The sequence below is a fragment of the Cherax quadricarinatus genome, chromosome 4 (genome assembly GCF_038502225.1).
Source record: "Cherax quadricarinatus isolate ZL_2023a chromosome 4, ASM3850222v1, whole genome shotgun sequence".
NCBI classification, from domain to species: domain Eukaryota; kingdom Metazoa; phylum Arthropoda; class Malacostraca; order Decapoda; family Parastacidae; genus Cherax; species Cherax quadricarinatus.
Genome location: NC_091295.1, coordinates 1383480 through 1603910, shown reverse-complemented (window position 1 = coordinate 1603910; position 220431 = coordinate 1383480). Strand labels below are relative to the sequence as shown.

Below are 220431 nucleotides of genomic sequence, written 5' to 3'. Positions count from 1 at the left end.
CATGTTACTGAGATCCATTATAGATTATATTGTTTTTGACTGCTGATGAACATGATACACAACCGTAGTTGAGTACTTGATACAGTGTTTAACTTATTAACCAACCCATGACAGACTTAACCAATACTGCTCTGTGAATGGCTCATTGTGTTGTGCAACATCGAGGTGACTCCGTACATTAAAAATAACACATCAACTTGCAGTCGACCCTGTCCAGGGCACCTCTAACAGTTATATTGATTTCTCTCCAGAACTGGGAAAAGCTTAGAAATGAGTCAGAAGAAGTGAGATGTTTCTTTTGTTAATACATTGTAAACCCCTATGGGTTCTGTGCTTTCCCCTAAATATACAAAATACGTTTATATTATATAAAAGGCTGTGAATATCCTTGTGGTCAAACAGGACTACCAACCTTTTCTCCCCACTGCCTTCTATCAACATCTGAACACCCATCATAAAAGTTTCATGCAGCTGTACAGTACAGTGGACCCCCGGTTAACGATTTTAATCCGTGCAAGAGGGGTAATCGTTATGCGAAATAATCGTTATGTGAATGAATTTTCCCCATAAGAAATAATGGAAATAAAATTAATCCGTGCAAGACACCCAAAAGTATGAAAAAAAAATTTTTTTACCACATGAAATGTTAATTTTAATACACACAAACTGAAAAAGGCATGCACACTTACATGACACTTACTTTTATTGAAGATCTGGTGATGATTGATGGGATGGGAGGAGGGGAGAGCATTATCTTCTTACTGTTTAGAAGGGGAATCCCCTTCCATTAGGACTTGAGGTAGCAAGTCCTTTTCCGGGGTTACTTCCCTTCTTCTTTTAATGCCACTAGGACCAGCTTGAGAGTCACTGGACCTCTGTCGCACAACAAATCTGTCCATAGAGCTCTGTACCTCCCGTTCCTTTACGATTTGTCTAAAATGGGCCACAACATTGTCATTGAAATAGTCACCAGCACGGCTTGCAACAGCTGTGTCAGGGTGATTTTCATCCATAAAGGTTTGCAGTTCAACCCACTGTGCACACATTTCCTTAATTTTTGAAGTAGGCACAATGGATTCCACAACTGGCATAGGCTTCTCAGGGTTAGCCCCAAACCCTTCAAAATCTTTCTTAATTTCCATACTAATTCTCACCCTTTTTACCACAGGGTTGGCACTAGAAGCTTTCTTGGGGCCCATGGTCACTTATTTTCCAGAAACAGCACCAAAAACACTGTAATAATACGAAATATTCCGATTGTATGCTTGGATGTTACCGTGGAGGCTGGCTGGTGAACAATGCCACCGGCGGAACATGTGAGCGTGGCTCAGGCCGCACATTGGAAGCGTCTCGGACGAAAATCGTTAAGCGGGTTTTTAAGCGGTATGCGAGGCAAAATTTTTGCAATTAAAGTAAGCGGTATGCGAAATAATCGCTATGTGATGCCATCGTTATGCGGGGGTCCACTGTATATTCAGATGTGTTGTATATATCAAATAAATGAAACTTACATGGACTTGCATAATTGATCAGTAGATTGCAATGAAATTTTTACCGATTATGTTATTCTTTCTCCAAATTGGCAACTTTTAATTTTTTTTATTTTGCCCAAATCTACGGCAGTTTGTTAGATATCTGCCTTCAGATGTCTCTCATGTGACCTAGGTGCTCATGGCTTTGTTGGTAGCATCTTCACCTCACACAGTGTCCAGTGAAATGTTGATCATGACTCAAGAAATCGTAATGACACAATTGCAAATAAACCATACCCCCGGCCGGGATTGAACCCGCGGTCATAGAGTCTCAAAACTCCAGCCCGTCGCGTTAGCCACTAGACCAGTGAAGGGACTTGAGCTAGAGTTCGTCACGGCCACGCTAGCTGGAGATTCGTCTGTAAAAACTTGCATTTGTGGTCACAGAGGTGCCTGTGCTAACTTTCCTATGGTGTAGAAATATACCTAGTTGGATGAATCTTATTGTGGCTAGCTGGTCTAGTGGCTAACGCGACGGGCTGGAGTTTTGAGACTCTATGACCGCGGGTTCAATCCCGGCCGGGGGTATGGTTTAAATGTTGATCATGTTTCCTTACACCTGCTGCTGCCTCTGTTCACCTAGCAGTAAGTAGGTACCTGGTGTCAGTCACCTTACACCTGATGCTGCCCCTCTAAGTAGGTACCTGGGTGTTAGTTGACTGTTATGGGTGGCATCCTGGAGAACAAGATTAATCTAATTTGCCTGAAATACTCTGCATAACCAGGGACTTTTTATATAGTATGCCAATGATATCATCCAGGTCTGTAATACTTGCATCAGGTACCTGTAGAAATTAAGATTTATTTTTAATTATTATAGCAATAATATACAGCACTTGTGAAGTTTCACCTTCTGCCTCACACTTGGTTTTATAGTAAGATAGTGTTTCTTACCTTATTATCAGAGCACTAAGTGTTGTCTCCCTTGTTTAGTTTTTCCTCATATTGCTCATTGAGTAGCTTCCTCATCTTACATAGCAGTAGTGACCTCTGGGCTTTTTTGAGAGGTTACTGCTTTAACACACAAGCTCTTTTATCAACACTTGCTCCACCTCTAAGCCTATCAAACACTTCATTTTTTTCGACAGTCATATAATACCAGTGATGCACTCTAGCATCACTGGTATTCCACTTGAGTGTTTTAATTAATATTCAGAGATTAGATGCAGTGATGAAAACATTCAAAGTAGCTTAAATAATCACAGAGTAAGGCATAAGTTGCTTGAGAATGTAGCAGTAAGTGGCATGGTTTGTCAGTGGGAGGGAAGTTGTATCAGTGTGTTGTGCACAAATTTTTCACATTACATAATTATGCAAAATATAGTGAAAAAAAATCCTTCCTCTGTAAGCCATGTGTGTTGTAAGAAACAGTTAACCCTTTGACTGTTGCAACCCCAAATCCTAAAGTGTCTCCTGGTATCGAAAAATTTTTGGGAAAAAAAATGATTTTTTCTTATGAAATGATTGAGAATCTTTTCCCGATGGTAATGACACCAAAAGTACGAAATTTTATCGAAAACTTATGGAATTACGCTCCCGCGAAGTTAGTGATCTCGGCGATATATACGCATCAGCGATTTTGTTGAATTTTGCCAATTTCATTGTTCCAGTTGACCAAACTCATAGCTATTTCTGTAGAACTCAATTTTTTTCTATCAATTGAGTACAAGAAACCGTCCATTTACCAATTTCAACTACCCAATAAAGTGGTCTGAAATGGGCAATTTGGCCAATTTCATGCAAATTAAAAAAGATGCCAATTTCAAAATAGGGTCCAAAATAAACAATGCAGACATTCTTGGCACTAAAATAACATATCCTCTCTTCATTAGTCATGTCTCCAGGCCCCTCTTATATTACTCTTGCTTTCTATTTGGATTTTTTATTCACACAAAAAAAATAGGAGATTTACTGTTATGCAGACTATTGAATTATTGTAAAAATGGTATAAATAATATCAGTGCACTAGTGAAAGAATATTAGACTCCCCACTTAATGTGTATTGGATGTGTGGTGTGATTTACTTACTCTTGAACATTGGTAAAAATTGAACATTTCTGCTACTTTGAGCTAAATTTCAAGGTCGTTTTCATCGTGAAACTAATCAAAATCATCTCTATTTCTGTAACATGTTTTCCATTCTATCAAATGAGACCAAAAAAACGAGACTACACCCATAAATACCATAGGAAAATACACCTCAAAGTCGGGATTTTAATCCAAAAACATGGTCAGTTTTTTTTTCTCTTATGCACTGCGTGCTGCAGGATTTTTTTTTATACAGTGCACACTGACCACACAGACCCATTCTCTCATATATGGGCCTACCAGCTTTCTCCTGCTTGATTTGAAGATGCTAGAATTATTGAGTGTATATACGTCCGAAGCACTGGCTCATAAGATGTATATACTGTATATGGCCAAAACAGTCAGAGGGTTAAAATGCTGGGAGCAATGGCATAGTAACCCTTTCTCCTGTCTACATTACTAAATGTTGAAGAAAACTTAAGTTTTTCCCTTTGGGGCCACCTTGCCTCGGCGGGAGATGGCCAGTGTTAAAAAAATTACATATACAGTGGACCCCCGCTTAACGATCACCTCCAAATGCGACCAATTATGTAAGTGTATTTATGTAAGTGCGTTTGTACGTGTATGTTTGGGGGTCTGAAATGGACTAATCTACTTCACAATATTCCTTATGGGAACAAATTCGGTCAGTACTGGCACCTGAACATACTACTGGAATGAAAAAAGTTCGTTAACCGGGGGTCCACTGTATACTAATATTTTGCAAGTCAGCTGATTCTTTAACTTTCACTGTCCCGACCCCCTGAAATTAAAAACCCTATCAGTGCCACAATTTAGAAACAAAATCTAAAATGGCAGAGGATTTTTTTTTTTTTCTAAAGGTAACGTCACCAAATATGCAAAAAAATTTTATGTAAAGTTTACAGAATTACTGTACACAGATAATAAGTAAGTAAGTAAGTAAGTAAGTTTATTCAGGTATACACAAATACAGTTACATAGAATTATCATACATAGCAGCATATGTGTAGAGAACCTAGGATAACCCAAAAAAGTCAGACAGAGTGACTTATTTCCATTGGGGGTCCTTTTACCTTATTATTATAATATAAAGGTTATAATATTTTCTTATTATTCTATAATGAAGATAACATCTTATTATCATACTAAAAAGACTATCTACTACACGAGGGTCATTAAGACTATCTACAATACGAGGGTCATTACTAGGAATAAGGTAAAATTTACACGTATGTTAGATAAAAAATAGAAAATCATTCCCCTCCCTTTCTGTAGCTACATTCATCAGACACCTTTTGGCACTCTTCTTGAACTGGTTCATGCTATGACTGGCTTTGACATGTGTGGGTAGTCTGTTCCATTCCTTTATTGCTGTACAATAAAAGGTGTTTGAAGCCTGGCCAATGACTGTGGGTACTACAAAGTTGTGCTCTCTCCCCCTAGTACTATGATTGCTTTGGTTCCCAACCTTGACAAAATTGACAGCAAGATATTCTGGACACTGTTTGTGAGCAATTTTATAAACATGATTTAGCTTCAGTTGTTTTACTCTGTCTTCAACATTCAGCATATCCAACTGCTGTAATTCATCCTGGCCTACATGTTCTCTTGGTCCCAGCCCCAGGATGAATCTTACGATTTTGTTCTGGGTGATTTGCAGTCTATCAGTTTTTTTGTCAAGGCAGAGTACCAAGAAGAGCAAGCGTAATCCATATGGCATTGTGTAAGGGCTAGACATAGGGTCCTGCGAGCCTCAGTAGGTAGACACTGTGCTTGTCTATACAGGAACTTCAGTCTGGCATTCGCTTTCTATACTACACTGTTCCCTATCAATTCTCCTGACATGCATGGGTCAAAGGGGATTCCCAAATATTTTACTGATGAAACCAAAGTGATCGGCTCCCCATTACATTGAACATTAAAGTTATTTACCCTTCTCAGTTTATGTTTCATGTCAAAGAGAATGGCTTCAGTTTTCCCTAGGTGTAATGATAGTTTGTTGTCTACTAACCATTTGCTGCAGGACTCCAGTTCCAGTGTTAAAACATTAGCAATATCTTGTGGGTCTTTACCTGACACTAACAGAGCACTGTCATCTGCATACAGTAGGAGTTTGCACTTGACACTGATAGGCATATCATTGACATAACATAAGAATAATAAGGGACCCAGAATACTACCTTGGGGAACTCCACATGTTATCGGCAGGGGTTCTGATTCTGTTTTGTTGATTTTGACTATTTGTCTCCTGTTGCTAAGGTAGGACTTAAACCAGTCTACAGAACCTATACCGATAGCTTGAAGTTTATTACATAATATATTGTGGTTGACAGTATCGAAGGCCTTTTGCAGGTCTAAGGTTACCATACCTATGAGGTTCCCCTTTGACATTTCAGTTCTCAGGTAATCCATCAGATTAATAAGGGAGGTGTCGGTTGAGTAGGATCTTCTAAAGCCCGATTGATAGCTATGGAGAATGTTGTTGTTATTAAGGTACTTAACTACTTGAGAATACACTGTCCTCTCTAGAATTTTAGATATTATACTGAGTATACTAACAGGCCTATAGTTGCTTACATCAGACCTACTATTTTTCTTGAAGATAGGAGTAACTCTGGCCTCCTTGAACCCCTCCGGTACGGTATTAGTGGTGATTGATAGATTTATTATGTGAGCAATAGGGATTGACAGTTCAGAAGCACCATCTTTTAGGAACTTAGACGGGATGTTATCAGGGCCTGTGCTCTTAGTTGGGTTTAACCTGCTTAGTTCTTTTTGAATAAAGTCATGAGATACACTTACTAGTTGACAACTGTTTGGGGTTACCCCTTTATTGGTATAGTATGTTTGAAACTTATCAAGAGTCTGTGTTAAAGGTATTTGATGCAGCTGATAGTTTACTTACTAGTGTTGATGCAACAGATGTGTAGTATGAATTAAAGCAATTTGCCACCTTAGATGTTTCATGGCATACCTCATTATCGATAGTGAGTACTATGTTAGACCTATCTACTGGCTTATGGCTATACCCCAAATGTTTTAGTTGTTGCCAGAGCTTTCTGGGGTTATGCTTATACTCTTCAATTTTTGAGCAGTAGTGCTTTGCCTTTGCTCCTTTTATAAGTCTCTGTACTCTGTTCCTCACCCTTTGGAATTCATTTAGTGCTGCAATATCCTGTCTGTTTGCTTTAAATCTTTTTAGCAGCTGGTCTCTGAATTTCATATTATCTAATATCTCAGTATTCATCCAGGGTTCAGTTCTTCGTTTAATCCTAACCTCTTTAACTGGTGCAATATTATCAAGGATGGTAGTGAACATTGTTTTGAATTTTTCCCAGGCATCGTTTACGTCCGTGCAACTTGTGATGTGAAGTTGGAGGTCGGGGAGCATTTCATGCAACTGTGATTTCATCTACTTTGAGGCCTGCCCATTCAGCTATCAGAACTATCCTATAAAAGACCCAGAAATTAAAAATTTGGCTAATTTTATACAAAATTCAACAAATTCCAAGTTAAAAACAGTCCAAAATAAACACTGTTGATATTCAGATGCAAATTGTTTACTTCTTTATGTGGTACAAAAAACAATGTAGTTTACATGTAATAAAATATTAGTAGGCACAAAATAAAGTCACTAGTAGGTTAAGTATTTTTGGCAAACTAATTCAAGTGCATAAAGACATAGACTATTAAGTAGAATTTCTTATTCAGTTAACTGCAGTCATATGCCCAGTGAGAAAGGTAGTTAATGAACAAATGGTACAATTTTCAAAATATGACTTATTATTTAGAATTAATTCAATGATCTTCTGTTTTGTGGAGTGACTGAATACAGATGGTGAAGATACAGCAAGTTACTTGACTCACGAAATCGTAATGACACGATTGCAAACAAACCATACCCCGGCCAGGATTGAACCCGCGGTCAGAGAGTCTCAAAACTCCAGACCGTCGCGTTAGCCACTAGACCAGCTGGAGATTCGTCTGTAAAAACTTGCATTTGTGGTCACAGTGGTGCCTATGCTAACCTTCCTATGGTGTAGAAATATACCTAGTTGGATGAATCTTATTGTGGCTAGCTGGTCTAGTGGCTAACGCGACGGTCTGGAGTTTTGAGACTCTCTGACCGCGGGTTCAATCCCGGCCGGGGTATGGTTAGCAAGTTACTTACAATAGAACTGTAATGAGACAAGATGTGTAAACAATTGTCTATGGCAGTTGAAGGAAGACTGGAAGAAGAACAGGGACAAAGTTGGATGAGCTGGATTGCTTGCCATAGTGTATTGCTGCTTCAGTTATGTGAGGGAGATGAGGTGTTTTTTAACAATAGCTCTGAATTGGTTGGCAGATACCCAGAGTATACTTGGAGAGGGTTTCAGGGGTTAATGCCCCCCACAGCCCAATCTGTGACTTGGCCTCGTGGTGGATAAGGGCCTGATCAACCAGGCTGTTACTGCTGACCACACATAAACCGACATATGGACCACAGCCCAACTTGTCAGGTGCTGACTTTAGGTGCCTATCCAGTGCCCTCTTAAAGACAGCCAGGGGTCTATTGGTAATTCCCCTTATGTATGCTGGCATCCTTGCTTTTCATTGGGGGGATGTTGCACCACCTGCTGAGTCTTTTGTTTTCATAGGGAATGATTTTCATGTGCAGATTTGGGACTAGTCTGTTTAGGATTTTCCAAGTGTATATTATCATGTATTTTCTTGCCTGCATTCCAGGGAGTACAAATCAAGGGACTTCAACTGCTCCTAGAAATTTAGGTGCTTTATTGCACTTATACTTCCCATGAAGTTCTCTGTATATTCTCCATGTCTGCAATTTTGCTTGCCTTGAAAGGGACAATTAGTGTTCCTTTATCATTAGGTTCTCATTATCTATCTTATCATTTGCCTAGCAGATGAGGTAGATACATTGTTGTGTTGTGGTCTTTAAAGGCGAAATCCTCTGACATTATCACTCCCAGGTCCTTCACATTACTTTTTCACTCTATTGTATGGTTAGAATTTGTTGTATACCCTGATACAGTTTTAATTTCCTCAAGTTTTCCATATCTGAGTAGTTGAAATTGCTCTTCATTGGACTTCATATTGTTTTGAGTGGTCCATTTGAAGATTTGGTTGATGTCCACCTGGAGTTTTGCGATGTTTTCAATGGAGAACACTGTCATGACAATTCAGGTGTCATCCGCAAAGGAAGACATGGAGCTATGGCTTACATCTCTGTCTTGTCAGATGTGAGGATGAGGAATAGGATGGGAGCAAGTACTATGACTTGTGGAAGAGAGCTTTTCACCATAGCTGCCTCAGACTTTACTCTAACAATATCTTTTTTTCTACAAGTACATGTACAAGGTATACAGACCATAGCTGACATCAGTGACATATATACTACTATATAGAAAGCCACTTGTTATGCAGAGCATTTCGGGCAAATTAGGCCAGTTTTGTCCCAAGCTGTGACCCACACCAGTCGACTAACATCCAGGTACCCATTTTACTGATGGGTGAACATAGACAACCAGTGTGAAGAAAACACGTCAAATGTTTCCACCCCTCCGCTGAGAATCGAACCAGGACCCTCACCATGTGAAGTGAGAGCTTTTGCCACCAGGCCACAGGGAATGTTAGGCAGTTATAGATCCATCTACCAACTTTTCCTGTTATTCCTTTATCATGCATTTTGTGTGCTATTACACCATGGTCACACTTGTCGAAGGCTGTTGCAAAGTCTGTGTATATGTACTACATCTGCATTTTGCTTATCCTCTATAGCATCCAGAACCTTGACATAGTGGTCCAGTAGCTGGGACAGGCAGGAACGACCAGCTCTAAACCCGTGTTGCCCTGGGTTGTGTAATTGATGGGTATCTAGGTGGTTTGCAATCTTGCTTTTTAGAAGCCTTTCAAAGATTTTTATGAGATAGAATGTTAGTGCTATCAGTCTGTGCTTCTTTGCAATTGCTTTACTGTCACCTTTGTAGAGTGGAGCTATGTCTGTTTTTTATAGTGAGTGTGGGATGACCCCTGTATCCATGCTCCCTCTCCATAGAATGCTGAAGGCACATGACAAGGGCTTCTTGCAGTTCTTGATGTATGTGGAGTTCCATGAGTCTGGGCTGGGGATGCAGACTCATGCCCTAGATTTGGCATAGGATAAGGGACCTCGAAAGGATTCACTCAATGAATTCCAATTCCTAGGGTATTTTATGCACACTGAGTTTTTACACAGGGGATGTCAAAGAGGGTTTTGTGTACGTATTGTGTTGTGTTGCAGCTATCAAAGTAGAGTTTCAGAGGAAGGTTTATATTGGAACTGAGTGTTCTAGGTGCAGTAGTATGAGTTAGTTTATTGTTTATTAAGTAATTTTAAGCTTCATATCTAGAAGTATAAATAATAGAAGTCCTCAGGTTGTTCTTCAACTCTGTATATCCTTGGTTAGGGCTCATTTAGACTATGCTGCTCACCGTATTACAGAATGGATATATGTAAATGCTCTGGGAAACGTACAGAGGAGGATGAGAAAGATGATCCCATGTATCAGAAATCTTCCCTATGAGGATAGACTGAGGGCCCTGAATCTGCACTCTCTTGAAAGGCGTAGAATTAGGGGGATATGATTGAGGTGTATAAATGGAAAACAGGAATAAATAAAGGAGATGTAAATAGCGTACTGAAAATTTCCAGCCGAGACAGGACTCGCAGCAGTGATTTCAAATTGGAAAAATTCAGATTCAGGAAGGATATAGGAAAGCACTGGTTTGGTAATAGAATTGTGGATGAGTGTAACAAGCTCCCGAGTACAGTTACTGAGGCTAAAACGTTGTGTAATTTTAAAAATAGGTTAGATAAATACATGAGTGAGTGTGGGTGGGTGTGAGTTGAACCTGACTAGCTTGTGCTGCTGGGTCTAGTGCCGTGCTCCTTCCTTGAGTGGAGGTGACCAGACTGGGTGGGTCATTGGGCTAATCCGGGGGGGGGGATGGACCTGCTCCGCATGGGTCAGTAGGCCTTTTGCAGTGTTCCTTCTTTCTTATGTTCTTATTACACTTGCCCTCCATTTTGAATCCATCATCACATAAAATATCTAAGTTGTATCCTATTCCAAAGTAATAAAATATAACAAAGAATAATTAGTTATGGTTTAAGCAGACCCAGCAAAAAATCGTAAAAATAAACAGGGTAGCTGGGGGGGAGGGGTGATCTACCCTTCCAGGAAAATCACTGAAAGTCAAATATTCCTGCTCTTTAAAGGCTTATTTCAAACCATTTCCAGTCTGAAACTTACCAGAATCATCTCCAATTTAGTAATGTCTTCTAGTCTGTCAAGAAACGACATAAAAATATGAAGACTATTTTAGAAATTGCTTTAGTCACTCTTGTAAACACAAGAGGTTGATTGTTCCATCATACACTGCATGTGGCAGTTATTTCTTTGATATTCTGCACACCCACTGTAAAGACCCATTCTCTCATGTCTAGGCCAAAATTTATGACTAACAGCATATTTGAGGGCACTGTGAATAAGACAAAGTTATACATAAACACCATTAACCTCTAAAATATAAATATATATGGGAGACAGTGGAAGAGGTAATGTATTGCAGAATCAAAATTTTCTTCCACTTCAGCGCTTTTGGAAATGTGTTGCATGAAAATTGTGCAGCATAAAGTTGGATTGTAAGAATAATAATAATATTTATAATTAATTTTTTTAGCATTTCAGTAGTCATCTACCAAGGTAGAGTGACCTGAAAAACAAGAAACATTTTCACTGTCATGCTAGAAGCATGTTGATGTGACAGCTCAGTTGATGCTCTGAAATGCAACATCCCCACCATTCCTTCAGTGTGTAGGCACCATACTTCCCACCTCCAGGACTCCCGGCTAACCGGTTTCCGTGAATCCCTTTGTGTTACGTTGCTCACACTCCAAGAGCACATCAAACCATAAAATCCACTTATTTCCACTCTTATCTAACAAGTTCATACAAGCCTGTTCGTGTCCAATCCCCTAGTTGTCAAAGCATCCCCTACCCCCTCCCTCCAACCCTCCTTCTCCCCTCCCCGAATTTATATGTCCTAGTCATCCTCTTTTACCCCATCCTCGTTAAATTTCCAAATCACCTCAACAGCTGCCCCCCTTCCTCTCTGTCCTCTTAATAATGCTTTGGCAACCCCACACATTCTAATTTTCATGCTCCGAATTCTTCCAATAATATTCACACCCCTTGCCCCTTGGACATGATATCTTCACTGCCTCCAACCTCCTCCTAGCTCTGACATTTAAAACTCATGCTTCACAGCCATGTAACAGTGTTGGTACTACTATACTCTTGTACATTTGTCCTTTTGTCTCCATAAGCAAAACAAAGCTGAAGGGGGTAGGAGAGTTTCAGTGGGGGGAAATAAATGGGATTAAATCTGGAGTATCTGAGAGAGTTAGAGCAAAGGAAGGGGTAGCAGTAATGTTAAATGATCAGTTATGGAAGGAGAAAAGAGAATATGAATGTGTAAATTCAAGAATTATGTGGATTAAAGTAAAGGTTGGATGCGAGAAGTGGGTCATAATAAGCGTGTATGCACCTGGAGAAGAGAGGAATGCAGAGGAGAGAGAGAGATTTTGGGAGATGTTAAGTGAATGTATAGGAGCCTTTGAACCAAGTGAGAGAGTAATTGTGGTAGGGGACCTGAATGCTAAAGTAGGAGAAACTTTTAGAGAGGGTGTGGTAGGTAAGTTTGGGGTGCCAGGTGTAAATGATAATGGGAGCCCTTTGATTGAACTTTGTATAGAAAGGGGTTTAGTTATAGGTAATACATATTTTAAGAAAAAGAGGATAAATAAGTATACACGATATGATGTAGGGCGAAATGACAGTAGTTTGTTGGATTATGTATTGGTAGATAAAAGACTGTTGAGTAGACTTCAGGATGTACATGTTTATAGAGGGGCCACAGATATATCAGATCACTTTCTAGTTGTAGCTACACTGAGAGTAAAAGGTAGATGGGATACAAGGAGAATAGAAGCATCAGGGAAGAGAGAGGTGAAGGTTTATAAACTAAAAGAGGAGGCAGTTAGGGTAAGATATAAACAGCTATTGGAGGATAGATGGGCTAATGAGAGCATAGGCAATGGGGTCGAAGAGGTATGGGGTAGGTTTAAAAATGTAGTGTTAGAGTGTTCAGCAGAAGTTTGTGGTTACAGGAAAGTGGGTGCAGGAGGGAAGAGGAGCGATTGGTGGAATGATGATGTAAAGAGAGTAGTAAGGGAGAAAAAGTTAGCATATGAGAAGTTTTTACAAAGTAGAAGTGATGCAAGGAGGGAAGAGTATATGGAGAAAAAGAGAGAGGTTAAGAGAGTGGTGAAGCAATGTAAAAAGAGAGCAAATGAGAGAGTGGGTGAGATGTTATCAACAAATTTTGTTGAAAATAAGAAAAAGTTTTGGAGTGAGATTAACAAGTTAAGAAAGCCTAGAGAACAAATGGATTTGTCAGTTAAAAATAGGAGTGGAGAGTTATTAAATGGAGAGTTAGAGGTACAGTGGACCCCCGCATAGCGAACGCCTTGCATAGCGAACAATCCACATAGCGAACGCTTTGTTCGCTAAAATTTTGCCCCGCATAGTGGACAAAAACCCGCTCAGCGACCTTCGTCCGAGACGCGTCCAATGTGCGCCCTCAGCCAGCCTCACATGTGCCGCCCGTCCCATTGTTTACCAGCCAGCCTCCGCGGTAACATTCAAGCATACACTTGGAATATTTCGTATTATTACAGTGTTTTCGGTGCTGTTTGTGGAAAATAAGTGACCATGGGCCCCAAGAAAGCTTCTAGTGCCAACCCTACACCTCAAAGGGTAAGAATACCCATTGAAATGAAGAAAGAGATCATTGATAAGTATGAAAGTGGAGTACGTATCACCGACCTGGTCAGGTTGTACAAGAAACCAAAATCAACCATCGCTTCTATTGTGGGCAAGAAAACGGCAATCAAGGAAGCTGTTGTTGCCAAAGGTTTAACTGTGTTTTCGAAACAAAGATCGCAAGTGATGGAAGATGTTGAGAGACTCTTATTGGTGTGGATAAATGAAAAACAGCTAGCAGGAGATAGCGTCTCTCAAGCGATCATATGTGAAAAGGCTAGGAAGTTGCATGACGATTTAATTAAAAAAATGCCTGCAACTAGTGATGATGTGAGTGAATTTAAGGCCAGCAAAGGTTGGTTTGAGAGATTTAAGAAGCGTAGTGGCATCCATAGTGTGATACGGCATGGTGAGGCTGCCAGTTCGGACCACAAAGCGGCTGAAAAATATGTGCATGAATTCAAGGAGTACATAGAAACTGAAGGACTGGAACCTGAACAAGTGTTTAATTGTGATGAAACAGGCCTGTTCTGGAAGAAAATGCCAAGCAGGACCTACATTACTCAGGAGGAAAAGGCACTCCCAGGACATAAGCCTATGAAAGACAGGCTTACTTTGTTGATGTGTGCCAATGCTAGTGGTGATTGCAAAGTTAAGCCTTTATTAGTGTATCACTCTGAAACTCCCAGAGCGTTCAGGCAAAAGAATGTCCTCAAGGATAATTTGTGTGTGCTGTGGAGGGCAAACAGTAAGGCATGGGTCACTAGGGAATTTTTCTATAACTGGTTACACCATGCATTTGCCCCCAATGTGAAAGATTACCTAACTGAAAAGAAATTAGACCTTAAGTGCCTCCTGGTGTTAGACAATGCCCCTGGTCATCCTACAGACGTGGCAGAGCGACTTTATGGGGACATGAGCTTCATTAAGGTGAAGTTTTTGCCTCCTAATACCACTCCTCTCCTGCAGCCCATGGACCAGCAGGTCATTTCCAACTTCAAGAAACTGTACACAAAAGCTCTGTTTCAAAAGTGCTTTGAAGTGACCACAGACACTGGATTGACTCTAAAAGAGTTTTGGAAGGATCACTTTAATATCCTCAGTTGTGTAAACCTTATAGGTAAGGCTTGGGAGGGAGTGACTAAGAGAACCTTGAACTCTGCTTGGAAGAAACTGTGGCCAGAATGTGTAGACAAAAGGGATTTTGAAGGGTTTGAGGATAACCCTGAGAGGAGTAGTATACCAGTTGAGGAATCAATTGTGGAATTGGGGAAGTCCTTGGGGTTGGAGGTTAGTGGGGAGGATGTGGAAGAGTTGGTGGAGGAGGACAATGAAGAACTAACCACTGATGAGCTGATAGATCAACTTCAAGAGCAAGAGGCCAGACCTGGGGAAACTGGTTCAAAGGAGGGGAGAGAGAAATTGAAGGAATTGCCTACTTCAAAGATTAAGGAAATGTGTGCAAAATGGCTTGAAGTGCAAACCTTTTTTGATGAAAATCACCCTCACACAGCTATTGCAAGCCGTGCTGGTGACTGTTACAATGACACTGTTGTGAACCACTTTAGACAAATCATAAAGGAACGAGAGGTACAGGCCACTATGGACAGATATGTTGTGCGAAAGAAGTCCAGTGACTCTGAAGCTGGTCCTAGTGGCATTAAAAGAAGAAGGGAAGTAACCCCAGAAAAGGACTTGCTACCTCAAGTCCTAATGGAAGGGGATTCCCCTTCTAAACACTAACACTCTCTCTCCCCTCCTCCCATCCCATCAATCATCACCAGATCTTCAATAAAAGTAAGTGTCATGTAATTGTGCATGCCTTTTTCAGTTTGTGTGTACTAAAATTAACATTTTTTTGTGGTAAAAAAAATTTTTTTTCATACTTTTGGGTGTCTTGCACGGATTAATTTTATTTCCATTATTTCTTATGGGGAAAATTAATTCGCATAGCGAACATTTCGCATAACAACCAGCCCTCTTGCACGGATTAAGTTCGCTATGCGGGGGTCCACTGTATTGGGAAGATGGAGGGAATATTTTGAGGAATTGTTAAATGTTGATGAAGATAGGGAAGCTGTGATTTCGTGTATAGGGCAAGGAGGAATAACATCTTGTAGGAGTGAGGAAGAGCCAGTTGTGAGTGTGGGGGAAGTTCGTGAGGCAGTAGGTAAAATGAAAGGGGGTAAGGCAGCCGGGATTGATGGGATAAAGATAGAAATGTTAAAAGCAGGTGGGGATATAGTTTTGGAGTGGTTGGTGCAATTATTTAATAAATGTATGGAAGAGGGTAAGGTACCTAGGGATTGGCAGAGAGCATGCATAGTTCCTTTGTATAAAGGCAAAGGGGATAAAAGAGAGTGCAAAAATTATAGGGGGATAAGTCTGTTGAGTGTACCTGGTAAAGTGTATGGTAGAGTTATAATTGAAAGAATTAAGAGTAAGACGGAGAATAGGATAGCAGATGAACAAGGAGGCTTTAGGAAAGGTAGGGGGTGTGTGGACCAGGTGTTTACAGTGAAACATATAAGTGAACAGTATTTAGATAAGGCTAAAGAGGTCTTTGTGGCATTTATGGATTTGGAAAAGGTGTATGACAGGGTGGATAGGGGGGCAATGTGGCAGATGTTGCAAGTGTATGGTGTAGGAGGTAGGTTACTGAAAGTAGTGAAGAGTTTTTACGAGGATAGTGAGGCTCAAGTTAGAGTATGTAGGAAAGAGGGAAATTTTTTCCCAGTAAAAGTAGGCCTTAGACAAGGATGTGTGATGTCACCATGGTTGTTTAATATATTTATAGATGGGGTTGTAAGAGAAGTAAATGCGAGGGTCTTGGCAAGAGGCGTGGAGTTAAAAGATAAAGAATCACACACAAAGTGGGAGTTGTCACAGCTGCTCTTTGCTGATGACACTGTGCTCTTGGGAGATTCTGAAGAGAAGCTGCAGAGATTGGTGGATGAATTTGGTAGGGTGTGCAAAAGAAGAAAATTAAAGGTGAATACAGGAAAGAGTAAGGGTATGAGGATAACAAAAAGATTAGGTGATGAAAGATTGAATATCAGATTGGAGGGAGAGAGTATGGAGGAGGTGAACGTATTCAGATATTTGGGAGTGGACGTGTCAGCGGATGGGTCTATGAAAGATGAGGTGAATCATAGAATTGATGAGGGAAAAAGAGTGAGTGGTGCACTTAGGAGTCTGTGGAGACAAAGAACTTTGTCCTTGGAGGCAAAGAGGGGAATGTATGAGAGTATAGTTTTACCAACGCTCTTATATGGGTGTGAAGCGTGGGTGATGAATGTTGCAGCGAGGAGAAGGCTGGAGGCAGTGGAGATGTCATGTCTGAGGGCAATGTGTGGTGTGAATATAATGCAGAGAATTCGTAGTTTGGAAGTTAGGAGGAGGTGCGGGATTACCAAAACTGTTGTCCAGAGGGCTGAGGAAGGGTTGTTGAGGTGGTTCGGACATGTAGAGAGAATGGAGCGAAACAGAATGACTTCAAGAGTGTATCAGTCTGTAGTGGAAGGAAGGCGGGGTAGGGGTCGGCCTAGGAAGGGTTGGAGGGAGGGGGTAAAAGAGGTTTTGTGTGCGAGGGGCTTGGACTTCCAGCAGGCATGCGTGAGCGTGTTTGATAGGAGTGAATGGAGACAAATGGTTTTTAATACTTGACGTGCTGTTGGAGTGTGAGCAAAGTAACATTTATGAAGGGATTCAGGGAAACCGGCAGGCCGGACTTGAGTCCTGGAGATGGGAAGTACAGTGCCTGCACTCTGAAGGAGGGGGTGTTAATGTTGCAGTTTAAAAACTGTAGTGTAAAGCACCCTTCTGGCAAGACAGTGATGGAGTGAATGATGGTGAAAGTTTTTCTTTTTCGGGCCACCCTGCCTTGGTGGGAATCGGCCAGTGTGATAATAAAAAAAAAAAAAAAATAAACAAGGATTTTAATCTCCATGGATGTCTTAATGCACCATCCACTTTTTTTTTTTCCCCTCATCAGTTCTATGGTTAGCGTCATCTTTGACAGACCCATCAGCCAGTAAGTGCACTCCCAGATGTCTCAACAATTTTACCAATTTTAACAATTTTATTTGTGTATAATTTTACCACTTCCATACTCCCTCCCTCCAATGTGATAACCAATCTTTCATTGTCTAGATTTTTTGTTACCTGTACCTCCTTGCTCTTTCATATGTTCACTTTTAATTTCCTTTTATATACCCTCCCAAATTTGTCTGCTATTGTTTGCAGTCTCTTCATTCAGGTCGGCCATCATTAATCTGGCAATCAGTAATCCGGTTCCATCAGTAATCCAGAACTAATTTTGGCTAGCATAATTTCAAATTTCCAGGGTCGCCACACGAACCTATCACTACTGTTTGGTGGCGCTACTTGCTGCATATGTCATTCCAATTTCTTTTTCTCCATTTATTGTTATAACCTGCTCACTTTTAGCCCTAGACATGGTTCCAACAAATAAAAGAAATGCTTCTCATTGTGTAAAGCACATACACCATACATTGTCCATAAAAGATAAGGTGGCCTTGAAGCCATTGTCAGTCGCCACGAGTTCAGCTCACTCAGATAAGTGGTGACCAGTAAATTTGCGTTTACGTATGAGAGAATAGGTCTGTATGGTAAGTGTGCACTATATAAAAAAAATCCTGCAGCACTCAGTGCATAATGAGAAAAAAATGCAACTGTGGAGTAAAACAGTGACTTTGCTGCATATTTTCGTATGGTTTTTATGGTTGTATTCTCATGCTTTTTTTTGGTCTCATTTGATAGAATGGAAGATATATTACAAAAATATATATGATTTTAATTGGTTTCACAACGGAAAATACATTGAAATTGAGCTCAAAGTAGCGGAAATGTTTGATTTTTGCAGATGTTCAAGAATAAACAATTGACGGCATCATCCAATACGTGTCCAACTGGCCAGTCTAATACGCAGTCATGAATGGGCTGACATTATTTGTACAATTATTACAATAATGCATAACAGTAAATCTTTTATTTTTTGTGTGAAAAATTCAAAATGGAAAGCGAAAGTGATATAACAGGGGCCTGGAGACATGACTGATGAACAAAGAAAATGTCATTTTAATGGCAGGAATGTCTGTATTGTTTATTCTGAACCCTACTTTGAAATTAGCATCTTTTAAAATTTGTGTGAAATTGGCCAAATTACCGATTTCTGACCACCTTTCTCAACATTAGTATGCCTGATTTCTTTTCTCTTCGCCAGGATAGAAGCAATTGTTGACTTGTTTTTTCCATACATCCTGGCAAGCTCCACAAGTCGCACACCACTCTCGTATTTTTCTACTATTTCCTTCTTCACGTCTATGGTGTTTCTCTTTCTTTACCCCAGGGGCACCACTACCAAGTTTCTTTGGGCCCATGGTAGCTTATTTCACAGTTGCACAAGCACCAAACACAATGAATTAATAATGTAATGTTTGAATGAGCACGCAGGTTAGTGTTCACTCAAGCACCAACAAAGCCAGACTGGCTCACAATGCCTGCACGGGGACGCGGATGGAGCAGGCAGGCAGACAGGTCCAGTACCTGGCGGTTCGAAACACGGGGCGTGTTCAATACTTGGGACAAAATTGGTCCGAAAAAGCGATTGAAACCTGAAGCATTCGATAGTCAATGTGTTCGAAACTCACTGTATTTTCGTATGGTTTTAATAGTTGTATTCTCTTTGTTTGGTGTCATTTGCTAGAATGGAAAGTATATTACAGAAATAGATATGATTTTGATTGGTTTCACAACAAAAAGTACCTTGAAATTGAGCTCAAAGTAGCAGAAATGTTCAATTTTTGCTGATGTTCAATTAACTTTCTTGTGTAAGTCAAGTTGGTTAATTTTATTAAGTGTATTCTAACCTAATCACTCTGTAATCTGGCAAACTCAGTAATCCGGCACACTACAGGTTCCAGTGATGTCGGATTTGTGATTGCGGACCTGTATCTCCCAAAAGAACCATGTCATCAGTTAAAATGCCATTATGACAACTCCTACTTTATTAAAATGATACACACTAATGACAAGTAGATAAACCTGGCCCATGGGCCAGATGAGCCTGGCCCATGAGCCAGATGAGCCTGGCCCATGGGCCAGATGAGCCTGGCCTATGGCCAGACGAGCCTGGCCTATGAGCCAGATGAACCTGGCCCATGGGCCAGATGAGCCTGGCCCATGTGCCAGATGAGCCTGGCCCATGGGCCAGATGAGCCTGGCCCATGGCCAAGCTCTGGGAATAGAAAAACTCTCAGAATTCATCAAAGGTAAAGGTACAGGAGATATTCCACACCTCACCTCTGGCGGTTTATGAAGCTCCAGTCTCATGCTTTGGCTTCACAATGTTCTGGACTATAGAGTTAATTTTTTCAAGGCTGAGGGACTGACCACCTCAAAAACCACAACTATTACTATAAGGTTGATGCACTGATCACTTCATCATTACCTTGCCATTGCTATTGCTCTCTCCATATTTAGTCACCTTTGCATTTGATATGCGTCTTACTCATCAACTCTCACTTTGTATAAGATTCATTATCTTTTAATCCCACACCTCACTTCAGTGCCCCAGTGTTCACTTGTTTTACAATCCCATCTATGAATATGTTAAACCATATGACATCACCTACTTTTACTGAAAAATAATCTTCCCCCTCTCCCACTTAACCTGACCTGAGCCTCACTATCCACATAAAAACTTTATTGCTTTTTATAACTTACCACATATTCCATGCATTGCAAGATCTACTACATTGTTCCTGTATCTAACCTATTATATAAACGATGCCCAAGTATCTTTCACTTGTATGCTTCATCGTAAACACTTAGTCTACACATCCCCTACCCTTCCTAAAGCTGCCTTGTTCATCTGTAATCTTAACCATAATTCTTTTAATAATTACTATAAACTTTATCTGGTATATTCAACAGGCTTATTCCTCTGATAGTCTTACACTCTCTTATATTCCATTTTCCTTTATACAAAGGAACTAACTATGCATGCTCTCTGCCAATCTCTAGATACTTTTTTTTCCCTTTCATGCATATATTGAACAAATCTGTCAGTCACTCAAAAACTATATCCCCACCTGCTTTTAACATTCTGTCTTGATCCCATATATCCTCAGCTGTGTTGCCCTCTTTCATTCTACCCACTACCTCACACACCTTTCCCCTCACTGACATCTGATTCTTAATCACTCTTACAAGATGGTATACTTTCCTGCCCTGTACAAGATGTCACCACCTCCCTTTCTTCTTCATCATTCAACAACTCAATATATTCCCTCCATCTTCCCATCACCTCCACCTCCTTATTTTGTTTTTAGCAGTTAAATTCATTTGTTCCCTAGGCCTCAGCTTAATGATGTCACAATTTTTTTTTTATTCTCAACAAAATTTGTTGATAAAACCTCTCCCACTCTCTCACTGGCTGTCCTTTTCCTCTCCCTCACCACACATTTACTCTCCAACCACAGTGTGTTTCTCCTACATTGTAAAAGCCCCTCATATGATAACTTTTTCTATCTTACCGCCCTCTTTACCTCATGATCCCACCGAGAATAATACATAACAGTGATAATTCCCAGCAGGATAATTGGTTGGAGAGGATTAGGATTTGTGAGTGGCAGGTATCAGAGAGTGAGCGATGACGACAAGGGCCTTCTCCCACGAGCCCGGCACTGCTATGGAGTGCCTCAGCATACCTATCACACTGGAGAAGGAGGCCGGCCTGGACGAACATGGCAGACAGGTTGGTGTATCATATCTCTACTCTCTTCACTACTGCATACACTGTACCACTCCAGCATACACTGTACCACTGCTACATATACTCTTCACTACTACATACGTACACTGTGGTAGTACAGCAGAGCATTTCAAGCAGACTTAAATAAAAAAATTGTAGGTAGTAGGTTGGTAGACAGCAACCACCCAGGGAAGTACTACCGTCCTGCCAGATGACTGTGAAACAGAAACCTGTAACTGTTTTACATGATGGTAGGATTGCTGGTGTCTTTTTCTGTCTCATAAACACGCTAGATAACAGGGATATCTTGCTTCTCCTACTTACAGTTTGGTCGCACTTCACAGACACGCACATGCATATATATATATACATACATCTAGGTTTTTTCTCCTTTTTCTAAATAGCTCTTGTTCTTCTTTATTTCTTCTATCGTCCATGGGGAAGTGGAAAAGAATCTTTCCTCCGTAAGCCATGTGTGTCGTATGAAGCGACTAAAATGCCTGGAGCAATGGGCTAGTAACCCCTTCTGTAGACATTTACTAAAAAAGAGAAGAAGAAAAACTTCATAAAACTAGGATGCTTGAATGTGCGTGGATGTAGTGCGGATGACAAGAAACAGATGATTGCTGATGTTATGAATGAAAAGAAGTTGGATGTCCTGGCCCTAAGCGAAACAAAGCTGAAGGGGGTAGGGGAGTTTTGGTGGGGAGAAATAAATGGGATTAAATCTGGAGTATCTGAGAGAGTTAGAGCTAAGGAAGGGGTAGCAGTAATGTTAAATGATCAGTTATGGAAGGAGAAAAGAGAATATGAATGTGTAAATTCAAGGATTATGTGGATTAAAGTAAAGGTTGGATGTGAAAAGTGGGTCATAATAAGAGTGTATGCACCTGGAGAAGAGAGGAATGTAGAGGAGAGAGAGAGAGATTTTGGGAGATGTTAAGTGAATGTATAGGAACCTTTGAACCAAGTGAGAGAGTAATTGTGGCAGGGGACCTGAATGCTAAAGTAGGAGAAACTTTTAGAGAGGGTGTGGTAGGTAAGTTTGGGGTGCCAGGTGTAAATGATAATGGGAGCCCTTTGATTGAACTTTGTATAGAAAGGGGTTTAGTTATAGGTAATACATATTTTAAGAAAAAGAGGATAAATAAGTATACAAGATATGATGTAGGGCGAAATGACAGTAGTTTGTTGGATTATGTATTGGTAGATAAAAGTCTGTTGAGTAGACTTCAGGATGTACATGTTTATAGAGGGGCCACATATATATCAGATCACTTTTTAGTTGTAGCTACACTGAGAGTAAAAGGTAGATGGGATACAAGGAGAATAGAAGCATCAGGTAAGAGAGAGGTGAAGGTTTATAAACTAAAAGAGGAGGCAGTTAGGGTAAGATATAAACAATTATTGGAGGATAGATGGGCTAATGAGAGCATAGGCAATGGGGTCGAAGAGGTATGGGGTAGGTTTAAAAATGTAGTGTTAGAGTGTTCAGCAGAAGTTTGTGGTTACAGGAAAGTGGGTGCAGGAGGGAAGATGAGTGATTGGTGGAATGATGATGTAAAGAGAGTAGTAAGGGAGAAAAAGTTTGCATATGAGAAGTTTTTACAAAGTAGAAGTGATGCAAGGAGGGAAGAGTATATGGAGAAAAAAGAGAGATGTTAAGAGAGTGGTGAAGCAATGTGTTCAGTGGTCAGTCGTCACGTGAGGTCACAGACCCTGAGCTGCTTGGGGATTAGCGTGGACGGTTACAAAGCATGGCTTGCTTCTACAGTGTTTTAAAAGCTGAGGTTGGAGAGTTGAAGGAGGAGGTCTTGCTTCTCCAGGAGGAGATTAGGAGGCTGAAGGTCCACCTCAATGGGCCTGGGAGAGAGTGTGAGGTGGTTGGAGATGTGGGGAATGAGGCTTCTAGCAGTGAGGTGCAGTCTGTCTCTCACTGTGAGGAGGCTGTTGGTGGGGTGGTAGCAACGGCTACCAGCAGTGAGGTGCAGCCCAGCACCTGCTACAAGTGGCGAGTTGTTCACAGTAATGGGAGGCGCATCAGAGTAAGGAAAGTTAAGAGTGCAGATCTGAAGGTAGGAAATCGCTTCTCTGTTCTCCAGGATGAATGTACTTCAGTGGCCAGTGAAGGTAAGGGTACTACTGCCCCTGCTAATGAAGGTAAGCGCATTCTTGTGGTTGGTGACTCTCAGGTAAGATATGTTGATCGTGCTTTTTGTAATAGGAAAAAGAGAGCAAATGAGAGAGTGGAGTGAGCTTCCCTGGAGCTGGTGTTGGGGACATTGTCAACAGACTGGATAATATCATGTCAGGTAATGGGAACAAGCCCATTATCTGTCTCAGTGCTGGTGGAAATGATATTGGGAAGGGTAGGAGAGAAGAGCTGCTAGATAAGTACAGGTCAGCTATAGATTTCATTAAGTCTAAGGGAGGGATCCCAATCATATGTAGCATCTTGCCTAGAAGGGGAGTAGGAAATGAATGGTTGTCTAGGGCAATTGGTGTAAATTGCTGGCTAGACAGATACTGCAAGGAACTTGCAATCCCATTCATTGACAACTGGAACAACTTTTATGGCAAACATGATATGTATGCAAGGGATGGGGTTCATCTCTCTGGGGCAGGGGTGGTAGCACTTGCAGACTCGATTGAGAAGGCCATTGGTGAAATGCCTATGATTTTAAACTGATGGAAGATAGAGGTATGGGTGTGTGTGGGAAACAAGCAGGTTGCAACACTAGGGTTGGAAACAGTAAATGTATAAAAGGCATTCAGCATGAAGTTATAAATAAAGACAATAGAACAGGTCAGCAAACAAAGGGGGACAGCAGAGGGCAGCAAGGGACTAGCTCCCTTAAGGTTTACTATACTAATAGCAGGAGTGTTAGAAATAAGATAGATGAGCTAAGATTAATTGCAAGTGCAGGAAACATAGATATTATTGCTATAACAGAGACCTGGCTCAATCTGAAAGATAGAGAGATGCCCTCTGAATGTCACATACAAGGCTATAAATTATTCCACACTGACAGGGTCAACAGGAAAGGTGGTGGAGTAGCGATGTATGTCAGAGACAATTTAAATTGTTGTGTTAGACAAGATATTAAATTAGAAGCGTCAGCCACTGAATCTGTTTGGTTACAGCTTCTCGAGGGCCGAGAAAAACTAATTTTGGGTGTGATTTACAGGGCCCCAAATCTTGATAGGGAGTGCAGTAAACTTCTATGGGACGAAATTCGTAAGGCATCTACATACGAAAATGTTGTGCTAATGGGAGATTTCAACTATAGACAGATTGACTGGAGCAATTTGACAGGAAATTTAGAGTCGGGTGACTTTCTTGATACGATCCAGGATTGTTTTTTAAAACAGTTTGTGACAGAGCCAACTAGGGGAAATAACCTCCTTGACTTGGTTCTTGCCAGTAGGGAAACACTAATTAATAATCTTGAGGTTAATGATGAGCTTGGGGAGAGTGATCACAAATCACTCAGTTTTAACATATCATGGAATTCCCCTAATAATGGCAATCAAGTCTCCGTCCCTGACTTTCGCTTGGCTGATTTCATAGGACTGAAAAATTACTTAGGTGGGCTGAACTGGAATGACCTGACTAGGGGTCAGGTAGGTGGTGATGGTTGCCGATATGATGCTTTCCAGGGCATAGTTCTAGCTGCTCAGTCAAATTATGTTCCAAATAGGGAAATCAGATCAAACAAAAATGATCCTAAATGGATGAACAATAGATTAAAATATCTGATTGGTCAAAAGAGAGGCATATATAGGCAAATCAAAAGAGGAGAGGGGCAATTAAGAAATCGATATATTCAGTTAAAGAGAGAAATAAAAAAGGGAATTAGAAAAGCAAATAGAGATTATGAGGTTAAAGTTGCAAGAGAATCGAAGACTAACCCAAAAGGATTCTTTCAGGTATACAGAAGTAAGATCAGGGACAAGATAGGCCCACTCAAAAGTTCCTCGGGTCAGCTCACTGACAGTGATAAGGAAATGTGTAGAATTTTTAACACATACTTCCTCTCAGTTTTTACACAGGAGGATACCAGCGATATTCCAGTAATGATAAATTATGTAGAACAGGACGATAATAAACTGTGCACTATTAGGGTCACAAGTGACATGGTCCTTAGGCAAATAGATAAATTAAAACCTAACAAATCCCCAGGCCCTGATGAACTGTATGCAAGGGTTCTAAAGGAATGTAAAGAGGAGCTTAGCACACCTTTGGCTAATCTTTTCAACATATCACTACAAACTGGCATGGTGCCAGATAAGTGGAAAATGGCAAATGTGATACCTATTTTCAAAACAGGTGACAGGTCCTTAGCTTCGAACTATAGACCAATAAGCCTAACCTCCATAGTGGGAAAATTTATGGAATCAATAATTGCCGAGGCAGTTCGTAGCCACCTTGAAAAGCATAAATTAATCAACGAATCTCAGCATGGTTTTACAAAGGGGCGTTCCTGCCTTACGAATTTATTAACTTTTTTCACTAAGGTATTTGAGGAGGTAGATCATGGTAATGAATATGATATTGTGTATATGGACTTCAGTAAGGCTTTTGACAGGGTCCCACATCAGAGACTATTGAGGAAAATTAAAGCACATGGAATAGGAGGAGAAATTTTTTCCTGGATAGAGGCATGGTTGACAAATAGGCAGCAGAGAGTTTGCATAAATGGGGAGAAATCAGAGTGGGGAAGCGTCACGAGCGGTGTTCCACAGGGGTCAGTGTTGGGCCCCCTGCTGTTCACAATCTACATAAACGACATAGATGAGGGCATAAAGAGCGACATCGGCAAGTTTGCCGATGACACCAAAATAGGCCGTCGAATTCATTCTGACGAGGACATTCGAGCACTCCAGGAAGATTTGAATAGACTGATGCAGTGGTCGGAGAAGTGGCAGATGCAGTTTAATATAGACAAATGCAAAGTTCTAAATGTTGGACAGGACAATAACCATGCCACATATAAACTAAATAATGTAGATCTTAATATTACGGATTGCGAAAAAGATTTAGGAGTTCTGGTTAGCAGTAATCTGAAACCAAGACAACAGTGCATAAGTGTTCGCAATAAAGCTAATAGAATCCTTGGCTTCATATCAAGAAGCATAAATAATAGGAGTCCTCAGGTTGTTCTTCAACTCTATACATCCTTGGTTAGGCCTCATTTAGATTATGCTGCACAGTTTTGGTCACCGTATTACAGAATGGATATAAATTCTCTGGAAAATGTACAAAGGAGGATGACAAAGATGATCCCATGTATCAGAAACCTTCCCTATGAGGATAGACTAAGGGCCCTGAAACTGCACTCTCTAGAAAGACGTAGAATTAGGGGGGATATGATTGAGGTTTATAAGTGGAAGACAGGAATAAATAAAGGGGATGTAAATAGTGTGCTGAAAATATCTAGCCTAGACAGGACTCGCAGCAATGGTTTTAAGTTGGAAAAATTCAGATTCAGGAGGGATATAGGAAAGTACTGGTTTGGTAATAGAGTTGTGGATGAGTGGAACAAACTCCCAAGTACAGTTATAGAGGCCAGAACGTTGTGTAGCTTTAAAAATAGGTTGGATAAATACATGAGTAGATGTGGGTGGGTGTGAGTTGGACCTGATAGCTTGTGCTAACAGGTCGGTTGCCGTGTTCCTCCCTTAAGTCAATGTGACCTGACCTGACTAGGTTGGGTGCATATGTTATCAACAAATTTTGTTGAAAATAAGAAAAAGTTATGGAGTGAGATTAACAAGTTAAGGAAGCCTAGAGAACAAATGGATTCATCAGTTAAAAACAGGAGAGGAGAGTTATTAAATGGAGAGTTAGAGGTATTGGGAAGATGGAGGGAATATTTTGAAGAATTATTGAATGTTGATGAAGATAGGGAAGCTGTGATTTCGTGTATAGGGCAAGGAGGAATAACATCTTGTAGGAGTGAGGAAAAGCCAGTTGTGAGTGTGGGGGAAGTTCGTGAGGCAGTAGGTAGAATGAAAGGGGGTAAGGCAGCTGGGATTGATGGGATAAAGATAGAAATGTTAAAAGCAGGTGGGGATATAGTTTTGGAGTGATTGGTGCTATTATTTAATGAATGTATGGAAGAAGGTAAGGTACTTAGGGATTGGCAGAGAGCATGCATAGTTCCTTTGTATAAAGGCAAAGGGGACAAAAGAGAGTGCAAAAATTATAGGGGGATAAGTCTGTTGAGTATACAGTGGACCCCCGCATAATGATGACCTCCGAATGTGACCAATTATGTAAGTGTATTTATGTAAGTGCGTTTGTACATGTATGTTTGGGGGTCTGAAATGGGATAATCTACTTCACAATATTTCTTATGGGAACAAATTCGGTCAGTACTGGCACCTGAACATACTTCTAGAGTGAAAAAATATCGTTCACCTGGTAAAGTATATGGTAGAGTTATTATTGAAAGAATTAAGAGTAAGACGGAGAATAGGATAGCAGATGAACAAGGAGGCTTTAGGAAAGGTAGGGGGTGTATGGACCAGGTGTTTACAGTAAAACATAAGTGAACAGTATTTAGATAAGGCTAAAGAGGTTTTTGTGGCATTTATGGATTTGGAAAAGGCGTATGACAGGGTGGATACGGGGACAATGTGGGAGATGTTGCAGGTGTATGGTATAGGAGGTAGGTTACTGAAAGCAGTGAAGAGTTTTTACGAGGATAGTGAGGCTCAAGTTAGAGTATGTAGGAAAGAGGGAGATTATTACCCAGTAAAAGCAGGCCTTAGACAAGGATGTGTGATGTCACCGTGGTTGTTCAATATATTTATAGATGGGGTTGTAAGAGAAGTAAATGCGAGGGTCTTGGCAAGAGGTGTGGAGTTAAAAGATAAAGAATCACACATAAAGTGGGAGTTGTCACAGTTGCTCTTTGCTGATGATACTGTGCTCTTGGGTGATTCTGAAGAGAAGTTGCAGAGGTTGGTGGATGAATTTGGTAGGGTATATAAAAGAAGAAAATTGAAAGTGAATACAGGAAAGAGTAAGGTTATGAGGATAACAAAAAGATTAGGGGATGAAAGATTGGATATCAGATTGGAGGGAGAAAGTATGGAGGAGGTAAATGTATTCAGATATTTGGGAGTGGATGTGTCAGTGGATGGGTCTATGAAAGATGAGGTGAATCATGGAATTGATGAGGGGAAAAGGGTGAGTGGTGCACTTAGGAGTCTGTGGAGACAAAGAACTTTGTCCTTGGAAGAAAAGAGGGGAATGTATCAGAGTATAGTTTTACCAATGCTCCTGTATGGGTGTGAAGCATGGGTGATGAATGTTGCAGTGAGGAGAAGGCTGGAGGCAGTGGAGATGTCATATCTGAGGGCAATGTGTGGTGTGAATATAATGCAGAGAATTCGTAGTTTGGAAGTTAAGAGGAGGTGCGGGATTGCCAAAACTGTTGTCCAGAGGGCTGAGGAAGGGTTGTTGAGGTGGTTTGGACATGTAGAGAGAATGGAGTGAAACGGAATGACTTCAAGAGTGTATCAGTCTGTAGTGGAAGGAAGGCGGGGTAGGGGTCGGCCTAGGAAAGGTTGGAGGGAGGGGGTAAAGGAGGTTTTGTGTGCGAGGGGCTTGGACTTCCAGCAGGCATGCGTGAGCATGTTTGATAGGAGTGAATGGAGACAAATGGTTTTTAATACTTGATGTGCTGTTGGAGTGTGAGCAAAGTAACATTTATGAAGGGATTCAGGGAAACCGGCAGGCTGGACTTGAGTCCTGGAGATGGGAAGTACAGTGCCTGCACTCTGAAGGAGAGGTGTTAATGTTGCAGTTTAAAAACTGTAGTGTAAAGCACCCTTCTGGCAAAACAATGATGGAGTGAATGAGGGTGAAAGTTTTTCTTTTTCGGGCCACCCTGCCTTGGTGGGAATCGGCCAGTGTGTTAATAAAAAAAAATAAAAAAAATTAAATAAAAAATAATTGCTGGACAGGTTGAAGTTTTATTTTTATTTACTTTTGTAATTATTATTATTTGGACATGATACATAGGTAGTTGTACAAAAGAAATACAGTGGTTGAGTGTACATGCCAAAAGCCCCTTGTATGCAGAGCATTATGGGCAGGCTTAAAATTAACTTAAGATTAACTAAGCAATGATTTATTCAGTGGAAAAAATTACAGTAAACAAATTACAACATGAAGTACAAATGAGTATTTCAAATAAAAAGTTTTATAGTTGTACAAATTTGTAGCACAATTTATAGTATAATCCTGTCAAGATCGAATAAAATCAATGATTTGTAGTGCAGAAACAGGTCATATGGTCATTCGATGAGTTACTGTGCATTCAAGAGAATGGAGCATTCTGTTAGGTAATGTAATAACAAAAACACTGGAAAGTTTCCAGTACAGACTGAACAAATACACTGGAAAGTTTCCACCACAGACTGAACAAATACACTAGAAAGTTTGATAGGGTCACAGGTTATACATTTATGAGATACAGTTATTCAGTATTTAGTTGTGGGTGAGTAAGTGGTTTTTAAGAAGAGTCTTGAATTGACAAACAGACAGTATTTCTTTTATATTCGCATAACTGCACAACTGCATCTCATAAATTATAACCTGTGACCCTATCAAACTTTGTTTTTTTAATTACATTACCTAATAGAATACTCCATTCTCTTGAATGCACAGTAACTCATCAAATGACCATATGATCTGTCTTTGAAATACTCATTTGTGCTTAATTGTTATTTGTTTACTGTAATTTTTACCACTGAATACTGTATATCATTGCTTAGTTAATCTTTAGTTAATTTTAAGCCTGCTCATAATGCTCTGCATACAAGGGACTTTTGGCATGTACACTTAACCATTGTATTTCTTTGTACATCTATGTATCATGTCCAAATTAATAATAAATAAATAAATAAATAAATAAATGAATTCCAGAATTTTGGGCCTTTTCTGTGCATTGTGTTTTTACATAATGTGAGATGGACACGAGGAACATCAAAGAGTGATCTGTGTCTTGTGTTATGGTCATGTGTTCTGTTGAGGTTGGTAAGGAGAAGTTTGAGGGGAGGGTTTATATCCGAGTTAAGTGTTCTATGTATGTAGTAGGTACAATAATAAGTATGGATGTTTTGTACGGTGAGTAAGTTTAGAGTTTTGAATATTGGTGGAGTATGCTGCCTGTAGTGGGAATTTGTTATCATTCTGACTGCAGCCTTTTCTTGGGTAATTAATGGTCTGAGATGGTTTATTGTTGTTGAGCCCCATGCACAAATTCCATAGGTGAGGTAGGGGTAAATGAGTGAGTGATATAGGGCCAGGAGGGCTGGCTGTGGAACATAGTACCATATCTTCGATAGTATGCCTACGATCTTGGAGATTTTCTTGGAAATTTGTTGTACGTATATGTGTTTGAAATTTGAGTCTATTATCAAGGTGGATTCCTAAGAATTTTCCCTCTGTGAGCTTTGTGATAGATGATCCATTTATCATTATGTTAAGAGGGACATCTGTAGTTCTGTTTCCAAACTATATGAAGTAGGTTTTGTCAATATTGAGAGTAAGTTTATTAATCATCATCCAGGTAGATATTTTCTATAATTCGGTATTTACAGTATTGTCTAGCATGGTAGATGAATGGTTCAGAGAACCGACACGTTGATAAATTAGACACATGTGCAACTCTTGGGTAACTTTATTCAGGAAACGTTTTGCCACACAGTGGCTTCATCAGTCCATACATAGGAGAAACTTGTCTAGCATGACTGGGCTTGGGTGAGAGAAGATGTATGTAGTGTCATCTGCAAATAATGTGGGTTCGAGTAGTTGCGATGTATTTGGTAGGTTGTTTATGTAAATGAGAAAGAGAAGAGGGTCAAGGACACTTCCCTGTGGTACATCAACCGTAATTGGCTGTGTGGAAGAGTTTGCTTCATTTGTGTACACATATTGGCTTCTGTTGCTGAGGTATGACTTTAGGTAGTTGAGGGAGTGCCCTCTTATACCATAGTGAGGCAATTTTATGTGCAGCAAATCATGGTCATCTGTTTCAAAAGCTTTATGTAAATCAATGAAGATCCCCAATGGGACTTCTTTTTTCTCGAGTGCAGTGTATATTTTTTCTAGCATGTGTATAATAGCATCATTCGTATTTTTATTAGGCCTGAACCCAAACTGACAGGGGTTGAGTATGTTGTGGGAGATGAGGTAGGAATAGATTTGCATATGAATTAATTTTTCAAAGATTTTAGAGAGAGGGTGTAAGTTGGATATTGGCCTATAGTTATTCAAGTCTGTTTGATCTCCTCCTAAGTGTATTGGGGTGACCCTCACTACTTTGAGAACTGTGGGGAATGTAGAGGATTCAGTGGATTTGTTAAAGAGTGTTGCAGTGATTGGTGACAGCACTTGCGAAGCCTTTTTGTACATAAAGGGTGATAAGGTATTTAAATCTCCTCTCTTGTTTTTTAGTGTGTTGATAATAAGGGAGACTTCTTTTGGGTTAGTCGGAGCTAGGAACAGTGTGTTCGGGTAGTTGCCAGTGAGGTAGTCATTGGGTGGGGTATTTGAGCTTGGGATTTTATCGGCAAGGTTTTTTCCTATAGTGGAGAAGAAAACATTGAGTCTGCTGTTTCAGTTGGTGGGAGTTGGGGTTCATCTGGTTTTGTTAGTTTGATTGCTCTGTTTCCTGATATCTTTTTTGTTCCTAGAATTTCTGATAGGGTTTTCCAGGTCTTTTTTATATCACCTTTTAAGTTGGATAATCTGTTCTCATAATACAATTTTTTTGCCCTTCTTATCAGGCTGGTTAGGATTGATGAGTAGCGTTTAATTATATAATTCCACAGTTTGAAATAATGAATCCTACCTTCAAGATTGTATCAAGATTATTGTACATGTGATTGTACAGCATTTCGGGCAAATTAGATCAGTTTTGTCCCAGGATGTGACCCACACCAGTCGAATAAGACCAGGTACCCATTTTGAACTGATGGGTGAACAGGGACAGGGACAGCAGGTGTCTTATGGAAACACGTCCCTAATGTTTTCCAGCTGTACCAGAGGAGATTCGAACCCTGGACCTCAGTGTGTGAGCTGAGTGCTCTAGCGATCGAGCTATGGGAAACATTAACATCTGATGTCCCTGTTCACTTAGCAGTAAAATAATTACCTGGGTGTTAGTTACACCTGCTGTGGTTGCATCCAGGCATACCTGGAGTATGCCTGGAGAAGGTTTTGGAGATCAACACCCCTGCGGCCCATGGTGGATCAGGGTCTGATCACCCAGGCTGTTACTGCAGGCCGCGCATAAAACGTCGTATGCCCCACAGCCCAGCTGATCAGGTACTGAGTTTAGGTGCCTGTCCAGTGCCTTCTTGAAGACAGAGAGAGGTCTGTTGGTAATCCACCTTATGTATGCTGAGGACAAACACAGCCTAATTTGCCTGAAATGCTCTGCATAACAAAGAGCTTTCTATATAGTAGTATGTCATTAATGTCAACTAGGCCTGTATACCTTGTACATGTATTTGTAGACATAAAGATTACAGCCTCTCCTCGCTTAGCGACGTGTTCATTTACCGACTGCTCGAACTTACGACCAGCTCTTCAACCAGTATGCAAACCTAAGTAATGTATATTAGAGCTGATTTCCTCTGTTCTATTTATTACACTATACAGTACACTACTGTATAAACATTTAAAAATATACTAGAAATGTTATAAATGGTGAAAAGGTGACATTAATAAAATATCTAAAGATGGTTGACACAAACCCATTACCAGTATGTAGTATTCTCCTCACTCAGTGACCAGTTCGCTTACCGACCTACTCTTACAAAGGGAACCCCATTGTTAAGTGAGGAGAGGCTGTATAATTATTATTATATATAACATTCAGGTTGTCAGGTCATAATGTATAACATTTTCACACTTCAGGTGCTGAAGTGCGGCTTCAAAATTGGTGGTGGCATCGACCAGGACTTCATGAAGAGCCCCCAGGGTTATACAGACAATGGTATCTACTGTACCGAGGTTAGTACATTGTGCGTATACACTCTTAGTACATTTTGTACAATCTTAGTAAATTACCTGGAGGTATACTTGGAGAGGGTTTCAAGGGTCAACATCCCTGCAGCTGGGTCTGTGACCAGGCCTCACAATGGATCAGGACTGGATCAACCAGGCTATTACTACTGGTCACGTGCAAAATGACACACGAACCACAGCCCGGCTGCTCAGTTACTGACTTTCGGTGCCTGTCCAGTGCCTTCTTGAAGACAGCCAGGGGTCCATTGGTAATCTCCCTTATGTATGCTGGGAGGCAGTTGAACAGTTTTGGTCCCCTGACACTTATTGTGCTGTCTCTTAGCATACTTGTGGCACCCCTGCTTCTCATTGGGGAGATGTTGCACCACCTGCTGAGTCTTTTGCTTTCATTAGGAGTGATTTTTATGTGCAAATTTAGGACTAGTCCCTTTAAGATTTTCCTAAAGGGACTAGTCCTCAGCCCTCTGGACTGTTGTCCAGAGGGCTGAGGAAGGGTTGTTGAGGTGGTTCGGACATGTAGAGAGAATGAAGCGAAACAGAGTGACTTCAAGAGTGTATCAATCTGTAGTGGAAGGAAGGCGGGGTAGGGGTCGGCCTAGGAAAGGTTGGAGGGAGGGGGTAAAGGAGGTTTTGTGTGCGAGGGGCTTGGACTTCCAGCAGGCATGAGTGAGTGTGCTTGATAGGAGTGAATGGAGACAAATAGTTTTTAATACTTGATGTGCTGTTGGAGTGTGAGCAAAGTAACATTTATGAAGGGGTTCAGGGAAACCGGCAGGCCGGACTTGAGTCCTGGAGATGGGAAGTACAGTGCCTGCACTCTGAAGGAGGGGTGTTAATGTTGCAGTTTAAAAACTGTAGTGTAAAGCACCCTTCTGGCAAGACAGTGATGGAGTGAATGATGGTGAAAGTTTTTCTTTTTCGGGCCACCCTGCCTTGGTGGGAATCGGCCAGTGGGATAATAAAAAAAAATAAAATAAAAAATACACCTACCATCCGACTTAAGGCCTGCTCGACTTACGACCACTCGACTTACGACCATGTTTTTTATGCCAAATTTCTTGGAAATAAACAACTATTTATGTTGTACACAGTGTTTATCCTAAACCTTACAGTATAAAATATAGTACTAACAACATAAAAAGTAAAGTAAAACATGAAATACCGAAATAAAACAATAAAATAAAGTCATTACAAAAATGTTTTGTTGATATTCAGTAGTAAAGTTCGACTTACGACCATTTCTTCTTACGACCGGTTTCTCGGAACCTAACTCGGTCGTAAGTCGGATGGTAGGTGTATTATCATGTATCTTTCTTGCCTGCATTCCAGGGAGTATACATCGAGGGATTTCAGTTGTTCCTAATAATTTAGGTGCTTTATTGTACTTGTACATGATCTTAGTACATTGTGAACACTCATAGTACATTGTATAGTCTTAGTACATTGTACACAATCTTAGTACATTTTATAGTCTGACTGAGAACTAAAATTATACCCCTGGTTTTTAGGAGTTATACTTACTGGGCCACGGGGTATTGATATCCGAAACTCTCTGCAGGTATACTCCCTTCCTCAGATCAAACCTGCCATTACCTCAGGTGCTGAGTTACCCCTTACAGGTTTAGTGATTTTCCATGAGTATAAGAATTAGAGAAAAGTTAGCAAGATAAACAGTGGATGGTTAGTAGTTCAGTTACCTAGCTAACTTAATTAGTGGGCACTACCTCATTCAAAGCTATCTTGCTAGCTTCATTGGTGGATAGTAGCCACGTCAGAGTCACCGTCCTAACTTGACCACGACAGGTCCATGACGGCAGTGCGGCTGCCCGGGCGGGGCTGCGTGTCCACGACAAGATCTTGCAGTGCAATGGCTACGATTTCACCATGGTGACGCACAAAAAGGCCGTCGACTACATCAAGAAGCATCCCGTCCTGAACCTGCTGGTCGCCCGTAAGGGCGTCACTCACTCGTAAACGAGTGCTGCTGCTGCTACTTGTTGATTGTACTCACAGTTTATCATAATTTTATTCCATTGTAAAGTTAATTGTAATAATGAAGAAATAATAATTTTATAAATAAGAGTACAAAAAGTACCCAAGTTACTGGTGCAGAAAGTTACAGGTAATTTCTCTCTATATATTAAAGACTCAACATTAACACCATTTACTTTAAACATTCATTTACCATCATAAAAAAACATTAATTAGAGCCAGCTCTTAAAGCATAAAAATGTTTATTAAAAAATTTATTCAAGCATTTATGGTTAGACTGGATTAAAAACTTCATTCAAACATTTATCGTTAGACTAGATCAAGTTAGACTAGATCAAGTTAGACTAGATCAAGCTAGACTAGATCAAGTTAGACTAGATCAAGTTAGACTAGATCAAGTTAGGTTAGATTTGAACACTAGTTAAATCTTTAGTAACTTCTTAAATCAATGTACAGTATTTTTCTTATGTAAGAGAGTAAAATTATAGTGAGATAAATTATCAGGAATCAAATTGCTTAAAACCACTTACAAAGATCCACACTTACAAAGATCCACACTTACAAAGATCCACACTTACAAAGATCCACACTTACAAAGATCCACACTTACAAAGATCCACACTTACAAAGATCCACACTTACAAAGATCCACACTTACAAAGATCCACACTTACAAAGATCCACACTTACAAAGATCCACACTTACAAAGATCCACACTTACAAAGATCCACACTTACAAAGATCCACACTTACAAAGATCCACACTTGCAAAGATCCACACTTGCAAAGATCCACACTTACAAAGATCCACACTTACAAAGATCTACACTTACAAAGATCCACACTTACAAAGATCTACACTTACAAAGATCTACACTTACAAAGATCCACACTTACAAAGATCCACACTTGCAAAGATCCACACTTGCAAAGATCCACACTTACAAAGATCCACACTTACAAAGATCTACACTTACAAAGATCCACACTTACAAAGATCTACACTTACAAAGATCTACACTTGCAAAGATCCACACTTACAAAGATCCACACTTACAAAGATCCACACTTACAAAGATCCACACTTACAAAGGTCTACACTTGCAAAGATCCACACTTGCAAAGATCTACACTTGCAAAGATCCACACTTACAAAGATCCACACTTACAAAGATCCACACTTACAAAGATCCACACTTGCAAAGATCCACACTTACAAAGATCCACACTTACAAAGATCCACACTTACAAAGATCCACACTTACAAAGATCCACACTTACAAAGATCCACACTTACAAAGATCCACACTTACAAAGATCCACACTTACAAAGATCCACACTTACAAAGATCCACAATTACAAAGATCCACAATTACAAAGATCCACACTTACAAAGATCCACACTTACAAAGATCCACACTTACAAAGATCCACACTTACAAAGATCCACACTTACAAAGATCCACAATTACAAAGATCCACAATTACAAAGATCCACACTTACAAAGATCCACACTTACAAAGATCCACACTTACAAAGATCCACACTTACAAAGATCCACACTTACAAAGATCCACACTTACAAAGATCCACACTTGCAAAGATCCACACTTGCAAAGATCTACACTTGCAAAGATCCACACTTACATAGATCCACTTACAAAGATCCACACTTACAAAGATCCACACTTACAAAGATCCACACTTACAAAGATCCACACTTGCAAAGATCCACACTTGCAAAGATCTACACTTGCAAAGATCCACACTTACATAGATCCACTTACAGAGATCCACACTTACAAAGATCCACACTTACAAAGATCCACACTTACAAAGATCCACACTTACAAAGATCCTGAAAATCATATATTTATTTACAAGTGCTGAGTCATGTTTACAACTTTTATGAGACACTACCATCTGCAACACAATGTGTGTGTTAGTTAAAACACCAAAACACAATGTGTGTGTTAGTTAAAACACCAAAACACAATGTGTGTGTTAGTTAAAACACCAAAACACAATGTGTGTGTTAGTTAAAACACCAAAACACAATGTGTGTGTTAGTTAAAACACCAAAACACAATGTGTGTGTTAGTTAAAACACCAAAACACAATGTGTGTGTTAGTTAAAACACCAAAACACAATGTGTGTGTTAGTTAAAACACCAAAACACAATGTGTGTGTTAGTTAAAACACCAAAACACAATGTGTGTGTTAGTTAAAACACCAAAACACAATGTGTATGTTAGTTAAAACACCAAAACACAATGTGTGTGTTAGTTAAAACACCAAAACACAATGTGTGTGTTAGTTAAAACACCAAAACACAATGTGTGTGTTAGTTAAAACACCAAAACACAATGTGTGTGTTAGTTAAAACACCAAAACACAATGTGTGTGTTAGTTAAAACACCAAAACACAATGTGTGTGTTAGTTAAAACACCAAAACACAATGTGTGTGTTAGGTAAAACATCTGCAACACAACTGGTAAGTTAAAACACCCACAGCACAACCAGTAAATTAAAACACCTGCAACACAACTGGTGTAAAACTTGGGGACTTTCTGTACATTTAAAGAACTTTATGGGAAAATGACCACTGTAGGTTTACTGTCTTTAAAACAAGACAAGAATATATTTACAATGCAGAATAGTATTATTTATTAAGAATAATTTTAGTTTTTGCTTAATTTTCAAAATTGTGCAATGTTGTGAGTTGAAGTTACAGAAAGGTGGTGTGTACCTGCAACCAGTTTCCAGAGTTATTTTTCTCTCTAAGTTGAGTCTGGTCAAGCAGGTAGTTGGCAGCTTGCAAGCCTACATAGTCTGGCAGATTGTACACTTGTTGCACGCAATGCTTCATTTTGGAAAACCTCTACCTTTTTTTTTTTTTACCCATATTTGTATTGTCTGCTGGAATAAGCAGCATTATTTTTACACTTTCATTATTTATGTTTTGTTACAATGATCAGATGCTTTGTTCTTGAGCATATAAAACAGTTTCTTTGAATGTGTTGCTATTTAGCAGTAATTGGTGATCCCCTACATTAGGTGCATGTTCTGCACCACCTTGAAAATATTTGTGTGGGTACCTTTGTCTGCTACTATGTAAAGTTTGGGCACCGCTAAGGCTGTTTGTATAGAGCAGATGCGTTACTGTGTCCTCAACTCATTCCATCACAGAGACTTAGCTGTATCCTCTCTCCATTACACATACCTTGTTGTATCATCAACTCACTCTGTTAGACAGTTTAAGAAATTATGATGAGGTCATTCCATTGTGAGTGTTATTTCAGCTAAATATATTCATGTGTTCTCGGGGGTATTTTTTAAAATCTTTATTGTGTACCATGAGAAGAGTGCCATTGGTGGGGTGTGGCCCCAGGCCAGTCCTCCTGGCTGATGGCTAGATTAACCAACCTGTTGGTGGATGCAAGGGCAACATGCCGACAGGAGGTAGAACAAGTTTTCATTGTGTCATGGTTTTGCATTAAGACTTGACAAAGACAAACATTGTCACAATAAACTCTTGTTCTATATGTCTTTTACTCCAAGCTGTTGATGCTATAAGGACGCACTCCAGTGTAAACACCGCAGATCAGCTAATCAGGAACTGCATGGAAAATTGTGCATCCAGTAGCATTTCTGCATGCACTCAAGCACCTTGTACTAGCATTGTTTTGTACAAAGGTCACTGCTGCAGCTGGAGCAATTCACAACCACAAATTGGCAATAAATGTTTCAACAATAGTACAGTCCATCCTAAACCATTGTCAGGTTTAGTTGTGAATTGTTTTATGATGCTTCAAAATGTTTCATCATTAACCCTTTGACTGTTTTCGACGTATAAATACGTCTTACGAGCTAATGTTTCTGACGTATATATACTCAATAATTCTAGCGGCTTCAAATCAAGCGGGAGAAACCTGGTAGGCCCACATGTGAGAGAATGGGTCTGTGTGGTCAGTGTGCACCACATAAAAAAAATCCTGCAGCACACATTGCGTAATGAGAAAAAAAAAAACTCTGATCGTCTTTTTGGAATAAAACGCCGACTTTGAGGTGTATTTTCGTATAGTATTTATCATTGTATTCGCGTTTTCATGGTCTTAGGTGATAAAATGGAAAACATATTACAGAAATAGAGATGATTTTCATTACTTTGACGATGAAAACGACCTTGAAACTGAGCTCAAAATAGCGGAAATGTTCGATTTTTACCAATGTTCAGGAGTAAATAAATCACACCACACGTCCAATACACGTCAACTGGGGAGTCTTATATTCTTTCACTAGTGCACTGATATTATTTATACCATTTTTACAATAATGCAGTAGTCTGCATAACAGTAAATTTTGTATTTTTTTGTATGAATAAAAAATCAAAATAGAAAGCAATAATAATATAAGAGGGGCCTAGAGATGTGACTAATGAACAGAGCATATGTTATTTTAGTGCCACAAATGTCTACCTTGTTTATTCTGGACCCTATTTTGAAATTGGCATCTTTTTTAATTTGCGTGAAATTGGCCAAATTGCCAATTTCTGACCACCATATTGGGTAGTCCAAATTAGTAAATGGGAGTTTTTTTGTACTCAGCTGATAGATAAAATGGAGTTCTAAAGAAATAGCTATGAGTTTGGTCAACTGGAACAAGTGAATTGGCTGAAAATAGGGCTCAAAGTCGGCGAAATCGCCGATACGCATATGTCGCCGAGACCGCTAACTTCGCGGGAGCATAATCCCATGAGTTTTCGACCAAATTTCGAACTTTTGGTGTCATTACCATCGGGAAAAGATTCTCTATCATTTCATAAGAAAAAATAATTTTTTTTTTTTCAAAAATTGAGCGACATTGAATGACAGTTTCAGAGAGGGGCCTGAAACAGTCAAAGGGTTAAAGACTCTTCTTACCTACCTTTATGCAGCATCCCTCCTCAAGGGAAGGTAGGATGCTTTGATGCTGCAGAAGAACAGCGCTTGATCTAACAAATTTGGATCAAACCTGAGTACCTTTCACTCCCCAGGTGCTGTATTACCCCTGCAGGCTTACCCCTCCTCCATGGATATAATCATCAGTGTGCTTTATTCATGACATTAATGTTACACTCATCTTCCTGCTTGCCACGCTTGCAGCTTCAGAAAGTCAGACCTCTAAATTAGCAGTGATTACATTCCTTAAGGCTTTGTTAACCTTAGATTCACAAGTAATACAAAAATGAATTGTATATTTGTTCTTAAATTTGGGCTCATTATATATTGTGTTGATGTGGATATTGTTGACAGTCCTGAGAAAGAATAAACTTTATGAAGAGATTTGGGTGTGGGACATCACCAGACACGTTTTTAACTAAATCCTACAGTTAGTCTTCAGTTTCATGATTGTGTGGCAGTGCAAAATAAATAATTATTCCCGAAAACTTCTCTTGAATAATTGAACTCAAATATAAATTTTTATTTCCAAAAATACAAAAAAATACATTTTTAGGAATTTTATATCTTATATAATACAGTATAATGTTTTTATTGGAAAGCCAGTTGCTATGTAAACTAAAACTAGTACTTACAACTAGTCGCACACACACGAGCGCACGCACGCACACACACACAGGATGTTCCAGAGAGGGGACACAGAAACAAGGAGTCACACTTGGAAGTTGAAGACTCAGATGAGTCAAAGGGATGTTAGGAAGTATTTCTTCAGTCATAGAGTAGTCAGGAAGTGGAATAGTCCAGCAAGTGAGGTAGTGGAGGCAGGAACCATACATAGCTTTAAGATGAGGTACGATAAAGCTCATGGAGCACAGAGAGAGAGGACCTAGTACCATTTAGTGAAGAGGCAGGGCCAGGAGCTGAGTCTCAACCCCTCCAACCACAATTAGGTGAGTGTACACACACACACACACACACACACACACACACACACACACACACACACACACACACACACACACACACACACACACACACACACACACACTGCAAACCTCACTCAAGGAGAAAGATCTTGGGGTGAGTATAACACCGAGCATGTCTCCGGAAGCACACATCAATCAGATAACTGCTGCAGCATATGGGCGCCTGGCAAACCTGAGAACAGCATTCCGATACCTTAGTAAGGAATCATTCAAGACACTGTACACCGTGTATGTCAGGCCCATACTGGAGTATGCAGCACCTGTTTGGAACCCGCACTTGATAAAGCACGTCAAGAAACTAGAGAAAGTACAAAGGTTTGCAACAAGGTTAGTTCCAGAGCTAAGGGGAATGTCCTATGAAGAAAGATTAAGGGAAATCGGCCTGACGACACTGGAGGACAGGAGGGTCAGGGGAGACATGATAACGACATATAAAATACTGCGTGGAATAGACAAGGTGGACAAGGACAGGATGTTCCAGGGAGGGGACACAGAAACAAGAGGCCACAATTGGAAGTTGAAGACACAAATGAGTCAGAGAGATAGTAGGAAGTATTTCTTCAGTCATAGAGTTGTAAGGCAGTGGAATAGCCTAGAAAATGACGTAGTGGAGGCAGGAACCATACACAGTTTTAAGACGAGGTTTGATAAAGCTCATGGAGCGGGGAGAGAGAGGGCCTAGTAGCAACCGGTGAAGAAGCGGGGCCAGGAGCTAGGACTCGACCCCTGCAACCACAAATAGGTGAGTACAAATAGGTGAGTACACGCACGCAACTGTAGAAAATAAAAGAGCTAAGCTATATGTGGAGGTCCTAACAGACCACAACAGAGCCCAGGGAAAGTTGAGAAAGGAAAATGACAGACCACTGGGCCCAAGGACAATAGATAATGAAGAAACTGAAGAATGGAAAGCTGCAGTGGAGGAAACTAAATCAAATCAGTGGATATATAGGGATATGCAGTGGGAAAATGAAAGGGAGAGGTCAGTCTTTATTTATGGGCTCCAGGAAGTTGAAGGAGAAACTTACGAAGCAAGAAGAAAATGCGATCGAAAGCATCATAAAAGCAATAGAAGATGACATGATCCAGCTGGCAAATTTTTTGGAGATTAGGGGGGTTTGCAAGACGAAGAACCCGGCCAATGAAAGTGACTTTTAAGGCAGAATTGACTCAGAACAGGATCCTACAGGAGAAAGCAAGACTAAGGGACATGCCAGCATGCCAGAAGGTGCATCTCGACGACAACATAACACAAGAAAGGCAGAAACTGAGAGAGATGGTACAAAGATGAGAGGAGGAAAGAGGTGAAGATGGAGATGGCCAGGAGAACCTAGACTCAGGAGGAAGATCAAATACTGCCTCCCTCACAACCACCTACAGAAGCCCCCCAACCAGGACAACCCCAATGCAACCAAACATTTTAACCCAAAACAAACATGCCATATCCAATGCCTCCACCCACCTCATTACAAACTCCACCCCTACAGTAAACACCCATAGCTCCTTATCAGGTCTCCCGCCCAGTTCCCCAACCCCAACGTACCCCACAGACCACAGTTTTAGAAAAGAAGTTGAAGGTGTGGTATACAAATGCAGACAGAATAACAAAGAAGTGCGAGGAGTGGCATGAAAGAATCAAGGAGACATCCCCAGACATAACACTCACAGAAACAAAACTCACCAAGATAACAGATGCAATCTTTCCACCCAGACATCAAATCCTTAGGAAAGATAGAGGGATGGAAATAAATGGTATAAAATACCGACACAATGGAAATATAAACACACATGCAGTATAATGTGATCCTTTATTGACAACGTTTTGCCCACGGTGGGCTTTTTCATGTCACAAACATTACCAGTAATAGACAGGACAAGCTTCCATCTTCTGCAGGGGCATACATAATCCCTTGTAATGACTGCAGCAAATTATACATGGGCGAAACATCAAGAGACCTCCAAACACGTATTTCAGAACACCAATACGCAAGCAGGTCTGACGATACAAGGAATGCCTGTGTACAACACTGTAATTCACACAACCATTTAATAAACCACAGAAACTCAAGACTTATCGCCAGAGAAGACAACACTCAGTACCGAAGAATCCTGGAATCATTGCTCATCTCTAACCCAAAAACTTCAACCAGAACAATGGCTTCTATAACATAGCTGAACCACTTGCCAAGAAACTTCTTCATCGCTATCCCACATAAGAGCAGGAATGAGGGAACACTGCAGAAGGTCTGCTCACAAACTTATCTAATCTCCCTTCCAAGCAACCCAAGATTTTAGACTCTATAACCCCACTTGGTAGATCATCAGATGCAGCATTCTCCACCTGACCACAGCATTCTGAACTTGACTATAAATACTCGCGTACCCTCCACCCCAGGTAGATCTGTTTGTGACTTGAAAAAGCCCACTGTGTGGGCAAAACGTTGTCAATAAAGGATCACATTATACTGCATGTGTGTTTATATTTCCAAAGATAGAGGGAGGAGTGGGGGAGGAGGAGTTGCACTGCTCATTAAAAACCAGTGAGAATTTGAGAAACTGGAAGGAATGGATGGCATGGGCGAAAGGGACTACTTAGTAGGAACAATCCAGTCTGAGGGCCGTAAGGTGGTAATTGCAGTAATGTACAACCCGCCACAGAACTGCAGGTGGCCAAGAGCAACAGAGCAATGGTCGACACACTAGCAGCCAAGGTGGCCAGAAGAGCTCACATGGGGGGTGCAAAGTTACTAGTTATGGGTGATTTCAATCACAAGAAGATTGACTGGGAAAACCTGGAGCCCCATGGGGGTCCCAAAACATGGAGAGCCAAGATGATGGATATGGTACTGGAAAACCTCATGCATCAACATGTTAGAGACACTACCAGAGAGAGGAGAAGATGAACCAGCAAGACTGGACCTTGTATTCACCTTGAGTAGTTCGGACATCGAGGATATCATGTATGAAAGGCCCCTAGGAACTAGTGATCATGTGGTTCTGTGCTTTGACTACATAGTTGAAATACAAGTGGAGAGAGTAGCAGGAATAGGATGGGAAAAACCAAACTACAAAAGGGGGGACTACACAGGCATGCGGAACTTCCTGTAAGACATTCAGTGGGATAGAGAACTGGCAGGGAAACCAGTAAAAAAAATGATGGAGTATGTGACAACAAGATGCAAGGGAAACAGAAATAATGGGAAGACCAGAACGAGTCCTTGGTTCACCCAAAGGTGTAGGGAGGCAAAAACTAGGTGTACTAGAGAATGGAAAAGGTACAGAAGACAAAGGACCCAGGAAAACAGAGATATCAGCCGAAGAGCCAGAAACGAATATGCACAGATAAGAAGGGAGGCTCAGTGACAATATGAAAATGACATAGCATCATAAGTAAAGTCTGACCCGAAGCTGTTGTATAGCCACATCAGGAGGAAAACAACAGTCAAGGACCAGGTAATCAGACTCATGAAGGATGATGGCAAATTCACAAGAAACAACCAAGAGGTATGTGGAGCTCAACACGAGATTTAAAGAAGTATTTACAGTGGAAACCGGTAGGACTCCAGGAAATCAAAACAGGGAGGTACACCAACAAGTGCGGGATGAGGTACACAACCGATGAGGAGGTGAAAAAGCTATGTGAACTTAGTACCTCAAAGGTGGTGGGACCAGACATCTCTCTTTGGGTCCTCAGAGAGGGAGCAAAGATGCTGTGTGTGCCACTAACAAAGATCTTCAACAGATGCATTGAAACTGGGCAACTCCCTGAGGTATGGAAGATGGCAAATATAGTCCCAATTTTTAGAAAAGGAGACAGACACGAGGCATTAAACTACAGACCTGTGTCACTAACGTGCATAGTATGCAAAGTCATGGAGATCATCAGCAGAGTGGTGGAGCACCTGGAAAGAAACAAGTGTATAATCGGCAACCAGCACGGTTTCAGGGAACAAAAATCCGGTGTCACAAACCTACTGGGGTTTTATGACAAGGTGACAGAAGTAAGACAAGAGAGGGGTGGATAGACTGCATTTTCTTGGACTGTAAGAAGGCGTTCAACACAGTTTCTCACAAGAGGTTACTGTTAAAGCTAGAGGATCAGGCACACATAACAGGAAAGGCACTGCAATGGATCAAAGAATACCTGACAGGTAGGCAACAATGAGTCATGGTACGTGACGAGGTGTCAGAGTGGGCACCTGTGACAAGTGGGGTTCCACAGGGGTCAGTCCTAGGACCTGTGCTGTTTTTGGTGTATGTGAATGGCATAACAGAAGGGGCAGACTCAGAAGTGTCCTTGTTTGTAGATGATGTGAAGTTAATGAGGACAGTCAAATCGGTCGAGGATCAGGCAGGACTACAAAGAGACCTGGACAGGCTACAAACCTGGTCCAGCAACTGGCTCCTTGAATTTAACCCTGCCAAATGCAAAGTCATGAAGATTGAGGAAGGGCAAAGAAGACCGCAGACACAGTATAGTCTAGGTGGCCAAAGCCTGCAAACCTCACTCAAGAAAAAGATCTTGGGGTGAGTATAATACCAAGCACATCTCCTGAGGCACACATCAGTCAGATAACTGCTGCAGCGTACGGGTGTCTGGCAAACCTAAGGATAGCCTTCCGATACCTCAGTAAGGAATCGTTCAAGATTCTGTACATCATATATGTCAGGCCCATATTGGAGTATGCAGCACCAGTTTGGAATCCACACCTGGTCAAGCATGTCAAAAAATTAGAGAAAGTGCAAAGGTTTGCAACAAGACTAGTCCCAGAGCTAAGGGGATTGTCCTAAAATTCAGAGTTCAAAGTTCAAAGTTTATTCTCTATAAAGATTACAATGTTGAATTTACAGAATTTGGTTGTTGTGTGGTTTACATGTAGTTAAATAATGATTACAGAGTGTACCACTAGAACGCCTAGCATGGCTAGGCATTTCGGGCAGACTTAGTTTAATTCTTTATTTTAAAATATTACAAATTGTGAGGTAAGTTGGTATTACTGTATGGCTAAGTGACTAAATACTAGTTTGTGAGTTTAGCAATGTGAATGCTTTTGTTTTAGCACAGTACATAGTTTCAGTATTGGAGTATTATAGGATTCATTATTTTAAGATTGAGATTAACATTTCTGTTTATGGTCAAATGGGTGAGTGAGTGTAAGTGTGAACCACCAGGTGGTATTCGTGTAGTTAGTTGATGGGGTGTATCAGGGAGATAAGATGTTTTCTAATGGTAGTTTTGAAGGTGATGAATGTGTCTGCAGTTCTAGAGTTCTCAGGTAGGGTGTTCCAGATTTTAGGGCCTTTGACATACATTGAATTTTTGTAAAGGTTTAGCCGGACACGGGGAATGTCGTAGAGATGTTTGTGTCTGGTGTTATGCCTGTGGGTTCTGTCACAACTATCAAGAAAGCGTTTTAGGTCAAGGTTGATATTGGAGTTTAAGGTCCTGTAGATGTAGATTGCACAGTAGTAAGTGTGGATGTACTGAACAGGGAGTAAGTTTAGATCTATGAAGAGTGGGGGGGTGTGTTGCCAGGGATGGGATTCAGTGATTATTCTTACTGCAGCTTTTTGTTGGGTTATTATTGGCTTTAGGTGTGTTGCTGCAGTTGATCCCCAAGCACAAATAGCATAGGTGAGGTATGGATAAATAAGTGAGTGGTATAGTGTGAGAAGGGCATTTTGCGGCACGTAGTATCGTATCTTGGAGAGGATCCCAACCGTTTTGGATCCTTTTTTGGTTATGTGTTGGATATGGGTGCTGAGATTCAGGTTGTTGTCAAGGTATAGGCCTAGGAATTTGCCCTCATTATGTCTGGTAATTAGAGTGTTGTCGATCTTAATATTAATTTGTGCATCTCCTGCTCTGCTACCAAACATAATATAGTAGGTTTTGTCAGTGTTAGGCGTAAGTTTATTGGCTGTCATCCAAGTCGATATTTTGATCAGCTCCTCGTTAACAATGCTGTTGAGGGTGGCAAGATTAGGGTGAGAGATGACATAAGTCGTGTTGTCAGCAAAGAGAATGGGTTTCAGGTGTTGGGATAGGTTTGGAAGATCATTGATGTATATGAGGAAGAGCAGAGGACCAAGGACACTTCCCTGCGGAACTCCAGTATCAAGTGGCCGTGTTGTTGATGCTGTGTCTTTAATGGTGACATACTGATACCTATAAGTAAGGTAAGATTTGAAATAAGCAAGCGCATGGCCTCTTATACCGTAATGGTCAAGTTTGTGGAGTAGGATATCGTGGTCTACTGTGTCAAAAGCTTTTCTTAGGTCAATAAAAATTCCTAGTGGATATTCCTTATTTTCCAATGCTGTGTAAAGCAGATCTAGCATTTTTATGATTGCATCATTAGTGCTTTTATTTTTCGTGAATCCAAATTGGCAGGGGTTGAGTATGTTTTGTGCTGTTATAAATGAATATAGTCTCCTGTGCACGAGTTTATCAAAGATTTTGGATAGCAATGGTAAGTTTGATATTGGCCTATAGTTGTTTAAATCTGTAGGGTCACCACCTTTATGTATTGGTGTAACCCTTGCCGTCTTGAGTAGTTTTGGGAAGGTGCTAGTTTCTAGTGACTTGTTAAAAAGTAATGAAACAGCATGCGAAAGGATATGGGCCGCTCACTTGTACAGTAATGGTGGGACATTAGACAGATTCCCTGAGTTATTTTTAAGTGACTTTATAATCTCGGTGACTTCCGAGGGCTCAGTTGGTGCAAGATAGAAGGAATTTGGGAAATTCCCATCTAGGTAGTCCCTGGAATGGGCATTGGTAGGTGGCATTTTATTGGCGAGATTAGATCCTATGGTTGAGAAGAAGTCGTTTATCTTGTTAGCTGTGTCAGTGGGATGTAGTGGTGTTTCATTAGGTTTAGTTAGGACAATATTCTTTTTTTTTTTCAGTTTGTGGGTCCCTAGAATCTGAGAGAGTGTTTTCCAGGTCTTTTTTATATCTCCTCTAGTGTCTGTGAATCTACTGGAGTAGTATAGTTGTTTGGCTTTCTTTATTACTTTGGTGAGAACTGATGAATAGTGTTTAAGAATATCTTTGTGTATTAAGCCATGTCTATATTGCTTTTCATATTGGTGTTTCTTGTCAATGGATTTCAGAATGGTGCTGGTTAGCCATGGGCAACCAAGCCGTTTGTTTGTGATCTGTTTCGTTTTTATAGGACAATGTTTGTTGTATAGTCTAAGTAATTTGTTAAGAAAAATGTCTGTCCAGTCATCAATACCATTGGCCTTGGAGAATTCTGTAGGCCAGTCAACAATCTATAGGTCAGCTGTGAACTTCCTTATTGAGGCCTCGTCATGGAGTCTAAATGAGACTTTGTTGTATTCAAGTGGTGGTTTACTAATGTTTGTCAGGAGGAAGGTAGGGTAGTGGTCTGTAGTGCTATCTGTGATTATCCCTGAATTAAGGGGGGCTAGTATATTGGTCCATATGTGGTCTATTATGGTTGCACTTGTCTCAGTGAGCCTGGTTGGTTTAGTTATTGTTGGTATGAGAAGTGTGTTGTTCATATTGTTGATGAAATCAGTTACAGGCTGATCATCTAGTATGCCAAGGTTGATGTTGAAGTCTCCAGCTAAGAGAAGGTGGTGTTTATTCATTTGTCTGTTTGTTATTAGTAACTTTAATTTCTCACTGAAATTTGGGATGTTTGTGTGAGATATCCGGTAAATGGCACCAATTGTTATAGGTGTCTTAAGTTTTTTTACAGTAAAATTAGCAAAAATGTATTCCCCATATTCATCACTAAAGCAAGTGGTGCTAATACAAGATAATTGGTTAAAGTAATAGATTGCAATACCACCCCCAACTTGGTTTGGTCTGCAGTTGTGAATTGCTGTGTATCCTGGTAGAGGGTAGATATCTATTGTGTCCTGCTTAAGCCAGGTCTCAGTAAGAATAATGCAGGAGAAGGGTGTCTTTAGTGATTCAAGGAGTGCCAGGAGGTCATCATAGTGTTTGCTTAAGAACCTGATGTTGTAGTTAAGTACTGATAGACTTTTAGCATTGTTTAGGATAGTGCTGGCTTGTGATGCTGTGTAATAAAGGCAGTTACTTTCCAATAGGTTTTGATTGGGTGTCAGATTATGGAGGTTTAGATCAGGGTCAACGTGATCAATCATCTTCTAGGTTTAAATTATGGTTATTTATATCCTGAGTTGTGTGTTGAGTTCTAGTACTGATATCTGTAGTGGTGGGAAGTTTGGATAAGTATATAGCTAGAGTATTTTGGTCATATAGAGTATAGTCACTACTACACATAATGAAGTTGATGTTGTCTATGTGTTGTGCTGGAATGAACTAAAGTACAACTAGGTATAAACTAGTAATATAAAAATACAAATTTAAAATAGAACAATCTCTCACTTGTAATTGCACTAAGGTCTGATATAATGACTTTTGTGGAGTCTATGTTTTGAGCTAGAATGAGCTATAGTACAACTAGATTTAATCTAATAATATAAAAATACAAATTAAAAATAGCACCAGTCTCTCACTAGTAATTGCACTATGGTCTAATATAAAGAATTTGGTATTGACTATAGTACAACTGAGTTTAATCTAATAATATAAAAAAGGCACAAGACTCTCAATTGTAATTCCACTAAGGTCTTATATAAGTTGTTTACAAGAATTAGAGTATAACTAGATTTAAATTGACAAGATAAAATATACAAATTAAGGTACCAAAAGAATAATAATAAGGAAAAAAAATGATAAAAATAAAAATGGCAATGACTTGGTTATAATATGCTAGTAAGATGGTAGACAGGATAATATAAAAGTTGTAGTTGAAAATACTAGTTTAAAAAAGTATGGAATAAAAATGGTCAATAAAAGAAGTTTACAGTAAGTTTGATCAATATAGTTTAAAGCAAAATTGGGCAATAATAGGGATTTTAGAATAAAATTGGGCAATTGAATATTTCTTAAAGTGAGGTAGAATTATTGAGGACAAGTTATGGCTAGTTTATAATAAAATAAGATGGAACAGTGATGCGGTAAGTTGTAAAAAAAGGAGATAGACTAGTCCCAGAGCTAAGGGGATTGTCCTACGAAGAAAGGTTCAGGGAAATTGGCCTGACGACACTGGAGGGTCAGGGGAGACATGATAACGACATGTAAAATACTGCACAGAATAAACAAGGTGGACAAAGACAGGATGTTCCAGAGATGGGGCACAGAAACAAGAGGTCACAATTGGAAGTTGAAGACTCAAATGAGTCAGAGAGATGTTAGGAAGTATTTCTTCATTCATAGAGATGTCAGGCAGTGGAATAGCCTAGAAAGTGACGTAGTGGAGGCGGGAACCATACATAGTTTTAAGAAGAGGTTTGATAAAGCTCATGGAGCAGGGAGAGGACCCAGTAGCAGTCAGTGAAGAGGTGGAGCCAGGAGCTATGAATCAACCCCTGCAACCACAAATAGGTGAGTATACACACACACCACACACAGATGCCATCTTTCTAATGAGATATCAGATCCTGAGGTAAGAGAGGGAACAGAGGGGGTGGAGGAGTGGCACTGCTGGTCAAGAACTGATGGGATTTTGATGAGCTGGAGAGAGGAGACAGTGGAGAAGCAAGGGTTTACGTAGTAGGAACGCTTCAGTCTGGAGGTCCCAAGGTGGTAATTGCAGTGATGTATAACCCACCACAGAACAGCAGGAGGCCAAGGCAAGAATATGATGAGAGTAATAGAGCGATGGCTGACACACCGGCTGAAGTGGCAAGAAAAGCTCATGTGAGCAGGGCAAAGCTACTGATCATGGGTGGTTTCAACCACAAGGAAATCGATTGGGAGAACTTGGAGCCACACAGGGGCCAAGAAACGTGGTGGTGGTACTGGAAAACTTCATGTACCAACACGTAAGGGACACTACCAGAGAGAGGAGAGGATGAACCAGCGAGACTGGACCTAGTATTCACCTTGAGCAGTGTAGATATTGAGGACATCACATATGAAAGACCCCTTGGGGCCAGCAGTCACGTGGTTTTAAGATTCAAATGCTGTATAGTCCTTGTGGCTTAGCGCTTCTTTTTGATTATAATAATAATTAAGATTCAAATACACAGTAGAGTTACAAGTGGAGCAGGAAGAGCCAGACGAATGAAGCCAAACTACAAGAAGGGGGACTATGCAGGAATGAAGAACTTCCTGAACAGGGTTCGGTGGGACAGAACTGGCAGAGAAGTCGGTAAACGAGATGATGGCATATGTGACAACAATATGCAAGGAAGCTGAGGAGAGGTGTGTACCCTAGGGTAACAGGAATAATGAAAAAGCCAGGATGAGCCCGTGGTTTACCCAAAAGTGCAGGGAGGCCAAAACCAAGTGTGCTAGGGAATGGAAGAAATATAGAAGGCAAAGGACCCAGGAGAATAAGGAGAGCAGTTGTAGAGCCAGAAATGAATATGCACAGGTAAGAAGGGAGGCACAACGACAGTATGAAAATGACATAGCAGTGAAAGCCAAATCTCACATCAGGAGGAAAACAGCAGTCAAGGACCAGGTAATCAGGCTAAGGAAGGCGGAGAGATCACAAGAAACGACCAAGAAGTATGTGAGGAACTTGACATGAGATTCAAAATGTTCACAGAGGAGACAGAAGGGACTCCAGAAAGATGGAGACGTGGGGTACACCACCGAGTGTTGGACATAATACATACAACCAAGGAAGAAGTGAAGAGGCTGCTGAGCGAGCTAGACACCTCAGAGGTGAAGGGGTTGGATATCTCTCCATGGGTTCTGAGGGTGCAGAGGCACTTTGTGTACTCCTAACAACAATATTCAACACATATATCGAAACAGGGAGATTACCTGAAGTATGGAAGACAGCAAATGTCCCAATTTTTAAAAAAGGAAACAGACAAGAAGCATTAAACTATAGACCAGTGTCCCTGACGTATAGTATGCAGAGTCATGGAAAAGATTATCAGAAGAGTGGTGGAACACCTAGAAAGAAATGAGGTTAACAGCCAACACGGTTTCAGGGACGGGAAATCCGTTGTCACAAACCTACTGGACTTCTATGACAGGATGACAGAAGGAAGACAAAAGAGAGAGGGGTGGGTAGATTGCATTTTCTTGGACTGTAAGAAGGCATTTGACAAAGTTCCACTCAAGAGATTAGTGCAAAAACTGGACGACCAGGCAGGGATAACAAGGAAGGCACTATAATGGATCATGGAAATACCTGTCGGGAAGACAGCAGTGAGTCATAGTATGAGACGAGGTGTCAGAGTGGGCACCTGTGACGAGTGGGGTTCCACAGGAGTCAGTCCTAGGACCGGTGCTGTTTCTGGTATTTGTGAATGACATGACAGAAGGCACAGACTCCGAAGTGTCCCTGTTTGCAGTTGATGTGAAGTTCATGAGAAGAATTCAATCAGACAAGGACCAGGCAGAACTACAAACGGATCTGGACAGGCTGCAGGCCTAGTCCAGCAATTGGCTCCTGGAGTTCAACCCCACCAAGTGCAAAGTCATGAAGATTGGGGAAGGGCAAAGAAGACCACAGATGGAGTACAATCTAGGGGGCCAGAGACTACAAACCTCACTCAAGGAAAAAGATCTTGGGGTAAGTCTCCTGTGGCACACAGCCAAATAACTGCTGTGGCATATGGGTGCCTAGCAAACCTAAGAACAGCATTCCGCCATCTTAATCAGGAATCGTTCAGGACCCTGTACACGTTAGGCCTATATTGGAGTATGCGGCATCAGTTTGGAACCCACGTCTAGCCAAACATGTAAAGAAACTAGAGAAATTGCAAAGATTTGCAACAACACTAGTCCCAGAGCTAAGGGGTATGTCCTATGAGGAGAGGTAAAGGGAAATCAACCTGACAACACTGAAGGACAGGAGAGATAGGGAGGACATAACATATAAAATACTTAGAGGAATTGACAAGGTGGACAGAGACAGAATGTTCCAGAGATGGGACACAGCAACAAGGGGACACAGTTGGAAGTTGAAGACACAGATGAATCACAGGGATATGAGGAAGTATTTCTACAGCCACAGAGTAGTCAGGAAGTGGAATAGTTTGGTAAGCGATGTAGTGGAGGCAGGATCCATACATTGCTTTAAGCAGAGGTATGACAAAAGCTCACGGTTCAGGGAGAGTGACCTAGTAGCGAGCAGTGAAGAGGCGGGGCCAGGAGCTTGGACTTGACCCCTGCAACCTCAACTAGGTGAGTGTACACACACACACACACACACACACCTGAGAAATGGAAGACAGCTAATGTAGTCCCCATATTTAAGAAAGAAAACAGAAACGAGGCACTAAACTACAGACCTGTGTCTCTGACATGTATTGTGTGCAAAGTCATGGAGAAGATTATCAGGAGGAGAGTGGTCGAACACCTGGAAAGGAACAAGATTATAAATGAAAACCAGCATGGGTTCATGGAAGGCAAATCCTGTATCACAAACCTCCTGGAGTTTTATGACAAGGTAACAGAAGTAAGACACGAGTGAGAGGGGTGGGTAGATTGCGTTTTCCTAGACTGCAGGAAGGCCTTTGACACAGTTCCCCACAAGAGATTAGTGCAGAAGCTGGAGGATCAGGTGCATGTAAAAGGGAGGGCACTGCAATGGATAAGGGAATACCTGACAGGGAGGCAGGAACGAGTCATGGTACGTGAAGAGGTATCACAGTGGGCGCCTGTTACGAGCGGGGTCCCACAGGGGTCAGTTCTAGGACCAGTGCTATTTTTGATATATGTGAACGACATGATGGAAGGAATAGACTCTGAAGTGTCCCTGTTCGCAGATGATGTGAAGTTGATGAGAAGAATTAAATCGGATGAGGATGAGGCAGGACTGCAAAGAGACCTGGACAGGCTGGACATGTGGTCCAGTAACTGGCTTCTCGAATTCAATCCAGCCAAATGCAAAGTCATGAAGATTGGGGAGGGGCAAAGAAGACCGCAGACAGAGTATAGGCTAGGTGGACAAAGACTACAGACCTCACTCAGGGAGAAAGACCTTGGGGTGACCATAACACCGAGTACATCACCGGAGGCACACATGAACCAAATAACTGCTGCAGCATATGGGCGCCTGGCAAACCTGAGAATAGCGTTCCGATACCTTAATAAGGAATCGTTCAAGACACTGTACACTGTGTATGTTGGGCCCATACTGGAGTATGCAGCACCAGTCTGGAACCCACACCTGGTCAAGCACGTCAAGAAGTTAGAGAAAGTACAAAGGTTTGCAACAAGGCTAGTACCAGAGCTCAAGGGAATGTTGTACGAGGAAAGGTTAAGGGAAATCGGACTGACGACACTGGAGGACAGAAGGGGAGACATGATAACGACATACAAGATACTGCGGGGAATAGACAAGGTGGACAGAGATAGGATGTTCCAGAGAGGGGACACAGGGACAAGGGGTCACAACTGGAAGCTGAAGACTCAGACGAGTCACAGGGACCTTAGGAAGTATTTCTTCAGTCATAGAGTTGTCAGCAAGTGGAATAGCCTAGCAAGTGAAGTAGTGGAGGCAGGAACCATACATAGTTTTAAGAAGAGGTATGACAAAGCTCAGGAAGCAGAGAGAGAGAGGACCCAGTAGCGATCAGTGAAGAGGCGGGGCCAGGAGCTGAATCTCGACCCCTGCAACCACAATTAGGTGAGTACAATTAGGTAAGTACATACAAACACACACACACACACACACACACACACACACACACACACACACACACACACACACACACACACACACACACACACACACACACACACACACAATCTTCAACACATCCCTTGAAACTGGGCAACTACCTGAGAAATGGAAGACAGCTAATGTAGTCCCCATATTTAAGAAAGGAAACAGAAACGAGGCACTAAACTACAGACCTGTGTCTCTGACATGTATCGTGTGCAAGGTCATGGAGAAGATTATCAGGAGGAGAGTGGTCGAACACCTGGAAAGGAACAAGATTATAAATGAAAACCAGCATGGGTTCATGGAAGGCAAATCTTGTATCACAAACCTACTGGAGTTTTATGACAAGGTAACAGAAGTAAGACACGAGAGAGAGGGTTGGGTAGATTGCGTTTTCCTAGACTGCAGGAAGGCCTTTGACACAGTTCCCCACAAGAGATTAGTGCAGAAGCTGGAGGATCAGGCACACGTAAAAGGAAGGGCACTGCAATGGATAAGGGAATACCTGACAGGGAGGCAGCAACGAGTCATGGTACGTGAAGAGGTATCACAGTGGGCGCCTGTTACGAGCGGGGTCCCACAGGGGTCAGTTCTAGGACCAGTGCTATTTTTGATATATGTGAACGACATGATGGAAGGAATAGACTCTGAAGTGTCCCTGTTCGCAGATGACGTGAAGCTGATGAGAAGAATTAAATCGGACGAGGATGAGGCAGGACTGCAAAGAGACCTGGAGAGGCTGGACATGTGGTCCAGTAACTGGCTTCTCGAATTCAATCCAGCCAAATGCAAAGTCATGAAGATTGGGGAGGGGCAAAGAAGACCGCAGACAGAGTATAGGCTAGGTGGACAAAGACTACAGACCTCACTCAGGGAGAAAGACCTTGGGGTGACCATAACACCGAGCACATCACCGGAGGCACACATCAACCAAATAACCGCTGCAGCATACGGGCGCCTGGCAAACCTGAGAATAGCGTTCCGATACCTTAATAAGGAATCGTTCAAGACACTGTACACTGTGTATGTTAGGCCCATACTGGAGTATGCAGCACCAGTCTGGAACCCACACCTGGTCAAGCACGTCAAGAAGTTAGAGAAAGTACAAAGGTTTGCAACAAGGCTAGTCCCAGAGCTCAAGGGAATGTCGTACGAGGAAAGGTTAAGGGAAATCGGACTGACGACACTGGAGGACAGAAGGGTCAGGGGAGACATGATAACGACATACAAGATACTGCGGGGAATAGACAAGGTGGACAGAGATAGGATGTTCCAGAGAGGGGACACAGGGACAAGGGGTCACAACTGGAAGCTGAAGACTCAGACGAGTCACAGGGACCTTAGGAAGTATTTCTTCAGTCATAGAGTAGTCAGCAAGTGGAATAGCCTAGCAAGTGAAGTAGTGGAGGCAGGAACCATACATAGTTTTAAGAAGAGGTATGACAAAGCTCAGGAAGCAGAGAGAGAGAGGATCCAGTAGCGATCAGTGAAGAGGCGGGGCCAGGAGCTGAGTCTCGACCCCTGCAACCACAATTAGGTGAGTACAATTAGGTGAGTATACACACACACACACACACACACACACACACACACACACACACACACACACACACACACACACACACACACACACACACACACACACACACACACACATGCACACCCCCCATCACCTTAAAATTATCCAATATTTCTTCAGCACTGTCGAGTTGGTTAATTTTGGTAGATTCCTCTAATCCAGCAAGGTAAATTCCCTTTTTTCATGAGGTCTTTTCCACACAAGTTACCATGATTTGACTTCACTACATAAAACACTTGCGATACCTCTAAGTTATTATATTATTATTATAATCAAAAAGAAGTGCTAAGCTAAGTTATTATAGGTACCAGCAAAATAACTTTTCCCAATAGGCTTATTTTCCCATTATCATATGCAGTCATCTTCTTAGAACATGGTTCAATGTGCCCTTTTAATTCTTCGATCCAGTCTTTGGATAATGTCGAGATGGATGCCCCACTGTCTCAAAAGGAACCTGTTTCTGTTTAATTACAAATCCATATTGTTCAGTCTTCATGTAAAACACTATCTTGCACAGCATATAAACTCATCACTCCCTCATCTGCTGAACTATTTTCACCTTCAAACACCTTAACAGTCTTTGTTCTAGGATATCATGGGAACTGCTGTTTCTTTACTTTTCTCTTTTTGTCACTACACGATTTTGATACATCCTTATAATATACTTTAGATCTACTGTTACACACATTTTTAAAGGGACCCTTTTTATGATGAGTGAGACAAAACCTTTTTCCACTTACAGTTAACACTACTATGAAGGAAATCACAATGTTAACATATCTTAGCATCAATTACTTGCACTTCAAGAACAGTGCGCTTCACACTAACAAAAATCTGTTCCAAGTTTAAAAGTCTCAAAATTTTTCCAACTAACTTTTCTTTTTCTTCTTTCAACAAACCGGCTATATCCCACCAAGGCAGGGTGGCCTAAAAAGAAAAAAAAAAGTTTCCCTTTTTAAATTTAGTAATGTATACAGGAGAAGGGGTTACTAGCCCCTTGCTCCCGGCATTTTAGTCTCCTCTTACGACACGCACGGCTTACAGAGGAAGAATTCTGTTCCAAAATAAATACATATCAATATAATTTTTTTTTTTTTTCAACAAGTCGGCCGTTTCCCACCGAGGCTTATGGGGGTTTTTAGGCACCCTTATCAAAATAAGTTTATTCAGGTATATACAAATAGTTACATAGATTATCATAAATGGCATCATGTGTAGAGAACCTAGGATAACCCAAAAAAGTCAGACTTATTTCCTAAGGGGTCTTTTTAATCCTTATTCTGGGTTTAGCGCTTCCCCCTTGATTATAATAATAATAATTTAATCCTTATTATTATAGTGTTTTAAATATCTTATTCTTATAAGGGATATATACTAAAAATAAGGTAAAAAGAGTTATTTACATTTACATATGCGTTAGCTAAAAAAAAAATCATTCTCCCTTTCTGTCGCTATGGTTACTGCTAGCAGAGGTAAGATTGTTTCGTACACATACACGTACAAGTAAAAATAGATACACATACAAATAGACAGATTTACACTTTAAAGAAGTTATTAGTAGTATATAAAGTATAACAGCCCCAAAAAAATCACATCATGAAACTCTTGTAGTCTGCAACTGCAGTAACAAACGGGCTTCTGCATGTATTACATGAAACTTCTGTGAGAAATGGTCCCATGCATCTTGTGCAGACATTCAGGAATCATCCAGAAGAGATATTAAACCTGGGAAGTGTTTTTGGGTATGCCCAAATGAGAAACAACTGTGGAAAAAAAATTCCATTGGTATTACCTGGACCTGGAGTTTACCTGGAGAGAGTTCCGGGGGTCAACGCCCCCGCGGCCCGGTCTGTGACCAGGCCTCCTGGTGGATCAGAGCCTGATCAACCATGCTACTTATATTGTCAACAATGCTACTTATATTGTCAAGCACACCACCTAAAGAGGACAAGATACAGAACATCCAGACCATGGGAAAACCAGGGTAGCCATAACCACTCCAGAGAGAAGTGTTTTAGCACCAAGTGTCTTTTCCACGAGGTTCATGCGTCCAGTACACAAGTGTCATCTCCCAAACCAAAGATGGGATGATTATTATTATTATAATCAAGGGGGAAGCGCTAAACCCAGAGAATTATACAGCGCCTGAGGGGGGGATGTGGAAGGCATTCAGGCTTAATTCGGGGAACTGGAGCACAGATCCAATTCCCTAAATCAAGAGCCCCTCACCAACATCAAGGAACCTTCCTTGAGGGGACCAAAGATGGGAAGCTGCCCAGAATCCTAAATATTGAATGACAAACAATTTGTTGAGGTTCATCTCAGATCAACATTGTTGCAGAGTCAAGAGATCACTGAAAAGGAATACCCATGGGAAATTGAGTTATCACGAACAGCTGACCGAGTTCCCGAGTCTACTTATTTGTTGTCCCGAACATCAGTGCGTCCAAGGCCCACCCACCACTGGTGTTAGTAGCTGCAGCCAGTCAGTGGATTAAACTCTCCACTACCACCCACCACTGGTGTTAGCAGTTGCAGGCCAGGGTGTGGGAAGATGATACAGGGGCAGTAGAAAGGTCCGAAGAATGGTTTGGTAACAAGGCAGAGTCGTCAGAGGGTGCTGCTACAGGAAGGGGCCCAGGAGAGACATGGACTTGGGACTGCATGGTTAAGTCTCTCTTGTTTTGAAGAAAAAAAAAAAAGGGGGGAGGGTTGAGCATGAAGAGGCAGCTCCCAGGGAAATTATTATTATTATAATCAAAAAGAAGCACTAAGCCACAAGGGCTATACAGCGCTGCAGGGCAGGAAGGAAGCGAGGGCATCAGGTGGCAAAAAGGGAGGTGGATGAGTAATAGGTTACGGATAACAGCGGAGCAGTGGATGGTGAAAGGGTAAAGGGTAGCAAGAAACTGAGCTAGAAAGGGCTGAGGGGAGTGCGAAACGTATCATCATCAGAGTTTGTGGAGTAAATCAGTCGTTGTCAAGAAGTCAATGAGAGAGTCAGGATTAAAGGAGGGTCCATCAGCAAGAAGGGAAGGTAAAGAGAGAGTAGTAGAACAAAGACGGCGTTGGAGGTAAATTCTGCGTGCTCGTTGATAGAGAGGGCAGTCTAACAGAATGTGGCTAATTGATACAGGAACTTGACACTGCTCACAGAGAGGTACAGGGTGCCTCTCCATGAGATACCCGTGAGTAAGACGAGTGTGGCCAGTGCGAAGACGGGAGAGAGTGATCTCCCAACCACGGCACTGATGACAAGACGGCCAGTAACCTATGCTCGGTTTAATAGAATGAAGTTTGTTACCAAGCAGAGTTGACCAATGTTGTTGCCAACGGGCGTGAAGGTGGGTAGCTATTGCAGCAAAATAGTCCAGAAATGGAACACCTCTATAGAAAATGGTAGGTCATGTACTGCTGACCGCGCAGCAGTGTCTGCCTGTTCATTGCCCTGTACGTCGACATGACCAGGGACCCAACAAAAAATAATATCTTTATGCTTGGTAGAGATATGGCGTAGCCAAAGTTGGATACGGAGAACTAGGGGGTGAGATGTATTAAATTTTCGTATAGCCTGTAGAGCACTAAGGGAGTCTGAGACTACCACAAATGATGACACAGGCATAGATGCGATACGAATAAGTGCTGCAAGAATGGCATACAATTCAGCAGTAAAAATGCTAGCCGAAGATAGTAAATGCCCCCGCACGACGCTGTCCGGAAACACTGCTGCGAATCCGACGCCGTCTGAAGACTTAGAGCCATCTGTGTACACAGCGATGGCATGAGAATGGGAGTGGAAGTGATCAAGAAAAAGAGAGCGGGAAGCCACCGTAGGCAGTTGAGCTTTCGAGCAAGGGAGTGAGAAAGAACAGACCCGAACAGCTGGAACTTCCCAGGGGGGTAGGGAAAAGTGAGATGCTACATGAACATATAAAGGTGGTAACTGAAGGGAAGACAAGAGTGAATGTAGGCGAAGAGAAAAGGGACGGAGCAAACAGGGGCGGCGAACGAATAAAGAATGTCTACTAATATCGGTGACCATTCTATAAATGGAAGGATTGTGGAGATCGTGAGAGCGTACATAGTAGCGAAGGCAATGGGCATCACGGCGATCAGACAAGGATGGAACATTCGCTTCTGCATAGAGGCTCTCAACAGGGGAAGAGCAAAAAGCACCAAGGCACAAATGTAATCCTTGGTGATGGATGGGGTTAAGGCTAGAGAGAGTAGCAGGAGAGGCCGCTGAATAAATCTGGTCACCATAATCGAGTTTCGATAAAACGAGGGCTGAATGTAGGCGAAGCAGAGTTCGACGATCAGCTCCCCAGGAAAGATGAGCAAGGGTTTTAAGAAGGTTTAGCCGGCTGTGACAAGTTGCCTTCAGAGAGGTAATGTGAGGTTTCCAGGATAACCTACGGTCAAAGAGAAGGCCTAGAAACCTGACTGTATCACGTTCGGGGATACGGGAGCCATAGAGATACAAAGGATGATCGGAGATGACAGAGCGTCTAGTGAAAGTAATTTGGTGAGTTTTGGTACTGGAAAATTTAAACCCATGCGTGGTGGCCCAAGTGGAAACACGGTCGACCGCATGCTGGAGAGAAACTGCAATGAGATGACAGTCAGCGCCTGCACAAGCAATAGCGAAGTCATCAACATAGAGTGATGACCAAATATTGGGTGGAAGAACAGAGGCCAAATCATTTATAGCAAGGAGAAAAAGTGTTGTGCTTAGAACACATCCCTGAGGGACACCTTCAGCTTGGACGAAGTCCAGGGAAAGAACATTATTGACTCGAACACGGAAATGTCTGTCAGTTAAAAAGTTCTTAAGGAAGGATGGTAGATTGCCTCGGAGGCCTAAGGAGTGGGCCTGGGCCAAAATATTATACCTCCAAGTTGTGTCATATGCCTTCTCAAGGTCAAAAAATATGGCAATAACCGAGTGATTATTCACAAAGGCATTACGAACATACGTATCCAAGCGTAGTAAGGGGTCTATGGTAGAATGGCCCTTACAAAAGCCATATTGACTAGCGGAGAGACTGTTGTGTGTCTCTAAATACCACATTAAACGTCGATTTACGAGACGTTCCATTACTTTGCAAACTGCACTAGTAAGAGCGATGGGACGATAGTGGGAGGCATCATGTCCTGTAGTACCTGGTTTGCGGAAAGGGAGAACAATGGCAGATTTCCACAGCTGGGGAAGAACTCCTTGTGCCCAAATAAGATTGAAGAGGTGTAAGAGGACTACAAGGGCTGACCGATGTAAATGTTGTAACATACGAATATGAATGTCGTCAGGCCCAGCTGCCGATGATCGGCAAGCTGAGAGCGTTGCCTCCAGTTCTTGAAGTGTAAAAGGCACATTATACTGTTCTTCTCTGAGAGAAGAAAAGTCCAAGGGTACTAACTCTCTGGCAGACTTTGAGGAAAGAAACGAGGGGCATAGATGGAGCCCCCGGGAAATACGGACCAGATGTGTGCCAAGTTCAATGGCAACGTCGAGAGGGTTTGCTACATCAACACCAGCGACCCGTAGAACAGGAGCCAGGTCAGGAGAGTATTTACCACTCAATTTCCTCACTTTTTTCCAGACTGCACTCATAAAAGAAGCAGAGGTGATGGTGGAAACCTAGTCTCGTCAGCAAGTGCGTTTAGCTTCACGGATGACACAGCGAGCGATCGCACGCTTCTGCTTAAAATCAAGAAGTCTCTCAGCGGTTCTATTGTACCGGTACCTGCCCCATGCAGCGCGTTTCAAATGTACTGCACGAGCACAAGCAGGAGACCACCAAGGCACGCACTTCTGAGAATGCCTGCCTGAGGTTTGGGGTATAGAATGAGAAGCTGCGGTATAAACTGACGTCGAGAAGAGGTGTAGGAGCTCATCAATGGAGGATGAAGAAGGAACCTCACTAAAAGCAGTGAGTTGCGAGTAAAGATCCCAATTTGCCCGATCAAATTGCCAGCGAGGGCTACGGAAAGGTGGTGAATAGGAAGGAGAAGTAAGAATGATTGGAAAATGATCGCTGTCATGTAAGTCCGGTAGAATAGACCAGGTGAAGTCTAGTGCAGTGGAGGAAGAGCAGACGGATAGATCGATGCAAGAGAGAGTATGAGTACGAGGATCAAAATGGGTGGGAGTACCCGTATTTAAAACATGGAGGGGGTGAGAGGCGAGAAAAGCCTCCAACTGGATGCCACGTGAGTCACAATGAGACCCCCCCCAGATGAAATGGTGGGCGTTAAAATCACCAAGTAACAGAAGTGGTGGTAAGGATGAAACAAGAAAGGCAAAGTCTGGGATAGAAAATGCTCGAGAAGGAGAGAGATATAAAGAACATATTGTAAACCACTTATTCAAGTGGATACGGGCTGCAGTGTAATGCAGCGAGGTATGGACAAATAGTTGACAGTACGGAATATCATTGTGTAGAAGAAGGGCACTTTCATTAAAGGTCCCATCTGAGAAAGGATCCGAAGAATACAATAAATTATAGCCTGAGATAGGTTGGAAAACAGCCGAGTGTAATTTTGGTTCTTGTAAGCAAGCACCAACAGGGGAAAACCTGGAAAGCAACATCTGAAGCTCACCCCGATTACCCCTGAGGCCGCGGATATTCCACTGTAAATAGGCCATGATTGGCGATGAAGAAAATACCAGGAATCCGTAGGGAAAGGCACCTACGGACTAGAGGGGTTAGAAAAGTCAACGTGTGGTGGCATTGGAAGACGTTCAAGCAGCGAAGGAACGGAGCGTTGCAAAGAATGGGGGAGAGGGAAGAGAAGGAACAGGAAGTGAATCAGTGTCCATTGAAGGTTTAGTCTCTGCAATATATTCTGAAATGGCTTCAAGTGTTTCTGAATTCAAAGATGTATGGGAGACCATATTGGAGATAGAAGGGGGAGGGTGAGTAAAGATTGGGACAGTAATGGACTGTACCAAAGTAGAGGGGGAGGAAAGAGTGTAAGGGACTGGAAAGGAAGTGTGGGGGGGGGACAGAAGAGGCAGAAGAGGGAGAAACTTGGGAGGGGACGGGGGTGGAAGGCATAGTACGAGGAGGAGGGTGAATCTCCACACTTGTAATAGAGCCAGAGAGAGGGGAAGAACTAGGCACAGAGACTGGAAAGGTAAAGTGTGGAGGTGGAAGAAGGGAAGGAAGGGGCAAAGAAGATTTGAGCAATGTGGATTTTTTGGACTTCTGAGAAGTAGAGGGGCGATTGGTATTAGGTGTCGTACGAGGTCTTGTCGATACTGGGGCTTGTGAGGAAGGACGCGAAGATGTAAGAACAGACTGAGTTGTAGTCGGGACGTCAGAGCCAAGGACAGCAAAAGGATTAGATGCCGGAGTGGCTATGGGAGGGGTAACAACAGAGGAGGCTGCAGAAGATGGGACCCCAGAAGTGGGGGGATGTTTTGAAACACGAGAATAAGAAACACGGGGTAGTCTCCCTTGGAGGCGGAGATGAGTAACTGCCATAGCATAAGGGAGACCTTCTGCCTCTTTGAGGCAACGGATTTCACGTTCATTTAAGTAGACCTGGCAACGGCGGGAGTACGAAGGGTGAGCTTCATTACAATTAAGGCAAGATGGAGGTTGACTGCAAGATGTATTAGAATGGTCGTCGGCACCACAGACTGGGCATTCGGCCATAGATCTGCAATATTTCGCTGGGTGACCAAAACGCCAGCAATTTCTACACTGTTGCGGTGTAGGTATCACCTTTCGAACTTGTAACCGATGTCCCGCGACATATACAGAGGACAGGAGTTCTCGGCTGTCAAAAGTTAAACGAGCTGCATTGCAAGGGTAACGTCTCCGCCCACGGGCAGGAAGGACATAAGTGTCTACCTTGAGGATTGGGAGATCCTGGAGTTCCAGCTGTTCAAGAATGTCATTGCCACATGACTGGAAATTCTGTTGGACTATGGTATGGGGCAGAATGACAGTACCACTACAAGAATTGAGAGAAAGATGTTTTTCAATAGTGATAGTAGTAGTATCTATATGCGAAAGGAGAGAAAGATCATGAGCTTGGGTAGCATTCTAGACAGTGACGATTCGCGTACCGCTCGAGAGCATGAAATGAAATATCTCTACCAACATGACACAGGAGCGTTTTGCCAATACTATGGTCAGAAAGGTAGGCAGAAGAAGAAGTCGGTCTTAAAGTAAAGAATTTAGTCCATTGTGTGGTCTGAAACTGAGCGTGGAGAGGGAGTGCATGACGTGTCAGTCTTTTCCGAGTAGAATGGGAAGGTAACGAAGGAGCATCATCAGGAGAATTGACGTTGGCGTTTAGGAGTAGGACCGGAGTTGGTCCGGCGTGAAATGGGCGGGCGATTCGAAAATTGCCGTACCCGAGACCGGAAGCATAGTCAGGGAGAAGGGGAAGCGCTAAACGGAAGCATAGTCAAAGGAGAGCACAGATCCAATTCCCTAAATCAAGAGTTCAGACAAATTCAGAAGGAGTCAGTCGAAGCCCCGGTACCTGAAGCGGGCGAGGAAACAGCACCAGCAAGAGGTACAGGGGCATCAGGAGTGTCCGAAGAGTGGTCTAAAAACAAGGCAGGGTCAGAATGGGGTGCGGTATCAAGAAGGGGCCCGGGGGTAGTGGGTTCATGGATTGGGTTCTCCATGGTTAGGTTACTCCTTTGCTTTTTGTTTTTAAGAAAAAAAAGAAAAGAAAATAAAATAAAAATAAAAAAAAAAAGAATAAAAAAAAAGGGGGGAGCGGGGAGGAATAGTTCCCAGGAGGAATGAAAGGGCCGGAAATCTCCCTCCGCGCCCAAGAGGACCTCAGCACCGCTAGTAGCGCAGATGCAGCATGGAACCCGTGCCATACCCTACCCTTCATGCCAGTAAACCAGCAATCCGGGATAGCAACCTCACATCTGCCGAGCTACCTCGGTGGACAAAAGAGGGGGCGGCCGGATATCCGCCACAAAGCATACCTCCTTCGGCCACCACCCCCGGAATCTGAAAGGTGGCTTCCAGAGATACACCCGTCGCCTGAAAGATACCCAAAGCTACTCCGGGGTACCGGAGAGGGATCGGGACATCCCCAGGAGATCCAGATTCCACGGCAAACTACGCCACCGCCAAGAATCTCAACGGAATGGGATGGACCCCGGTATCCTTTCCCCTACCTAGGAACTAGCGCGCCTGTGGGAGAAATCCCAAAGGCCAAAAAGAGGAAGGGCAAAAGAGAGGGGTGGGGAGGAGGAGGAAAGGAAAAAGGGGAGGATGGGATAGGGGAGGGGAGATTGGGGGGTAATTAGGTTCGGTCTGAGGAAGAAGACCGAAAGGTCTAATTCCTCAGACCAAGAGCCTCTTCACCACGCCAAGGAGCCCCCCTTGAAGAGGAGCTCCCAGGGAAAAGGACAGCAAGTCTCCTCTTCCGTGCCCAACAGGATAACCTCAGCACAGCTGGTAGTGCAGATGCGGCATGGAACCCATGCCATACCCTACCTTTCAAGCCAGTAAACCAGCAATCCGGGATAGCAACCTCACGTCTACTGAGCCCCCACTGCAGACAAAAGGGAGAGCGGTCAGAAACCCGCCACAAAGCATACCTCCTTTGGCCACCAACTCCTGGAATCCAACAGGTAGCCTCCAGAGAGAGACCCGAATCTCCACCCCAGTAGAACCAGAGGAATCGGGATCTCTAGATAATCCAGATTCCACGGCAAACTACACTACCACCAAGAACATCAACGGAAGATGGACCCCAGAACCCCTTTTCAAATCTAGGAACTACAAAGCCTAAGGGAACAACCTCAAAGGCAGATACACAAATAACCTGTACATAGGAGAGAGGAGCTTGCAACAACGTTCCGGTCCAACGGATCGAAACGTCATCGTAAGCTCCTTTCTCCTATGTGCGGGTTGTGTATTGTTCGTTACTCAATGGCAGAAACAGGAAAGTGTAGGGTTGGGGAGAGGAGGAGGAAAGGAAAAGGGGTGACAGAGGATGGGATAGGGAAGGTGGGATGGGGGGTAATTAGGTTTGGTCTGAGAAAGATGACCAAAAGGTCTAATTCCTCAGATCATAACCTCTGTACACCCCTCCCCCCTCAAAGAGGATATTAACAAAAACACCACTATCCATCACTTATTAAGGATATTAACAAAAGCACCACTATGGAATATTTATTTGTACAGAAAAGTTATACAATACAATAACATAGGAGCTAATCACATGAATAATGTTGAAACAAAAATGATTCGCTATTTCCTCTTTCTCCGGATAAGTATTTATTTATACAGTATACTATAGAAAAAATCAATAAATTAAAAATTCAGATATATAAGGTGAATTACCAAACAATTTTCCAAGAGATATTTCTTTAAAAATATTTATGGTTCATTGGATTCAATGGGTTTTAATGACTGGGTAGGTCTCTCCACCAAAGAAATTCAAAATTATAAATGCTTAGTTCTGGGAATGAACGGAGCACTGAACTGCTGATTAATGTTGGGTCCTGGTTGTTTGCAAGTGTTCTGACCCACAATACCTAATTTAATGCTAGTGTTTTTCTTAATGGATGTTTTCAAGTGTTCTCGGTACCAGAATTCTACATTGTTATGGTCCTCTCCTTTAATACTACGACTTGCTACACTTCCATTCAAGTTATTGATAAAGCACATACAAGAGTCCTGCTTACTGTGTGCATGTTCCCACAGCATTAACTAACTGCTAAAAAAAATATTGAAAAACTGAACATAAAAAAATCTGATTGCTTTGAAATACAGCCAATATTCATTATATGTCATAATTAAAACATTCATCACTAATAAGGTTTTGATAAAATTAGGATTCGGTTGACTTTTTTGCACAGGGGAAAATGCTCTTGAAAGATGACACCAAAATTATGATGAGCTGTTGTGCCACAGTAAGATGAAATATACTGCAGCTGAAGTGAAGATAAAGCTAACTGCTTTCTCACAAAGCAGTAGAGAATAAAAAAAAAAAAACATGGGTTAAAGAGATGTAGCAAAGTGCACTTTTATTGGGCACTGCTTCACTCAAATGTGACCTCATGAAGTTCTCACACTTCAGCTTAACCTACAATTAAGTTCACCTTGCCACATGCCTTACCCCCTCCCCCCCCTAATTACCAGCTTGTCTTTCCAAGATTTACAAAGCATCAGGAAACAACTAGAAAGAATTTGTGGAAAGAATGAGTTTCTTATTTTACTGAGTCCGCTTGCAAGATCTTCCACGAGACGTCCACGTCAAGAATGGTCTTGCAGGGTCGCCACTCGTGCCCCTGCCACTGCATTGGACTGCCTATGATGATGCAAATAATGGAGTCATGGCTGTTGAAATAAGAAGTATATCAGTGCTCTATAATGTTCAAACTATTTTTTAGATCATGCTGTAATCATAAGAATTATCATCGATGAAATTTCTGCATCCCACTAATCAATTTAATAATAAAAATATAATAATAATAATAATAATAATAATAATATCAAATTAAGCACTAACCAAAAAAAGTTCATACAGCACTGCAAGTAGGAATCAATTAAAACTATCAAAAGATAAAAAGACAAAACAGACCTGACAAATTTTCAATCACACATTATAATAAAATAAATTAACTTAATGAATAAATATACTGTACAACTAAATAAGACAGAAATGTTACTGAATGCGAGGACTGATAAAAAAAAATAAAGGGACCCTACTTAATGTTAAGACAAAGCCTCATCTTACTATAAAACTGTGTGAGGAAGAGAGTCTTCACAACAGTGCATGGTCAGGACTGGATGCTTCGAAAGCTTTAAAAAGCACAATTAGCTTCATAGCATAAGAAGATTTAGTGGCAAACGTGCACCAGCTGATCACAATGAGGGAAGTTACCCTGCTTACTTGACACAAACTATTTCCTAGAACAGTTACACTTCCCACCCAGAGTTTAACACTAATGAGACAAGGCTATATTTGAAGTGTATGCCATCAAGAATATATGCTAGCAAGCAAGAAATGTGCAGCTGGTTTCAAGGCAGCTAAGGATTATTTGTATGAGCAAATGCAATAGATAATTTCAAGTGCAAACCTGTGGTACTTTATCACACAAAGAATCCCTGTGCTTTTCAAGTTCAAGATAAACCCTGTTTCCCTGGTATCTGGAAGTCTAACAAAGCAGCATGGATGACTGATGCACTATTTCTTGATTAAGGTTATCACCTTAGTCAAGACACTTGGCCAGAAAAAAAAATGCATTCTAAGTTCTCCTCTCATGATAATTCCTATAATCCTCCTAAAATCTTGCAGTGTGGACCCAGATGTGAAGGTTGCATTTCTGCCACTCCATACAACATATTGGATACACGAACTCGATCGAGCAATTATCAAGGCATTTAAGGGCCATTCCACATGCAAGGTAATAGAAAAGCTCATGGAAGCAATAGATGACAGGCTCCAACACTGGTCTTCTAGAGCTCTGGCTTAAAGTTAACACTGGCAATGCACTTAAGCATGTAAAAGTGTCATGGGATGAAGTGTCCTAAACAACCATAAATGCAAGCTGGAGTTCATTATGGCTTGCAGTGAATAATTTCCCTGCTATTTCTTCGATAAGGACTCGGGACCAAGGACAGAGCCGAGGGCTCTGAAGATAGGCAAGAACAAGACCTAACTCTTAGATGAAGAACATTACATTCCAACTGCATAAAAAATGCTAGTGGAACTCACTTCCCAGTTAGGTGAGAAGCAGATGTAAGAGGATGAGGTATAAGAAACTGTAGGTAGATTGAACAATATGCAATTCCATATTATTATTAAGTTTTATCACAAAATACAACCCTGACACCTAGAACCACTGCCTAGAAGTAGGGTCTGGGATGGCCATTGCTCTGAAGTGGGAGTCTGGAGCGGCCATTGCTCTGAATTGCGGTCTGGAGTGGCTGATGCCTTATTATCAACGGCATAAAATACAGAAGGGTAAAACAGATCTGAGATGTATTACAATACTTAAGTTCTCCAGTATAATCATTAATTACTAATAACAGTGTATCTCCATCAACATGAAGATAGTCGTCCATCTCATCAAATACACACACATCAACACTCACTACATACTTTCACCTCAACAAACTGTAACTAGTATGTAAGGCAAAATAAACTATTAATTCATAACTAGTAACTTCCACTAATTTCCATAAGGTGCAAACTTTAAGGAACAAATCTCCAGCATTATGAGAGGTTGACTATAGTTTGGTTACTGTACCCCTGCCACTGCTAAGTAACTATTATTTATGCTGAGTAATTCCTTATTGTACCCTTGCTAGTGTTGGCGAGCTGTCTATGCTGTACTCTAGCCATTCCTTGGGGTACTGCTCACAAATGATTACTCTGTACAGTAACTCCTCCAGCCTCTAGCACCCAATCAAAAACCACTCACTTTAAACCCATCAAAATTGGTCAGCCCACTTATCTTTTCTTGCCACCTAATAAAAATATCGACTTTTTCAAACATGGCAAAACAAATTTTATCCTAATACCCATCCAAAAAAAAAAAAAATCAATAAAAAGAGGAGGAACCAGCATGTAACAATTACATTTCCTCTTAACCCTGTGCATTTTCAATACAAAAAAATTATGAAAATATAACTTAATCCATTGTGCAGTATTCCTCTTGTCTACATTCCATGAAGCAGAGTTCAAGAGACATTCCCATTAGTTCAGATACGTAACTGAATTTATAAGAGCAAACTTCTCTGTACAATTTTGAGTTTGAGAATTTCTCTTGCAACATTCCAGCTTAAGAGGGAGTAAGTGACAAAGAGAATGATCAATGTATATAAAAAAAAAAATCTACAATAAAAGAAAACATGGTGCCTCCAAGACATTTATGTTGTTGAATCTCCAATATACTGATTGGCATCCAAATCAGCAAACAATTTTTAATTATATTAGAATGAGAAACCTTTAACATGATTGAAAAATTATTATAATTATGTGATGCACCAAACCCCTATGGGGCTTTCAGAACAAGGAGTGGTGGAAGCTATCCAAGTGTCCACTGACATCAGTCCAGTGCCTGATGAGTTGAGTAACAAACTAGCTGATACATTTCTCACATCTATTAATTTTATTTTATTATCACACTGGCCGATTCCCACCAAGGCAGGGTGGCCCGAAAAAGAAAAACTTTCACTATCATTCACTCCATCACTGTCTTGCCAGAAGGGTGCTTTACACTACAGTTTTTAAACTGCAACATTAACACCCCTCCTTCAGAGTGCAGGCACTGTACTTCCCATCTCCAGGACTCAAGTCCCGCCTGCCGGTTTCCCTGAACCCCTTCATAAATGTTACTTTGCTCACACTCCAACAGCACGTCGAGTATTAAAAACCATTTGTCTCCATTCACTCCTATCAAACACGCTCACACATGCCTGCTGGAAGTCCAAGCCCCTCGCACACAAAACCTCCTTTACCCCCTCCCTCCAACCTTTCCTAGGCCGACCTCTACCCTGCCTTCCTTCCACTACAGACTGATACACTCCTGAAGTCATTCTGTTTCGCTCCATTCTCCCTACATGTCCGAACCACCTCAACAACCCTTCCTCAGCCCTCTGGACAACAGTTTTGGTAATCCCGCACCTCCTCCTAACTTCCAAACTACGAATTCTCTGCATTATATTCACACCACACGTAGCCCTCAGACATGACATCTCCACTGCCTCCAGCCTTCTCCTCGCTGCAACATTCATCACCCATGCTTCACACCCATATAAAAGCGTTGGTAAAACTATACTCTCATACATTCCCCTCTTTGCCTCCAAGGACAAAGTTCTTTGTCTCCACAGACTCCTAAGTGCACCGCTCACCCTTTTCCCCTCATCAATTCTACGATTCACCTCATCTTTCATAGACCCATCCGCTGACACGTCCACTCCCAAATATCTGAATACATTCACCTCCTCCATACTCTCTCCCTCCAATCTGATATCCAATCTTTCATCACCTAATCTTTTTATCCTCATAACCTTACTCTTTCCTGTATTCACTTTTAATTTTCTTCTTTTGCACACCCTACCAAATTCATCCACCAATCTCTGCAACTTCTCTTCAGAATCTCCCAAGAGCACAGTGTCATCAGCAAAGAGCAACTGTGACAACTCCCACTTTATGTGTGATTCTTTATCTTTTAACTCCACGCCTCTTGCCAAAACCCTCGCATTTGCTTCTCTTACAACCCCATCTATAAATATATTAAACAACCATGGTGACATCACACATCCTTGTTTAAGGCCTACTTTTACTGGGAAATAATTTCCCTCTTTCCTACTTGAGCCTCACTATCCTCGTAAAAACTCTTCACTGCTTTCAGTAACCTACCTCCTACACCATACACCTGTAACATCTGCCACATTGCCCCCCAATCCACCCTGTCATACGCCTTTTCCAAATCCATAAATGCCACAAAGACCTCTTTAGCCTTATCTAAATACTGTTCACTTATATGTTTCACTGTAAACACCTGGTCCACACACCCCCTACCTTTCCTAAAGCCTCCTTGTTCATCTGCTAACCTATTCTCCGTCTTACTCTTAATTCTTTCAATAATAACTCTACCATACACTTTACCAGGTATACTCAACAGATTTATTCCCCTATAATTTTTGCACTCTCTTTTGTCCCCTTTGCCTTTATACAAAGGAACTATGCATGCTCTCTGCCAATCCCTAGGTACCTTACCCTCTTCCATGCATTTATTAAATAATTGCACCAACCACTCCAAAACTATATCCCCACGTGCTTTTAACATTTCTATCTTTATCGCATCAATCCCGGCTGCCTTACCCCCTTTCATTTTACCTACTGCCTCACGAACTTTCCCCACACTCACAACTGGCTCTTCCTCACTCCTACAAGATGTTATTCCTCCTTGCCCTATACACGAAATCACAGCTTCCCTATCTTCATCAACATTTAACAATTCCTCAAAATATTCCCTCCATATTCCCAATATTTATTAATGCAGTCATCAAATGTTACAATACTCTCTTAATATAATGAACTAATAAGGGGGTTTGTCCAAGGGTACATTAAAGGAGAACACTAAAAAAATAGCAGGATAAGCACTAAACTATTGGTTTTCATGTTTAATCAGTTTCAGAGCCATCGGCCAAAACCAAAACCATTTTCCCCATAAGAAATAATGTAAATATAATTAATCCGTTCCAGACACCCAGAAGTATCAACAAAATTTTTTTACCTTAAATATACATTTACGTGCACCAAAGAATGAGCATTAAACATGACACTTACCTTCTTTGAAGGTTGTTGTTGCTGGAAGGAAGACAGGGAAGGAAGGGAGAGGGAATCCCCCTCCATAAGGACTGTAGGTACCAAGTCCTTATCTGGGGTCACTTCCCTCCTTTGTTTTTTACTGTCACTACGATCAGCATGAGATGGGGTCACTTCCCTCCTTTGTTTTTTACTGTCACTAGGATCAGCATGAGAGTCACTGGACCCCTGTTGCACAAAATATCTGTCCAGATAGGTCTGTTTCTGGTGTCTCTAAGATTTGCCTAAAATGGGACACAGCATCTGTTGCACAGATTGCAACAGCTTTCTCAGGGTGATGTTGCTCCACAAATGAATGCACTTTAGTCTACATTGCACAAATCTCCTTAATCTTTGAAGAAGGCACCTTCTTCCATCTCTCTTCCTCCTCCTCTGGAGCAATTTCCTCATCTGTGGTCTGTTGCTGTTGCAGATGAAGTTCTTGCAGCTCATCAGCAATTAGCTCTTCATTGTGGTCCTCCACCAACTCTCCCACATCTTCCAAACTCGCATCCAACCTCATGGAATTCCCCAATGCCACAATTGATTACACAACAGGTGTAGGGTCGACAGGATCAGCCTCAAACCTTTCAAAATCCTTCTTTGGACACAATCTGGCCACAATCTTCTCCAAGCAGAGTTCATCGTCCTGGAAGTCACTCCCTGCCAAGCCTTATCTATAAGGCCTATGCAGTGGAAGATATTGAAGTGATTCTTCCAGAACTCTCTTAGGGTCAATTCAGAGTCCGAGGTTATGTCAAAGCACCTTTGAAACACTGCTTTGGTGTACAGTTTTTTGAAGTTTGCAATGATCTGCTGGTCCATGGGCTGGAGGAGAGGAGTGGTGTGAGGAGGCAAAACTTCACTGTTACAAAACTGAATTCCTTAGACAATTGGTCTTCCAACTGGCCTTCAATTCACTTTCATCACCACTTGTTTCAGGCAGTTTCTTTATGAGATCCTCATGCGACTGCCTTACCTTTTCACAAATAATGGACTGCACAACACTCATGTTAGCTCTTTCTCTCTGATCCACATCAACAACAATTTCTCCACTTCTTTAATTGTTTGAGATCACTGTTTGGTTATTGCATTCACCCCTTTCACAACATCAGCTTCCATGATTTCTTTTCTCTTTGCCACAACAGAGCTGATTGTTGATAGCGACTTCCTGTACATCCTGCCGAGTTCAACAATGCAAATGCCACTATCATATTTTCTTAGGATTTCTTTTTTTTCAGTTCTATGGTGTTCCTCACTTTCTTTACCAAAGCACTGGCACTAGGAGCTTTCTTTGGGGCTATGGTTGCTTATTTAGCAGCCACACACGATAAACAAGTGGCAAAAACAATGGATTATTATGAAATGTTTCGTATGACCTGGCAGGATATGTTCACTGACTGACAAAAAATGCTACACTGGCTGAGAATGCGTGTGGGAGGCAGCTCGCTGGGGACTGGACAGGTTCCGTATGATCAACGAAAACTAAGGTAATCGATGAAAACTAAAGCCAAAAATCGACGAAAAAAGTCGGCCAAAACCAAAATCGGTGATAACTAAGATCGACGAAAACCAAGGGTCCACTGTATATACCTATAATTTAGTTTGTTTTAATACACCAGTCATCTCCCAATGTAGTGTGACCCGAAAAAGAAGAAACACTTTCACAATCACTCGCTTTATCACTGTCTTGCCAGAGGTGTGCAGATACTAGTTCAGATGCCCCTCCAAACTGCAAAATATCCCCACCCCTCCTTTAGAGCACAGGCACTATACTTCCCACCTCCAGGATTTAAGTCCAACTAACCAGTTTCTCTGAATCCCTTCAAAAAATATTATCTTCATCACACTCCAACAGTTTGTCAAGTCACAAAAATCACTTGCCTCCACTCACTCCTGTCTAAAACATTCACACATGCTTGCTGGAGTAAAATTTACAATTCACCACCAAACTGTTATATTGAGGTTGGTTATATCAAGGGTCATAACATTCACAAAGCACTATAACTGTTTGGTTATTCAGTGCTTTTAACATATTCCATTTCTAACATAACCTTTACACTATTATCAACTACAACTATAGCAACCGATCTATTCACATAAAGTCATACCCCGCGCTACGTCATTAATTGGTACCAAGAGCCGTGACATAACCCAGTTTTTGATGTAAACTGGACATGTCTTGAAAATGCCTTAAAATGATGACAAACATAAAACTAGTGTAAATAACTCTCAAAAGAATATAACTATTGCTAAATCTTAAAGAATACAACAACACATTTGAGTTAATTTTTAAAGAATAACGAACACAATTAAAAAAAAAATTACATATATGACGTTGCTGAGTTAAATAATATCAGACATAATGACATTCGCTCAATTGAAATTTACTCTATAAAAGTGTAAAGGCGAATTTGATGTAGTCCAAACTGACGTAAAGAAGGGTCTTACTGTACATCATAAATCACACAACAGCTGGGGTTTAAGCCCATCATGAGTCCTCAAACATAAAAAGAAATAATCTTCACAATGCACAACTCTTATCCATAATCTGTGTCAGCAAATTTAGATTAGAAAGGAAAAAATCCCAACCTACGGAAAAATTCTCTCCACGGGGTGTCAACTCTAAAGGGGATGACCCTTCTCAAGGGGGCTAAAACCCCTCTCTCTACTTTCTCACACTGGCAGTGCAGGAATGAATTAAAGGGGTCATGACCTCTCCTCTTTTCCATTAGCAGAGTTGAAGAAAGATCTCATGTCTTGCAACACTGCTTCACTGAAGTATACCAGTAACACCCATATATCTTAGCATGTTTTCCTTACTCTGCAGAATCAGACACACTAATGAGATGTAGATCAAGAGCAGATAAAATGGTCACACAATATTCACGTGTTTGGCTGGCTCTCCACTCTTACAGGAGCATCTGCAACATGATATATTCATGCGTTCGTCTGAGGAAGCTTCTATTTTCTCAAACCATTAAAAATTCAAGATAATACACCTCTACCATGATAATATAGCTAGTGGCACTGTACTCATTAACCCGTGCCTTAGACCTAAGGAATCTGCACTCCTTGATTCAATAGAGTCGTCAGAGCTGGCACCCACACTCATAGACACTGTCAGCAGAAACCCAACTGCAAAAAAAGTTGCAGGAATCCGCAGCAGCCAGACTGCCATCAAGATGAGTGAATCAACAAATGACGATGTAAGCGAGTGAGTCAACGATGAGGCCACACCATGTTGAAAGAGTCATGCACCGACAATCTCCACAAAGACCGAAACTCTCCCTGTTGTGAATAATTACAAACATATGGACAAGTGAGCATGTAATGCAGTGGAACTATTCTCTGCACCTTCTCCTTGCTGTGGACATTATCCACAGATATAGTTCACAAGCTGAACTTGTAGACAAGTGATGGTCGTCAGGTGCTGTTCAACATACCAAGTGATGAAAGAAGCGAGGACATCCCATGTCATATCTTCTATAAAGTCATCAATACCACTTTTACTGATGTAGTAACATGAAAGGCTCCTGGTACAATGAGCCAGGTAAGTTGCATTCATTCTGACATCTGCATAGTAAATCACTGCAGTATTACTTAGGGTAAAGGTTAGGTAAATAGGGCTAACCATCGAAGTCATAACAAGCAGGCCAATGTCCAAACACAGTTAAGAGACTTGGTCTCACCTAGTATTACCTGCACATATGACAATGTCAGGAGGGCATAGTACTCGCTCTCTTACAGCCCAGTGGGAAGCAAGACTGAAGACTCCAGGGGGCAGCTGCTGGGGTCATGGTCTGTCAACTAAAAGATGAGTAAACCAGACCAACAGTGGTCTTTTTACTGTATTCCATCTTTTATCTGCTATAATTCCCCACACAACCATTTATTATAAAAGCAAATGTGGGTACTTAGGCAAGCACCATGTGAGAAGTGTAGCACCCCTTCCAGAGAGAGCCCCCCCCCCTCTCCCCAAGATATAAACTAAATTCTACTACCTCATTAAGGTGATCCAACATCATAGGGTCAAGGGGAGGGTAGCACCCCTACTCACATAACCCCCTCCCCCCCCCATCAAATTGACCCAGTGCTGGGGTTACCCTAGGGAATAATAAGGTATCAAGATTCATCCTAGTGGAGAGTAGATATAATTCTCGTATGTTTTATGGTAAATAATAATGACAAATAGATGACTAAGACAAAGGCAACGCTTGAGTATCTATTTTAACGTGCTTACCCCTAAGCCAAGATGGGTGTTCAGTTTCTTAGCCTTGAAACAATATTGTTCAGTTCCTCAGACTAAACCAGAGGCATGGAAAAGACTTTTATACTGGAGCAAGAAGTGAGGTGTAGCAGCTGTAAATAGCATCACAGGTGGGTAAAGCTCTGTCCTCAACCATCAGTAACCCTTTCACTTTTTTAAATAAAAATCTAAAACACTAGAGAACCTTCTCAGCTTAATAAAACACAATTAACAATGACCACTCACGGTTTAGGTTGCCCCAGTAACTGAAGCAGACTTTATAAAAACCCATAACCCTTCAATAAGGAAATTACCAAAAATTGAATATTTCAACCGATACCAAGAAATGCCAATAAAACCATGAAAACCACCCTAAAATACGCCTCAAAGTTGCTACCTTACACCAAACCATTTCAAAGGTTAGTTGTTCCCACCACACAGTTCCAGGATATTTTTTATATTGTGCCAACCGAACACACAGACCCACTCTCTCAAGTCCAGGACAAAATTAACCAATATTAGCATCACTGAAATCACTATCACTTACGTAAACATAAGAGAGGTCAGTGAAAGGGTTAAGTTTTCTTTCCAAATCATGGCTTATCTGCACTTTAATAAAGTTAGCTAGTCAATAAAAGCAAGAAATGTTTCAATAGCAACAAGAGAAAGGCAGTCAAAAAAGCTAACAGGAATAACTGTACTAGTTAACAGTGGATAACTGTACTAAATAAATAGAGGATAACTGCACTACACAATAGTGGATAACTGCACTACACAATAATGGATAATTGCAATACACAATAGTGGATAATTGCAATACACAATAGTGGATAACTGCACTACACAATAGTGGATAATTGCACTACACAAGTGGATAATTGCACTACACAATAATGGATAACTGCACAACACAATAGTGGATAATTATACAACACAGGAGACTGAAGCAGTAGCAAATTAAGAGTCAAGGACCAAGCAGTTAACCCAGATGGAAGGAGGGAGGGAGGGGAGGGAGGGGAGGGGGGAGGGGTTCAGCAGAGAACACATTAGCACTAAGTGCCATCGTCTGCTTACGATGATATTCATGAAGAAACAAGTTACTAATCAGCATAGCACTAACACAGCACCTGAGAATGGGAGGTCATCAGGTCTGATCTGGAGAAAGCAGATTTAATGTCATAGATCAAGAGCCCTTCACATCATGTAAGCATCGTGTAAAAGATAAGTGCATATACAGTATGTCAACAGGGGCTGGTCAACTCATCAATAGCAACATTCACTCAAAGCTGCTGCTGCTGCTGTTGCATTTACGACTGCTGTTGCATCTGTGATTTTACTTGCTGCGTCTGCCGTTACTGTGTTAGCCGTATCTGTGTCTGCTGCTGCTGCATCGGCAATGCTGCATCAGTGACTGCTGATGCTGCTGCAACATCTGCAGTGCACTGCATAAGTGACTGCTGATGCTGCTTGTGGCTGCTACTGCCATTTTGTACATTCTTAGAGGTCTTCACACCTCACTTGAGAGCCCCAGCAGTAGAGTACCTACAAGACACTTATAACGGCAATCCACTTTCTACCCCTCCATTAGCCATCTACCAAACATAAAGAGGCGGGATCTTCCTGGTCACTTGTGCACACACTATCATCATGTTGGAAGCGGTAAACCCGTAAGGGGCCATATACAAGTTGAGCGCAGAGCCAACCTCTTAAGAAAACTGAGTGAATGAGACTCCACTTCTGGTGAAGTACATTCTCATATTACTTACCAGAAGCAAACTACGTTGACACCTTTTCTTTTTCTCAGCCAAAGGCTAGAAAAAAATAAGGCCATTTATATTAGACCATTTTCTGAAAAGGCAAAGAGAGAAGTCTTGGATTATAATTTCTTAAGTTTGTTTCTACCATGCAAAAAACATCAACTACATACAACTACACAGATAAGTCGAGTATCCCTGCAATGTGCAGGTCCCCGCAGAGAGTGTCCAGATTTAGTGAAGTTTTCTCTGTGAGTGCTTTATCAATGGAGTCTCACTCAACAGTATCATCTACAAGCTCAGAACTTTCATATATGTCTTCAAAAGTAACTCCAACATGCTAAAACTTCGTAATGAACCAATGTAAACAATTCAGGTAGCAAGCGGGATTCAAACCCACGTCGTGCCAGTAAACCCACATCGCCATGGTACACCTGCGTCGTGCTGGTAAACCTGTGTCGTGCCAGTATATCCCCGTTGGGATATTAATCCCAGGAACGTGGGTTTGAACCTGCTTGCTACTCTGAACTGCAACTGCAACACATTGACAAACTTAAAGCAATGAGGCCGATTGCTAGACTAACCTGCCTCGCCCAACACTAATGTATCTTGGTGCGGACCAACAATCACAAAACTGGCAATCTTGCATCTCACTCAGTCTCCAGGGGAAAAAAAAAAGTGGGAAAAATCTATGCGTAAAACCAGAAGACATACTGCCAGAGGGAACACAATGTACTGAAACACTGAATCTGTACACAACCCTTGTAACACTAAATTTTGACAACTTAAATATCAAATTTATTTCATGAACATTTCAAGCAGCAGCTGCCTTATCCTTGAACATAAAAGACAGTGGTAGAATACTAAATGTAAGTATAACTTATAGTGATGTTGTCACACAGCTGCTGACATACCTGTCAGGGCTTCTGATGCAAAATACTTTACGTCTGTGTCGGGGTCATCATTAAGTCTATCTAGAACAGACTTCACTTGTGAATGAAGGGATCTGTGGAAAGAAACAATCTTAATACATCAACTTAAACTCACCATATAAACTCTGCAACTAAATGAATATTTTTTATTATTATTATTATCACACTGGCCGATTCCCACCAAGGCAGGGTGGCCCGAAAAAGAAAAACTTTCACCATCATTCACTCCATCACTGTCTTGCCAGAAGGGTGCTTTACACTACAGTTTTTAAACTGCAACATTAACACCCCTTCTTCAGAGTGCAGGCACTGTACTTCCCATCTCCAGGACTCAAGTCCCGCCTGCTGGTTTCCCTGAACCCCTTCATAAATGTTACTTTGCTCACACTCCAACAGCACATCAAGTATTAAAAACCATTTGTCTTCATTCACTCCTATCAAACACGCTCACGCATGCCTGCTGGAAGTCCAAGCCCCTCGCACACAAAACCTCCTTTACCCCCTCCCTCCAACCTTTCCTAGGCCGACCCCTACCCTGCCTTCCTTCCACTACAGACTGATACACTCTTGAAGTCATTCTGTTTCGTTCCATTCTCTCTACATGTCTGAACCACCTCAACAACCCTTCCTCAGCCCTCTGGACAACAGTTTTGGTAATCCCGCACCTCCTAACTTCCAAACTACGAATTCTCTGGATTATATTCACACCACACATTGCCCTCAGACGTGACATCTCCACTGCCTCCATAATAAAGAACTTATAACTTAAGAGATAATATTTCAGTCTATGTAATAAAATCTGATAAAAAAAATTTACATATTACATCACAAATGAGAAGTCTAGATTATATCAAAACAGATTATTTCATGAAATGATCACACCTCAAACTTTTGCTCTGGCTGCCTCAACATCAGCATCATTCATAGAGGGTCAGAATAATTCTCCAACCAGAATACAACGAAAGTTATTGCTGACCATTAACTGCAGCTCATACACATTTTGATAGAAAACCCTACTCCTCCAAAGCACACGTGTTGAAGCAAAGAGATGGATGTAATCTTTTATCACCCAAACCATGGGTCTGAGGCTCAATCACATCAACCCATTCACTGTTCAGGCCCTCAAAAATAAAAGTGCTCAGTGTCCACATTTAACCCTTAACCTGTCCACACGTAGATATACATGCACATGTGCAGCGCTTTGAACACAGATCAACGTTTTATTTTTCATTCCTTCAAATCTGGTGCAATAGGCATGAGTCGCGTAGACATGAGAGAATGGGTCTGCATACTCAGTGTGAGCAGTATGAAAAAAATTGAGGAAGCCGGGGTATCACATGGTGGCATCAGTTAGTTTCTGCTCCACCTTGGGTCAACATCATGGTGCAACCTCATTAATCCCTCACGCCTCGTCATATTAAATACACCACTATTCCCAGGGAGTGAAGCAGAATGCGAGTTTAGTGAATTTGACGACGACATGGCCACTAATGATCAAGGAATTAGTTAAACTATTGATGACAACCCAGATGACCCTCAGCCCATCACCTCTGGGGTGGCCAGTGTGGCCATACCAGACCCTCAGCCCAGCACTTCTGCGGTTGCTAGTGTTACTACCCAAAGGCAACTCCGCAAGAGGAAATTATCACTTTCCAAGCGTTATGGTGCTGAAAATAGTGAAAGTGATATAAGTGACGATGATGAAATCGATTTTACGCCTACAATTTGACGAGTGAAAGTTATTATTATTTTTCCCCAGTGAAGCGTACTTTCAGGCGTCGTAACCTATGTTCAGGCAGTGTTCCATATGCAGTCGGCAGCCAGGGTTGTGGGTGGTCACGATCCAAAACCCCGGTCACTGATAGTGACCATGGAGAGTATGCTGGGATGGAGGAAGAGGGAGGTGGCATGGTGCCTGGACCTCGTGATGTGGTGGGTGGGCAGACAAAGAACCACCCAGCACCTTCTCAATCATATGCTGCCTCCACTCTGGAGCACCCCTCCTGCTTCCCCACGCCCCATGCACAGGTCCACCCCTGCACCATTGGACAGAGAATGGAACTGGACAGCAAGTACACCATTCGTGCCACATCCTTTCAATTTTGATGCCAGAAGTGGCATCATGCCACACTGTCCCATCACAAATGAGTTAGACGATTTTCAACTATACTTTGACGAGCCGATAATGAACCTGATTGTTACCCAGACCAACATGTACTGCCAGTATACAATGGACCACACAGATGTTTCAGAATCGTCACGGCTGAGCAGGTAGAAAGATACAACTGTGGCTGATGTGTATTTATTCCTTGGGACTTTCATGCATATGCCACACACATATAATAATATAACAAACTACTGGTTCCCAGACCACTTCATCAGTACTCCAGTCTTCCATGACCTCCTTCCCTGCAACAGATTCACTCTGTTGCTATGAATGTTGCACTTCGCAGACAGGAACACGCCAAACCAAAATGACCTATACAAAATCCAGGAATTGTTTATGTATCTGAAGCACAAATTCAGTGCCTACTTTTATCGATTCAAGAATACTGTTGCTGACGAGTCCTTGATACTGTTCAAGGGACGACTGTCATTCAAACAATATATACCAAGCAAATGTAATCGCTTTGGAATAAAACTGTGTGTGACTGAGACTGGTCTTGTGTTGGATGTCATTATCTACACAGGGAAAAATATGTTCGATGATACCACACGCATGTTGGGCATTTCTGGTGATATGAACAATACTGATGTATGTGGAGCAGTGAGAAGTAGAAAACAAATGCCAAAGTTCAATGGAGCAAGTCTAGTGGAATTGTTTCATGCAAATGACATCATGGCACTGATGTGGCATGACACAAACGAGATGGTACAGACAGACTGAGCAGGTTCAACAATGAACCTATTGTAAAGCCAGCTGCTGTCATTGAATATACGAACAATATGTGACTAGTCGACAAGTGTGACATTATGATAGGGTTTGTCGACTGTGTGTAGGAGTCGCAAATGGTATATGAAAGTGTTTTTCCACCTTGTAGACATTGCAATGCTCAATGCCTTCAACATGTACGAAATAAAGACTGGGAAGCGACAACGACATGCAGAATTCACCCTCAATGTCATCAAGCAGATAGTGTGTTGTATGTGCTTACACTACACAGAGGCCCTAAGTGTGAAAAGACACATGACTCATATGTCAGCAATGTGGGGTGGCATTCTGTATGAATCGATGCTTCTTGGAGTATCATACAGTGGTGGACTTCTAGAAACATAAATGGGACCTGTAAATATGTTGTATATGTATGTAAACAATAGCGAGTGATTGATTGAAGCAGGTGTACAAATTCATGTATCAGTGTGAACATGTGTATGTGACAGTATGATTACTAATTCAGTACCAAACATTTGTCTCAACAAGAATTGGCTATAAAATCAAAAGATCTGTAAGAAAACATTATCATCATAACACAAAAACAACAAAAAATAGGAAAGAATGGGAAAAAAAAAAAAATGATGTTTATTACTTCTGCAAACAGCAGTGCTCCAAGTTGCTAACACTTCATCATTTAGCACGAACTTTGTGGGCTTGTATCTCAGTAAGTACTGGCCCTAAAACTTCTTTTTTTTAACCTATAACATTTATAAAAATGCGCTCTTCATTTAAAAAAAAAAAATATTTTTCAAAATATTCGGAGCGCTACGCAGGTGAACGTACATGTATATTTCTGTGTGGACTTAAACTACTAGAGAATCTTTTTCTACAGAAAGCATCAAAAATACAAAATTTTATGGAAAATGGCAAGTGCAATTTAGGTATCGGTGATTTTGTCAAACGAGGCCTATTTTAAGCTAATTCCATTGCACAATTCAACCAATTTCTAAGCTATTTCGCTAATGTCTTCTGTTCTACTGAGCACAAAAAACCACCCACTCAACTATCAAAACTACCCTGTATAGTGTACAGAAAATTATAACTTTGCCAATTCTTTGAAAATTAAGAAAGATTCTGATACAAAAATCCCCCCCCCCCAAAAAAAAAAAAAACGTCCAGTGGAACCCCAGATTTCGTCCAGTGCGGATATCGTACAATTCGGATTTCGACCACTTTTTGGGGTGAAATTTCACTCCAGGTTTCGTACCTCTGCTCAGAAATCGTCCGTATCAAATGCGGCCACTCACACACATGACTCAGTCTGCCTCTGTCACTTGTTCAGTGACCAATACTCCAAGTGTTCATCCGAAACAAATAGTGTTATGGAGGCGATAATTTGCGAAAAGGCAAGGCAGTTGCATGCGGATCTTGTAAAGAATGTGCCAACAAGAGTCTTCAATAAAGGTGAAAGTGATTTAAATGTTCATTTATCCATTAAAATTAGTGATTTTTAATTATTTCTCATTGTTTTCTTTATGTAAAACTATAGTTATTCTCTATAAAATGTATTTTTTGTTAATATTTTTGGGTGTCTGGAACAGATTAATTGGATTTACATTATTTCTTATGGGAAATATTACTTCGGTTTTCATCCATTTCGGATTTTGACCGACCTGGAATAAATTAAGGATGAAAACTGGGGTTCCACTGTATATTCGACAAATGACAAATGACACGAGTCGCCGTCCAGCCGCCATGGAGAGAAGACGTCGCCGCTCCTGCTCTTCGTTTATCCTGAGAAATTCGAGATCAGAGCAACTCTGAACACTGTTACTCGAGATTTTTTCTTGGGTTATCCTGAGGTGTCTTGACCAGAGCTGAGAGGAAACTTGCTTGCAGTCACTTATAGCCCCATCCCATCAAGAGGGTAAGGCGGTGACCAGCCTGCTCGTGCCCTCTCCCCCCCACCACCCCCATTCCCATCCTTCCCCACCCCAACCCCTCCCATTACCCAACCCAATACACTGGCCTATCCACAGAACACTACTCACACTGCTATCCTTCTAACTTTCCTGTCTTCTTATTTTTCGGCAACTTCGCCTTTGGCGACTTAAAACAAGGCATTTTGACCATCCAGCAGCCCGTGTGGTTTTTTAAAATCCGGCCGATCTTTGCCTTGGGCCCCGTCTCCCCTCACGCCCTCGAGGGCTAGGCTATCTTAGGGGCTGTCCTTCATAAGTCAGCCGAAATAGGAATTAGGATGCAGCACACACGGGCAACTGATTTCTTTTCAGCATATTATCTGAGTCAGCTTTAAATTAGCTGGGCAAGATGCCCAATATAAGAGTGAGACTTCGGGTCACTGGTGACCCGAAATCCAAAAGGGAAATTTTAGACTGCATTCGTAGCAAGGCTACCATCGCACCTGTGGACATATTCAACACCCACACTGGTGCAGTACTACTGCTCTCCTCGGAAGAGGAGCTACTCCACCTTCTAAAAAGAGATGTTCTAGACAAACTCGCTGATGAGGGCATTTCCCCCATCCCACCTGACAACTTCCAGGCTCAGTGCTCAGTGTTTGTTGCACGCATCAACAGCATCATGCGTGAATACACTGACGTTGAACTCGCGGATGGAATCAACCAAGACAACTCCGAATTCACGGTTCTCAAGGCTTTCAAGTTTGCCAAGAACTCTGTCAACCAGCAATCGCTGAAACTTATCCTTGAGTCACCTGAGGAGGCCAAATACGTATGTGACCATGGCCTGAAATGCTTCGGCACCAAATGCACGCCAGATCAAGTCAGCATGGAGAGATTCGTCTCCATTACCTAATGCTTCAAATGCTACCACTTTGGTCATAACACAAACAAATGCACCAAAGTGAATCCTATATGCAGCATCTGTGTGGATGCCCACGTATACAAGGACTGCCCTAACAGAAATAAACCCAAGTGTATCCTCTGTGGCGAGTCCCACCATGCTGTCTCACCTACTTGCCCTACCAGGAAAAACGAAGTCCGCAAAGCCCTTGAAAACAGAAAACTGACCAATGCCAAACAAAAGGCAGCTCACTCTCCTCCCCCAATGTCCCACGAATCTTACCCCAACCTGCCCAACTCCAGCAATGCTCTTACTGCCACTGCATCGCATCACAACGCCTGGATCCCCAACCCCCCCCCCCCACCCAATCCATACTCCAGACCCCACCAGCCCCAAGGGCCTCCCTCCTACCCCATCCCCTCTGGCCTCATCCAAGAAGGGATAATAAAGAGCACAGCATACTTCATGCTGGCTAAAGAATGGTCCAAGGGCAACGACCACCTCTGCTGCACCATCCTCAATGAGTTGTTCATTGCAAATGGCACTTCAGCCATAATCATCCCCGACTCAGTGCGCCCATACATGAGCCCCACAACCCATACCCCTGCACACGACCAACCATCCACCTGCATGGAACCAACTACCCCTGCATCTGCACCACTAGCTGATGCACAACCAACTGCCACTGAGGCTGACCCAATGGACCAACCTAGTCCCACCGCCACCCCATGTGAGATACCCTCTGAACAAGACTTATATCAAGACTTATCCAACCTTACTCAACCTCCAATGTCCCCAATGTCGACATCGTCGACAACCGATGAGACTGACGTCCCAACCATCCAAAACAACTCCGACCCTGATCTGCCCCACAGGCCTAACGACGATTCAGACAATTCAGACTCATCTTCAGATACAACCTTCACTAACAGCACAGACGACGACCAATTCTCCACTCAGAAGTCCACCCAAGACTACAATCCCCCTCCCTCCCGCATTCCCAACAGAACGCGCACACAACCGCGACATGACTGTGCCACCAAACACCCACCCGCTGTGCACAGCAACTCTTCCAAACACGTACAATAATGGGGATCACAATTCTGCAAATCAACATCCATCACTTCTTCAACAACCGTTACCTCCTTGAACTCGAACTCTGCAACCACAACCCAGACATTATCCTCTTAAATGAAACATCAGCCAGACCTGACCAGCACATAAAGATACGTGGGTACTCAACTCTTGAGAAATTCAGGGGACCCAACAGTGGGGTGGCCATCTTAGTGAAGCAGGGGCATGAATTCCGCAACATACATGTCGACGATTACAACGTCCTAGCGGTTGAAGTGCCAACATCACATGGGAGACTCCTAGTAATCACAGGGTACTTCCCTCCCAGACAAGCGTATATCGAATCCATTCCCTTACACCGACTTCTCAATAGAAATATCCCCACCGTCCTAGCCGGGGACTTCAATGCCCACCACCCTGCTCTCTTCAATTGTGGAGCCACCCTGCCCCAAGGTGACCACAAGGGGAAACAACTATATCACATAATGGCCGCGAAAGACCTCAAATTCCAAGGCCCATTCTTCAAGTCGTTTGTGGGCCACCACCCAGGCACCCCAGACGTAGTCCTCACCAACAGAGACTGTGACTTGTTCCGCTGTAGTCTCTCTCCAGGTGGCAACGTCGGATCCAATCACATCCCTGTGGTAATCAAGCTGCAGTCCACTCCGTTCCGTACACCCACCCCCCTAAACCCAACCTGAAGACGCTAGGTTTCGACCCCTTTAGAGCCTTCTTAGGTAATGATCAAACCATCTCTCTCGAAGACCAGCCCTGCAATGCAATAGATGGGGCAATTAACTCCCTTCACGCCAGAATCAAAGGGGCCACACAAGCTTGCTGCACACTAACAACGTCCAAGATTTACCAACAATACAAACCAACTAGGGAAATCAAGGACAGAATGAACAGGTACCAATTAAGAATGCAGTAGACACTTCCTCACAGGGCAACCCTCCCGAGAAGCCCTACTAAGATCGAGAAGAGAGCTAATCTCCCTAATAACCCAGCATAAAAGAGATCTTTGGGAATATCTTGTGCGCCAAGCTAACCAGTACAAACGCCACCCTGACCAATTCTGGAGCACGATCCACTAACTACTAGGGGCCAAACACACTCCCACTCAACACCTCTCTCACTCTTTCACCGACGCAAATGGTGAGGTAGTGACTACCCTACTTGACGACCCACTGGACCAAGCCAAGCTGATGGGGGAAGTATGGGAGAACATTCTCTCACACAACGGCAGCAGAAGATTTAACACCACCCACTGTCAGTGGGTCAACCAATGGCGGGACGAGAACCTAGAAGACTTTCATCCTATTCCATCAATTGACACAGTTACCCTTGAAGACGAACATCCCCTCACCAGACCAATCACGTTCAGAGAAGTATCCCAAGTCATATGGCGACTGAGAAACACAGCTCCAGGCCCATCAGGCATAAGAGCTAAACAACTAAAGTACCTCCCCCGTAACTGCAAGATGTCTCTGGTGAATATCTACAACGCCATCTTGGCATCCGGTCACTTCCCAGTGGCTTTCAAGACAGCTAAGATGATCTTCATCGCCAAACCAAACAAGGACAACCGCAATCCCGAGAACTACAGGCCCATCTACCTACTCGAAGTCACAGGCAAAGTCTTTGAAAGAATAATCTCCAACAGACTCAACTATTACATGGAGTTCAACCACCTATTCTCTGAAAGGCAGTTTGGCTTCAGGTCCCACCGCAGCACTCAGCATGCCATAAACATCATCTATGATGCTGTGGCCAGCCTGAAGAAGCAAGGGAACCTGGCCCTCATCGCCACCAGGGACGTTCACAAGGCCTTCGACAGCCTTTGGCATGACGGTCTCATTTACAAACTCGTAGACCTCCCTGTTCACAACTGGACCTTTCTCAGGCTCATCTACAACTTCTTAACAGGAAGAAAAATCATCCCCACCTTCCACGGAGCGGAAGCAACCCCCTTCACACCAACAGCAGGAGTACCCCAAGGCTCCTGCCTCAGCCCCGTCCTCTTCAACATATACGTCAATGACCTCCCCCAACCTGAACATACCGACACCATCATCACCCAATTTGCAGACGATGTCATCCATGTTGTCTCCTCCACCCCTACAGCTGGTGCAAACAAGCATAGGAGAGCAATCGAGAAAATGAATGAAGAACTAAATAGAACTGCCAGGTGGGAGAAAAAATGGAGAATCACAACCAACCCTGACAAAGTCCTCATCAGCACCGTTGGGTGCTTACCATCAACCATAGAAAAAAAAGGGGGCATTTCCATCAGAGGTGCCCGTATTGCTATAAGGAACCCAAACAAGATCCTAGGATACGAGATCGGCAGATTACTCAACTCTACAACCCACGTAACCAAAAAAGTAAACCTAGCGAAAGCCCGCCTTGGCCAACTTTATCGATTCAAAGCAGCCCCTCCCCACATCAAATTTCACCTGTACAAGATGATGATCAGACCTCTGCTAGAATACCCCTGCGTACCCATGTCACTCACAACCAAAACCAACATGCTCAAACTCCAAAGAGTCCAAAACAAAGCCCTCCTCTTCATCACGAACACCAGACTCAGAGACAGAATCAGATCAGAGGACCTACACATACAACAGAGAATCCCCGCAATCAACGTCCGATTAGACAAACTTACTAAGAGATAACTATATGACATGCAGGAACTCTACGTGCCTGACAGAGAGAATCCCCCCCAACCAGTGAACACAACCGACTATACCATCACCACCCCTCCCCACAGATCCCAAAGAATGACCCTCCAACAAAGAGTTCGACGCTTTATCCACAAGGAGAACTTCCCTCGACCCAATATCTTAAGCGACCTCCCCGCAGATGAAGAATGGATACCACCAGAACCATTCTATGTCCAGTAACATGAACTAGTGCTCCCCATCTCCGGGTGACCCACTTCTATCAACCAACACCTCACAACTGACCTCGTTACATATACTACTACAATACAGCAGGACACCACCTCAGTCACTGCCTTGCTGGCCGACTCCAGGTGAGCAACCAACCTCCATCAAATGCCCAGCAACCTTTGCCTGCAGCTGCGCCTCCTGACCAACCTCTTGCGAGAAAAAAAAAAAAAAGGCAAGCAATTCTATGCAGTATGCATCCTTCCAATTCAATGACGCATTGGTATAACACAATATAGCATTGCGAAATTGATGGGCAGGAGGTATACCCTACACATATAACCAACCTCTTCATAAATCACTTAATATGCACACACGCATATTCAAATTACACCAAAGTGGATAGGCCACTACCCTTTTATATCCCCACCTACCCCTCCTCCCTCCCCAACCTTTCCCAAACTTCCATCCTTACCCATCCTTCTTCCCCCACTCCCCTCTTACCAAAGCTCTGGTCAGAACCTCGAACCTCGACCGTATATTCAAGGTACATCATCTCTGTTCATTATCATCTCCCTAGGCCTCTTATGTTACACTGTTTTGAATTTATCAATAAAAAAAAAATTAAGATTGGTCATGGTTTAAAGTATCCCAATAATTGAAAGAGATTCAGACAGGGAGTGTAAGGAAGGACTTTACCCATCCTTAGGAAAATTAGCAAAATTCCAGCATTTCTGCTACTCTGAGGCAGATTTCAAGCTACTTTTGATTCTGGAATCAACCAAAATCCTCTCCATTTCAGTATAATGTCTTCCATTTTATCAAGCAATACCAAAATTATTATAATCAAAGAAAGCGCTAAACCGACAAGGGTTATACAGCGCTGCAGGGCAGAAAATAGTGCTGAGGCTATAAACAGTTAGGTGGAGAAAGGATCAGAGGTGAAGGGAGAGAAAGGCTGGCAGGGACGCTAAGGGCTAAGTGTCAAAGTTCGTACAGTAAAGCAGTTGCTGACAAAAAGTCAGAAAGTGATTGTAAGTCAAAGGCAGGGCTTTCTGCAAGAAGGGAATACAGTGGACCCCCGGTTAACGATTTTAATCCGTGCAAGAGGGGTAATTGTTATGCGAAATAATCGCTATGTGAATGAATTTTCCCCATAAGAAATAATGGAAATCAAATTAATCCGTGCAAGACACCCAAAAGTATGAAAAACAAAATTTTACCACATGAAATATACATTTTCCCACACACAAAGAGAAGGATACATGCACAATAGTAGAGTAGTACATGCACAGTATATATTGTGCATGTACTAGTCTACTAAATGAAGAATAAATGACACTTACCTTGACTTACCTTTATTGAAGATGCAGCAATGACTGATGAGACACTGTGTCCTGGGAGTGCCTTTTCCTCCTGAGTACTGTAGGTCCTGTTTGGCATTTTCTTCCAAAACAGGCCTTATCACACTGTGTATGCCACTACGATTCTTAAATCTCTCAAACCAACCTTTGCTGGCTTTAAATTCACCAATATGAGCACTAGTTCCAGGCATTTTTCCCTGTTCACCTGGGTGTTAGTCGACTTGTGTGGGTTGCATCCTGGGAGACAAGATTAAGGACCCCAATGGAAATAAGTTAGACAGTCTTCGATGACACTGACTTTTTTGGGTTATCCTGGGTGGCAAATCCTCTGGGGTTAATTGTTTCTTGGTATTCTCAATAAGCCACACCAACAACGGTGCTACAGCAGCAGCAGCAGCAGCAGCTGACAGTGCAGCAGCAGCAGCAGCAGCTGTACCACCAATAGTAGCGATGGTTGATTGGGGTTTATTATACAACCTGGCCAGCTCGGAGACATGCACTCCACTTTCATACTTACCAATGATCTTTTTCTTCATCTCTATTGTAATTCTCACCCTTATTGCTGTAGGGTTGGCACTAGAAGCTTTCTTGGGGCCCATGGTCACTTATTTTCCAGAAAAAGCACCGAAAACACTGTAATAATACGAAATATTCCGATTGTATGCTTGGATGTTACCACGGAGGCTGGCTGGTAAACAATGCCACAGGCGGAACATGTGAGCGTGGCTCAGGCCGCACATTGGACGCGTCTCGGACGAAAATCGGTAAGCGGGTTTTTAAGCGGTATGTGAGGCAAAATTTTTGCAATTAAAGTAAGCGGTATGCGAAATAATCGCTATGTGATGCCATCGTTATGCGGGGGTCCACTGTACAAGGTAAGAGTGGTAGGGTGGCGGCGGTGTTGGAGGTAAACCCCACGAGCTCGCTGCTGTGCACATCGAAATGCCAGTAACAGATTCTGGTGAAGTGTTCAGCTTCCAGGTGCTCCGTATACAAGTTGGCTAAGACGGCACTGATAGGGAACCCCATTCCCATATCATAGGTTTGTTTGTAGAGCCCGTTATTGAAAGAAAAGCAATTGAAATTAATGCAGAGTTCAATCAAATCGACAAAATCTCCGAGAGGTAAAGGAAGGTTAAGGTCCTGATTGACTTTACGTCGTAGAACGTCAATGGTTTGTGTGGTGGATACTTTCGTGAAGAGAAAAGTTACGTCCAAACTATACTAAGTTTCTTGTTTCGGATGGAGAGGTTTCTGATGCGGTTGAGAAGGTTACCTGAATGCTTAAGATGAGCAGGGCTGATGGTCCCCAGAAGACAGGAAAGATGTTTGGCAAGAACTCCGGCTAGTTTGTGTGGTGCACCACCTATACCTGATGTAGTAAGTCTGAGAGGAATATTATGTTTATGGGTCTTTGGTAAACCATACATGTGTGCTGGTTTAGGGTTGCTGGGTAACAAGTATACATGTTTCTTCTCTTCTCTAGTGCATTTGAGTATTTGTCTGGTTTTGTATAGGAAGTCCTTGGTGTCTCCCAGTGCCTTTTGGGGACCATCAGCCCTGCTCATCTTAAGCATTCAGGCGACCTTCTCAACTGCATCAGAAACCTCTCCATCCAACGTAACTTCCTTCTTCACGAAAGTACCCACCACACAAACCATCAACGTTCTACGATGTAAAGTCAATCAGGACCTTAACCTTCCTCTATCTCCCGGAGATTTTGTTGACTTGATTGAACTCTGCATTAATTTCAATTGCTTTTCTTTCAATAACAGGCTCTACAAACAAACCTATGGTAGAGGAATGGGGTCCCCTATCAGCGCTGTCTTAGCCAACTTGTATATAGAGCACCTGGAAGCTGAACACTTCACCAGCATCATCCCCTCCAGTGTCACTTGGATATGTTATGTGGGCGACATCCTCATAATCACTCCCAAACGTTTTAATGTACAGAATCTTCAAGCAAGGTTCAATGCAGTTGAATGGGCTATCCAGTTTACTCTAGACGAAGAATCCAATGACAAGCTACCTTTCCTAAACGTCCTCATTCGTAAAGTTGATAACAATCTAAGATTTCCAGTTTACCGCAAACCTACCAACAAAAATGATCTCACCCACTTCTATTCCAGTCAAGATACTAAGACCAAAAGAGGCATCATCATCGGATTTTTCCTAAGAGCTTACCGAATTTGTAGTCCTGAGTTTCTTGATGAAGAATGTACTTACATACACCAAACCTTCACTGATCTGCATTTTCCTTCCTTTTTCATCAAAGACTGCAAGAAAAGAGCTCTTCAGATCAAATTCTCCACACACCAACATCACTCCTAACAAAGTTATCATCCTTCCTAACAGCCAGGATGCACTGAACGTTTCCAAGGTACTCTCTCAAACGCTAGTCGCCATCGCATCCAGCACTTCCATAAGGGATCTAACCAGGTAAAAATCGAACCACCATGAGCCAGTCAATGCAGTTTACACTATACAGTGGACCCTCGTTTTTCGTAATTAATCCATTCCAGAGAGTGTGACTATTATTGAATTTGACGATTTGCGAATATTTTCCCCATAAGAAATAATGTAAATCCAATTAATTTGTTCCAGACACCCAGAAGTATCAACAAAAATTATTTTTTTCTGTTACCTTAAAGATAGAAAAAAAAAAAAAACATACCATGGGCAGGGATAGAACCCGTGATCATAAAGTCTCAAAACTCCAGACCGTTGCGTTAGCCACTGGACCAGCTAGCCACAATAAGATTCGTCCAACTAGGTATATTTCTACACCATAGGAAGGTTAGCATAGGCACCACTGTGACCTCAAATGCAAGTTTTTAGACGACTCTCCAGCTAGCATGGCCGTGACGAAGTCTAGCTCAAGTCCCCACGCTAGCTGGAGATTCGTCTGTAAAAACCTGCATTTGTGGTCACAGTGGTGCCTATGCTAACCTTCCTATGGTGTAGAAATATACCTAGTTGGGCGAATCTTATTGTGGCTAGCTGGTCCAGTGGCTAACGCGACGGTCTGGAGTTTTGAGAGACTATGATCGCGGGTTCTATCCCCGTCCGTGGTATGGTTTGTTTGCAATTGTGTCATTATGATTTCGTGAGTCATCTTAAAGATAGATTTACATGCACAAAAGAATGAACATTCAACATGACAGTTACCTTTAATGAAGGTTGTTGTTGATGAATAGAAGACAGGGCAGGAGGAGAGAAGGTTATTGTTTGGAAGGGGAATCCCCCTCCACAAGGACTCAAGGTCACTTTAGGGGTCACTTCCCTAGCTTAAATATAGATTTACGTGCAGAAAAAGAATGCCAAATAAATGTAAAGCACTAATAAAATGGATAAATGAACATTTAACATCACACTTACCTTTACTGAAGACTCTTGGTGTATGGCAGAGGGGGAAGAGGGAGGGAGGCGAGTTTACTGTTGGAGAATATGACACTAATACCAACTCTACGGCTTATTTATCTATCACAATTCAACTAACATGACATAATAAACAATATTAATAACATAGAAACATGGAATATACTCTAGAATGAATAAGTCATTATGTATGTCACAAGAGGTGTTGTGTTGTTGCTGGGTTTATAAGGGCCACTGTGAGCATAAGCTGTCCATAATGGTGGTGAAGCAGCAGCTGAGGCAGTGGTGTTTTCTGTAGCCCTATATAACTCCAACAACATTGGAGGAGTTAGTAAAATCGCTGAATCACTGAAGGCACCCTCTACCACCATCACAACCACTACCACCCTCTACCACACTCAACTGCTACCACCATCACTACCACCCTCTACCACCATCACAACTGCTACCACTCTACCACCACCACTTTCGTATTTTTCTACAAACTTTTTCTTAAATTGTGTGTGTTTCTCACATTCTTTACCAAAGGGCTGGCACTAGAAGCTTTCTTTGGAGCCATGGTGGCTTATTTAGCAGTTGCAAGCACTAAAACGAATGGATTATGAAATGTTTCGTATGAACTTGTGGGATCATCATCACTCACTGATAAACAATGGTACACTGACTGGGAATGGAGTGTGAGGCGACTCGGGGCCGTGCGTATGCGTCCCAGACGAACAACTACAGTGGACCCTCGACCAGCGATGGCATCGATTAATGATAAATCTGACTAGCGATACATTTTATCGCAAAAATTTTGCCTCGATTAGCGCTAAAAAACTCGACCAACATTATTCGTTCCATCTGAGACGCGTCCACTTCTGGCCAGTGTTTACAAGCCAGCCAGCCACCGCGGTCGCTTCCAAGCATACAATCGGAACAGTTCATATTATCACAGCCTTTTTAGTGATTGCACCTGCAAAATAAGTCACCATGGGCCCCAAGAAAGCTTCTAGTGCCAACCCTACAGCAAAAAGGGTGAGAATTACTATGGATATTAAGAAAGAGATCATTGCTAAGTATGAAAGTGGAGTGCATGTCTCCGAGCTGGCCAGGCTGTACACAAAACCCCAATCAACCATCGCTACTATTGTGGCCAAGAAAACGGCAATCAAGGAAGCTGTTCTTGCCAAAGGTGCAACTATGTTTTCGAAACTGAGATCGCAAGTGATAGAAGATGTTGAGAGACTGTTATTGGTATGGATAAACGAAAAACAGATGGCAGGAGATAGCATCTCTCAAGCGATCATATGTGAAAAGGCTAGGAAGTTGCATGACGATTTAATTAGAAAAATGCCAGCAACTAGTGGTGATGTGAGTGAATTTAAGGCCAGCAAAGGTTGGTTTGAGAGATTTAAGAATCGTAGTGGCATACATAGTGTGATAAGGCATGGTGAGGTTGCCAGTTTGGACCAAAAAGCAGCTGAAAAATACGTGCAGGAATTCAAGGAGTACATAGACAGTGAAGGACTGAAACCTGAACAAGTGTTTAATGGTGACACTGACAATGTTGTGAAACACTTTAGGAATGTCATAAAGGAACGGGAGGTACAGGCCTCTATGGGCAGATATGTTGTGCGACAGAGGTCCAGTGACTCTCAAGCTGGTCCAAGTGGCATTAAAAGAAGGGAAGTAACCCCAAAAAAGGACTTGCCACCTCAAGTCCTAATGGAAGGGGATTCCCCTTCTAAACACTAAGACCATCAACACACTCCCCTCTTCCCATCCCATCAATCATCACCAGATCTTCAATAAAGGTAAGTGTCATGTAACTGTGCATGTCTTCTTCAGTTTGTGTGTATTAAAATTAATATTTCATGTGTTAAAATTTTTTTTTTTTCAATACTTTTGGGTGTCTTGCACGGATTAATTTGATTTCCATTATTTCTTATGGGGAAAATTAACTTGACTAACGATTATTTTGACTAACGATGAGCTCTCAGGAACGGATTAATAGCGTTAGTCGAGGGTCCACTGTATTTGCAAGTCAAATGACGATTTGCGAGTCATTGTTCTAATGAAAAAAGTGTCATGATTTCCAAATTACGACTTACAAGCCTTAAGAAAAACAAGTGTCCTCTGTACCCTGTGGAGGCTGTGACAAGATATATCTAGGGGAAACAGCTAGGAACCTCGAAACATGCCTCAACGAACAAATCAACACATGTAGGAATGATAATTTGAACGCTTGCGTACAACAACAGAATTTCACCAATGAACTCATGAAATTCAACGACGCCTGACTAGTAATCAGAGAGCCAAATTTCCGCAGATGTAAATGCCTTGAATCATCATTAACCCTTTGACTGTTGCAACCCCCAATCCTGAGGTGTCTCCTGGTGTCGCAAAATTTAAAAAAAAAGTTTGTTTTTCTTATGAAATGATAGAGAATCTTTTCCCGATTGTAATGACACCAAAAAAACGAAATTTGATGGAAAACTGATGAAATTATGCTCTCGCGAAGTTAGCGACCTCGGCGCTGTTTACAAATCGGCGATTTCGCCCACTATGAGCCCTATTTTTGGCTAATTCCCTTGTTCCAGTCGCCCAAACTCATAGCTATTTCTTTAGAACTCCATTTTTTCTATCGATTGAGTACAAGAAACTGCCCATTTACCGATTTCAACTACCTAATAATGTGGTCAGAAATTTGCAATTTGGCCAATTTCACGAAAACTAAAAAATATGACATTTCAAAATAAGGTCCAGAATGAACAATGCAGACATTCCTGGATCTAAAATAACATTTTCTTTGTTCATCAGTCATGTCTCCAGGCCCCTCTGATATTATTCTTGCTTTCTATTTTGAATTTTTATTCAAACAAAAAATAGAAGACTTACTATTACGCAGACTACTGCAATACTGTAATAATTGTATAAATAACATCAACCCATTCATGACTGCATATTAGAATGGCTAGATGGACATTTATTGGACAATAGCATCATTTGTTTACTTTTGAACATTGGCAAAAATCAAACATTTCCCCTACTTTGAGCTCCATTTCTAGGTTCTTTTTATAGTAAAATCAATCAAAATCACCTCTATTTCTATAATATGTTTTCCATTATATCAAAAGAGACCAAGAAAACGAGAATACAACCATAAATACTATACGAAAATAGACCAGTCGGCATTTTAATTAAAAAAAATGGTCGGAGTTTTTTTTTTCTCATTATGCACTGCGTGCTCCAGGATTTTTTTATATGGTGCACACTGACCACACAGACCCATTCTCTCACATGTGGGCCTACCAGCTTTCTCCTGCTTGATTTGAAGCCGCTAGAATTTATGAGTATATATACGTCAAACACGGTACCTCATAAGACGTAGATATACGGCCGCGGCAGTCAAAGGGTTAATCGCGGTTTCTAACACAATCGAGCAAAATAAACGCAGTATCATTATCTCTGAAGTATTAGCAAAAATCCTCCTCAAAACAGTAAACCCTGCCATCACAGTCTCTCTGTTACAAAAGAATCCAACAGAGAAAGAACACTGAAACAGACCTTCTCAGATCTAATCAACAGAAATATTTGTCTAACCTACTTTAATACTACCCAAGTAATAGTTTTTTGACCTTTTACTCATGTTCAACTTGATTGTTCTACCATATTGTATTACTACTACTATTATAATTTATATTACTACTACTACCACTAGTATTACACCTCACTCTAAGCCTATATATACCCTCTGTGTCCATGTATTGTTTGCAACAGCTTGACAAAGCTCCTGGAGAGCAAAACATTGCCACAATAAAATATCACATTTCATTTTTCTTTTTAGGTCACCCAGCCTCAACAGGATACAGCCAATTTGTTGAAAATAGAAAAATAAAAATTGCAAGTTACTTACTCTTTTTCAATGTGTGGTCCAATAATCTGAAGTGTTTTAGCCACATTAAATCTGACATTGGGAACGTTATCATTGGCCATTGATAAAACAGTAGGCAACAGTGTCTTGGTGGTCACATCCTTGCCACATACTTCTCCCACAACCTGCAACAAACACTACAATTTTAATATTCTGTAATGTACACACTATCTTGGAACAAAAACTCGACCTTACAAGAAATAACGTGTGTACTCAACAAGGATCCAAGAAGGGGATCAATTTTTTTTTTTTTTCAACAAGTCGGCCGTTTCCCACCGAGGCAGGGTGACCCAAAAAAGAAAGAAAATCCCCAAAAAAGAAAATACTTTCATCATCATTCAACTCTTTCACCACACTCACACATTATCACTGCTTTTGCAGAGGTGCTCAGAATACAACAGTTTAGAAGCATATACGTATAAAGATACACAACATATCCCTCCAAACTGCCAATATCCCAAACCCCTCCTTTAAAGTGTAGGCATTGTACTTCCTATTTCCAGGACTCAAGTCCGACTATATGAAAATAACCGGGGATCAAAATATACAGATCAATTAATCTTCTAAGTTTGTCACCCCATGTGGATTATTGAGCATGCTTTGATAACACAAGCATGTTCATCACAACTATTACCTTTTTTTTTATAGTTCTGTAATACACAGTGGGGCCCCCCACTAGAGCAAACTGTAGGGCCCAAAGACTCGGAGAAGTGAATAAAAAGGCTTCGAGGAAGAATATTTGAATTTCTTTTTGAAGCCTTGGGTTGGCCAAATGTATGAGTAAGACCCTGGGTTAGCCAAGTGTGCAACTAGGACTGAGTTTGCCAAGTGTACAAGACCCTGGGTTGGCCAGGTGTACGAGTAAGACCTTGGGCTGGCCAGGTGTACGAGTAAGACCTTGGGTTGGCCAAGTGTACGAGTAAGACCTTGGGCTGGCCAGGTGTACGAGTAAGATCTTAAGTTGGCAAGTAGGTCTACTGCAGTGCCCCCTTTCTTAGGTATAAGAAATAGTTGAGCAATAGAGTTGTGTACAAGTGGCTGCACTACATTCAATAGAATACACTACATTCAATAGAATAGTCCAGTAGGCCTACTGCAGTGCTCATATTTAGGAAAAAAAATTAATATTTACCAACAGCAATGTGTGTCAAAATTTCCCCAACTAGTGAGGGATATTTTCCCAGTATTTATACTTCACCCAGTGATTGACCGGTCACTGTCCTGTATAGCAAGGACTTGGGTATGCTGCTTCACTATTTATTGAAGGAGATCCCTGGATGTACAATATAAAGAGATTCTAGTGTACTACAATGTGCAGAATACTCAGGTTATCACTTGTGGGCAGCGGAAAGACTGAGCCTTAGGGCCGGTCAAGCCTGCAACCATAACACAACATACATTATGAAAATGGTATATTCAACACCCAACGTTGAAGATCAAGACCTCTGTAACAGCTGTTGACTGTATTTGACTAAAGAAGACTACTCTGAAGGTGAAACATTTCTAACAACAATAAGGGATACTCAACTGTTGCAAGTGTCTTGCTTTTCAACAATGTCACAACAAACCGTTTCTTATATTACCTGTGACCAGTTATGAGGATTCTTCTAGCATCAGAGTCCAGCCAGCAGCCAAAGCTTCCCTCTTGGCTGTCTGGTTACCCAAACTATGCTAGCAAGACCACATAGCTATCACAACCTGGCTCATCTACACTAAATGCAATAATATATGCATGGAATAACACTAAGCCCACAGGGTTCATGTAGTTCAGGTAAACAAAAACTCATCAATTAGGCTTGATCCACAGGGAGTTCAGCTCAAGTTCCCTGGATCCAGACTAGAGAGACTTACATTGATACAGGCAAGGCAGGTCATGCGGTGAAGGTAGTTACCATCACGGGACATGGCATTAATTTTGGGCAAGACATTCTGGGCCGCCCACTCAGAGCCAAACTTCTCCACCAACTTCCTCAAGTTATTGGTCGCCGCTTCCCGGATGGCGTACACTAGTGCAAGAAAATACATTGGATTTTAAAATTGTATTTTTACAATCAGTGCAATACAGTATCTGGGGATTGTGAGGTACAGTTTGATGGAGCAAGAAGCATAACACCCTCCCCCTCCCCACAAATATGTGGCTGCCAATCAAGTAATATCATTATTGAAGACTCACAAAATCTTATTACACAACTGCAAACAAATCAGGGAGTGGATGGTGCTTGAACCATGGTGAGTGAGTGCTAAAACTCACAGGTCAGTATGTTAACCATTGGACTCCCTTGCCATGGGTTTAAGCCCCATTCATTCCATTTGATATTTTTAAATTAGTAATGAGTCATCAAAAGCACAAGTCAGCCAGGTTGTAACAGCTTATAAAGATAATATCAATTATATCAAGTACAGTGGACCCCCGCATAATGATATTAATCCGTTCCTGAGAGCTCATTGTTAGGCGAAATTATTGTTATGCGAATGAATTTTCCCCATAAGAAATAATGGAAATCAAATTAATCCGTGCACGACACCCAAAAGTATGAAAAAAAAAATTTTACCACATGAAATATACATTTTCCTACACACAAAGAGAAGGATACATGCACAATAGTAGAGTAGTACATGCACAATATACATTGTGCATGTACTACTCTACTAAATGAAGAATAAATGACACTTACCTTTATTGAAGATGCAGCAATGACTGATGAGACACTGTGTCCTGGGAGTGCCTTTTCCTCCTGAGTACTGTAGGTCCTGTTTGGCATTTTCTTCCAAAACAGGCCTTATCACACTGTGTATGCCACTACGATTCTTAAATCTCTCAAACCAACCTTTGCTGGCTTTAAATTCACCAATATGAGCTCTAGTTCCGGGCATTTTTCCCTGTTCACCTGGGTGTTAGCCGACTGGTGTGGGTTGCATCCTGGGAGACAAGATTAAGGGCCCCAATGGAAATAAGTTAGACAGTCTTCGATGACACTGACTTTTTTGGGTTATCCTGGGTGGCTAACCCTCTGGGGTTAATTGTTTCTTGGTATTCTCAATAAGCCACACCAACAACGGTGCTACAGCAGCAGCAGCAGCAGCAGCAGCAGCAGCAGCAGCTGACAGTGCTACAGCAGCAGCAGCTGACAGTGCAGCAGCAGCTGACAGTGCTACAGCAGCAGCAGACGGTACTACAGCAGCAGCAGCTGACGGTGGTACAGCAGCAGCAGCAGCTGACGATGCTACAACAGCAGCAGCTGAGTGCTACAGCAGCAGCAGCATCAGCAGTTGACCATGGTACCACAGTATTTTGATAATATTTCTCACCCTTTTTACCACAGGGTTGGCACTAGAAGCTTTCTTGGGGCCCATGGTCACTTATTTTGCAGATAAAATCACCAAAAACGCTCTAATAATACGAAATGTTCAGATTGTGTGCTTGGATGTTACCGCGGAGGCTGGCTTGTAAACAATGCCACCGGCGGAACATGTGAGGCTGGCTCAGGCCTCACATAGACGCGTCTTGGACGAATAGCGTTGAGCGAGTTTTTTAGCGCTATGCGAGGCAAAATTTTAGTGATAAAATGTATCGCTATGCGGATTTAACGTTATGTGATGCCAACGGTATGCGGGGGTCCACTGTACAGTAATTCATCAGTTCACACCAACACTGCATGATTTTGTATTGCTATTGTAAAAGGGCAACCAAAAATTCATAGCACTCTTAACCCCTTTGGTGTCAGTCCCATAAAATTATGGCTCTGAAGCCAGTGTCAGTCCCATAATACAACGCCAAAATTCTAGCGGCTTCAAATCTTGTTGGAGAAAGCTAGTAGCTATGTGGTCAGTGTGCACAGCATAAAAAAAAAATCCTTCAGCAAGCAGTGCAGGAGAAAAAACTGCGACCATATCTTTGGTTTAAAAGAGTGACTTTGCTGTGTATTTTCGTATGGGATTTACGGTTGTAATCTCATTTTCTTGGTCTCAAAATGGGAGATATATTACAGAAACAGAGGTGATTCTGAATGGTTTATCAACTAAAAGTAGCTTGAAACTAAGCTCAAAGTAGCAGAAATGTTAGATTTTTGACGATGTTCGAGAGTAAACAAATCACATCACGCATCCAATACATGTCAACTGGTGGGTCTAATGTGCATTCACAAATGCACTGGTATTATTTATACAATTACCATTATGCAGTCATCTGAATAACAGTAAATCATCTGTTTTTTTGTGTGAATAAAAATTCAAAATGAAAAGCAAGCGAAATATAAGAGGGGCCTGGAGATGTGATTAATGAACAGAGAAAATGTTATTTTAGTGCAAGGAATGTCTACATTCTTTATTCTGGCCTCTATTTTGAAATTGGCCTTTCTTGAATTTTGTGTGAAATCGGTAAAAGGGCAGTTTCTTGTACTCAATAGAATAAAAGGAGTTCTACCAAAATAGCCAAGTTTGGTCAAGTGGAACAAAGGAATTGACCAAAAGTAGGGCTCAAAGTGGACAAAATCGCTGATGCATAAATATCACCGAGATTGCTAACTTCAGGAGAGTGTAATTCTGTAATTTTGTAAGAAAAAAATATATATTTTTTTTAATTCTTTGACACTATAAGCAAGTTTGCGAGTAGGGTCTCAACACTCAAGGGGTTAAACGCTGGATATTATGTGGCATAAAATGTAAAAGACTCAGCATGGCATAAAATTATGTGCAAAATTTTGGTAGCTTACACAAGTGGAAATTTTACCTCCAACCTAAGTTGGAGTTTAAGGATCAAGTGTTTGGAGCAGCAAAGCTCCTACTGACTCCTACACTTCCAGTCTGGGAGAGTCTCATATAGTACTCTGTTTATTAAACTAATCTGATCTTTTCACTACATCTGGGGTCTGGATATTAACTGTTTGAGGGTCCAAGCCATAGTTCTATGTCATGAGTTCACCTCGCTTAGTTAAGCTGTGAGCGGTAAATCTGGGACTAGATATGAGAGAGTGCATCTATGTGGGAAGTGTGCACCATATAAAACAAATCCTGCAGCACACAGTGCATAATGAGAAAAAATGCAACCGTGTATTTTCATATGATTTTTACAGTTGTATTCGCAGTTTCTTGGTTTCATTTGATAGAATGGAAGATATATTACAGAAATAGAGATGATTTTGACTGTTTAAGTACTGAAAATGGCTTGAAATTGAGCTCAAAATAGTAGAGATGTTCAATTCCTGCCGATATTCAACATAAGAACATAAGAAAGGAGGAACACTGCAGCAGGCCTGTTGGCCCATACTAGGCAGGTCCTTTACAATCCATCCCACTAACAAAAAATTTGCCCAACCCAATTTTCAATGCCACCCAAGAAATAAGCTCTGATAACTATCCACTCGTATGCAAGTCCAACTCAAATCCAACCAGTTTCATTCATGTATTTATCCAACCTAAATTTCAAACTACCCAAGGTTTTAGCCTCAATAACCTAACTAGGCAGACTGTTCCACTCATCAACTACCCTATATCCTTTCTAAATCTAAACTTGTCTAATTTGAATCCATTAATGCGGGTTCTCTCTTGGACACTATAAACAATTATGGTAGAATACTTATGGTAAGGGAAAGAAATGTTAAACTACAAAATCTGGAAAATCAAATTTTCCTGTAATTTGTGTAGTGCACTGTGCATCTTCAGTCATTAAGATGTTCTGTGACATGAGAACATTTCCTTATACAGTGGACCCCCGGTTATTGGCCGGTTTGGTTATCGGCCAACTCGGTTATCAGCGGAGTTTTCGGCACCCAGTTATCAGCCGCTCGCTCGGTTATTGGCCATTTTGGACATGTCCATCTGCCGGCTGGGGCAGCTTGCACTTCAGTTTGGCTTTGTCTCTCAGTGGCTGAGGCAGCTTCTGGTCATACATCCAAACATTTCGCTTGTTTACCATTGTTTTTAGTGGTTTTTCTTGCAGTGCAACTGTGAAAAAAGTAACCATGGCTCCAAAGAGAGTTCCTAGTAAAGTTCCTGTGGTAAGGAAAGTGAGAAACACCATGGAATTTATGCGTGAAGTGATAGAAAAGTTTGAGAGTGGAATGAAGGTGGTGGAACTTGCCAGGATGTACAGCAAGAATAAATCAACAATTACATCCATCCTGGCAAAGAAAGAACAAATCAAAGATGCTAATGTTGCAAAAGGAGTAGCTTTTCTAACTAAACAAAGGCCACAGATAATGGAAGAGATGGAGAAGTTATTATTATTGTGGATTAAAGAAAAATAATTAGTGGGTGACAGTGTTGTGGAGTCGATCATTTGTGAGAAGGCAAAGCAGTTGCATGAGTATCTTGTAAAGAAAATGCCTGGAAAAAGTGCTGCAGTTTGTGAATTTAGGGCCAGCAAAGGATGGTTTGATAGATTTAAAAAGCATAGTGGCATACACAGTGTTGTAAGGCATGGTGAGGCTGCAAGTTCTGACAAATATGCAGCTGAAAAGTATGTTCACAAATTCCAGGCCTATGTAAAGGCTGAAGGATTCGAACCCCAACAAGTGTTCAATTATGACGAAACAGGCCTGTTTTGGAAGAAAATGCCAAACAGAACCTACATTACCCAGGAAAAGGCACTGCCAGGACACAAGCCTATGAAAGATAGGCTTACTCTTTTGTTGTGTGGTAATGCTAGCGGGGATTTCAAAGTGAAGCCATTACTTGTGTATCACTCAGAAAATCCCAGTGTTTTTAAGAAAAACAATGTCATAAAGAATAGATTGTGTGTGATGTGGAAAGCTAATCATAAGACATGGGTCACAAGGCAAATTTTCAAAGAGTGGGCTAATGATGTGTTTGGCCCAAGTGTGAAAAAATACCTCCTGGAAAAGAAAGTGCCACTCAAGTGCCTCCTGGTACTGGACAATGCTCCTGCACATCCTCCAGACTTAGAAGACCAAGTGTTTAGGGACTTCAGTTTTATAAAAGTGAAGTTCTTGTCTCCTAACACCACTCCTCTCCTCCAGCCCAAGGACCAGCAGATCATTTCTAACTTCAAAAAACTCTACACATAAGCAGTGTTTCAAAAGTGCTTTGAAGTGACCTTGGACACTCATTTGACCCTAAGAGAGTTCTGGAGGAATCACTTCACTATCCTCCATTGCATAAGCCTTATAGGTAAGGCTTGAGAGGAGTGACTTCCAGGACTTTGAACTCTGCTTGGAGAAAACTGTGGCCAGATTGTGTCCAAGAGAGGGATTCTGAAGGGTTTGAGGTTCACCGTGACCCTGACCCTGCCGACCCTGTGGACTCTATTGTGGAACTGGGGAAGTCCCTGGGGTTGGAGGTGAGTGGCGAGGATGTGGAAGAGTTGGTGGAGGACTACAGGGAAGAGCTTACCACTGAATAGCTTCAAGAGCTTCAACTTGAACAGCAACAGACTGCAGCTGAGGAACTTGCTTCAGAGGAGGAGGAAGAGGGAGTGAAGGAGGTGCCTTCTTCAGAGAATAAAGGGGTGTGTGCAATGTGGACTAGAGTGCAAGCTTTTGTCGAGAAACACCACCCTGACAAAGCTGAAACAAGCCATATCTGCAACATGTTCAGTGACAAAACCCTGTCCCACTTCAAGGAAATCTTAAAGAGATGCCAGAAACAGAGCACTCTGGACAGTTTTGTGAGACAGGGGTCCAGTGACTCTCAAGCTGGTCCTAGTGGCATTAAATGACAGAAGGGAACCCCAGAGAAGGCTTTGCTACCTCAAGTCTTCATGGAGGGGGATTCCCCTTCCAAACACTAACTCCTCCCTCTTTCCTCCTCCCTATCTTCCAGAAGCCAGCATTAGCCTTCAATAACGGTATGTAATACTTACATAATTGTAAAAAAAAGAATTTTTTTTTTGTGAATATTTTTGTTTGGAATGAATTAATTGTATTTCCATTAATTCTTATGGGAAATATTAATTCGGTTATTGGCCAACCTTCAGGAATGGATTACGGCCAATAACCAGGGGTCCACTGAAATCCATAGAGAGTTGAATGAACTTAAGTTAAAATGTTGTAATTTAGAGGAAATTAATATTTCAATAGTGAAAATGTATTATTAAATTAATTGAAAAGATGTACAGCCTCTCCTCACTTAGCGACATATACTTGTTTACTGACGACTCGGACTTACGACGAGCTTTGACTAGCATGCATTCCTAATTAATGTATATTAAAGCAAATTTCCTCTATTATGTTTATACAGTAGTTCACTGTATATTGTAACAAACATTTAAAAATACGTATACCAAAAACGTTATAAATGGTGCAAAGGTGATATTAAAACAATATCAACGATGGTTAACACAAACCTACCACCATTATAGTATGCTCCTCACTTAGCAACAAATTAGTTTACCGACGTGGTCTTACGAATTGAACTGTTAAGTGAAAAGAGGCTGTATTTGTAGACAAAACATTGGAGGGGAGCAAGGAAAATGGTGGAATGTATACATTAATTGGAGCATTGCAGAATTAAGAGTAAATAAATGATGTAATGCGTCCACTACATGTCAACTGGTGAATCTAACATACGTTCATGAATGCGCTGATATTTTTTATACAATTATTATAAAATTGCATAACAGTAAATCTTCTATTTTTTGGTGTGAACAAAAAATCAAGATGGAATTCATCTGTAAAGCCTGGAAATGTAACTAATAAACAGAGGAAATGTTACTTTGGTGCCAGGAATGCCTGCATTGTTTATTCTGGATCCTATTTTGCGTGAAATTGGCCAACATACCAATTTCTGATCACTTTATTGGATAACTAAAGTAGTTGACTGGGCAGTTTCTTGTTTTCAATCGATAAAATAGAGGTAATACTCGCGAAATAGCTAAGTATTTGGTCATCTGGAATAATGTAATTGGCCCAAAATAGGAGTCAAATGGGCAAAAATCGCCAATGCATAAATATCGCTGACGCAATAAAATTTGTGAGTGTAATTTCGTCAATTTTCAAACAAATTTTGTACTTTTTGTTTTATTACATTCAGAAAAAGTTTCTCTACCCTTTAACCCCTTCAGGGTCCAAGGCCCAAATCTGAAGTGGTGCCCCAGTGTCCAAGAATTTTCAAAAAAAAAAAATTTGTTATTTTTTCTTGTGAAATGGTAGAGAATCTTTTTGTGAAGGTAATAAAACAAAAGGTACGAAATTTGATGGAAAATTGACGAAATTATGCTCTCGCGAATTTTGATGTGTCAGCGATATTTACGAATCGACGATTTTGCCGACTTTGACTCCTATTTTAGGCCAATTACATTATTCCAGTCAACCAAATTCTTAGCTATTTCACTAGTATTACTTCTATTCTATTGATTGAGCACAAGAAATCGCCAAGTCAACTGTTTCAACTACAAATTAAAGTGATCAGAAATTGTTAATTTGGCCAATTTTACACAAAGTTCAAAATATTCCAATTTCAAAATAGGGTCCAGAATAAACAATGTAGGTATTCCTGGAACTAAACTAACATTTCCTCTGTTCATTAGTTATGTTTTGAGGCTTTACAAATAAATTCCATTTTGATTTTTTATTCACATAATGAATTTTTATTCACACCAAAAAATAGAAGATTTACTGTTATGCAATACTGTAATAATTGTATAAATATCATCACCATATTTGTGAATGCATATTAGACCCACCAGCTGGCGTGTATTAGACGTGTGAGGTCGTTTGTTTACTCTTGAATATCGGCAAAAATTTAACATTTCTGCTACTTTGAGCTCAGTTTCAAGCCATTTCCAGTGCTAAAACCAATCAAAATCATCTTAATTTCTGTAATATGTCTTCCATTCTATCAAATGAGACCAAGAAATCGCAAATACAACTATAAAAAACATATGAAAAAAACACTGCAAAGTCGCTGTTTTAATCGAAAAATCATGATTTCAGTTTTTTTCTCTCATTATATACAGCATGCTGCAGGATCTGTTTTATGTGGCGCACACATACCACAGATGTATTCTCTCATATCTAGGCCCAAATGTACCACTCACAGTTTATCAGAGTGAGCTGAGCTCATGACGTAGATCTATGGTTTGGACCCTGAACGTAAAGCCGTAGATCTACGGGACGGACCCTCAAAGGGTTAATAAGAATAAATAACTTTTTTATTTTAAATTCTTGGATTCTCAAAGGGTTAACCCTTTGACTGCTACAGTCGCATATATACGAGTTACGAGCCACCGTGTTTGACGTATACATACTCAAAAATTCTAGCGGCTTCAAATCAAGGAGGAGAAAGCTGGTACGCCCACATGTGAGAGAATGGGTGTGTGTGATCAGTGTGCACCACATAAAAAAATCCTGCAGCACACAGTGCCTAATGAGAAAAAAAAAACTCACTGTGTTTTTGGATTAAAATGCCGACTTTGTGGTGTATTTTCATATAGCATTTAAGGCAGTATTCTCATTTTCTTGGTCTCATTTGATAGAATGGAAAATATTTATAGAAACAGAGGTGATTTTGATTGGTTTTTCTATGAAAAGAACCTTGAAATGGAGCTCAAAGTAGGGGAAATGTTTGATTTTTGTCAATGTTCAAAAGTAAACAAATGATGTCATTTTCCAATAAATGTACAAATAGCCATTCTAATATGCAGTCATGAATGGGTTGACATTATTTACACAATTATTACAATATTGCAGTAGTCTGCATAACAGTAAATCTTCTATTTTTTGTTTGAATAAAAATTCAAAATAGAAAGCAAGAGTAATGTAAGAGGGGCCTGGAGACGTGACTAATTCTTAGTCACACAAAAATAGAAAATTTACTCTTATTTCTTGGATACCAAAATATAAACAGGAAAAAATATTAATTATTTTACAGACTGCGGGTTGTAGGAATTTTTTTTTTTTTCAACAAGTCGGTCGTCTCCCACCGAGGCAGGGTGACCCAAAAAAAAGAAAGAAAATCCCCAAAAGGAAAATACTTTCATCATCATTCAACACTTTCACCACACTCACACATTATCACTGCTTTTGCAGAGGTGCTCAGAATACAACAGCTTAGAAGCATATACGTATAAAGATACACAACATACCCCTCCAAACTGCCAATATCCCAAACCCCTCCTTTAAAGTGCAGGCATTGTACTTCCCATTTCCAGGACTCAAGTCCGACTATATGAAAATAACCGGTTTCCCTGAATCCCTTCACTAAATATTACCCTGCTCACACTCCAACAGATCGTCAGGTCCCAAGTATCATTCGTCTCCATTCACTCCTATCTAACACGCTCATGCACGCTTGCAGGAAGTCCAAGCCCCTCGCCCACAAAACCTCCTTTACCCCCTCTTTCCAACCCTTTCGAGGACGACCCCTACCCCTCTTTCCTTCCCCTATAGATTTATATGCTTTCCATGTCATGCTACTTTGATCCATTCTCTCTAAATGACCAAACCACCTCAACAACCCCTCTTCTGCCCTCTGACTAATGCTTTTATTAACTCCACACCTTCTAATTTCCACACTCCGAATTTTCTGCATAATATTTACACCACACATTGCCCTTAGACAGGACATCTCCACTGCCTCCAACCGTCTCCTCGCTGCTGCATTTACCACCCAAGCTTCACATCCATATAAGAGTGTTGGTACTACTATACTTTCATACATTCCCTTCTTTGCCTCCATAGATAACGTTTTTTGACTCCATATATACCTCAACGCACCACTCACCTTTTTTCCCTCATCAATTCTATGATTAACCTCATCCTTCATAAATCCATCCGCCGACACTTCAACTCCCAAGTATCTGAAAACATTTACTTCTTCCATACTCCTCCTCCCCAATTTGATATCCAATTTTTCTTTATCTATATCATTTGATACCCTCATCACCTTACTCTTTTCTATGTTCACTTTCAACTTTCTACCTTTACACACATTCTCAAACTCATCCACTAACCTTTGCAATTTTTCTTTAGAATCTCCCATAAGCACAGTATCATCAGCAAAAAGTAACTGTGTCAATTCCCATTCTGAATTTGATTCCCCATAATTTAATCCCACCCCTCTCCCAAACACCCTAGCATTTACTTCTTTTACAACCCCATCTATAAATATATTAAACAACCATGGTGACATTACACATCCCTGTCTAAGACCTACTTTTACCGGCAAGTATTCTCCCTCTCTTCTACACACCCTAACCTGAGCCTCACTATCCTCATAAAAACTCTTTACAGCATTTAGTAACTTACCACCTATTCCATATACTTGCAACATCTGCCACATTGCTCCTCTATCCACTCTATCATATGCCTTTTCTAAATCCATAAATGCAATAAAAACTTCCCTACCTTTATCTAAATACTGTTCACATATATGCTTCAATGTAAACACTTGATCTACACATCCCCTACCCACTCTGAAGCCTCCCTGCTCATCCGCAATTCTACATTCTGTCTTACCTCTAATTCTTTCAATTATAACCCTACCGTATACTTTTCCTGGTATAATCAGTAAACTTATTCCTCTATAATTTTTACAATCTCTTTTGTCCCCTTTACCTTTATATAAAGGGACTATACATGCTCTCCGCCAATCCCTAGGTACCTTCCCCTCTTTCATACATTTATTAAACAAAAGTACCAACCACTCCAACACTATATCCCCCCCTGCTTTTAACATTTCTGTCATGATCCCATCAGTTCCAGCTGCTTTACCCCCTTTCGTTCTACGTAATGCCTCACGTACCTCCACCACACTTACATTCTGGTCTTCTTCACTCCTAAAAGATGGTATACCTCCCTGGCCAGTGCATGAAATTACCGCCTCCCTTTCTTCCTCAACATTTAAAAGTTCCTCAAAATATTCTCGCCATCTACCTAATACCTCCCTCTCCCCATCTACTAACTCCCCTACTCTGTTTTTAACTGACAAATCCATACTTTCCCTAGGCTTTCTTAACTTGTTTAACTCACTCCAAAATTTTTTCTTATTTTCATTAAAATTTTTTGACAGTGCCTCTCCCACTCTTTCATCTGCTCTCCTTTTGCACTCTCTCACCACTCTCTTTACCTTTCTTTTACTCTCCATATACTCTGCTCTTCTTATAACGCTTCTACTTTGTAAAAACCTCTCGTAAGCTACCTTTTTCTCTTTTATCACACCCTTTACTTCTTCATTCCACCAATCACTCCTCTTTCCTCCTGCCCCCACCCTCCTATGACCACAAACTTCTGCCCCACATTCTAATACTGCATTTTTAAAACTATTCCAACCCTCTTCAACCCCCTCACTACTCATCTTTGCACTAGCCCACCTTTCTGCCAATAGTCGCTTATATCTCGCCCGAACTTCCTCCTCCCTTAGTTTATACACTTTCACCTCCCTCTTATTTGTTGTTGCCACCTTCCTCTTTTCCCATGTACCTCTTACTCTAACTGTAGCTACAACTAAATTATGATCCGATATATCAGTTGCCCCTCTATAAACATGTACATCCTGGAGCCTACCCATCAACTTTTTATCCACCAATACATAATCTAACAAACTACTTTCATTACGTGCTACATCATACCTTGTATATTTATTTATCCTCTTTTTCATAAAATATGTATTACTTATTACCAAATTTCTTTCTACACATAGCTCAATTAAAGGCTCCCCATTTACATCTACCCCTGGCACCCCAAATTTACCTACTACTCCCTCCATAACATTTTTACCCACTTTAGCATTGAAATCCCCAACCACCATTACTCTCACACTTGATTCAAAACTCCCCACGTATTCACTCAACATTTCCCAGAATCTCTCTCTCTCCTCTACACTTCTCTCTTCTCCAGGTGCATACACGCTTACTATAACCCACTTTTCACATCCAATCTTTATTTTACTCCACATAATCCTTGAATTTATACATTTGTAGTCCCTCTTTTCCTGCCATAGCTTATCCTTCAACATTATTGCTACTCCTTCTTTAGCTCTAACTCTATTTGAAACCCCTGACCTAATCCCATTTATTCCTCTCCATTAAAACTCTCCCACCCCCTTCAGCTTTGTTTCACTTAAAGCCAGGACATCCAGTTTCTTCTCATTCATAACATCCACAATCATCTCTTTCTTATCATTTGCACAACATTCACGCACATTCAGACTTCCCACTTTGACAATTTTCTTCTTCTTATTCTTTTTAGTAATCTTTACAGGAAAAGGGGTTACTAGCCCATTGTTCCCGGCATTTTAGTTGACTTTTACAACACGCATGGCTTACGGAGGAATGATTCTTATTCCACTTCCCCATGGATATAAAAGGAAAAGTAATAAGACCAAGAACTATTAAGATAAATCAAAGAAAACTCAGATGAGTGTGTATAAATAAACGTGTACATGTATGTGTAGTGTGACCTAAGTGTAAGTAGAAGTAGCAAGACATGCCTGTAATCTTGCATATTTATGAGACAGACAAAAGACACCAGCAATCCTACCATCATGTAAAACAATTACAGGCTTTCTTTTTACACTCACTTGGCAGGACGGTAGTACCTCCCTGGGTGGTTGCTGTCTACCAACCTACTACTGAATTGTAGGAATATTAGCAAAAATTTAATAAGTATTTTCACTACTCTGATCTCAATTTGAAGCTACTTCCAGTCCTGAAACTAATCAAAAGCATCAACTTCCATTTTATCAATGATGCTAAAAAATGCCAATAAAACCAGAAAAAAAATCTAATTCACTATTTTAAACCACACACATATGGTCATATTGTTTTTACCCATCATGCACTGCATGGGTAGGAGTTCTCTTATACTGTGCACACTCCTGCACAAACCCATTCTCATATCTAGGCCAAAATTTACCACTCACAGCTTATCTGAGTGAGCCGAGCTCATGACGTTGAACTACATGATGAATCCTGGCCTCAATGACATAGTTCTACATGACGGCCACTGAAATAGCTATCACTCCATGACCCCGTCTATGTTTGGTGGCAAAAACATTACCTTCACATTTGAGTTCACTGACTATAAGAGTTCACAATGGCTACAGGAACTATTCAGAATGAAGGGAATCTGGAAAGAAAGGTTCTTCCTAGCCAGGTACACCTTGACATAAGGATTTTTGCAAGAAGCACTTAATAACACAGGATCTCACTCGGCCATTCTGTCTTCTTACATCATTAAATACCAGGCAAAAATGGCCTTGCTTTTACTTTTAACCCATTAACTGTCCAAACGTTCATCTACGCTTTCATTGCTACCATTCCGAAGGTTTTGAAAAAAAAAAATATAATAAAGGCAATTTTCTATATGTAATAAGACCAAAAAATATAAGGACACGAAGTTGGTGCTGGACACTTGGCTGATGGCAATATAGTCCTACCACTTGCAGAAATGTTGCAGATATACCCTTTTTTTCTTGTATTTTTTTTAATTCACATTATTTTTGATATTGGCAGTTTAGAGGGATATGTTGTGTATCTTTATATGTGTACGCTTCTAAACTGTTGTATTCTTAGCACCTCTGCAAAAACAGTGATAATGTGCGAGTGTGGTGAAAGTGTTGAATGATGAAAGTATTTTCTTTTTGGGGATTTTCTTTTTTTTTTTTTTTTGGGTCACCCTGCCTCGGTGGGAGATGGCCGACTTGTTGGAAAAAAAAAATTTATTTTTGTTTTTTTACATAAAGGGAAGGGGACAAAAGAAATCGTAAAAAATATATGGGAATAAGTTTACTGAGTAAATCAGGTAGTGTCATGGTAGGGTTATTATTGAAAGAATTAGAGGTAAGACAGATTGAATGAGCAAAGGGGCTTCAGAATGGGTAGGGGATGTGTAGATCAAGTGTTTACATTGAAGCATGTACGTGAATAGTAATTGGATTAAGGTAGTGAAGTTTTCATTGCATTTATTGATTTAGAAAAGGCATATGATAGAGTGGATAGGGGAGCAATGTGACAGATGTTGCAAGTGTATAGAATAAATAATAAGTTACTAAATACTATAAAGAATTTTTATGAGGATAGTGAGGCTCAGGTTAGGATGTGTAGGAGAGAGAAAGATTACTTCCCAGTAAAAGTAGGTCTTAGATAGGGATGTGTAATGTTACCAAGGTTGTTTAACATATGTATAGATGGGGTTGTATAAGTAAATGCTAGGGTGTTGGGGAGAGGGGTGGGATTAAATTAAGGGGAATCAAATACACAATGGGAGTTGATGCAGTGACTTTTTGCTGATACTGTGTTTTTGGGAGATTCTAAAGCAAAGCTGCAAAGGTTAGTGGACAAGTTTGGGAGGGTGTGTAAAGGTTGAAAGTGAACACAGATAAGAATAAGGTGATGAGAGTATCAAACGATTTTGATAAAGAAAAATTGGATAACACATTGAAGGGAGGGGGTATGGAAGAAGTGAATGTGTTCAGATATTTGGGGGAGTTGACTTGTCAGCAGATGGGTTTATGAAGGATGAGGTTAACCATAGAATTGAAGGAAAAAGGTGGGTGGTGCTCAGAGACATCTGTGAAGAGAGAGAGAGAGAGAGAGCGAGAGAGAGAGAGAGAGAAAAAAAAGGTACGTTTTCCATGGAGGCAAAGAAGGGAATGTAAGAGAGTACAAGTGTCCCTCAACATTCGCGAGGGTTAGAGTCTCGCGAATGTTGAAAAACTGTGAATGTTTGGTGCCCCAATATATTGTAGGGAAATATAATACAATACTGCTTAACTTGTTGAACCATGAACAATCATAAAATACACGAAAACGTCGTAAATTGTACTAAATATATACATGTTATGCTTTAATAACATGTATGTTATTAAATACCACAGACTCCACCAATGCCTCCACCAATTCCTCCACCACTGCGAGTCCCTACTACCCTCCCTCCGAAACTGGCAGCCATCCCTCCCACCACTCAGTGTGGTGAGTGTTTTGTTTGTTCATTATTTGCTATTAAACTACAGTATAAATAATGTAAACACATTCATGACTGCATATTGGAATGGCTATTTGGACAGGTATTAGACAGTGACATCATGTGTTTACTCTTGAACACAGCAAAGAATCAAACATTTCTGCTACTGCTAATAACAATAACAATAACAGTAGTAGTAGTAGTAGTAGTAGTAGTAGTAGTAGTAGTAGTAGTAGTAGTAGTAGTAGTAGTAGTAGTAGTAATAGTAGTAGTAGTACTAGTAGTAGTAGTAGTAATAGTAGTAGTAGTACTAGTAGTAGTAGTACTAGTAGTAGTAGTACTAGTAGTAGTAGTACTAGTAGTAGTAGTAGTAGTAGTAGTAGTACTAGTAGTAGTAGTAGTACTAGTAGTAGTACTAGTAGTAGTACTAGTAGTAGTACTAGTAGTAGTACTAGTAGTAGTACTAGTAGTAGTACTAGTAGTAGTACTAGTAGTAGTACTAGTAGTAGTACTAGTAGTAGTACTAGTAGTAGTACTAGTAGTAGTAGTAGTACTAGTAGTAGTACTAGTACTAGTAGTACTAGTAGTAGTACTAGTACTAGTAGTACTAGTACTAGTAGTACTAGTACTAGTAGTACTAGTAGTAGTAGTACTAGTAGTAGTAGTACTAGTAGTAGTAGTACTAGTAGTAGTAGTACTAGTAGTAGTAGTACTAGTAGTAGTAGTACTAGTAGTACTAGTAGTAGTAGTACTAGTAGTAGTAGTACTAGTAGTAGTAGTACTAGTAGTACTAGTACTAGTAGTACTAGTAGTAGTACTAGTAGTAGTAGTACTAGTAGTAGTAGTACTAGTAATAATAATAATAATAATAATAATAATAATAATAATAATAATAATAATAATAATAATAATAATAACAGGGATGTGTAATGTCACCATGGTTGTTTAATATATTTATAGATGGGGTTGTAAAGGAAGTAAATGCTAGGGTGTTCGGGAGAGAGGTGGGATTAAATTATGGGGAATCAAATTCAAAATGGGAATTGACACAGTTACTTTTTGCTGATGATACTGTGCTTATGGGAGATTCTAAAGAAAAATTGCAAAGGTTAGTGGATGAGTTTGGGAATGTGTGTAAAGGTAGAAAGTTGAAAGTGAACATAGAAAAGAGTAAGGTGATGAGGGTGTCAAATGATTTAGATAAAGAAAAATTGGATATCAAATTGGGGAGGAGGAGTATGGAAGAAGTGAATGTTTTCAGATACTTGGGAGTTGACGTGTCGGCGGATGGATTTATGAAGGATGAGGTTAATCATAGAATTGATGAGGGAAAAAAGGTGAGTGGTGCGTTGAGGTATATGTGGAATCAAAAAACGTTATCTATGGAGGCAAAGAAGGGAATGTATGAAAGTATAGTAGTACCAACACTCTTATATGGGTGTGAAGCTTGGGTGGTAAATGCAGCAGCGAGGAGACGTTTGGAGGCAGTGGAGATGTCCTGTTTAAGGGCAATGTGTGTAAATATTATGCAGAAAATTCGGAGTGTGGAAATTAGGAGAAGGTGTGGAGTTAATAAAAGTATTAGTCAGAGGGCAGAAGAGGGGTTGTTGAGGTGGTTTGGTCATTTAGAGAGAATGGATCAAAGTAGAATGACATGGAAAGCTTATAAATCTATAGGGGAAGGAAGGCGGGGTAGGGGTCGTCCTCGAAAGGGTTGGAGAGAGGGGGTAAAGGAGGTTTTGTGGGTAAGGGGCTTGGACTTCCAGCAAGCGTGCGTGAGCGTGTTAGATAGGAGTGAATGGAGACGAATGGTACTTGGGACCTGACGATCTGTTGGAGTGTGAGCAGGGTAATATTTAGTGAAGGGATTCAGGGAAACCGGTTATTTTCATATAGTCGGACTTGAGTCCTGGAAATGGGAAGTACAATGCCTGCACTTTAAAGGAGGGGTTTGGGATATTGGCAGTTTGGAGGGATATGTTGTGTATCTTTATATGTGTATGCTTCTAGACTGTTGTATTCTGAGCACCTCTGCAAAAACAGTGATAATGTGCGAGTGTGGTGAAAGTGTTGAATGATGATGAATGTATTTTCTTTTTGGGGATTTTCTTTCTTTTTTGGGTCACCCTGCCTCGGTGGGAGACGGCCGACTTGTTGAAAAAAAAAAATAAATAATAATAATAATAATAATAATAATAATAATAATAATAATAATAATAATAATAATAATAATAATAATAATAATAATACGATATAATTGAAGAAGGAAATTGTACAAAAATACGAGGGAGTGGTTGACACATCGTCAGTGTGACTTTGTTTATGCTGGAGTGAACATTAGTCTCCCTGCTCTTCCAAACATTTCACAATAATTCAGCAGTTGAGGCAGTGATAGAGGCAGTGATAGAGGCAGTGGTAGAGGCAGTGATAGAGGCAGTGATAGAGGCAGTGATAGAGGCAGTGATAGAGGCAGTGATAGAGACAGTGATAGAGGCAGTGATAGAGGCAGTGATAGAGGCAGTGATAGAGGCAGTGATAGAGGCAGTGGTAGAGGCAGTGGTAGAGGCAGTGATAGAGGCAGTGATAGAGGCAGTGATAGAGGCAGTGGTATTTACTAACATATACGTATGTTATAAATAATAATAGTACATGTTAATATTAATAACATCTATCACTGCCTCTACCACTGCCTCTACCACTGCTTCTACCACTGCCTCTACCACTGCCTCTACCACTGCCTCTACCACTGCCTCTACCACTGCCTCTACCACTGCCTCTACCACTGCCTCTATCGCTGCCTCTATCACTGCCTCTACCGCTGCCTCTACCACTGCCTCTACCACTGCCTCTACCGCTGTCTCTACCGCTGCCTCTACCGCTGCCTCTACCGCTGCCTCTACCGCTGCCTCTACCACTGCCTCTACCACTGCCTCTACCACTGCCTCTACCACTGCCTCTACCACTGCCTCTACCACTGCCTCTACCACTGCCTCTACCACTGCCTCTACCACTGCCTCTACCACTGCCTCTACCACTGCCTCTACCACTGCCTCTACCACTGCCTCTACCACTGCCGCTACCACTGCCTCTACCACTGCTTCAACCACTGCCTCTACCACTGCCTCAACCACTGCCTCAACCACTCCAGTCACACTCAATCTACAAGCACCAAACACAATGAATTATTGTGAAATGTTTGGAAGAGCAGGGAGACTAATGCTCACTCCAGCATAAACAAAGCCACACTGACGATGTGTCAACCACTCCCTCGTATTTTTGTACAATTTCCTTCTTCAATTATTTATTTTTTTTATTATCACACTGGCCGATTCCCACCAAGGCAGGGTGGCCCAAAAAAGAAAAACTTTCACCATCATTCACTCCATCACTGTCTTGCCAGAAGGGTGCTTTACACTACAGTTTTTAAACTGCAACATTAACACCCCTCCTTCAGAGTGCAGGCACTGTACTTCCCATCTCCAGGACTCAAGTCCGGCCTGCCGGTTTCCCTGAACCCCTTCATAAATGTTACTTTGCTCACACTCCAACAGCACGTCAAGTATTAAAAACCATTTGTCTCCATTCACTCCTATCAAACACGCTCACGCATGCCTGCTGGAAGTCCAAGCCCCTCGCACACAAAACCTCCTTTACCCCCTCCCTCCAACCTTTCCTAGGCCGACCCCTACCCCGCCTTCCTTCCACTACAGACTGATACACTCTTGAAGTTATTCTGTTTCGCTCCATTCTCTCCACATGTCCGAACCACCTCAACAACCCTTCCTCAGCCCTCTGGACAACAGTTTTGGTAATCCCGCACCTCCTCCTAACTTCCAAACTACGAATTCTCTGCATTATATTCACACCACACATTGCTCTCAGACATGACATCTCCACTGCCTCCAGCCTTCTCCTCGCTGCAACATTCATCACCCATGCTTCACACCCATATAAGAGTGTTGGTAAAACTATACTCTCATACATTCCCCTCTTTGCCTCCAAGGACAAAGTTCTTTGTCTCCACAGACTCCTAAGTGCACCACTCACTCTTTTCCCCTCATCAATTCTATGATTCACCTCATCTTTCATAGACCCATCCGCTGACACGTCCACTCCCAAATATCTGAATACATTCACCTCCTCCATACTCTCTCCCTCCAATCTGATATTCAGTCTTTCATCACCTAATCTTTTTGTTATCCTCATAACCTTACTCTTTCCTGTATTCACCTTTAATTTTCTTCTTTTGCACACCCTACCAAATTCATCCACCAATCTCTGCAACTTCTCTTCAGAATCTCCCAAGAGCACAGTGTCATCAGCAAAGAGCAGCTGTGACAACTCCCACTTTGTGTGTGATTCTTTATCTTTTAACTCCACGCCTCTTGCCAAGACCCTCGCATTTACTTCTCTTACAACCCCATCTATAAATATATTAAACAACCATGGTGACATCACACATCCTTGTCTAATCAGGAACAGATTAATAGCGTTATGCGAGGGTCCACTGTACTCAAGTCCGGCTATATTAAAAATAACCGGTTTCTCTGGATCCCTTCACTAAATATTACCCTGCTCATACTCCAACAGCTCGTCAGGTCCCAAATACCATTTGCCTCCATTCACTCCTAACACACTCACGCATGCATGCTGGAAGTGATGAATTTGTGGGCTGCTGCCTCACAAATCTATCACATCCTGCTTCATTTGGCACCTGGCTGTGTACACTAAACTAAGAAGCCAAATCTAGGTCTAGGAATTGAGACAAATTTTTTTCATCCATGCTATGGAGCTCAATTTTCCACAAAATGTTAGTTCCCCCCAAACTTCACAGCATGAACACAAAATTCTCATTTCTCAAAACAGTTTCAATAACGATATTAAAAACAATATCAAACTGTAAAATGCGAGACACTACTGTACACCAAATATTTATATGAAACTTCTTTTGCACTGATTACAAAATATTCCTTAACTAAATATATGCCGCTGAAGGACAAAAGATATGTGCAGATTTTGTAAGCCACTACTACCTCCCCTACAATAAGGGACATTCTCAACACAAAATTAGCAGATAATTTTGTGTTGAGAAACATATTAATTAAAGCCCATTTAACATTAATACAAAAAAAAAATTCTGAAGAACTGTGTCCCTTTTTGTGTGAGTGGGCAGTGGGGGATCACTGACCCAGGGAGTACAGCAGAGGTGGAGAACCTTGAGAGGACACAGATGAAACTATGAACAAGCTTGAGAGGGCACAGATGATGAAACTGAACAAGCTTGAGAGGGCACAGATGATGAAACTATGAACAAGCTTGAGAGAACACAGGTGATGAAGGAACTATGAACAAGCTTGAGAGAACACAGGTGATGAAGGAACTATGAACAAGCTTGAGAGAACACAGGTGATGAAGGAACTATGAACGAGCTTGAGAGAACACAGGTGATGAAGGAACTATGAACAAGCTTGAGAGAACACAGGTGATGGAGGTATGATACTCACCATGGTCAACCAGCCAGGTCATGCAGAGTTTGGAGAGGGACTGGTTGAAAAAGTCTACCCCTAGTTGACCAGCAAGTAGGGGCATGTATTCAATTATTGCCAGGCGCACGCGCCACTTGGTGTCCTCTGCTAACTCTACGATGGCCGGTAATAATGACTGCGACAACTGAAACATACAACAACACTGTAACAATACTTACACATCATCTATTAATTACCATCAATCAGAGACTGTCTATAAAAACATTATAGAATTATTATTAAAGTGTAATTTTATATTCACAAGAATATACTAAACCCACAAAAGCCACACACAGCCTGGGAACAGCAGTCAATCCATTCAGAGCCGAAGAAAGTGAAGGTACCTCAAATTCATTGGACCAAGGCACCTCATTTGATGTGAGAAATTCTTTAAATAATCATAAACTGAGGCCAGACTACTGTACCAAGTGCCTGTTCAACCAGACTCTTCGTGCTAACAGTAAGTAACAAAAGGCATAACAAGTCTTCAAAATAAGTTGGCTAACATGTCTGAATGTGCTGACCTATTCGACTTTTATGGTGTTATTAATCCCAGAGGATCAGCAGCCCAATATAAATCCATCAAAAAAACTTAAGCAGTATGGTTTATTTCCATTCTGGTCCTTAGGTCCTTTCCCAGGATGTCTCCTAACACCCAGGTACGCACAGTAGGGCCCCACTTATATGGCAAGTTAGGTTCCGGGCTACTGCCTTAAAGCGAAAATTGCCTCAAAGTGGAATGCAATTTTTTCTACTTATAAATACATAAATGCCAGACAACAAGTTTACACTAACATATATTAAGTTAGCAATAGAACTTGGCATTAAAAAACAATAAAAAAGTAAAATACACATACAGTGGACCCTCGGGTAACAGCATTAATCCGTTACAGAGCGCTTAGCTTTAACCCTTTGAGGGTTTTGGTCGTACTAGTCCTGTTGGAGTGTGAGCAAAGTAACATTTATGAAGGGGTTCAGGGAAACCGGCAGGCCGGACTTGAGTCCTGGAGATGGGAAGTACAGTGCCTGCACTCTGAAGGAGGGGTGTTAATGTTGCAGTTTAAAAACTGTAGTGTAAAGCACCCTTCTGGCAAGACAGTGATGGAGTGAATGATGGTGAAAGTTTTTCTTTTTTGGGCCACCCTGCCTTGGTGGGAATCGGCCAGTGTGATAATAAATAAAATAAATAAAATAGTACGGCTTACGACCCAGTGTTTTTGACGTACTAGTACGCCTAAATTCTAGCGCCCTCAAATCTAATGAGAGAAAGCTGGTAGGCCTACATATGAAAGAATGGGTCTATGTGGCCAGTGTGCGCCGTATAAAAAAAATCCTGCAGCACACAGTGCGTAATGATATAAAAAAAACTGACTGTTTTTGGAATAAAACAGCAACTTTGCACTGTATTTTCATATGGTATTTATTGTTGTATTCTAGTTTTCTTGGTCTCATTTTATAGAATGGGAGACATATTACAGAAATTGAGATGATTTTGACTGGTTTTACAATGAAAAGTACCTTGAAATTGAACGCAAAGTAGCAGAAATGTTCGATTTTTATCAAAGTTCAAAAGTAAACAAATCATGCCAAGCGTCCAATACACGTCAACTGGAGAGTCTAATATTCTTTCACAAGTGCGCTGATATTATTTATTCCATTTCTACACTAATGCAGTAGTCTGCATAACAGTAAATCTTCTATTTTTTGTAAGAAAAAAATTCAAAGTGGAAAGTCAAAGAAATATAAGAGGGGCCTGGGGACGTGACTAACAAACAGAGAACTTGTTATTTTAGTGCCAGGAATGTCTTTTTTGTTTATTCTGGACCCTATTCGGAAATTGGCATCTTTTGAAATTTGTGTGAAATTGGCAAAATTGCTAAATTCTGACCACTTTATTGGATAGTTGAAATTGATAAATGGGTGGTTTCTTGTACTCATTCGATAGAAAAAATGGAGTTCTAGCGAAACAGTTATGATTTTTGTCGACTAGTACATTGGAACTGGCCGAAAATAGGGCTCAAAGAGGGCAAAATCGCCGATGTGTAAACATCGTCGAGACCGCTAACTTCACAAGAGCATAATTCCATAAGTTTTCCATCAAATTTCATACTTTTGGTGTCATTATGATCAGGTAAATATTCTCTATCTTTTCAAAAGAAAAAATAATTTTTTTTTTTAATTTGGCCGACCCTGAGAACAAATTTCAGAGAGGGCCTGTCGATCCTCAAAGGGTTAACCGATTTTGCCTTTAGTTGAATTAATTTTTCCCGTAAGAAATATTGGAAATCCAATTAATCCGTTTCAGACAGCCAAAAGCATTAAGAAAAAGTATTTTTTTTTAAAGATTAAATATAGATATATACAGTGGAACACTGGTTCCCAATGCTATCGGTATCCGATAAATCCAGTAGCCGATGCATTTGATCAAAAAAATTTGCCTCGCTTCCCGATACAAAACCCGGTATGCGATACGATTCGTACGAGACGTGTCCACGTGTGGCCCGAACTGCCCAGTGTGTGCCAGTGTTTACAAGCCAGCAAGTGTGCGCGCATCTAAGGATACATTCGGTACATTCCATATTATCACTGTTTTTGGTGCTTGTTTCTGCAAAGTAAGTCACCATGAGCCCCAAGAAAGCTTCTAGTGCCAACCCTGTGGTAAAAAGGGTGAGAATTAGTGTGGAAATTAAGAAAGATTTTGAAGGGTTTGGGGCTAACCCTGAGAAGCCTATGCCAGTTGTGGACTCCATTGTGCCTACTTCAAAAACTAAGGAAATGTGTGCAAAGTGGGTTGAACTGCAAACCTTTATGGATGAAAATCACCCTAACACAGCTATTGCCAGCGGTGCTGGTGACTATTAGAATGACAATGTTATGGCCCATTTTAGACAAATCTTAAAGGAACGGCAACAGAGGTCCAGTGACACTCAAGCTGGTCCTAGTGGCATTAGAAGAAGAAGGGAAGTAACCCCGGAAAAGGACTTGCTACCTCAAGTCCTAATGGAAGGGGATTCCCCTTCTAAACACTAAGACCATCCACACACTCCCCTCCTCCCATCCCATCAATCACCACCAGATCTTCAATAAAGGTTAGTGTCATGTAACTGTGCATGTCCTCTTCAGGTTGTGTGTATTAAAATTAATATTTCATGTGGTAAAAAATTTTTTTTTTCATAATTTTAGGTGTCTTGCACGGATTAATTTGATTTCCATTATTTCTTATGGGGGAAAATTGATTTGCTTTCCGATGATTTTGGTTTACGATGAGCTCTCAGGAATGGATTAATATCGTGAACCGGGGGTCCACTGTATACAGAAAACAATTTTTCTTATTATTCTTTTTAGGAATTATTACAGGAAAAGGGGTTACTAACCCATCGTTCCCGGCATTTTAGTTGACTTTTACAACACGCATGGCTTACGGAGGAAAGATCCTTATTCCACTTCCCCATGGATATAAAAGGAGAAGTAAAAAGAACAAGAACTATGAAGATAAAATAAAAAAAACTCAGATGAGTATGTATAAATAAACGTGTACGTATGTGTAGTGTGACCTAAGTGTAAAGGTAGAAAGTTGAAAGTGAACATAGAAAAGAGTAAGGTGATGAGGGTATCAAATGATTTAGATAAAGAAAAATTGGGGAGGAGGAGTATGGAAGAAGTGAATGTTTTCAGATATTTGGGAGTTGATGTGTCAGCAGATGGATTTGTGAAGGACGAGGTTAATCATAGAACTGATGAAGGAAAAAAGGCGAATGGTGCGTTGAGGCATGTGTGAAGACAAAAAAACGTTATCTATGAAGGCAAAGAAGGGAATGTATGAAAGTACAGTAGTACCAACACTCTTATATGGGTGTGAAGCTTGTGTTGTAAATGCTGCAGCGAGGAGGCGGTTGGAGGCAGTGGAGATGTCCTGTCTATGGGCAATGTGTGGTGTAAATATTATGCAGAAAATTCAGAGTGTGGAAATTAGGAGGTGTGGAGTTAATAAAAGTATTAGTCAGAGGGCTGAAGACGGGTTGTTAAGGTGGTTTGGTCATTTAGAGAGAATGGATCAAGGTAGAATGACATGGAGAGCGTATAAATATGTAGGGGAAGGAAGGCGGGGTAGGGGTCGTCCTCGAAAAAGGTTGGAGGGAGGGGGGTAAATGAGCTTTTGTGGGCGAGGGGCTTGGACTTCCAGCAAGCATGCGTGAGTGTGTTAGATAGGAGTGAATGGAGACGAGTGGTATTTGGGACCTGACGATCCGTTGGAGTGTGAGCAGGGTAATATTTAGTGAAGGCATTCAGGGAAACCAATTATTTTATATAACTGGACTTGAGTCCTGGAAATGGGAAGTACAATGCCTGCACTCTAAAGGAGGGGTTCGGGATATTAGCAGTTTGGAGAGATATATTGTGTATTTTCATACGTATATACTTCTAAACTGTTGTGTCCTGAGCATCTCTGCAAAAACAGTGATTATGTGTGAGTGAGGTGAAAGTGTTGAATGATGATGAAAGTATTTTCTTTTTGGGGATTTTCTTTCTTTTTGGGTCACTCTCCCCAAATGACAAATAAATATAAAGCACTAATAAAATGGATAAATGAACATTTAACATCACACTTACCTTTATTGGCTCTTGTTGATGTATGGAAGACAAGTACATGTAGAAGGCAAGAGGAAGGCAAGTTTATTATACTTCAATATGACACAATTTTCTCCAAGTAGAGTTCAAAGTCCTGGAAGTCGCTCCCTCCCAAGCCTTACCTATACGGTTTATGCAATGAAGTGATATTTCCAGAACTCTCTTCGGGTCAATTCAGTGTCTGAGGTCACTTCAAAGCACTTTTGAAACACTGTTTTGGTGTACAATTTTTTGAAGCTGGAAATGACCTGCTGGTCCATGGGCTGGAGAGACGAGTGGTATTAAGGGGCAAGAACTTCACTGTGATGAAACTAAACTCCTCCACGATTTGCTCTTCCAAGTCTGGAGGATGAGCAGGAGCATTGTCTATTACTACGAGGCACTCTAGTTCAAATTTATTTTCTAGGAGGTATTTCTTCACACTGGGGCCAAACACTTCATTAAACCAATCAAGGAAAATGTCCCTCGTGACCCATGCCTTACTGTTTGCATTCCACATCACACACAATTTACTCTTGGCAACACTTTTTCTTGAACACTGGGATTTTCAGTAATACACCAGTAAAAGCTTTACTTTGCAATCCCCACTAGCATTACTGCAAAACATGAGAGTTAGCCTGTCTTTCATAAGCTTGTGTCCTGGCAGTGCCATTTCCTCCTGCGTGATGTAGGTCCTCTTTGGCATTTTCTTCCAAAAAAGGCATGTTTCATCACAACTGAACACTTGTTGGAGTTTGAACTGTTCATTCTCTATGTACCCCTTGAATTCCTCAACACATTTTGCAGCTGCTTTTTTGTCATGAACTGGCAGCCTAGCCATGCCTAACCATATTGTGTATGCCACTACACTTCTTACATCTCTCAAACCAGCTTTTGCTGGCCTTAAAATCACAAACATCAGCTCTTGTTGCAGGCATTTTCTTTACGAGATCGTCATGCAATGAAACTGCCTTGCCTTTTCACAAATCATCAACTACATAACACTATCTCCTGCTAACTGTTTTGGGTAATCCACATCAACAATAACCTCTCCACTTTGAGGATTTGCGATCTCTTTTTTGTCAGCATATCTACCCCTTCTGCAACAACAGCTTCCATGATTTCCTTTCTTTTCGCCACAATTGAAGTGATGGTTGAATGGTGTTTGCCATATATCCCGGCAAGCTCTGAAACACGCACTCCACTCATATTTTTCAAAGATTTCTTTCTAGAATTCGATCGTGTTCCTCACTTTCTTTATCAAAGGGTTGGCACTAGCTTTCTTTGGGTCCATGGTGACTTATTTAGCAGTTGCAAGCACAAAAAACAATGGATTATTAACCATCACCCGTGGGGTGATGGTCACTCGCTGATAAACAATAGTATACCGAGTGTGAATGGTGTGGGAGACCGGTTTTGTGTGCCCCCCTAATGGTGAGATGCCGGTCGGACGCATACCAGACGGTCGCCGAAACACAAGGCCAATCATGAACCTTGAGGCTATATTTTGCCAAAAAAAAGTTGCCGAAAGTCGGATTTCATGTAAGTCACGGCCGCCAAACTGAGGGAGGTTCACTGTATTTTTAAATGCTTATACAGTAGCGTACTATATATTGTAATAAGCAGAATAGAGGAAATCAGCTCTAATATACATAATTTAAGTATGCATACTGGTCAGAGCCCATCGTAAGTGCAAGTCGTCGGTAAACGAGTACGCCGCTAAGTGAGGAGAGGCTGTAATTGTAGACTAAGCCTACATGCCTAGGTTTTAATAGTTTCCACCAGAGGGCAAGCCTGGTGGGCATGCCACTTCAACCCGCATTACCCTGCCTCGCTCTCACTCAGGTAGCTGACATCACTCAGTTAACAGGTCTACTCCTCTCTCCCTCACAGCCTGGCCCCTCAGGGTCATGGGCATGAACACACTGCCTGTGTACCCATGATACTGCAAATAAAGAAAGAAGCTTCCAACGCCTTTATCATTGCTCCCCGTCTGCAACAAAGACATCATTATCCTATCATAACTGGTGATAGCAGTACTTGCAGCAAGTGTGTTTGCCCAGAGAGGGAAGGAAGGGGAGTGAAGTTGTCTTCACTGTCACCCTACGCAATATCCTGATGTTGTGTCTGCAAATCTCAGCATCCAGCCACAGGTACAAGCAGGATCTAGCCAAAATTTGCTTAATTTTTCTTGAGAAAGGTTCGTGGCATCACCTGGAACTTCACAGTGCCCCACGTTATTCTCAAGTCACTTGTTCAGCTCAGCACAGCTATTTCAGCAAGTCAGAGGTGAGTTTGTGGTGATTTCTGTGTCCAGTGGGGGTGTTTCTCCCCATGGTTGTGGGTGGGAGAGGAGGAAGAGGCCTGAGTTCCTCGCTTCACTCACCCATGCTCCTACCCTCCGCCACTATGCTACACGCTCACTCCTGCTGTTTTTCTGGGAATTCAATGTGAATTCTTTGCCAGAGCTGTGTATCCGAGTGCCTGAGGTCAATCGAAGCCACATGTGGACGAAGCCACATGTGGACGAAGCCACATGGGTTACCACGTGGTTTTGATACCTGAAGTCTTTACGGAGGGGGATTCCCCTTCCAAACAATAAAATGTCTCCTCCCTCTCCCCTCCTTGCCGTCTTCCATACGCCAATAAGTCTCTTCAATAAAAGTAGAAGTGATTTAAATATTCATTTATATTTATTTCTCATTGTTTTCTGTATGTAAAACTACAGTTATTCTCTATAAAATGTATTTTTTGTTAACACATTTGGGTGTCTGGAACATTAATTGGATTTACGGTATTTTTTATGGGAAATATTGCTTCAGTTTTCGTCCACTTTGGATTTTGACCGACCTTCTGGAACAAAATAAGGCCGAAAACCGGGTGTCCACTGTACAGTGGAAACTCGGCTTTTGTGATTAATATTTATTTATTTATTATCACACTGGCCGATTCCCACCAAGGCAGGGTGGCCCGAAAAAGAAAAACTTTCACCATCATTCACTCCATCACTGTCTTGCCAGAAGGGTGCTTTACACTACAGTTTTTAAAATGCAACATTAACACCCCTCCTTCAGAGTGCAGGCACTGTACTTCCCATCTCCAGGACTCAAGTCCGGCCTGCCGGTTTCCCTGAACCCCTTCATAAATGTTACTTTGCTCACACTCCTACAGCACGTCAAGTATTAAAAACCATTTGTCTCCATTCACTCCTATCAAACACGCTCACGCATGCCTGCTGGAAGTCCAAGCCCCTCGCACACAAAACCTCCTTTACCCCCTCCCTCCAACCTTTCCTAGGCCGACCCCTACCCCGCCTTCCTTCCACTACAGACTGATACACTCTTGAAGTCATTCTGTTTCGCTCCATTCTCTCTACATGTCCGAACCACCTCAACAACCCTTCCTCAGCCCTCTGGACAACAGTTTTGGTAATCCCGCACCTCCTCTTAACCTCCAAACTACGAATTCTCTGCATTATATTCACACCACACATTGCCCTCAGACATGACATCTCCACTGCCTCCAGCCTTCTCCTCGCTGCAACATTCATCACCCATGCTTCACACCCATATAAGAGCGTTGGTAAAACTATACTCTCATACATTCCCCTCTTTGCCTCCAAGGACAAAGTTCTTTGTCTCCACAGACTCCTCAGTGCAGCACTCACCCTTTTCCCCTCATCAATTCTATGATTCACCTCATCTTTCATAGACCCATCCGCTGACACGTCCACTCCCAAATATCTGAATACATTCACCTCCTCCATACTCTCTCCCTCCAATCTGATATCCAATCTTTCATCACCTAATCTTTTTATCCTCATAACCTTACTCTTTCCTGTATTCACTTTTAATTTTCTTCTTTTGCACTGGGGCTCTGGTGGCCTGGTGGTTAACGCTCTCGCTTCACACGGTGAGGGCCTGGGTTCGATTCCCAGCCAGAGTAGAAACATTGGACGTGTTTCTTTCCACCTGTTGTCTATGTTCCCCATCAGTAAAATGGGTACCTGGGTGTTAGTCGACTGGTGTGGGTCGCATCCTGGGACACTGACCTAAGGAGGCCTGGTCACAGACCGGGCCGCGGGGGCGTTGACCCCCGGAACTCTCTCCAGGTAAACTCCAGGTAAACACCCTACCAAATTCATCCACCAATCTCTGCAACTTCTCTTCAGAATCTCCCAAGAGCACAGTGTCATCAGCAAAGAGCAACTGTGACAACTCCCACTTTGTGTGTGATTCTTTATCTTTTAACTCCATGCCTCTTGCCAAGACCCTCGCATTTACTTCTCTTACAACCCCATCTATAAATATATTAAACAACCACGGTGACATCACACATCCTTGTCTAAGGCCTACTTTTACTGGGAAATAATCTCCCTCTTTCCTACATACTCTAACTTGAGCCTCACTATCCTCGTAAAAACTCTTCACTGCTTTCATTAATCCGTTCAAAAAAGTCTGATAAACCGAATAGCACAAAAACTGAAGCAATATTTCCCACAAGAAATAGTATAAATCCAATTAATCCATTCCAGACACCCAAAAATATTAGCAAAAAATACATTTTATAGAGAACAGCTATAGTTTTACAAACTAGGGCTTATGAAAACTGAGGTTCCACTGTATGTAGCTGCAGGATTAAAGTATTAGCTCATGGCCCCACCTCCCAACTTGATACTTGTCAGACTCGCTCCATCTTAGCCTCCTGGGCCCTATAACACCTGCTCTGGAAGCTGCTCAACTGTGTCCAACTTCCAGCTGTGTTCCCTAGTTCCCATTTCTTTCTTCTCAAACGGCCCGTCACTGTCTACTCTATCAATTCCCACAAGTATTTTGGATGTTGTTTTCATGTCTCCCCTGGTACTTCTGTTCTCCAATGTGATTAAAAGAGTGGTTGTGACACAGGATCAGGTATGTAACAGCTATGTTAGAAAGGTTAGCTTGCTGCATTACTTTCCTTTCTACATAATGATTTGTCACAGCAAAACATCCATAACTATTTCACTGTTCCTTGTAAGGACAACAGGGAATGAAGGAAAAAAAGGGAATAGAAGAAAGGGACGAGAATAAAAATACTAAAACAAAAATAACAGCACATCCACACACCTGTTGAATACCAATTACTTCATTAACACAATCGAGGTTGGAGATAATGTTGAGTCGGACTTCTGGACATTCATCTTTGAGCTGGGAGAGGAAGAGAGGCAGCAAGTGGTTGACAGTGTTCTCCTTCCCTAGGATCGGTGACAACCCCATGATGACTCCCGCTAGGGCAGACTTAACATGTTGATTTCCATCTGTAACTAATTCCTGCAAAGAACATCATATCCGTTATATGTACAGGAATTGTTGTACAGGTCACATTCACGGTGGCCCAGTCTAACACAAGGTCTCAGAAATTAAAAAAAAAAAAAAAATTACAGGACTAAAAACCATTAAACAATTCAATACAGAACTGAATACGAGTAGAATAAGTCTAGAATATCTACCTGGCATTCCACAATGTTTATGAAACAAAAATGACAAACAATATTGTACGAGGTTACCATTCTGCACTTTTATGACAAGGGGCAGTACCTCCCCTACAAGTACAGAATGCATATTAAACAAATTGGATTTTGTATTCAATTTCCTTTAACCAGCTTTAAATGGTTTAACTGCTTGGATCCAAATATATTTCCTGTTAATTTAATAAACCTAGCAATTCAATTTTGTGATTGTTTGAGAACATTTCAGTTCACCTAGGATTGTTACCAAGTATGGAGACAGACTGAAATGTCCTTAAAGTTTCCTCCCCAAATTGTGAGTTAACTGTGAATGTTGCAACCAAGGTACTGTGGTTTACTCTTAATAAAGTTAACTATTCATCAGTAATGTTCACTTGTTAGTTACATATCTGGGATAATTGTTACCAACAACTTGTGAACAAGTTATTAAATTTAAAACTCCTTACTTTACTTCCTATTAGCTTTTAAATACATTTAGTAATGCAGGGGCTAGTAACAAATTCTCATGTATAAATTACCCACTCTGCCTCAGTGGGACAGCCAGTTTTGCCAGAAAAAAAAATGTAGTAATGAAGAAAAGCATATTACAATTCTAAGCTAGCCTGTAAAGCCAAAACAAATAAATACCATGAAGATTAAGTTCCAATAGTGTGGCTGGAGCAACTCATAAATAACCCACACTTAGAGAAGAAACTTGAAAGTTCAGTAGATCCTCAATGACAATCCAGGATGGACCAGACATCCTCCAAATTTCTCTCTCTCTCGTGGGTTATTTCTCAACTGCTTTATATCCATTGCGTTCAGTAAGAATATTTGATCAATACTGTACACAACAATTTATATAAAATTACATCATACACATCTTCCTTTCAACACATCAGTCGTCTTCCACTGAGGCAGGGTAACCCAAAAAAGAAACACGTTTTCACCATTATTCACACAATCACTGTCTATGCAGAGGCACCCTGATATGATGGGTCAGATGTCACTCCAAACAGCCAATATACCAAACTCTTCCTTTAAAATGCAGGCATTGTACTTTCCACCTCCAGGACTCAAGTCCGGCTAACCAGTTTCCTTGAACCCCTTCACAAAATATTACCCTGCTCACACTACAGTAGTTTATCAAGTCACAAAAAAAAATTAATCTCCATTCACTCTTATCTATCACACACATGCCTGCTGTATGTACAAGGCCCTTGCACACAAAACCTCTTTCATCCCCTCCATCCATCCTTTCCTAGGACGACCCTTACCCCTCATTCCCTCCACTATATACATGCACATCCACCTGATAACAAAGCACTAAATACTGCCCAAATGTTACACGTCCCAGAAGAATGATGCCTGAAGAATACCTGCACCATGTTTTTGGGGATCAACACCCTCGTGACCTGGTCCTAGACCAGGCCTCCTCAACAAGCACAGAATAATAAGTCTATATACAAGAAAAGTTAGCCAAGAAATAATAATAAAAAAAAAATCAGAAGGGTCTTTGACAGTTCTATCTGAAATATAAGCCAATTTTATCTATACACAAAAGCATACATTTTCCCAAACACACACACTCCTGCACAGGCCAGGAGTCAAAACACCTGCGCACACACACACACACCTAGGTGAGAACGAAATGTTCAGTTAACCGAGACCAACCTTAACACACGGCAGTATGTTGTTCATAATAACGTTCTCTTGAACACTGGGATCCACATTCTGGCAGAAGTCCTTCACTTTACCAGCTGCTGCTGCACGAACCTGCAACACAAGTCATTATTGTTATCCTTACAGGGCACCAGTCCTACTTCCCTCCCTCCCTAATCTCTCAGGGCACCAGTCTTACTTCCTTCCCTCCCTAATCTCTCAGGGCACCAGTCTTCCTTCCCTCCCTAACCTCTCAGGGCACCAGTCTTACTTCCTCCCTCTCAGGGCACCAGTCTTAATTCCTTCCCTCCCTCTCAGTGCACCAGTCTTGCTTCTCTCCCTCCCTCTCAGTGCACCAGTCTTACTTCCCTCCCTCCCTCTCAGTGCACCAGTCTTACTTCCCTCCCTCCCTCTCAGAGCACCAGTCTTACTTCCATCTCTCCCTCTCAGGGCACCAGTCTTACTTCCTCCCTCCCTCTCAGGACACCAGTCTTACTTCCTTCCCTCCCTCTCAGTGCACCAGTCTTATTTCCCTCCCTCACTAACCTCTCAGTTCACCAGTCTTACTTCCCTCCCTCCCTCTCAGGGCACCAGTCTTATTTCCCTCCTTCCCTCCCTCTCAGTGCACCAGTCTTACTTCCCTCCCTCTCAGTGCACCAGTCTTACTTCCCTCCCTCTCAGTGCACCAGTCTTACTTCCCTCCCTCTCAGAGCACCAGTTTTACTTCCCTCCCTCTCAGGGCACCAGTCTTACTTCTCTCCCTCCCTCTCAGGGCACCAGTCTTACTTCCTTCAATCCCTCTCAGTGCACCAGTCTTACTTCCCTCCCTCCCTCTCAGTGCACCAGTCTTACTTCCCTCCCTCCCTCTCAGAGCACCAGTCTTACTTCCATCCCTCCCTCTCAGGGCACCAGTCTTACTTCCATCCCTCCCTCTCAGGGCACCAGTCTTACTTCCCTCCCTCCCTCTCAGGGCACCAGTTTTACTTCTTTCTCCCTCTCAGTGCACCAGTCTTCCCTCCTTCCCCCAATGCACCTAAACTTAGTTAAGGAACACCTAGGTTAATACTTACACTTTTTTTTTTTTTAACACACCGGCCATTTCCAACCAAGGCAGGTGGCCCGAAAAAGAAAAACGTTCATCATTCACTGCATCACTGTCTTGCCCGAGGCACGCCTACACTAGTTATAAAACTGCAACATTAACGCCCCTCTTTCAGAGTGCAGACACTGTACTTCCCATCTCCAGAACTAAAATACGGCCTCCTGGGCTCACCATTAACATAAGAGTTAATTTCATTAAAAGTCAACAAACACTTCAATTCAGCCAAACTGAAAATGGAATGAAGTTAAAAATTCAACATTAACCCTGTCACTGTCTAGACCCCCAATATTAATAATGTAGTGCTCTCAGTGTCCACTTTTTTTTAATTAAAGTCTTCTGAAATGGCAGAGAATCTTTTTTTTTTGAAAGAACTGACACCAAAAGTATAAACTTTGATGGAAAACTTAAAAATTATGCCAGTGCAAAGTTAGCAGTCACAGCACAATTTACTCATTGGATATTTCGCCCACTCCCAAGTCTTATTTTATTCTAATTCATTTGTTCCAACAAAACAAACAAAAGACATACTGTACTATTAAAATAGCTAAGAATTTGGTTGAATGGAACAAATGATTTTTTATTAATAAAAATAAAAAATCATTTGTTCCATTCAACCAAATCTTAGCTATTTTAATAGTACAGTATGTCTTTTGTTTGATCAACTGAGGACAAGAAACTGCCCATTCAACTAGTTCATCTACCCTATAAAGTGCACAGAAAACAGCAATTTGGCCAATTTTACACAATTCAAAATATTCCAAATTAACCCTTTCAGGGCTTCCGACGTACTAGTACAGCTTACGCAGCAGGGTTATTGAAGTACTAGTAGGCGTAAATTCTAGCGCCTTCAAATCTAGCGAGAGAAAGCTGGTAGGCCTACATACGAAAGAATGGGTCTATGTGGTCATTGTGGACAGTATAAAAAAAACCTGCAGCACACAGTGCATAATGAGAAAAAACACTGACCATGTTTTTGGTTTAAAACAGAGACTTTGTAGTGTATTTTCGTATGCTATTCATGGTTGTATTCTAGTTTTCCTGGTCTCATTTTGTAGAAAAGAAGACATATTACAGAAATTGAGGTGATTTTGATTTTGATTGAGCTCAAAGTAGCAGAAATGTTCAATTTTAGCCAAAGTTCAAAAGCAAACAAATCATGCTAAGTGTAAAATACACATCAACTGGTGAGTCTAATATTCTTTCACAAGTGCGCCGATATTATTTATACCATTTCTGCACTACAAGTATATATATCCAAAATATGGCTTATATTGGTCTCACAGACCATAAAAGATACTTGAAAAAATAAAATATTAAAAAATAAAAGAAAAAAGTAGAAAAAAAAAAAACTATCAACACGTTACCGGCAGTCAGCGATGTTGCCATAAGCGGCCCACTTTGTCAACTTCATGCCTCCATAGCTCGGTAAGTATTGACCGAAAAAAAAAAAGGCCTATAATTCACAAAAATATACTCTATCATTTCACAAGCAAAATAATTTTTTTTTTTTTTTCAAAAATTTTTCGACCCTGAGAACAAGTTTGGGAGAGGGCCTGTCGACCCTGAAAGGGTTAAAACAAATCTACTGGGTTAACCCTTTCAGGGTCCAAGGCCCAAATCTGGAGTCACGCATCAGTGTCCAAGAATTTTCAAAAAAAAAAAATTTGTTATTTTTTCTTATGAAATCATAGAGAATCTTTTTGTGAAGGTAACAAAACAAAAAGTACGAAATTTGGTGGAAAATTGACGAAATTATGCTCTCGCGAATTTTGATGTGTCAGCGATATTTACGAACCGGCGATTTTGCCGACTTTGACTCCCATTTTAGGCCAATTACATTATTCCAATCAACCAAATTCTTAGCTATTTCACTAGTATTACTTCTATTCTATCGATTGAGCACAAGAAATCGCCAAGTCAACTGTTTCAACTACAAAATAAAGTGATCGGAAATCGTTAATTTGGCCAATTTAACACAAAGTTCAAAATATTCCAATTTCAAAATAGGGTCCAGAATGAACAATGTAGGCATTCCTGGCACTAAACTAACATTTCCTCTGTTCATTAGTTATGTTTTGAGGCTTTACAAATAAATTCCATTTTGATTTTTTATTCACATAATGAATTTTTATTCACACCAAAAAATAGAAGATTTACTGTTATGCAATACTGTAATAATTGTATAAATATCATCACCATATTTGTGAATGTATATTAGACCCACCAGCTGGTGTGTATTAGACGTGTGAGGTCGTTTGTTTACTCTTGAATATCGGCAAAAATTTAACATTTCTGCTACTTTGAGCTCAGTTTCAAGCCATTTCCAGTGCTAAAACCAATCAAAATCATCTCTATTTTTGTAATATGTCTTCCATTCTATCAAATGAGACCAAGAAATCGCAAATACAACTATAAAAAACATACGAAAAAACACTGCAAAGTTGCTGTTTTAATCGAAAAATCATGATTTCATTTTTTTCTCTCATTATACACAGTGTGCTGCAGGATCTGTTTTATGTGGTGCACACGTACCACATAGATGTATTCTCTCATATCTAGGCCCAAATGTACCACTCACAGTTTATCAGAGTGAGCTGAGCTCATGGCGTAGATCTACGGTTTGGACCCTGAACGTAAAGCCGTAGATCTACGGGACGGACCCTGAAAGGGTTAAATGAGTCCGAAACACAGTCAATTACAGTAGGGCCCCACTTATACGGCAGGTTAGGTTCCAGGCTACCGCCGTAAAGCGGAAATCACCGTAAAGTAGAACACCCTTTTTATCCACTTATAAATGCACATAAATACTACTAGATAATAAGTTTACACTAATATATACTAAGTTAGCAATAGAACTAGGCATTAAAAAACGATAAAGTAAAATACACATATAGTACACTCATTACTTTTTTTAGTCTTAATCTAGGGTGAGATGAGTAGTATTTAAGACATCAAGTGTGGTATGTATGGTAGCCAGCCAGGCCAACCCATCCACACATAATATTCTATGATATTTAAGCATCCCAGAGCAATAAAATGCATATACAGTTCACTCATTACCTGCCTTAAAATATTTGTAGTCTTAATGTAGGGCCGGAGATGAGTAAACGAGATAAAACTTATGTCTATTGCTTTCACGCTCCGAGTGAAGGTAATGGAAACAAGTCACTCTGACTATTTTGGGTTATCCTAGGTACTTTACACACATGCTGCTATGTATGATAATCTATGTAACTATATTTGTGTGTACCTGAATAAACTTACATATGAAGGGAATAATTTTCTACAGTTTCCCCCAGTAACACATTTTCTCTTATGCAGGACTAGAGAAAATGTTATTCTACTGTGAGGTGTATTTATCATCTTTATATGTTATGTATCATGTTTGTTATATAATTTTGAAGAAATATCATAGATGGATTAACAAAAATATGTACATTAACCCTTTCAGGGCCAGCAAGCCCTCTCCTAAACTTGTTCTCAGGGTCGGAAATTTTTCCAAAAAAAAAAAAAAAAAAAAAAAAAAAAAAAAAAAAAAAAAAAAAAAAAAAAAAAAAAAAAAAAAAAAAAAACTTATGAAATGACAGAGAATCTTTTCCCGATCATAATGACACCAAAAGTATGAAATTTTATGGAAAACTTATGGAATTTTGCTCTAGCAAAGTTAGCGGTTTTGACGATGTTTATGCAATGGCGATTTCGCCCACTTTGAGCACTATTTTCAGCCAATTCCAATGAACCAGTCAACAAAAATCATAACTATTTTACTAGAACTCCAATTTTTTCTATCAAATGAGTTCAAGAAATCACCCATTTACCAATTTCAACTATCCAAAAAAGTTGTCCAAAATTGGCAATTTTTGCCAATTTCACAAAAAATTTCAAGATACCAATATCCAAATAGGGTCCAGAATAAACAAGACAGACATTCCAGGCACTAAAATAGCATTTCCTCTGTTCATTAGTCACTTCCCCAGGCCTCTTGTTACATTTTTTTTTTTTTTGCTTTCCACTTTGAATTTTTATTCTCACAAAAAATAGATTAACTGTTATGCAGACTATTGCATTAGTGTAGAAAAGGTATAAATAATATCAGCACACTTGTGAAAGAATATTAGACTCGCCAGTTGACGTGAATTGGATGCAGGGCTTGATATATTTACTTCTGAACTTTGCCAAAAATCGAACACTTCTGCTACTTTGAGCTCAATTTCAAGGTACTTTTCATTGCGAAACCAATAAAAGTCACCTCAATTTCCATAATGTGTCGTCCATTCTATAAAAATGAGACCAGGAAAACTAGAATACAACCATAAATAACAAATGCACTGTGTGCTGCAGATTCTTTTTTTATACTGGGAACACTGACCACACAAACCCAGCTTTCTCTCGCTACATTTGAAGGTGCTACTTTGTCTTGTTAACTACATGTCATGAATCTACTTTGGGATGATATCTACACTTACATTGCAATTTACGTATCATGAATCTACTTTGTTATGTGACCTACACCTTATATTGCAATCAACAAAGTACCTAACCAAGGTTAGGTTAGGTTAGGTACTGTGTTGATTGCAATATAAGGTGTAGATCGCAATGTAAGTGTAGATATTTTTCTTGTAGATAACAAGCCAAAGTAGCACCCATTTGAAGGCGCTAGAATTTATGCATATTAGTACAGCACTAACCCTGGCGTTCAAGCCGTACTAGTACGGCACCAACCATGAAAGGGTTAATGTAATACACGACATTCAATGAGACTCGGTGATAATTATTACATGTCATGAATCTACTTTGGGATATCTACACTTACATTGCGATCTACGTATCATGAATCTACTTTCTTATGCGATCTACACCTTATATTGCAATCAACACAGTAATTAACCTAGGTTAGGTTATGTTAGGTTAGGTACAATGTTGATTGCAATATAAGGTGTAGATCGCAATTTAAGTGTAGATATCATTTTCCTTGTAGATAACAAGCCAAAGTAGCACCCATTTGAAGGCGCTAGAATTTATGCATACTAGTACAACACTAACCCTGGCGTTCAAGCCGTACTAGTACGGCACCAACCATGAAAGGGTTAACGTAATACACGACATTCAATGAGACTTGGTGATTATTATTATTATTATTATTTTTTTTTTCAACAAGTCGGCCGTCTCCCACCGAGGCAGGGTGACCCAAAAAAGAAAGAATATCCCCCCCAAAAAATATTTTCATCATCATTCAACACTTTCACCACACTCACACATTATCACTGTTTTTGCAGAGGTGCTCAGAATACAACAGCTTAGAAGCATATACGTATAAAGATACACAACATATCCCTCCAAACTGCCAATATCCCAAACCCCTCCTTTAAAGTGCAGGCATTGTACTTCGCATTTCCAGGACTCAAGTCCGACTACATGAAAATAACCTGTTTCCCTGAATCCCTTCACTAAATATTACCCTGCTCACACTCCAACAGATCGTCAGGTCCCAAGTATCATTCGTCTCCATTCACTCCTATCTAACACGCTCATGCACACTTGCTGGAAGTCCAAGCCCCTCGCCCACAAAACCTCCTTTACCCCCTCTTTCCAACCCTTTCGAGGACGACCCCTACCCCTCCTTCCTTCTCCTATAGATTTATATGCTTTCCATGTCATTCTACTTTGATCCATTCTCTCTAAATGACCAAACCACCTCAACAACCCCTCTTCTGCCCTCTGACTAATGCTTTTATTAACTCCACACCTTCTCCTAATTTCCACACTCCGAATTTTCTGCATATTTACACCACACATTGCCCTTAGACAGGACATCTCCACTGCCTCCAACCGTCTCCTCGCTGCTGCATTTACCACCCAAGCTTCACATCCATATAAGAGTGTTGGTACTACTATACTTTCATACATTCCCTTCTTTGCCTCCATAGATAACGTTTTTTGACTCCACATACACCTCAACACACCACTCACCTTTCTTCCCTCATCAATTCTATGATTAACCTCATCCTTCATAAATCCATCTGCCAACACGTCAACTCCCAAGTACAGTGGACCCCCGGTTAACGATATTTTTTCACTCCAGAAGTATGTTCAGGTGCCAGTACTGACCGAATTTGTTCCCATAAGGAATATTGTGAAGTAGATTAGTCCATTTCAGACCCCCAAACATACAGGTACAAACGCACTTACATAAATACACTTACATAATTGGTCGCAATCAGAGGTAATCGTTATGCGGGGGTCCACTGTATCTGAAAACATTCACTTCTTCCATACTCCTCCCCAATTTGATATCCAATGTTTCTTTATCTAAATCATTTGATACCCTCATCACCGTAACCTTTTCTATGCTCACCTTCAACTTTCTACCTTTACACACATTCTCAAACTCATCCACTAACCTTTGCAATTTTTCTTTAGAATCTCCCATAAGCACAGTATCATCAGCAAAAAGTAACTGTGTCAATTCCCATTTTGAATTTGATTCCCCATAATTTAACCCCACCCCTCTCCCGAACACCCTAGCATTTACTTCTTTTACAACCCCATCTATAAATATATTAAACAACCATGGTGACATTACACATCCCTGTCTAAGACCTACTTTTACCGGGAAGTAGTCTCCCTCTCTTCTACACAACCAAACCTGAGCCTCACTATCCTCATAAAAACTCTTAACAGCATTTAGTAACTTACCACCTATTCCATATACTTGCAACATCTGCCACATTGCTCCTCTATCCACTCTATCATATGCCTTTTCTAAATCCATAAATGCAATAAAAACTTCCCTACCTTTATCTAAATACTGTTCACATATATGCTTCAATGTAAACACGATCTACACATCCCCTACCCACTCTGAAGCCTCCCTGCTCATCCGCAATCCTACATTCTGTCTTGCCTCTAATTCTTTCAATTATAACCCTACCGTATACTTTTCCTGGTATACTCAGTAAACTTATTCCTCTAATTTTTACAATCTCTTTTGTCCCCTTTCCCTTTATATAAAGGGACTATACATGCTCTCCGCCAATCCCTAGGTACCTTCCCCTCTTTCATACATTTATTAAACAAAAGTACCAACCACTCCAACACTATCCCCCCTGCTTTTAACATTTCTGTCATGATCCCATCAGTTCCAGCTGTTTTACCCCCTTTCATTCTACGTAATGCCTCACATACCTCCACCACACTTACATTCTGCTCTTCTTCACTCCTAAAAGATGGTATACCTCCCTGGCCAGTGCATGAAATTACCGCCTCCCTTTCTTCCTCAACATTTAAAAGTTCCTCAAAATATTCTCGCCATCTACCTAATACTTCCCTTTCCCCATCTACTAATTCCCCTACTCTGTTTTTAACTGACAAATCCATACTTTCCCTAGGCTTTCTTAACTTGTTTAACTCACTCCAAAATTTTTTCTTATTTTCATTAAAATTTCTTGACAGTGCCCCTCCCACTCTATCATCTGCTCTCCTTTTGCACTCTCTCACCACTCTCTTCACCTTTCTTTTACTCTCCATATACTCTGCTCTTCTTATAACACTTCTGCTTTGTAAAAACCTCTCATAAGCTACATTTTTCTCTTTTATCACACCCTTTACTTCATCATTCCACCAGTCACTCCGCTTTCCTCCTGCCCCCACCCTCCTATAACCACAAACTTCTGCCCCACATTCTAATACTGCATTTTTAAAACTATTCCAACCCTCTTCAACCCCCCCCGACTACTCATACTTGCACCAGCCCACCCTTCTGCCAATAGTTGCTTGTATCTCACCCAAACTTCCTCCTCCCTTAGTTTATACACTTTCACCTCCCTCTTACCTGTTGTTGCCATTTTCCTCTTTTCCCATCTACCTCTTAATCTAACTGTAGCTACAACTAAATAATGGTCCGATATATCAGTTGCCCCTCTATAAATGTGTACATCCTGGAGCCTACCCATCAACCTTTTATCCACCAATACATAATCTAACAAACTACTTTCATTACGTGCTATATCATACCTTGTATATTTATTTATCCTCTTCATAAAATATGTATTACTTATTACCAAACCTGTTTCTACACATAGCTCAATTAAAGGCTCCCCATTTTCATTTACTCCTGGCACCCCAAATTTACCTACTACTACCTCCACTTCAGCATTGAAATCCCCAACTACCAGTACTCTCATACTTGGTTCAAAACTCCCCATGCATTCACTCAACATTTCCTAAATCTCTCTCTCTCCTCTACACTTCTCTCTTCTCCAGGTGCAAATACACTTATTATAACCCACTTTTCACATCCAGCCTTTATTTTACTCCACATAATCCTTGAATTAATACATTTATAGTCTCTTTTCCTGCCATAACTTATCCTTCAACATCATTGCTACTCCTTCTTTAGATCTAACTCTATTTGAAACTCCTGATGTAATCCCATTTATTCCTCTCCACTGAAACACCCGAACTCCTTTCAGCGTTATTTCACTTAAAGCCAGGACATCCAGCTTCTTCATAACATCCACAATCATCTCTCTCTCATCATTTGCACAACATCCATGTACATTCAGACTTCACACTTTGACAATTTTCTTCTTCTTATTCTTTTTTAGTAATTATTACAGGAAAAGGGGTTACTAGCCCGTTGTTCCCGGCATTTTAGTTGACTTTTACAACATGCATGGCTTACGGAGGAAAGATTCTTATTCCACTTCCCCATGGATGTAAAAGGAAAAGTAATAAGACCAAGAACTATTAAAATAAAATCAAAGAAAACTCAGATGAGTGTGTATAAATAAACGTGTACATGTACATGTAGTGTGACCTAAGTGTAAGTAGAAGTAGCAAGACATGCCTGTAATCTTGCATATTTATGAGACAGACAAAAGACACCAGCAATCCTACCATCATGTAAAACAATTACAGGCTTTCGTTTTACACTCACTTGGCAGGACAGTAGTACCTCCCTGGGTGGTTGCTGTCTACCAACCTACTACCTAAATGATTATGTATTTTTTTTTTTTCAACAAGTCGGCCGCCTCCCACCGAGGCAGGGTGACCCAAAAAAGAAAGAATATCCCCCCCAAAAAATATTTTCATCATCATTCAACACTTTCACCACACTCACACATTATCACTGCTTTTGCAGAGGTGCTCAGAATACAACAGCTTAGAAGCATATACGTATAAAGATACGCAACATACCCCTCCAAACTGCCAATATCCCAAACCCCTCCTTTAAAGTGCAGGCATTGTACTTCCCATTTCCAGGACTCAAGTCCGACTATATGAAAATAACCAGTTTCCCTGAATCCCTTCACTAAATATTACCCTGCTCACACTCCAACAGATCGTCAGGTCCCAAGTATCATTCGTCTCCATTCACTATCTAACACGCTCATGCACGCTTGCTGGAAGTCCAAGCCCCTCGCCCACAAAACCTCTTTTACCCCCTCTTTCCAACCCTTTCGAGGACGACCCCTACCCTCCTTCCTTCCTCTATAGATTTATATGCTTTCCATGTCATTCTACTTTGATCCATTCTCTCTAAATGACCAAACCACCTCAACAACCCCTCTTCTGCCCTCTGACTAATGCTTTTATTAACTCCACACCTTCTCCTAATTTCCACGCTCCGAATTTTCTGCATAATATTTACACCACACATTGCCCTTAGACAGGACATCTCCACTGCCTCCAACCGTCTCCTCGCTGCTGCATTTACCACCCAAGCTTCACATCCATATAAGAGTGTTGGTACTACTATACCTTCATATATTCCCTTCTTTGCCTCCAAAGATAACTTTTTTTGACTCCACATATACCTCAACGCACCACTCACCTTTTTTCCCTCATCAATTCTATGATTAACCTCATCCTTCATAAATCCATCCGCCGACAGGTCAACTCCCAAGTATCTGAAAACATTCACTTCTTCCATACTCCTCCTCCCCAATTTGATATCCAATTTTTCTTTATCTAAATCATTTGATACCCTCATCACCTTACTCTTTTCTACATTCACTTTCAACTTTCTACCTTTACACACATTCTCAAACTCATCCACTAACCTTTGCAATTTTTCTTTAGAATCTCCCATAAGCACAGTATCATCAGCAAAAAGTAACTGTGTCAATTCCCATTTTGAATTTGATTCCCCATAATTTAATCCCACCCCTCTCCCAAACACCCTAGCATTTACTTCTTTTACAACCCCATCTATAAATATATTAAACAACCATGGTGACATTACACATCCCTGTCTAAGACCTACTTTTACCGGGAAGTATTCTCCCTCTCTTCTACACACCCTAACCTGAGCCTCACTATCCTCATAAAAGCTCTTTATAGCATTTAGTAACTTACCACCTATTCCATATACTTGCAACATCTGCCACATTGCTCCTCTATCCACTCTATCATATGCCTTTTCTAAATCCATAAATGCAATAAAAACTTCCCTACCTTTATCTAAATACTGTTCACATATATGCTTCAATGTAAACACGATCTACACATCCCCTACCCACTCTGAAGCCTCCCTATTCATCTGCAATCCTACATTCTGTCTTACCTCTAATTCTTTCAATTATAACCCTACCGTATACTTTTCCTGGTATACTCAGTAAGCTTATTCCTCTATAATTTTTACAATCTCTTTTGTCCCCTTTACCTTTATATAAAGGGACTATACATGCTCTCCGCCAATCCCTAGGTACCTTCCCCTCTTTCATACATTTATTAAACAAAAGTACCAACCACTCCAACACTATATCCCCCCCTGCTTTTAACATTTCTGTCATGATCCCATCAGTTCCAGCTGCTTTACCCCCTTTCGTTCTACGTAATGCCTCACGTACCTCCACCACACTTACATTCTGGTCTTCTTCACTCCTAAAAGATGGTATACCTCCCTGGCCAGTGCATGAAATTACCGCCTCCCTTTCTTCCTCAACATTTAAAAGTTCCTCAAAATATTCTCGCCATCTACCTAATACCTCCCTCTCCCCATCTACTAACTCCCCTACTCTGTTTTTAACTGACAAATCCATACTTTCCCTAGGCTTTCTTAACTTGTTTAACTCACTCCAAAATTTTTTCTTATTTTCATTAAAATTTCTTGACAGTGCCTCTCCCACTCTTTCATCTGCTCTCCTTTTGCACTCTCTCACCACTCTCTTCACCTTTCTTTTACTCTCCATATACTCTGCTCTTCTTATAACACTTCTACTTTGTAAAAACCTCTCGTAAGCTACCTTTTTCTCTTTTATCACACCCTTTACTTCATCATTCCACCTATCACTCCTCTTTCCTCCTGCCCCCACCCTCCTATAACCACAAACTTCTGCCCCACATTCTAATACTGCATTTTTAAAACTATTCCAACCCTCTTCAATCCCCCCACTACTCATCTTTGCACTAGCCCACCTTTCTGCCAATAGTCGCTTATATCTCGCCCGAACTTCCTCCTCCCTTAGTTTATACACTTTCACCTCCCTCTTACTTATTGTTGCCACCTTCCTCTTTTCCCATCTACCTCTTACTCTAACTGTAGCTACAACTAAATAATGATCCGATATATCAGTTGCCCCTCTATAAACATGTACATCCTGGAGCCTACCCATCAACCTTTTATCCACCAATACATAATCTAACAAACTACTTTCATTACGTGCTACATCATACCTTGTATATTTATTTATCCTCTTTTTCATAAAATATGTATTACTTATTACCAAATTTCTTTCAATACATAGCTCAATTAAAGGCTCCCCATTTACATTTACCCCTGGCACCCCAAATTTACCTACTACTCCCTCCATAACATATTTACCCACTTTAGCATTGAAATCCCCAACCACCATTACTCTCACACTTGATTCAAAACTCCCCACGCATTCACTCAACATTTCCCAGAATCTCTCTCTCTCCTCTACACTTCTCTCTTCTCCAGGTGCATACACGCTTACTATAACCCACTTTTCACATCCAATCTTTATTTTACTCCACATAATCCTTGAATTTATACATTTGTAGTCCCTCTTTTCCTGCCATAGCTTATCCTTCAACATTATTGCTACTCCTTCTTTAGCTCTAACTCTATTTAAAACCCCTGACCTAATCCCATTTATTCCTCTCCATTGAAACTCTCCCACCCCCTTCAGCTTTGTTTCACTTAAAGCCAGGACATCCAGTTTCTTCTCATTCATAACATCCACAATCATCTCTTTCTTATCATTTGCACAACATCCACGCACATTCAGACTTCCCACTTTGACAATTTTCTTCTTGTTATTCTTTTTATGTATATATATAATTATTACCTTTTCATATAATTTTATATTGCTTATATTTGCGATAATAGCTAAATCATGAATATATTGCTTTATAATTTTATTTGACTTATGTTGTTAGGTAGGATGTAACATATTATATGCTCAGTTCAAGTCTTGATTGTCTAACTACTGTAATTATCGCTTTGCGATATTGTAATTAACGGAGCTATCACGTGATCGAGGGGGGGTGTCCTCACCTCGCCTGAAGTATTCAGTCTGGTCTAGACTCTCTTGGTGGTTGGACAGATTGTCTGTCTCATTATTCTTGTTATTTCTGTAGAACTGTGTTCACAGAACATTGTACAGACTTAGTGATTTTCGACGTTGTACTGAGGTTGTGTGTCTCATAGACACTCTGAGTAACTCAGGTCCTGAGCAGTAGCTTCTGACCTAACTTGTACTGGTATCTGTGTATTATCACAGTCGGGGATTTTCTTATGCTGAACTTAGGTTCAGTAGTATGGGGGTTTTGTGACTTTTGTGGAGGATCTGCTGATGGTCCCTACTTAGTGTCGTTATATTATCTCCTTGTTCCTGATTCTGTGTCGCAGTTGCTTGTTGTATTGCTATTGGGCTTAGCATTCTTTTTATTGTTCAAGCAGACTGTTCTGATTGCCAGTTGGTCAAGAAGTTAGTTTATTTGAGGACTTTGTCAGTCACTTGTTTAAGTCTAGTCGAGTCTTGAGACATAGCGAACTACTTAGATCACTTACACACACACACACGTACTTGTACATATTTGTAATATCTTATTAAATGTTAATGTACCAGACGGTACTTAAAAATTATAAATGTGATATGTGCTTTCAGCACAATATTATTGTACTCGAGAGAAGTGATATTATTTTGATTACTGTGATTAATTTAATTTGATAATATACCTCTAGACTTAATAAATTTATTAAATTTTAATTTCTCTAGTTAGTAGCCTACCAGTTGTAATCCTGAAGCACTATTGAATCATACTGAATTCTAATGGATAATTGGAAAAGGATACTGACTAATTGTTACGAAAGCCCAGTAACAGGCTGGATGCTAGAAGGGCAGTCCTTTCTAGTATTACCTGGAGATCTCTAAGCTTTTAGAATCGCGTTTTTTGTAACACTGTGTCAAACGCCTTCTTGCAGTCCAAGAACATGCAATCCACCCACCTCTCTCTTGTCTTACTGCTGTCACTATGTCATAGAACTCCAGTAGGTTTGTGACACAGGATTTCCCATCCCTGAAACCATGTTGGCTGCTGCTGATGAGATCATTCCTTTCTAGGTGTTCCACCACTCTTCTCCTGATAATCTTCTCCATGATTTTGCATAATATACATGTCAGTGACACTGGTCTGTAGTTTAATGCTTCATGTCTGTCTCCTTTTTTATAGATTATGACTACATTTGCTGTCTTCCATGCCTCAGGCAATCTCCCTGTTTTGATAGATGTATTGAATATTGTTGTTAGGGGTACACATAGTGCCTCTGCTCCCTCTCTCAATACCCATGGGGAGATGTTATCTATCCCCATTGCCTTTGAGGTATCTAGCTCACTCAGAAGCCTCTTCACTTCTTCCTCGGTTGTGTGCACTGTGTCCAGCACATGGTGGTGTGCCCCACCTCTCCGTCTTTCTGGAACCCCTTCTGTCTCCTCTGTGAACACTTCTTTGAATCTCTTGTGGAGTTCCTCACATACTTCACGGTCGTTTCTTGTTGTCTTTCCTCCTTCCTTCCTTAGCCTGATTACCTGGTCCTTGACTGTTGTTTTCCTCCTGATGTGGCTGTACAACAGTTTCTGGTCAGATTTGGCTTTCGCTGCTATGTCATTTTCATATTGTCTTTGGGCCTCCCTTCTTATCTGTGCATACTCGTTTCTGGCTCTACGACTGCTCTCCTTATTCTCCTGGGTCCTTTGACTTCTATATTTCTTCCATTCCCTAGCACACTTGGTTTTTGCCTCTCTGCACCTTTGGGTAAACCATGAGCTCATCCTGGCTTTTTCATTATTCCTGTTACCCTTGGGTACAAACCTCTCCTCAGCCTCCTTGCATTTTGTTGCTACATATTCCATCTCATTAACTGGCTTCCCTGCCAGTTCTCTGTCCCACTGAACCCCGTTCAGGAAGTTCCTCATTCCTGTGTAGTCCCCTTTCTTGTAGTTTGGCTTCATTCGTCCTGGCCTTCCTGCTTCTCCCTCCACTTGTAGCTCTACTGTGTATTCGAAGCTTAAAACCACATAGTCACTGGCCCCAAGGGGTCTTTCATATGTGATGTCCTCGATATCTTCACTACTCAAGGTGAATAGCAAGTCCAGCCTTGCTGGTTCATCCTCTCCTCTCTCTCTTGTAGTGTCCCTTACGTGTTGGTACATGAAGTTTTCCAGTACCACCTCCATCATCTTAGCCCTCCAAGTATCTTGGCCCACATGTGGGTCCAAGTTCTCCCAATCGATCTCCTTGTGGTTAAAGTCACCCATGATCAGGAGCTTTGTCCTGCATGCATGAGCTCTTCTGGCCACTCTAGCCAGTGTGTCAACCATTGCTCTCATTGTACTCTTGCCTTGGCCTCCTGCTGTTCTGTGGTGGGTTATACATCACTGCTATTCCACCTTGGGACCTCCAGAGTTAAGTGTTCCCGCTATGTAATCACTTTCTTCTCCGCTGTCTCCTTTCTCCAGCTCATCAAAATTCCAGCGATTTTTGATCAGCAATGCCACTCCTCCACCCCCCTGTTCCCTGTCTGTCTGTCTGTCTGTCTGTGTGTGTGTGTGTGTGTGTGTGTGTGTGTGTGTGTGTGTGTGTGTGTGTGTGTGTGTGTGTGTGTGTGTGTGTGTGTGTGTGTGTGTGTGTGTGTGTGTGTGTGTGTGTGTGTGTGTGTGTGTGTGTGTGTGTGTGTGTGTGTGTGTGTGTGTGTGTGTGTGTGTGTGTGTGTGTGTACTCACCTAGTTGAGGTTGCGGGGGTCGAGTCCGAGCTCCTGGCCCCGCCTCTTCACTGATCGCTACTAGGTCACTCTCCCTGAGCCGTGAGCTTTATCATACCTCTGCTTAAAGCTATGTATGGATCCTGCCTCCACTACATCGCTTCCCAAACTATTCCACTTACTGACTACTCTGTGGCTGAAGAAATACTTCCTAACATCCCTGTGATTCATCTGTGTCTTCAGCTTCCAACTGTGTCCCCTTGTTACTGTGTCCAATCTCTGGAACATCCTGTCTTTGTCCACCTTGTCAATTCCTCTCAGTATTTTGTATGTCGTTATCATGTCCCCCCTATCTCTCCTGTCCTCCAGTGTCGTCAGGTTGATTTCCCTTAACCTCTCCTCGTAGGACATACCTCTTAGCTCTGGGACTAGTCTTGTTGCAAACCTTTGCACTTTCTCTAGTTTCTTCACGTGCTTGGCTAGGTGTGGGTTCCAAACTGGTGCCGCATACTCCAATATGGGCCTAACATACACGGTGTACAGGGTCCTGAATGATTCCTTATTAAGATGTCGGAATGCTGTTCTGAGGTTTGCTAGGCGCCCATATGCTGCAGCAGTTATTTGGTTGATGTGCGCTTCAGGAGATGTGCCTGGTGTTATACTCACCCCGGTGTGTGTGTGTGTGTGTGTGTGTGTGTGTGTGTGTGTCTGTGTGTGTGTCTGTGTGTGTGTCTGTGTGTGTGTCTGTGTGTGTGTCTGTGTGTGTGTCTGTGTGTGTGTCTGTGTGTGTGTGTGTGTGTGTGTGTGTGTGTGTGTGTGTGTGTGTGTGTGTGTGTGTGTGTGTGTGTGTGTGTGTGTGTGTGTGTGTGTGTGTGTGTGTGTGTGTGTGTGTGTGTGTGTGTGTGTGTGTGTGTGTGTGTGTGTGTGTGTGTGTGTGTGTGTGTGTGTGTGTGTGTCTGCCTGTCTGCCTGCCTGCCTGCCTGCCTGCCTGCCTGCCTGCCTGCCTGCCTGCCTGCCTCTGCTTGTCTGTCTCAGGGAGTGGCTGTAAAACTGTAGGATTACGAGCCACTCCCTGATTCCTGAGCAAGTAAAAACGCTTAGTTTATCATGGTTATTTGTCTTATATCTACAAGCACAGTATAGCACTTTGCCTGGAATTTTTGGGTTATCCTAGGTAATTTACACTATGTATAATAACTGTACTTATGTGTACATGTGAGAGAGACAGAGATGGAGACAGATACGTATAGACAGAGATATAGACAGAGGGAGATAGATACAGAAACAGCCAGAGACAGCCAAAGCCAGCCAGCCAAATACATAAGAACATAAGAAAGAAGGAATACTGCAGCAGGCCTACTGGACCATGCAAGGCAGGTCCATGTCACCCCCAGCATAGACCAATGACCCACCTAATCAGGTCACATCCACTGAAGGAGGAGCACAGCATCAGACCTAGTAGCACAAGCTAGTCAGATCCAACTCACACTCATCCACACCCACTCATGTATTTATCTAACCTATTTTTACTTTCCTCTTAAAAGGGGAGTGTTAATGCGACACGACATCAGTGAATCCCTGGTGTTTGCCAAGCTATTTGCTCTAGCTGGTGCTCAATTGAACTGGTGCTCACAGAAGGTACTAAGTAGTCCCAGATTTTTTAATACTGCACTGAATGTTAAGACCCATTCTCTCGTGTCTAGGCGACTCAGGCCTATCGCCCCAATTTTGAAGGAATGAAAAATAAAACTATCTACATTCGGAGTGCTATGCAAGCAAACATAAACATGTATCTACGTTTCGACAGTTTCAGGGTTAATGGCCACCCACTGCCATTTTTACCCCAGAAAATCAAAGGTTTATTGTATTAAAAAACAGAAGAAAGTTAAGATAAGTGTACAATACATGAAAGTTTTGTAGACTGAAATAAATAACCAACAATCCTGCCCGAGTGGTTGCTGTCAACTAACCTACTAACAATAAATAGATGGTAGTTATGATAAACTAATTTGAGTCAGTTGATTTATAAAAAAAAAAAAAAAATTATACATTACCTCTGCTTCAACATCCTTCAATAAACTTTGAAAAGCAGGAACTAGATCTGTTTTGGTTATTTCTGGACCCACAGCTTTCTGGAGATCTATAAAGCGGTCTGCTACCATATATCGCACTCTCCAGGACTTGTCCTCTGCTGCCTGGCGCAGAGTGGGCATCACCAGCATCTCTGTGTCTTCCTGCTGTAGCAGCCCAGCCATACTCACGCACGCCTCCACCGCCAAAAGTCGCACTGAATCCTGCCAGAGTTGTGGGGTGCTCTTTAGGGTGTGTATGCACGACAAGTTCTTGCAAGCAAAACAAGGTCATAGATACATAAGGAAAACAAGGTCAGATACATTATTATGAAATGTATGTGTACACACACTGGCTAGCAGCTATGTTAAGATTACAATACACTACCCAAGAAACAATAATAACAAGTGAAAAAAATAAACTTTCTCAAAGCTCTTGGCATTTTCAAGCCTGAGAAGCATTGTGAGAAAATTTCAAGTTAATGAACATATGTCATAATGTTAAATATAAAAGACCTGAAAAAGGACTATTTAACTTGTGAAATATTCCCTCTTCACTGTCTTGTTCATTAGTGTTGTTTCTTGACTGATCTCACCTGTTCATCCTGCGCTAACGCAACAAACATGGGAATGAGATCTGTCTTGAGGTAGTCCACTTCTACAACTTTAGCAAACTCTCCTAGCTTGCCCGCCGCAGCACGCCGCACCATGGGCGTGTCATCTTGGCAGAGGGAACGGAAGTGCGAGCGCAGCTCAGCTAAAAGGCAAAGTCAGGTAGGGAATAAATACAATCAATATATCATAATTATGCAATTGCAGCACTGTACAATAAAGCTACAAGATTAACCTTTCAAGAATGGGGGCAAGTGCAGTTCAAATATTCTCAAACAAGTCTTGGAAAAACCAGAAAAACTGCCATTATGACACCAAGCTATCCTCAGAAGTGTGTCCCACAAAAAACTTTGTTTATAAACAAACACAGCAATGTACAAATTTGAAGAAGTGTAGTAATTACACTCGTCAATGAAAAATCCACTTAATAACTAGAAACCAAAAAACAACATAGGCTAAAGTGTAGCACGAGAAGTTTTAACCACGACAGCCATTTCCCACCAAAGCAGAGAAACGTCAAATGTATTCACCACTGCTCATTCATTAGCTGTTCTGCCAGAAATGCACAAACATCACAACTTGTATGACCCTCTGAATAGCAACATCCATACTCACAAATAACAAAAAAGGCACAATACCGTGACTGGAACAATACACAAAAAACCCGCATATAGGAGAGAGGAGCTTGCAATGATGTTTCAGTCAGACCTAGAGGATTTATGAAGTCACACTAACCCTTTCAGGGGTTCGGACGTACTAGTACGGCTTATGCACCAGGGTTTTTGACGTACTAGTACGCCTAAATTCTAGCGCCCTCAAATCTAGTGAGAAAGCTGGTAGGCCTACATATGAAAGAATGGGTCTATGTGGTCAGTGTGAGCAGTATAAAAAAAAATCCTGCAGCACACAGTGCATAATGAGAAAAAAAAAACTGTTTTTGGAATAAAACAGCGACTTTGCACTGTATTTTTGTATGGTATTTATTGTTGTATTCTAGTTTTCCTGGTCTCATTCGATAGAATGGAACACATTACAGAAATTGAGATGATTTTGACTGGTTTTACAATGAAAAGTACCTTGAAATTGAGCTCAAAGTAGCAGAAATGTTAGATTTTTACCTAAGTTCAAAAGTAACAAATCATGCTAAGCGTCCAATACACGTCAACTGGTGAGTCTAATATTCTTTCACAAATGCGCCAATATTATTTATACCATTTCTACACTAATGCAGTAATCTGCGTAACAGTAAAACTTCTATTTTTTGAGAATAAAAATTCAAAGTGGAAAGCAAAAGAATGTAAGAAGGGCATGAGGATGTGACTAATGAACAGAGGAAATGTTATTTTAGTGCCAGGAATGTCTGTCTTGTTTATTCTGGACCCTATTTGGAAATTGGCATCTTTTGAAATTTGCGTGAAATTGGCAAAATTGCTAAATTCTGACCACTGTATTGGATAGTTGAAATTGGTAAATGGGTGGTTTTTTGTACTCATTCAATAGAAAAAATGGAGTTCTAGCGAAATAGTTATGATTTTTTCCGACTAGTACACTGGAATAGGCCGAAGATAGGGCTCAAAGTGGGCAAAATCGCCGATGCGTAAACATCGTCGAGACCGCGAACTTCGCAAGAGCATAATTCCGTAAGTTTTCCATCAAATTTCATACTTTTGGAGTCATTATGATCGGGAAAAGATTCTTTATCTTTTCATAAGAAAACAATTTTTTTTTTAAATTTAGGCGACCCTGAGAATAAGTCTGGGAGGGGGCCCGGGGACCCTGAAAGGGTTAACAAAAAGGAGAAGGGAATACAGATCTCCCTCAACATTCGCGAGGGTTAGGGGGTCAAGAGCCTCGCGAATTTGAAAAACCGTGAATGTTTGGTGCCCCAATATATTGTAGGGAAATATATTACAATACTGCTTCCTTAACTTGTTGAACCATGAATAATCATAAAATACATGAAAACATTGTAAATTGTACTAAATATATATATGTTATGCTTTAATAATGTATGTTATTTAATAACATGTATGTTAATAACATGTATGTTATTAAATACCAGACTCCACCACTGCGAGTCCCTACTACCCTCCCTCCGACCCCCGCAACTGGCAGCCAGCCCTCCCACCACTGTGTGGTGAGTGTTTTGTTTGTTCATTATTTGCTATTAAACTACAGAATAAATAATGTAAACCCATCCATGACTGCATATTGGAATGGCTATTTGGACAGGTATTAGACGGTGACATTATGTGTTTACTCTTGAACACAGCAAAGAATCGAACATTTCTGCTATTGCTAATAATAATAATAGTAATAATAATAATAATAATAATAATAATAATAATAATAATAAATACGATATAATTGAAGGAAATTGTACAAAAATACGAGGGAGTGGTTAACACATCGTCAGTGTGACTTTGTTTATGCTGGAGTGAATATTAGTCTCCCTGCTCTTCCAAACATTTCACAATAATTCAGCGGTTGAGGCAGTGGTATTTAATAACACACATGTTATAAATAATAATAGTACATATTATTAATAACATGTATTATTATTATTAACATGTATGTTATTAAATACCATTGCCTCAATCACTGACTCTACCACTCAAGTCACACTCAATCTACAAGCACCAAACACAATGAAGTATTGTGAAATGTTTGGAAGAGCAGGGAGACTAATGTTCACTCCAGCATAAACAAAGTCACACTGACGATGTGTCAACCACTCCCTCGTATTTTTGTACAATTTCCTTCTTCAATTCTATCATATTTATTATTATTATTATTATTACTATTGTTATTATTAGCTGTAGCAGAAATGTTTAATTCTTTGCTGTGTTCAAGAGTAAACACATGATGTCACTGTCTAATACCTGTCCAAATAGCCATTCCAATATGCAGTCATGAATGTGTTTACATTATTTATACTGTAGTTTAATAGCAAATAATGAACAAACAAAACACTCACCACACTGAGTGGTGGGAGGGATGGCTGCCAGTTGCGGGGGTCGGAGGGAGGGTAGTAGGGACTCGCAGGTGGCGGGAAAGTTAAATATGATTTGGCGGCTGGGAATTTGGTGGCTGGGAATTTGGCGGTTGGGAATTCGCTAATGTGTGAAGCCCGTGAAAGTTAAAAACGTGAATGTTGAGGGAGACCTGTATATTTAGGCCAGCAGAGGTAGTAGTAGTGGAGTCAGTCAAATACTAAGAAAGAGGACAACTGCAGGAGAACTAGGGGCCCACATAGGGTAGAAACAAGAGCACAGAGGGGGCAAAATAATAATAATAATAATAATAATAATAATAATAATAATAATAATAATACTACTAACAATAATAATTATAATAATAATAATAATAATAATAATAATAATAATAATAATAATAATAATAGGCAGTAGGTTGGTAGACAGCAACCACCCAGGGAGGTACTACCGTCCTGCCAAGTGAGTGTAAAACGAAAGCCTGTAATTGTTTTACATGATGGTAGGATTGCTGGTGTCTTTTGTCTGTCTCATAAATACGCAAGATTAAAGGTACGTCTTGCTACTTGTACTTACACTTAGGTCACGCTACACATACATGTACAAGCATATATATACACACCCCTCTGGGTTTTCTTCTATTTTCTTTCTAGTTCTTGTTTATTTCCTCTTATCTCCATGGGTAAGTGGAACAGAATTCTTACTCCGTACGCTATGCGTGTTGTAAGAGGCGACTAAAATGCCAGGAGCAAGGGGCTAGTAACCCCTTCTTCTGTATAAATTACTAAATTTAAAAAGAGAAACTTTCGTTTTTCTTTTTGAGCCACCCTGCCTTGGTGGGATACGGCTGGTTTGTTGAAAAAAAAAATAGGTAGTAGGTTGGTAGACAGCAACAACGCAGGGAGGCACCACCGTCCTGCCAAATAAGTGTAAAACGAAAGCCCGCAATTGCCCCACATGATGGTAGGATTGCTGGTGTCTTCTGTCTGTCTCGTAAATATGCAAGATTACAGGTACGTCTTGTTACTTCTACTTACACTTAGATCAAACTACACTTTTTTTTTTTTGACAAGTCAGCCGTCTCCCACCGAGGCAGGGCGACCCAAAAAGAAAGAAAATCCCCAAAAAGAAAATACTTTCATCATCCAACACTTTCACCTCACTCACACACAATCACTGTCCTTGCAGAGGCGCTCAGAACACAACAGTGTAGAAGCATACACGTACAAAGATACACAATACATATATCCCTCCAAACTGCTAATATCCCGAACCCCTCCTTTAGAGTGCAGGCATTGTACTTCCCATTTCCAAGACAAGTCCAGCTATATAAAAAAAAAAACGGTTTCCCTGAATCCCTTCACTAAATATTACCCTGCTCACACTCCAAAAGATCGTCAGGTCCCAAATACCATTCGTATCCATTCACTCCTAACGAACACGCTCATGCATGCCTGCTAGAAGTCACACTACACATACACGTTTATTTATACACACTCATCTGAGTTTTCTTTGATTTTATTTTAATAGTTCTTGATCTTATTACTTTTCCTTTTATATCCATGGGGAAGTGGAATAAGAATCTTTCCTCCGTAAGCCATGCGTGTTGTAAAAGTCAACTAAAATGCCGGGAACAACGGGCTAGTAACCCCTTTTCCTATAATAATTACTAAAAAAGAATAAGAAGAAGAAAATTGTCAAAGTGTGAAGTCTGAATATACATGGATGTTGTGCAAATGATGAGAGAGAGATGATTGTGGATGTTATGAAGAAGCTGGATGTCCTGGCTTTAAGTTAAATAAAGCTGAAAGGAGTTCGAGTGTTTCAGTGGAGAGGAATAAATGGGATTACATCAGGAGTTTCAAATAGAGTTAGATCTAAAGTAGTAGTAGCAATAATGTTGAAGGATAAGTTATGGCAGGAAAAGAGGGACTATAAATGTATTAATTCAAGGATTATGTGGAGTAAAATAAAGGCTGGATGTGAAAAGTGGGTTATACTAAGTGTATATGCACCTGGAGAAGAGAGAAGTGTAGAGGAGAGAGAGAGAGATTTAGGAAATGTTGAGTGAATGTGTGGGGAGTTTTGAACCAAGTATGAGAGTACTGGTAGTTGGGGATTTCAATGCTGAAGTGGAGGTAGTAGTAGGTAAATTTGGGGTGCCAGGGGTAAATGAAAATGGGGAGCCTTTAATTGAGCTATGTGTAGAAACAGGTTTGGTAATAAGTAATACATATTTTATGAAGAGGATAAATAAATATACAAGGTATGATATAGCACGTAATGAAAGTAGTTTGATAGATTATGTATTGGTGGATAAAAGGTTGATGGGTAGGCTCCAGGATGTACACGTTTATAGAGGGGCAACTGATATATCGGACCATTATTCAGTTGTAGCTACAGTTAGATTAAGAGGTAGATGGGAAAAGAGGAAAATGGCAACAACAGGTAAGAGGGAGGTGAAAGTGTATAAACTAAGGGAGGAGGAAGTTTGGGTGAGATACAAGCAACTATTGGCAGAAGGGTGGGCTGGTGCAAGTATGAGTAGTCGGGGGGGTTGAAGAGGGTTGGAATAGTTTTAAAAATGCAGTATTAGAATGTGGGACAGAAGTTTGTGGTTATAGGAGGGCAGATGCAGGAGGAAAAAGAGGAGTGATTGGTGGAATGATGAAGTAAAGTGTGATAAAAGAGAAAAATGTAGCTTATGAGAGGTTTTTACAAAGCAGAAGTGTTATAAGAAGAGCAGAGTATATGGAGAGTAAAAGAAAGGTGAAGAGAGTGGTGAGAGGTGAGGGATTGTAAAAATTATAGAGGAATTAGTTTACTGGGTATACCAGGAAAAGTGAACGAAAGGGTTATTATTGAAAGAATTAGAGGTAAGACAGAATGTAGGACTGCGGATGAGCAAGGAGGTTTTAGAGTGGGTAGGGGATGTGTAGATCGTATGTTTACATTGAAGCATATATGTGAACAGTATTTAGATAAAGGTAGGGAAGTTTTTATTGCATTTATGGATTTAGAAAAGGCATATGATAGTGTGGATAGGGGAGCAATGTGGCAGATGTTGCACGTATATGGAATAGGTGGTAAGCTACTAAATGCTGTAAAGAGTTTTTATGAGGATAGTGAGGCTCAGGTTAGGGTGTGTAGAAGAGAGGGAGACTACTTCCCGGTAAAAGTAGGTCTTAGGCAGGGATGTATAATGTCACCATGGTTGTTTAATATATTTATAGATGGGGTTGTAAGAGAGTAAATGCTAGGGTGTTCGGGAGAGGGGTGGGATTAAATTAAATGCAAAATGGGAATTGCCACAGTTTTTGCTGATGATACTGTGCTTATGAGAGATTCTAAAGAAAAATTGCAAAGGTTAGTGGACGAGTTTGAGAGTGTGTGTAAAGGTAGAAAGTTGAAAGTGAACATAGAAAAGAGTAAGGTGATAAGGGTATCAAATGATTTAGATAAAGAAAAATTGGATATCAAATGGGGGAGGAGTAGTATGGAAGAAGTGAATGTTTTCAGATATTTGGGAGTTGACATGTCGGTGGATGGATTTATGAAGGATGAAGTTAATCATAGAATTGATGAGGAAAAAAAAGGCGAGTGGTGCTTTGAGGTATACGTGGAGACAAAAAAAAGCGTTATCTATGGAGGCAAAGAAGGGAATGTATGAAAGTATAGTAGTACCAACACACTTACATGGGTGTCAAGCTTGGGTTGTAAATACTGCAGCGAGGAGGCGGTTGGGGGCAGTGGAGATGTCCTGTCTACGGGCAATGTGTAGTGTAAATATTATGCAGAAAATCTGGAGTGTGGAAATTAGGAGAAGGTGTGGAGTTAATGAAAATATTAGTCAGAGGGCTGAAGAGGGGTTGTTGAGGTGGTTTGGTCATTTAGAGAGAATGGATCAAAGTAGAATGACATGGAGAGCATATAAATCTGTAGGGGAAGGAAGGCGGGATAGGGGTCATCCTCGAAAAGGTTGGAAAGGGGGGGGGGAGGAGGTTTTGTGGGTGAGGGGCTTGGACTTCCAGCAAGCATGCGTGAGCATGTTAGATAGGAGTGAATGGAGACGAATGGTATTTGGGACCTGACGAGCTGTTGGAGTGTGAGCAGGGTAATGTTTAGTGAAGGGATTCAGGGAAACCGGTTATTTTTACATAGTCGGACTTGAGTCCTGGAAATGGGAAGTACAACGTCTGCACTTTAAAGGAGAGGTTCGGGATATTGGCAGTTTGGAGGGATATGTTGTGTATCTTTATACGTATATACTTCTAAACTGTTGTATTCTGAGCACCTCTGCAAAAACAGTGATTATGTGTGAGTGAGGTGAAAGCATTAATGATGAAAGTATTTTTCTTTTTGAGGATTTTCTTTCTTTTTGGGTCACCCTGCCTCGGTGGGAGACGTCTGACTTCTTAAAAAAAAAAAAAATAATGGACCAAATACCCAAGGCAGAAGAAAGAAAACCCAAAGGATAGAGAGGAAAGAGGAAAGGGGGAGGAAGGGGGGGGGGGGCAAAAGGGGAAAAAAGAATCAGGTTAAATTATGGGTGACTTAACCTGATTCTTTTTTCCCCTTCTCCCTTTTTCCCTTTTCTCTTTCCTCTCTCTCCTTTGGGTTTTCTTTCTTTTGCCTTGGGTATTTGGTCCATTATCATCATCATCTTCCCCCTCTCTGTGCTCTTGTTTCTAACCTATGTGGGCCCCTAGCTCCCTTGCAGTGGTCCTCTTTCTTAGTATTTGACTGACTCCACTACTATTACCTCTGCTACTACCTCTCTTCCTCCTTACCTCTCTTGTTCCAGTCAATGTCTGCTGGCCTATATATACTCCCTCCTCCTCTCCTTTTTGTTAGTGTGACTTTGTAAATAGAGTAGGACCGAAACGTCGTCTTAAGCTCCTCTCTCCTATATGCGGGGTATCTGTGTAGTGTATCCAGACCCACCCTATACAGTGCAGGCACTGTTCTTACCACCTCCAAAACAGCAACATTTACCACAAGCTACAGTGCAGGCACTGTCCTTCCTACAAAACTATAATATCCACATCCATTTTACAAAATGCAAACACTGTACCTCCTACCTCCAAAGCAGTGGCCACACCCAACCTACATTATGAAAGCACTGTACTCACCACCTCCAGAACAGCTACATTCCCACCCAACCTACAGCCTGAAGGTACTGTATTTCCCACCCTCCAGGCAGAACAACATTCTCATCCATCCTAAAGTGCAGTCACTGTATTTCCCCACCTTTAGAACAGTAACACAATCATCCATCTTACTGTCCCAGTACTAAACTTCCCACCTTCAGAAAACCAACATATCAATTAATCCCAGAGAATGCCATCACTGTACTTCCCACCTCCAGGCAGAACAGCATCGAATGCATCCATCCTACAGAGAGTAGGCACTGTACTTCCCACCTCCAGAACTTAAGTTAAACTACTTACAAAAATAGCTTCTTTCCTAGTGTATGGGTAACACCCATGCAATACTTTTTTTTTCGAGCAAATAAACGAAGTATCTTACCCTTTGTTGCCACAGATAGTCTTGGGTAACAGACTGAGAAGAGGCCACAGGCAGAGGTGCGTGATGTGAACCAGTCTCCCACAGCCAGCCGTTTAACTAGAGGTACAAAGTGAGTTTCAAGATCTTCTGTGTTGTGTTCCTCACAAATTCTCCTCAGTGAATCTACTGCTTTGTCTCTCACAACTGTCTCTTCAACTGTGGCTAAGGATTCCAGGGGTGGCTGCAACAAAGACCACAAAATGTTTTATTAAACCTCATCAAATTATAACACCAAGAAAATAAAGCAAATGCCATCAGTAATAAATTCATTCCAGTAATTTGTTGGGGGTACCATTTGTTGGGAAGTACAATGCCTGCACTTTAAAGGAGGGGTCTGGGATATTGGCAGTTTGGAGGGATATGTTGTGTATCTTTATGCGTATATGTTTCTAAACTCTTGTATTCTGAGCACCTCTGCAAAAACAGTGATTATGTGTGAGTGAGGTGAAAGTGTTGAATGATGATGAAAGTATTTTCTTTTTGGGTCACCCTGCCTTGGTGGGAGACTGCTGACTTGTAAAAAAAAAATTAATACAAAGAAAAAAAAAAAGGCATGGGACAAGGCCAATCTGTCAAATAAAACTGTGGTTAAAACCTGACCAAAAAGATGTAGGTGGTTTATCAATTCAAATGTACATTTTAAAAATAACTTCAGGCATTTGTTTTGGTCAGAGAGAGACGTCAAATAACCTGAGATGAGACAAACTAAATGTGCTTTCCTGAATGATGAAAAGTTACAAGTTTTAGAAGGAAGCTAAACTACTACCTTCTAGCAATTGCCTCAATGAAGGCTTGCAAGCCACTAACAGCAACAGCCTGATTGTCCATTTAACATGGTAGATCATCACTGCAAACTGGTGACGGGTATAAAGAATAAAGCTGTGTCCACGGTGCGGTGGAAGCAACCTAATTCATCTTTAGTGAACCCCAAAGTGCCACTCTCCCAGAGTTATCAGGTACCCATCAAGGACACTTTTTAACCAGCTACCCCATTTTATTTTTATTTTAATTTCTCCAACTCAAGAATGCCTCATCCAATCACCTTCAAATTTTCAACAATTGTGTAGTAATGGCAATCAAATTCTTGGAATAGTTCTCGCACCAATTTGGTCACAGGACTCATGAATGTGTCCTATGATCATAGTTGTTGAATGCATTTTCAGCCTCCAGGAATGACTCAGATAACTTCCAAAACTGTCAGTGCATCTTAATTTGGCTTCAAATTTTCAACACTGGTGTGGTTCCTTAAACACAAGATACCAAATATAGGGTGAAATAAGTCCAGATTTATCAATTTTACTGAACAGTGATATTAATTTTATATTCGACAACTTAATCAAGTTTCTTGTGACTTACTAAAATATTACTGATGATGAATTCTATAAGGATGATAACCCACAAGTTTAAAATAACCCAGAAGTTTAATCCTTTCAGGGTCCGTGCCGTAAATCTACGGCTTTACGTTGAGGGTCCAAACCGTAGATCTACGCCATGAGCTCAGCTCACTCTGATAAGCTGTGAGCGGTAAATTTGGGCCTAGATATGAGAGAATACATCTATCTGGTATATGTGCACCACATAAAACAAATCCTGCAGCACACATTACATAATGAAAGAAAACTGAGACCATAATTTTCGATTAAAACAGCGACTTTGCAGTGTTTTTTCATATGTTTTTTATAGTTGTATTTGTGACTTCTTGGTCTCATTTGATAGAATGGAAGAAATACTACAGAAATAGAGATGATTTTGATTGGCTTTAGTACTGAAAATGGCTTGAAACAGAGCTCAAATTAGCCAAGATGTTCAATTTTTGCCGATGTTCAAGAGTAAACAAATGACCTCACACATCTAATGCACACTAGCTGGTGGGTCTAATGTATGTTCACAAATGTGGTGATATTATTTATTCAATTATTACAATATCTCATAACAGTAAATCTTCTATTTTTTGGTTTGAATAAAAATTCATTATGTGAATAAAAAATAAAAATGGAATTCATTTGTAAAGCCTGAAAACGTAACTAACAAACAGAGGAAATGTTAATTTAGTGCCAGGAATGCCTGTATTGTTTATTCTGGACCCTATTTTGAAATTGGAAAATTTTGAACTTTGCATTAAATTGGTCAAATTACCAATTTCCAATCACTTTATTTTGTAGTTGAAACAGTTGACATGGAGATTTCGTGTGTTCAATCGATAGAATAGAAGTAATACTAGTGAAATAGCTAAGAATTTGGTCGACTGGAATAATGTAATTGGCCTAAAATGGGAGTCAAAGTCGGCAAAATCGCAGATACGCAAATATCGCTGGCACACCAAAATTCACGAGAGCATAATTTCATCAATTTCCCATAAAATTTCATACTCTTTCTTTTATTACCTTCAGAAAAAGATTCTCTACCATTTTGTAAGAAAAATAACAAAATTATTTTTTGAAGATTCTTGGGACCCTGGTGTGCACCTCAAAATTTGGCCTCTGGGCCCTGAAAGGGTTAAAATAAAAAAGTTTGAAATTATTGGAATTGGATTAATTACTGGAGAATGCCTTTACTGATCACTGGCCAGGGAGATATAACATCTTTTAGGAGCGAAGAAGAATAGGATGTGAGTGTGGGGGAGGTGCACGAGGCACTACCTAGAATGAAAGGAGGTAAAGCAGCTGGAACTGACGGGATCATGACAGAAATGTTAAAAGCAGGGGAGGATAGTGTTAGAGTGGTTGGTATTTTTATTTAATAAATGTATCAGAGAGAGGAAGGTACCTAGGGATTGGCAGAGAGCATGTATAGTTCCTTTATACAAAGGGAAGGGGGACAAGAGAGATTGTAAAAATTATTGGGGAATAAGTTTACTGAGTATACCGGGAAAAGTGTACAGTAGGGTTATTATTGAAAGAATTAGAGGTGAGACAGAGTAGGATTTCAGATGAGCAAGGAGGCTTTAGAGTGGGTAGGGGATGTGTAGATCAAATGTTTACATTGAAGCATGTATGTGAACAATATTTAGATAAAGGTAGTGAAGGTTTCATTGTATTTATGGATTTAGAAAAGGCATATGATAGAGTGGATAGGGGAGTAATGTGGCAGATATTGCAAATACATATATGAAGTTACTAAATCCTGTAAAGTTTTTTTATGAGGATAGTGAGGTTAGGGGGTGTAGAAGAGAGGGAAATTACTTCCCGGTAAAAGTAGGTCTTAGAGATGTGTAATGTCACCATAGTTGTTTAACCCTTTGACTGTTTCAGGGCCCTCTCTGAAACTGTCATTCTATGTCGCCAAATATTCGAAAAAAAAAAAAATATTTTTTCTTATGAAAATGTTAGGAATATTTTTAGTAGTGTTTTAAGCCTAAAAAAAATTTTTTGCCATCAGTACTTACCGAGATATAGAGCCGCAAAGTTTGCAGAAAGTGACGTGCGTACGGCAACAGCGGCGACTGCCGCCCACCCGGTATTCTTTTATTTACTCTAATTCAAAGGTTTCTTGCATTTTTCAATATTTTTCTGTTCCAGGTAACTTATGTGGCCTGTGAGACCAATGTAAGGTGCATTCTTCAAATATACACTCATTGTTTATAACACAATAACAGAACAAACTTTATCACTATTAGTTTGTGTATACACTTTGTTTACACAAACAAACAATACAAAACAATGTTTATTACTATTGTTCCATAATATATATACATATGTACAGTCACTAAACACGTTCCTAGAACTGCTGCAGCTTGTGGAACTCTTTGAAACATGGGTATATGCAGAGGGGCACTTCACACTCCTCACACATAAAACGAGTGTCTCTGCGTGTTTGTGGGCGTTTTGTGGTATGCATACATACATAACACCTCTTCTGAGCATTTTTCTTGGCAGTAGTAGGAGGCAGTTGTATGGGGTAGTGATCACCAGGCCTCATACGAGATGACGTCTGTGGGCGCTGGTCTATTGCAGGAGTTGCTCCTTGGTACTTTGCAATTATTTGTCTGATTACTGACAGGCAAAATTCACCATATTTTGGTGTTTTGTTGGTCTTCAACTTGTATATGTTATAAGCAATTAGCATAGAGATATCAACAAGATGGAAAAAAAAGTTTTATATACCACTTATAACTCTTGCATACACAGTCTGCAAACCCAATCTGCATGTCACATTTGTCCACTAAGCGCATATTGAGGTTGTAGTCCATGACAGCTGCAGGCTTTAGAATGGGTTCATTGGTCTCTCTGTTGTCCCTGCCACTGGGTACCATTTCGTTTCTGTGAACTGATGTCAATAATGTGACATCACGTTTGTCATGCCACCGAAATGCCATGATGTCATTGGCAGCAAAGGCTTGCACCTCACCTCTGCGAGTGCCAGCGTTGAACCTTGGCATATGTTTACGATTACCACGCACTGTGCCACACACGTCTGTCAAGTTCACTCGCAAGAAATCACTGAGTAAGGGGCTTGTGTACCAGTTATCAGTAAATAACAAATGCCCTTTACCAAGATATGGTTCCATCATTGTTCGAACCACATCACCAGAGATACCCAATAACTTCATGGTATCTCTCAAAGTATTACTGCCAGTGTACACAATGATATCCAAAACTAGACCACTTCTGCAATCACACAGTACAAATAGCTTTATACCAAAGCGTTTCCTCTTGCTTGGTATATATTGCTTGAATGAGAGTCTTCCTTTGAATAAAATCAAGGACTCATCAATAACAAGCTTCCTGAAGGGATAAAAATACATGCAGCACTTTTGTTTCAGGTACATAAACACATTTCTGATCTTACATAACCTGTCGCTTCTGTCAGGCCTGGGTTTGTCTGAAAAGTGTAACATACGTAACAGTATCAGGAAACGATTGACACCTATAATGTCACTAAAACCTGGAGTTGAAATCAGGCATTCTGTTGCCCAGTATGTGGTGACAGTGTGCTTATACACATGTGGCATAAGCATTATTGTGGCAAAAAACAGGTACATCTCTGCCACAGTTGTCTCCTTCCACTTGTGTAGCCGTGATTTTGGTGGGAGAATTGTATTTGCCATGGTGTAATCACAGTATGTGTTTGTTTCCCTGACAATGATGTCCATCAGGGGTTCATCGAAGAATAACTCAAAGCAGTCCAGTTCACTGGCATTGTTCCCAAGTGGACATGATGGCTTTATTCCACTTTGTGTTTCATCAAAGTCATGGGGACTGGGAACAAACTCGTCACCGTCCTGCCAATCCCAGATGCGGTCTGCTGGTGGGGTTTGGATATTGTACCATGGTTGTGGTTGTGCAGGTTGTGGGAGTGTGGGGGTAGGGTGAGGCTGGTTGTTGTGCTGAGTCAGCAGCGTGGGTAGTAGCGTGGCCCGCTGATGGTGCCACATGAGCAGTGCCACCCTCACTATCACCACCACTGCCTCCTCCCTCACTGTCATCATTCATACCCATCGTTACAATATCGTCATCTTCACTATCAGGTCGTGGTGTAGGGCCACGGGATGTGCTCCCAGAGTTTCTCCTTCCCCTTGGAACAACATATGAAACACTACCAGACCGCATGCTACATCATACATACTGCCGCTTCACTGGGGAATATTCACTGTCACTGTCACTAGAACTGCTTTCAATGACCTTGAAATCACTATCACTATCACTGCTATCATCTGGGTGTTGTACACGACACGTTATCCTGGGCACTTTTTCCGGTAACACTCACTTCAAAACCCTGGAATTCACTGTCACTGACATTTTCATCGCTGTTAGAGCTATCACTTGGGAACAAAAGATCTCCAATCCGCCGAGGAGTGAGGAACTTCTTACCGAGAGGCATGGTGAAAATGGACTAAGAACATGGCGTTCCCACAATGCACCGCTGGGTCCCAGATTTTTTTCACAGGGTGCACACCGACCACTGAGACCCATTCTCTCTCGTGTAGGCCTACCAGGCCTTTGGCGCTTGATTTGAAGCCTCTAGAATTTGTGCGTATAAATACGTCAGAAACATTGGCTCGTAAGACGTATTTATACGTCGGAAACAGTCAAAGGGTTAATATGTTTATAGATGGGGTTGTAAAAGAGGTAAATCTTAGGGTGTTGGGGAGAGAGGTGGGATTAAATTGTGGGGAATCAAATACAAAATGGGAGATGACACAGTTGCTTTTTACTGATGATACTGTGCTTATGGGAGATTCTAAAGAATAGTTGCAAAGGTTAGTGGATGAGTTGGGAGGGTGTGTAAAGGTTGAAAGTGAACATAGAAAAGAGTAAGGTGATGAGGGTATCAAATGATTTAGATAAAGAAAAATTGGATATCACATTGGAGAGAGGGAGTATGGAAGAAGTGAATGTTTTCAGATATTTTGGAGTTGATGTGTCAGCGGATGGGTTTATGAACGATGAGGTTAACCATAGAATTGATGAAGGAAAAAAGGTGAGTGGTGATTTGAGGTATATTTTTTTATTATTTTTTTATTATCACACTGGCCGATTCCCACCAAGGCAGGGTGGCCCGAAAAAGAAAAACTTTCACCATCATTCACTCCATCACTGTCTTGCCAGAAGGGTGCTTTACACTACAGTTTTTAAACTGCAACATTAACACCCCTCCTTCAGAGTGCAGGCACTGTACTTCCCATCTCCAGGACTCAAGTCCGGCCTGCCGGTTTCCCTGAATCCCTTCATAAATGTTACTTTGCTCACACTCCAACAGCACGTCAAGTATTAAAAACCATTTGTCTCCATTCACTCCTATCAAACACGCTCATGCATGCCTGCTGGAAGTCCAAGCCCCTCGCACACAAAACCTCCTTTACCCCTTCCCTCCAACCTTTCCTAGGCCGACCCCTACCCCGCCTTCCTTCCACTACAGACTGATACACTCTTGAAGTCATTCTGTTTCGCTCCATTCTCTCTACATGTCCGAACCACCTCAACAACCCTTCCTCAGCCCTCTGGACAACAGTTTTGGTAATCCCGCACCTCCTCCTAACTTCCAAACTACGAATTCTCTGCATTATATTCACACCACACATTGCCCTCAGACATGACATCTCCACTGCCTCCAGCCTTCTCCTCGCTGCAACATTCATCACCCACGCTTCACACCCATATAAGAGCGTTGGTAAAACTATACTCTCATACATTCCCCTCTTTGCCTCCAAGGACAAAGTTCTTTGTCTCCACAGACTCCTAAGTGCACCACTCACTCTTTTTCCCTCATCAATTCTATGATTCACCTCATCTTTCATAGACCCATCCGCTGACACGTCCACTCCCAAATATCTGAATACGTTCACCTCCTCCATACTCTCTCCCTCCAATCTGATATTCAATCTTTCATCACCTAATCTTTTTGTTATCCTCATAACCTTACTCTTTCCTGTATTCACCTTTAATTTTCTTCTTTTGCACACCCTACCAAATTCATCCACCAATCTCTGCAACTTCTCTTCAGAATCTCCCAAGAGCACAGTGTCATCAGCAAAGAGCAGCTGTGACAACTCCCACTTTGTGTGTGATTCTTTATCTTTTAACTCCACGCCTCTTGCCAAGACCCTCGCATTTACTTCTCTTACAACCCCATCTATAAATATATTAAACAACCACGGTGACATCACACATCCTTGTCTAAGGCCTACTTTTACTGGGAAAAAATTTCCCTCTTTCCTACATACTCTAACTTGAGCCTCACTATCCTCGTAAAAACTCTTCACTGCTTTCAGTAACCTACCTCCTACACCATACACTTGCAACATCTGCCACATTGCCCCCCTATCCACCCTGTCATACGCCTTTTCCAAATCCATAAATGCCACAAAGACCTCTTTAGCCTTATCTAAATACTGTTCACTTATATGTTTCACTGTAAACACCTGGTCCACACACCCCCTACCTTTCCTAAAGCCTCCTTGTTCATCTGCTATCCTATTCTCCGTCTTACTCTTAATTCTTTCAATTATAACTCTACCATACACTTTACCAGGTACACTCAACAGACTTATCCCCCTATAATTTTTGCACTCTCTTTTATCCCCTTTGCCTTTATACAAAGGAACTATGCATGCTCTCTGCCAATCCCTAGGTACCTTACCCTCTTCCATACATTTATTAAATAATTGCACCAACCACTCCAAAACTATATCCCCACCTGCTTTTAACATTTCTATCTTTATCCCATCAATCCCGGCTGCCTTACCCCCTTTCATTTTACCTACTGCCTCACGAACTTCCCCCACACTCACAACTGGCTCTTCCTCACTCCTACAAGATGTTATTCCTCCTTGCCCTATACACGAAATCACAGCTTCCCTATCTTCATCAACATTTAACAATTCCTCAAAATATTCCCTCCATCTTCCCAATACCTCTAACTCTCCATTTAATAACTCTCCTCTCCTATTTTTAACTGACAAATCCATTTGTTCTCTAGGCTTTCTTAACTTGTTAATCTCACTCCAAAACTTTTTCTTATTTTCAACAAAATTTGTTGATAACATCTCACCCACTCTCTCATTTGCTTTCTTTTTACATTGCTTCACCACTCTCTTAACCTCTCTCTTTTTCTCCATATACTCTTCCCTCCTTGCATCACTTCTACTTTGTAAAAACTTCTCATATGCTAACTTTTTCTCCCTTACTACTCTCTTTACATCATCATTCCACCAATCGCTCCTCTTCCCTCCTGCACCCACTTTCCTGTAACCACAAACTTCTGCTGAACACTCTAACACTACATTTTTAAACCTACCCCATACCTCTTCGACCCCATTGCCTATGCTCTCATTAGCCCATCTATCCTCCAATAGCTGTTTATATCTTACCCTAACTGCCTCCTCTTTTAGTTTATAAACCTTCACTTCTCTCTTCCCTGATGCTTCTATTCTCCTTGTATCCCATCTACCTTTTACTCTCAGTGTAGCTACAACTAGAAAGTGATCTGATATATCTGTGGCCCCTCTATAAACATGTACATCCTGAAGTCTACTCAACAGTCTTTTATCTACCAATACATAATCCAACAAACTACTATCATTTCGCCCTACATCATATCTTGTATACTTATTTATCCTCTTTTTCTTAAAATATGTATTACCTATAACTAAACCCCTTTCTATACAAAGTTCAATCAATGGGCTCCCATTATCATTTACACCTGGCACCCCAAACTTACCTACCACACCCTCTCTAAAAGTTTCTCCTACTTTAGCATTCAGGTCCCCTACCACAATTACTCTCTCACTTGGTTCAAAGGCTCCTATACATTCACTTAACAGGTATATGTGGAGACAAAAAACGTTATGTAGGGAGGCAGAGAAGGGAATGTATGAAAGTATAGTGGTACCAACTCTCTTATATGGCTGTGAAGCTTGGGTTGTAAATGCTGCAGCGAGGAGGCAGATGGAGGCAGTGGAGATGTCCTGTCTAAGGGCAATGTGTGGTGTAAATATTATGCAGAGAATTTGGAGTGTGGAAATTAGAAAATGTGGAGTTAATAAAAGTATCAGTCAGAGGGCTGAAGAGGGTTTGTTGAGGTGGTTTGGTCATTTAGAGATAATGGATCTAACTTGATGTTGGATCGTGTAAGTTATCGTGTGATAATTTTATTAATCAAACTGGTTTCAGTGAAATAATTGGAGACTTTCTTCTGACTAGAAATAAATTACAGTATTTGACTTTATTTAGTTATCTAAGGTTAAATCAATCTTTTATATGCTTATAACATTTGTGCTCCCTCATAACCCATTAAAAATTTGTTTTATGTATAGATTAAAAGCTGGTCTGTATTACTTAGAGAAAAGTTTGGATGGATTTTGAACTCTGTAGTGTTTTTTTTTTTTTTTTGTAAGAAACTGGAAAAATTGTAATACTGCTTTTTTTGTGTGATAAATTCTGAGTGTCACTTCTGATTAGCTTCAACCCTTCCATGCTGATTACTTGACAATGTAATTTCTGAGTGACTTCAAGCTTAACATGGTCGTGTAGTTTAGGGTAATGGTTTTTGGTGTCTCTGAAAGGTTTCAATTAGATTTGCCCTGTGTAAGTCATGCTTTATCATTTTTACTGAAGAAATTTGGATATAAATTTCTATATGCTGACCTGCAAATGCCTCTTCTGAGTCCCTTCATATCTTCGAGGTTAATAATAATCTGCTTTATCAACTTATGCTGCACTCTGCACTATTCTAAGCAGATGCATTAAGGCACAAGGGACCGGGGTTATGCAATACAGATTGCACAGCAACAGTAATACATCAAGATCACATCCTCCCTGCAAGGTGCCAAAATGCTTGCAGAGAAAAATGCAACACAGGTAATACAATCTTTGTTGTTCAGCTTCAAGTCAAATTCTTTTTTGTTAAGTACCAAATCCATGTGGGCTATGCAGACCAGAACTGGAGGCATCAGCTTTCATTTGTTAATAATGACATGCATTACCTAATTCTACTGGCAGTTGGGCCTAAGAGATACTTGAACAGATAAAAAGGGTCTGTGATGTTCAAATATACATCTCTCTTACCAGTGCTTCATTTTTTATTCAAATAATAGTCTTTATGACACTTTTTAAGAATAAAATTCTATCTTTAATTTATTAATAATTCCAGGAATAAACAGACCCCATAACAAAATTTCAACACAGCTCATAAATTTAAAAGGAAATATTATGGAACTAAAAACCATTAAGAAGCATACATGAAGTAGAGAGAAGTGAATAGAGAAATAAGTACAACTTGTAAGATTTTATCTGTCATCCTACATCTAGCAAGACAAAGAAAAGACCAGTAATACTGCAGACTTCTCTCTGACACTTGTATGACATGGAAACATCTCCCTGATGGCTCTTGTCTACCATCCTATTACCTGTGCTTGCTACAACTTTTAAAATTTACTGTAATATGCCAACTATTTTCCTTCTGGAATAGGGGAAAATACACTGAAGAAAATACAAATATTATGCCTATAACATGACACTGACAAATTTCTGTGCCTGGGGATCCACTTCAGCCACTCACCTCCAACCAATTACAGTATAACTACACAAAAGGCAGATCTCAGAATAATCACAAACTCTACCAATAAATGTAGTACATACTTACTATTGTTCAAGCCAAATGTTCAAAACATTACACTGCACTTGGGCAATTCCAAGAGAAATGGAATAGAACACATGGGCATCACACCAGCAACAAATAACTATTTGACATCACTCATGTTCAACTGAACATCTACAGAAAATCTATGCAAATTATAGGACCAAAGATATGGAATAATTAGTGATGATCTGAAAGATTGCAACAATCTTACTCAATTTAAAACTAAGGAAAAGCAGGCACTGTGTACTTAAATACTGATGTCAGATCACCTACCCAATCTCCTTTCATAAATACCCTCGCCTGTAGTACTGGCTTCCCCATATGATCATTACTGCTCCAATATTCTGTACTGTGCCTGGTTATTTAAATTAGCCATTATCTATAGTTATTAAATTACAGTACTCTATATTATTTTTACATAAGGTAATGTATCTGAGAACACATGATTTGGCTAGACTAACTCATGTCAATGTTCTTACTGACATGTACTATCTTATACAGCGGACCCCCGCATAACGATCACCTCCGAATGCGACCAATTATGTAAGTGTATTTATGTAAGTGCGTTTGTACGTGTATGTTTGGGGGTCTGAAATGGACTAATCTACTTCACAATATTCCTTATGGGAACAAATTTGGTCAGTACTGGCACCTGAACATACTTCTGGAGTGAAAAAATATCGTTAACCGGGGGTCCACTGTACTTTGAATCTAGTCTGTGTGCATGTTAATCTTCATTGTAATTAAAGTTTTAATATCTTTTTAGGACTTGACATGCTGTTGGAGTGTGAACAAGGTAACATTTATGAAGGGATTCAGGGAAACCGGGCAAGCCAGACCCGAGTCCTGGAGATGGGAAGTACAGCGTCTGCACTCTGAAGGAGGAGTGTTAATGTTGCAGTTTTATAACCGTAATGTAGGCATGCCTCTGGCAAGACAGTGATGGAGTGAATGATGATGGAAAGCTTTTCTTTTTCAGGACACCCTGCCTTGGTGGGAAATGGTCGATGTGTTAATAAAAAATTAATAATCTTTGTATAGACAACAGTGCAATCTGTTATGTTCATTTAGTCTTAAGTTTTACCTTGCCCAAATGTTCAGCATAACCAGGTACTTTCCCTGGTACTACTATCACATGTCATCCAATCTTGTAATATTTGTACTGTCTCATGGAAATCAATGTTTGTTTGTTTAGTCTGTTTTAGTTGTAAAACTGATCAAACAAGAGTGAAAAAGCTCAAATGAAGTCATTAATAACGAACTAAGAAAAAAAATTTCAACTGTAAAAATACAATGTACTTGGAATAAAATACAGCATAAAACCTGTGACCGATTTTTCGAGTTTTTTCTGTACCACTGAAGCCCAGCCTGAAGCCAGGCTTTTCTGTTGAAATGAAGGTTCAAACAGGCTGTTGTTGTCAGCCTGCTGAGCCACATAGCAATCACATCCTGGTTGAACCAGAACTTAAAAGTGGTTGTGCTACACTTTCCTCCTGAAGACTTCTACATTTGTTTCAGCAATATTTTTAATATCTTTTACCAGTAAGTTAAGTCTTGGATGACTGGCAGTGTTCTCTTATAGTACCTATGGCACTTCTACATTTCAATGGGCCTATCTTACACTTCCTCCCATATACAGCCTCGCCTCACTTAACGACGGAGTTCCGTTCCTAAGACCACATTGGTAAACAAATTCGTCACTAAGCAAGGACCACACTATAATGAGTTTGTGTCAACTATCTTTGATATTGTCTGAATGTCACCGTTACACCATTTTTAGTATATTTTTAGTATATTTTTCTGTCTCATAAACACGCTAAGATAACAGGGATATCTTGCTACTCCTACTTACACTTTGGTCACACTTCACAGACACGCACATGCATATATATATATACATACATCTAGGTTTTTCTCCTTTTTCTAAATAGCTCTTGTTCTTTTTTATTTCTTCTATTGTCCATGGGGAAGTGGAAAAGAATCTTTCCTCCGTAAGCCATGCGTGTCGTATGAGGCGACTAAAATGCCGGGAGCAATGGGCTAGTAACCCCTTCTCCTGTATACAATTACTAAAAAAGAGAAGAAGAAAAACTTTATAAAACTGGGTTGCTTAAATGTGCGTGGATGTAGTGCGGATGACAAGAAACAGATGATTGCTGATGTTATGAATGAAAAGAAGTTGGATGTCCTGGCCCTAAGCGAAACAAAGCTGAAGGGGGTAGGAGAGTTTCAGTGGGGGGAAATAAATGGGATTAAATCTGGAGTATCTGAGAGAGTTAGAGCAAAGGAAGGGGTAGCAGTAATGTTAAATGATCAGTTATGGAAGGAGAAAAGAGAATATGAATGTGTAAATTCAAGAATTATGTGGATTAAAGTAAAGGTTGGATGCGAGAAGTGGGTCATAATAAGCGTGTATGCACCTGGAGAAGAGAGGAATGCAGAGGAGAGAGAGAGATTTTGGGAGATGTTAAGTGAATGTATAGGAGCCTTTGAACCAAGTGAGAGAGTAATTGTGGTAGGGGACTTGAATGCTAAAGTAGGAGAAACTTTTAGAGAGGGTGTGGTAGGTAAGTTTGGGGTGCCAGGTGTAAATGATAATGGGAGCCCTTTGATTGAACTTTGTATAGAAAGGGGTTTAGTTATAGGTAATACATATTTTAAGAAAAAGAGGATAAATAAGTATACACGATATGATGTAGGGCGAAATGACAGTAGTTTGTTGGATTATGTATTGGTAGATAAAAGACTGTTGAGTAGACTTCAGGATGTACATGTTTATAGAGGGGCCACAGATATATCAGATCACTTTCTAGTTGTAGCTACACTGAGAGTAAAAGGTAGATGGGATACAAGGAGAATAGAAGCATCAGGGAAGAGAGAGGTGAAGGTTTATAAACTAAAAGAGGAGGCAGTTAGGGTAAGATATAAACAGCTATTGGAGGATAGATGGGCTAATGAGAGCATAGGCAATGGGGTCGAAGAGGTATGGGGTAGGTTTAAAAATGTAGTGTTAGAGTGTTCAGCAGAAGTTTGTGGTTACAGGAAAGTGGGTGCAGGAGGGAAGAGGAGCGATTGGTGGAATGATGATGTAAAGAGAGTAGTAAGGGAGAAAAAGTTAGCATATGAGAAGTTTTTACAAAGTAGAAGTGATGCAAGGAGGGAAGAGTATATGGAGAAAAAGAGAGAAGTTAAGAGAGTGGTGAAGCAATGTAAAAAGAGAGCAAATGAGAGAGTGGGTGAGATGTTATCAACAAATTTTGTTGAAAATAAGAAAAAGTTTTGGAGTGAGATTAACAAGTTAAGAAAGCCTAGAGAACAAATGGATTTGTCAGTTAAAAATAGGAGAGGAGAGTTATTAAATGGAGAGTTAGAGGTATTGGGAAGATGGAAGGAATATTTTGAGGAATTGTTAAATGTTGATGAAGATAGGGAAGCTGTGATTTCGTGTATAGGGCAAGGAGGAATAACATCTTGTAGGAGTGAGGAAGAGCCAGTTGTGAGTGTGGGGGAAGTTCGTGAGGCAGTAGGTAAAATGAAAGGGGGTAAGGCAGCCGGGATTGATGGGATAAAGATAGAAATGTTAAAAGCAGGTGGGGATATAGTTTTGGAGTGGTTGGTGCAATTATTTAATAAATGTATGGAAGAAGGTAAGGTACCTAGGGATTGGCAGAGAGCATGCATAGTTCCTTTGTATAAAGGCAAAGGGGATAAAAGAGAGTGCAAAAATTATAGGGGGATAAGTCTGTTGAGTGTACCTGGTAAAGTGTATGGTAGAGTTATAATTGAAAGAATTAAGAGTAAGACGGAGAATAGGATAGCAGATGAACAAGGAGGCTTTAGGAAAGGTAGGGGGTGTGTGGACCAGGTGTTTACAGTGAAACATATAAGTGAACAGTATTTAGATAAGGCTAAAGAGGTCTTTGTGGCATTTATGGATTTGGAAAAGGCGTATGACAGGGTGGATAGGGGGGCAATGTGGCAGATGTTGCAAGTGTATGGTGTAGGAGGTAGGTTACTGAAAGCAGTGAAGAGTTTTTACGAGGATAGTGAGGCTCAAGTTAGAGTATGTAGGAAAGAGGGAAATTTTTTCCCAGTAAAAGTAGGCCTTAGACAAGGATGTGTGATGTCACCGTGGTTGTTTAATATATTTATAGATGGGGTTGTAAGAGAAGTAAATGCGAGGGTCTTGGCAAGAGGCGTGGAGTTAAAAGATAAAGAATCACACACAAAGTGGGAGTTGTCACAGCTGCTCTTTGCTGATGACACTGTGCTCTTGGGAGATTCTGAAGAGAAGTTGCAGAGATTGGTGGATGAATTTGGTAGGGTGTGCAAAAGAAGAAAATTAAAGGTGAATACAGGAAAGAGTAAGGTTATGAGGATAACAAAAAGATTAGGTGATGAAAGATTGAATATCAGATTGGAGGGAGAGAGTATGGAGGAGGTGAACGTATTCAGATATTTGGGAGTGGACGTGTCAGCAGATGGGTCTATGAAAGATGAGGTGAATCATAGAATTGATGAGGGAAAAAGAGTGAGTGGTGCACTTAGGAGTCTGTGGAGACAAAGAACTTTGTCCTTGGAGGCAAAGAGGGGAATGTATGAGAGTATAGTTTTACCAACGCTCTTATATGGGTGTGAAGCGTGGGTGATGAATGTTGCAGCGAGGAGAAGGCTGGAGGCAGTGGAGATGTCATGTCTGAGGGCAATGTGTGGTGTGAATATAATGCAGAGAATTCGTAGTTTGGAAGTTAGGAGGAGGTGCGGGATTACCAAAACTGTTGTCCAGAGGGCTGAGGAAGGGTTGTTGAGGTGGTTCGGACATGTAGAGAGAATGGAGCGAAACAGAATGACTTCAAGAGTGTATCAGTCTGTAGTGGAAGGAAGGCGGGGTAGGGGTCGGCCTAGGAAGGGTTGGAGGGAGGGGGTAAAGGAGGTTTTGTGTGCGAGGGGCTTGGACTTCCAGCAGGCATGCGTGAGCGTGTTTGATAGGAGTGAATGGAGACAAATGGTTTTTAATACTTGACGTGCTGTTGGAGTGTGAGCAAAGTAACATTTATGAAGGGATTCAGGGAAACCGGCAGGCCGGACTTGAGTCCTGGAGATGGGAAGTACAGTGCCTGCACTCTGAAGGAGGGGTGTTAATGTTGCAGTTTAAAAACTGTAGTGTAAAGCACCCTTCTGGCAAGACAGTGATGGAGTGAATGATGGTGAAAGTTTTTCTTTTTCGGGCCACCCTGCCTTGGTGGGAATCGGCCGGTGTGATAATAAAAAAAAAAAATAAAATAAAATTTTAAATGTTTAAACAGTAGTGTACTGTAGATTATAAAGTCACTTAAAAATAACTCAGAGAATCTGTCTCATGTCCCACCATTACTGTACAAGCGAGCGGCCCATGTCCTCTCGCATACTATTTCATTGCTTTTTAACAAGTCACTAGAAGCTAGCACCTTCCCGAAACTACTCAAGACGGCAAGGGTTACACCAATACATAAAGGTGGTGACCCTACAGATTTAAACAACTATAGGCCAATATCAAACTTACCATTGCTATCCAAAATCTTTGAGAAACTCGTGCACAGGAGACTATATTCATTCATAACGTCACAAAACATACTCAACCCCTGCCAATTTGGATTCAGGAAAAATAAAAGCACTAACGATGCAATTATAAAAATGCTAGATCTGCTTTACACAGCATTGGAAAACAAGGAATATCCACTAGGAATATTTATTGACCTAAGAAAAGCTTTTGACACAGTAGACCACGGCATCCTACTCCACAAACTTGACCATTATGGTATAAGAGGCCATGCGCTTGCATATTTCAAATCTTACCTTACTAATAGGTATCAGTATGTCACCATTAAAGACACAGCATCAACAACACAGCCACTTGATACTGGAGTTCCGCAGGGAAGTGTCCTTGGTCCCTTGCTCTTCCTCATATACATCAATGATCTTCCAAACGTATCTCGACACCTGAACCCCATTCTCTTTGCTGACAACACGACTTATGTCATCTCTCACCCTAATCTTGCAACCCTCAACACCATTGTTAATGAGGAGCTGATCAAAATATCGACTTGGATGACAGCCAATAAACTTACGCTTAACGTTGACAAAACCTACTACATTATGTTTGGTAGCAGAGCAGGAGATGCGCAAATTAACATTAAGATCGACAACACTCTAATTACCAGGCATAATGAGGGCAAATTCCTAGGCCTATACCTCGACAACAACCTGAACTTCAGCACCCATATCCAACACACAACCAAAAAAGTATCCAAAACGGTTGGGATCCTCTCCAAGATACGATACTATGTGCCGCAAACTGCCCTTCTCACACTATACCATTCACTTATATATCCATACCTCACCTATGCTATCTGTGCTTGGGGTTCAACTGCAGCAACACACCTAAAGCCAATAATAACCCAACAAAAAGCCGCAGTAAGAATAATCACTAAATCCCATCCCTGGCAACACACCCCCCCACTCTTCATAGATCTAAACTTACTCCCTGTTCAGTACATCCACACTTACTACTGTGCAATCTACATCTACAGGACCTTAAATTCCAATATTAACCTTGACCTAAAACGCTTTCTTGATAGTTCAGACAGAACCCACAGGCACAACACCAGACACAAACATCTCTATGACATTCCCCGTGTCCGACTAAACCTTTACAAAAATTCAATGTATGTCAAAGGCCCTAAAATCTGGAACACCCTACCTGAAAATTCCAAAACTGCAGACACATTCATCACCTTCAAAACTACCATCAGAAAACATCTTATCTCCCTGATACACCCTGTCAACTAATAATACGAATACCACCTGGTGGTTCACACTTACACTCACCCATTTGACCATAAACAGAAATATCAATCTCAATCTCAAAATAATGAATCTTAACTAGTCATAAGTTGGCCTGTGATACTCCAATACTGAAACTACGTATAGTGCCAAAACAAAAGCATTCACATTGCTAAACTCACAACTAGTATTTAGTCACTTAGCCATAATACCAACTTATCTCATAATTTTGTAACATTTTAAACCTAAGATTTAATATAAGTCTGCCCGAAATGCCTAGCCATGCTAGGCGTTCTAGTGGTACACTCTGTAATTATTATTTTACTACTTGTAAACCACACAATAACCAAATTCTGTAAACTCAGCATTGTAATACTTATAGAGAATAAAGTTTGAATTGAATTTGAATTGAATTGTAATAAAATAGAGAAGATAAGCTCTAAAATACATTATTTAGGTATGCACACTAGTCAGAGAGCCCATCCTAAGTCCAAGTCATTGGTAAACGAATACGTCACTAAGTGAGGAGAGGCTGTATATCTTAGTGAACAGGACAACTATATTATTAGTACTATAATATAGGAAAAAACAATCTGTAAGCACCTGGGAAATGGGGGGGCAATGAAGTCTGATCCAAGGACTGGGAGTGCAGATCCAATCCTTTAGCTTAAAAATCTCTCAAACATTATGTTAATAATAATAAAAATTATTCTTATTATTATCATATTCAAGGGGAAGCCCCAACTCCACAGTAGTCATGCAGGATTTAGAGAATGAGAAGCAATAACATTACCTTAAGAACATAAGAAAGAAGGAGCACTGCAACAGGCCTACTGACCCATGCGGAGCAGGGTCAGTAGGCCATTGACACCCCCCCCCAATTAGCCCAATGACCCACCTAGTCTGGTCACCGCCACTCCAGGATGGAGCACGGCACCAGACCCAGCAGCACAAACTAGTTAGGTCCAACTCGCACCCACCCACACCCACTCATGTATTTATCTAACCTATTTTTAAAACTACACAACATTTTAGCCTGAATAACTGTACTCAGGAGTTTGTTCCACTCATCCACGACTCTATTACCAAACCAGTCCTTATTAAAGAAAAGGGAAGATATATAAAACACAATGGCTAATGCAGCCACAAGACACCCCCAAGTGAAGGAGATATACACTAAAGCAACTCACCAGTAGACAGTGTACAAACTCTGGTCCTCCAACCAGTGGAGTGAAGGTGCCCAGCTGCTCAGCCAGGGCCAACAACACTTCATCTTCATCATATATGGTGTCTGTCAGGAAGGGAATGAGCTCACTCCGTGTTCGTTCCACCCCTAGTGCCAGGGCAATTGTTGAAAGCTTCTTGATAGAATTCAACCGCAGCTGTAAATGTATTATAAATTAATATTATTAATTACAGTATTAATATTTTTGCCATACTGACCATCTCCCACCACTAAGTGTTAATGTGTTATACATCATTTTAAACTTTTACAATAATTCTATATATAGTGCATAGTAAATTATGTAGAAGCAAATCTAGGATAACCCAATAATCAACTATGATTTTAATTTAGGATTTAAAAAAAAAATCATTCACTCAGCAGCAGTCTTGCTGGAAATGAACACTACAAATCAAATGACTCTCCAAACCTAAACATCCCCACCCCTCCTTCCCTATAAGTGCACACACTGTACTTACCAATGCCAAGATCCAAGTTCAGGTAACTTTTATAAATGTTACTTTAGCTCATAAGCCAACAGCAAGTCAAGGCATAAAATCCAATTGTCTCCACTCACACCACTAACATATACACACAAGCCTGTTGGATGCTCAGACTCCAAACACTTAAAACTTGTCCCCTCCCTCCATCCACTCCCCGACACAGGTGAAAATGCTGGGTGTGTTTCCTTACACCTGCTGTCCCTGTTCACCCAGCAATAAGTAGATACCTGGGTGTTAGTCAACCGGTGTAGGTCACATCCTGGGGGACAAGACTGAAGGACCCCAATGGAAATAAAAGACAGTACTCAATGATGCACTGACTCTTGGATTATTCTGGGTGGCTAACCCTCTGGGTTAAAAATCCAAACATATCTTGTCTTACCCCTGATTTATACACCCCCAGGTCTCTCAATTATAACTTTTATAATCCCATAATTCTCTGCATTATGTTTATACCACACACTGCTCTCAAATTTGACACCCTCATAGGCTCCATTGGTACCACAATACTCTAGTACATTCCTCTTTCTAGCTCCAGCTGATGAACAAAATTTCATTCCATAGATCCTTCAATACACAGGCCTACCCTTTCCTCCCCCCCCCCTCATGTATTCTATGGTTCATAGATCCATCCGCCAACACGTCCACTCCCAAATACCTAGTGCTCGTCGTTAAAGTATGTCAGCCCCTCTAAAAGCACAACCACGAATAGGTCATCTCTTGAGTGGGTTATCCACCTAGGATAACCCAAGAAAGTCAGTGCAGCATCGAGGTCTGTCTTATTTCCACTGGGGTCCTTCGATGTTATCCCATAGGATGCAACACACCAGCCGGCTAACACCCAGGTACCTACTTATTGCTAGATGAACAGGGACAGCAGGTATAAGGAAACATGCCCAACATTCCTACCCATGTCAGGGATCAAACCATGGACACTCAATATGTGAAGTGAGGGTGTTGCCAAGCCACAGGATACCTTCAACTTTCTAAGAAGAGATTAACACATTCTTCTGAGTTTCCTGTGGTGGAAACCTTGATATTCTTCCTCTTGTCTAGTAGGTCTCTTATCACACAGCCCAAAGGTTCTCACTGGAGAGTAATGGCTGGGGAATTTCCTGGCCAATCATTGAAGAAGAGTATCTCACAGGCATGAAGCCACTGTTTTAAAGTCAGGCAAATGATAACACAGCAATTCTAGGAATGTTATTACAGTTAACATTTGTGGGCATGTTTTTCAAGGCTTCCCTGGCCATGCTTTTGGCACAGGCATATCATCAACACTGTCCTCCAGCAGTACACACAATCAGGTCCCTCACCGAACTTGTACACACACAAATGGTTTCCCCTATTTCCTTCCTTTGATGGCCTACCTTTTGTAATCCAATAATGTGTGTTTGACAAAAATGTCCAACACACTTTACACTCAAGACCACACAGTGCAGGGTAATCATACACAAATTCATCTGCCACACAACCTTAATTAAAGAGCACTTCGGGGAATCCTGTGTTATCTCAATTAGTGTTTTGTCAGGCCAGCATAACTTAGTCTCATTGACAAACCTACCCAAATAGGGTAGGGCAGGGTAGGGTGAATACTGTACATTAACTTCCTTGAATCAGATATCCAATATTACACTGCTTGAACTGCATTATTCTCATCAAATATTCTCTTTCCATGTATACTTTATGCCTGCTCCTTTTATACACTGATTTGCCTGTAATGTATCTATGCCTGGTGTCTAGATTAATTTTATCCTCACAGCTCAGCCTGTGGTTAAACATGGCTGACTGCTCAACCATGCTAATGAACCCTTCCTCTCCCCTTCAACTATCCATCAACTTTTGCAGCTCTTCAGAAACTTTTAAATGAACCATCACTGGCAGACAGCAACTGACAACTCCCACTTTGTAATACAAAATAAGATTATCTTTTAAACCCACATCTCTCCAAAAATTAACTGGATTATAATCATCCCCAATTCTCCTACACAGCCTGACCTGAACCTCACTCTGCATAAGACTTACTTTACTACTTTTAATAACCTACTACCTATGAGGGCCATACATATGCAACATCCACTACTCTGCTTCTCCATGTGCCTATCACGTGCCTTTTCAATTTAAAAATGAGTTGCCTACCTTCATCTAAGTATTATTCACTTAAACGTTTCAATGGAATTGCACATATCCTAACCTTCATAATTCCTCCTTGTTGCTCTCTAATTTTACTTGGTCATAAGAGCAGTTACCAATAGACCCCTGAATATCTTCAAGAAGCCACTGGACAGGCACCTAAAGTCAATACCTGACCAGCTGAGTTGTGGTTCATACGTCAGTTTGCGTGCAACCAGCAGCAACAGCCTGGTTGATCAGACCCTGGCCCACCATGAGGCCTGGTTTCAGACTGGGCCACGGGGACCTTGACTCCCGAAACCCTCTCCAGGTATACTCCAGGTATACCCACAACTCTTTCAATAATAAGGCTACCATGCACTTGACCCAGTACATATACTCAACACACTGTATTTCCTTGTACAGTCAGCTCTTGGGTGAGCTCCTCTATATACACTACATTTTTTAAGTGAAACTAATAAGGTGCATCCCAAATTGAATATTGAGTATAAAAAAACAAAGGCCTCTATAGAATACAGGGGACCCCCCAGTTTTCTTAATTAATCTATTACAGAGAGTGACTAAACCAAAATTTGAGGAATTCCGAATTAATTTTCCCCATAAGAAATAATGAAAATCCAATTAATCAGTTTCAGACACCCAAAAGTATTAAAAAAATGTTTTCTACATGAAATATACATTTACCTACACAGAAAACAATGATACATAAAGAATAAAACAATAATAACATCACACTTACCTTTATCTAAGACATGGTGATGTACGGAAGACAGGAGGGGAGAGGATGGAGGAGTTGACAATTGTTTGGAAGGGGAATCCCCTTCCATAAAGACTTCAGATACCAAGTCCTTATCCTGGTTTACTTCCCTTCTTATTTTTTTAATGCCACTAGGTCCAGCTTGAGAGTCACTGGACCCCTGTTGCTCAAAAAAGTGTTCCAGAGAGGAATGTTTCTGGAGTACATTAGGAATTGTGTTGGGAGACAGACAAGATAGTCCTTCAATATGGCACTAATATCAGCTCTATGGCATATTTATCTAGCACAATTCATCTGACATAATAAACAATATTAACACAGAAACATGATATATACTCTAGAATGAATAAAATATGGCATTAAGAATGTCATACGTGGTGGTGTGTTGTTTGTTGTTGGGTGTACAAGGGCCACTGAAAGATAAACCTTACATAGTGGTGGTGAAGGCGGCAGCAAGACGCAGCAGAGGCGGCGGTGTTAGTCAGTAGCCCTATATACCTCCAACAACAATGGAGGAGTCAGTTTCATGCTGTCCTATTTCTATCAGTTAATCGCTCAACTTACTTGCTACACTGTTAATGCTACACTTTATCGCTGGCTGGTGCAATAGCCTTTATCGACTCCTGCTGCTTTAGTATCATACATATTGCAGAAACACTGAAAAAGGCACATTCTCCCCTCTTTCTCAGCCCTTTACCAAAGGGCTGGCTGGCACTAGGAACTTTCTTTGGGCCTATAGTGGCTTATTTAGCAGTTGCAAGCACTAAAAAGAATGGAATAATACAAAATATATTGTATGAACGCATGGAATCGTCCTCACTGGCTGATAAACAATGGCACACTGGCTGTACATGGAGTGTCGGGGCCGCTCAGGCCGCTTGGACACGTTCCGGATGAATGACTTATACAGAGTTCAGTGACGATCACCGAGCCAATATTTTGACACAAAAACGTTACTTATTCTGAATATTGTGTATTTCGATGATGACGTAATCCGGGGGTCCACAGTATACAGTGGTACCACAAGTTACGAACTTAATTCAATCCAGAAGGCTGTTCGAGTGCCGATACAGAACGCATTTGGTCCCATAAAGAATAATGTAAATTAGATTAGTCCATTTCAGACCCCCAAAAATACACTTATAAAAGCACTTACAAAAATACACTTACATAATTCTTCGAGTTGGGAGCTGTTTGAAACTCGAGGTACCACTGTACAGTGGACCCTTGGGTAAAGGTATCATCGGCAAGCACAAAAATTGGATAACGGCTCGCTTTGGCTTAAAAATATTGGCTCGGCTAACACCAAATAACTCAGTTAAGAGCTTTCATCCCGAACGTGTCTGCGCGGCATGAGCAGGCCCGGCCACTCCATGACTCTGTGTACAGCCAGTGTGCCATTGTTTACAAGCCATTGCGGACGATTCCACGCATACATGCAACACATTTTGTATTATTCCATTTTTTAGTGCTTGTAACTGCTAAATAATCAACCATGGGCTCAAAGAAAGTTTCTGGTGCCAGCACTGATAGAGGAGGAAAGAAACCCAATAAAATTCAAGAAAAAACTCATAGCTACACTCCCTGCATGCCTCCTACACTCCCTGCATGCCTGATACACTCCCTGCATGCCTGCCGCACTCCCTGCATGCCTGCCGCACTCCCTGCATGCCTGCCGCACCCCCTGCATTCCTGCCGCACTCCCTGCATGCCTGCCGCACTCCCTGCATGCCTGCCGCACTCCCTGCATGCCTGCCGCACTCCCTGCATGCCTGCCGCACTCCCTGCATGCCAGCCGCACTCCCTGCATGCCCGCCGCACTCCCTGCATGCCCGCCGCACTCCCTGCATGCCCGCCGCACTCCCTGCATGCCCGCCGCACTCCCTGCATGCCCGCCGCACTCCCTGCATGCCCGCCGCACTCCCTGCATGCCCGCCGCACTCCCTGCATGCCCGCCGCACTCCCTGCATGCCCGCCGCACTCCCTGCATGCCCGCCGCACTCCCTGCATGCCCGCCGCACTCCCTGCATGCCCGCCGCACTCCCTGCATGCCCGCCGCACTCCCTGCATGCCCGCCGCACTCCCTGCATGCCCGCCGCACTCCCTGCATGCCCGCCGCACTCCCTGCATGCCCGCCGCACTCCCTGCATGCCCGCCGCACTCCCTGCATGCCCGCCGCACTCCCTGCATGCCCGCCGCACTCCCTGCATGCCCGCCGCACTCCCTGCATGCCCGCCGCACTCCCTGCATGCCCGCCGCACTCCCTGCATGCCCGCCGCACTCCCTGCATGCCCGCCGCACTCCCTGCATGCCCGCCGCACTCCCTGCATGCCCGCCGCACTCCCTGCATGCCCGCCGCACTCCCTGCATGCCCGCCGCACTCCCTGCATGCCCGCCGCACTCCCTGCATGCCCGCCGCACTCCCTGCATGCCCGCCGCACTCCCTGCATGCCCGCCGCACTCCCTGCATGCCCGCCGCACTCCCTGCATGCCCGCCGCACTCCCTGCATGCCCGCCGCACTCCCTGCATGCCCGCCGCACTCCCTGCATGCCCGCCGCACTCCCTGCATGCCCGCCGCACTCCCTGCATGCCCGCCGCACTCCCTGCATGCCCGCCGCACTCCCTGCATGCCCGCCGCACTCCCTGCATGCCCGCCGCACTCCCTGCATGCCCGCCGCACTCCCTGCATGCCCGCCGCACTCCCTGCATGCCCGCCGCACTCCCTGCATGCCCGCCGCACTCCCTGCATGCCCGCCGCACTCCCTGCATGCCCGCCGCACTCCCTGCATGCCCGCCGCACTCCCTGCATGCCCGCCGCACTCCCTGCATGCCCGCCGCACTCCCTGCATGCCCGCCGCACTCCCTGCATGCCCGCCGCACTCCCTGCATGCCCGCCGCACTCCCTGCATGCCCGCCGCACTCCCTGCATGCCCGCCGCACTCCCTGCATGCCCGCCGCACTCCCTGCATGCCCGCCGCACTCCCTGCATGCCCGCCGCACTCCCTGCATGCCCGCCGCACTCCCTGCATGCCCGCCGCACTCCCTGCATGCCCGCCGCACTCCCTGCATGCCCGCCGCACTCCCTGCATGCCCGCCGCACTCCCTGCATGCCCGCCGCACTCCCTGCATGCCCGCCGCACTCCCTGCATGCCCGCCACACTCCCTGCATGCCTGCCGCACTCCCTGCATGCCTGCCGCACTCCCTGCATGCCTGCCGCACTCCCTGCATGTCCCAGAGTGTTCAAGAAAAACAATGTGCCATCTCATCACTCATCAATAAGTCCACAATAAAGGTAAGTGTCATTTCAGTATTGTTTATTGTGCTTGTATCATTGTTTTCTGTGTAGGGAAATGTATATTTCATGTAAAAAAAAATTATTTTGTTTAATACTTTTGGGTGTCTGGAACGGATTAATTGGATTTCCATTATTTCTTATGAGGAAAATTAATTCAGCTAAAGGGTAAATCGGTTAAAGGATAGCTCTCAGGAACGGATTAAAGGCGTTACCCGAGGGTCCACTGTATTCAGTTTTTGATGCATTTCACCTGCACTTACCAAAAACAAATTAACTATACAGTCGACCTTCATAAATGAGCTTAATGTAATTGTTACACAAATATGGTTTGTTTTTCCCTTATACAAAGGACCTACATATACATGTCCTCTGCCAAACTTATCTTCATTTCTTTCATGCATATACTGAACATATACTCCAAAACTGCATCACCACCTGCTTAAATCCATCTGACGTAGCTGATTTACCTCCTTTCATGCCACCCACTGTCTTGTACACTTCCCTACCTCACTCACTCCTTGCTCTTCCCTACACTTATCAGATTTTATTCCTTCCTGCCCAACAAAAAAAAAAAATCAAAATATTCTCTCAATCTTTTTAATTTTTCAGCTTATTAATCTCTCTCCAAAACTGTTTCTCATTCTCAACAAAATTGGTTTTCCTTTCACAACTGCTCACCAATCAATTTTTCTTCCTTCCATAAATCAAGAAAGATGGAAAAGCATATCAAGAAAGCAAGAAATCAAGACTGCAAGAAAAAGATGAGAAAACAAATCAAAAAAGGAAGATGGAAAAGCAAGTTAAGAAAGTAAAGGAATCAAGCCAAGAAAGCAAGTCAAAGTTGAGAAAGTTAAAGTAAGATAAACTTAAGAAAAGGAAAAGGCAGGAAAAGAGGGAAGGGAAGAAGAAAGGGCAAAGGAAAAAAAATAGGAAAACTTCCTGAGAGAAGTACTCAAAGAAGTCTCAGTAATAACTCGAAACACAGCCTAGTTATTTAATTGCTGTAATTTTTAAGGTTATACTCATGACAAGACTTCTACTGTATCTTACATCCATACTTTAATATATTACAAGGAACACAGTGGAAGCCACTGACTTTTTCGGGTTATTCTGGAGGATAATTTACATGTTACTGTATATGATAATTATACTGATGTGTACCTGTACTTCAAGTTACTAAAACATTCAACAAATTTCACAGGCTAAAATAAATAATTAGACATGTGCAATATTTGAGTATTTTTGTTCGTAGACTTTTCACCATCCAGTGACTTTATTAATACAAGGACATTATGTGAAGTCTGTAGAATTAGACAAAAGATGAGGTAATCAGTCCCTCAGTCTTGAAGATCACCGGGTGATCTTCAACACTACTGGTGATGTTGAAGATCAACGTTGGCGTGATCTTCAGCACGTCCGTCTTCAGCACGCCCGTCTTCAGCACGCCCGTCTTCAGCACGCCCGTCTTCAGCACGCCCGTCTTCAGCACGCCCGTCTTCAGCACGCCCGTCTTCAGCACGCCCGTCTTCAGCACGCCCGTCTTCAGCACGTCCGTCTTCAGCACGTCCGTCTTCAGCACGTCCGTCTTCAGTATGTCCGTCTTCAGCACGTCCGTCTTCAGCACGTCCGTCTTCAGCACGTCCGTCTTCAGCATGTCCGTCTTCAGCATGTCCGTCTTCAGCACGTCCGTCTTCAGCACGTCCGTCTTCAGCATGTCCGTCTTCAGCACGTCCGTCTTCAGCACGTCCGTCTTCAGCACGTCCGTCTTCAGTATGTCCGTCTTCAGCACGTCCGTCTTCAGCACGTCCGTCTTCAGCACGTCCGTCTTCAGCACGTCCGTCTTCAGCATGTCCGTCTTCAGCATGTCCGTCTCCAGCATGTCCGTCTTCAGCATGTCAGTCTTCAGCATGTCCTTATATTAATAAAGTCAGTGGATGATGAGACAGTCTACAATAAAGTTACCAAAAAATTACACACGTGTCTAATAATTCATCTTGTGTTTATTATATACAATTTAAGTACTGTACAAGTTTAAATATTAATAAATAAATGGATTTAATTCTGGATTCATTTTCCCTCAATAACACAATAAATCACACATTTACTTTGATACAAATGACTTGGATGCGGTAAACACGTAGGGAGGAGGGGCAGCTTCAGTTCCTGGGATCAAGAACCCGACGTCACAAAGATAAAAAAAAAACTCCAAGGGCAAAAACCAAATGAAAACATAAAAAATACTGTTATTTTCGACTGAATGTGTGTAAATATAAAGGTGGAGGCGCTAAACCTGAACGGGAGACAGCGGTTGAGAATTGTGAGGCAACGAGGCTTGATCCGAGGACGTGGAGAGTACCTCCAACTCCTTGGATCAAAAGCCCCAAGTCACCGCCCACCAGGGTAAGATAATCGGATGAAAGAAGTGAAATAAAGTAAGTTATGGGCGTGAGTGAGGTGATGGCGGCGGCGGTGGCGGTGTAAGGAGTGAATACAAGTTATTTCTCGGTTAAAACACGAGATGTGGGCGGCAGAATCACCCAGGGTGGGTGGCAGGGTGCCGCCCACACACCCACCTGCACGTCTTCGTTACGTAGCTCATCTATGAGGACAGCTATGGGGTAGAGAGAGTCGTCAGTGGTGGCCTCGCTGGACGCCATCTTGTGTTGTTGTCTCCTGACTGCTGCTGCTGCTGCTGCTGCTGCTGCTGCTGCTGCTGTCACTGCGCACACTACTGCGCACACCACACTGCGCACAACAACAACAACTGAACATAAACATGCGTAAATATAATAAACACATGCTGCTTCTCCAAAAACAACGTTGAAATAAGAATATAAGAAAGAAGGAACACTGGCCCGGTGGCCTGGTGGAGGTGGCCCGGTGGCCTGGTGGCCTGGTGGAGGTGGCCCGGTGGCCTGGTGGCTAAAGCTCCCGCTTCACACACGGAGGGCCCGGGTTCGATTCCCGGCGGGTGGAAACATTTCGACACGTTTCCTTACACCTGTTGTCCTATTCACCAAGCAGCAAATAGGTACCTGGGTGCTAGTCGACTGGTGTGGGTCGCATCCTGGGGTACAAGATTAAGGACCCCAATGGAAATAAGTTAGACAGTCCTCGATGACGCACTGACTTTCTTGGGTTATCCTGGGTGGCTAACCCTCCGGGGTTAAAAATCCGAACGAAATCTCTCTCTCTCTTGCAGCAGGTCTACTGACCCATGCAAAGCTGGTTCATACCCCCTCCCCAGGATTAGCCCAATGACCCACCTAGTCAGGTTACTTCCACTTAAGGAAGGAGCACGGCATCAAACCTAGTAGCACTAGCTAGTCAGGAGTCTTCAATCTTGTCCAACAGGATGCGACCCACACCAGTCGACTAACACCCAGGTACCTACTTGCTAGGTGAACAGGGCAACAGGTATAAGGAAACATGTCGTAATGTTTCCACCCCACCGGGAATCGAACTCAGGCCCTCAGCATGTGAAGCGAGAGCTTTGCCAGCCCGGCCACGGGTCTAGAGACTGCACCTCAACATTACAGAGGTATGTAATGGGACCAGGGACTGTACCTCAACATTACAAAAGTACATAATGGGTCCAGAGATTGTACCTCAAGTTTTGATAGCTGAACGAGTGTCAGGAGCCCAAGACTGTTCAACTGCCTTCCAGCATACCTGGAGTTTACCTGGAGAGAGTTTCGGGGGTCAACGCCCCCGCGGCCCGGTCTGTGACCAGGCCTCCTGGTGGATCAGCGCCTGATCAACCAGGCTGTTGCTGCTGGCTGCACGCAAACCAACGTACGAGCCACAGCCCGGCTGATCAGGAACTGACTTTAGGTGCTTGTCCAGTGCCAGCTTGAAGACTGCCAGGGGTCTGTTGGTAATCCCCCTTATGTGTGCTGGGAGGCAGTTGAACAGTCTCGGGCCCCTGACACTTATTGTATGGTCTCTTAACGTGCTAGTGACACCCCTGCTTTTCATTGGGGGGATGGTGCATCGTCTGCCAAGTCTTTTGCTTTAGTAGTGAGTGATTTTCGTGTGCAAGTTCGGTACTAGTCCCTCTAGGATTTTCCAGGTGTAAATAATCATGTATCTCTCCCTCCTGCATTCCAGGGAATACAGGTTTAGAAACCTCAAGCGCTCCCAGTAATTGAGGTGTTTTATCTCCGTTATGCGCGCCGTGAAAGTTCTCTGTACATTTTCTAGGTCGGCAATTTCACCTGCATTGAAAGGTGCTGTTAGAGTGCAGCAATATTCCAGCCTAGATAGAACAAGTGACCTGAAGAGTGTCATCATGGGCTTGGCATCCCTAGTTTTGAAGGTTCTCATTATCCATCCTGTCATTTTTCTAGCAGATGCGATTGATACAATGTTATGGTCCTTGAAGGTGAGATCCTCCGACATAATCACTCCCAGGTCTTTGACGTTGGTGTTTCGCTCTATTTCGTGGCCAGAATTTGTTTTGTACTCTGATGAAGATTTAATTTCCTCATGTTTACCATATCTGAGTAATTGAAATTTCTCATCGTTGAACTTCATATTGTTTTCTGCAGCCCACTGAAAGATTTGGTTGATGTCCGCCTGGAGCCTTGCAGTGTCTGCAATGGAAGACACTGTCATGCAGATTCGGGTGTCATCTGCAAAGGAAGACATGGTGCTGTGGCTGACATCCTTGTCTATGTCGGATATGAGGATGAGGAACAAGATGGGAGCTAGTACTGTGCCTTGTGGAACAGAGCTTTTCACCGTAGCTGCCTCGGACTTTACTCTGTTGACGACTACTCTCTGTGTTCTGTTAGTGAGGAAATTATAGATCCATCGACCGACTTTTCCTGTTATTCCTTTAGCGCGCATTTTGTGCGCTATTACGCCATGGTCACACTTGTCGAAGGCTTTTGCAAAGTCTGTATATATTACATCTGCATTCTTTTTGTCTTCTAGTGCATTTAGGACCTTGTCGTAGTGATCCAGTAGCTGAGACAGACAGGAGCGACCTGTTCTAAACCCATGTTGCCCTGGGTTGTGTAACTGATGGGTTTCTAGATGGGTGGTGATCTTGCTTCTTAGGACCCTTTCAAAGATTTTTATGATATGGGATGTTAGTGCTATTGGTCTGTAGTTCTTTGCTGTTGCTTTACTGCCCCCTTTGTGGAGTGGGGCTATGTCTGTTGTTTTTAGTAACTGAGGGACGACCCCCGTGTCCATGCTCCCTCTCCATAGGATGGAAAAGGCTCGTGATAGGGGCTTCCTGCAGTTCTTGATGAACACAGAGTTCCATGAGTCTGGCCCTGGGGCAGAGTGCATGGGCATGTCATTTATCGCCTGTTCGAAGTCATTTGGCGTCAGGATAACATCGGATAGGCTTGTGTTAATCAAATTTTGTGGCTCTCTCATAAAAAATTCATTTTGATCTTCGACTCTCAGTCTGGTTAGCGGCTTGCTAAAAACTGAGTCATATTTGGACTTGAGTAGCTCACTCATTTCCTTGCTGTCATCTGTGTAGGACCCATCTTGTTTAAGTAGGGGCCCAATACTGGGCGTTGTTCTCGATTTTGATTTGGCATAGGAGAAGAAATACTTTGGGTCTCTTTCGATTTCATTTATAGCTTTTAGTTCTTCCCGCGATTCCTGACTCCTAAAGGATTCTTTTAGCTTAAGTTCGATGTTTGCTATTTCTCTGACCAGTGTCTCCCTGCGCATTTCAGATATATTGACCTCTTTTAGCCGCTCTGTTATTCTTTTCCGTCGCCTGTAAAGGGAGCGCCTGTCTCTTTCTATTTTACATCTACTCCTCCTTTTTCTTAGAGGAATACGTAAGGGGGATTACCAATAGACCCCTGGCTGTCTTCAAGAAGGCACTGGATAGGCACCTAAAGTCAGCACCTGACCGGCCGGGCAGTGGTTTGTACGTCAGTTTGCGTGCGGCCAGCAGTAACAGCCTGGTTGATCAAACCCTGATCCACCACGAGGCCTAGTCTCAGACCGAGCCGCGGGGCCGTTGACCTCCGAAACCCTCTCCAGGTATACTCCAGGTAAGCCCAGGCTCGTCGAACTCCGTATTCATCAAGAGCTATAAGCAACCCCTATTGCGTGTCTTATATAGGCTATGGAGAGGGAACCCGGACACGGGGAGGAGTGGTCATCCCTCAGTCACTATAAACAACAGATACAGCCCCATTTCACAAAGGTGGCAGTACAGCAGTTGCAAATAACGCTAACGTCCCACATCATAAAAAGCTTTAATGGTCACCAACCACTTGGATACCCAACAATTGCATAACCCAGAACACCATGGGTTTATAACAGGTCTTTCCTGCCTCTCACAACTACTGGACCACTATGACATGGTCTTGGATGCTCTGGAGGACAAATAAAATATAGATGTAGTATACACCGATTTTGAGAAAGCTTTCGACAAGTGCGATTATGGTGTAATAGCAGTGAAAAGCAGAGGCACGACGAGTACACTAAGAAACATTACAGAGGGAGAGGGAGCCTGGAGTTTACCTGGAGAGAGTTTCGGGGGTCAACGCCCCCGCGGCCCGGTCTGTGACCAGGCCTCCTGGTGGATCAGCGCCTGATCAACCAGGCTGTTGCTGCTGGCTGCACGCAAACCAACGTACGAGCCACAGCCCGGCTGATCAGGAACTGACTTTAGGTGCTTGTCCAGTGCCAGCTTGAAGACTGCCAGGGGTCTGTTGGTAATCCCCTTATGTGTGCTGGGAGGCAGTTGAACAGTCTCGGGCCCCTGACACTTATTGTATGGTCTCTTAACGTGCTAGTGACACCCCTGCTTTTCATTGGGGGGATGGTGCATCGTCTGCCAAGTCTTTTGCTTTCGTAGTGAGTGATTTTCGTGTGCAAGTTCGGTACTAGTCCCTCTAGGATTTTCCAGGTGTATATAATCATGTATCTCTCCCTCCTGCGTTCCAGGGAATACAGGTTTAGAAACCTCAAGCGCTCCCAGTAATTGAGGTGTTTTATCTCCGTTATGCGCGCCGTGAAAGTTCTCTGTACATTTTCTAGGTCGGCAATTTCACCTGCCTTGAAAGGTGTTGTTAGAGTGCAACAATATTCCAGCCTAGATAGAACAAGTGACCTGAAGAGTGTCATCATGGGCTTGGCCTCCCTAGTTTTGAAGGTTCTCATTATCCATCCTGTCATTTTTCTAGCAGATGCGATTGATACAATGTTATGGTCCTTGAAGGTGAGATCCTCCGACATAATCACTCCCAGGTCTTTGACGTTGGTGTTTCGCTCTATTTTGTGGCCAGAATTTGTTTTGTACTCTGATGAAGATTTAATTTCCTCATGTTTACCATATCTGAGTAATTGAAATTTCTCATCGTTGAACTTCATATTGTTTTCTGCAGCCCACTGAAAGATTTGGTTGATGTCCGCCTGCAGCCTTGCAGTGTCTGCAATGGAAGACACTGTCATGCAGATTCGGGTGTCATCTGCAAAGGAAGACACGGTGCTGTGGCTGACATCCTTGTCTATGTCGGATATGAGGATGAGGAACAAGATGGGAGCTAGTACTGTGCCTTGTGGAACAGAGCTTTTCACCGTAGCTGCCTCGGACTTTACTCTGTTGACGACTACTCTCTGTGTTCTGTTAGTGAGGAAATTATAGATCCATCGACCGACTTTTCCTGTTATTCCTTTAGCGCGCATTTTGTGCGCTATTACGCCATGGTCACACTTGTCGAAGGCTTTTGCAAAGTCTGTATATATTACATCTGCATTCTTTTTGTCTTCTAGTGCATTTAGGACCTTGTCGTAGTGATCCAGTAGTTGAGACAGACAGGAGCGACCTGTTCTAAACCCATGTTGCCCTGGGTTGTGTAACTGATGGGTTTCTAGATGGGTGGTGATCTTGCTTCTTAGGACCCTTTCAAAGATTTTTATGATATGGGATGTTAGTGCTATTGGTCTGTAGTTCTTTGCTGTTGCTTTACTGCCCCCTTTGTGGAGTGGGGCTATGTCTGTTGTTTTTAGTAACTGAGGGACGACCCCCGTGTCCATGCTCCCTCTCCATAGGATGGAAAAGGCTCGTGATAGGGGCTTCTTGCAGTTCTTGATGAACACAGAGTTCCATGAGTCTGGCCCTGGGGCAGAGTGCATGGGCATGTCATTTATCGCCTGTTCGAAGTCATTTGGCGTCAGGATAACATCGGATAGGCTTGTGTTAATCAAATTTTGTGGCTCTCTCATAAAAAATTCATTTTGATCTTCGACTCTCAGTCTGGTTAGCGGCTTGCTAAAAACTGAGTCATATTGGGACTTGAGTAGCTCACTCATTTCCTTGCTGTCATCTGTGTAGGACCCATCTTGTTTAAGTAGGGGCCCAATACTGGGCGTTGTTCTCGATTTTGATTTGGCATAGGAGAAGAAATACTTTGGGTTTCTTTCGATTTCATTTATAGCTTTTAGTTCTTCCCGCGATTCCTGACTCCTAAAGGATTCTTTTAGCTTAAGTTCGATGCTTGCTATTTCTCTGACCAGTGTCTCCCTGCGCATTTCAGATATATTGACCTCTTTTAGCCGCTCTGTTATTCTTTTCCGTCGCCTGTAAAGGGAGCGCCTGTCTCTTTCTATTTTACATCTACTCCTCCTTTTTCTTAGAGGAATAAGCCTTGTGCATACATCGAGTGCCACCGAGTTAATCTGTTCTAGGCATAAGTTTGGGTCTGTGTTGCTTAGTATATCTTCCCAGCTTATATCGGTTAGGACTTGGTTTACTTGGTCCCACTTTATGTTTTTGTTATTGAAGCTGAATTTGGTGAATGCTCCCTCGTGACTAGTCTCATTTTGTCGGTCTGGGGCTCCTCGCATACATGTCTTAACCTCAATTATGTTGTGATCTGAGTATATTGTTTTTGATATGGTGACATTTCTTATCAGATCATCATTGTTAGTGAATATGAGGTCTAGTGTATTCTCCAGTCTAGTAGGCTCTATTATTTGCTGGTTTAAATTGAATTTTGTGCAGAGATTTAAAAGCTCGTGTGAGTGTGAGTTTTCATCAGAGCTGCCTCCTGGTGTTATTACTGCAACAATATTATTTGCTATATTCCTCCATTTTAGGTGCCTTAAGTTGAAATCCCCCAGGAGCAAGATGTTGGGTGCAGGAGCTGGAAGATTTTCCAGACAGTGGTCAATTTTTAACAGCTGTTCCTGGAATTGCTGGGATGTTGCATCCGGAGGCTTGTAGACTACCACAATGACTAGGTTTTGGTTCTCGACCTTTACTGCTAAAACTTCCACTACGTCATTTGAGGCATTAAGCAGTTCTGTGCAAACAAGTGACTCTGCAATGTACAGGCCAACCCCCCCCCCCTTTTGCCTGTTCACTCTGTCACATCTGTATAGGTTGTAACCTGGGATCCATATTTCATTGTCCAAGTGATCCTTTATGTGGGTCTCAGTGAAAGCCGCGAACATTGCCTTTGCCTCTGCAAGCAGTCCACGGATGAAAGGTATTTTGTTGTTTGTTGCTGGCTTTAGACCCTGTATATTTGCAAAGAAGAATGTTATCGGACTGGTGGTATTGTTGGTACTGGGGGGGGATTTTTTTTCCGGCATTAGTATCTGTATCTGTTGGTTTGGAGTGGAGGCCATCGACTGTGGTTCCACTCCAGGAATGACTGGACACGGGGGTCGTCCCACAGTTACTAAAAACAACAGACATAGCCCCACTCCACAAAGGGGGCAGTAAAGCAACAGCAAAGAACAACAGACCGATAGCACTAACATCCCATATCATAAAAATCTTTGAAAGGGTCCTAAGAAGCAAGATCACCACCCATCTAGAAACCCATCAGTTACACAACCCAGGGCAACATGGGTTTAGAACAGGTCGCTACTGTCTGTCTCAACTATTGGATCACTACGACAAGGTCCTAAATGCACTAGAAGACAAAAAGAATGCAGATGTAATATACACAGACTTTGCAAAAGCCTTCGACAAGTGTGACCATGGCGTAATAGCGCACAAAATGCATGCTAAAGGAATAACAGGAAAAGTCGGTCGATGGATCTATAATTTCCTCACTAACAGAACACAGAGAGTAGTCGTCAACAGAGTAAAGTCCGAGGCAGCTACAGTGAAAAGCTCTGTTCCACAAGGCACAGTACTCGCTCCCATCTTGTTCCTCATTCTCATATCTGACACAGACAAGGATGTCAGCCACAGCACCGTGTCTTCCTTTGCAGATGACACCCGAATCTGCATGACACTGTCTTCCATTGCAGACACTGCAAGGCTGCAGGCGGACATCAACCATATCTTTCAGTGGGCTACAGAAAACAATATGAAGTTCAACGATGAGAAATTTCAATTACTCAGATATGGTAAACACGAGGGAATTAAATCTTCATCAGAGTACAAAACAAATTCTGGCCACAAAATAGAGCGAAACACCAACGTCAAAGACCTGGGAGTGATCATGTCGGAGGATCTCACCTTCAAGGGCCATAACATTGTATCAATCGCATCTGCTAAAAAAAATGACAGGATGGATAATGAGAACCTTCAAAACTAGGGATGCCAAGCCCATGATGACACTCTTCAGGCCACTTGTTTTATCTAGGCTGGAATATTGCTTCACACTAACAGCACCTTTCAAGGCAGGTGAAATTGCTGACCTAGAAAATGTACAGAGAACCTTCACGGCGTGCATAACGGAGATAAAGCACCTAAATTACTGAGAGCGCTTGAAGTTCCTGATCCTGTATTCCCTGGAACGCAGGCGGGAGAGATGCATGATTATATACACCTGGAAAATCCTAGAGGGACTAATACCGAACTTGCTCACGAAAATCACTCACTACGAAAGCAAAAGACTTGGCAGACGATGCAACATCCCCCCAATGAAAAGCAGGGGTGTCACTGGCACGTTAAGATACCATACAATAAGTGTCAGGGGCCCGAGACTGTTCAACTGCCTCCCAGCATGCATAAGGGGGATTACCAACAGACCCCTGGCAGTCTTCAAGCTGGCACTGGACAAGCACCTAAAGTCGGTTCCTGACCAGCCGGGCTGTGGCTCGTATGTTGGTTTGTGTGGAGCCAGCAGTAACAGCCTGCTTGATCAGGCTCTGATCCACCAGGAGGCCTGGTCACAGACCGGGCAGCAGGGGCGTTGACCCCCGGAACTCTCTCCAGGTTAACTCCAGGTAAACCATGGCTTGCTGTTGCCTCCCTGTTAGGTATTCTCTGATCCATTGCGGTGCCCTTCCTGTTATACGTGCCTGATCCTCTAGCTTCTATACTAATCTCTTTTGAGAAACTGTGTCAAAGGCCTTCCTGCAGTCCAAGAAAATGCAGTCAACCCACCCCTCCTGCTCATGTCTTACTTCAGTTACCTTGTCATAAAACTCCAGTAGGTTTGTGACACAGGATTTGCCTTCTGTGAATCTATACTGGCTGTCGTTTATAACCTTGTTCTGTTCCAGGTGCTCCACCACTCTCCTCCTGATAACCTTCTCCATGACTTTGCATACTATACACGTCAGTGACACTGGTCTATAGTTTAGTGCTTCGTTTCTATTTTCTTTCTTAAATATGGGGACTACATTCGCAGTCTTCCTTACCTCAGGTAGTAGCCCAGTTTCAAGGGATGTGTTGAAGATTGTGGTTAGTGGCACACACAGTGTCTCTGATCCCTCTTTAAGGACCCAAGGAGAGATGTCCTGTCCCACCGCCTTTGAGGTATCAAGGTCACTTAGGGCTTCTTCACCTCCTCCTCGGTTGTGTGTATTTCATCCAACACTTGTTGGTGTACCCCTCTGTTTTGTCTTCCCAGTGTCCCTTCTGCCTCCACTGTAAATACTTCATGAAATCTCGTGCTGAGCACCTCACATACTTCTTGGTCATTTCTTGTGAGCTCCCCATCTTCTTTCCTCAGCCTGATTACCTGGTCCTTGACTGTTGTCTTCCTCCTGATGTGGCTGTAAAGCACTTTCGGGTCAGACTTGACTTTCGATGCTATGTCGTTTTCGTACTGCCGCTGGGCCTCCCTCCTTATCTGTGCATACTCGTTTCTGGCTTGTCTACTAATCTCTTTATTTTCCTGGGTCTTTTGCCTTCTGTACTTTTTCCATTCTCTAGCTCACTTAGTTTTTGCCTCCCTACACCTTCGGGTAAACCAAGGGCTTGTTCTGTTACCCTTGGGAACAAACCTTTTCACTGCCTCCTTGCATTTTGTTGCTACGTAGTCCATCATTTCGTTTACTGACTTTCATACCAACTCCTTCTCACTGAACCTCCTGTAAGGTCCTCATACCTGTGTAGTACCCCCTTTTATAGTTTGGTTTTTCCCTTTCTACTCCTGTTACCCTCTCCACTTGTAGCTCTACGATGTATGAAAGGCTCCATGGGGCCTCTCATACGTGATGTCTTTGATGTCTGAGCCAATCAGGGTGAACATAAGGTCCAGTCTTGCTGGTTCATCCTCCCCTCTCTGGTTTTCCCAATCAATCTCCCCGTGGTTGAAGTCGCCCATAACCAGTAACTTTGCTCTACTCGGGTGAGCTCTTCTTGCCACCTCAGCTAGTGTGTCCACCATTGCTCTGCACATATCATATTTATCTCTTGGCCTCCTACAGTTCTGTGGTGGGTTATACATAACTGCAATGGCTACCTTGTGTTTCCCTGACTGAAGTGTACCTACTATGTAATTCCTTTCTCCAATCTCGTCCATTCCTTCCATTTCCTGATATCCCCATCAGTTTTTAATGAGCAGTGCAACCCCTCCATCTCCTCTACTCCTTCTATCCTTCCTCAGAATCTGATATCAGGGTAGGAAGATTGCGTCTGTTATTGTCCCAATAAGTTTTGTTTCTGTAACTGCTATGATGTCTGGGGACATCTCCTTGATTCTTTGATGCCACTCCTCACATTTATTCATTATTCCATCCGCATTTGTGTACCAAACCTCAACTTCTTTTCTATAAATGTGGACCAGAGGAGCAGGTGCCCTGGCGGGGGGCCTATAGGAGGTTGCTGCAAAGGTGGGGTCTGTGGTGTGGGGGATGGGGGTAGAGGGCCTATGGGGGGCTTCAGTGGGGGTGGGGGTAGTGGTGAGGGGGATTGGGGGAGGGCCTATGGGGGATTACAGTGGAGGTGGGGATTGTGGTGAGAAGGATGAGGATAGAGGATACAGTGTGTGGGTTGCTGTGGGTTACTGTGGGGGTGGGGTTTGTGGTGTGGGGGATGGGGAGAGAGGGTATAGCGTGTGGGTTACTGTGGGTTATTATGAGAGTGGGGTTTGTGGTGAGGAGGATCGGGGCCAGAAGGTATAGTGTGTGGGTTTTGGATTAGGTTGTTTGATTGCATTGGGACTGCCATGGTTGAGTTCCTTCTGTGATTGGTACTGGAGGAGGCTGTGTTCTTCCACCTGGGTCTGGTTCCTCCTGCTTCTCTCCTTCCTTACCTCCCATTCCTCCTTGCGATATTGCACTCTCTTTCGGTATCATCCTTTCTTAAGAACATAAGAACATAAGAATGTAGGAACACTGCAGAAGGCCTACTGGCCCATACGAGGCAGGTCCTTATCAAAACGACATCTACCTAAAGCTACTCAAGAAATAACTCCCGTACCCCTTGACACCAATCAAACCCAGCCCCTCCCACTCATATATTTGTCCAGTCTCTTCTTGTGTTCTGTGCGCTCTGGTACTCCAGTTTGTCCCTTAGACGTGCTTTCTCCTGGAGGATCCGGTTTCGAGCTGGCTCTGCCTTGAAAATCACTTTGACTGGATGCTTTTTTCCTCTCGCAAACCATCCAGTTCTCCGAAAATTTGCCAGCTGGGTCATGTCGTCCTCTCCTATTGCTTTCATGATGCTTTTAATAATGTTTTTCCTCCTGTTTCCTTGTGTCGTAAGTTTCCCCTTCTACTTCTTGGAACCCATAGAAAAAACTGCCCTCTCCCTTTTGTCCTCCCACTGTACTTCCTTGAACATCCTCTGATTCACATTAGTTCCTGTCACTGACGTGTTTCTTCCTACTGTTTCTTCCTTATCCGGTGTCCCTGTGCTTAGCTGTTCCTGGACACAACAGTTGTCTGTTAGAGCCTCTGTGTATAGCTTAGCTCCTTCATTGTCTTTGGTCCCCTCATTTGTTCCTGCTGTTCTCCCTGAATTTCCCAGGCCCCGCTTGGGTCTGATAGAACCCTCAGATATAGTGTAGCTCCTTTGTTCCCTACAGTCCCGGCTTCTGTGACTGATGTAGCAGTTCTTGGTGTCATGGCTGTACTGTCCTTTGGTTCTTTAGGCTGTTTCAGACTTTTTAGTTCTTCTACTAAGCTCTGTATCTTAGCTTCTGCTGCTGTGATTTGTAACTCCCATTTCCTGCTCTCCTCAGCTATTTTCTCTTCCATTTTCTTGCTGAGCTCTTCCAGCCTCCTCCCCCACTCCTCCTCCCTTCTTGTGAGCTCTGCCTCCCAGTCTTCTCTCCCAGGTCCACCCCTCACAGCTTCATCCACCAGTCCTCTAGTTCTCCGTCCTGATTTTTGGTATCCAATGTTTCTTCCATAGAAGGAAGAGCTTATGTGTTTTCAAGAGAGCATGTGTGGATGCCTGTGTTTGTTGTAGGGAGGGAGAGGGGGAGGAGGCAGGGAGGGGGAGAGGATAGTGAGCGAGAGGGGGGACAGTGGCAGAGGGGAGAGAGATGGGGGGAAGGCCAGGGGGTACCAGGGAAGAGGGGGAAGGGAAGTGTTGGAAAAACAAGGGGGGCATAGGAGGAGTGGGGAGGAGGAAAAGGAAGATGAAGAGAGAAAGTGGAATAGGAGAGAGAAGGAGAGAGAGAGAGAGAGAGAGTGAGAGAGAGAGAGAGAGAGAGAGAGAGAGAGAGAGAGAGAGAGAGAGAGAGAGAGAGAGAGAGAGAGAGAGAGAGAGAGAGAGAGAGAGAGAGAGAGAGAGAGAGAGAGAGAGTGAGTGAGTGTGTGAGTGTGAGAGTGTGAGTGTGAGAGGGTGTGATAGAGTATGAGCGAGAGTGTGGGAGAGATAGCAGCAACTTCACTCTGTACCCTTCTCCAGAACATCACTCCATCTGAGATCATATATACCCAGGATGACTCGAGTATGGAACACATTCGTACAGCATAATGATGTCAACGAGATAACGTCAGTTGATCAAATGAAAATGCTGGCCCACAGATGGCTCCAACTTCATCCTGTTCCCTACTTGAATGTCTCATAACAATAAAAATGCTTTCAAATGAGCTGATGTAGGTAACAGCTCTTAGCTTGTCAATAAAGTTAGGAATCATTAACCTGTAAATAGCTTGTCAATAAAACTAGGGATCCTTAACCTTGTCAAACCCTGTGTAAAAAAAAAAAAAAAAGAGTGGGAGAGAGTGACAGTGGGAGAGAGAGAGAGAGCATAACAGAGAGAGTGTAAGAGAGGGCGTGTGTGAGAGTGTGAGTGTGGGAGAATATGACAGAGAGACAGACCGCTCTACTAAGTGGCACCAGTCACTGGATGAATCCAAAGTCAGCTGTGTGGTAGCACTGGACATTGCTTGTGCTTTCGACCGGGTGTGGCACCAGGGCCTCTTAGCAAAACTGCAAGCACTGGGAATTGCAGGCTCTACGCTACATCTCCTCAGTGATTACCTTCATGGTAGATCTCTAAGGGTAGTTCTCAATGGAGTGGAATCTGCAAGACATCCAAAAGGAAGCGTGCTGGGACCATTGTTATGGAATGTCTTCTTCAATGTCCTTCATTTCATCCCAGAATTCCATGTATATGCAGATGACTGTACACTGACATTCATTTATCCAAGAGAAGAAATGCCAGCTGCTCTAAGCTACATCAATCACCAGCTAAGAGCTATATCAGCTTGGGGAAATAGATGGCAAGTAACATTTGCACCTGAGAAAACACAAATGGTGATGGTTTCTAGGCACCATGTTGGTAATGGTGGTGCAGTAGTAAGGGAGGGTGTTGGCACCTGGGAAAAAGTTGATATCCTTGGGGTGAAATTTGACTCCAAACTGCCCATGAAGAACCACACTGTAAATCTTGCAAACAAGGCAGCCAGGAAGTTTATAGCACTTCGCCATATCTCACATCTGCTTGACAGTAGGGGTTGCAAAATTATGTATGAGGCACAATTACACTCACACCTTGAGTATGCCTGCCCCCCCCCTCTCATCTGCGACTGCTGGACAGAGTAGAGAACAGAGCAAGACGTCTCATCTTTCGCCTGGACCAATCCTGGATAGATCTGTCATTTCAGCAGAGCCTTCAACACAAGAGGGATGTGGGTGGCCTTACTGTTATGTACAAGGCCAATATTGTCGAAGTACCACACTTGGATGCACTTCGAGGACAGTGTGAAGCAAGCTTTTATACCACAAGATGGGCAGAAAGCAGCAACTTCACTCTGGCTGTACCCTTCTCCAGAACATCACTTCATATGAGATCATTTATCCCCAGGATGACTCGAGTATGGAACACATTCGTACAGCATTATCATGTCAATGAGATAAAGTCAATTGATCAAATGAAAATGCTGGCCCACAGATGGCTCCAACTTCATCCTGCTCCCTTCTTGTATGTCTCATAACAATAAAAATGCTTTCAAATGAGCTGATGTTGGTAACAGCTCTTAGCTTGTCAATAAAGTAAAGAATCTTTGAATCCTTAACTTGTAAATAGCTTGTCAATAAAGCTAGGGATCCCGAGTAAAAAAAAGAGAGAGAGAGAGAGAGATAGATAGATAGATAGACAGATAGAGAGAGAGAGAGAGAGAGAGAGAGAGAGAGAGAGAGAGAGAGAGAGAGAGAGAGAGAGAGAGAGAGAGAGAGAGAGAGAGAGAGGGAGGGAGGGAGTGTGTGTGTACTCACCTAGTTGTGGTTGCGGGGGTCGAGTCTCAGCTCCTGGCCCCCGCCTCTTCAACTGGTCGCTACTCAGTCACTGTTTCCGCTTCCTGAGCTTTATCATACCTCTTCTTAAAGCAATGTATGGATCCTGCCTCCACTACATCACTACCCAGGCTATTCCACTTCCTGACAACTCTGTGATTGAAGAAATACTTCCTAATTTCCCTGTGCTTTATGTGAGTCTTTAACTTTAAACTGTGACCCCTTGTTGCTGTATCCCATTTCTGGAACATCCTGTCTCTGTCCACCTTGTCTATACCTCTCAGGATTTTATATGTCGTTAACATATCACCCCTATTTCTCCTGTCTTCCAGCGTCGTCAGGTCGATTTCCTTTAACTTCTCCTCTTAGTACATACCCCTTAGCTCTTGGACTAGTCTTGTTGCAAACCTTTGCACTTTCTCTAGTTTTCTTATGTGCTTGGCTAGTTGTGGGTTCCAAACTGGAGCTGTATATTCCAATATGGTAATAACGTACACAGTGTACAAGGTCCTGAATGAGTCCTTATTTAGATGCCGGAATGCTGTTCTTATGTTTGCTAGGCTCCCATATGCTGCAGCAGTTATTGGGTTGATGTTAGATTTTTAGATTTTGCCACCGAAGTGGCTAGTTTATTGTGCACCCCATATCCATCCTGTGGACGGTAGCGCGAGAGCATATGGATACACAAAAGGCCTAGGAACTAGGCCCCAAAGGGTTAACAGGAATACATATGGATTTATATCTACATATCTATAGTTCACTTATCTGTTACAAGCAAATTTAGGAAATTTGCTTAGTATATCTGGTATCTTATTTTCATTAATAAGATATCTTGACATGTCACATAGGTTATTATACTGTCTGTCTCTGTATTCCTCAATAAGTGGACAATTAAGCACATAGTGTTCAAGACAGTGACCATATGCCTGATCACATAATTTACATTTAGTTTGATCATCATCTGTGTGTCTCCCAAACTGCCAGAAGTACTTGTAACCAAGCCTAAGCCTGGCCACTACAACATCAGTCAGTCTGTTCACATTGCAAGTTGCTCCATAAACATACTTATCTACGTTCATGTTATCATAGTGGGTTATAGATCTACTCAGGCTTCTAACTGTATTCCTATAACAATCATTTTCATTATTTACTTCTCTCCTAATATTATTCCTAATGCTAGACACAGTTATACCAAAGTTATATTCTACATTCTCCTTCTCGACACTTTTCTTGGCTAACATATCAACTTTATCATGAAGGAGTAATCCAATGTGTGATGGGATCCATAGCAATTGTACATTAATTCCTTTGTCCCTAATTTTTGAGTATCTATACCTGGCTTCCCCAATGAGCATGTTGTTGGAGTCATTATATGAGCCAAGAGCCTTCAATGATGACATAGAATCAGTAATGATGATAGAGTCAAGCTCAGTGTCATAGGTTAGCTTTAGCGCCATTAGGATTGCAAACAATTCAGTTTGCAGTGTAGGGTTGATGTGCGCCTCAAGAGATGTGCCTGGTGTTATGCACACAGCAAGATTCTTTACCTTGAGTGAGGTTTGTAGGCTCTGGCCCCCTAGACTGTACTCCGTCTGTGGTCTTCTTTGCCCTTCCCCAATTTTCATGTATGTGTGTGTGTGTGTGTGTGTGTGTGTGTGTGTGTGTGTGTGTGTGTGTGTGTGTGTATACTCACCTAGTTTTACTCACCTAGTTGTGGTTGCAGGAGTCGAATCGTAGCTTTTGGCTCCGCCTCTTCACTGGCCGCTACTGGGTCATTCTCCCTGTACCAGGAGCGTTATCATACCTCTGCTTAAAGCTATGTATGGATCCTGCCTCCACTACATCGCTTCCCAAACTATTCCACTTCCTGACTACTCTGTGGCTGAAGAAATACTTCGTAACATCTCTGTGATTCATCTGTGTCTTCAGCTTCCAACTGTGTCCCCTTGTTAGTATTTTATATGTCGTTATCATGTCCTCCCTATCTCTCCTGTCCCACAGTGTCGTCAGGTCGATTTCCCTTAACCTCTCCTCGTAGGACATACCTCTTAGCTCTGGGACTAGTCTTGTTGCAAACCTTTGCACTTTCTCTAGTTTCTTTACGTGCTTGGCTAGGTGTGGGTTCCAAACTGGTGCCGCATACTCCAATATGGGCCTAACGTACACGGTGTACAGGGTCCTGAAGGATTCCTTATTAAGATGGTGGAATGCTGTTCTTAGGTTTGCTAGGCACCCATATGCTGCAGCAGTTATTTGGTTGATGTGCGCTTCAGGAGATGTCCCTGTTGTTATACTCACCCCAAGATCTTTTTTCCTTGAGTGAGGTTTGTAGTCTCTGGCCCCCTAGACTGTACTCCGTCTGCGATCTTCTTTGCCCTTCTCTAATCTTCATGACTTTGCACTTGGTGGGGTTGAACTCCAGGAGCCAATTGCTGGACCAGGTTTGCAGCCTGTCCAGATCCCTTTGTAGTCCTGCCTGGTCCTCGTCCGATTGAGTTCTTCTCATCAACTTCACATCATCTGCAAACAAGAACACTTCGGAGTCTATTCCTTCCGTCATGTCGTTCACAAATACCAGAAGTAGCACTGGTCCTAGGACTTACCCTTGTGGAACCCCACGCGTCACAGGCGCCCACTCTAACACCTCGTCACGTACCATGACTCTATCTTCCTGACAGGTATTCCCTGATTCATTGTAGTGCCTTCCCTGTTATCCCTGCTTGGTCCTCCAGTTTTTGCACTAATCTCTTGTGTGGAACTGTATCAAATGCCTTCTTACAGTCCAAGAAAATGAAATCTACCCACCCCTCTCTCTCTTGTCTTACTGCCGTCACCCTGTCATAGAACTCCAGTAGGTTTGTGACACAGGATTTCCCGTCCCTGAAACTGTGTTGGCTGTTGTTTATAAGCTCATTTCTTTCTAGGTGTTCCACCACTCTTCTCCTGATAATCTCCATGACTTTGCATACTATACATGTCAGTGACACTGGTCTGTAGTTTAGTGCTTCTTGTCTGTCTCCTTTTTTAAAAATTGGGACTACACTTGCTGTCTTCCATACCTGGAGTTTACCTGGAGAGAGTTCCGGGGGTCAACGCCCCCGCGGCCCGGTCTGTGACCAGGCCTCCTGGTGGATCAGAGCCTGATCAACCAGGCTGTTGCTGCTGGCTGCACGCAAACCAACGTACGAGCCACAGCCCGGCTGATCAGGAACTGACTTTAGGTGCTTGTCCAGTGCCAGCTTGAAGACTGCCAGGGGTCTGCTGGTAATCCCCCTTATGTGTGCTGGGAGGCAGTTGAACAGTCTCGGGCCCCTGACACTTATTGTATGGTCTCTTAACGTGCTAGTGACACCCCTGCTTTTCATTGGGGGGATGGTGCATCGTCTGCCAAGTCTTTTGCTTTCGTAGTGAGTGATTTTCGTGTGCAAGTTCGGTACTAGTCCCTCTAGGATTTTCCAGGTGTATATAATCATGTATCTCTCCCTCCTGCGTTCCAGGGAATACAGGTTTAGGCACCTCAAGCGCTCCCAGTAACTGAGGTGTTTTATCTCCGTTATGCGCGCCGTGAAGTTCTCTGTACATTTTCTAGGTCGGCAATTTCACCTGCCTTGAAAGGTGCTGTTAGTGTGCAGCAATATTCCAGCCTAGATAGAACAAGTGACCTGAAGAGTGTCATCATGGGCTTGGCCTCCCTAGTTTTGAAGGTTCTCATTATCCATCCTGTCATTTTTCTAGCAGATGCGATTGATACAATGTTATGGTCCTTGAAGGTGAGATGCTCCAACATGATCACTCCCAGGTCTTTAACGTTGGTGTTTCGCTCTATTTTGTGGCCAGAATTTGTTTTGTACTCTGATGAAGATTTAATTTCCTCATGTTTACCATATCTGAGTAATTGAAATTTCTCATCGTTGAACTTCATATTGTTTTCTGCAGCCCACTGAAAGATTTGGTTGATGTCCGCCTGGAGCCTGCAGTGTCTGCAATGGAAGACACTGTCATGCAGATTCGGGTGTCATCTGCAACGGAAGACACGGTGCTGTGGCTGACATCCTTGTCTATGTCGGATATGAGGATGAGGAACAAGATGGGAGCGAGTACTGTGCCTTGTGGAACAGAGCTTTTCACTGTAGCTGCCTCGGACTTTACTCTGTTGACGACTACTCTCTGTGTTCTGTTAGATTACCTCAGGTAATCTCCCTGTTTCGATGGACGTGCTGAATATTGTTGTTAGGGGTACACATAGCGCCTCTGCTCCCTCTCTCAGGACCCATGGAGAGATGTTATCCGGGCCCCATCTCCTTTGATGTATCTAGCTTACTCAGCAGCCCCTTCACTTCTTCCTCGATTGTATGTATTGTGTCCAACACTTGGTGGTGTACCCCACCTCTCCATCTTTCTGGAGTCCCTTCTGTCTCCTCTGTGAACACTTCTTTGAATCTCATGTTGAGTTCCTCACATACTTCGCAGTCGTTTCTTGTTGTCTCTCCTCCTTCCTTTTTTAGCCGGATTACCTAGTCCTTGACTGTTGTTTTCCTCCTGATGTGTCTGTATAACAGCTTCGGGTCAGATTTGGCTTTCGCTGCTATGTCGTTTTCACATTGTCGTTGGGCGTCTCTTCTTACCTGTGCATATTCATTTCTGGCTCTACAACTGTTCTCCTTATTCTCCTGGGTCCTTTGCCTTCTATACTTCCTGTGTGTGTGTGTGTGTGTGTGTGTGTGTGTGTGTGTGTGTGTGTGTGTGTGTGTGTGTGTGTGTGTGTGTGTGTGTGTGTGTGTGTGTGTGCGTGTGTGTGTGTGTGTGTACTCACCTAATTGTGGTTGCAGGGGTCGAGACTCAGCTCCTGGCCCAGTTGTGTACTCACCTATTTGTACTCACCTATTTGTGGTTGCAGGGGTCGAGTCATAGCTCCTGGCCCTGCCTCTTCACTGATTGCTACTAGGTCCTCTCTCTCCCTGCTCCATGAGCTCTATCATACCTCGCCTTAAAACTATGTATGGTTCCTGCCTCCACTACTTCACTTTCTAGGCTATTCCACGGCTTGACTACTCTATGACTGAAGAAATACTTCCTAACATGTGTGTGTGTGTGTGTGTGTGTGTGTGTGTGTGTGTGTGTGTGTACTCACCTATTTGTACTCACCTATTTGTGGTTGCAGGGGTCGAGTCACAGCTCCTGGCCCCGCCTCTTCGCTGATTGCTACTAGGTCCTCTCTCTCCCTGCCCCATGAGCTCTATCATACCTCGCCTTAAAACTATGTATGGTTCCTGCCTCCACCACATCACTTTCTAGGCTATTCCATGGCCTGACTACTCTATGACTGAAGAAATACTTCCTAACATCCCTTTGATTCATCTGAGTCTTCAACTTCCAATTGTGACCTCTTGTGTCTGTGTCCCATCTCTGGAACATCCCGTCTTTGTCCACCTCGTCTATTCCGCGCAGTATTTTATATGCCGTTATCATGTCTCCCCTGACCCTCCTGGCCTCCAGTGTCGTCAGGCCGATTTCTCTCAACCTTTCTTCATAGGACAATCCCCGTAGCTCTGGGACTAGTCTTGTTGCAAACCTTTGCACTTTCTCTAATTTCTTGACGTGCTTGACTAGGTGTGGATTCCAAACTGGTGCTGCATACTCCAGTATGGGCCTGACGTAGATGGTGTACAGAGTCTTAAACGAATCCTTACTGAGGTATCGGAACGCTATCCGTAGGTTTGCCAGGCGCCCGTATGCTGCAGCAGTTATCTGATTGAAGTGCGCCTCAGGAGATATGCTCGGTGTTATACTCACCCCCAGATCTTTTTCCTTGAGTGAGGTTTGCAGTCTTTGGCCAGCCTTTGTACCTTGTTCAGCTCTCAAAACTTTGGGGTCCAGTCCCTGGACCCATTACGTACCTCTGTAATCTTTTGACTACCACCCACAGGATGGGTATGGGGTGACTAACGCCCACAGGATGGGTATGGGGTGACCAACGCCCACAGGATGGGTATGGGGTCCATAATAAACATATTAAACTAACTAGATGTCTTAAGATGAATCACCCAGCAACAAGATATCTGGGGTTGGAAGTTTTTCCAGATAGTAGTCTGGAAATAGTAGTTCTTGAACTGTTGGTAAATTGCATCTGGTGGCTTCTACTACTGGACCTGGGTATAGTTAAATTAATATCTCTATTACACACCACATACCCATCGTGTGAACGGTAGTCAAAATATTACAGGTACAGTTGATGTACAGTCCAAGGAATGATTGTGCCTCAACATTACAGAGGCACATAATGGGTCCAGTGACTGTATCTAAACATTACAGAGGCACATAATGGGTCCAGTGACTGGATCTAAACATTACAGAGGCACATAATGGGTCCAGTGGCTGTATCTAAACATTACAGAGGCACATAATGGGTCCAGTGACTGTATCTAAACATTACAGAGGCACATAATGGGTCCAGTGACTGTATCTAAACATTACAGAGGCACATAATGGGTCCAGTGATTGTATCTAAACATTACAGAGGCACATAATTCAAAGTTTATTCTCTATAAGGATTACAATGCTGAGTTTACAGAATTTGGTTATTGTGTGGTTTACATGTAGTAAAATAATGATTACAGAGTGTACCACTAGAACGCCTAGCATGGCTAGGCATTTCGGGCAGACTTAGTTTAATTCTTAATTTTAAAATATTACAAATTGAGAGGTAAGTTGGTATTATGGCTAAGTGACTAAATACTAGTTTGTGAGTTTAGCAATATGAATGCTTTTGTTTTGGCACAGTACATAGTTTCAGTATTGGAGTATCACAGGATTCATTATTTTAAGACTGAGATTAATATTTCTGTTTATGGTCAAATGGGTGAGTGAGTGTAAGTGTTAACCACCAGGTGGTATTCGAGTAGTTAGTTGATGGGGTGTATCAGGGAGATAAGATGTTTTCTAATGGTAGTTTTGAAGGTGATGAGTGTGTCTGCAGTTCTAGAGTTCTCAGGTAGGGTGTTCCAGATTTTAGGGCCTTTGACATACATTGAATTTTTCGTAGAGATGTTTGTGTCTGGTGTTATGCCTGTGGGTTCTGTCACAACTATCAAGAGAGCATTTTAGGTCAAGGTTGATATTGGAGTTTAAGGTTCTGTAGATGTAGACTGCACAGTAGTAAGTGTGGATGTACTGAACAGGGAGTAAGTTTAGATCTATGAAGAGTGGGGGGGGGTGTTGCCAGGGATGGGATTTAGTGATTATTCTTACTGCAGCTTTTTGTTGGGTTATTATTGGCTTTAGGTGTGTTGCTGCAGTTGATCCCCAAGCACAAATAACATAGGTGAGGTATGGATAAATAAGTGAGTGGTATAGTGTGAGAAGGGCATTTTGCGGCACGTAGTATCGTATCTTGGAGAGGATCCCAACCGTTTTGGATACTTTTTTGGTTATGTGTTGAATATGGGTGCTGAAATTCAGATTGTTGTCAAGGTATAGGCCTAGGAATTTGCCCTCATTATGTTTGGTAATTAGAGTGTTGTCGATCTTAATGTTAATTTGTGCATCTCCTGCTCTGCTACCAAACATAATATAGTAGGTTTTGTCAGTGTTAAGCGTAAATTTATTGGCTGTCATCCAAGTCGATATTTTGATCAGCTCCTCGTTAACAATGGTGTTGAGGGTGGCAAGATTAGGGTGAGAGATGACATAAGTCATTGATGTATATGAGGAAGAGCAGGGGACCAAGGACACTTCCCTGCGGAACTCCAGTATCAAGTGGCCGTGTTGTTGATGCTGTGTCTTTAATGGTGACATACTGATACCTATTAGTAAGGTAAGATTTGAAATAAGCAAGCGTATGGCCTCTTATACCGTAATGGTCAAGTTTGTGGAGTAGGATGTCGTGGTCTACTGTGTCAAAAGCTTTTCTTAGGTCAATAAAAGTTCCTAGTGGATATTCCTTATTTTCCAATGCTGTGTAAAGCAGGTCTAGCATTTTTAAGATTGCATCATTAGTGCTTTTATATTTCCTGAATCGAAATTGGCAGGGGTTGAGTATGTTTTGTGCCATTATAAATGAATATAGTCTCCTGTGCACGAGTTTCTCAAAGATTTTGGATAGCAATGGTAAGTTTGATATTTACCTGTAGTTGTTTAAGTCTGTAGGGTCACCACCTTTATGTATTGGTGTAACCCTTGCCATCTTGAGTAGTTTCGGGAAGGTGCTAGTTTCTAGTGACTTGTTAAAAAGTAATGAACTAGGATGCGAAAGGGCATGGGCCGCTCGCTTGTACAGTAATGGTGGGACATGAGACAAATTCCCTGAGTTATTTTTAAGTGGGTCCAGTGACTGTATCTAAACATTACAGAGTCACATAATGGGTCCAGTGGCTGTATCTAAACATTACAGAGTCACATAATGGGTCCAGTGACTGTATCTAAACATTACAGAGGCACATAATGGGTCCAGTGGCTGTATCTAAACATTACAGAGGTACGTAATGGGTCCAGTGACTGTATCTAAACATTACAGATGCACATAATGGGTCCAGTGGCTGTATCTAAACATCACAGAGGCACATAATGCGTCCAGTGACTGTATCTAAACATTACAGAGGCACATAATGGTTCCAGTGGCTGTATCTAAACATTACAGAGGTACATAATGGGTCCAGTGGCTGTATCTAAACATTACAGAGGCACATAATGCGTCCAGTGACTATCTAAACATTACAGAGGCACATAATGGGTCCAGTGGCTGTATCTAAACATTACAGAGGTACATAATCGGTCCAGTGGCTGTATCTAAACATTACAGAGGCACATAATGCGTCCAGTGACTGTACCTAAACATTACAGAGGCACATAATGGGTCCAGTGGCTGTATCTAAACATTACAGAGGCACATAATGTGTCCAGTGACTATCTAAACATTAGAGAGGCACATAATGTGTCCAGTGACTATATCTAAACATTAGAGAGGCACATAATGGGTCCAGTGGCTGTATCTAAACAATACAGAGGTACGTAATGGGTCCAGTGGCTGTATCTAAACATTACAGAGGTACGTAATGGGTCCAGTGGCTGTATCTAAACATTACAGAGGCACATAATGGGTCCAGTGACTGTATCTAAACATTACAGAGTCACATAATGCGTCCAGTGACTGTATCTAAACATTACAGAGGCACATAATGGGTCCAGTGGCTGTATCTAAACATTACAGAGGTACATAATGGGTCCAGTGGCTGTATCTAAACATTACAGAGGTACGTAATGGGTCCAGTGGCTGTATCTAAACTTTACAGAGGTACGTAATGGGTCCAGTGGCTGTATCTAAACATTACAGAGGTACATAATGGGTCCAGTGGATGTATCTAAACATTACAGATGCACATAATGGGTCCAGTGACTGTATCTAAACATTACAGAGTCACATAATGCGTCCAGTGACTGTATCTAAACATTACAGAGGCACATAATGGGTCCAGTGGCTGTATCTAAACATTACAGAGCCACATAATGGGTCCAGTGGCTGTATCTAAACATTACAGAGGCACATAATGCGTCCAGTGACTATCTAAACATTAGAGAGGCACATAATGGGTCCAGTGACTGTGTCTAAACATTAGAGAGGCACATAATGGGTCCAGTGGCTGTATCTAAACATTACAGAGGTATGTAATGGGTCCAGTGGCTGTATCTAAACATTACAGAGGTACGTAATGGGTCCAGTGGCTGTATCTAAACATTACAGAAGCACATAATGGGTCCAGTGGCTGTATCTAAACATTACAGAGGCACATAATGGGTCCAATTACCTGGAGTTTACCTGGAGAGAGTTTCGGGGGTCAACGCCCCCGCGGCCCGGTCTGTGACCAGGCCTCCTGGTGGATCAGCGCCTGATCAACCAGGCTGTTGCTGCTGGCTGCACGCAAACCAACGTACGAGCCACAGCCCGGCTGATCAGGAACTGACTTTAGGTGCTTGTCCAGTGCCAGCTTGAAGACTGCCAGGGGTCTGTTGGTAATCCCCCTTATGTGTGCTGGGAGGCAGTTGAACAGTCTCGGTCCCCTGACACTTATTGTATGGTCTCTTAACGTGCTAGTGACACCCCTGCTTTTCATTGGGGGGATGGTGCATCGTCTGCCAAGTCTTTTGCTTTCGTAGTGAGTGATTTTCGTGTGCAAGTTCGGTACTAGTCCCTCTAGGATTTTCCAGGTGTATATAATCATGTATCTCTCCCTCCTGCGTTCCAGGGAATACAGGTTTAGAAACCTCAAGCGCTCCCAGTAATTGAGGTGTTTTATCTCCGTTATGCGCGCCGTGAAAGTTCTCTGTACATTTTCTAGGTCGGCAATTTCACCTGCCTTGAAAGGTGCTGTTAGAGTGCAGCAATATTCCAGCCTAGATAGAACAAGTGACCTGAAGAGTGTCATCATGGGCTTGGCCTCCCTAGTTTTGAAGGTTCTCATTATCCATCCTGTCATTTTTCTAGCAGATGCGATTGATACAATGTTATGGTCCTTGAAGGTGAGATCCTCCGACATAATCACTCCCAGGTCTTTGACGTTGGTGTTTCGCTCTATTTTGTGGCCAGAATTTGTTTTGTACTCTGATGAAGATTTAATTTCCTCATGTTTACCATATCTGAGTAATTGAAATTTCTCATCGTTGAACTTCATATTGTTTTCTGCAGCCCACTGAAAGATTTGGTTGATGTCCGCCTGGAGCCTTGCAGTGTCTGCAATGGAAGACACTGTCATGCAGATTCGGGTGTCATCTGCAAAGGAAGACACGGTGCTGTGGCTGACATCCTTGTCTATGTCGGATATGAGGATGAGGAACAAGATGGGAGCTAGTACTGTGCCTTGTGGAACAGAGCTTTTCACCGTAGCTGCCTCGGACTTTACTCTGTTGACGACTACTCTCTGTGTTCTGTTAGTGAGGAAATTATAGATCCATCGACCAACTTTTCCTGTTATTCCTTTAGCGCGCATTTTGTGCGCTATTACGCCATGGTCACACTTGTCGAAGGCTTTTGCAAAGTCTGTATATATTACATCTGCATTCTTTTTGTCTTCTAGTGCATTTAGGACCTTGTCGTAGTGATCCAGTAGTTGAGACAGACAGGAGCGACCTGTTCTAAACCCATGTTGCCCTGGGTTGTGTAACTGATGGGTTTCTAGATGGGTGGTGATCTTGCTTCTTAGGACCCTTTCAAAGATTTTTATGATATGGGATGTTAGTGCTATTGGTCTGTAGTTCTTTGCTGTTGCTTTACTGCCCCCTTTGTGGAGTGGGGCTATGTCTGTTGTTTTTAGTAACTGAGGGACGACCCCCGTGTCCATGCTCCCTCTCCATAGGATGGAAAAGGCTCGTGATAGGGGCTTCTTGCAGTTCTTGATGAACACAGAGTTCCATGAGTCTGGCCCTGGGGCAGAGTGCATGGGCATGTCATTTATCGCCTGTTCGAAGTCATTTGGCGTCAGGATAACATCGGATAGGCTTGTGTTAATCAAATTTTGTGGCTCTCTCATAAAAAATTCATTTTGATCTTCGACTCTCAGTCTGGTTAGCGGCTTGCTAAAAACTGAGTCATATTGGGACTTGAGTAGCTCACTCATTTCCTTGCTGTCATCTGTGTAGGACCCATCTTGTTTAAGTAGGGGCCCAATACTGGACGTTGTTCTCGATTTTGATTTGGCATAGGAGAAGAAATACTTTGGGTTTCTTTCGATTTCATTTATGGCTTTTAGTTCTTCCCGCGATTCCTGACTCCTAAAGGATTCTTTTAGCTTAAGTTCGATGCTTGCTATTTCTCTGACCAGTGTCTCCCTGCGCATTTCTGATATATTGACCTCTTTTAGCCGCTCTGTTATTCTTTTCCGTCGCCTGTAAAGGGAGCGCCTGTCTCTTTCTATTTTACATCTACTCCTCCTTTTTCTTAGAGGAATAAGCCTTGTGCATACATCGAGTGCCACCGAGTTAATCTGTTCTAGGCATAAGTTTGGGTCTGTGTTGCTTAGTATATCTTCCCAGCTTATATCGGTTAGGACTTGGTTTACTTGGTCCCACTTTATGTTTTTGTTATTGAAGTTGAATTTGGTGAATGCTCCCTCGTGACTAGTCTCATTTTGTCGGTCTGGGGCTCCACGCATACATGTCTGAACCTCAATTATGTTGTGATCTGAGTATATTGTTTTTGATATGGTGACATTTCTTATCAGATCATCATTGTTAGTGAAGATGAGGTCTAGTGTATTCTCCAGTCTAGTAGGCTCTATTATTTGCTGGTTTAAATTGAATTTTGTGCAGAGATTTAAAAGCTCGTGTGAGTGTGAGTTTTCATCAGAGCTGCCTCCTGGTGTTATTACTGCAACAATATTATTTGCTATATTCCTCCATTTTAGGTGCCTTAAGTTGAAATCCCCCAGGAGCAAGATGTTGGGTGCAGGAGCTGGAAGATTTTCCAGACAGTGGTCAATTTTTAACAGCTGTTCCTGGAATTGCTGGGATGTTGCATCCGGAGGCTTGTAGACTACCACAATGACTAGGTTTTGGTTCTCGACCTTTACTGCTAAAACTTCCACTACGTCATTTGAGGCATTAAGCAGTTCTGTGCAAACAAGTGACTCTGCAATGTACAGGCCAACCCCCCCCTTTTGCCTGTTCACTCTGTCACATCTGTATAGGTTGTAACCTGGGATCCATATTTCGTTGTCCAAGTGATCCTTTATGTGGGTCTCAGTGAAAGCCGCGAACATTGCCTTTGCCTCTGCAAGCAGTCCACGGATGAAAGGTATTTTGTTGTTTATTGCTGGCTTTAGACCCTGTATATTTGCAAAGAAGAATGTTATCGGACTGGTGGTATTGTTGGTACTGGGGGGGGATTTTTTTTCCGGCATTAGTATCTGTATCTGTTGGTTTGGAGTGGAGGCCATCGACTGTGGTTCCACTCCAGGAATGACTGGATTTGGTGTACGATTTCTGCCATTTCCTGCCAGTTTTTTTTCCTTCCTGGTACTAAAAAACCTCTCCCTCTTGAGTGGCTGTGGCTACCCAGGTTTTCCCATGGCCTGGATGTTTTGTATCTTTTTGTCCCCTTTAGATGGTATGCCTGGCAATTTAAGTTATAGCACAGTCTTTCCTGTACTGAAGAGGTACACATTTCAGGGTGAAAAAGCTTACAGGAAGGGAGTTTGCATTTTCCTGTTGTCATATGGGCATGACATTTTCTAGGGTGGTCATAGTTGCATGTCCCATCTGTTTTTCCAGATTTCCCATGCCAGCAGATACCAAGTGCATAGTATGTGCACAGGCTTGGTTTCCGTTTGCCTTGGGTTTCTGTGACTGTATTCCCTGTTGGTGCATGTTTCCCTGTCTTATTCCTATCCTCCTTAGCACCAACAATGGAGCTCCCACCAGTTGTTTTTGGTAATTTATCCTCACTATTGCTATTGGAGTCCTCTTGTTTGCTATTTCCTGCGGTATTTCTGGTTTGCAATATTGGTTTTATCTTATCTTTGACTACACTTGTTTCCCTACTATGGCTCCTGTCCTCTATGAGGTCATTTATATGTATTCCTTCCTGCGTATAATTCCCGACTACCTGGACAAAATCTCCAGCTTCACCATTACTGTCTCCCAGGACAATATCTCCAACTTCACCATTTCTGTCTCCCAGGACAGCACCTCCAGCTTCACCATTACTGTCTCCCAGGACAGCACTATCAGCCCCACATTTACTGACTACCAGGACATCACCTCCAGCCTTACAGTTTGTGACTACATGGCCAGTATCAAGGGCAGTACCATTCAGCCCGGACTTTTTATGTTCCCATCTGTTGTAGAAAGCTTCCAGGTTTTCTATGAAAGCAGCTTTGATGTTATCCTCTTTTAATACCCTTGTGATTTTAGTCCACAGATTTTCCTCATTTGGGCATACCCAAAAACACTTCTCTGTTTTAATACTGCTTGTAGCTAGTTCTGGGATATCTGCACAAGGAGCGTGACACCAATTTCCACAAAAATGACAATTTATCCATGTGGTAGCCCGTTTGTTTGACTGACCACAGACTACACACAGCTTCATAATGATTTGAATGGTTGATTTACTGCAAGTCTACTAGCAACCTCTTGAATATTATATTAATAACCTTAAATGAAGCTCTAGCTATTTGTATTTCTGTTTCTAACTCTTTTTGTATATTGGACAGCTTACCGTCACGTTCCTGATTTTTAATGTTTGTGTTTATAAGGGCGCCTACAAACCCATCCGTTTACAGTCTGCTTTATTGTCCAACGAAACTGTTTGAAACCAGTCAAGGGTTCGGACCAGTCAAGGGTTCGGACCAGTCAAGGGTTCGGACCAGTCAAGGGTTCGGACCAGTCGATCTGCTCTGATCAGTGGGTCACTTATTTAAAACATACTGGTCGGTGATTTGAGCTAACACATGAAGGATCTACTGGAAATTATCTACCCGAGTAATATGTGATTTGACTGATACAAAAGTATAACTTGCGTGTTGAAGAGCCGGTGATATCTGGCAGCTCCTACAATGACGTACAGTCGACCTCTTTGTTTATCAATCGCTGTATCTGGCTTTTCTATTTTTGTTTTTCCGTCTCCACCACAATAAATGCTATATTATCACTATAGTTGACTGGTGCAAATTTTGGAGGAAGGACGCTTTTTCTGTAGTAATAATTGCTTCTCGTTGTGTATATTGCGACCGCTGGTAACTACAGGTTATATGAAATTCACAGTAACGTCTCGTATTTCAAGAAAAAGAAACTAATGAAAGTCACTCCACTCCACTAAGTACCATTATAATACTGGTTAGTTGCTACTACAACACTGTATTCTGCTATTCACTGGTATCACTAGATTATATGCGAGTACACTAGCAGGCCAGGAAGATTATTAAAAACAGCTGACCTGTGGTAAGTTTCTGGCGACTTCTGGCACCTGCCTCTATAGGCTTATCACTTCATTTACAAATTCACCTGTTTTCAAATGACACTTTAGCCTTTATCATCAATATACTAGGGAGCCACTGTAGTATACACTATACACTATGTATACTCAATGCTTTCAGGGAGACTTTCTTTCCTCTGACACAACGTTCAATTATTATTATTTTTTTCACACGGGAAACAGGCCTATGATTCCCCTCTGGCAGTAAACTCTGCTAGGTAATGCACACTAATTCTCCTTTTTTGACTCAGTATATAATGTTTTCCGCCCAAGATTGGTTCCAGGCGCTAGAGGGATGTATCGTATAGGATTGATGACACAAATTAAAGTTCTAGCACGTAAGAGCGACCGTGAAAACACCAGAAAGCCGGGAGCACAACAAGGCACGCTGACGGTAACTATGTAGCTGTATCTAAACATTACAGAGGCACATAATGGGTCCAGTGACTATCTAAACATTACAGAGGTACGTAATGGGTCCAGTGGCTGTATCTAAACATTATAGAGGTACATAATGGGTCCAGTGGCTGTATCTAAACATTAGAGAGGCACATAATGGGTCCAGTGACTGTCTAAACATTAGAGAGGCACGTAATGGGTCCAGTGGCTGTATCTAAACATTACAGAGGTACGTAATGGGTCCAGTGGCTGTATCTAAACATTACAGAGGTACGAAATGGGTCCAGTGGCTGTATCTAAACATTACAGTGGTATGTAATGGGTCCAGTGGCTGTATCTAAACATTAGAGAGGCACATAATGGGTCCAGTGACTGTATCTAAACATTAGAGAGGCACATAATGGGTCCAGTGGCTGTATCTAAACATTACAGAGGTACATAATGGGTCCAGTGGCTGTATCTAAACATTACTATTACAACCTAGGATTTCAAAGGCCTGTTATCCCAGGTGTAATGGGAGCAAAAGAAACACAGCAGAAAAAGTTTAGACTTATATTATCCTTCACCAATTTAGAACAGCAATATGTACACTATGTACAGTAATAAGTATAGTGCACGTCACGGTAAGCAAGGCAGAAATAGAAGCCACAAGATAGCAGACCGTGCTCAACCAGCTCTAGAATGGGAATGACAAGGGCAGACAGGAGAGCGGTATCCACATAACCTCTGCGATTGCCAATCCCACCTTCTTATTGGCTAGAACCTGGTCACTAGTTGAACGATGGGGCCCCATCACCAACTCTTAGCAACCTGGTTCGCTGGTTGGGGGAGATAGCCTGTAAATGAGGGTGTGTCCATGCGCCGAATAAAGGTTACGTACTCTTTGCATGCCACAATTACAGAGGCACATAATGGGTCCAGTGGCTGTATCTAAACATTACAGAGGCACATAATGGGTCCAGTGACTGTATCTAAACATTAGAGAGGCACATAATGCGTCCAGTGACTGTATCTAAACATTAGAGAGGCACATAATGGGTCCAGTGGCTGTATCTAAACATTACAGAGGTACATAATGGGTCCAGTGGCTGTATCTAAACATTACAGAGGCACATAATGGGTCCAGTGGCTGTATCTAAACATTACAGAGGCACATAATGGGTCCAGTGACTGTATCTAAACATTACAGTGGCACATAATGGGTCCAGTGACTGTATCTAAACATTACAGAGGTACATAATGGGTCCAGTGGCTGTATCTAAACATTACAGAGGCACATAATGGGTCCAGTGACTGTATCTAAACATTACAGAGGCACATAATGGGTCCAGTGACTGTATCTAAACATTACAGAGGTACGTAATGGGTCCAGTGGCTGTATCTAAACATTACAGAGGCACATAATGGGTCCAGTGGCTGTATCCAAACATTACAGAGGTACATAATGGGTCCAGTGGCTGTATCTAAACATTACAGAGGCACATAATGGGTTCAGTGGCTGTATCTAAACATTACAGAGGCACATAATGGGTCCAGTGACTGTATCTAAACATTACAGAAGCACATAATGGGTCCAGTGGCTGTATCTAAACATTACAGAGGCACATAATGGGTCCAATGGCTGCATCTAAACATTACAGAGGTACGTAATGGGTCCAGTGGCTGTATCTAAACATTACAGAGGCACATAATGGGTCCAGTGACTGTATCTAAACATTACAGAGGTACATAATGGGTCCAGTGACTGTATCTAAACATTACAGAGGCACATAATGGGTCCAGTGGCTGTATCTAAACATTACAGAGGTACATAATGGGTCCAGTGGCTGTATCTAAACATTACAGAGGCACATAATGGGTCCAGTGGCTGTATCTAAACATTACAGAGGTACATAATGGGTCCAGTGACTGTATCTAAACATTACAGAGGTATATAATGGGTCCAGTGGCTGTATCTAAGCATTACAGAGGCTGCCAGAGAGCGTATGACAGAGCTGCGGCAAACAGACTGGGAACAATTTGTCAATGGTCTCAATGCTCACACCCCACTTAGCCGGGCATTGAGGGACATAAATAGAATTAAGGGTAACAGAACTGGGCAGATCGCGCACCCTCATCCCTTGCATAGGGCGAATGAGTTAGTCAGTGCTTGGGCTGCTACATCTAGCTATGACAGTCTTCCCAGTACCACACAGGCGAAATTAATGGACAAATATGATGCAAGGGAGAGACTTGTTTGCTTTATGCTCAGCAAGGCAGATGACTGCAACATTCCTTTCACTAATTATGAACTTGATGCAGCACTAACTAAGGGCAACTCCACGTCGCCTGGTGAGGATGGTATTACTTACAACATACTCAGATTGCTGTGTCGAGTACCAGGTAATCCCTTACTTGAATTATATAACATGAGTTATGTCACTGGGGAGCTCCCTAAATCATGGACCAATAGCCTCATTATTCCCATTCCAAAGCCCAATCAACAAAACTCATTTCGCCCAATATCCCTTACTAGCTGCTTGTGTAAAACATTTGAAAGGATGATTCTTAATCGTCTTATGCACAGAATTAAGGAATTCTTGTCACCCCGGTTGCATGGCTTCATGCATGGAAGGAGTGT

The 220431-nt window shown here is 41.8% G+C and overlaps 2 protein-coding genes across 5 annotated transcripts; one reads left to right on the top strand and one right to left on the bottom strand.

Moving 5' to 3' along the window:
- The first annotated feature begins 21033 nt into the window (after positions 1 to 21033).
- Positions 21034 to 35647, top strand: LOC128684241 (tax1-binding protein 3 homolog). Its single transcript, XM_053770415.2, has 3 exons — positions 21034 to 21230; positions 33169 to 33264; positions 35083 to 35647. Exons 1-3 carry the CDS (start codon positions 21126 to 21128, stop codon positions 35251 to 35253), a joined length of 372 nt encoding a protein of 123 aa, XP_053626390.1. The 5' UTR covers positions 21034 to 21125; the 3' UTR covers positions 35254 to 35647.
- Positions 35648 to 66631: 30984 nt separating this feature from the next.
- On the bottom strand, positions 66632 to 188317 carry Pp2A-29B (Protein phosphatase PP2A regulatory subunit A). 4 transcript variants are annotated; one of them, XR_011393139.1, is made up of 13 exons: positions 188157 to 188317; positions 178862 to 179053; positions 159732 to 159951; positions 151194 to 151354; positions 150583 to 150822; positions 132206 to 132307; positions 130152 to 130355; positions 120418 to 120583; positions 99906 to 100060; positions 98037 to 98179; positions 79716 to 79807; positions 78814 to 78895; positions 66632 to 67814 (listed from the first exon to the last, which is right to left on the bottom strand). XR_011393139.1 is itself a non-coding variant. In XM_070093953.1 (12 exons), exons 1-12 carry the CDS (start codon positions 188238 to 188240, stop codon positions 67786 to 67788), a joined length of 1836 nt encoding a protein of 611 aa, XP_069950054.1. In that variant the 5' UTR covers positions 188241 to 188317; the 3' UTR covers positions 67635 to 67785. The 4 variants fall into 4 exon arrangements, 3 of the variants coding, with proteins under 3 accessions (XP_069950054.1, XP_069950061.1, XP_069950057.1); XM_070093953.1 differs by lacking the exon at positions 78814 to 78895 and having other exon boundaries at positions 67635 to 67814; positions 150583 to 150870; XM_070093960.1 differs by lacking the exon at positions 78814 to 78895 and having other exon boundaries at positions 67635 to 67814.
- Positions 188318 to 220431: the final 32114 nt, after the last annotated feature.

What these genes read in the sequence shown, in the direction of transcription:
- LOC128684241 (XM_053770415.2), top strand. Translation starts at nt 21,126, where the DNA reads ATGACGACAAGGGCCTTCTCCCACGAGCCCGGCACTGCTATGGAGTGC. An exon ending in TGGACGAACATGGCAGACAG is followed by an intron (nt 21,231 to 33,168) that starts GTTGGTGTATCA and finishes TTCACACTTCAG; the next exon opens with GTGCTGAAGTGCGGCTTCAA. An exon ending in ATGGTATCTACTGTACCGAG is followed by an intron (nt 33,265 to 35,082) that starts GTTAGTACATTG and finishes TGACCACGACAG; the next exon opens with GTCCATGACGGCAGTGCGGC.
- Pp2A-29B (XM_070093953.1), bottom strand. Translation starts at nt 188,240, where the DNA reads ATGGCGTCCAGCGAGGCCACCACTGACGACTCTCTCTACCCCATAGCT. An exon ending in AGTTTGTACACTGTCTACTG is followed by an intron (nt 159,952 to 178,861) that starts GTGAGTTGCTTT and finishes TCTTTGTTGCAG; the next exon opens with CCACCCCTGGAATCCTTAGC. An exon ending in GACCTGGCTGGTTGACCATG is followed by an intron (nt 100,061 to 120,417) that starts GTGAGTATCATA and finishes TTCTTGCACTAG; the next exon opens with TGTACGCCATCCGGGAAGCG.